Source organism: Gopherus evgoodei, chromosome 2, assembly GCF_007399415.2.
Source record: "Gopherus evgoodei ecotype Sinaloan lineage chromosome 2, rGopEvg1_v1.p, whole genome shotgun sequence".
NCBI classification, from domain to species: domain Eukaryota; kingdom Metazoa; phylum Chordata; order Testudines; family Testudinidae; genus Gopherus; species Gopherus evgoodei.
In genome coordinates, this window is record NC_044323.1 from 192,696,801 (window position 1) to 192,985,158 (window position 288,358).

Consider the following 288,358-nt stretch of genomic DNA (forward strand, 5'->3'; position numbering starts at 1 on the left):
CAGGTCTGACTACCAAAAGGAGGCCGCCAGACAACTCTCCAATACCAAATTCTACAGGCCACTTCCCTCAGATCCCACTGAGGAATACACTAAGAAACTACAGCATCTACTCAGGACACTCCCCACACTAACACCAGAAGAAATCAACATACCCCTAAAGCCCCGACCAGGGTTATTCTATCTACTACCTAAGATCCACAAACCCGGAAATCCTGGATGCCCCATCATCTCGGACATTGGCACTCTCACTGAAGGACTGTCTGGATATATGGACTCTCTACTCAGACCCTATGCCACCAGCACTCCCAGCTATCTCCGTGACACCACTGATTTCCTGAGGAAACTACAATGCATTGGTCACTTCCCAGAAAACACCATCCTAGCCACCATGGATGTAGAGGCTCTCTACACAAACATTCCACACACAGATGGAATACAAGCTGTCAGGAACACTATCCCTGATGATGCCACAGCACAACTGGCTGCTGAGCTCTGTGCCTTTATACTCACACACAACTATTTCAAATTTGATGACAATATATATCTCCAGATCAGTGGCACTGCTATGGGCACCCGCATGGCCCCACAATATGCCAATATCTTTATGGTCGACCTGGAACAACGCTTCCTCAGCTCTTGTCCACTCACGCCCCTTCTCTATCTACGCTACATTGATGACATCTTCATCATCTGGACCCATGGGAAGGAGACTCTGGAAAAATTCCACCACGATTTCAACAGCTTCCACCCCAACATCAACCTCAGCCTGGACCAATCTACACAGGAGATCCACTTTCTTGACACCACGGTGCAAATAAGTGATGGTCACATTAACACCACCCTATATCGAAAACCTACCGACCGCTATGCCTACCTTCATGCCTCCAGCTTCCATCCCGGACACATCACACGATCCATTGTCTACAGCCAAGCACTGAGATACAACCGCATCTGCTCTAACCCCTCAGACAGAGACCAACACCTACAAAATCTCCACCAAGCATTCTCAAAACTACAATACCCGCATGAGGAAATAAGGAAACAGATCAACAGAGCCAGACATGTACCCAGAAGCCTCCTACTGCAAGACAAACCCAAGAAAGAAACCAACAGGACTCCACTGGCCATCACATACAGCCCCCAGCTAAAACCCCTCCAACGCATCATCAAGGATCTACAACCCATCCTGGACAATGATCCCACACTTTCACAGGCGTTGGGTGGCAGGCCAGTCCTCGCCCACAGACAACCTGCCAGCCTGAAACATATTCTCACCAGTAACTGCACACCACACCATAATAACTCTAGCTCAGGAACCAATCCATGCAACAAACCTCGATGCCAACTCTGCCCACATATCTACACCAGCGACACCATCACAGGACCTAACCAGATCAGCCACACCATCACTGGTTCATTCACCTGCACATCCACCAATGTAATATACACCATCATATGCCAGCAATGCCCCTCTGTTATGTACATCGGCCAAACTGGACAGTCTCTACGGAAAAGGATAAATGGACACAAATCAGACATTAGGAATGGCAATATACAAAAACCTGTAGGAGAGCACTTCAACCTCCCTGGCCACACTATAGCAGACCTTAAGGTGGCCATCCTGCCACAAAAAACCTTCAGGACCAGACTTCAAAGAGAAACTGCTGAGCTTCAGTTCATCTGCAAATTTGACCCCATCAGCTCAGGATTGAACAAAGACTGTGAATGGCTTGCCAACTACAGAACCAGTTTCTCCTCTCTTGGTTTTCACACCTCAACTGCTAGAACAGGGCCTCATCCTCCCTGATTGAACTGACCTCGTTATCTCTAGCTTGCTTGCTAGCATATCTATACCTGCCCCTGGATATTTCCACTACATGCATCTGAGGAAGTGGGTATTCACCCACGAAAGCTCATGCTCCAAAACATCTGTTAGTCTATAAGGTGTCACAGGATTCTTTGCTGCTTTTACAGATCCAGACTAACACGGCTACCCCTCTGATACTTGACACCTTCCTTCTGTTCCCTTGGAGCTGGCAGCAGCCAATGGGAATGATTTGGATACACTCTTAGTGCAGTCAGTGTGTTATTACACTAAATGGTGGAGGCAGTAGTTTGGCCTGCTTGGTAAAGATGTTTCTGAGATTTGAGGACATGTGCGGATTACTTTGTGTTGTGTGACAGCTGTGACGATGGCTTGAGATCTATGTTTAGCACCCTCTGATGAGTGTGAGCAAAAGGCAGTGCTGTATATGTACCTTCAGGATCCAGAATGCATCATTTCAAAGTAGTATTGTGTATGTCAGATAATTAACAGGCACAGGCATTTTATTACAATGGATATTGTCAGTAACAAGCTGCGATATGAGAGTAGTCTAGGTATTTATTATCTGCATGCACATCAGGTAAAGTGAGCATGGTCAGTGTCAGGTGTAGCTGCACTAAATGACGGAGGTAGTAGTTAGCTTTGTTGGGTAGAGGTGTGTTGGTGAGATCTGTGGATTACTCTGAGGTGTGTAACAGCTGTGGTTGTGATATGAAGCAATCTTTGTTTTGCACACTATGAGGATAAGCAAATGGAAGAAGTGCATATTTACTTTCAAGATGCAGCTGCATCATTCCTATGCGGCGTTATGTAGGTTACACCATAAAGCTTCTATTACAAAGGATGTTGTCAGCTGAGGTGGAGTAGGAGAGGACTCTAATGCTTTAATGATGGTTAAGTGAAAGTGTAGGCTGAGATGTCACCCTGTGGGCAAGTGTAAGAGAGCTATAAAAGGCTGTGTTGTAGATCTTAAATTGTACATGTGCGGTATTCATTCTGGAGAGCTGGCTAAATGTGAGTGTATGCCAGGATCTGGAACCTCCTGAATCTTATAGTGCCAAAGGCCAGTGGGAGTCTGTGCTATATGCCTAATGAGGCATTGCTCAAAAGAGGGTAGAGGGAAGGTGGCATGAGCAAACTGTTTTTTCCCTTTATTTCCTTTAATAATATTAGATGGAATCCTGTGGGTGAGAGTGAATGGGCTGTAAAAAGAGCTGAAGAGCTTATACATTTCAGCAGCTGTAGAGTTAGCAGAGTATGTGTGTTAGCAGGGTGTACTGGAGCATTGCGGAAAGATGATTTTCAGTTTTGGTTTGAGCGTTGCTCAACTCAGTGTTCTGCCAGGGAACGACATCTCACAAAGCAACCTTATCTCTGCATTATCATCGTTTTTTGGTCCTTGAATTTCTTAGTTTTCTGAACAGGAAAAGATATGTTGTTGGTAGGTGTGAGAAATCATTGAGGTCGTTGTGCATATCATGTCCCACACTTTTCATACTAAGCCAGCCATCCCCCTCACACCCCGACACACACACACCAGCTGACCCCCCCACCCCCAGTGCCTGCTTTGGAACACCTCCCTAGCCGTGCCCTGACCCATTCACTGCATTCCTCCTCCACTCCGGGCATAGTTTTGGAGAGATAGGGGAGCGTTGCCCCCCTCCAAAACTGCAACCCTCAAGCAGGAGTAGAATTTGCCCCCCATAGCCCCAATGGTCTGACTGGAGCTGCCTCCACCCCCAAATATAGAAGTCAAACTACGCCTATGCCCCTACCCCATTACCCCCCTCACGTGCCCCTCCCCCCCCAAATGGGAAGCAAGGAATTTATCTCCCTGAGGTGTTCACTCCCTGGTATACATACCCTTCTATTGTTGTTACTTTCCCCTTCCCCCATATCTTGACTCATATGTAGTGTCCGGAGCAAAGCACAACCAGGTTACAGTGAAATGATGTTCCAGGTCATTTTTCAGAATGGTTGGAGGGTGATATTTGTGGCAGGGCCAGTGAGAGAAACAACAGAAAGTGTTTCTGTTCCAAAATACTGGATGTTTTACGTTTGAGAGAAAGATCCATTAACCCCTGCCTAAAAGCTGTACCCCATGTCTGAGAAACAGTCAGGTGTCAGAGCTTGTAATGTTTCTATGCCATACATTACACATTCTCTAGTCAGCCATGAGCCTGCCAATTTCCCGATTCATTTTCTTCTAATACTTACTAAGAGTTTTCATTCTGTTGCTGTAGCAATCTTTCAGATGCTCAGTCCAATCAGAGTCCAACCTCTCAAGTCACCAGTTAGATGCTGCAGAGTAGGCACACACAATGCCTACAGAGGCCACCTTTCTCCACCCAAATCAGCCTGTAGTCTGCAATCTCCATGTCATGATGTACTCCTTGCTGTCCTGCAAACTTCTACACCTTGTGATCCAGGAATCACCCAGAATCCACACATTGGAAACTGGTAGAGCGCATATTTCTTTCCCTTAGAGGTCAAGGTACCTGAGCTGTCAGTTCTAAACCTCTATGCTATAGATCTTTGAAACATCTAATTAATCTGCCCTGAAATCAGGAAGCAGGCACTTTCCCTCCCTGCGCCTATGTAGGGGCTAATGAAATACAGATTCAATTAAACAACCAATCCAAGGCTTGCCTATCACCCGTTCTCATGTCCAACCCTTCTGCAGCTGCAACCCTTCTTTCTGGCCCCATTCCCAGGCAAAGTCCTCTGAATCTGGCTCCTCCCCACCTGATAACAAAAATTGTGGTTGGACTGGCTGATGACTGTTCTCCTGTGTTCACAGTAAGCATCCCCATAAATTAAAGAGACATAATCTGATAACAGACACAACTTGTATGAAGCAACCTGAGTTATTAAATCTTTATTCCACAGGTATACAAAGGTTAGGACTAAAAACATCATTGCTGGGGTGTTCAGTGGGGCAATGGTATTGGCACGCTCCCTAGAACTACCCAGACAAGCACAAAGTTGCAACCCCTAGCTCAAATGACTCCAGGTATGGGTCACTAACCCTGCCTTGCACCCTCTAAGGTGCACGGCCATGCAGATGCCTATTAAGCCCTGCACAGGGGCTCAGGGCTGTGACAAGGAGAGATACCTCCTCCTGCTGACCCCAGCACAGACCTGCCCTGGACTTGTCGTGGCTGGGGGAGAAGAACCGCTCCCTCAGCTCAGCCCGGCCCAGGCCTGCCAAAGCTGTCGTGGCTGGGGAGAGGCCGCCTCTCTCCCGTCCTGGAGCTGCTGCAGTGAGAGAGGGCTTGGAGGGAGTCCTCTCTCCCCACCACAGTCCTGAGGCAGCCTGCACCCCAAACCCCTCATCCTTGGCTCCACTCCACAGCCCACCCTAACCCTTTGCCCCAGCTGATCCCCCTCCTGTACCCCAAACCCTTCATCCCCAGTCCTACCCCAGAGCCCTCATTCCCCCACATCCTAACCCTCTGCCTCAGCCCTGAGCCCCCTCCACACTCCAAACCCCTTGTCCCCATGCCTACCACATGAGTTTCACCTCCATATTGGTGCACATAACAAAATTAATTGCATACATGGACGTAAAAAATTAGAGGGAACACCAGATGCAACCCTAGGAGTGCTGCTGCACCATTATGATTTCTTTTTAACAGCTGTGCTTTCCTTATTTGACCTCATCACATTTTCCCTATTTCAACCTTAAGACACTTTCACTTAGCCAGCACTCAGGATCCTAGAGAAGAAAAATGCAGTCATTACTATTGTTATTTCATTATTATGAATCATGTTTATTTCAGTAGTGCCCAGCGACCAACAAAGAATGGGGTCCCATTGTGCTAGGCACTGTAGAATACATAGTCATAGAGAGTTTAAGGCCAGAAGGACCCACTAGATCATCTAGTCTGGTCATCTGTATATCACAGGCCACCAACACCACCCAGCACCTGTCCACTAAATCCAACAATCAAAATTAGACCAAAATATTACAGCCCACTGGAGACTAAACTATTACGTGCCACAGGCAGAGAACAGGAGGGACCAAGGGGCACCATTCCCCCAAATGGCAGGAAAGTGATTAAGTCATGTATACCCAGCTAATCCCAGTAAGTGATCTGTGCTCCATGATGCAAAGAAAGGTGACCCCCACCCTCCCAATTCAACGTGAACCTGACCTGGGGGAAAATTCCTTTCCAACTCCACATACGGTGATCAGTTAGCCCCTGAGCATGTGAACAAGAACCAGCTAGCTAATCAGTCCCTGCTCTGAAGAGCTTACAATCTAAATAGACAAGATAGAAAAAAGAGAGGGGAAAGGGAAATCAAATGAGTTATAAAGAAGCATGAGAGGAACCGCTTGAGTAATTCTGTTAAAGTAATATTAGACCCCGGATTTGCTGAGATATTGGTTTTTACTTTAGCATTTTTAGATTGTTCCAGGCTAACAATTTTTGAAAGTTCTTGAAACAGTTTCCTAACATTTTAAATAACTTTACTATAGGATAGCAGCAAATGTTTTATGATCCCAGACTGGAAATCTGACCCAGTGTGGTGCTGAGGATCTGTAATCCCATTGACTTCAAAGGACATTAGGAGTGCCGAGTAATTTGTAGAACTGAGTTCTTAAATGCCTGAGAAGTAAACTGTAATTGTTACCCTGTCCAAACCAATCAAGCTGATTTTTCCCTTCTCAGGTTGTTCATTCCTTTTACATGATAGGTCATAAAGCACAAAAAGAGAAGAAAGTTAGCACTTTTTGGGGGTCTCCCTAAATAAATCCATGTACTAACATTACAGCTGGTTGGAAAACAGGCCACATTTTTTTTCAAAATTCATACTCATTTTTATTTCAGTTTTTTCAGGCTTTTCAAATGGTTGGTTGAAATTTTGAAACTTTTTGAAATTTCAACATTTTTCAAAAATTGAAAATTTTCTTCCAGCTTTTTAGCTGGTCAAAACCAACCAACCAAAAAAATCACTGAAAATGTTTTGGGCTTTTTGTTTTTGTTTTCTTTTGGGGGAATTTCTTTTCAAATGCAAATGTTCAACAAAAAATGTAAAAAAAATCAAAATTAAAAAAATATTGATCAGCTCTATCTGTTGCTCAGCATTATTTTTCCACCCAATTATCTCTTTTTCTCTCTACATAAAAACATGTTTTTTTATAAATCCAGGAAGTAATCAAACAGCAGCCATTTAGATAGAATATCATACCAGTTAGTAAATAAGAGACCAGTCTTGCTCCCATTCAGATCAATAGGAGTTTGATGGATTATTTCAATGGGAACAGAGTAGGCTCAAAGTTACTAACTGCATACAGTAAATGAAGAGAGGCAAATTCAGTTATGCAAGCAGACACCAGTTTTAAATTCCCAAGGACAGGGCATTAGTAAAATGAATGCATTAAAAATATTTTTAAAAGTTTTCAAACCATGGACCTAATACATGACATTCTCTTATTTTGCATTTTAAGGCCTGGTCTATACTGGGGGGGGGTGGGGGATCGATCTGCGATATGCAACTTCAGCTATGAGAATAGCGTAGCTGAAGTCGACGTATCTTAGATCGACTTAGATTGACTTACTTCACATTCTTGCAGCGCAGGATCGATGGCCACTGCTCCCCCATCGACTCTGCTTCCACCTCTCGCACTAGTGGAGTTCCGGAGTAGAAGGGGAGCACATTCAGGGATCGATGTATCTTGTCTAGATGACACACGATACATCAATCCCTGATAGATTGATCACTACCCGCCAATCCGGGGGGTAGTGTAGACATACTCTAAGTGTCTATAGGGTTAATTCTTATGAGAGATGAAATTTCCAGAAAATATAAGGGAAGACTCATTTTAGTTTTGCAGAAACGTGAATAATATAATATTGATTATTATGGCAGTAAAAACTTGCACTCATACATACATTACTGTACTGTTCATGCAGTACCTGCATACATTCAGATGTGTGTACTTGATATGCAGAGTTTTGCTAAATCACTACACAGGAGATGGCATATCCTCATTAAAACCTGCAGGGCTTTTTCATAGGGAATAATGAACTTTTTATAGCCTTTTAAAACTAGCAATATTATTTAATGGAGAATTATATCTCTGCTATAGAATTATATAGATTCATTTTAAAATGTTATAGAAAGGCTATAATTCTTCATTACATTCTATAGCTTTTTATAATAAATTCTACAGAAGGGTATTGATTTTACCCCCTTACATTCTATAGGTGTTTTCTATAAGTGAATAGAGTATTGTAGTGTTTTCAAAGAGCTGGGTTTTTGAGAGTCCTTTTTCTCTGAGCCTAACGGCTGTTTTAGCATCAATGTTAATTAAAAACAAAACTAAGATAAAAATAGTTGTTTAGTTTCTACTGTTCATTACTTGAGACGTCATTGACTGTTAGTCAGTTGATACTAGTGCACTCTGAAACCTTCATGCTGATACATAGAGTGTTCCCAGCCTAGCTGATAATGTAGAATTAAGGAGGCAGCATGATAGAGTATAAGGCAAGGAACAGAGAGTTAGGAATGGATCTGTGTCTGCCATTTCTCTTTGTAGGGACTGAGCAAACAATTTCTTTTGCCTTTCACTTTTAGAGTGTATGTTTGGGGATTGTTTCAGGCCTTACATTTTTATAAACAAAATTCAAATTGCAAACTGAAATGCAATAAAAACTTCTAAAACTCACCTATGATGTTAAAATCAGATTAAATCCCAAATTGTATATGATATCAGTGTGAAAACTATGCATTGACTCAGATTCACATGAAAGTTTGGTGAATTTTTCATTGAATCTGATCTGAATTTCAAGTTTATAATTAAACCTAAATCAGGAGAGTTTTATAACATTTTGATATCTCTATTCAGGGAATCCATCTTTCCCATTGTCTCATGACCAAAGGCAAATGACTAAATCATTCTGTGCCTGTATTTCTCAAATGAATACTGCCCTACCTTACAGAGCCATTGTGAGGCTTAAAACTTACTTTTAAAGCACCCAGGGTTCTTTAGATGAACGATACTGTAGATATGAGATAGTGTGGGTCAATGAATTGGCAGTGGGGAACAGGATACGTGGGCTTTATTCCCTGCTCTGCTACTGAGTCACTTTATGACCGAAAGCAAGTTATTTTGCATCTCTGAATCAGTCTGCCTATATATAAAATGGGTATAATGATACTTATGCACTTTTTGAAACACACTGAGTGCAGGGATGAAAAGCATCATGTAAGGACTAAGTTTTATTGGAAGTACAATATTTTATATACCACCTATCAAACAATAGAGAGAACCTTGAACACACAAGAAAAGTATGAAAAATATCCAACAATTGTCACTCTATTAGAGCCAAACCCAGGTTTTGAATACACATGTTAAATCCAGGGCTAGGAGTGCACTCCAACTCAGCTCCCTAAAACTAGTAGAGTTAATTTTCTGTAGACTACAGAGTGGCATTGCAGGTGGGGCTTACAGGGTAGGTGCATGCATTATGGCACATAAATGCCCTGAAATTCTCACGACCCCCACATGCTATAATTGATCAGATTACTTGTGCAGGGTAATATGAGTAATATGTGCAGACAGTTGTGCAAGAATTGTGTGAGCATTCCCAAACTGGCTAGAATATGATGCCAAAGTATATATCATTTGCATCATTAATTTGCACCTATTTTAGGTTCAACTTGAAGATACTCCATGTTCTGAGCTTTGCAGGTTTATTTAAATGTATATTTAGGTCAATACTAATAATTCTAGAAGGATTTCCAATTAAGAAGCATTGTGAGTTCTAAAGTATCCAATGAGCACTCAGGTGAATTAGGGCTAGCTCTACCACATAAGCATAGCAAGCAGGGCCAGCTCCAGAGTTTTTGCTGCCCCAAGCAATTTGGTGTCTTCTCCACCGGGCCACTTTCTTCTTCAGCAGCAATTCGGTAACAGGTCCTTCCCTCCAAGAGAGAACGAGGGACCCACCGCCGAACTGCTGCTGAAGATGTGCTGCCCCTTCCCCTTGGCTATCCCAAGCACCTGCTTGCTCAGCTGGTGCTTGGAGCCGGCCCTGAGAGCAAGAGAGGAGGGCAGCCCATTGTGAACAGAAAATAGAGTTAAAATCATAGAAATGTAGGACTGGTAGGGAACTCAAGAGCCCCCTGCCCTGAGGCAGGACCAAGTATACCAAGACCATGCCTGACAGGTGTCTGTCTAACCTGAAACACCGTGTCCCAGTCTGAGGGGGCGCTTTGGCAGTGGGTCCTACCTATTACACTGAGTGACACAATGAAAGGTACCTGTTTCTTTCCGCTGCATGATCTTAATAACAGAGTGATGCAGAACAAGATAGCTTAGTGTAGGAAGGCACTTTTAGGATCCATGGTAATTTCTCCCATTCCTGCATCTGGTACATATTAAAAAGTACCAGATGCAGGAATGACTCCTGTGGAATCCGACTAGGTACATCCTCCCAATTTGACAGCAAATGATAACTAGTCTTTTGAGTACAGTCTTTCAACCAATTATGCACCCACCTTATAGTAATTTATCTAGACCACATTTCCCCAGTTTGCTTATGAGAATGTCATGTGGGACTGTATCAAATGTCTCACTAAAATCAAGATATATTATGTCAACAGCTTCCCCTCATTCACCAAGCCAGTAACCTGTCCACGAAGAAAATTAGGTTGGTGTGGTGTGATTTGTTCTTGACAAATTCACATTGGTTATTACTTACAGGGCGGCTCTAGGTATTTTGCCGCCCCAAGCATGGCAGGCAGGCTGCCTTTGGCAGCTTGCCTGCGGGAGGTCCCCAGTCCCATGGATTCAGTGGCACGCCTGCGAAAGGTCCGCCAAAGCTGTGGGACCAGCAGACCCTCCGCAGGCATGCCGCCGAAGGCAACCTTCCTGCCACCCTCACGGCGACCGGTAGAGCGCCCCCAGTGGCTTGCCGCCCCAGGCATGCGCTTGGCATGCTGGTGCCTGGAGCCGCCCGATTACTTAGTGACCTATTTGCCAGAAGCTGGGAATGGGCAACAGGGGATGGATCACTTGATGTTTACCCATTCTGTTCATTCCCTCTGGGGCACCTGGCATTGGCCACTGTCGGAAGACAGGGTACTGGGCTAGATGACCTTTGGTCTGACCCAGTATGGCTGTTCTTATGTACTTATATTAACCTCTAGGTGCTTATAAATTGATATAATAATTTGTTCCAGTATCTTTCCAGATATTGAAGTTAGGCTGACTGGTCTATAATTCCCTGCATCCTCTATGTTCCCCATCCTCCACAAGTTCTTGAAGATAATTGCTAACAGTTCCAAGATTGCTTCAGCTAGTTTCTTCAGTACCCTAAGATGAATTTCATCAGGACCTGCTGACTTGAATACACCTAGCTCATCTAAATATTCTTTAACCTATTCTTTCCCTATTCTGGTTTGCATTCCTTCTCCTGGCTAATATTAACTGTATAAAATATCTTGTCACCTATGTTTCCTTTAAGTTGTGTGTCTGTGCAGGAGGCCACCAAGGGCTGGGCAAGCGTGCACACTGCACTCAGGGGCATGGAGTGACGAGGGGGGTTGTGATGGGGGAGCTTGGGTTGTGCCTGGCTGCGGCGACTCCCCCAGCCCTGAGGCTGTGGCAGGGTCAGATGCCTCCCTCCTCCGCTGCTCCGGAGCTGCAGCGGGGCAAGACGCCTCTCCCACCTAGCCCTAGGGCTGCGGCAGGACGAGACATCTCTCCTCCCTAAAGCCTCAGGGCTATGGCAGAGAGAGAGGACTTCCCCAGCCCCAGAACTGCTGTGACTGGGGAGAGGTGCCTCTCCCACAGCCCAGGTGCTGCTGGGGGGAGAGAGGGCTGGGGGGAGTCCTCTCTCCCTGCTGCAGTCCCGGGCAGTCTACACCCCAAACTGGAGCCCTCACCTTTCTGCATCCAAGCCTCTGCCCCAGACTGAGCCCCCTCTCACACCCTGAACCCCTCATTACCGGCCCCACCCCAGAGCCCACACCCCCAGTCAGAGCCCTCAAACCCCACATCCCAACCCTCTGCCCCAGCCCTGAGCCCCCTCCTACACTCCAAACCCCTCAGTCCCACCCCCGCCACACATCACCTCCATATTGCTACACATAACAAAATTCATTCCAAACTTGGGTGGGAAAAATTAGAGGGAACATTGCTTGTCACAATCTTTTTAGTGAAGACTGAAGCAAAACAGGCATAAACACCTTAATCTTCTTGAGGTCATCTGTTCTTAACTGACTTTTCCTGCCGAATAATGGACCTTCACCTTTCTCCAGAGCTGTAACAAAGAATTTTTGTGCCCGAGGCAAGGGCCAGCTCCAGGCTCTTTGGCAATTCGGTGGCCGGTCCCTGAGTCCCTGTCAGAGGGAAGGACCTGCCACCGAATTGCCACCGAAGAATGAATGAAGCAGCGGCAGCAATCTGGCGACAGATCTTTCCCTCCGATAGGAACTCAGGGACCCGCCACCGAAGAAGCGGCGACGGTGGTGCTGCCGCTGAAGTGCCGCAGATTGCAGTACAGCTGTGCCCCTCTGCTTTGCGTGCCTGAGGCAAGTGCCTCACTCGCCTCACCCTTGTTACGGCACTGCCTTTCTCTTGCTCCTAATGATTTATAGACTTCTTCTTCTTGCCTTTTATGTCCCTTGCTAAGTCTAACTCATTTTGTTTCTTATCTATTCTGATTTTGTCCCTATGTGCTTGTGCTATTCTTATGTAATAATCTATTTGTCCATGTTTCCACATTCTGTAGGATTCCTTTTTGATTTTCAGGTCATTTAACTGCTCCTGAGGGAGCCATATTGAGCTCTTATTATTCTTCCTATCTTTCCTTCACATCAGGATAGTTTGCTGCTGTGGCTTTAATATTGTGTCCTTGAGAACCTGCCAGCCCTCCTGAATTCCTTTTTCCCTTAGATTTTCTTCCCATGGGATCTGCCAGTTCTCTGAATTTGTTAAAGTCTGTTTTTTTGAAATCCGTTGTCTTTATTCTGCTGCTCTCACTCCTTCCTTTCCTTAGAATTATGGACTCTATCATTTCAGGATCACTCTCACGCAAATTGCTTCCACTTTCATATTTGTAATCAATTCCTCCCTGTGAGTCACAATCAAGGCTTAAAAGATTGTTCCCCTTGTTATTTTCTTCACCTTCTGAAGGAAGAAGTTGCCCCAATACATTCCAAGAACTTACTGGAGATTTTGTGTTTGGCCTTATTATTTTTCCAACAGAAGTCAGGGTAGTTAAAGTGTCCCATTACTACCAGGTCTTATATTTTGAATATTTCTGTTATTTGTTGTAGAAATGCCTCATTTACCTCCTCCTCTTGATTTGATGGTCTATACTATAGTTGACTCCTACCATGACATTGCCACTGTTTTTTCCCCCTTTTATATTCACCCAGGGGCTTTCTGTACTCAAAACAAGTATGTATATTCTTGATGCATAATGCAACACCTTCTTCCTTTTTTCCCTGCCTGTCCTTCCTGAACAAGCAATACCATTATACCAATATTGAAGTAATGGAAGAAAAAAATCCTAGAAAGAAACAGATCCTGAGAAGAAAAGAGAAGCAGGGAAGAGGAGAAGAGAATAAAGAAGGAAGGGTGAAAAAAGATAGGAGGGACTCGATAGTTCAGGGAATGGAAAGAGACGAATAGAAACTCTCATTTCTAGCTTGCAAGGTCAAATCTTGCTCAGGTTACTGTAACCAAAATTTGTCACCATACTTTGGCTGTTGCTGCTACTGTTCTTAATCTTAGTTGATGAGCATCCATATTACAGGAACCACCACCACCTCAACAGGTTGTTGATGCTTCATTGGTAGTCTCAGCAGGGAGGTGAGAGGCTGAATTAACTGGGAAGTGATCCATGATCCCTCCTAATCAGGGTTGGGCAGCACGGGGAGGCTCACAGTACCACAGCCCAAGGTGTAGTAACTCGGTGGATGAATAGAGAACTTGAGTTGTCACTTGCTTAAAAAGGAGGAAGAAAGGACATAAAAATCTTACATTGCATCTTGTAATACTTCTACATCACAGCTGGAAGGGGACCGGATTTTCAATTTCACAGGAAATTCCTTGCTTTTTTATTTTTTTTTTCATTCCAAAAATGGAACAAAGCCATTTTTAAAAAAAATTATTCAACAAAATTAAATTCAGAAAAAAGTTTCAGATTGAGTGAAACTAACATTTTGTTTAAAATTTGATCTCGTTTAATGTTAAAGAAAAATTATATATAAGTGAATTTTGTTTTGAATATTTGTTCCTAAACAAAAAACCAAAACCTTTTGTTCCCAAAATGCCAAAGCAGGAGGTTTTGACATTATCGAAACACTTCACTTTGTGTTTTTTTTAAACAAAATTGTTAAAATTGACTTTTTAAAAATGTTTTGATTAGGGCTGTCGATTAATTGCAGTTAACTCACATGATTAACATGTGATTAAAAAAATTAATTGTGATTAATCTCACTGTTAAACAATAGAATACCAATTGAAATTTATTAAATATTTTTGAATGTTTTTCTACATTTTCAAATATATTGATTTATATTACAACACAGAATACAAAGTCACTTTAAATTAGTTTTTATTACAAATATTTTCACTGTAAAAATGATAAACAAAAGAAATAGTATTTTTCAATTCATCTCATACAAGTACTGTAGTGCAATCTCTTTATCGTGAAAGTGTATCTTACAAATGTAGATTTTTTTTGTTACATAACTTCACTCAAAAACAAAACCATGTAAAACTTTAGAGATTACAAGTCCACTCAGTCCTACTTCTTGTTCAGCCAATTGCTAAAACAAACAAGTTTGTTTACATTTATGGGAGAAACTGCTGCCTGCTTCTTATTTACAATGTCACCTGAAAATGAGAACAGGCATTTGCATGGCACTTTTGTAGCTGGCATTGCAAGGTATTTACATGCCAGATATGCTAAACATTCGTATACGCCTTCATGCGTCAGCCACCATTCAGGAAGACATGCTTTCATGCTGATAATGCTCATTAAAAAAACAGTGTGTTAATTAAATTGGTGACTGAACTTCTTGGGGGAGAATTGTATGTCTCCTGTTCTGTTTTACCCACATTCTGCCATATATTTTGTGTTACAGCACTCTCAGATGATGACCCAGCACATGTTGTTTGATTTACGAACACTGTCACTGCAGATTTGACAAAATGCAAAGAAGGTACCAACGTGAGATTTCAAAAAATAGCTACAGAACTCAGCCTAAAAAAAAACAAAAAAACCCCCATGTCATAACATTTCTTCCCAGATCTGGACCTTAGCGTCCAAAATATGGGTGTTAGCATGAAAACCTCCAAGCTTAGTTACCAGCTTGGACCTGGTATCGCTGCCACCAGTTAAGAATTATACAGTGCCTAGCTCACTGTGGTCTCCCCAAAACCTTCCCTGTGGGACCCCCAGACTCAGATGCCTTGAGTCTTACAACAAAGGGAAATAACCCCCTCCCCTTGTTTCCTTGGTACTTCCTCCCAGGCTCCCCTCCCTGGACGACCCTAGGAGATTCCCTGCTTCCAGTCCTGGAAACACAAGTACCGAGAGAGCTAATCTCTCCCCCTCACCCAGAGGGTATGCAAAGTCAGGCTTATTAAATCTAACACAAAGAGATTTTCCCCCTAACTTCTTCCTCCCACCAATTCCCTGGTGAGCTGCAGACTCAATTCCCTGGAGTCCCCACTAAAGAAAAACTCCAATAGGTCTTAAAAAGAAAGCTTTATATAAAAAGAGTGAAAAAGGACATAATAATTAGTCTCTGTATCAAGGTGACAATGTACAGGGTCAATTGCTTAAAGGAAAAAAATGAGTAAACAGCCTTATTCAAAAAGAATACAATTCAAAACATTCCAGCAACTACACACATGTAAATACAAAAGAAAACAATATAAACCTATTGTCTTACTATCCTTGTACTTACAACTTGGAAACAGAAGATTAGAAAGCCAGGAGATAGAAAAATCACTCTCAGAGCCGAGAGGGTCAGACCCAAGACAAAGAACAAAGAACTCACAACCAAAACTTCCCTCCACCTAGATTTGAAAAAGTCTTGTTTCCTGATTGGTCCTCTGGTCAGGTGTTTCAGGTTACTGGTGTTAACCCTTTTATAGGTGAAAGAGACATTAATCCTTAGCTATATGTTTATGACAAAAGTGCCTTCCAAAATCTGAGAGGGACGAGGTGTGGTGCATGCTTTCAGAAGTCTTAAGAGAGCAACATTTCTGTGTGGAAACTACAGAACCCAAACCACCAAAAAAGAAAATCAACTTTCTGCTGGTGGCATCTGACTCAGAAGATTAAAATAAACATGCATCGGTCCACTCTGCTTTGGATCATTATCGAGCAGAACCCATCATCAGCATGGATGCATGTCCTCTGGAAGGTGGTTGAAGATGAAGGGACATATGAATTTTTAGCACATCTGGCACGTAAATATCTTGCAATGCTGGTTACAATAGTGCTGTGTGAATGCCTGTTCTCATTTTCAGATGACGTTGTAAACAAAAAACGGGCACTATTATCTTCTGCAAATGTAACCGAACTTGTTTGTCTGAGCAATTGGCTGAAGTAGGACTGAGTGGACTTGTAATCTCTGAAGTTTTACATTGTTTTATTTAAGAATGCAGGGTTTTTTGTACATAATTCTACATTTGTAAGTTCAACCTTCATGATAAAAAGATTGCACTACAGTACTTGTAGTAGGTGAATTGAAAAGTACTATTTATTTTGGTTTTTACAGTGCAAATATTTGTAATAAAATAAATATAAAGTGAGCACTGTACACTTTGTATTCTGTGTTGTAACTGAAATCAATATATTTGAAAATGTAGAAAACATCCAAAAATATTTAAATAAATGATGTTCTATTATTGTTTAGCAGTGCGATTAGTCACGATTAATTTTTAAATTCCTTGACAGCCAGTTTTGATGAAAAAATTCTGTCCAGCTCTATGCTTGCCAACTGGTCCATGACACTGATAAAATGTGGGCCAAATCTTTTCCTTTAGTGGAGCTACTCATATGAATAAGGCAATCAAAGTTTGACTCTGCTTTTACAGCTCTGCTTGTACAGAGGTTTCTCATAGTAACTGAGTCTCATAATATTTTCCAGAGCTAAGTGATACAGTATAAAATAGATGATTGTTTCCTAATACACTGAATTATAATTTTCATAAAGCTATCATTGGCATGGAAATAAACTGGTACCAACTGGCAGTCAGGAATAGCACAAACATATTTTGTCTTCTAAATAAGCAGTTGTTTTCTAAGTATGTGGTAATCAGTATCAGGCAAAAACGAGATGTCTTTGACAAGGTATTAAAAGCATCTGGCAAAGGATTGAGTTTTTTTTAATTTTTAATTTTAAGTCTAACTATCATTTGCACTAAAAGTGGACTGCAGAGGCTTTAAATATCTTGAAAAAATCAAGTGATCATCAACATTCCAGATGGGTTTATTTTTTGACAGTGAAAGCTCTTCCAGCTTGCATTGTTCTATTGCAGCTTTTTTCAGTAAGTGCTCTGTGCATAAAAAAATGTGTGGTTTACGTGTTAAAAGCATAAAATATGTGTGCTTGGGAACAGGAAGAGATGTTCCCTGTTCTTCATCAAACTGACTTTGTCCTGTGCAGAAAGGCTATGCTCCTGCACAGGGGCATGCAACTCACGCGAATCAACATAAAATTTGGGATTAATTTCTTAGGAACAAGGATGGCTAGTTTGTCCCCCACTCTATCCCCTTGCACTAAGGGCACAGTCCTGCCACTTTTACTCAGGTTAAGGAATATCTTACTCCATGAGCAAGCCTGCTGAGTTCAATGAGACTACCTGAAGAGTAAGGTACTATTCAATGGGCCAGAACATCAGCCAGGGTAAAATGTCATAGCTTCATTGGCTTCAGTGGAACTACCAAGATTTGCACAAGCAGAGGACCTGGTTCAGCGTGAATAAGAATAGCAGAATCAGGCCCTTTGCATTTCCTTTCTTTTGTTCTCCCTCTTTTTTTTACCCTAGTCTTTTCTTTTCACCTCTTCTGTTTGCACCCAGGAGGAAAAACTTGTATAATTATTAATGGTTAGGATTGGGAAACAAACATTTTTATCTTGTTATCTATGCTGTCTCTGTTTGATTTTATTGTTGCCAGAGAGAGGTTTAGACTCAGTGCTTCTCTTGATATTCCTTTTATTTAAAATTTGTTAGAATAATATATGTTCCTGTAAAAGCACAAGATATAACCCAAACCTATTGGTAAATAAAATAATATATTTCTGAAATATGTCACACTTTTTAAAGAGGTGTTTCAGACCACAGCCAGAATTTTCAAACCTAAGGTCAGGTTCCTAAATATATATTTAGGCATCTAAATAAAATTGTCCTCATTTTCAAAGGTGCAGAGTTCATGCATCTCCCATTGACTTCACTGGCATTTGTGGGTGCTCAGCATACTGATAATCAGGCCAGTTCTATTTAGAAGCCTGACTTTTGGCACCCTCGGTATGAACATTTGGGCCCAGATGCACTAGCAACACTACCACATGTGAGAGCCAGTTCAAGAAATGTCATGACTCCTGCTTCAGGTGGACAGGAACGGATACAAGCATCATGATTTGATTCTCTCTGTCTTTGGATTGGGGGTGGGTGCAGTCTGTTTCACTCTACAACCCTCATCCATGATGACTAATTGTAAGAGCTGCTGTGTTGTTCCCTTTTTGTCTGTAAGATGAATACAGCATGCACAGTGTGGATGCAGTGTTGCAGGGTAAAAAATGATGAATCGAGCAGTCTGACTTTGCATCATTGAGAGCACAGCTGCATGGTCGCCTCCTGCTTCTGCTCAGCAGCAAGAGAATGGTCTGAAGGCTTGAGCCAAAGCTCTCAGAGTAAATGGGAATCTTTCCACTCAGTCAAAGGTCTTTGTATCAGACTCAGAGGAATGAATAATCTTTTTAGCTTGCTATCACCCTTAAACCCATGACCACTCATATATACTTGTTCTCTGCCTACAACCCACCTCTTACTTACCCTGCATAGTTGTGAGTAAGGGAGCACATGCACACTGAACATAGGTTTCAATGTTAAGGATCGTGTCTGGTGCTTAACCTTTCATATGTCCTATGCATGGCCTCCACACACTAGCATCAAAGTACAACAATCTTGCCTTCCTGGCTGCATGCTGTGCAAAATTTGAGAAGGTCAAAGAGGAAGATTTTCAAAGGTTTCCAACTCCTATTGACCTTCACTGAATGAAACTCATGGAATTTTACTGAGAGTCAATGAGAGTTAGACACTTAGCTGCCATGTGAACTTTTGAAAGTATCCCCTGGATAATTAGTACTCCTGATTGTTGGGTGAAGGTAGAGGAATGGGAGTTGGATAGACGAAAAGATTTCAAGGGGTTTCGGGAAACTTATTTCCTTACGGTCCCTTGAAAATCCCAGCCCAAGAAAGTGGCAGAGAATGAAGAGGTGGTTGGAAAATTTGGTAGAGAAATTGAAAATAAACAAAAAATGTAAAAAAGTTTTCCATTTTCCAGGCACTTCTACTTGTAGACCTTTACTAAGACCAGCTTGCTGTCCTCAAATCACTGTCCTTGGAGGAGGGAGACAGACTTTCAAGGTGTACGTTATGATTGTCATCAAGTGGGGAGAGAAGGAAGCCTACATTCAACTGTCTGATGCCCCTCTTTCTTGTGGGGGGGGGGAGGAAATTCCATATAAATTATAACCCTATCTGTGGGAAAACTCTTGCTATTGTTATCCCCAGGGGTTAGATGTTCTCTTATACAAATAGGAATTAAGTATACACACATTTTTTAATACCTGAGAATTCAGTTTGTACTCTGAAATGACATAAAAGTGGACAACTAATAATTTCTCTATATGCCAGAATTCCACCTGTAGGCAGAACAATATGCAGTCCGGATCCTCTAACATCTGGTCCAGAACAGGGTGGTGACGTTATGAATCAAGATGAGTACAATATTCCTGTGCCTTTAAGATCAGACTCGATGATCTTGATGATCCCCTTGTGACCTTAGAGTCTATGAGTTTGCTAAACCCACACTAAAAATGATTGCATCCACAGGACAAAAGGATGTCTACATATTTGACTATAGTTTTCATCTATATTTCTTGCTTCAGACTGGACTAGCATACCCATGGAAATTACCTTTGTTATAATTTATACCAGTGGTCAGCAACCTCTGGCACGCGGCTCGCCAGGGTAAGCACCTTGGCAGGCCAGGCCAGTTTGTTTACCTGCCATGTCTGCAGGTTCAGCAGATTGCAGCTTCCACTGACCGTGGTTCACCGTCCCAGGCCAATGAGGGCTGCAGGAAGCCGCAGCCAGCACATCCTTCGGCCCGTGTCGCTTCCCGCCACCCCCATTGGCCTGGAGTGGCGAACTGTGGCCAGTGGGAACCATGATCGGCCGAACCTGCAGACGGGGAAAAAAAACAAACTCACCGCTCACCCTGGTGAGCTGCATGCCAGAGGTTGCCGATCCCTGATTTATACCAATCATAACGTTGTCATGATGACTGTTCTCAGCATCTTTGAAATTTAAGGCTATAGGCCCAAATCTCAGAATTCTTACTCAGCAGTTACTCAGTCCATACTCAAGCAAAGCTCCTAGGGGCAGGGACTGTATCTATATTTTTGAGAAGTTCCTATAATAATGGGGCCCTGATCTTCACTGGCGCTTTTGGGCACTGCAACAGAAATAACTGTTAATTACTATTAATGGGAATTTTACCCACACAAGGACTGAATAAATGCTAAGTGTTTCACAATCTGTACAAAACAACTGTTGCTTTTAAAATAAATATAAATATTTGAATAAGTATTATTTCTGGTACTAAAGGAATATAACTTTTGGTACATGTTGCCCTCTTTAAAAACAACTTTTTGGTAAATATTTGTACTTGTGGAAAGTACCAGCCTGGCAGAAAGTATGCAGTGTTATTGGTAGCCAGGTCAGTCCCAGGATACTACAGAGAAAAGATGGGTGAGGTAGTATCTTTTATTGGACCAACTTCTGTTGGTGAAGGAGACAAGCTTCTGAGCTTACAGAGCTCTTCTTCAGGTCTGGTGAACTAAGTTTGAAATAAGGTCCCTCACTGACAGAAGTTGGTCTAATAAAAGATATTACTTCACCAACCTGTCTCTCTAAAGACTTGTTCTATATTTATCATTAAACAGCTACAACCTGGGAGTCAGTGCCAGTCTGTTCCTATAGCCCACCTACTTCCTTCAGACATGGTAGTATAGCTAAGTGGGTAAATAGTAATTTATTTAACCAATTTCACCTCATTTTCAATTTTGAAAATGTCTGTGGGTAGAACTGGATGAAAAATAGGAAAATTTTCATTAAAAAGGTCCCTTTTTAGTCAAAATTTTGGAATTTGGAAAATTTTAACCTGCTCTAGTCATGATCAGATTATTTTTCTTTCATGTATTAGTTATTGAAAATATTTGATTAACTGTTTAAATGTTGTTTACAGCATGCTATTAAATGCTCATATCAAAGCTCCATTAATTAGCTGTGATTGGTCATAGAAGTCACATGGTATTGCTTCTGTTCCCTAAATGGATGAGTGCAATCACAGTATGCAAATTTAATATTCAAAAACTCAGTTAAGTGCAACTCAATTGTCTGAATGTTTATGACAAGTGAACATAAAAAACATGGCTGAAGAGAATTCATATTTAAATTTGAGCAAATAGTCACAGAAAAGCTTTGTATTATTCACCCAGCTACATGCTGTTATAACTATGTACTTATCCAGGAAGACCTGCTTCTGGGTCTTATCCAAAGCACACTGGCATCAATGGGAGTCTTTCTATTAACTTCAATGGCCTTTGGGTCAAGCCATCCAGGAAGGAGAAGTTAGAGATACTGAGAATAGGTGGGATTTAAAGATGGGAAAGTTGAGGCACACAGAGTTTAAAAGATTGGTACATGATCACACTGTGGCAGACCAAAAAAAAGAGCCAAGAATTCCTAACTCCTGTCTCATGTCTTTAGTCACTCGATAAATGCTCTTTCCAAAGTACAACATCAACAAGATCTGAACTTGCTTCCAAATCTATATGTCCTTGTTCATTATGGGTGAAATTCATTCTGTGCAGGGCCCTCTGCCTCATTTAAAACCTGAAAATACTCTTCCAGAAGAGAGAGGCAAGGGCAAAGTGGCTGCTGCACCACCGAGGGGTGCTCCATCATGCCCCCAAATGCTCTGGTCATGGAAATGCCATTCAGGGGAGGACTAGGAGATCAACAGTTATGTGGATCCAATAGCCCAGTCCCCCTACATTGGGTGTAAAGATGCTGAGGCTGCTATTCCAGCCTTAGTCCCAGATTTGAGCTACAGCAGGTCTGATCTAGGCTTGGGTATTAGATTCCATCCCTTCCCCTGCTGAGTTCTTCACACAAAGACAGCTTACTCAAGCTTTGTCTTGGCTATGTGTGAATTTAATGCTAAATCAATACTATAACAAAACAAGACCCCACTGTGGGTGGAGCAAACCCTTCTGTGCAGAATGGAACTCAGGGGGAAGAAAACTCCACAGGTTTTCCTCCGTGCTCAGGTAATTGGCTATAGGCCTGATCCCCAAGACCTCACAGTAGGGTGACCAGATGTCCCAATTTTATAGAGACAGTACCGATTTTTGGGTATTTTTCTTATTTAGGCTCCTATTACCCCCCCACCCCATCCCGATTTTTCACATTTGCTATCTGGTCACCCTCCCACACAGAGGATTTGTGCTCTTGGCACCCCATCCACTTCCTGGCAGTACAACTCCAGCAGGCTCCCTCTGGCAATGATTGTTTCTGGGACTCCCCTCTAAAAGGATGTCTGCTGTGGAGAGGACTCCATGGAACAGGGAACTCAGCCCCGGGGGATGCATCCACCAACCCTGCCCTCACCTAGTGCAGAGCTGCTCACCACTCATCTGCAGATCACCCAGCCACCTCCTCCTCACCTCATGTGGATCTAGATCCTGCAGAGGGTCTCCATATAGCTCTGAGAAGGGAAGGCTGCTGCTGCCCCAGTGATCACTAACTGTCCCCTCCCACACAGAGGGTCCCTCTCTGTGCGGATTTGGGGATACATCTGGACTGTTCTCATCAATATGTTTAACCCCTTAATCCCTACTAGTCACATAATCCCTACTCCACATGGACTCCTCCTGAGTGTCGAAATGATAATCTGGACCTATACATTGAATGCTTCCGCCGGTGTGCACAGGCAGAAATCGTGGAACAACAACATCGCTTGCCTCACAACCTAAGTCGAGCAGAACGCAATGCCATCCACAGCCTCAGAAACCACCCTGACATTATCATCAAAGAGGCTGATAAAGGAGGTGCCGTTGTCATCATAAACAGGTCTGACTACCAAAAGGAGGCCGCCAGACAACTCTCCAATACCAAATTCTACAGGCCACTTCCCTCAGATCCCACTGAGAAATACACTAAGAAACTACAGCATCTACTCAGGACACTCCCCACACTAACACCAGAAGAAATCAACATACCCCTAGAGCCCCGACCAGGGTTATTCTATCTACTACCCAAGATCCACAAACCCGGAAATCCTGGACACCCCATCATCTCGGGCATTGGCACTCTCACTGAAGGACTGTCTGGATATATGGACTCTCTACTCAGACCCTATGCCACCAGCACTCCCAGCTATCTCCGTGACACCACTGATTTCCTGAGGAAACTACAATGCATTGGTCACCTCCCAGAAAACACCATCCTAGCCACCATGGATGTAGAGGCTCTCTACACAAACATCCCACACGCAGATGGAATACAAGCTGTCAGAAACACTATCCCTGATGATGCCACAGCACAACTGGCTGCTGAGCTCTGTGCCTTTATACTTACACACAACTATTTCAAATTTGATGACAATATATATCTCCAGATCAGTGGCACTGCTATGGGCACCCGCATGGCCCCACAATATGCCAATATCTTTATGGCCGACCTGGAACAACGCTTCCTCAGCTCTCGTCCACTCACGCCCCTTCTCTACCTACGCTACATTGATGACATCTTCATCATCTGGACCCATGGGAAGGAGACTCTGGAAAAATTCCACCACGATTTCAACAGCTTCCACCCCACCATCAACCTCAGCCTGGACCAATCTACACGGGAGGTCCACTTTCTTGACACCACAGTGCAAATAAGTGATGGTCACATTAACACCACCCTATATCGAAAACCTACCGACCGCTATGCCTACCTTCATGCCTCCAGCTTTCATCCCGGACACATCACACGATCCATTGTCTACAGCCAAGCACTGAGGTACAACCGCATCTGCTCTAACCCCTCAGACAGAGACCAACACCTACAAAATCTCCACCAAGCATTCTCAAAACTACAATACCCGCACGAGGAAATAAGGAAACAGATCAACAGAGCCAGACATGTACCCAGAAGCCTCCTACTGCAAGACAAACCCAAGAAAGAAACCAACAGGACTCCACTGGCCATCACAAACAGCCCCCAGCTAAAACCCCTCCAACGCATCATCAAGGATATACAACCCATCCTGGACAATGACCCCACACTTTCACAGGCCTTGAGTGGCAGGCCAGTCCTTGCCCACAGACAACCTGCCAACCTGAAACATATTCTCACCAGTAACTGCACACCGCACCATAATAACTCTAGTTCAGGAACCAATCCATGCAACAAACCTCGATGCCAGCTCTGCCCACATATCTACACCAGCGACACCATCACAGGACCTAATCAGATCAGCCACACCATCACTGGTTCATTCACCTGCACATCCACCAATGTAATATACGCCATCATATGCCAGCAATGCCCCTCTGCTATGTACATCGGCCAAACTGGACAGTCCCTACGGAAAAGGATAAATGGACACAAATCAGACATTAGGAATGGCAATATACAAAAACCTGTAGGAGAGCACTTCAACCTCCCTGGCCACACTATAGCAGACATTAAGGTGGCCATCCTGCAGCAAAAAACCTTCAGGACCAGACTTCAAAGAGAAACTGCTGAGCTTCAGTTCATCTGCAAATTTGACACCATCAGCTCAGGATTGAACAAAGACTGTGAATGGCTTGCCAATTACAGAACCAGTTTCTCCTCTCTTGGTTTTCACACTTCAACTGCTGGAACAGGGCCTCATCCTCGCTGATTGAACTGACCTCGTTATCTCTAGCTTGCTTGCTAGCATACATATACCTGCCCCTGGAAATTTCCACTACATGCATCTGAGGAAGTGGGTATTCACCCACGAAAGCTCATGCTCCAAAACGTCTGTTAGTCTATAAGGTGCCACAGGATTCTTTGCTGCTAGTCACATATGTTCAGCAGTAAAGGAGATTTGAGTAAGTGCTAGATACCAGGATAATGGTTTTCTCCAGTGGTGCTCAGAAGGACATACATATAGTTCTCAAGGCAGATTTTTAACCCTAATGAATATGTATGATCCACAGTTCTCATTAAGATTCTTTTCTCACTGTCCTTTCTTTCACTATAGTTGTATTGTGAACTTTACTTTCATCCTGCATATATTCAGAGGGAGGAACAGACAGGTAAGTGCACTTTTCACATTGTCAGAGCAAGTGGTATCAGTTTCGGTTGTGTCTGACGGTCCTTGGCTCCTCACCGCTAAAGAGAAAATATTAAGATTAATATTCTTCACATGTTTTATTTATATTTACTGATCTTGCCTCAGTGAGTTTTTAAAGAGACACTTTCATGTTAAAATTCCTTATTTGTTTTACTAATAATTTAGATTATTAAAAATGAAAGACCTTTTAAAATCTAGATTTACTTTTCACCATAGTGTTTGTTTACTTTCTGCACATCATTAATGGCCTGAACATGCAATCTTCCTTGTGTGAAAAATCTTTATTCACAAAAGGGTGAATAAGGGTTACTCAGACAACTAAGGGATCCAGGATTAGATCCTAGGACTCCAGACTTGCAGGTATTTCTGCAAGACTTACAAATGTGAGTAGTCTGAGTTAAACTGCTCATGCACATAAAAGTACTCATGTGTATGAGTTTGCATCATTGTTGGGTTCTGATACTGCAAACACTTAAAAATAATTTTACTCACCTGAGTAATCCCACTGAGATTAAAGCTCCTCCCTGGAATGAATGATTGCAGGATTGGGCCTTTGAAGTCCATGGCAAAATGCTTGTTCACTTTAATGGGTATGGGATGGGTGCCTTTCACTGTGACTGCTTGTCATGCTCTACACAACACTGGGAAGTTAGGGCTGTAAATGCTTCAGGGGAATATTTAAATCCAAACCAAAAATGTTAAAAAAGCAAAATTATGAAATATCTGGTAACTAGGAATAAATCTAATTTCATGAAATCCTATGTATAAATTTTACCATGGTATTATTATTAGGCTTTGTGAAGAATTATATATTACACAGACACTACGTTTTGGGCTTAAAGTATCTGCCATGCTCCTTTAAGAAACATGGGCCAAATCTCATAGTCCTTACTCAAGAATTTTTAATGGGAGACTGATGTTTTTGGCCCAAATTAGGGAAATCTAAATCGTCTCTTCGGACATCTTTGTATATTTATGATATGGAGATTTTCCACTCTAAGACTTCTTTTAACCCCTTTGATCTCTCAAACTGAATACCTCTTAACTTCACATATAAATTAGCCAGTCCCAACCTCATCTAGCCTTGAGACGACAGTGGCTTTTTATCTTTTTTTCCTTTTCTTTCTAAATCTGCATCATCATGTTTTTCCATTGCCATGGCAATGCAGCTAAGTACACAGAGAAGTGCAACAAACCAACTGGATGTTAAAAGTTTGTGGAAAGATAGAATTACTAACTAAACAAATACTATTGGCAATATGGTTCTAGCAGGGATACTGAGGGTTCTCTCTCTTTATCTTTGTCTTCTTGCAATCTGATGACAGATAAAAGTGCAAACAATTAAATGAAAGCTTACACATCAGGGTTTGTAAAACAGGCATAAGAGAGGAAATCTGCATAAATTTGATATTACGAGTACATGAAAAAAAGTGGTGTTTGGTTTGAATTTTAAGCAGTTCTGGCAGCTTTTAATGAAAATATGGATGATTTAGCACTTCTTCAGTGAAAATAACCCTGCCCTGAACTTCAGATAGCTGTCTTATTGTTAATGAAGAAACGGTGGAACAAACAATCAAGGGCATAGTACAAGCAATGAATCAGGGAAGAGTTCTTTTCATTTAGCCTGATAACACTCTCCATATTGTTATGTGTGAAATGAATAATAATTGGCCCTTCAGTAGAGACAGCTACCTGCAGGAGAAAATTCTTTCAAATAATAATAATAATAATAAAAAAAAGTAAATAAACACAGTTCCCTTTTATGGTTTATAAAATAAAGTATTATTTTTAGTGAAAAGCATTCTGATTATTCTTCTAGGAATCTTACAACAATGCCAGAGAAAGCCATAAATATTTTATAAAGAATGATAATAGAGTTTTCTGTGCTAAGGAAAAGTCAATGATTTTTAAAAAAGGGACATATGTGATTATTTTCCGACTAACTGCAACAATGATGTGACATTAATTTTAATATTAGTTAATAAATATTGACATTAGTATTTAAATAAGTGTAATCAGGCTTTGGTTGGATATTGGAAATGTCATGATTTTGTTCAGCAATTTCATTATAAAAGCTTGACTATTTCCACTGATGCAATTATACAGTCTTTATGACAAATCTCAGTCACTTTTCAATATAATCCAATTGTACTTTATAAGAATTGTCACTTATCTCTCTGTGTTATACCATGATCTCATCAACTTTACAATCTGACTTGGAAAATGAGTTGAAAATGCCAACCAGCCGTATATGGCATCCTCACACAAATTCAACTTTGATGCAAGATTTTTAGAACTATTGTATCAGGCATAGCAGTAATTTGATCTCTTAAGCCTACTTTTGCCTTTTAGAGCTCACAATTACTCAGAATGTTATTGGTATCTGTTTTGCAGACACTTAGAAAATAAAGGTAGAAAGTATCTACTGAGTCATGTAGGTCATCTGAACCTGCAGCCATGACTCAAGCCTGTAGTCTTTATTCACATGAGTAGTACCACTATAAGCAATGAGACTTCTCATACGAATAAGAGCTGGTTTTGTGAGCAATAATTGTATATTCTCCAGTGCTTTGTCTTGGTAGTTTTAAAGGTGACTTGAAAATGATTTTTTAAAATTTTGTCTTTTTAAAACTTTTTTTTATGATGTATAAGGAAAGCCTGAGAGATTTTATTTTAAAAAGAAAGAAAATGTTTTTTTCTGCTTCTTTCTTTGCTTTAATAATATCAAGAACGTTAAGTCCGCTTTTTCCTTGTTTGGATGGAGGACTTCTTCTGGATGTCAGAGATGGGTGCTGTCTGTGCTCTCACCCCTTAACTAAAATGTCAGGGCTCTTCTAGCTTTAACAAAGACATATTTTCTCCAACATTTCTGAATTTAGATAGCCATTGCGAACAAAAAAACAGAATTTTTTGCCTATTATCTCCTGCATCCTCCTTGTCTGCCACTTCTGAGATTCCATCAGACAATGCTATTAATTTTGTCCTACATGATTTGTTCTTTATAAACCAATGAGGCTAAATTCATCCCTTGTGTAACCCCGCTGATTTGAATAGTGTTAGAACAGAGATAAATTTGGCCCAAACTGTTAATTGCTCATGACTCCATTATCCTCTGATCCCTGTCCCTCCTCCGTTTAATATCTGTTTCATTATTGTACTAGGGATATAAGTTAGATTTGTGGTCTGACAATTGCTAGAACTGCTTTTTTGTCCCCTCACCTGTTTTGAAGATAGGTATTCCATTGGGAGTGAGGTAGGTGTTTGCTTTTTCCCAGTCTTCTGGAGGTGACCTAGGTAGTAATGTGGCTTTTCAATAATAATGGGAGTTGAAGCATGTTAGTTAGTTTCTGCACAGTTGGGGCTTTGTCCTTGCACTCCTGGACCAGCCAAAACACTGCTTACATCAGTAATCTACAAAAAGAGCTTTACTTCTGAAAACCCCTTACCCCAAAATACCACTGTGGAAGGCCATACAGTAACAAAATGGCAAAAAATGCAGAGGATCCTGGAGAACCTGGCTCCTTCAGAACAACTCCCCCCAAGCACTGAGATCAAACAGAAATACTGGTGTACTTTAAACTGCATGAGAACTGGGGGCAAAGAATGGTGACAATATGACCAAAGGAAAGCTGAAGAATGCCCCGAAATGTGAATGTGGTGCTCCTAAACTAACACTTGAACACAACCTGATGCCATGCCGCCCAAGGAACTTTTTGCGATACGTGACAACACTAGGTCTTGGCAGCAGTTTTGGAGTGACAAGTTCTGCTGATGATCAGTCAGCTGCCCTATCTCATTTTATGTGATCCTGGAGAGTCTTTCCAGGTGTGTTTCGTTTTCTGGTTATACAAACTTGTCTTCATGTTTCAAATTTACCTGGAGGGTTGAACAACAAATACCTGTAATAATCACTGGGCCAAGATAAATTTAGCAAAATACTCCTCCCTGTACTAAAAAGACCCTTTTACCACAAGTGGGATTCATCCTGAGGGAAAAAATAATATTCCCACTGGGTCCTTCTCCTTTCTATTAGGAGTTTCTACTGGGATGGGAACAGTGAGCTTCTTTATTTTGACTGTGGCTCCCTTGGAGCTCTGTTGGCAGATACTGGGTCACACATCCCACAACAGCTCTGGCCAGCATAACCAACTTTTGGAGCTGCTCTGGAGTTCAGCACAAGAGAGATTATGGTTGCTGTCTGGTGTGGCAACCTTGCAGATTTTCCACCTCAGACATCCACTTTCAGTGTTTACGTCAGCATAAGAATTTAATCCTATATTTATAGCCAAACAGCACCTAAAACCGTCATAAAATTGTAGACAAAGATAATACACATGCTTACACATACTCCATTACAAGTACAGGTAATCCTCTTGGTAGCAGTGAAACTAAAGTCTAAGTACTACCATTATAAAGCCCAGTTTTACAGAATTTAAAACTAATCTATTAAATTTTACTCTTTGCTGAAACCTGCCAAGAAAGGTTTTGGTTTCAAGTGGAAACTGTCCAAAAAATACATGTGGCCATTTTAAAGTTAGGCAAGGACAGAAAAAAAGTAAACTGGGATACTGAATGGCTCTGGGGCTATGTAATAGGCTATGAGGCCTTTTACCTCAGGGTTACCACTTCAAAATCTAACCCAGGTTAATAGTGAAAGTTATTAACATATGATGGCGGTACAATGATCTCTATGTGAAATGTGTTTGGTGGTCTCAGTCCAGCTCCTAGTGGAGAGCGGTCCTTATATCAAAGACCAACTCCCAGGTTGCACCAATTTCTGCAATTGATGACAGTCTCAAAAGTGAATCAGAGGACTAAGTGAAGTGTGAAGTAATGCTCTCTCCCCTACAAGCATTCCTTGCAGACCAATGTTGAGGCTCGGTGGTAAGGCACTGTCAGTGGTAAGGCACAAGTTTTTGTGACTACTATCTTTGCAGTACCTGTTGGTTAAGCAGAAGATGTCAGCCTCCAGATCTATCAGTACTGTCACGGGGCAAGGCCAGATAGCTACAATAAAGTATTGAGGAACAGGTATGTTAGCCCCAGGCTAAACAAATCCCTAGTACCGTGGTAACCAAATGGCAGTTGCTCCAGGTTAATCAAGGCACCTGGGACCAATTAAGATCTTTCTAGAAAGCAGTGGAGAGAGCTACATTGATTAGAACACCTGCAGCCAATCAAGGCAGGCTAATCAGGACACCTGGATTTAAAAAGGCGCTCACTCCAGTCAGATGGGGAGGAGCCCGAGGAGAGGAAGTGTGTGTGAGGAGCTGGGAGCAAGAGGCGCAAGGAGCCGAGACTGAGAGGGTGTGCTACTGGAAGATTGAGGAATTATCTGATAATCAAGCATTATCAGACACTAGGAAGAAGGTCCTGTGGTGAGGATAAAGAAGGTGTTTTCAGGAGGCCATGGGGGAGTAGCCCAGGGAGTTGTAGCTGTCATGCAACTGTTACAGGAGGCACTACAGAAAGCTGCAATCCACAGTAGAGGGCGGGCCCGGGTTCCCCCCAAACCTCCCAACTTCTGATCAGACACAGGAGGAGTTGACCCAGCCTGTGGGTTCCACCAGAGGGGAAGATCACTGAGATAAGCAAATCCGCCAATAAGTGCAGGACCCACCAAGGTAGAGGAGGAACTCTGCCACAACTGGTGTGAGAGGTGGGATTTTTGGTGAGCACAGTGCGGCAGAAGAAGGAGGGTGATTTAAAAAAAAAGAGAGAGAAGGTTAATTTTTTTTGTCACCACAATGGATGACGTAGTGTGGGCACTGATACAAGCCACAGCAGCCCAGCAGGAGGCTACTGGGTCCAGGCAGCCGCCCAACAGGAGGCAGTGCGGCTGCAGCAAGAGACTAATTGCCTGCTGATGGACCAAGCTGCTCAAGACTGAGCTATGTTGCAGGAACTGGTAAACCAGGTAAAGACCCTTACAGAGCTGAACCGTGGCCATGATGGGACGCGGCTCATATGGACTAGCCACTGGCTGCAGAAAATGACGTGGGAGGATAATGTAGAGGCATACCTTCTGGCCTTTGAGAGGACAGCCCTACGGGAGTCCTGGCCTCGATATTAGTGGTCTGGCATCCTTGCCCCATTCCTGTGTGGGGAGGCCCAGAAGGCCTACCATGATCTGCCTGAAGAGGCTGCAGCAGACTACTCCCAGCTGAAGACAGAGATCCTAGCCAGATCTGGGGTAACGACCGCAGTGCAGGCCCAGCGATATCATGAGTAGAGGTACCAGAAAGATAAAACCCCGCGATCCCAATTGTATGACCTCATCCATCTTGCACGAAAGTGGTTGCAAACAGAGACCCGGAGTCTGGAAGAGATACTAGAGGTTCTGGTCATCGACCGGTACATGAGGGCACTGCCACCAGATCTCCGCAAATGGGTAGGCCAGAACGATCCGTCCACCTATGACGAGATGATCACACTGGTAGAAAGATGCATGTCAATCAGGGAATTGACCCAACTACCCAAGGAAAGCCCTTTTCGTAGCAAACACCCAACCCCAACCCTGGAAGGTGGGACAGCCAAACCCCTGGGGAATCCTAGGTGGAGGAAGAGGGGGGCTGAAAACCAGCAGAGACTCCAGAAGGAAGGGATTGGCCTGAGTGGGGGGAACCCTGGGACTAAACCCCCTAGCCCACATGATAGGAGAATGATTAGAAACAATTATAGATGTTATGCATGTGGGGAGTGGGGACACATAGCAGCACAGTGTCCCAGCACCGAGGAGCCTATGCAATGCAACTTGGGGGATTGGGAGGTCTCATGCTCCCTTATCCACCTTGCAGGCGTCGCGTTAGCCCTGCATAACTACACCAGGCCGGTGAAGATAAATGGAGCAGAGACTACAGCACTTGTGGACTCGGGGAGTGCTATCACCCTTATATCGGGTAAGCTGGTAAAAAGTAGCCAGCTGCTGCAAGCCAAACACGTAGCAGTGACATGTGTGCATAGGGCTGTGAGCCATTACCCCACCATCCCAGTGGAGATAGAGGTTCAGGGAAACCCCATTAAGGTGACAGTGAGCATAGTTCCTAAACTCCCATATCCTGTAGTTATTGGGAGGGACTATCCAGGGTTTGAGAATTTACTCCCTCCCGGAGAGGCTGGAGGGAGATGGAGACCCTGTTGGCAGTGACTCATCATTGGGGGAATGGGAACCCCAAATGTTTTCTGAGTTTTCTCACGATCTATTCTCAGCCCCCCAAAAGGCCCAGAAGACAAAAAAAGAAAGGAAGGCCGCGAAGGCTTTGGGAGCCCGGATCCTGACCCAGGGCCAGAAGACCGTGCTAGTAAGCAGATGGACACGAGCAGCCATCAGAGAAACTACCAACATGGAAGGTGAGCCGGAGGCTGGCCTCAGCTGTGATGGTGATGAGCCATTGGAAAAAGCAGAAGTCGGCCCCTAGGAGCTCAGGCAGGTTAGTCTTGGGAGAGAGACTTTCGGATGGGACCAGGCAAAGGACCCTAGATATGATAACGTCAGGAAAGAGGTGGCTGAGATAGATGAGATACCAGTGAAGGGGAAGGTCCAGGGTCCAGGACCCTACTTTATAGTGAAGAAAAATCTCCTGTACCGTGTGGTGCGAATGCAGGAGCAGGAGATACATCAACTTCTGGTGCCACAAAAACATCAAAAAGCCATATTGAGCCTCGCCCACAGTCACCTGTTTGGAGGACACTTAGGGGTAGAGAAAACCCAGGCCAGGATCCTGCGGAGATTCTTCTGGCCAGGAGTACATGAAGATGTCAGGCAATACTGCACCTCTTGTCCAGAGTGTCAGCTACATAGCCCTCGCCCACACTTATGGGCCCCTTGATACCTCTTCCAATAATAGAGGTACCATTTGAATGCATAGCCATGGATCTGATTGGGCCCCTAGAGAAGACAGCTCGGGGCCATTAACATGTGCTGGTTGTAATAGACTATGCAACCCGATACCCGGAAGCCATCCCCCTATGCAACACAGCTTCCAAGATAATAGCTAAGGAGCTAGTACAGATCTTTCCCCAAGTTGGGCTACCCAAGGAGATACTGACTGATCAAGGGACACCTTTCATGTCCAAGTTGATGAAAAATCTCAGTTCATTGCTCCATGTACAACCCTATGGACCTCTGCATATTACCCACAAACAGACAGTCTTGTGGAAAGGTTTAATAGGACCCTCAAGGCCATGATCAGGAAAGTGGTGAGCTGGAATGGGAAAGACTGGGATACCTTATTGCCTTACCTCATGTTCGCCATCCGAGAAGTTCCACAGGCCTCCACAGGTTTCTCTCCGTTTGAATTACTATATGGGCGCCAGCCCCGAGACTTATTGGATATAACCAGAGAAGCCTGGGAAGAGGAGCCAAATCCTGGAAGGAACGTAGTCGAGCATGTACTACAGATGAGGGATCGGATAGCCTGAGTTACACCCGTTGTACAGGAACACTTGCAGAAAGCACAGGAGACCCAACAGACCCATTATAACCACCAAGCAAAGCTTCAACAGTTCCAACCAGGGGATCGAGTAATGGTCCTGGTGCCCACAGCAGAAAGCAAGCTGTTGTCCCATTGGCAGGGATCCTATGAAGTGATTTGAAGCCGTGGGAGAGGTAAATTATAAGGTGCGGCAGCCAGGACGCAGGAAACCAGAGCAAATTTACCACATCAATCTTCTAAAACCTTGGCATGATCGAGAGGCATGCTTAGTCACCCAGGAGACCCTTCCCCAGGAGGATAACTTACATGAGCAAGTGAAGATATCACCCGACTTGACGCCAATCCAAAAGATCGAGGCAGCCGACATGATTAATCGCAACCAAGATGTGTTCTCTACAAAACCGGGGCGGACGACTGAGACCTATCACCATATCCGCACGATCTCCGGAGCCAAGGTAACACTGAGACCCTACCAAATCCCAGCAGCCAAAAGAGAAGAAATCAAGGCCAAAGTAAAGAAAATGTTAGAATTAGGCATTATTGAAGAATCCTACAGTCAGTGGTGGAGTCCAGTCGTTCTGGTGCCCAAACCTGATGGTACCACGAGATTCTGTAATGACTTTTGCCGACTGAATGAAGTATCCCAATTTGATGCATACCCCATACCACGCATCAACGAACTGGTTGACCGACTGGATAGTGCCCGATTCTTGACTACACTGGATCTGACAAAAGGGTATTGGCAGATTTCCCTGACCAAAGAAGCTAAAGAAAAGACAGCGTTCTCCACCCCAGACGGGCTATTCCAGTACACTGTCCTCCCTTTTGGGTTACATGGGGCCCCAGCCACATTCCAGCACCTCATGGATAAGCTGCTGCGCCCCCATACTAGTTATGCAGTTGTTATGTCATCATCCATACGCCAGACTGGGGAACCCACTTAGAGAAAGTTGAGGCAGTACTGTGCATCTTAAGGCGGGCTGACCTCACCGCTAATCCTGCTAAATGTGCCATAGGACTAGCAGAGGCTAGGTACCTGGGATATATTGTAGGAAGGGGTATAGTGAAGCCCCAAACTAATAAGCTAGAAGCGATTCAAAACTGGCCCTGGCCAACCCGAAAGAAGCAGGTCCGTGCGTTCCTAGGCGTGGTAGGCTACTACCGACGTTTTATTCCCTACTTCGCCAGTAGGGCAAGTCCTCTAATGGACCTGGTGAAGGCCCGAGGTCCAAACATGGTGAAGTGGACTGACGCAGCAGAGGGGGCATTTTTAGACCTTCGGACAGCTCTCTGTAATGACCCCATACTCATAGTCCCAGACTTTACCAAGGAATTTATTTTACAGACAGATGCTTCTGAGGTGGGGTTGGGGGCGGGTCTGTCACAAATGATTGGAGAAGAAGAACACTCGATCCTCTACCTAAGCAGAAAGCTGCTCCCAAGAGAACAGAAATATGCAGTAGTCGAGAGAGAATGCCTTGCTGTCAAATGGGCCATGGAGACACTGCGTTATTACCTTTTAGACCAGCGATTTACTCTTGTGACAAACCATGCACCCCTCCAGTGGATGCAGAGAAATAAGGAAAAAAATGCAAGGGTCACCAGGTGGTTCCTATCCCTCCAACCATTCCAGTTCCGTATACGGCACAGGGCTGGATGCCACCACGGCAACGCTGATGGTCTTTCACGAGCACACTGCCTGGCATCCCAAGTTGCCCAACCCTATGGTGTTGAGCGGGGGGCAGGGGATATGTGATGGGGCAAGGTCAGATGGCTACAGCAAAGTACTGAGGAACAGGTATGTTAGCCCCAGGCTAAACAAATCCCTAGTACCATGGTAACCACATGGCAGTTGCTCCAGGTTAATCAAGGCACCTGGGGCCAATTAAGATCTTTCTAGAAGGCAGTGGAGATAGCTGCATTGATTAGAACACCTGCAGCCAATCAAGGCAGGCTAATCAGGGCACCTGGGTTTAAAAAGCTCACTCCAGTCAGGTGGGGAGGAGCCAGAGGAGAGGAAACGTGTGTGAGGAGCTGGGAGCAAGAGGCGCAAGGAGCTGAGACTGAGAGGGTGTGCTACTGGAGGATTGAAGAATTATCAGACAATCAGGCATTATCAGACAGCAGGAGGAAGGTCCTGTGGTGAGGATAAAGAAGGTGTTTGGAGGAGGCCATGGGGAAGTAGCCCAGGGAGTTGCAGCTGTCATGCAGCTGTTACAGGAGGCACTATAGACAGCTGCAATCCACAGGGCCCTGGGCTGGAACCCAGAGTAGAGGGCAGGCCCGGGTTCCCCCCAAACCTCCCAACTCCTGATCAGACACAGGAGGAGTTGACCCAGCCTGTGGGTTCCACCAGAGGGGAAGATCACTGAGGTGAGCAAATCCGCCAATAAGTGCAGGACCCACTAAGGTGGAGGAGGAACTTTGTCACAGTATACATTGCCCGGGATTCTCTGCTTGGTGTCTCCATCTAGATACTTTGTTTTGACCCTGTGACCTACATTGCAGTCCCTGTTTTACTACGTCAGGGGAGGGCAAACTACAGCCTATAGGCCGGATCTGGCCCACTAGCCATTTTAATCTGGCCCTCGAGCTCCCGCTGGGGAGCAGGGTCCAGGACTTGCCCTGCTCCAGCGCTCCAGGTGGGGAGCAGGGTCGGGGGCCGCTCCATGCAGCTCCCTGAAGCAGCAGCATGGCCCCAGCTCCAGCTCCAACACGTGGCGGCAGACAGGGGGCTCCTCTCTGCATGCTGCCCCCGCCCCAAGCTCTGCTCTCGCAGCTCCCATTGGCCGGGAGCCGCAGCCAATGGGAGCTGCAGGGGCAGTGCCTGCGGACAGTGCAGCATGCAGAGCCAGAGAAGGAACATGCTGCTGCTTCCAGGAGCCGCTTGAGTTAAGCGCTGCCTGGAGCCTGCACCCCTGAATCTCTTCCTAGCCCCACCCTCCTGCCCCATCCTTCTGCCCCAAAACCTCTCATCCCCAGCCTGACCCCAGGGCCCACACCCCCAGCTGGAGCCCCTTCCTGCACCCTGAACTCCTCATTTCTGGCCCAACCCTGGAATATGCACCCCCAACCAGAGCCCTCACTCCCTGCCCCAGCATCCCAACCCCAATTTTGTAAGCAGTCATGGCAAGCCATACAATTTCTATTCCCAGATGTGGCTCTCAGGCCAAAAAGTTTGCCCCCCACTGTTCTAGGTTCTGTTATAGTTCACCTCATCTGAAGGGACAAAGTTTTTTTTGTTCTTTCAGTGAGTTCCACCCTCGTCTCCCAGATTTTAAAAGGGTCACTCCTTTTGCAAGCATCATACTCACAAATTAGAAAGAAAACTAGAAGTTTACCAGATATGATTTTGTAGTGACAAGTAGTTTCAGTTTCATCTAGGGTGACCAGATGTCCCGATTTTATAGAGACAGTCCTGATTTTGGGGTCTTTTTCTTATATAGGCTCCTATTTCTCCCCGTCCAGATTTTTCATACTTGCTATCTGGTCACCCTAGTTTCATCAGTGAAATTTGGTGATCACTTGGTCTAAGCAATCCTTTCAGGATAATTTTTAAGCGCTTCACAGAGAGGCTTGTTGTTTTCTTCATTATCAAAAATGAGATCTAAAAAGAAAATGCACAAAAAAAACAAAATTGAAATCAAAACATTTAGGGGTGCACATACAATTTCCATCAAAATCAACAGCAATTTTGCAAGCTTAAGGCGTTTTGAAGCCAGTGTAAGCCAAAAGCCAGGACGTTGGAGGTTAAAGCTCAAACAGTTTTTAAACTGCCTCATTGTGCCTTTGTATTGCAGCATGAACAACTTAGTATGTTGTGAAGACAACTCTCAAATCTTATTCAGAGAAGCCTGCCATATAGATACAACAGGGCATGTTAAGGGTGGACTTTCAGCCTTAACTATATAATTACCTAGCCATTGCTGGTTAAAGCCAGACACCTAATGTTCTTTAGAATGTAGCGTTTTCTTTGTGGATGTATAGATCTGGGTTTTTTGTGCTTAGTAAATTTAATGTTTCTATAAATATGTTTCAGTAGAAATCCAATCCATTTCTGCAAAGTAGCTGTAAAGTGCTACCATTCTTTCTTGGTAGCATTTTATATCCGTGGTGTACTTCCTTTGCACAGTTGTTAATGATTGTGTAAGGTGCAAGGTAATAGAGAATCAGGCCCAGAATATGTAAATGTGTTATAAACAGTATCTATGAGGTTAATTTATATTTGGCTCATGTTTCTCAAGGGCTATTAACAATATATTGCTTTGTATTCTTAGAAATCAGTGGTACCCATGTCATTGTTATTGAAATAACAAAAGAAATCCCCTGGAGGCCATTTAAAAGTAGTTTGTTGTAGCCAAGGCTCCCAACTAGTTTAATTGTACTCTTCCTGTTAGTTTGTTAAATAAAACATGTATGCAAAGATATAAGGAATGATTGGGTAAAGCATTCAGTTTATAAATATGTGATTCATGAGTTATATGTGCCTGTTATTCTTGTTTCTCAGCTGCTGCTATTCAATGTATTTACATGTGCCTACAGCATTGATGCCACCACTGTCAAACAAATAATAAAAAATTACAGACTTTAAGACAGCATGAGCCTTCATTCTTTGGTTTATTGGCAGCTTGTGGTACATAAGGAGTGCGGGATTGGGCCTTATATTCTGAAGGACAAAGTTTGTTTCGTACTGTTAGAAAAACTAGTGATGATTAAGAATGAATAAACAGGTGTGTGATCTATTACAAATGAAGTATTTTTTAGAGAAACAGAGTGTTTATTTTATTTTTCTATGTTATGAATTTCATGTTTTTGATCATTCACATAGCCTTTCTTCCAGATACATTGGGATAGATGTCAGCCACTTTAAATGTCATTATAAGCCAAATCCCACCACAGAAATATAAATGTTGCTATCATGGCAAAATGCAATGTACAAATACTTCTTATTTACATTGTAGTTTAAAATGTATTTTCCAGCTACAAGAGTATATAACATTTTCTAAACAAATAGTCTAATTTTGTATACATAGGCAGCTTTTCTAATAGGATGCCACAACTGAAAATTACCATATAATTCTTAAGGTCCACTGACACAAGCACATTATTAATCTCTTAATGAAAACATGAGGATTGAGCTGTGTTTTGCACCTTTTTTTACTTTTTAGTAAGAGCAGGCAGCAGATTGTTTTGATCAATGGGAAACAATTAAAACAAAGTCTGTGGGGCTTTTTACAGCTGCATTTAATAGTGAAGACCAGACTCTTTACCTCTGATTAAACTGGTTGCTGTAATGCCCAACTATTTTTTGGTTTGTCTAAAAGTGGCGAATTGAAACTTTAAAACTTAATCATGAACTTGACTGAAAAATATTCAGCTGTATGTCCGCGTAACTATAAGTATTCGCTATGTTTACTGTGTGGCATGCATATACATTTCTCTTTTGATTCTGAAAACTACTCTGATGCATTAAACTATGTTTGGCTGGAGAATCAACCAGCACTACCTATTTCAGCAGTGAATTTGAGTTAAATAAGATGGTTAAGAGGAAAGCTGAATACCCTATTTGCACATTAAAAGCTGATCATTAATCCTATATTTTAACTCTACAACTGTCAGGAGCTATTATTTCCCAAAGAGTCTGACAGTTCAAGGGATAAACTGGAGTGGGTCCCATTATAAAGGTCTATGAAAGACGTCAGAATAGTTTGTGCATTAAACCCCAATGGCTATTAAATGTGATACTTTAAGAATCAATTTGTAGCTAAATTAAGGCTGAGGGATGTGAATTCTGGGACAGATTCTAACAAAACAGGACATATAACTTATAGTGTAGCTTTTTAAATACAATTAAGCAGATGTAAAGATGTAAAGAAATGGTTTTTAAACCTTCAAACATCCATTGATATTCTTCCCCCTATACTTGGAAAACTGCTTCAGAAAAGGGATCAAACTAGGTGATGTGCTGAAATATTGCCTTCAAAATTACGTTTTCAATTGACTTTAGTGCAGATCAGTAAGAGAGCTGATAGTTTAAAGTATTTGAGAATATACAATAAATAAAACCAAATAAAACTGAAGAGTTCTCTTTGTAGAAAATTGTAGTTTCTAACAGGACATCCTGCTGAGTTTTATCTGTGTTCATTAGGCTTTAAAGCTGGGATCAGCTAATTCCACATGAAAAGATCTGGGTACTTGCAAAACCAAATAAGGGGTGATGCTATACTTAAGCTTACTAAGTAGTTTTAGGTTAACACTAAAACCTATTTAAAATGGTTTGTTCATAAACAGTGGCTCTTTTCACAATACTGTACCATCAGTCTGATTCCTAACAGGAACAAACCAAGCTACCAAGAAATCAGGTAAAACTCATGCAATAGCAGCTAAGTTTTTAAAGTCCATGGACTTTGCTTCCACACCCTCTGCAATTAAAATCTTAAACATAAAAGGTTCCATTCACCACTGTGTTTCCCCAGTTTTATGCCATGGTAGCTCCACTGAAATCAGGGGATCGGGCCTTGTGTACAAAAATATAAGAAAGGGGAGGACTGGAAAAAGATTGACAATCACACTTTACCAACAGAAATTTTGTAGCTATCATTGAGGTTTCTTTCTGTAACATCTTTCTGTTTAACAGTTTGCATGTCAAAGTACTGGAGACATTAGGGACCTTTATAAAAGTGTGATAATTTGTTTAAGATATAACAGCCTCTGTACTCAGAAAGTTAATCATTATTTATTATTCAAAGTAGGTTGTAAATATAAAATATTAGGCATAATGAGGCCACAGATCATTTTAATAGCTGAAAATGGAACCCAACTTTTTATTTAGGCTATGGAAGAACAGAAAAGAGTTTATTACAGTAAATACTCATTCTTTATTCTGTTTGGAGCAAGCTGAAAAATGAATGGAAATTCCATAAAAGCCCCAATTCATACTTCACTGCTTATTACAGATTTTAATATTTCATTTGAGACAGCTAAAAGACCTGTACTATTCTGAACTATAATATCTAGTGAATCATTTTCTGTTTTTGATAACTTTGTATTAAGTATTTCTGCCTTTTTTCATACTGTGAAACACAATTAACTATTAATCACTGTACAACCAGTCTCCTTGCTCAGCCAGTTCTAGTCTTCTTCTCCAGGATCACTGTCTGAATCCCATTTTTCTCCCTAGGCCTAGTCACTTTGCTCAACCAGTTCCACCCTCATTTTGCCCCAACGCCTTGTCTTCTGTCCTCTTGGCCAAGCAGTCTCAGTTGCCCCCCTCCTGGATCCTCATGCTAGTCTCCCTCCCTTATCCAATCTAACTCCCTCCCAACTCCTTGTTGCAGTTCTTTTGCACAGCCAGTCCCAGTTTCTCTCCCCGCCCTCCAGTCCCAGTCTTGCTAGATCTCTTGTTCAAATCTACTCTCTTTCCCCCTCACTGGTTCAGCTTTTGGACTCCCTGCATTTGAATCAGACAACTCCCTTCTCCTCCACGCTGCATGGGTGCCACTTAAAGCACAGGAGAGAGCGGCTCCCTGCTCTCAGTTCCAGTGCCTGGTCCCACCCAGGATCATATCAGCCATTACAGAGAAAGTTTGGCTTCATTCCTGTAGCCTGGGGCTGGAGCATGCTCAATTCCTCTGCAGGTTGATGCGTGTGCAGTCTGGTTAGCAGCAGGAGATGCAAGAGACTTAAGGATGCTCATGAGCAGAGGTGATGTGTGAGGGAGGGAATGTGGGGATATATGCCTCTTCAGGATTGCTGCTTGGCTTGTACTGAGCATGCTCACATGGACTGAGCATGCTCAGTAACACACGCTGAAACTGCTTCCCTCACTCTGCCCCCCCCATCTGCAAGTAAAGGTCATCTCTGCTTATGATGATAGAATCTTAGACGATTTTAGCTAAAATCAAATAAGTCTCTACTGAGCATGTGAAAACTGTGATTTTTTTTTCCAAAGGTTTATACCTTGGCCAGATTAGGGCAGATTTTCATGGAGAGGACAAAAGGCACATCCCTGCCACAAAGTCCACCCTCTCCCACATTCCAAAGCATGAGAGAGCTAGAGCTGTTCAAAGAACAGGTTATTACCATGTTTTAATATGGGCCAAACTATGTATTTTTCTCCAGACTCCTTCTCTGAAAGGACTGAACAATTTTGTCTGCAATTTTACAAAACAATTCAGCCTGAGGCAGACACCTCAGAATGTAAATTTCAGTGCTGAATGGTTAAAGTTTGGCAAAGTTATAAGCAGGATTTTAAAATGCAAAGTGGGAACCTTAATAATAGGGCACACTACCAGCCCCTCCTATAATATATTTATTTATACGCACACAGGGGCTAAACGACTATATTGGTAGGTGTGAGTGTATATAAATACACATACATAAACATGCCTGTGTACTGAAAATTTGTCTAGTGTTCAAAATAATTTGTTTACATGTGATCTCTCTCTCTCTCTTTTTATATATATATATATATATCCCACTGACTTCATTGGGAGCAGAATGATCAGTACTGTAATCTTATTAGAGGAAAATCGGTTCAGAAACCATGTCCTACTTTTGTTAAATGCAATAATGGAGGGTAGTTTACACAATTGACTGTTTATATTTTGACATGTTAATTACTCATCTAGCTTGTGAAAATAGGTTGATTCATTAAAGAAAATCTAAATGTCACCATTAAGAAAACATTTCTTTAGAGGGCAATAAATCCAGGTATATAAAAATAGGCTTCTGTTTGTAACCTTTAAAAGAAGAAGTAACTGTTCTTACTGTCTTTCTTGTAGAGAGCCAAGTGCAATCACCACTAGAGGAAATGATTCAGTTCAGCTCAGTTTCAGCAGGAAAGCTAATTGTAATGTGTATAAAATGTAAGAATATCTGTGCCTGCTATGCACACACAAAGGTTTTGATTTGCATAAAAACAGTGCTGAACTGGAGTGGAAACAATGAAAGAGTGTATAGGTAATCACCTGCCCCACCATCCTGTCTCTGTCTACCGAAAGGGAGTTTTTGGTTTCATGGCAGAAACAAAAATAAAGCATGAAGCTAAATAATTAAAGCCTGGCGTTATGGGCCAAAGTAGTTTTTTGTTACCTGGAGAGTATTTGTGCATTACCGACAGAGCTTATTTTGAAAGATTTTAACTGTTTTCCTAAGAGAAAATGTAATCCTGTCTAGCATTTGCAAAACTGATATTACACCAGGAAAAAAATACCCAGCAACACAGCACATCTGCTTATCTGAAACCTAATATTGTTATTGTAAGATTTTGTAAAACTCACTTCCTGTCTTTCTACTTACACAACAGGATATTTAAATTACAAAGACAATGAAGAAGCTAGGCAAAATGTTCAAGTATTACTCTTAACATCAAATATATTGTGGTTAATTTGATACTATGATTCCTGGTGAAGTAACTTGCAGAAATAATTAGTAAACACAAGGTCACTTCTAGAGTAGTGTTAATTAAATAAGCTATAATTATTAAAATCAACGAGCACACAGTTTAACCATTTTATCAGCTGTTCCACTATTCTGTGAAAAACAAATAACTTCCTATTATAATGCCAGCCATTAGCCCCAATACACTTAAGGGTCTATCACTGGTTCCCTTGTTAACTTGATCTTCAAGGTTTAATATCACAGCTGTATCAAATAGCACTGGGTTGACATTTAGCACACGGGTGTGTTTGGATGTTACTTTTTCTAATATATCAAAATTAAACCACATCAGCCAGATCAGATATAGAAATAAAATTCTCATTTTCAGACACTATTTATTTGCTTCCTAAATCTGAACATTAATGAAGTTTAAGTCCATAACAAAAAGCCTCTAAGTTAAAAAACAAACAAACTCTCCATCAATATCAGTCTATATTGATGAAGCTATTTTTAGCCCAAGTGTCCTTATTTGTGGGCACTTCTGATTTATATGTTTGCCATCTTGGAACGCTAATGGGAACCAAGCTTGCACCTGTTTAACTGCCATTGACAACTGCCCAGTCTCAGTGGCTCTGTCTACACTAGATTGTCTTTGAGAAATCGCTTCCATTGTACTATTTCCCCTGAAACTCCTCTGGCAGCAGCAATGGTGAGGGAGTTAGGGTAGAACAAGACACAGGCATTTTTAACCATCATGTCATACAAGCCTGCTCAAAGCAGTCTTGTCTATGCTAGACTTCTTTGGGGAATCTTCCACCACCGATTTAATGCCAGTGCAGCTCCACTAATGATATTCTGTGGTATTCATTCAATGGTGGAAGATTCCCCAAAAAAGTCTAGCATAGACAAGGTGCATGTAGCTACTACAGTTTTCGCCACTGTGTTGTCTAGATCTGCTCTCAGCAAGGTTAACCCTATTTAATTTTGAAGAATGAAACTGGAGGCTTTTTCATGATTTATTTAATAATAAACTGTCATACTAGTAATCTGTAGCTCTCAAAGAACTTTACAAAGTTTAAGTATCACAAAGCCCATTTCACAGCTAGGGAAACTGAGGCACAGATAAAGTAACTTGCTTAAGATCACCTAGTGCCAGCTCTGTGAACAGAACCCAGGTTGCCTGACTCCCTGTTTTCCCAGACACAACAGACTATTATCAAGCTAAATTTGGCTTAGTTTGGTGTCCTAATGGGCATAGCTACACCATCTCAAGAGAAGCCTCACAGAGGATCCTCTCTGAATCACAATTTTTCCTCTTGCTCCTGGCAGAATAATTTGTTAGAGCCCTTCACTGGATGTAGTAGCACACTCCCCTAAGCCCCACATTGTTCAGCAATACTGGATGACATATTGGAAGGGGCAGGCAGAGCCAAGGCTCCAACTACTCTTATCCGCTTCTTTCCCTCCCTGATCAGTGAGGGGAGGGATTTACTGGGCATACAATCCATTCTCTTTCCCCTGTGCCTGGACCCAAGGTCTGGGGAGCCACAAAATGGGCTGCTGAGAAAAGTCTCACTCCTCCTTTTCCACTTGAGTTAGTGCCAGGCAAAATCTGTCCTTACAGTAACAATGATGAGCACTAAGGTAGGAATAAATCTTTTGGCTAAGATAAAGTGTATATATAGCTTCTGTTAGTATATATTTAGTATGACATTATACTTAGTTTAGTAAATGGATGCTATCTATACCTTATCTATCATAGATGAAAAATATAAATCAATATAATTCATTCATAGGTTTATGGACCCAAAGTTCTCCAGGGAGCGCTCAAATCCACATAAAGGTTTTGAGGGCTACATTTTGCATCCATATCTATGATTTAGCTTAAGTAAGTGTAAAAATCATGTTGTTCTTATGGGGCAGGGATAGCTCAGTGGTTTGAGCATTGGCCTGCTAAATCCAGGGTTGTGAGCAGGGACGGCGCTTCCATTTAGGTGGCCTAGGCAATCACCTAGGGCGCCAGGATTATTTGTGGGCGGCATTTTGCCGGAGGGGGCGGCAGGCGGCTCTGGTGGAGCTGCCGCAGTGGTGCCTGCGGAGGGTCCGCTGGTCCGCAGCTCCGGTGGAGCTGCCATAGTCATGCCTGTGGACGGTCGACTGCTCCTGCGGCTCCGGTGGACCTCCCGCAGGCACCACTGCGGCAGCTCCACCGGAGCCGCGGGACCAGGGTGCGGGGCGGCAAAATTGCCGTGTGCCTAGGGCGCTAAAACCCCTAGAGCCGGTCCTGGTTGTGACCTCAATCCTTGAGGGGACCACTTAGGGATCTGGGGCAAAATCAGTACTTGGTCCTGCTAGTGAAGGCAGGGGGCTGGACTTGATGACCTTTCAGGGTCCTTTCCAGTTCCATGAGATAGGTATATCTCCATCTATTTTGGCAGGGGGGAGACAGCTCAGTGGTTTGAGCACTGGCCTGCTTAAACCCAGCATTGAGAGTTCAATCCTTGAGGGGGCCATTTGGGGGAACTAGAGTAAAAATCTGGGGATTGGCCCTGTTTTGAGCAGGGGGTTGGACTAGATGACTTTCTGAGGTCCCTTCCAACCCTAATGTTCTATGATTCTATGACTACATATCTGAGGAAGCTGAGATGCATAAATATGATAGTTAAGATACGACACAACTTTAAGTTACATAAACTGGCCACACATCCACTTGTTTTAGACAAAGTGTAGGAAGAACTGTATGTGTGCTGAATCCAGTGACTTTTGATCAGATAATACCCTTTTTTGGAGATTTTCCACATCACATTTGGAAGTCATGTGGAGCTGGAAAACCACATTTCTTTGTAATATGGTGGGAAATGATTAAATAAGAATGTTAGTCAGTCTCTTAAATGCATAATCCTACAAGGTCTGGAAATGTACCAGTGAACTGCTGAGGGAAATTTTTTACTCTTAATATGGACTAAACATATCTGGTAGTCAAGGAAAAAACACTTGGCTAAAGACCAAACAGATATTTCCTTTTCTAAATGTCCTTGTGAGCAAGTGCAAAAGTGAATGGGATGTTTGCATGAATGACTTCACTAAGACTTTGTAGAGCAATACTATTGCACAGTATTATAGCAGAAGAGTCTGCAAAGTAAAACTAATACAGCTATCCGACGAAGTGGGTATTCACCCACAAAAGCTCATGCTCCAAAACGTCTGTTAGTCTATAAGGTGCCACAGGATTCTTTGCTGCTAATACAGCTGTATGATTCTTTGTAACCACTAAGGGTCTGGGGTGGAAGGGACGCACAGATCGCAAAGTGTGCTGGTCCACTGTTAATATTCTGTTGCATTGTCCTCACTGAGTGATGCCTACACTGCAGTTGGATGTGTGATTGCAGCATGTGTAATCTAGCTTGCTCAGGCACCAACAGCTGTGAAGCCACAGCAGCACTGACTTCAATACAGGCTAGTCATTGAGTATGTATTCAAGGTACTAGGTGGACTTGTAGTACCCAATTTGCTGCGGCTTCACTGCTATGGGTACCTAAGCTGTAGAGTGACCAGATAGCAAATGTGAAAAATCGGGACGGGGGTGGGCGGTAATAGGAGCCTATGTAAGAAAAAGCCCCAAATATCAGCATTGTCCCTACAAAATCGGGACATCTGGTCACTCTACCAAGCTGCCTAGATTAAATCTATTTTGGGTATCCCCAATGTGGCAATTGCAGTGTAGAAATAGCCTGAGAGGCAGCACTATTAACAGAACAGCACTGAGGAGTGGCTGTTAAGACTAACGGCAGGCAGAGATCATTGAGAAGAAGCTGGCCCACCACAGCATCAGAAACACAACTTTTGACCTTGCCAAGCTGTCACTGGCTGGGCCACCACTAACCAACTACCCCTTGTCCTCCACAGTGTGTAAAAGCTGCTGAGGGCAGCAGTAGTTTACAATACATTTGCACCAGAACTTATGCTTCCCTCAGAGCGGAGTATATAAGATGCTATATTTCCTATGCTTTTCCCCTCTCCACCTGGCCATGCACAGCTGTTACTAATAGCTGACCTCTCATACAATGGGCACTGAGACAATAAAAGGGGCAGTGGCTGCATCATGAGAAAATGCCACCACAGAGCCTCCTTTCCCCTCCATGAAATCCCTTGATTCACAATCTCGCTCCTCCTCACTAAACAATAAAAGAAAATCTATGCCCCTAAATTAGATACTGTTATTTTACACTGGGCTGGCCTTTAAGGGAGCTAGGCATCCAAATCACATTAAACTGGACACCTAACTCCTTTAAGTTCTTTGAAAAACCCAGCCTAAGTGTCTATGTAGGCAAACCAATTGGAGTTGCCAATATGCACTCACACATATCTTTGGACATTAGTACCTGTTTTATTGAGAGATGGAATGTTGGCAAGGCAGCTTTAGCAGCAACACTCTGTTAGCAGTTTGTTTCCTTTTTTTGGCAGCATTGTCACTACACATTATTTTGCCATATATTATGTTTATTACACTTTGCCTCATTGAAATTAATAGGATGCTTGCCCCCTTTGATATCAATGGGATTTGGCATGACATTTTCATCTAGGAGGAATAATATTTCGCATAGTGTGTAATATTACATGGAAACATATTGCACAGTAATAACAGTGTGATTAGTGATGCATCTTATGTTATGAGAACATTGTTGTACCAGTGATGTGGACAGCAGCTCTACTGCATATGATTTTATTATGCATAACTCTTTTACTGTGCAAAGCCTCATTGAAATGAATAGGACACTTGCACCACTGATTTTAATGGAATTTTTTGCAATAAAAATCATATGCAGGAACATTGTACACAGAAGGAATATGAGGGCTGCTGGTGTATATGAGAACTGTTATATATATATATATATATATATATATATAAACTTGTATATTAATCTTAGAGGAAAAAAGCATGATGCAAATACAAATAAAATAGATGAGACATCAACCCACAATACCAACATTCAAAATCAAGGATTCCCCTCTGTCTTTAAATTACCCTATTGTGTCTCTGCTCTCAAAAGCAGAATAAATTATTCTGGAATAAAGTGATTTTTGTTCCAGAGGAGAGTGTCCACACAAGGAGCTATTCCAGGATAGAGTCATTCATTCATAGATTCCAAGGCCCGAAGGGATCATTGTGATCATCTAGTCTGACCTCCTGTTTAACACAGACCATAGAACTTCTCCAAAATGATTCTTAGAGCATAGCATTTAGAAAATCATCTGCTCTTGATTTTAAAATTGTCTGAGATGGAGAATCTACCAGCTATTGCTCAGTAAGCTAGGCCACTCCATTTCCTTGTGTAAATTGAGATCTCATACAAGTTCAGATGCACTTAACATTACCCAACCTTTTGTTGCCTCTGATTCAGCCATATTAGCTGCCATACAAGACCTAGGTGCAACGAGATGACAATGATTAAATAGCAGCCCAAATGTGGAATTCTTTTACATTTCCAAGTTCATCAGGACATCCTGAAAACTTACTTGAACAAAGTTTTTGTACTTAATAGGCAATTGTACTGTAGAGTGACTCTCAGCATAATACACCTTTTCTGTACTCATTTTAATAACACACTGAAAAGAAGTAAAGGGGATTAATCTGTAGAAAATAAAGAGGGAGAAGTGCATGCTCAGATCCTGAGCACATTGCATATTACTAAAATATCTTTAAGTCCTCACCACAGAGGTTTCTGAAAACCTAGCAGGCTCTAAGTAAGGCCTTTGTTGACATGAGTACCTCACTTGTTACAGAATGCTCTGGGTTTATTAGCTTTGGAGTTTAACGGGGAAAAAAAGCAAACAACTCTCAAATTCTGTAGCTAACTGACTTTAATAGCTCACTTCTGCCTTTCAAACCAAATGAAAATGATTACCTAAAAAATCTTCTGAAATTTCTGTTCAATATTAGGGTATTTTTAATACTAGTAATTATGGGTATTTGTTTCAACTTCTTTCTCATAGTAGCAAGGGATAACTTAACTGGTTCACAGTTCTGAATGATGTAAAAAAAGATTTATGATTTTTGTATGATTTATGTATAAATTAGGAGATTAGCCCATTTGGCACAAACATTCATAAAGAAAAAAAACAGTCTATCAGCAATTAAGAAAAAATCAGTGGCAAGTTTTTGGAAGAATTCCCATTCTCAGAACAGTTTTAACTAAAACTGTGCATATTTTTCATGACTTAGGTGTATTATTATTATTGTTATTGTTATTAGAGTACCATAGGTATTCATTGTGCTTTTACTGTTTTAAGTATGTAATATTATTTCAGAAACACAAACTACACTGTATAGGTTTAAAAGTAATAGATCTAAAATAACATCATACCTACCTACAGTACTTCAAGATTCCATGATTTGACTGTAATCTGCAGGCAATGCTATATTAATAAATGGGTTACAGCCACAAACATCTGATTTGAATACAGATCTGGTATTTGAGCAAAAGTTCAGAGGCCTTCAGATTCAGGGTTTTGGTTTGCCTCATTGTAAAGTTGGAAGCCATTTACAAAATTTGGCTCTGGCCTGAAATGAGATCTGCATGAATGGACATCTGTGCTGTTGTGGAGCCCATATGGATCTGATTGCATAGCAGAGTCCTGGATTTCAAACACGGCTGAAGTTTGAAGGTGTTCAGATCTAGGATTTTGATTTGGGCATATCTCTAATTACTATCTGCAAATTTTCAAATTTACACTTAGATCACACAATTTTGGCAAATTCAATATGTTATGCTAGCTTTTTTTCTCCTTCTCCTGCATGTCATTACAGACCTTCATCTCAGTGCTTATGGCATATTATGTTACGATGCTAAAACTCCAACAAACTTCCTCTTAAACATGTTATTTCTACTCTGTTGCTCTTGATATTGATGGCTATTTTGACCTTTGCAGTTCTCTAATTACTGAAGCTTTAAAATAGTACAGATCAGGTAAAATGTTCTCTTTTTGAAGTTCCTTTTTCCTTGCATGCCTGAACTGAAAAACCATATGAGCCAAGATTATTAGAACACACAGACTATTGCATAAAAGTTGAGGGAAAATTTGACCAATATTAGCAAAAATAATTAGCTGGTTTGTTCCACTTTTACTTCTGGGTGTATTTTTCCCCCATGTGATATTTAACTCAGTAGAGGATGGTACATACATGAGTTTCCCATGCTGTTATATAAATTATTCAAAGCAGCCTGCTTATTAAAATCTACAAATGAGCATTTGTGCAATCTCTTTTCTGCTTTCCTTTAAGTGTATGAAAGATCACCAAATAATACACCATTTTAATGGTAGCAATCAATCTATTTGGTTTTATGATGAGAGTTATATTTGACATGTTATAGGTCATTTTAGTTGTTGTACTTTCTTTGTTCAGTCCAGTTAGAAAAGAGTACAAACACTCCGGTGCAATCAGTTATGCATGGGGGAACATAATAAGATTTTTGGGGGCTGAGAAATAGCCAATTGTTTTGCCTTTACAAGAGTGCAGCACAGTAATGGCTCGGGTTCAGTGTGCTGAGCAATTAGCATATTGTAGTTCCATAATCAGTAGTCAGCGTGGAAAGAAAAAAGACCACTGGAATATGACCTACCAAAGACAGGAACTCTTTAAAAACAGGCATCTTTACTGAAATTGTCTTTCTTAAAATTAATTCTACTTTGTGGCCTAGTTCCTTTTATTTCTAAAACTATTATGGGTCACATCTGTGGAATCCCGTATCTGCTATTTTGAAATCAGCTGCTGTTGAGATTCTTTCAGTTAAATTGAAATTAAGAACAGGTTTGTGGGTTCCCTACCTGCTGTGAAGGTTTATAAAATTGCATATGGGTGAGAAAATGTGACTGCCTGGGTTGGAAAAGTTGGTATTTTTATAAAGTACTTAGTATGGAGTTAAAACAACAATGTGAACTGAGGCTGTACTTACTTTGCAACATCAACTTTTTCAGCTTTCTTCCTCAGTGCCATTGTAAAGGTGCAACTGAATAAGTGGATTTAAAACAGAATGTGAAATCTGGATTCAATTGAACCAAAGTGTAGAAATCAGAATCCTTATATAGCTTAGCAACTGTGTTTATGTTAGAGGGGAAAATGACTGACATGACAGTTAAAATGCTGATTCTGTGAGAGAGTCCACAAGATTAGTTCTGTCATAAAGAAAAATTAGGTTGATTATAATATGGGTCACACGGGGGCTATAGAGTCAACTCCTGCTCACTTTTCTCATGTGAGTGGTTCCATTAAAGGCAATGGGATAACTCGCATGAGCAACGCAAGCAAGATTTGACCCACATCCTTACACACCCATGAAATAATAACTTGTCATTAGACTTGCCAAAAACTCTGGTGTGGTTACATGTTGAAGGAATCTTCAGATGTAGAAAGGTTGTGTACACACTTTAAGTTCACCTAATGGAAAGTATTATTTCAAACTATTTGCTGGATTTATGCTTGACTAAACTAACAGGGCAGGAGAGCTTGACATCCAGTTTATGCAGATTCACAGAACATCAGTATGTAAACCTATGCTGGATAGTGGATAATGAATTGGCATAGTACAAACTTCATAAAGGATCTGGCACTGTATGGCTACTAAAGAATATCCAGATTTTTGTGGCACAGATCACAAGTCAATGTATTTTACCAGAAAAAAATGTATTTGTTACTGACTGAAACCCATTTTGTTTCACAGTGGAATTCAAGCCACAGATAGAAATTAACCATGGTAGAAAACCAGCTGGTTAGAATGGCATTTAAGGAGTTGTAATTGCAAATTGTCAGAAATATTGGTAAAATGTTATTTTAAAACATAATCACTGATCATTGTTGTGCGCAATAATCTTTGTGGTTTCTCAGATATATGTGATGGTGGTATAGATACTCCTATTTGCAAAATTCTGCCTATACTATCTGTATTTCTAAATTCAGTAGAAAGAATCCATTTTAGAAAGGTAAATAATAGATAGTAGAAGTTCATTTGTTTTCACTGTTGTTGTGCCTTGTTTTACCCATGGTGTACTTTGTATGCAAAAAGCCTGGGTTAGATAAAAACAGGAGATGAAGGCAGAGTTACAGACTGTAAAGCTGAGGGGTTTGTTTGGTAAAGAATGTTTTCAACAAACTTGATGAGAGACACCAAGAAAACTGCCAGTTTGAATGAGTCCTGCAATGTGGAGGTAGAATCTTCCAGAGACTAGGGGCCTCAGGTCATCCCGATAAGCATTATTTAGATGTACTTTATAAATTTCAGAGGTATTTGTACCAAAAAATCATACTCGACAGTACTAGAATTAAATACCTCTGAATTAGCATACAGTGGAAACTAAAACAACTGAATCCTCTAGTTACAGTTCATTGAAAGTATCTGTATATATGATACAAATATGCAATATTTAATCAAAATTTGGTTTCTTTGCCTGCCTTGAAGTTTTTATATATGTTTTCACCTCCCGTTTTTACAGCGACATGGCCTTTTATTCCTTGATAGTCTATTATAGTGCTTCTCAGGAACCTTTCTTATCTAAACTTCCACCAATCATTCCTAAGGCTAAGTTATGCAGACAAGTCATTGCACAGATTTTCATCAAAATGCCATTTTCCTTAGCTTGAGAAAGCCTAATCCCAAATGCTGAACAAATAATTTATTAGACTGTAGCAAAAGTAAATAAATGTTTTCCTGCTCCATGTATTTCATTAGCCAGACTTATTATACATACAAGCCTATAAATAGCAAAACATGTATTGAGCCATTAATATCACTGACAATCTCATACAAAATACTGTAATATAACTAAAGAATTTGAAATGGGAGTACTTCTCTGGGAAGATTTCATAAAAAAATAAAATTGGTAAACAGTGTTGATAAGCAGATTAATCAACTAGGACAGTGATATGTTAATAACCTATTTTAAAATTAACAAACATCTTCTCTACCTGAAACTTTTAGCAGTACCAGTGTGGTTATACTAATTCAATTTGCATATCCTTTAAGTATTTGAATTTGTATATTGTTCTTCTCATTTTGCTTTCTGACACCAGAAATGCTGGAAACAACAAGGGAAACATGACAAAATCCATTATTTAAAGTTACATGGACAGATGAACTCTGATAATGACTTTCTGCACGATTAATATACACGATTAATATTGTCATTAGTGTCTGTACCTCTTCTGAATTGGGGATTCCATTAATGTTGAGTTCTTCTCATCTACTAAACTTAAGGCCCAATTCTTCAGTCCTCCTTCAGAGACCCATTCCCTACTCTTTATTGGAGTAACCAGTGCAGGACTGAGTCCTATGGAAAGGAAATGTGGAAAATATTAAGGGCACTGTATAGAGACGCAGTACGCACAGCCCTGAGTGAGCTCACATTTTACTGTCTAAAGGAAAGAATCTATACAGACTAGGGAGAAAAATAGGCAGGTCATGAAAATCACATTTTTATGTGGAGGAGCTTGGAAATCTCATGCACCTTTCATTGCTCTAAACTGTCAATTTTCACCATATGGAAATTATTAGCCTAATACTGTAGTTTTAAATACTGCCCAGGAATGCTGATTTATAATGGATATTTTATTCTTTGAGTAAAGAAATGCTAAACTGCTATATAAATTATAATGATTAGGAAAATCTGCACACTGCATTGCGTGTGCCATTGGTTTTAAAGGGATGAATTCTGCTCTGATCTATGCTTATGTAAATCTAGAATAACCGAAGTCAGTGTCCTTATGGCAACTGGAGTAACTGAGAACAGAATTTGGCCTTGAGTTTTAAAAAAAAAAAAATCTGTAGGAAAGGTTAGGAAGCATAAGGAACAAAACACAGACTTTGGAATACAGATTATCTACCATGATGAAAGCATTTGAAAACACTACATTAAGGTGAAAAAACTGCTTCTGAAGTATAGACTAAGTGCATTTAAAAAGTGTCCTTTCTGTGTATTTAGACAAGCTATGCATATGCCTAATATTTTTCTGTGAATTAGAATGAAATTTGATTGTTCCAACAAAATACATCCCACTCAGGCATTCATGCTGAAACCAGCAACAATTGTCAATGACCTTTAACATGCCTGCTATTCAAATTAGTGCAGATCATTAATCACACATAGCTTACATTTTATGATTCGTGTATCCTTCATTACAAACTTTCTCTCTTGCTTGCTGTCCCCTCTCTCCCTTTTTTCTTTATTCCAAGTCCTCTGGTAATAACCATTGACTATTGTAAGGGTTCAGAACAGATCCGTACATTTTGGAAGCTGTCGGTAGTAGTTTCTGTCGCAAGTGCAAGAAGTTGGAGGGGTGTCACAGCAAAGTCAAACGTTGCGCGCACAAATACCACAGCACTAGGTAACCGTTTTCAAGCGCAGACCTTGACTGTCTGGCAAGAACCACGTTCGGGGTGGTTTGGACAGTGTGTTCCTCTTAACTGCTAGTTATTCCTAGGTGAAACATGGCAGAAAAGGAAAGCTCTGGGGTGTAAAGATAATACTAACCCGCCTCAGAAGTCCAGCATGGCAATTCTATATCATCATGATTATTACAACAAACAAACAAAAAGCAAGCACTAACAATCCCCAACACACTCTAGAAGTCTAGCATCAAGCTTCAGAAGATTAATTTAGCGTTTCCAGCCATAGACTAAACATATTCCAATCGCCTATGGCACACATACTTTGGGTGATTAAACTGAGCTTTGCAAACATACAGGAAACTAAGGTTTGAACTTTCCAAACATATGAGTGGATTATTTTTTTAAAAAGCCATATGGCAGATTGATTTGCTCAGAGCTCTTTCAACTCTTCCAGCGTAACTGTTGAACACCATTACCCTTTGATCTTGATTGAGGACTTTAATGTTTTTGTTACCGTGCATTTGAATAAATCTATAAATATTTTACCAGTAGAGTTAAAAAAGGATGTTTCTAATATAAATGCATCTGGAGCAACTCCAAGCCCTTACATTTCAGAGCTTATATATGTGGGGAGTGTATAATAGTTTGCAGAAACATAACTTTTCACACAAAACAATACACACACTTACATATCCACTTCTATGATAGCTTCCAGTAATTCAGCTCCTGAATGTTTTAGTCATTTGAAAGAAGGTGAGATACATAACAAATCTGATAATGATTCAGTCCTATTAGTGGAATAATTATTTGTATATGACTCATTTCGAGCATCTAGACTTTCCCCGCATTGTACCAGAACTTTGCTGATGAGACAATAGTAGATAGTGTGTGCATTTAATATAGGACAGACCATTCTCCCATCTGGGGGAAGACATCAACCTATACATTGGAGGAAGCCAACGAAAAACAACCGGGATTCGCCAAAGCCACGCTCGATCTTTGGTCTGGTAGTCAAAGCAGCCCCGGCTGGCCAAAGGGCAAGGGAAAGTTTGGCGCTGAAGGGGCCCCTGGGCTGGGGCTTGGCATAGAGGGTTTGCAAGTCGCCCCCCCGTCCGCAGGAGTGGAGCTGGCGCAGTGAATCATGTGCAGTTCTTTCCTTATTGCATTCAGCGCATGGTTTCACCTTCAGATTCTTGTTTGTCTCTGTGTCCTTTCCCAAATAATATTACCTTACGGGAACGAGGTAAGGCACAGGGTAGAGTGGAGTGGGGCAAAATCTCCGTAGGATCCTTTTCTTTTTTCGAGGGGGGATGTGGATCCTCTTAATTCGCCCGTGGGAAAAACTTCGCTTTTCCAATTAATGGTTAGTCTTACTCTGTAATGTAAGGGATTTAAAAATGGTAACTTTGTACTGTTTGCCGAGAAAGAGATCATTGTTACTGCAGTGGTGGTGCTATTGGGCGAATTTATGGGCTGTATGAGCCTTTTGGCTTTGTACACTTCGTCAAAGGCGGGTGGGGGGAGTGTGAGAGAGAGAGCTTGAATGCTATATTCATCCTTGAAGAAACAAAGAACAAATTGCCTTACTTTAAAGTAAAATGCTTTGGCTAATGAAGGTGGGTGATGGGACTTCAAGCTTTCGAGTCTCGAGTCGCTACTTAAATTATTAAGGGTTTTTGCTGGGTTAGCATTGATTCAGTATATACATGAAATGCTTGATGCCTGGGGTGTGTGTATGTTTTCCCTTCATTTTTTAGTTGCTCTCCCTTCAGCTGCGCGTATATAACTGAATGATAAACATTAAAAGAAGTACACAGCTCATCAAAGGAAGTTGGGGCTGGTGGGGGTGGAAAACAAGTATTCACGAATAGACACTGGAACGCTGAGAAGGGCTTGAAGGACAATGTGTAGCAATTACTTCCAGAAGATGAAAATAGCCCATGGGGTGCGGGTGGGGTGGGGGAGGGATTTTAATGTTTATATGTTTAAAAAGGACACAGAGAGAAGGAAGAGCAGAAATAATGCAATTCCAGACATTTTGTGCGATAAAAGCTTTCCTCCTTCCCCCTCCTCCTCCCACTATCTCCAGTGAAAATTAGCATACCAAATAGTTGCGATCCTAATTTGAATTAAGATGCTTCGACCAGTTTAAGAAACTTTGTCTGGCTAAACTTTGTGGTAAGAGAACAAGTTGGGATATTAACATAGGCTGAATGTTTATGGAAGCTTGTGTAGAATGACAGTCACCCGGTTGTTTTTGCTCTAAGACCAGCTAACCTCTGCAATTAACTACTCCCGAGAAACCTTGGCTTTTAAACTGAAAAGTGCTGGTTAGGAGTCAGCACAATTTGTTATAAACGTTAATAAGCTCCCGGCAGTAGACAAGTATCTTCTGGGGAATGTGCATTGTGTGTCTATGTCCATTAGCTATGTAGCTAAAGAGGCACTTGGACACTAAATGTTCAAAAATAAATTTGTTCAGACTTCTTCCTAAACATGAACCCTGGTCTTTATTTAATCCAGATGCAGGATTCCACCCACAACCCCATATTTGCTGCCTTATTGTTGGTTTACATTTTCTGAAAAGGCGACTGGTGTAACCTGTGGAATTTGAAATGCAAATAAAAGCCTGTGGGAGTTGAAGCAGAACAAATCAGCATTTATAAAGTGAAAAAGATTTAATGTCTTTGAAACCATTGCAAGATATTTTATAAGAACTGAATCGTGACGTCAAGTCGTTTGAGAAAGATTTTTTTTTGTAATGTCTGAAATGCGGGTATGTGAAGTACTTACAGGAAAAACAGATTACAAGATTAACATCTGTTAACATGATCGTTTATCTGCAGCCAAAAATAGGTCAGTCCTTTCTTAAGGAAATACGACTGCTGGGCGCATGATTAAATAATGAATTTAGACTAATTAGTTAAATACAGTCCGTGTGTGTTATAGTCTGACCTGTGTCAAAAATATTTAATTCAGAGTCCTTTGGAGATCATTGTAAGGTCAAAGTCCCTTTTTAGGGAGAGGCACAACTCGCCCTCCTCTTCCTCCCACCCCGTTTCTTCTTCTTTCCGTTCCTTATTGCTAAATGTTCTCCCTCTCCTTCTCCCCCACTGAAGCAGTAATGAATGTTTTCCGTCTCCAGTATTGTTAAAGGACACCAACTCTTTCCGTGCAAATGGCTAAGTTTCCTAAGCTCTGGGGTTGTTTTGTCATTAACTGAGACAGTGGCAAAGAAGAATAGGAAACGCCGATGCAAAGTAGCTCTCTGCTTTGCATCTGCCTACCCCCAACTGTGATTGACAGTCCAAGCCTCCAATCGCCACTTCTTCCTCTCCCTAGTGCTGAGTGCGTTTGTGTTACTACTCAGACCTAGAACCAGGCTGCTTTATTTATTTACATATACCTTGGGGTGTGTGTGTGTGTATAGATAGAAATCTGCATAAGTACCTCAAATCTCATACAAGACAACCATATACCTCTGTTAGGTCCATAATAATGAATATGTAAAGAGTCAGCATATGAGAAGATTTTAAGTAACAAGTTGAGACCTGCTGGAGGAGAAGAAATATAAAATGATCTCTGGCTATATTTTTACAACACCCATTCTCAGGTCATCGTTGTTTTAGCAATCTTCACTTTTTTTTAAAGTGACTGCAGAGTGCTATTATGAAAATCACTTTGGGCCTTACAGAGCAATCGATTTTTAGACAGAATTCCTCACTGATTTCAGAGAAGATTGCTGCTGAAAAAGTAGAATGGTCTTTCATACCGGGAAGTAAAAATGATCATGTCTCAAACTTTTTGAAGTTTTTGTAATTTTTTTTTGAGGGGGACACAGTAAATATTTAGTTCAATGCGAATCCTTGAATTTTAAAGCTCATTGCTCTAATAGAATAAAAATGCAGCTGACCAACAGTCTCTATGAATAATGGTCATTTCTAGACTACACAATAGGCACATTCAGTAAAGGAATGCCTGTCATGAACCATACCAGGTTTTGTGTTTAGTTAATCCTCTACCCCAACTTCACTCCAGATATTGATGTTATAATTTTATTGTTTGGTGTATCAAGAATGTGCTACTTGTGATCCAGATCTTCAGTTAGAGTTTAGCATTTTCTGTGCTTAAGGGTGGATTGTCATTTATCTGTTGAGCTCTTATGTTGTGTAACTGCGGTAAAAGGATGGGTGGGTTAGAGGTAGGACAGTTGAAGGACTAAATGCAACCTTTTGTATAAAACAACTGCCCAGTTCACTCCGGAGATGGCCAGAATCACTCCTTGTAGACAGAGCCCAGAGGATGTCCAAAGAGGAGCCTTTATTCTTTGGCCTTGTGCCACATACTTTATTTCATGCCTGCTACACTAAATGAGGCCATGTCTACATCTAAAATTTTGCAGCGCTGGTTGTTACAGCTGTATTAGTACAGCTGTATAGGGCCAGCGCTGCAGAGTGGCCACACTTACAGCAACCAGCGCTGCAAGTGGTGTTAGATGTGGCCACACTGCAGCGCTGTTGGGCGGCTTCAAGGGGGGTTCCGGGACGAGAGAGCAAACCGGGAAAGGAAACCAGCTTCCCCGCGGTTTGCTCTCTCGGTCCCGGAGCCAGCCAGCAAACCGCAGGGAAGGAGACCTGCTTGCTCGGGGTTCCGGGACCGAGAGAGCAAACCGGGAACGCCGCGGTTTGCTCTCTCGGTCCCGGAGCCACCCAGCAAACCGCAGGGAAGGAGACCTGCTTGCTCGGGGTTCCGGGACCGAGAGAGCAAACCGCGGCGAAGCTGGTTTCCTTTCCCGGTTTGCTCTCTCGGTCCCGGAACCCCGAGCAAGCAGGTCTCCTTCCCTGCGGTTTGCTGGGTGGCTCCGGGACCGAGAGAGCAAACCGCGGCGTTCCCGGTTTGCTCTCTCGGTCCCGGAACCCCGAGCAAGCAGGTCTCCTTCCCTGCGGTTTGCTGGGTGGCTCCGGGAACGCGAGAGCAAACCGCGGCGAAGCTGGTCTCCTTTCCCGGTTTGCTCTCTCGGTCCCGGAACCCCGAGCAAGCAGGTCTCCTTCCCTGCGGTTTGCTGGGTGGCTCCGGGACCGAGAGAGCAAACCGGGAAAGGAAACCAGCTTGATTACCAGAGGCTTCCTCCTTCCACGGAGGTCAAGAAAAGCGCTGGTAACTGTCTACATTGGATTACCAGCGCTGGATCACCAGCGCTGGATCCTCTACACCCGAGACAAAACGGGAGTACGGCCAGCGCTGCAAACAGGGAGTTGCAGCGCTGGTGGTGCCCTGCAGATGTGTACACCTTCAAAGTTGCAGCGCTGTAACTCCCTCACCAGCGCTGCAACTTTCTGATGTAGACAAGCCCTGAGTTAACTACCAAAGGGTTTTTCATTAACTCGACTTTGCAGTCACACATTTAACTTAAAAAAAAAAGTAAAGAGAGCATAACTTAATTTAAAAACGGATCTGAACAACACAGCGTGGAAGACTTTTTAACTCCTTTTCAGCCTATTTTAATACCAGATTACCTTTGTGCCACTCCTCTTCTCCACAGCCCCGTGGGTCTGGTGCTTTCAGAGAGGCTTGTTGGGATGGGAAAGGGAATTGCTCGACTTTGTCTTGACCGTTGCATTCCTCTGTTGCATTAATATCCTGCATCGCCTGGAGGAGGCAGAACACGAATGCAACGAAGAATGCAGCGGCTTTAAGACTGGTTGCTGTGATAGATGGTTTTGCAGGGCTGATGTGGCTGGAAGGTGTGTGTGAGAGAGAAGGGGAGGGTTTGTACCTGAGCTGGCCGCGCGAGGGGAGCGGGCCAACCCCAGCAGCAGCTTGTTGCTGTGTGTTGGGTGCCGAGGGAGGGAAGCAGGGAGGAGTTTGGCTCAGGCAGCTTTTGCATTCAGTTGTCCGCCTTTATAATGTAGCCAGGACGTCACAGCCATGTACTGTAACACAAGAAGTTAAAGAGGCAGAGGGGAAACAGCTATCCCTCAACTTCTAGTCCTTAACAAAGGCAGAGGCAGGCAGGGATCTGTCAAGAGAACCCGGCGCCAAGAGGGGGAGGAAAACACAACGGGGGGGCTCGGAGAGATCCAGGGAGGCGCAATTAATGGAGGAAGAACGTTTTGAGGAGGCGAGGGAGGGGGCAATTGAGCTCAGGCGGCCCCAGCGATGTCCTATTGGATTACGTGGGGATCTTGTTGCTGGTGAAGCATAGTGGCGTGCAAGGTAATTTACTTTCTATTTTAAACTCCAGTTTGTTATTGTTGAAGGGAAAGCTGGGGGGGGGGACTTGTTGCAAGGCGTGGCGTGCCCAGAAATAATTACGTAAGTATTCAAACCGGCTTGGTGTTGCTGTCAAGAGGGGCAGTTTGTTCTAATGGCAAGGAGGGAGTTTGTTCCTGACAATGTATCGATTTGGAAAGCTTGAGGGAGGGGGTGAGACAGAGAGAAACATCGCTCTCTGTCTGTGGACAGATGAAACTTGCTTGCAAGGAACCCAGATGTATTTCTGGGCGTGGGATAAGGCACTAATACAGAGTAGTTCTGCAAAACAAAGGGGAAGGATGGTAGCTGAATTGCAGTTTCCCTGCGTTCACATTACACTGTTGAGCTTTTTTTTTTTTTTTTTAAATCTCTGATAACACAGATGAACTGACCCAAGTTCTGATTACTTTTACTGTATGAGTGCGTCACAGAAAATCTTTATCTTTCAATATTATGGTGCCACTTTCTCATTAGTGAAGGGAGGACTTTTATAGTTTGTTTTCAAGTGTTCTGTAGCTGGAATGCCCAGGAGACAATTAATAGTGGGATCCATTTTTTTAAATGCTGTTAACTCCAAAATGTTACACTAAAACAAAGGTACTTCATTTGATGTAGCGATGTCCATTAATCACATAGATGTGAAGTAAATACTATTTAAAATTGTCCTCTCAAGCTGAAGGCAATAATTACGTTCCTTTCCCCAGTAAAATCTTGTCTGTACAGTAATCAAAATGAAACTGTTTTCCATGTAGCAGATAAATACATGTATATGCTATTTAAATATTTTTGATGCTAAGGTAACATAGGCATCATACATATGCTTTGGTTGCTGTGGAAGAAAAACAATCCTCATTTATGTAGTGTTGCCTGGTTTTCTGTCAACATGTCCTTTAGTTGTGTCAAAACAAAATCTGAAATAAGCTGTCCTGTTTATGCTTGTGTCTGTATGTGTGTGTGTGTGTATATATATGTGTGTGTATATATATATATGAATGTACTCTGTCAGGTGGTGAGAGAGAGAAAGAATGGAATTTATCTGAGGTTTTTCTAGTAAAACTGGAAGCTGAAGTTGTATAGGAACACCTGTGGTGTAATTAGTATCACAGTTCAGTTATTCAAGGAGACATCTTTAGTTTCACAAGAATAACTGCCATAGCCATCTTGAATAAGCTCTGTGTAATAAAGTGATCTGCATGTATATTTGTTTTACTTTGAAATAGTGATATTATGTATACCTTCACTAGTTCTCAGACATTAGAAAAGACTCTTTTCAGTTATATCTAATAATCTTCTGAATTCATTTGCGGGGCTTTGATCCTTTAAAGTCTGATGATGTGATATCCTGGTTAGCAAGTATTATTACATATTCTGCATTACTAATGGAAAAAAATAAACCCCAAAACTATGATTGGATTGCATTAATTTGAAGTAGTTGAACAGTCCTGATAGAAAAAAAATCTGAGAGAGAACATTTAAAGATATTTGAGAATAACATGGTCTTAAAACACTGACTAATATAACAGATGGGTGTCCAACACTTGTTGTATCAACAAAGAAGTGGTGCTCATAAATTAGTGTAGGTTCTTTCTAAGAGGTTTTATAGCTCATCATGACCTTTTAAATTGCTAAACATTACTAAAACAATATGCATCAAGAGCTGCAGTCTCTCGCTAAATATAACTGATTATTACTCAGTACTCTGGGGAAATGAAAATAGTTTACATCACTAGTATTAATGCTATCTATTGTTATGACCTCAGTAACCGACTTGCTGCCTGGAATGGAGTTACAACAGTGACATTTAACTTATATAAATTAAAGTTTCCCGACACTGAATATCACTTTTTTAAAAAAAATTAGGTACATCTTATTTTTCTGTAAGTTGTCATAGCACAGTGCCATCACCAAGACCTAACAAGACCAGTTATCATCACAGGAATAGTCAGTGAACAGATAAAAATGATTATGTCATCATTCCAAATGTTCTTTGCTTGTCAAACTTCCCTTAGCTGCAACTTTTCTCCATTCAGGTCTACCCCAGCAAAAATAGACACTTTTTTGTTTTTTGCAAATATTTTAGAATTATTTGAGAAGGAGGAAGGGGAACCGATCGATATGCTTCGCTTGAGTGAAAAATGAGAACCCTTTAAAATTATACTTTCTTGGTGATGTTTGTGTAGCATACATCAGATGGCACAATGTGTGACAGACTGGAGGAGTATAATCAGATGAATGATGTCGATGCTAACTTTTGTAAACTTTGGGCGGTCTGTTTATTTAGTTTTGTTAAGGTCATTAAGTGCAGTGGGCCAAATCCTCAGCTGGTGTATATTCATGTAGCTCCATTGGCTTTAATGAAGTTACACCAGTTTATACCAGCTGAGGATCCAACCTGATTACTTTTACACTGTGAGTTTTTTTTCCTGCCCCTGTGGAAGAAAATATAATTACCATACTCACTAAGTCAGTAATAGCTTTGGAGGACTGCAATACAGCAAAGATTTACTTATACCCTTAACTTTACACAGCATTTACTTAATTGGGATGATTCATAATGTGTTTGGAAAAAAAAAGTAAAGCAAGTATGTAAGTCTTTAAAGGAGCTTGGCTCAAGTTTTGAGATCCCATATTCAGATTGGAAAATTGTGTTTCGGGTGTCCAACTGCATTATTTCTTAACACCATAACAGTAGGAAGCTGAAATACAAACTGATTACATTCAGCAGGAGGAAACTTGCCTGAGCCTGTGCATTTAACTTGTAAAATGTGCTTGTTTACATTTTTAAGACACAAGTGTGAATGTGTAGATGTATGCATTTTAAGGATGAATATGTATTAGATTTCTACCAGAAATGGCATTAAAAAACCTCCACTGTTGCTCTTTTCATAACTGTGTATTGTTTGTCAGTTTGACAAGAATATTTGAGCCTTTTTATACTGTACTTGCTTTTGCCTATGAGCTCAGTGCTGTCCTCTGATATACATGTCATCCGCTCCTATTGACTTCAGTGGGAGTTGCATGAGTGTATCTCAGGGTAAAATTGTGCTCTGTATATTTCAATAGTGGAGATTCCAACTGTTTGGAACCATGGTAGCTTGGAAACTATAAGCTATCTTAACTTACTTTTTCTGTAGCCATAAACTGCATGCAGATAATTAATGACTGGATGGCAAAAAACAGCACAGAGTCAAATTTATTTGATTAGGCATCTGCAATATAAATATTTGAATCTTGCAGCAACATTCCTTTTTCAAAGCAGACATCTTACATGATGTAAATGTTTATACATTTCTGTGCTAGGATAAAGCTGTTATGATTCAGTCACTTAGGGCAAAATTCTGTTTTTGGTTACACCACTGTAATTGCACAGTAACTCCACTGTAATCAATACAGGTTACTCTGGAGTTACATGGGCATAACTGAGAGCAGAATTTAGCCCTTAATTTCTTAAAAGAAAAAAATGGAACCCCTCCCTTTCCCAAGATTTGTACTAAAAACACTCTCAGCAGAAATGATTTTAATAACCTTGGTATTACTGAGCCTGCTCTGAAATATTCTAGCGGATCACAGTTCAGGAAGTAACATTGCTATAGCTTTCATTAGTATTGTAGTACTTGAGTGCATGTGTTTACTTTCATTACCTGACTGTAATCCTGCAAATGTCCTGTCTCTTGGCTTGCTAAACCTGCTTTCCTGTCTGAAGCTACTGATGATGATTACCTAACATCGATGATTAATTTTGCTGTTGCTGTTTACACCTTAACTCAGGTATCAGTAGAGCTACATCAAAATTGGTACACATTTCCTATAAACAATTTCTCCCTATGTTCCAGGAGCTGGTTTACAACGACAGTTCTTATGCAAACAGTCTCAGGATATTATGCATGTGTTACTATGTTTTGAGGGGATATTGGCAAACTCTGTCTATTTACATGATGATAAAGTTACATATTTAGGTTTAGTAATGAATTCAGTGGTCTAAATTGTTTAAAACCTTATGGGAAGAATTAACGGAGGCTTTTTAATGTGGATTCAGAATTACTTACATTGAGCTGAGTATTTCAAAAGTATTTTGATTTTTGCTACCCTTTCAGTAAAATGATGACTTATTGGAAATAATTGAATTAGTATCATCAGTAGAATATTATATTTAACACTTGCTTAACGAAGTCCACATTTTACTATAGATGACTATGGAAGCCATAGCCCAAATTTTGCTGTCATGTATACTAGTGTAAATCCAGTGTTACTCTGAATTTACACTGATGTATGTGGGAACACAATTTGGCACATAGTGCTTAGCTTCTCATTAAAGTTGATACAGTTACTAAATACATTTCAAATCTCTAAGAAATGTGTATTGTCTATCTCTTATCTGTCCATTTTCTTTACATCTTGCTGTCTGGCGTTTGAGCTTTCCTTTCTATGTGGTGGCTTTCTAGAAGGAAATGTTTTCCACCATCATATTTCCAAATTGCAAAGTACTGTAGTACAATTTTGTGGCTCCCCAAAATTTTAAGGGCAGTTTCTGAAGTGATCTAGCTTTTAATCTTTTTTTTTTCCTTCTTCAAAATGAAATGGAAACTACAAAGCATGTACAATTACAAGCTGCAACTATTCTTAGAATTCAGACATGTTTAGTATATATTACAGTGATGAAAACAGATACTTAACACACAGGGTAATGGCTGGATACAGGTAATTTGGAAAAACCAGTAGCATTTACTCCAGCTACACTACATCTATTTCATATATATTCACTCTGATAGATTGCTTCAGTCTTTTTTTTTTGTCTATAGCTAACAATATATTTCATGAAATTACTGAAAAGAATGTAAAGAAGATATGAAAGATCTATGCATGAGGCAGTTCTGGATCTGAATGTTTGCTGAAAATAAGACCTACTAATGTGTATTAGTGTTTTCAAGGCACAAGTACATATTTTTCTTTTCCAACAGGTAAAGTAAAAGGAACACTATTGAATTGGCACGTCATTTTTGCTCATGTCAGATCAGGCTCCTTGATATGGCTGTACTATTTATTAATTTTTTCCCCTCGGTTCATTTAAAAGGATAGTGAGCAGGGAAATGGTGTTAGCTTTCAGGACATACTGTGACAGACTGATGGAAATTGAGGTGCTCTTTTTATTTTTAATTTATTTATCAGCCCTGATTTAAAACAGTCCTCACATTTCAGAGTTTTTTCCAGTAGTATGACATTTTCCAAAATGTGTCTTGATCACAGTTATAGTTAAATTTAAAAACATTTTCCGTACTCGTCATGTTAAAAATACATTTTTAAAGGGAATTATTCATGTTCTTTGTTTTAAAAGGGCAACGTGTGTTTCTTCACCATATGGTAGCATTTAACCCATATTGTATGAACTGACTAGGAGTTGCATTTAAGTGTTGATTTATTTCAGTACTTCAAAATGTTCTTTGTCTGAAATCTAGTACAGTAAATGATGCTTTTAAGGTTGTGCAATGGAACGCTGTGTTTAGCAGTTGTGCTTTGCTGTTACAATGATACTAGGTTAATGAGTAAGCGTTTTTTGTTTTTTTTATTCTCAATTAATTTCCTTAACAAATAATCCAGCTCTGAATGTTGAAATAATTTGTGGGAAGACTTATTCACAATAGTCAATGACACAACATGGTGTCAAGAGTTGCAGGATGAGATGTTGCAGTCTCTGCTGGCTGAAACTAGAGCTGCTCCTTTGATGGTTGAGGATATGCTAAGCAAGACTTAGTTTTAGTGCCCCAATAGTCTGCCCACATTAAAAGGTGCATTCTTGTTCACTTTGGTCTAGACTGTGAAGTATGTATGTTGGTGAGCAGACCAGTATTACTAACCCCCAAGTATTTTAAACCATCAGTCAGCCCCTCAAAAATCATGGGATTAGTTTAAAAATCTTGTTGTTGTTGTTGTTGTTATTATTATTTTTATTATTTATTATTTTTTTGAAAGAAAATGCATTTTGAGTTTTTGTTTACTTTCTGGTTTTTGAACCTTTAGGGCTCACATTTTCAGTCTTTGCTGCAGCCATGAGGGCTAGATACTTTTACAAAAAAAGCTGAAATTCTCCAGTAGTTATTTGACTCCAAGAATTAGGACTTTAATGGAACACCAAATATTATTAGACTTGCGATAGAATTGGCAGAGTTGGCAACATTTAGTTACTTATGTAAGTAGTCCCATTGACCTCAGTGGAACTACTTGTATAAGTAAGCAATTGCTCTCCAGTATGTGTAAGGGGCTTATAGTCTGTCCCTTAGTGAGGTCTTTTATGGCCTTAAAGTATACCTTTGAGTAGAAAAATATTCCATCATATCTATAATGGTGCACTGTATAAAAGATATGTTGACTTCTTGTAGTTGCAGATTGTACTCTTAATAAATTAATTTGTACTATAGTGATTGTAAGTACATGGTACACTTCTTAGATCATGTCATTGGAAGAGCTGTGTATAATACTTCTATTAACCTCAGTAAAATAAAACATGAAATAAGATTTCCAACCTCCCTCTAGTGTTTTGAAACCATTGAGGTGTGTACTGGAGCAGGGCCGGCTCTAGCAATTTCGCTGCCCCAAGCACGGCGGCACGCCGCGGGGGGCGCTCTGCTGCTCGCCGGTCCCGTGGCTCCGGTGGACCTCCCGCAGGCGTGCCTGTGGATGCTCTACCGGAGCCGCGGGACCACCAGACCCTCCGCAGGCATGCCTGCGGGAGGTCCACCGGAGCCGCCTGCCACCCTCCCAGCAACCAGCAGAGAGCCCCCCGCGGCGTGCCGCCCCAAGCACGCGCTTGGTGCGCTGTGGCCTGGAGCCGGCCCTGCACTGGAGAGAATCTGCTCCTCTAGATGTCTCCTTGAATGCCACTACAGGTTTCATATATTTTTATACCTGGTCCCTTGCAGTGTTTCGTATTTGGTCCTCCCTATAGTTGTTTAACAGCAATACCTTGTTGACACCATATTTAATGGCAATACTAATGTTGATTTCAGGGACAACGTATTTCAAGGGAAAAAAGAGATAAATGCACGTTCATTGATTTTCAGGAAAACCTGTAGGAACAGAATAAATACATGCTGCATGTAGATAAGCCCTGGTTCATTTTCTTATTTTCTAGATGAGTTTTACCTCTGTAAGTGAATGTTATGAACCGTGATGCATAATTTATATTGACATTAACAGTGATACTAGAGGAATATTTTAATGCCAGTTTGAGAAAATATCACAATTAATGTTGATAACCCTGGTCCCATTAAATTGAAATTGATTTTAGTAGAAACATCCATGCCTATGGCATGACCATAAGTGGTATGATGAAATAATTCACTCCTTTTCATAATGCCAAGCATATTGGAGAGTTCATGTTATCATGAACAGTGCACACCAGCTGTCAAATTACTTGCAAGATATACAGCTTCTCTTCTGAATGGTTTCTTCCAATTAGAAAGTAACAGTTTTTAAAAGGATCAACAGAGGGCAGAGGAGTGGGGGCCTCTGAATTCTGTAATGTCAACAGGTGTGTTTTTGCTACTGTTATTTATTCAGCTAGTTTTTAATGCGCCACAAACTATTTGGTAAATCTTGGGTAAAGTTAGAAAGCAATACTACATGGAAGTCGTAGGATTAATGGTTTAGTGGTAGAGATTAAAAGTGGTCTCAGCAAATTACCCTGTTGATAGAGAAGCCAGAATCTGTTAATGGTATTACAAACAGATTGGTTTATCAGTCGGTTATTTTCTAGGTTGATTAGGGATTATAAATTGCTCTGTATTTGTACTACAAAAGTTAATTGTGTTGGGACTGCTAATATTCCACATAGTTATTTTAAATATTAAGAGCAATGTCAGATAACTTTTAAATACTTATTTAGAATGTCATCAGCTGTTGCCAGAATTTTCCAAAGCAGATGCTTACAGTATTTGGGTACCAAATAGGTGACCTGACTTTCTTGTGTGCTGAGGAGTGGAAGCTGTAGGTGCTTGGCATCTCTGAAAATCAGGCCATCTATTTAAATGCTTAATTTTAGTGCTGAAATTTTTGGCCTATGTCTTTATTTGTTTCTTTGCAGACCCTTAGCATGTGTTGGGTACTTCTGATAATCAAAATGATGTGCACATTCTTTTAAACCAGTGGTTCTCAACTTGAGGGTCACAACCCTGGAGGAGGACGGGAGTTATGAACAGATGTCAAGGAGTGGTGATCACTCTGCCCTTCCCATTTAGCTGATTGGAAATGAGGGGAATCCTGAGAGGGGAGGGGCACGGGTGAAAGTAATATTAAACTCTTACTGGCACGGGGGCTGGTTCCGAGCCCGCGGAAGGGGTGGAGCTGGGGAGTCAGCCTCATTCAGGCAGTCCATCCACAGTGCTTGGCCTGCACCACCAGGGGCTCCGGTGGCGATTTACAAGGGCCCAGTGCTCTGGCAACTACCATCGCAGCAGCGATCACAAGCCCCAAGCCCTTTTAAATTGCTGGCCCTGGGGCAGCTGCCCATTTTGCCCCACCCTGTCGGCGGCTCGGGGGGCACAAAAGGGACAGTGACATTAAAGGGGTGCATACTGGCCAGTACCAGCTTTTTACCAGTACACTATACCAGCCTACTTTCACACCTGGGAAGGGGGTCTTGGTATGAACTTGGACAAGGGGGTTGAGGTATGAAAGAGGTTGGTTGTTTTAAATAGTGACTCTTGTGTGCTACATTCTGATTTTTGGACATAAAATTCTCTTCCCATGAACTGCTGGTACATGTTTTTACCATTCATATTTACCTCATAGATCACTTGCTCCTCTATGCCTATGCATACACCACTTGGCGTAACAGTTTCCCTGACAGAGAGGAGTCACAATGGAGTCCTTCAGATATTTGCTACATCTTTCTATGCATGTCTTGGGAGATACCATTGCTTTCACTTTGCTGCCTTGTGCTGATCTGCAGTCTATAGGCTTTTCATTACTATCCACATTAGGGAAATGCTGTTGTTTGCCTCTGGAAGTGAAATGGTAGATAAAGAAAATTGCCAAGTATGATAACTTCTTAGATGCATCTGGAGCACTGCAAGGAAGATTCACACACTAGACAAAATTGTAATTGTTCTCTAATACTTTGGCTCTTACAAGAGAAGAAGGGGAGGATTCTAGTGCAAGCAGAGAAATCTCAAAGTGGTTTAGATGGGAAGCGGAAGATCAAGGTCACTGCATAGAAAGCTGGAGGTTGGGCTGCCAAATTTACTTGTTCTCGTGTTAGATGAATGAATAGCTGCAAGGACAATGGTGAGTTGAGTAGTTTGAGGGGAGGAGAAAGGAGTGGAGTCCTTGAGAAGTGTCAGAAAAGTTAATTCCTTGCTTTTTTAATACCAGTCTCCTTTTTTCTTATTAAAAATCTAATACTCCTGAAAACATTCAACGTTCTTAGTTATTTTGAAGGAACAGCCCTCTTAGAATGATGAGAAGGATCAAGGCTTGTATCCTCAAAGAGGGTAGGAGGAGATAGATGATTAACGTTGCTCTTTTGGGTATAGTGTGTGAATTTTGCAACTCTGGAGGAGATCAGACACAGAGAGAGCAAAATGAACACAGTGAGAGATTAGTTTTTCTTTGACAGGGTTCAGGGTAATGGCAGGAACAACAAGTCTGCCTGAATTTTGGCTTGGGTCCTATCTCTTCCGTAACCTAATTATGTAGACTGGGACAGGTTATTAAGCAGCATATGGGGACCCTTTATTTTCTGAGCCAATTCTAAGAAGGGAACAGTGCCATTTGGGTCACATAAGTTGAGAGAGAGAGAGAGAAAACAGTCAGGGAGCCTTTGTCTTCTCTTTCCCCATTTCAAGAAGATGCGTGCTCTTCTCAGATCTCTAAATAAAGGGAAGAGACAAGGAGAGATCTGAAAGCTAAGAGGATATCAGACATCAAGCAAATTTTTGTTGTTGTCCTTAAGTTTCTGTTTTCACTTTGGTTTGCTGAATGTATTTTATGGAAGCATGTAGCACTTAAAAGGCTGAAATCCCTCTGCTTCACACTCTGATTGAATTTAGTCTACACTTCTGGCACAATAATTCTTCATAGGACAATTGAATTTTCCTCAGTAACTTTTGAAAAAGAAAATATTTACTACCTTTTGCAGAAGAAACACAAATATATTTTTTCAACCACCCTCCCCTACCAAAACAAACCAACTTTACCCCGATTTTCTCATATTCCTTTGGGGTTTGTGCGGACAGTGGTTGTTTAGCTGGAGGAACCCAAACTTCTCTCATGGTAGGACATACACGTTCTAATAACATCTTGGAGCTAGGCCACTTTTGAAATTCTGAAGTTGAATGCACACAGTCACTCCTGTCATTCAGGATAAACTAACAGAAGTCTGCCAGGATTAGCTGATGAAACTGTCAAGTTCTGTCAGCTGCCTCCGTTTTGCAGTGCAGAAAGCCTGCTTTGCTCTCTCACCAGCTCTGCTCCTCACTCAGACAATAGGGAGCTGGGCTTGGGCAGCAGCAGGCAAAGGAAGACAGGGAGGAGGCAAAGTGAGTGGGGTTTGAGCAGGGCTTTGGGGTGAATGGAAGATTTAATAGGAGATGCTTGTGGGTGGGATCCATTTCTATGTGGAGATGCTGGGGTGCTTCCGGGAAACCAGAGGCTCTTTATTTAGGCACCAGTGTAGAGACACTTGACCTGAGCTCTGGCACACCATGCAGCAGGATTGTGGAGAGCCAGGGAGTATTATGCAGATGTGTAGAGGGTGTTGTTGGATTGTCTTGTGTTTTGTATGCTGCCTAGCATGGTGAGAATGTGGTCCGTGACTAGGGCTCCTAGGTGTTATGGTAATACAACTGATACATAATAATAATGGGCAAAGTGGGGAGGGTGAGGAGTGGAGATCTTTGGGTGGGGGGGAGTGACGCATAGAGAAGAAGGGGCCAGAGCAGTGTGTGTGTGTGAGTGTGTGTAGTGGGGAGAATGGAGAGGAGTTCCACTTCGATTAACCACTGGTGGTTCATCAGAATTTAGATAATCTGTGACTCACTTATGGTTTGTTAGAGTGCACATAGATCTTCTCACCACTGCTCCTTGCTCCTCACATACTACTTTCACATAGCCCTGCTCCGTCATATGCACCCCTGGTCCGCACCATGATTTCTACTCTCTGGCCATATTCAGCTTTTAAACACTGACATAAAAATACTGAGTAGTCGGGGTGGGGTTGTGGGTTGAGGAAGCATATCGAGGCATGGGGCTGGAGAGAGACATGAAGTGGCATAATGGGGGCAATCTGGGTCATGCACTGGAGGCTATGGGAGGAATTGGGCTGTGCCACGGAACAAGGGGAAGGAGTACAGTTGAGATTGGGGGGCAGGTTATATGCTTATCTTGTATCCATCTGAATAACGTTTAGCATTTGCAGAGATTTCTTAAATAAGTTCCATCAAACAACAAACATTTTTATTTTGTTAACACCGGTTACAGTTGCTCAAGTGTTCATACTACCAACTCATTTGTAAGAAAAATCAGGAGTCGAGTCACTTGTTAAGTACACACACAATCTTTGAAATCTACAGTTGTGATTACCTCTTGCCCACATCTGCCGCTTCCCTTCACAACTCTAACTCTGACCAGAAACACTGATGGTTGAAAGAAAGAAACATTGGTCTTCCTCATAACATCATCTTAATAACATTGCTATAAACATAAACTATAACACTGAAAAACAATAAATACGATACAACCTTTTCCACTGAAAAACAATTCCCTTGTTTATCAATCATCCAACAGAACCCACTTGAACACAACCATCCCCATACACACTAAACACCTACACTTCTGTGTGTCACAAGTTCAGCATTTTAGATGATTAGAAAAGCTCCATTTCTTAACCACTATGCTTGGTTGGAGTTAAATTATGATTATTTCTTATTTGTATTATAGTAGTTCCGAGTGGCCATGACTGAAAACAGAGATCCATTGTGCTAGGTGATATACATACACAAAGTCAGTCAGTCCCTGCCTTGAAGATTTGGTGTATCTTTTGTGTGCATATGGTTATATGGCTTTGTTAATTTAAATGTGTCATTGACATTCTTTAAGGCATATCTGCTATCAAGTTAAATGTTAAGAAGTAACTGGTAATTATCAAAGCCCTCTTTAAATTAGTATTAAACTATCACAAATTAAATAAAATCTGCGTAATCTCAAAATTACTGTACATTTACCAAGCAGTTAGTCAGAGAATGGTGAAGTATCTGGCTCCATGCTGACATTTAAAAGATATGCTGTGTGTGGAACCTGAACATTTGGCAATAATCTTCCTGGCATCAAACACTATCTGGATGGTCATGCTGTGTAAATGCTTTCTGTTTTTCGCAAAAATCAGCTGGTGCCACACAGGGAATGTGAGTGTCATCACATCATTCCTAGGACTTCTAGGAAAGCGGTAATGATAGAGAAACCTTAACTGATTATTCTGTTGCTGTTGGGGAGTGCTTAGAAACTTGATAGATGCCTGAATATCCTGGCTGTCAAGGAAATGAGTTTACCAGATACCAGGAGGCTGATTCCATGCTTCATAGTGAAAGGGCAGAGAGTACTTTTTGAAGAGCAGGAAGGGGGAAACATTTGGCTTGACTTGTTGAGTACAATGCATTCATGTAGGCTCAAAGTGTTTGCATGCTCAGACGGGGCAGCACTGTGTACACTAACCTCCTACCTTTGTTTAAACTTTAATGGAAATTTTTAAACAATTGAAACTTTTTTTTTAAATAATAATGGGGTATTAGTGGATTATGCAGCATACTTAGTCCTCACATAGAAGTGAACCAAGGGTCATTTCTATACACTCTGTGAACCAAATGCAGATGGGAATAAACCAGTGCAACTCTCTGGACAGACTTTGGTTCAAATTCGGTGATGATGTAAATAGTGGTGTCAATTACAAATTGGGCAGAAATTTGTGTATATTGCAAAATACTGGAATTTGTATCAATTTGGCATTGATTAGGAGCCAAATTTTCTGTTCAGGTACCCTAAATTTATATTGATATAACTCCATTGACTTCAGTAGAGTAATTGAAATTTACATCTGGATAAGTGAAATCAGCATTTAGTTCGAGTTCTGCAAAATGAGCATAATCTATATGCCAGGGTATAGAAGATGCGCTGGGGGCAGGTAGCCACTTGTAGCAGGAAAACTAATTAACAGGACGAGATAAGATAATGGAGGACTCCATGTTTCAATGTAACTTGCATCATCCTCAGCACTCCCAGATGTAGTCCTGGTGTAATCAAGGGCAAAATTTACTTACTCTCTTTTTCAAAGGTGCTGAATTTGGTTCCCATAGAATACAAAATCAGTGTAATTTAAACTCGCTTTCTGATTGTAACTCTGATCTCATTTATTCCAGATCTGTAATTTACACTACCACACAGATCACTGCTGAACTTGGCCTGTTTGTGTGAGCACATGCTCTTCTGTGTGCATACAAAAATATAGGATTCAAAGGCTTGATTGTGTAGCCCCTACTGACATTAGTGAGTACTTACTACTCATATGAGTAGTCCCATTGAATTCAATCATCAGTAACGATTGAAAGGCCTGTCCTAAGTGGGGGTAAAATTGCTCAGTAGTCCTTGGATTGGTATTTCCTGCAAAATGAGCTTCACTGGCTATACTCTTGCAAGTGTGAAATTTGCATGTTGTTTTTACTTCTACCACCAGCATCAGCAACCATTTAAAAATGGAACTGAGAAATGTGTATATAAAAAATTCATACCTAGTACATGAAAAATATGATCTGTTGTTACACAGTTATCTGAAACTGAGTAAAAGATAAAATAAATATTCCTTTTCTTCCCTTTTCCCCTCTCCCCAGGCCCTTCCCTCTGTCTGGCCAAATTTCTGTCCTTGGTTACATGCCGACAACCTCATTGACATTGAAATTGCAGGGGTGTAACTAAGGGTAAGTTTTGTTCCTCTGTGTATGGGAGGTACATATGTGTGCTATGTTAATCAGGTGTAGGAGCTGGTTAGTTATGAAACAAAAAATGGCGCATGAATTAAATGGGAATGAGAAGAGCCATGGTAACATTGTTTGCCTGAAGATGTCATCATGACACAGACATGCTGAATATTTTCTTTAGTTGCTAGAATATGACAAAAGAATAACTTAAGTAACATCGGAGAAATGTACTTGCTCAGTAGACTAGCAGCAAATGTACAATACAGTAAATGCCAAAGGCATTGAATAGATTCAATTTAATAGTGATTTAAGAACCCTGCAGTAGGTAAGAATTTTGCTTTCCACATCTCATGCCTTGATAAAAGAACAGAAGATTTGACTTTTTTTTTTTTACCTCTCTAAGAAACAGTTCCACTTTACAGAAGATGTGCATTGGTTTTGCCAGTCTCTTTTTTTTAAAGACTATACCTGGACAAACTTCCTAACATTGAAACTTTATAACTTTGTGGTTTTTTTTTTTTTTGCAACATTGCAATTGTTACAGTTTATGGACACACACACACACACACACACACACACACACACACACACACACACACACACACACACACACACACACACACACAGTCAGAGATTTCTTGTCAAAATATAAAGGTGTGTGAGATCAATAGGTGCTCTGAGATCTTTACATTTCCAGTTAGGTTTTGAACTTTTGGACTACTAAATTTTATTGTCCTTGTTCAGAGTCACAGTCAGTGGAGTCAATGGAGTTAGACCAGGGATCAATTTAATTATTTTTTGTGAAATATTCAAGGGTTTTCTAGTTTGATTTTTAGATTAGTTTAAAACAGGTTAGAAATTAAATTGGTTTAAAATCTTTGGCTCGGGGCATCCATACTGCTACCGTTTTCAATCAAAATAATTGCCACCAGTATGAGACTTGGAAATGCTTTCCATGCTTTAATGGTTTTGCCCTGAAATTCCACCTTAATCCATGTAGGCAGACACTAGTGGCCACTGGGTGGCCCCACAGAAGTCAGTGCAAAGGTTTGCTCACACGGGTCATCTTGCACAGTCGGAGGCTTAATTTCAAATGCAGCCTGAGCATCATAATTGGCCAGTTTTTGAACTCAAACTCATCACACTGGTTTTCCTGATCTTTTTAACTTCCAGAGTATTTGAATGTGAAAAATGGGTTATTTACTTTAAATAGCAAGACAAACATAGAAGGAAAACTATCTGCTATCCAAAAAGACTATATTTTATGCATGAGTGTAATCTATCCATTAGTTTATGGCTCCAGAGTCTTCCTGGAAGTGTCACAAATCCACATATCCCTGAGTGCTAGATTTAGTATTTGAAGCTCAAATTTAGTTTTAAAATCTATAAAACGTCTGTACTCATGCAGCTCCCAACCAGTTGTGCTTTCAAAGAAGCTCAGGAGCCCAGATTATTATTTCCAGAGTCAACTTTAATTTATGTTTAGTCAAATGGCTCACTATCCATCTTCAAGGGTTACTGTCAACTTGAAAAATCACATTTGCCTGAACATTTTGTACCTAATGTAGTTAAAAGCATAGTTACTCCTTACAACCAAGACAGAGCTTAACAGGGGTTAGAACTGTGGCCTTAGTGCAAATGATCCTTGGGTCCAGTTCTTCCACCTGGAAATCTGAAGGAAACTAAATCATATCTATGACAAGGGCCAAGCCAGTAACTCCATATGGAGAGTGTTTCTCAAAGGAGGTTGTGTATTTATTAGGAAAAAGTGGAGAAAAAGAATTTGGATCGGTGTGTGTGTGTGGTGGGGCGTTAAGTAACAAACATAGCAAAATGAAATAAAAATCTAGTATATTAAATAATCAGACAAACTGTATCAGTGGCCCAATTCTGATTTCTTTGCCCAGCTATCCTAAATGCTGCAGCATGATGGCATCAATGATCAGGCAGAAGTGAGTGTGGCTCAGTTGTGCTGGTGTGACTCCCCTACCTGAGTTCACTTGCAGCAGCAGCCTCTCTGTGTCCTAAGGAGATGCCAGGATGTCCTCATCCACATCCTTGATGCTGCCTTCCCATGCACTCTTAAGGGGCACATCACTCCTGAGAGCCTCCACTCCCTGATGCACTCAGGAGCCATCTAGATGCTATGAGGAGCAATGAGATGATAGCCAGGAGATCTGGTCACACATACGATATCTGGGATTACTACAGCTGAAAGGAGTTAGTAAGAAAGTTATTTTTCTCAGGTTATTTTGTTCATTCATACATGGTCACTTTCAGTTTCTTCTGTAAGGTAAATTTCTTCATTGCTGAAAAAATCCTTATAAACATTGATAAGGAAGCAGAAAAATCATTTTCATTTCATGTTTTTAAAGAGGTAACCCCTGTCCTCTCAAATTGTAAGGTACTTTATCAGAATCAGGATTTCTTTTTTTTTTTAATTAGACACACACTCAAAAAGTTTCAGGTGACGGAATCCCTTCAAACTTTTTTGCTGACAAGACTTCGTTGAGTAAAGTTGAATTGCTTTTATAGATGCCATCCAAAATGGCTGCTTGAATCTATGGGAATTTTGCATTAGTCAAACACACTCATTTTTATGAAAACTACACTCTTGTTGAGATTAGCCTCTGTAAATACCAAAGACATGAGCAAATGGAGATTCAGGCTTTGTGGGATGATGAAATATATGCAAATTTTAAGCACATAAGCAAGATTGATGCATTTGTTTAATCACATTTAGAGATCCAGGGGCAGATCAGAGCATGGAATTTGCCCCTCAGTTTGAATGGAGGAAACTGTTCATGCTGCAAACAAAACCAAAATTCAAATCTTGCAAAGATTTACACACCTTCTTACCATTTCAAATTTGTTAGTAGCCCCATTGACACTTCAGTGGGACTATTCACAGTACACAAAGTTAAGCAGTGTAAGTCTTTGCAGTGAGTGGGTCCAATTTCTTTTTAACCCCTTGACATTGGGAGTCAGGTTTGTTATTAAGTATGATTCTTATTGCTAACAATGTGCTATGCAGACACCACCATTTCATCAAATTAACATTGATTTCTATTATGGGGCAAAAGACATTCTGTCCACTTAAGCAACAAGGAGTCTGGTGGCACCTTAAAAACTAACAGATTTATTTGGGCCTAAGCTTCTTCAGATGCATGCAACTGTCCATTTAAGACCCAATGCATTTGATGTGTTTTTCTAAAGGGAAGAAGTAAATATCAGTGCTATTTAAGTATGGCATTTTCCATATCTACAATATTTAGATTGATAATGTTGCAGAAATACTCAATGGGCTGACACAGTCCTTATTTTATTCACCATTGGTTTATTTCCCAATTTGTTTCTATCAGTGCATGAGTAAAATTTTCAAAACCACTTAAGAAAGCTGAATCCCACTGATTTTCGATGGCTCTGTGTACGTTATGAGTAAGGTATGTTTCCTCTGCTCACTTATACTTGCTCACGTTAGTTCTCATTAAGCTATCATAAGTATAAGTAGCATGAGCAGCAGCAGTGGAGGCATGGTTTAGCTGTGCCAAGTACATACCCACCTGTTTCAGGTGGGTTTGTACTTTGGATGGCCAAGACTCTGCTGCAATTGCCTGTGCTACTGGGGCTATGCTTCTATTTATACATGCAGTAGCTTGATGAGAGTTAGCATGAGTAGGGGTGTGCTCACGTGTACCTATCTTATAGTGTAGATGTAGCAAGTGAGACTTAGGCTCCTAAACCATGCAGGTGCTTTTGAAAACTTTACGTCCATACACTCGAGTGATTCAGTGTTAGCTCAACTAAAGTAAACTTGTTTGTGGTGGGTATGGCCATTTTGTAGAGAAGTCAGCCATCTGAAAGCTTCATGAGAATCCATCAAAGCATTTCTTACTGGGCTAATCATTGTGGTATCTAGGCTGCAAAAACTAAATTAAGAATCACATTGGGCCAGATTGTGCAAATTATACACAGCCCTGACTAAGAGGTGGTGTGGAGCTGCACTTCTCAGAGGGAACTCCAGGCAGGATTAAGGCCTCAGGAGACAGTCCTTCACCTTGCACAACCCTGCCACACAGAGGTAGTGTGGTGCAGCTTGCTCCCACTCCCCAGCTAGCTCTGCAGGTCAGGTAAGGACAGCATGATCTCACCTCCTCCCTTTCCTGTCCCTATTGGGTTGGGTTGGCTTTTGCCTTTAATTACAGACACATAGGGGAAGGGACTTCAATTGTAACCTGTCACTGTGAAAGTGATTCAAAACAGGTAGGAAGGTGCTTTGGAGCCCCTTGTCTTCCCACATCTACATAGGGACAGGAGACAATTTAGCCTATTCCTTTTGTCTGCAAAGGATCCATCATCTCTTGATATAACTTCTGTTACTTAATGAGAGATTTTTTTTAAACATGCACAATCCATTCTTCAGCTGTTGTAACTGAGGGAAGGCCTTCTCAAAAGAGGGGTTCTGGCCTATAAATGGTCAGGCTCTGGCTTTACTTGATATCTGTTGTCAGAGTTCTACAGCTCATGGAGTTTCACAGCAAAGCAAGAACACCCTGTCCTCAGCTCTGTAACATGCAGTCTTGGGCATCATCACATGTATCATTCCTAGCAGAGCACTGTTGTCTCACTGGATCCTGGATGGAGAAGCAGTTTCAAAGATAGCGAGGCCCTAACCCAATAAGGGATTTGGGGATTCAGACCAGGAGGTTGAAATGAATGGGGAGCCAGCTGAGTAGAGGAACGCTAGTGTGATGTGCTCCTGTCAGCCTTGTGAAAGATGCTGTGTCTGCTGGAGTTGTGATGTAGGCCTTCACCATCAGCCCAAAGTAGAGTGCACTGCAACAGTCACATCTGGAAAAAGTGATGAAAAAAGTATTGATATCAGGCTAGATCCTTGTCCAAGAGAATTGAGCATATTATCTTGGCTAGTCAAAGATGGAAGAAAGCGGTTCTCCTTGCTGTAAGTAATCTCTGTTTAGAACAGTCCAACGGGACACAGAGATTGCGTGTTACCTTGACAATTAGTGGACACATACTTTTAATAAAGGTCAACCAACATTCCGATTATTTTCTTAAAATGTCATTCTCTTCCTCTCAGCAATACTGCTTTGTTATAGGGTTGATATTAAGCCAATTTCTCGTTAATCCAGGTGCCTTATTTTTCTCATGTACTGTGACATCTAGGTGTCTCTGAAGTTTGTGTCCGGTAAGAGAGATGTATGCGTAGGTGGGTTTCATTAGCACATTAGTGGCATTGGAGCTGATGATGTCTTATGAAATGAGCTAGATCCTACATAGATGTTTGCAAAGGAGAGGAGATAGGATTGAACTGTGGGGTGGCCAACATGCCCATAAACATGGTAAGGCCAACTTTATGAAATTAACAATGGATAGTGAGATTTAGCCAGTATCTCCTTGGTTATTTGAAAAGATGACCTCCGTGCCACTGGCAGGTTAGACGTCTTGCGGTTATTAGTGCATCAGGAAATCCTGACTTCCCTAAGGGCCTTCGAGTATTTAAGAGGCAACCTATTGTATATTATACATGTACTATTGATTTAATAATCTGCAGGGGTTTTTAAAGCCAAATTAAAAAATGGAGCTTGTAGGCTGATTCAGATAAACTAGGTCTCTATTAATGCAAAGGGATTAAAATATAACTGTTCTGTATTTACATAAACATCCATTATATTAATGTACAATAGACAATTTATGCAAGCTGTCCTTGAGGGCTTTCCTTTTCTTTTTTAAATTTTAAGAAGAATTATTGACGTCTCTGGACAAATTGATTTTATGTAAAATGTCATTGTTTTAGTGCATCAGGTGACTTCTAGTAAGTAATCAAATTACTTTTCCGTACATATAAGGTCTCATGATTGTAATGGCACAAAATCAGAATGAAATGTTTTATTTCAGATTGGGTTTATCTGAATTGAGGTACTTCGGTTTGTCATACCAAATCAAAATGTTGCATTTTGACTCAGTTCGACATTAAACTGTTTTCCCTGACATGAAGCCTGATGAGAACTGCAGTTCAGGCTCCTCATGCCCCTCTCCATCCTATAGGTCAGGCTCCCATGCCGACTAAATCTCTCATGATGCACTATGGGTGGGACCAGGAGGCACCTGACCTATAGCTTTCATATGAGGCATTGCACTGATTCAACAAAACATAGTTTCATGTTGAACTGAATCAAAACTAAACATTTCCATTTGGCTATGTTGAAATGTTTAATTTTGATTTGGGAATGTTTTGATACTTCCCAATGGAAAGTTTTGGTTTTCTATAACAAATAAACATTTGCCACAGAGAGACATTTTTCACCAAAAATTTTATTTAGTTGAAATCCCAGTTCTCCATCGAAAAACAGGTTTGATGGAATATTTTTGAGTTGCCCTAGTATACTTTTTTATTTAAGAAAAGATATCTGAGAAATCTTACTCTGCATGAACAAAAACTCATAAAATACAGTTGATTAACTTAAAGTAGCAAGAAAATATGAGGGAGTTGGGGGCTGGGGAGGGAGGGAAAAACAACCTGCATTAGTGTAATTGTTATTAAAATTAATGAAATAAAGATTTCATAATATTGAGTTTATAGCATGCTATGGCTACTTTAGTAGGGCTTGTTCTTTCACCATTTAAAGTCACAATTGTAATTTCAGTTGCAATAACTCAGTAAGGTTGAGAGAAGGTATACTTAATACCTCTGTTCATCAGACTCCATCTTGTTGATCTCTAGTGCACATATACCTAATTTCTCCAAACTTGTCCTATATCAGTGCATACAAGTGGCTTTACTTTTTACCTTTGTCCCTTTCAGCTAATGTAGATAAGGGAAAATCAGGTTTTCTTCTTCTGCCCTTTAGACCAAGGGCATGCTGCCTTGATTAACACAGTAGTTTCCTGACTTCAGCAGGTAGAAGTAAGCCTCTTAGGCCTGGTCCACACTACAGTGTTAAATCGATTTAACGCTGTACCCATCCACACTACAAGGCACTTAAAATCGATTTTAAGGAGTCTTAAAATCGATTTCTGTACTCCTGCTCAACGAGAGGAGTAACCCTAAAATCGATATTAATATATAGATTTAGGGTTAGTGTGGACGGAAATCGAAGTTATTGGTCCCATTCTTTTACTGAGCTACCCAGAGTGCACCGCTCCGGAAATCGATGGTAGCCTGGGACCATGGATGCACACCACCGAAGTAATGTGCCCTAGTGTGGACGCGTAAAATCGATTTTATAAAACCTGTTTTATAAAATTGATTTTATTAATTTTGATTTTACTCTGTAGTGTGGACGTGGGCTTAGTGGTTATGCAGAAGAATTGTAATTTGCAGTTAGACTTTTAGGCAATTATGCCTGTCTGCCTTAGGTTTATAAAAATCACTAGCTCAGTGGGTTATATCCAATTTTTATCAAGTTCTTTTTTTCCCCATGTGGTTCTGAAGAACAAAACATGTATTTGAGAATATGCTGATGCTAGAAACATAAAGCTATAATTTCAGTTGATAAAAGAAAACTTCAGTTATTCTTAAAAGTTAAAAGGGAAGTGATGAAACTCTAAGATTCGTGGTGTGCTGATAAAGAAATTGCAACAAAGTTAGAAGCCTAGAGAAGAAGGAGGGAAAACGGAAGTCATTGGTGATTGGAGATAGGGGCATTGTGGGAGCATGAAATCAACTGTTTGGATGTTGGAGAGGGGAATCATTAGAATGGTCATCTGTTATGGAGGGCATCTGTTATGTTTGTTTGCTAGAATGTAGACATTTCTGATGGACAGGTAACATGTTTTTAAATAAAGATGGCTAGCTCCTCTTTGAGTCTACACAGTATTGAAGTCACTGAATGATTGATTGTTTCTTATTCTGATGGTTACAAATGTAGGAGCTGCTGATTAATATGTCAAACAGGTGATTTATATTGTGTGATTGCCAAACATCACTGAATGAATTTATCTGACTCAACATGCCTGTAGTTGAAAGAAGTGCTAGGAAATACGTGTTGAATGAAGTAAAAAAAAAAAATTTTTTTTTCAAGTAAAGTATTAAGATGTAAATAGCTTTTGAGCAGTTCTTTGACACCAGTTTCAGTTAGGATCAGTGTCTCTGTTCATTTTCAACACCCCAAAATGGAAAATACCTGTTAGTGATTATACAATAAAAGTTGCAGCCTTCTTTTATGCTAATAGCATTACCTACAACATGGCAAAAATGGGCAGTTAAAAGAAATGATTGAAGCACGTCACCCTGGATAAACTCCTCACATACCTACTACTACATTCTGCCAATGAAAAATCAGAGGAAAAATTTAAAGGAAGGACTGTAGAAATAAATACTGACTTTATGCAAGAGAATACGAGAAATGATTCAGTAATAGCTACAAGTATTCATACAAGGGGGGGGGGGGAAACAAGCACTCCCACGTAATAGTATCGATTCTACATCTCAAAAGAGAACTGCCAAATCCTGTGTCCAATTTGTTGAAGATGTCATCTAAAAATACAGGGAAACTATGATGGGGTGGTTTTGGCATTTGCTTAAATGACTGCACCTGACAAGTTCTTTAATTTTATTATCTTTGTCATGTTAACTTCTGATATACAGGTGTCAGTACCCTATTTAAAGCTCAGGGAGAAGATTTACAGGTTTTTCCACCATCAGCCTCCTGGTCGGTTGACTGAAAAAAGGAAAATTGATGCCCTAGTCCTCCATTGACACATTTTCACTTTATTTTTGGAAAGCAGCATGCATTTTGTAGGTTTTTGTGATACAGCTCTACCCTCTATAATGAGACCCGATATAACACGGGTTCGCATATAGCAGTGGGGCTCGGGCAGCACTTTAAAGGGTCTAGGGCTCCAGCTGCTGCGGGGAGCCCCAGGCCCTTTAAATCACCACCGGAGCCCTGTCGTCGCTACCCTGGGTTTGTGGCAGCGGCGCTCGGCAGGCTATTTAAAGAGCCTGGGCTCCCCGCAGTGGCTGGAGCCCCGGGTAAATCACCACTGCAGCCCTGCCACTGCTACCCCAATATAATGGTGTTTCACCTACAATGCGGTAGGGATTTCTGGCTCCCCATGACCACATTATATTGGGGTAGAGATGTACTTTATTACAGCTAGGAAGGCTACACATATTACTGATTTAGGCAAAAACTTTCGGGCCTGGGTGCCTAACGTTAGACTCCTAACTCCACCATTGTGCACTGAAGTGTAAGTAGCCTGATCCTCAGAAGTGCTGAGTGACTACAAATCCCATCTAAGTCCATAGGAGCTGCAGGTGCTCAGCACCTCTGAAAATTGGACACTTTTATTTAGGTGGATTTAGGAGCCTAAATTTGAACACCTGGACTTGGAAAATGTTTACGTACTGGTAACCTGTGTTGTGTTTCTTGATGCAATAAGCTATCATAAAAATGTTAGCACCTTGATTTCAAAATTTCAGCCTTAGTTTCAAAGAGCTTTAAACAGTGCTGTTCTTGTTTACAGAAAATTAGTAACCTTTGATTACTCCCAGTATTTTAAAGCACTGTCTTTTGGGAAAATTGTGCAGTTACATATGGAAGTTATTGATTTCAACTTCAGTTAAACAAAATGTAGGACACAATCCTGTCAACACTTAATACATGTGAATAATTTTAAACACATGAGTAGTCTTATTGGATTTAATGAGATTATTCATGTGGGTGAAGATACTCAAATGCATACATGCTAGCGGGATTGGGTCTTGGTAAAGTGTCAGTTAATGACTGATAGACAGCTGTACAGCTTCATTTTTCTTTGATTAAGTTGAACAAAAAGAAACAAACTTCTTTTTCAAATATATGGAAAGCATATCAGTGCAGCCTGGCACCAATCTAAATATTCAGTTTTAAAATGAAAATCATGTTAGCTCTTTCATTGTTTCAGAAGGAGGAAAAAAATCTGGAAATAGGATGGGGTTTGGATTTTTACGTATTTCACCACTTAGTACAATAAATACATTCATAGACCTTTACTAAAATGTACCTTCATGGTATTCTCTAAATATTGAAAATGTAATGGGTGTAGTTTTTTCAGTAGTAGTGTGAAAAATAGAAAGAACATAGAATCCTTAATAATAATAATTTTAAGTTATAGTTCTGAAGTGCTGACTTCACCATACTGAGCTATTTAATGGTTTTACATAGAGCCATGAGACGGATCAAGCTTTTTTCTAATGCAGGGCACTTTAATACACTATAATTTGAGTGCATTGTTATTTATATGTAGGCAACGTACAGCAAAACATGTGGAAATGTTATGACTTCATCTTTAAAAAAAAAAACCTGTTAATAAAATAGCAGTTTTAAATACATCCTGAAATACCACGATACAATGTACGCAAAATATGAGCTGCAGAACACACAAATTTCCCTGTTGTTGTTAACTTTTAACAGGATTCACTCATGTAATTTTAAAATGACTTCCAGGTATTAACCGGAATGGTTTAATAGCTTTAGATACTTCTTGGCTTGTTCTGCAGAAGAGAGAGAGCAAAACGGGTTTGCTTTAAAAACTTGGTCAATAATTCAACTATAGCAGGTCAGAGCCTTTTTTCTAAATCATATTTATTTGTATTTTCGTATATGCATTGCAGTGGTGTTTATCACCATGGAATCTGATTACACTTTATACAAACAAGTAAATGAGAGAGTATTATAAATCACAGCTGCGATTTCCTAGAGGAGCCCTACAGAGCTGGGCACCTAACTCCCTTAGCCTATGTTGACAATCCCAGCCTACATCTGTGTTTGTGTGTGTACACACACATATTATAGCATATGACTATCTGATTAAGCTTTGCCATATTAATTATAGCAGTTGAGGAAGCAGCTGCTACTATAGTTAAGGTTCAGTTCCATCTCTTATTCTAATCTCTTTGGTTCAATTGGTACTAATTTTTACAAGCAGCTCCTTGGGACTGCAATTTTACATGCTTTTGCCTTAGCTCACAGACGAGGTTTTTGATTTTGAAATTTGACTGAAATTTGAAAGGAGTTCTTTTAGGGGAGTATTCAGCATGAAAAAAATATACTTTTACCATTTTTAAAAATCGGAAGACTCCCATTGGCTTCAGCAGGCTTTGGACCAGACTGTAATTCCACTCAGATATTTGTCTTTGTGGTGACTAAGAAGGGTTGACAGTAAAATTTGTCAGCCACACCTGACATTTCTAGAGGAGACAAATCTGCAGTGTCTTCACATAGGTATATGCAAGAATGACTGGCCTAGAGAAAGTCAACAGGGTTTGCCTGTTTTCCTTTTCTCATAATACAAGAAATAAGAATACAAATAAAAGAAAAGTTTTAATCTGTGGAACTCATTACCATAATATATGGTTGAGACAAACAACTGCAGTTACACTGTCTAGGATAGAAATTAGGATCACAACCACTAACTTCCTGGAGTTAGGAAGATATTTCCTCATAAGCATGTTATTGTACAGTTTTTTTTTTATTGCTTTATGCCTTCCTCTGAATTTAGGTATTAGCCACTGTAAGTTGAAAGGATTCATAATTAGAGAGTCCAGAGGTCTCATCTTAGGAACATAAGTACAGTGACATAAGTAATATTCTCTTTTTAGGAAAAGTGTAGACTTTTTCTATGTATTACTGTTTGTGTTACTCAAAAATCTTTTAAAAAAGAGGTCATCGCATGCATTTGTAAACTTTATCTCAGTACCAATTGTGAGATGAGGACAGCACTTGATAACTTCCATTGTTTTTGGTTTTACTTTTACATATTAGTGCTGCCAATAAAGGTCCAAGGATTCTCAGCTGGTGAAAATCAGGGTAGCTCTGCTGATGTCAGTAGAACTACAAAGATCAGCGCCAGCTGAGGCGCCAGCCCCTCATGTCGTAGATTAATTTCTAATTTGATAGTGTTTCGTGTCTGTATTTGAGACTTTTATAGTGTACTAGAAACATGCACTTTTGTGTACTTGGGAAGTAATAACATCTTGCACTGAAATATATGCCTCCTACGTTTTATTGAGGAATAGCAGCACTAGACCTCAAAGTGTTACACAGTCTTTTCCAGAGAGGCCAGAACTAAATTATTTTCAATCATCAAGGTGCAACAAAGGGGGCAGATTTGATGTAGCTTGCTTCTACATTCACAGGAAAGTTAAATTCTGTACTATCAGAATAGTTTCCTGTTTAAATTGTTGGGTTTTTGTTGCCCACAACTGGAATTCAGATAAAGCAAAATCCAGCTATTTCTCTCTGACCTTGACATGTGTTTGTTTTTCTTGGCACAGCTGAAAAAAATGTTAGAACAAACTTCATGTTAAGACACAAACAGAATAATTAAAAACTTTTTTACATGGATGTGTAGCTTACCAGTTGCTGTTTACCTTTCATTAGATCAATGCCTCTATAAAAAGAATTATAACACTCCCAGGAATTCTTTCTGGAGATGCTGGAATAAATGTGTAAGGGTCTGTTATTTTTTGCTTGTTTTTGTTTGATCATCATGGAGAATCTCCCTGGAAAGCTTTCATAGTGCTGAGTCAATAAGAACAACTTTTGGCTTTAGCCTTTGTTCTCTGTTGTTCTATATGTTACTTTGATTGAGGAGTACCACCAGTGCATGACAGCTGCATGTTTTCCTTTAGCGTTTTCACCAGTAGAGAACAATAATAATATGGAGATAACTTAGTTATAAAATGCATGGATATTATTTCACTTATTTGAACCATAGATTGGAGAATTGGAAATATGAATCTGTAAAACAATGCATCCGACGAAGTGGGCATTCACCCACGAAAGCTCATGCTCCAATATGTCTGTTAGTGTATAAGGTGCCACAGAACTCTTTGCCGCTTTTACAGATCCAGACTAACACGGCTGCCCCTCTGATACTGTAAAACAAGCATTTTAAATGAAATGAACTTTCAATTTAAGTATTTCTGCACTGTGCTAAAGATCTATGTTGTGGTTTTATGCCTTCAAGTTTAGTCTGTTCATATCACACAAGGATATCTTAGTGGCTTATATTTTTGGTTTGCACATACCTTATAAGGAAGTGTAAGGTGATACAAACTGTTCTTTCCGTTGCTCCCTGGAATAAGTGAATGTGTACAGAGCACAGCACAGTTTCAGTTTCTGAAAAAGTATGAATCAGAAAATGAATTAAAAATTTGAATCTGCATGCAGCAGTCACGTACAGTGCAGTTGAAACTAAGATTGAATATGAATATATGTTCTTGCAGTGTAAGTAACTTTAGTGTAATATCACGCAGCCTAGCAACAGTTCGACATCAAGATGGCTCATTGCCTTAATTAGCTTCTAACTCTATAGGTGAGGCAGTAAAGTGTTCTGTAGTATACAGTATCACAAATGGATCTTATACTCATATGTTGGTCACTTTTACAGTGTTAGTATGGATGGCAAACATGATTTCTTATGGGAAATTAAAAATTCATAAGTATAAATCTATAAGCATATGAAATTATCTGTGCAATTTGTTTACTTTAAGTTCTAAGAAGCATTATTGTGCAAAAGTGGAAAGAGCAGTAAAGACAGGTTAATTGTATATAGTGAAAATAATTTGAGCTTTTAATCAAAAGCACATCTACTATAACTATTAGTTTGTATTGCTCATAAATGTACACATGTATTTTACCATGTGTAAACTACAGTATTTGGAAGTTCTTGTATAGATGTTCTGTTAGGAGAATTATAAACAAATAAATAGACTGATTACAAAAGGGAAATTAATAGGAAAAGATCAAATAATTAACTTATTGCAATGAATAAGATTTTTTCACACTGTTGCACAGTTGGTCACTGCCTTACTTAACAGGATTGGTCTAATAGTTATAACTAAAATATCTCTTACTTGATGGTATTTGTAAAATAATGTGTGTGCCTTTAAGGGAAAGTGAAATCAAATGATAGTGTTAAACTCCAAATATTCAGACCTATATATGAGTCACAGTGTTTCAAATAGATAAACTATTGGTCAGTTACATTAAAAACCCAGAAGAGAAAAACATTAAATATGAATGCTATTTACCCCCTCTTTTTAAAAGTAGTGTACGCTACACTAACATACCATTCATATCAACAATATGTGCTCAGGTGTAAAAATACATTGCAACTACAGTGCATTTGATTGAAACACAACTGCTGTGATTTCAAGGCTTTCTTATGTGGCTGTAATCTTATCTGGCTTTTCAATAGGGACAATCACAATAATGAAACAATGATGCCTTTTCAAAGTCTTTGTGAAACACAATTAAAATAGGTTTCAGAGTAGCAGCCATGCTAGTCTGTATCCGCAAAAAGAACAGGAATACTTGTGGCACCGTAGAGTCTAACAAATGTATTTGAGTGTAAGCTTTCGTGGGCTACAGCTCACTTCTTCTCTAAAGTGCCACAAGTATTCCAGTTCTTTTTACAATTAAAATACAGAAACAAAACAGGTGACAGTTGCGGTGGAAGACATGTACATATTCTTCAATCTGTTCTGGGTATACCAAGGGTGTTCAAAATGTGTCCAACTGAAGGGTTTGTGTTGGCAGTTTGCTTGGAGATTGAGGGCTCCCACAGATTTGCTTAAAAGGAGCAAATTCCATCTACCCTGGCCTTAAATAGGGGTACTCCCAGTGCATTGGATAAAGATGGACTATTGCACGCTGGATGCGGTAATGTTTTTTATCTTGCAGCTCCCTGTTAAACATAAGAGAGCCTTGAGTCACATTGTATTACTCTGTGGGCCACCCATGAACAATACCAACAGCTAGAGCTACGGTGCTGAAAGAATTAGAATATACAAAGGCCTGGACCAAAACCAGATCTGCATGCAATCTTGTTCTTGTAGGAAGAGGGTGCTTTAAGGTTTGGAGTTAAGGCACCCTGTTTAGATAAACAAAATAGTGTTAAAGGTCAGAGAAGAGAAAATTCTTCTTACTATTTTGGGGCCTGATTCTCTTGCTGCTGTGCATATGGAACTGTCATAGAAGTTAGTCTAAACTTAGAAAAGGACCTTTATAGTTCTAGAGTATAAAAGAGAATACAGTTTTTTTAAATTTAAAATATTCTTAATATAAAGGAAGATAAAAATGGCTAGAAAAATGACTCATTAGAGAGGAAAGGCTGAAGTGTTTTTTCTAATGCTGGTGTAGTGACTTCACGGAAGTCAATGTAGTTACTCTGGATTTATACCCATGTGACTGAGATTATAAAAACTAACACTGTGTGAGTGGGTGGTGGGAGGGTAGGAGCTCCTGTGAGCAAAGGACTTTGCCACTGGCTCTAAGACTAAATGGGTGCCCCATGATTCGGATGGCATAAGGGAGCTAGGAGGCTGTCATAAGTTCCCCTTGAGGAATACTGCCATCGTAGGGGAGTCTCTACCTGGGCCCAGTGATACCACCTGGAGAAGTCCTAGGTGAAAGGGATTTTCCAGGGCATTTCTAGGAGAAGAAGGTTGTGGCCAGGGGATGGCCATTCTTTGGCTATTCCTGGCAGACAGACATAAGTTAGAGCAGCCTGTGATCTGACCTAACCTCTTTCATGGCAATCCTGTCACAGGGAAGGTGCAAAGGTGACATAAAATCACCTTCCCATCTCTCTCCATTCCCCTTTTGGCCCATATTCCAGGTGGCCAGTGTATGGTCATTCCCTTCCTAGAATTGAAGTTAGTTACAAACTAGAGGACAAGATGAAGTCCAATCCAAGCCTTTTCTCCAGGTTTGGCTACTCCTTGGGTTCACATTGCATTGTCTGTGCCTGATTACCAAGTTACTTGTATCAGGGTAACAAGTCTGAAGCCTGCTTCTTCCCTTCTTGTGCCCTCCATGCTCAATATTGTTGCAGGTATTGGCTTCAGCTCCTGTATCCAGGGCAGGTTTTAATGTCTTCTTGCCCTGGACCATGATGGGGTGGGTCCATCCCAGCTCAGCTTCACAGCTATGTAGCTTATGAGAGTGGAAGAAGTGACTTTTTCATTATTTTCCTTTGTATGGCAATACAGAATTAATGATAATATCCTATTCAATCCTACTTATGATAGTGAGATTATAGTTTTCAAGGAAAATTGTGGTAAAGCAGAATGATCAAGGCACCTTTACTGTAATTCAAGTAGTCAGCATTACATAAGCTTGTCCAGGTGAAGAAGTTTTTAAATTTCATCTGTTTTACTATCTAGTTTTACCTGCTGGTAAACTTCACACTTGGATGGCTAATTTTAGACACCTGATCTACATCCGTATTTGGAAAACTAAAGTAGTTTGATTTTCAGAGATTCTGAGCATTCAGAGCTCCTATGAAGTCAGTGGGAGCTGCAGGTGCTCAGCAATTCTGAAATTCAGGTCACGTTTATGTACATGCCAAAATATAGATTTAGGTGATTAACGGCAGGCCACCTACATTTGAAAATTTTGGACAATGTGCCGTAACCTTCTGAGAAAACTGTTATACAGATGATATAGAAGAGGGGGTGGAGGAGTACATTTTAACAGTGTTGCCAACTCTCTATGATTTCGGAATAGATGGTGATTTTCTGAAAGCCTCAGCTTCTGGAATCAAATGATTACAAGAGAATTTCAATTTTAATTTGAAACAGAAAGTGAGTCCTAGACCTCATGGTTGTGAAGAAAAGCTTGAAAACATGCACTGAGTGTACCTTCAAAGCTCAAAAGCCAGCTAGCAAATAAAAAGAATAATACAAGAAAATGTATTTTTTTTTAAACATCTCATGAGTTTTAAGCCAGTCATAATTTTGGGAAGCCTGACTCCTGATTTTTTGAATGCTCAGAGTTGATAACACTGTATTTATTATTTGTAATGTGCATGAGATGCTGATTTTAAAACACATCTGAAGGTAGGTGCTGTTTATCAAATAAATTCTCCATCTCGTTAATAAATAACATTAAAAACTCAGAGTTCTGGAAGGACAGTGTAAGGCTTATCAGTAGTGAAGTAAAATGATATTTTTAATTTCCTAGTAAAGCTATATTTTAAGAGTGTGACACTGAAAGGAATCCTACTAGATTACAAGCCTGGAACAACATGTTTTTATGAAAAGAGCCTCCTTATATTTAAAAAATAAATGGTAAAGAACTCTCACTTGGAGACCCTGCACACAATAGTGGTAATGTCTCTTATATATTTTTTGTAAATAATGCTTTCACCCCCTTTTTTTCTGATTTTGGAAGATTGTGTAATTTTTACATAATATCTTTACATTATCATCACAACTAAAGTAGATTTTAAGCAGTGACTTTGACAAAACTACCATTACCTAAGAAAGTAAATATAGGTGTGCTTATCTAAGCATGGAGGTGGTTTTAGTCTAAGAAGGTGAAAACCTTTTTAAGTATTAGCAAATACTATGGCTGCCTGTTGAAAACTTGCTAAGATACATTTGGAAGTGTCTTTTTATGCAAATATTTTCCCCTTGTTTTATGTTTGTTATTATAATAATAAACTTTTTAAAAAAAGTGTACTGAATAAACTTGGGAGTATTTTGATCCTTTTTATACACACAGTTAGTACTGAAAGTAAAGTAGATATGGGATGTTAAAGGTATTATATAAAAATATATGGTGTATTTTGATAGTTTGAAGTACTATGTAATGATAGTACAGCTAGTCATTTATACAGAGATCAAGAATTATACAGTGCAAGTAACAATTATTTACTATTCTCTCAGATATACAAGTTTATTAAAAGTAATGGGCAGGCCATAAACAGGAGGCACAGAAAAGTGAAAGCTAATAAGTCATGTAACATAAATAAATATTATGATGGCGTTTAAATATGTAGCAAAGACAAACTGCATTTGTGTGGTAGGAATAGAATCACAAAACATCCCATAATGAATCAGTCATGCAGTAATCCATGCTTATTTGTTGTGTAACAGGTTTAAAGGTTTAGTAGTATGGTTCAAATTGTACTCTTGGAGTTAGAGTCACTGTTAGATTGTGCCTCCCTGGTGGCAAATCTACCGGTTTAAACATCAGCTTAAAGAGCACTGGAGCATTTGTATTTATAGAAAAAGTAATGTGTGTGATATATATGCACATGGCTTTATTTGTGCAAAGTTTTTAATAGGCTTTTAAATCAAAGCTGTAGTTGTAGAGCTAGGACTAGGTAGACTAGATGGTGGCTAATCCCTTTAAAAAGAACACATCAACTCTGAGATTTGCCACTAGAAATCCTATACTGTAATTTGATGCTCTGCATGGCCAGCTCTTTCTCAGTTCTTTATGTATTAAAAAGATGTAGAGAAATTTTTTGCTAGCATCTTCTTGTGCCTGACTTCAGATGTGCTGTTATTCTTCTTGCTTAACACTCTTAACCAGTACCCCGGATTCTGCTATACAACAATGTAACTAAACAGGTAAGACTGTCTGTAACCCCAGGGTTCAGAAAAGCAGTGGAAGGTTCTGCTTGAGCTGCTTAAGCTTCCCAAGAAATCTGGTTTGTAGTGTGGTTTAAAGTAAGCATCAATTGTTTCACTTTAGCTAAGGTTTCTCAAAGGAGCCAGAGAGTAGCAAAGCTGTCTTTATCTGAAGTGACAAAGCTTTATTTTTCAAGGAAACTGAGTTTAATGGCACTTGATTATTGCTTCTTTCATGCCATGGCTACCTGTCTGTTTGTTTATTTTATTGGTTCAGTAAGAGATGAGTTCTGGCTAGGCAGTGGAGGAGTTTAGTTTTACTCTGAGGGCTGAATGAGATGAATGGATGTTTTCCATTCATTAGCAGTGCCCACTGATGAATGGAGAAACTTTGATTGAAAAAATGAAGCTTGAGTCCATAATTATAATTTGCACTTAAATATTATTGGAAGTCAGATAGTACATTTGGCACTGTATAAAACAATTCAGAGTCCCTGCTCTGAGGAATTTACATCCTACCCAGACTTTGGCAATACAGACTACCCACATATTACATGCTGGAAGAAGCATCAAAACTGATGTGATGGATCTTGTTTTGGAGGAAGACTTCATGGAAGAAATGTGTTTTAAGGAAGTAGTAGAATGATGGAAAAGAGGTTATTTGGTGCCACAGGGGAAAGATCAATGTAAATGCAGTGTAAAAATATGTGAGGATATGAATGGGAGAACAGTACAAAAGATGCATTAGGGAAGAAACTGGAGTGGACCTCAAGCAGCACAAAAGGGAATAAGACAAAATGAGTGCTTGCACTTTTTACTCATTAATGTTTAGTGTGTCATCATGTATGTGATACCTATTTATCGCCAAGGAAAACAATCAGATATATCCAAGAAGGTGTGGTTTTACTTTATGCAAGAACTTGCACAGTGGACTTTTTTTGTGGCTTATTTGCTTTCCTTTGTGAGTGGCAATATCAGAATGTTTTGTGTCAGATGTTGAGAATCAGATAGCTGGTAGAGTCAAAATGAACAAAGCACTGGTCAGGGGGTAATAGGGGCTTAAATCTCTCCTTTACCTACCCCTGATCCTGGTGCTGTTCAATGTGCAGCTCTTCCTACTGCTCCAACTTATTGCGGCCATTAGCAGTCACAGGAGGCCAAAAATGCAGCCCAAGATTGGCCTGGTGTATGGCTGTCCTAACTATGTCCCCTTTCCTTCTGCTGAGAGCAGAGAGGGTGCATGGTTTAAGAGCCCTTGACTATTTCAGGATCATTCCTGCACTTGGGTAATCTTCCTTGGTCAAGTTCTGGCAGTGCAACGCAAAGCCACCTCATTGCACATGAAGACCTGGTCCATAGATTTAGTGGTCTTTGAATAAACAATCTTCTGCTGCACCACCTGTGTTGTGTACAGTCTTTCAGAATCTTCATCTGTTTCCTAGCAATATATTGCACTTCTCTTCACATTCATGATATTTGGACTGGGCAAATGAGAAAGAGAGAGAGAGAGAGGCTGTGTGTGTGTTGGAGGTCGAGTACAGTGTGTGTGTGTGTGTGTGTGTGTGTGTGTGTGTGTGTGTGTGTGTGTGTGTGTGTGTGTGTGTGTGTGTGTGTGTGTGTTGGAGGTGGAGTGCAAAGGAGGTTCAGGAAAGAACAATTTGGATAAAATGTTCCTTAAGAACATATTTATAAGCAACTGATAGGATTCCTGTTTATCTCATTCCTTGATCCTTTTCAGTGATGTTCTGCATAAATAGTTTAGCACTTTATACCAAAATAAAACAGAGTAGACTGATAGCTGAAAAGTTTGATTTCAGGTTCAGTTTCTCCTCTCCAGGGTTTATTGTCACCAGGAGCTTTGCAATTAAAAAATTGTCAACTTATGTTTCAAATGTATTTGGTATACAGGACTCTCACTTTACACATTTTCCCCCTTTATGATAATAAATAAATAATGCCCCTGTTGTATAAGCAATTCATACAATGCAGTAACTTTGTTTTGGTTACACAAGCTAGAGATGAAATGTTTACTTTTCTAGACTAACGATGATAGAACAGTGCAAGGTTCAGTATATTTCATAATTCGATTTTAAACATGTATTATGTTGAAAGTGCTCATATGCTCTGATGATGGGAGCTATAGATAACCCTAAAATAGATTGATTAGATAACAAAAAAACAATAGGTGATTCTTGGGTTTTGAAAACTACCGTTGAACCCAGGAACTCGCAATGACTCAATAAATCACTAGTAATCACAGATATCTTACCAACTAATGCTCATAAAATAATTATATTGTACTTGTCAGTAATTGCTCTTTGTAAATATACACTGATATATCATTCATTTTAGCTGCAGATGCAAGTAATCGTCAGAGGTACTATATACATTAGCGATAACTAGGTCAAGATACATTCTTTTGAAAGTGCTGGACATCTCCAAATTCACGTGCTCAGGGCTTGATTTATCACTATTACTCCAGGTAATTCAGAAACCAAAATTAGTATAAAATAGAAATAATACAGTGGAGCATCCTGTACATATAGGGCCAGATTCCCTGCTTGTGTAAATTTGTGGAACTTGGTTGTCTTCAATGGAGCAACAATGATTTACAGTAACTGGGGGTCTTGATCCATAGAGCATATAAGAAATGTTTGTGTTTGGAAGGGGGGCATACAATAAACATTTGGCATTCATAAGATGTCGATTGATGTAGTACAAATGATAATCAAAAATATTAACTACAAGATCAGGTTAAAAAATCTCAGAAAAATAGACCAATTTTGTACTTTTGAAAAGCTTATTGTAAAAAAAAACTTTGAAGAAAACTGATAATGTGTTTTTGGTGCTGTGTATTCTGAGATTAGATTTTTATATTGGCTTTCTGTGCTAAATAGTGCTACCTCAGAAGGTAATGTTTAACAGAATGTTTTTATGGTTTACTGCACATAATTATCTCTCTTTATATTCTAGGCCACAGTTCGTTCTTTTTGATGATGGGATTTTTTTTTAAAGCTCTTTCAGAAAATGGAACTTTGAAAAGAGATAATAATGGCAGTCAAGGAATTTGTTTGTCTTTTGCAGTTTCTGGTCTAATAATAGGTGGAAAAAGTAAACTAACAGCTTGCCACTGCTGCTTTGTGACTTTAAAAATCTTTTTTTTATTACACCCAAGATTTAATAGCTAATCAAACAACAACATTGTAATCTTAAATCTGTTAACAAGTTACTGGCTGGCAATAACTCGATATGGTAGAATCATTATTTTGTGTTTATTTGAGCAATTGGACATATTAAGTGTGAGGGTTACTGATTACTTACCTTGAATTTCTTAATTCTCTCTGCATAGCTTATCTCATGGTAACTTATCTTAGAAATAGCCCTATAATTTCTGGTAACCTACTGTAAACATAATTGCAGGTATTATTATTATTATTATTAAATTTTCACTTTGTTGTAATATATGGTTCTTTGCATTCAGGGATGCAGTATGCTTTTATTGGGTAAGTCATTATGGTTATGTACGTATATAGTACATCTGACCTTGCTGTAGCAAGGTCATCAACATATATTATAAATAGTGTGACCAGATAGCAAATGTGAAAAATTGGGGATGGGGGTGGGGGGTAAGAGGTGCCTATATAAGAAAAAGCCCTCAAAATCAGGACATCTGGTCACTCTAATTATAAATCATTAGATCCAGTTCCCTATTGGTGTAACTGCTAGTGGCATTAGGGAGAGATCTGGCCCATTGTGACATGCTGTTGTTTCATTTTAGTTTGTAACTGGTATGCACGTTTCTATGCCACTAAAATCTTGACTCTTGATGGTACAATGGTTTTTGATTTTCAGTCATAGGTCCAGATTCTCAGTTGATGCAAATCACTGTAGCTTCACTGATGCCAGTAGAGCTATTCTGACTTCCACCAGCTGAGGATCTGGCCCTTAATGTGTATATGTGTTCACAACATTTTATATTGGGCAAATCTGAGAGGAAATAGTAAGAAAGTGTGTGTGTGTGTGTGTGTGTGTGTGTGTGTGTGTGTGTGTGTGTGTGTGTGTGTGTGTGTGTGTGTGTATATATATAAAATATGGCATATCAATGGAACTACAACAATTACACAAACTAAGGATCTGGCCCCTATTTTTCTTCAGTAAGTGCAAAAATAATTTTATTTTCAACCATGGTGCTGCAAATATCAGCCTATCGATAGTATTTTTGTGCATTTAAAAAAACATCCAAAGTAGAACATAAAAATACTCCTCCTGAGCAACTTTGTGTCAGCATTCAGGTTGACAAATTTTGTACCTATGCAATTTGAAATGGCCAAGTTCTAAACCCTTGTAAATTGGACTTATAATGGAAGTCCTGATGAGATAACATTAACTACAAAGCAGTATTGGGTGCGGTAAAAATTCTGTGCATGTTTTATTCACACATATGCATGAATAGACAACATCAATGCCATTGATTAGAATAAGAAAATACTGTACAGTATTTAGGTGGATTTGCTCCTATTTGGGAATGAATTGTTTTATTTTTGCTTTGATATCAGATTTGGGCAGCTTTTTCCATTTTTTAGTTTCAGTACAGAACATAATAAAGTGGCTTCCTTTGGTGGGGTTTAGCAAAATAGGAAACGGGTACATTAATGTCCAAAAGTGAAGTAAAGTGGACTCTTTTCCAAGGCATTTATTAAAATTTAAAATGTTTATATTCAAAATTAGAAATAATTTCTATAACACACCAGAATATCTGCTTTTGACTTCCTAATATAGATCATTAATGACCCTACGAAAAAACCCACATCTGCACTAGTTCAGTTCTTGGTCTTTCTAGATCTAATCAATAATCATATTGTGTATTCAGCTGTCTATTTTTTTTTCTCCTGTGAGGTCAAATTTAACTATTAGTCTTTATATTTCAGAAGAAGGACATAGACTGCCTTATGCATAATAATATTGGTTTCAGTGTTTCCTTCTGGGTCTAAATTGTTATACCTTCACCAAATGAATAACTATTAACCGGTGTATTTCTATTTAGATATTTTATCTGAAATGTAAGATGCTCTTTTCCACTCCTCTGCTGTGTACGGAATCTTTGGAAAACTCTAGGAAAGTATCTTGATCATGAATGCAGAAAAGTTTGCTCTAGTTTTAATGTACACAAGGAGATTTAAACTGATCATCGCTCTTGTGTACTGCAGGATGCGAAAGTGGCAACAAGAGGTAAATAGGTGCAGTGGTTCTTGCTGGATGATAACGCAGCTGCTGCAGTAAAGCCATGTTATGGTCTACTAGTCGCATTTGAGCAGTCACCTCTAATTCAAATTTCTTATTTAGTTTGGATTAGAAAATAAATTAAAGGAAGCCATTAGATTTATATATTAAGTTTATTTTCTTCTCCTGGAAGATTTATGCCTTTTCTATTTTGTCCTGTAGCCAGAAAAAAGTACTCTTGAAAGTGGCTTGCCTTTAAAATAAACTTTTTTTTAAATTTTAGACTGTAATGTAGTGGTCTTTAGTAACTGTCTTAAAATAAGGAGGTTATTGTAGTCAATTAAGTCTTGTGATGGTGGCATTTTGTGATTTTTGTGTGCGTATATATGTATGTATGTTGTTTTGTCCATGGAATTATTACTGATACTAGTTCCCTTTTATTCGTTTCTTCATATTAGAGTGGAAATGTAGTTTGTTCATAATGGATTATTGATTGGTCTGAGAACAGCAGAAGCCCCAAGGCCTTGTCATCAATGGTACTTACTCTCCCAGTAGTGAATGCATCACTTCATGCAGCTATTTGGGACCCGTGTCTGTGGAATATAAGCCTGTAATTGTTAATCTTGTTCAGAACAGTTTTTAGGGAGAGGAACTCTTTATTGTTGTTGTGGTCTCCCCTCCCCCATTTGTTCAAAGAATAGTCCCTTTGTTTTGGTGGTAAAATAAGCTTGTGCAGGATGTTAATGATGTATTTTAATTCATTGCTTATAATACTACAGTGTAACTAATAAAGAACATTTCTTTGTCTCCAAGAGGACAAACATGCACAGTACACTGAAACACAAAATATGTACTGAGTGGGTGACAGCCTTGTGTTTTTCAACATACCCTGTAGCAGTGCACAAGAATAACCTTTTCATAGAACTGCTTCTTTAGAAAGCACTAAAAACTGGGTTATGGACTTTTTATTGTTCTTCTGGCTTTTGGTTTGAGACACATCACCTCTTTGCAGATAGCTAAGCCTTTTCAGCATTAGGTGTCTTTATTATCTTTTTATATATATACACTGCACTCCATTTATAAGAATCACTGATATGAGAATCAACTGCATATAGTGATCAAACCTACTGGGACAAAATCATTCCTATACTATACTCGGTTTATAAGAATCAAATAATCCAGGACGGAAGTGATTCTTATAAAGGAGTGCAGTGTGTGTGTGTGTATATATGTATGTATATGTATATATATAACTGTGTATATATATGTGTGTGTATATGTGTGTGTATATATATATCACACTTTCATCTGCTAAGGGTGTGGTGCTGATTCAGAATGGCCTGACTCTTCTTTCAGAGGCCTGGCTGTCCATTTGAGGCCTGCTGTGGAATGTCATTAGATCAGAGCAAGAGAGAGACGTGGAAACTTATGACATAGTCAAAGAAGCTCAAAATAATGTGTCAGTGTTAGAACTGCAAACTTTTCAACACAAAAGGAATAGACTCTTCAGCTTCAGGGGGAAAAAAAGAACAGAGCTATTAACAAATACAGTAAAATGCTACTCTAGGATTTAAACACAAAGATATAAGTGAGTTGAAGTAAACTCAAGTAATAGAAATGCCTGGTTTATTTTTCTAGCAGCCTTTTTAACTCTCTCATTTCCAGTCCTCTGTGGCAATTTTTAAAACCAACCTCAAGAGATTTCTGCTTTAAATAATTAAATACTTTTAAAAATTAGAAAGCCTCCTTTATAACTGGTTCAATTTTTTGGATAGCTTTTTGGCAGAATTAACTTAGATGGCTCTCAGAAAATCAATGCAAAGTCATGCTGCCTTTATCTAGTGCTGGTTTACTTTGTAAGCCACAGAATGCCAGGATTTCCTGTGAATTCAAGGGTAGGTTTACTGTTTAAAGTAAAAGGGATATAGACAAATGAAGCTGTCCATAAAAGGACTAAAGAAGGCATTTTCAGTAGGACTTTTGCCCAAGTAAGAGCAGCAGGATCATGATATTGATCAAAACAATATAAAACTAACAATTGTAATGTTCTTGCAGAAGACTCTAAATCAGGAGTCGGCAACCTTTGGCACGTGGCTCACCAGGGTAATCATCATGGTGGGCTGGGCTGGTTTGTTTACCTGCCGCGTCCGCAGGTTTGGCCGATTGTGGCTCCCACTGGCCGCAGTTTGCCGTCCCAGGCCAGTGGGGGCAGCGAGAAGCGGCGTGGGCCAAGGGATGTGTTGGCTTCCTGCCGCCCCCATTGGCCCGGGACGGCAAACTGCAGCCAGTGGGAGCCGCGATCGGCTGAACCTGCGAACGTGGCAGATAAACAAACTGGCCCGGCCCACCAGGATGCTTACCCTGCTGAGCCACATGCCAAAGGTTGCCAACCCCTGCTCTAAATTCTGCTGTGAAATCAATGGGGATGCATAGGTGTGAGGCCTATAATGTGGGAGTATTTCAGTAATCTAGTATTATTGAGGCTGCAATGCTGCAAAATGGTGGAAATTTCTATCTCTATCTCTTATCTCCTGTTTTTAGATACTTTAGTTGTCTTTTTCTCTTACAGTGAATGCCCTTGAATATAAAAGTCTTTCAGCTGTCTGATTAGAGCTTCCTGAAAACTGGAAGGCTTGGTTGCTGAGTTATCACTCTTTTGATACATTCTGCTTCTTCACCTGAACATATTTATATTTGCTGTGTACTATTGCTCTGTCACCAGGAGGATCCCTTCTTCACACAGTTATGTGCTAGCATTTTTTGTTGTTGAAGTGTACTGGAGTGATGATCTGCATTATATCCAGGATCCTCTAGGACAGTGGGTCTCAAACTTTTTTACCTGAGACCCCTTTTACACAGCAAGCCTCTGAGTGTGACTCCCTTTATAAATTAAACATACTTTTTAATATGTTTAACACCATTATAAATGCTAGAGGCAAGCGGGGTTTGGGGTGGAGCTTGACAGCTTGCGACCCCCCCATGTAATAACCTCATGGTCCCCTTAGGGGTCCCAACCCCCAGTTTGAGAACCCCTGCTCTAGGAGACATGATGAGCAACATTTCCACAATAGGTTCTGTGCTCCTTTCGTCCAGGGCTTTCTGAATTGAAAATATCATCTTGCTTGAAAAAATTTACTGTAACTTCCCATATCTGATTCTTTTCTGCAGTTTTTCTTGCCAATGGAGACCTGTCTCTTCATGTAATGTGTGGTCGCTGCAGTCCACATAATACAGTTTTTAATAGACTTGTTCATAGTTTCAGGATGTTATAAAATAAGTAAATAACCTATCTATCTAAGCTTTGTGAAGCATTTGTCTGTATGTAAGTATTTTACAGCCCTCAGCCATGAATTTGGGGTTAGATTTCATATATATATTGTATCTACTCCATTGTTTTACTTTTTTCCCACCTCTCATCAGTTTCTAAACTTATTTTTCAGAAATATTTTATTTTTCATTAATTCTTTCCTGGTTGGCCCAAAAGGGCTGTAATGGTCGTCTAATTGGCCAGCTGAGAAATCTCCACCATGTAGCCAAATACCTTCATCCTCTGCTCCCAGCATGTATAGGTAGCATGGTGAGCAGAAGTGTGCGTGTGTCTGGAGAGTTGCTGCTGACATCACAGAGGCCCTGTGTGATGGAGCAGGGAGTGGGGTGGATTGACCTGAGGATGTCGCAGGGGAGTTTTACTGGGACTGTCTGCATTGGGGATGGGATAGCAGAGGGTGACTTCACTTGAGCCTGTAAACCTGAGCCAGGAGGGGGGTTGGGGCCAGGTGACACCTTTGCCTGGGAAACTGGACAAAGGCTGAAGGAGGAGCTGGGGGACGGCTGGGTGAGACTGCTGGAGGGGGTTTCAGTTTGGAGTGATCTGGGGAAACCGAGGGAACCCCAAGGCTGTGGTCTAAGATCCTTCCTCCCCCTCCCGAGGGATCTGACTGAGGGGTCCTGGTTGTACCTACAAGCTCTGTTTGGGACTGTGTTCCAGTTGTCTAATAAACCTTCAATTTTGCTGGCTGAAAGTCACGGTGAATCGTAGGAAATGAGGGTGCAGGGCCCTGACTCCACCACACTCTGTGACACCCTGATCCTGCAAATATTTACCCAAATGCTTAACTTTAAACACATGACTTATGGCAATGGCACAACTCAGCTGCTTAGTTAAGCACATGCATATATGTTGGTAGGGAAGGGGGTCTAGAGCAACTTTGGAGCAAGCTGTAAGTAGCATTGGGGACAGTAGGGGAGCTCAGTGGTGGTGTAATGTCAGCCTTACCCTAGATTCCATACCAAACACAGCTCAGCTGGACCCAAGGATCAGGGCCTTTAATTCTCTCTTAAAACAGTAATCAACTGTAGTGAGTTAAAAGCTGGTGGCTTCCACCTATTGCACCAGGCTAAGTGTTGAGCGAAACAGTTAGTCACTAATAATCGGAATGTTAACTGAAGCATCTAAGTGTGTTTTTTCTTTTTCTTTTTTGATTCAGTCTTGAGGCACTGAAGCATTCTTGTCAAAGTTGATATTTTCATTTTGAACTCACCATTTCCTTCCTTGTAGGTGGAGAACAGCATTGTTGTTCTGCAAAGAGTCCTTCTAGCAATGTGACAATCAGCATAGCACTCAAACAGTTAGATGAGAGATTCTGAGATTGTTCATCTACAATATGTGTATGTACTGGGCATTCAGCCTTCCAAAGCCTCCATGTGACACAATGAGCCAGCCTCTGTACAATAAAGGAAGAAGACTGAAATTAGAACTGGTTGAAAAACAATTTCCATCCTGCAGGAGATACTGAGATTTTGTCTCATTTCAAATTGGGACAGAGTGAAAATCTCAAATTTTTCACACAATAATTTGAAACATTTCTGGTAAAGCTGAAATATTTTGTTTCAACGTATGTGGTATTACAAATTATAGCATGAGTTGAAACGATAAGGTTGAAATTGATCATTTCTAGGGTTGTCAAGCAATTACAACACAGAATACAAAGTGTACAGTGCTCACTTTATGTTTATTTTTTATTACAAATATTTGCACTGTAAAAAGGAAAAGAAATGGTAGTTTTCAATTCACCTCATACAAGTACTGTAGGGCAATCTCTATCATGAAAGTGTAACTTACAAATGTAGAATTTTTTTGTTCCATAACGTCACTCAAAAACAAAACAATGTAAAACTTTAGAGCCTACAAATCCACTCAGTCCTACTTCTTGTTCAACCAATGGCTAAGGCAAACAAGTTTGTTTACATGTATGGGAAATAATGCCTGCTTCTTATTTACAATATCAGCTGAAAGCGATAACAGGCATTCGCATGGCACTTTTGTACCCAGTGTTGCAAGATATTTATGTGCCAGATATGCTAAACATTTGTATGACCCTTCATGCTTCAGCCACCATTACAGAAGACATACTGCCATGTTGATGATGCTTGTTAAAAAAATGTGTTAATTCAATTTGTGACTGAACAACTTGGGGGAGAACTGTATGTCTCCTGTTCTGTTTTACCTGCATTCTGCCATATGTTTCATGTTATAACAGTCTCAGATGATGACCCAGCACATATTCATGTTATGAACACTTTCATGGCAGATTTGACAAAATGCAAAAAAGGTACCAATGTGAGAGTTCTAAAGATAATTACAACACTGGACCCAAGGTTTAAGAATCTGAAGTGCCATCCAGAATCTGAGAGGGACGAGGTGTGGATCATGCTTTCAGAAGTCTTAAAAGAGCAACATTCAGATGTGGAAATTACAGAACCCAAACCACCAAAAAAGAAAATCAACTTTCTGCTAGTGGCATCTGACTCAGATGATGAAAGTTAACATGCATCGGTTTGCACTGCTTTGGGTTGTGGTTGACACATGAAGGGACAAATGAATCTTTAGGGCATTTGGCATGTAAATATCTTGTGATGCAGGCTATTTAATAAATATTTAATAAATGTTAATGGGTATTCTATTGTTTAATCAATTAATTTTTTTAGTTAATTGCATGAGTTAACTGCGATTAATCTACAGCCCTAATAATTTCCCATCAGACTGATGAAATTGATATAGTCCAATGAAACATTTTGATTCTGTTGAATCAGCATTTTCAGTTGGAAAAATTTTGACCAGCTGTAACTGAAAGGATGGGTGATTGATTTTACATAAGTAACTTTTTTTCTTCACTAATGAAAATGCTATAAAAATTAAATGTGGAATATGCCACAGCTGTGTGTGGGGGCAGAGGGAAATCATGAGCATATAAAAAAGAGGGACTCCTTCTCTCTCTGCAATAGCAATTGTGTGAGTGCCCGAGGCCCTACATGCAGAGAGAGGAGCAAGGGTTCCTTTCTTCTTTTGCAGCTGCAACATTTTTCTTTTGGGCCTTTTCCTTGGACTTTTCTCACATGACTAAGGCTATGTCTATACACCATAGCACAGACTACAGGGATGTGACTTTCAGAGTGCACCAAAGAGATGCACTCTAACTGCTGGGTCTGGAAGCTGCTAGTGTGAAGGAGAAGGTCCCTAGTTCATGTTATTGTAGTCCTGTTTGAAAAAGGAGTATGTTAACATGAACTAGGTACCTTTTAGATTGTGCCAGCAGCATCTGTATGGGGGGCTAGAGCACAGCTCTTTGGTGCACTCTGAAATTCACACCCCTGTAGTCCATGCTACAGTGCAGTGCAGACAAGCCCTAAGTTTGGCTCTTAAGCATGTGTCTTTGGACTTTCAGATGGGCAGCAGAAGCACTAGAAAAGCTTGCATTACTTTCCTCTGAGGGGGTTCATCTCAAAAGGTTGATAGTTTTGGGAGTCAAATATGTAACTGTGACCCTTTGGTGCCAACTGGCAGAGGGAACAGGGAATGATAGCATTGTACAGGAATCTCCTGAGGCATATGTATGCTGAAGGGTGGCCTGTGAGATTTCTATTGAGAACCAGAAGCCCACTGAGCATCATAATCATTGTGAATATTTAAGGATTATATATCTATACAGAAAATTACATTATTAATGTCTTGGAGTTAAGGTGGGTCCAGGAGGTGAGGTGACATACCTCAGAAAGTTTCTTTCAGACAGCAGATTACAGACATATCTCCCTGTCCGACCACTGGAATATTCAATGCCTCACATGTATGCCTATTGACATACTAAGCCAGGGGCTAAATAAGAGATTGAAAAACCTACAAGAGAAGAAGTGTACAGGGGAGTGGCCTGCTTATTAATAAAGACAAGGAATTGTTCTGGTTTATCTAGGACTGAAAAGGAACACATGAGGTCTTTCACATAGGAGGCAAACGAACCACGTGCTTGTCTCATAAATGGAGGGTCAATGCCAAGCCTTGCAGTAAAGCGTGGCAAGGATTTTGGGTGAGAATTACGTTACAAGACATGAGAGTATCTTGGTAATTCTAGGCTCTAGAGTGCATGTTGTTGTTTTATTTTATAAGTAACCGTTTTGTTTCCAATACTTTTACTTGCTACTTTTTGAATCGCTATGCTGTGTTTAATACACTTACACTTGTTTTCAGTATAAACATTGTGACGGGTTGGATCACAGAAACCCCCTTGGGACTGATGTGCTGAAACTACTTCTAACTCATTTTCCCTGCCAACTTGGGACTCCAGAACCCTGCCTGTTTGAGCCAGACATGCTAGCCTGCTACAAACCCAGACCCAGGTCTGAACAACGTCCCCCAAAAGCTGCAGGTTTAACTGAAAACAGCTTAAGAAGTGTCCCTGCCTCCAGCACTCAGATGCCCAGCTCCCAATGGGATCCAACCCCCAAATAAATCCATTTACCTTGTATAAAGCTTATACAGGATACACTCATAAATTGTTTGCGCTCTATAACACTGATAGAGATAGATGCACAGCTGCTTGTGCTCTCCAGGTATTAATACATACTCTGGGTTAAGTAAAAGGTGATTTTATTAAATACAAAAATTAGAATTTAAGTGGTTCCAAGTAATAACAGAAAGAACAAAGTGAATTACCAAGCAAAATAAAATAAAACACACAAGTCTAAACCCAGTACAGTAAGAAGGCTGAATATAGATAAAATTTCACCCTCAGAGATGTTTCAATAAGCTTCTTTCACAGACTGGACGCCTTCCTAGTCTGGGCACAATCCTTTCCCCTGGTACAGCCCTGTTCCAGCTCAGGTGGTAGCTAGGGGATTTCTCATGATTGCAGCCCCCTTTGTTCTGTTCTACCCTCTTTTGCACAAGGCGAGAATCCTTTGTCTTTCTTTGGGTTCCCACCCCTCCTAAATGGAAAAGCACCAGGTTAAAGATGGATTCCAGTTTAGGTGACATGATCACATGTCACTGTAAGGGTATGGCTACACTTGAAATTTCAAAGCGCTGCCACAGCAGCGCTTTGAAGTGTGAGTGTGGTCAGAGCGCCAGCGCTAGGAGAGAGGTCTCCCAGCGCTGCACATAAATTACATCCCTTACGAGAGTAGCTTGCAGTGCTGGGAGCCGCGCTCCCAGCGCTGCGGCACTGATTACACTGAGGCTTTACAGCGCTGTATCTTGCAGCGCTCGGGGGTGTTTTTTCACACCCCTGAGCGTGAAAGTTGCAGCGCTGTAAATGCCAGTGTAGCCAAGCCCTAAGACTTCATTGCCCACTTGTCAGCACACAGGCATACAGGAAGACTTACAAGTAAACATAGCCATCATTAGTCAATTGTCCTGGTTAACGGGAGCCATCAAGATTCCAAACCACCATTAATTGCCCACACTTTGCATAACTATGATAGGACCTCAGAGTTGTATCTGAAACTAGAAATATGAAATATAAGAGTGATATATTTGTACAAATAGGATGACCACACTCAGTAGATTATAAGCTTTGTAATGATACCTTACAAGAGGCCTTTTGCATGAAGCATATTCCAGTTACATTATATTCACACTCATTAGCATATTTTAATAAAATCATACAGAGTGCAACGTTACAAACATATTTGAGTGCTCTGAGTTAAGTGGAGCAATGAGCTGAGGTGGAATTGATAAGCTAAGATGTGTTGTTTCTTTGGAAGCAGTGAATCTGTGAATACTGGGGGTCTCCTGTGGATCAGGGGCTGGACATTCCAGGGAGGTGATCAAAGGGCTCAAGGGCTGGGGTGTCCCAATCACTAACCTGTAGAGTGACTGCAGGGCTTGTAAGGCCTGAAGGGAAATGCTTGTGGCAGGTGTAGTCAGGGAGCTGACCCATGATAGGACAAACATGGCTTCCTCACACTAAGGGCAGGTAGTAGCGAGGTTCCTCACAGCCCTACGTATCCCAGAGAAGCATCCCAGTAACCAAGGGCCAGATTTTCAAAGGTGTGTAGGTACCTAAAGATGCAGGTAGGGGCCTACTGAGATTTTTCAAAAGTGCCTAAGCAGGTTAGGCACCTAACTCCCATCGAAATCAATAAGAGTTAGTCACATAGCCTGCATAGATGCTTATCTGAAACTCTTGATTCAACAAACTGGTCTGGAAATTTCCTGAGAACAGGTTTTCCCTTTACTTGGTCCCTGTCCAACATACCATTTTGACATTGCTTCCAGGCTTGGAAAAAATAAAAATGATAGGGCAATGAGTTTGAAGCTCAGGTTTGGTTATGGTTATGGTAAGTTTGTTTATGGTTCAAGTTGGGTTGTTAATTTATCTGAACTGCTTCAGTCATTACAACCCTGTGTGAGGTTTTTCTGGCTTGTTTGTACTTTTGGTACATCTTTCTGGTTGCCTGAATGACTGCCATTATTTATTTAGCCAAGCATGTGTCTTGCGGGGCTCAACTCAGTCCTAAACTGCTAATTTCAGGGATCAGCAGTTCAGGTGCTCTCTTTGCAAACTTATTGCTCAGCTAGACATTTGAGCTCTTGATCGGATGTGATTTTCCCCTGATAAAGTAGTACATCAGTTCTGGACATAGTCATAATATAAAAATGTGTTTTATTTGAAAGAAATGGAATTGAATTTCAGACATGTTTCTTGCAGATATTTGTAGTTGTATTGGTCCTCAAGGAAAAGGTAGATAATGTGATGCTTATCTCTTAAAACTATAAACAGTTAGTAACCAAAATTAATTACCCTGAAGATCTAAACTGAATTGTTTTTTTCAGAAAATGAAAAGTTAAATTAGCTTAAAAATAATTAGTGTTATTACCAGGGAATGTAACTGAGTGCCTGAGATGAATAATGTAATTATTTTAGATTGTGTTAGATTTATATTTTTCATGATCAGGCTACATTTTTTTCACTTTCCAGTTCAGAATAATCTGAGGTGAACAAAGTGACAAGGCCTTAGACTTTGCAACTGTAAATCTGTTTCTTCGATTTTTGCATCAGAAGTCTCCAGTGAAAAGTGTGCATGTGTGGTTGTAGTGGTGGTGGTTAGATCAGGCCACATCTTAAGAAACTGCTTTCTTTTCTTACTACCGAAGAAATGGATTGACTCCATCCATTAGTGCATACAGTGTTCTTTCTTTCAGATAGAACTTGCTGTTCAAACTGATTAAGGGGGCTAGAAATAACTGAGGCCTTGGCTACACTCACACTTTACAGCGCTGCAACTGGGGTGTGAAAAAACACCCCCCTGAGCGCTGCAAGATACAGCGCTGTAAAGCGTCAGTGTAATCAGGGCAGCAGCGCTGGGAGCGCGGCTCCCAGCGCTGCACGCTACACCCGTAAAGGATGTGGTTTACATGCAGCGCTGGGAGAGCTCTCTCCCAGCGCTGCCGCTCTGACTACACTCACACTTCAAAGCGCTGCCGGGGCAGCGCTTTGAAATTCCAAATGTAGCCATACCCTAAGAAACTTTTGATTTGTATTTATAAGGGGACTGAAAAAGCTTATTTTATAATGTTAATAATGTTGTTTCTCTTTTTTTGTGTGCTCAGGATGGCGAATTGATGGGGAAATACATCTTGTGTAGCTGAGATAAAAAAGGGACCCAGTTTTAAAGACAGTTATTCCTGTACATACTGTCATGCAACAGTTTTTAAAATTCCATTTGTTCATCACTGACCAATGTGATTTTAATAACTAAGGCCCTGCTTCAGCAAAGAATGTAAGCACATGCTTACATTTAAGTTCCATTGACATAACTTTAACAACCATTAACGTCAGTCAGCATTTAAGCACATGATTATTTACTTTGTTGAATTGGGGCCTAAGTCTTGGATCAGCTTTTTTTTCATACTGGATGGCCAGCAGGAAATCATCATCTTTAAATACACAGAATACTTTGTCAATCTCTGTATTCTGGTTTCCCTTTTAATTAAAATGCGAAGTGCACTGCAGTCTGCTTTCCTGTTACATGAAGTACACCCCACATCAAGCACAGCGGAACTGCCTGCAATACAATTTAATGTAATTTTCAACAGGGGTACAATATTCTATAAAGAAAGTCTTCAGAAAAATCTTTTATCTCTGGGCAAGCAAATATTTTTAAATGAAATTATACATAGCTCTAAAGCCACAGATTTAAAGTGTAACAACCACTTCAAGAAATGGTTTCCTAATGTAAAATATATATATACACAGACACACATAGATTTTCTCTCTCTCAGTTTTGAAATAAGAAATATAGGAATGTTTAAAAATGGATTTTCCTGTTGTTGAGACTTTATTCATACTTTTTTTTTTAGGGAGGGAACCCCTTGGCGCACACGCCTCTTTTAAACCATGATGTTCTTTGTGCCTGTGTATATGTCATTCTTTTTACCCCAAACAATATTTTAATTAATGTTGCTTTGAATGCTAACCATTTAAACTAAAGTTGTGCATGTTATAGAATATGAATATAAGCTAATGCTTATTATTAAAATAAATAAAAGTATAATGTGTTTTTGAAATTGTGTCTGGTGACAAACATTGCCCAAGGAAAAGTATAAATAGTTTTAAACATATTGAAGAATCTACTTACACAGCTTCTGTATTTTTGTTTTTGTTTGTTTAAGGTGCTCATTGCCATCCGCTTACAGAACATACATGAATAAAGTGACACCTCAGACTCCTTTGAGCAATTGATAGGGGAAACTTTAACCTGAGAATGAAGAGATAAACACTCAGCAGAACCGTATGATTGAAACCATAGCCCAGGCCTCCGCTGTTGGACAAGGCTTTGTCCTTTTGCCCTGTACAACCGATGTTGCAGTAGTTCAGATGGATTGCAGCAAGGAGGCAGAGATGGAATTACGAAGATCCTCTAGTCCTAGCAAGGTAAACAAGAGCGACATTGATGGAGACAAGTCCATGTGCCACAGCTGCTGCATCTGTGGCAAGAGTTTTCCTTTTCAGAGCTCCCTGTCTCAGCACATGAGGAAGCACACAGGAGAGAAGCCCTATAAATGTCCTTACTGCGATCATAGAGCTTCCCAAAAGGGCAATCTGAAGATACACATTCGGAGTCACAGAACAGGCACTTTAAGTCAGGGGCATGAGGTGGAGATGGGAGAAGCACAGCTTGGAGAGATGGGAGTCTCAGAAGGCCTTGACGGATGCACCAGCCCCACCAAAAGTACATCTGCCTGCAACAAGATTCTGAACGGGGCAACTCAGGCAGACAACAGCAAGATTTTGTTGAGAAGCAGCAAGAAGGAGGTTGTCACAGAGGCACCACCTGCAGAAGATGGCAAGCTACCCACTTATCAGTGCACCTTCTGCAAAAACAAGTTTGAGAGAAAGAAAGACCTGGAACAGCACCTACATCAAGTCCATAAGCCGTACAAATGCAGGCTTTGTAGCTACATGACATTAAGAGAAGAGACACTGTTAAACCATATAGAGAAAGACCATATTACAGCTCAAATTCCAAATGGGGAAGCTTACACTGAGAATTGCAAGAGTGAGCTGAATGCAGGGGAATTTCCTTGTGAAGTCTGTGGTCAGGCCTTCAGTCAAACTTGGTTTCTCAAAGCTCACATGAAAAAGCATAGAGGATCATTTGATCATGGATGCCACATTTGTGGCAGAAGATTTAAAGAACCCTGGTTTCTCAAAAACCACATGAAATCACACGGTCCAAAGACGGGGAGCAAAAACAAACCAAAAAATGATTTAGAGCCCATAGCCACTATTAATAATGTGATACAGGAGGAAACAATTGTGACTGGCTTATCTCTGTATGAAGTTTGCACCAAGTGTGGGAATCTGTTTACAAATATGGAAAGCCTAAAAGCACACAATGCTGTACACTTGAGAGCTCAAAGAAGCAGTACTGAGAACAAGACTGAGGGGTTAATTGATGGAAGCCTAGATCCATCTGTAAATAAGCAATTTTTCTTACAGTGCCTGAATCTGAGCCCAGCTGTAGGGATAGATAGAGTTACAAGTGGACAGCCTGGAAAAAGGGTAGCTGAGCTGGATCCAGTGAGTAGCTACCAGGCCTGGCAGCTGGCCACCAAAGGAAAAGTAGCGGAGCCTTCTGAGTATGTAAAATATGTGGGATGGGATGAAGTCCTTGCTGATGCAGATGTGACTTATGACAAGGATAAAAGAGAATATATTCTTGTCAGCCAGGAGAAGCGCAAGCGAGATCAGGATTCACCCAGCTCCTCCAGCAACCCCAAGAAGAAAAGCTGTGTCAGTGGGCGCTTGGAAAAGAACAGCAATGTGCAACAAGGAGAAAACTGTATCCTTGCCCAGAGTGACCTGGACTACAGACCCTCCTCAAGGCAGAGCAGAAGGGCATCCCAAAACAAGTCTACCGAGTGCTTTGAATGTGGAAAGATTTTCCGCACCTACCACCAAATGGTGCTCCATTCGCGGGTGCACAGGAAAGAACGCAGGAGCTGCAGTGAGAGTGGGACCATTGCTCAGCCAGACCGGTATGGATTCAGCAGTGAAGAAGGGGATTCTGGTTCTGTTAGTGGGCCAAGCACTCCAGGCTCAGCATCTGCCCCAGAAGATTCTGTGACCTCTGGAATGGGTGAAGAGGGTGCTGAGGACAGCTCTGAGGAAGGAGTATCTGAACCATCACTAGGTAAGCTCATACACAACATTTCTCCCCCCCCCCCTTTTTCCTATGTTACCTTTTCTTTGTCTCTAGCTCTTTTAGATCCCATGCCTCTTAGCCTCCTGGGGCCTGAATGTGGGACACAGCAAGGAGCAAAGGATCAAAATGGTAGATGAGTAAAATACCATAAGAAGCTTAAAATTAATGTGGATCAATTCTGTAGCCTAATTAACATTGTTTATAGTCTCAGCTTGATGATTCAGCATTTCTGATGTAAATAATAAAAGTGGGCTCATTGGAGGTCTTTGCAAGATACAGGTAAATTTGGATTTCAAATGAAGGACAACTGAGAGGTAGCTTAGTTACCCCTAGCAACGTAGTTACCTCTGCTGTTTGCTTCAGTATCTCTGCTGTTAGCTTCGGTATAGCAGTATCTTTCCTGGTCATCTCTGGGCCCAGTTTTGCTCTGATTTACACTCTTTCTGCTATCAGCATATAGAGGTTGTTAGAGCACAGTTTGCCTGCTGTAACCTTGAAGCACATAAACTTGTTAATTGCTAACGAGAAAGGCATTCCTTCCTCTTTTCTTTTTCTGTGCTCTGCTTTCCCAAATTTGTGTTATAACTCTAAGACTATAATTAATCTCGCTGGATTAAAGCAGTCCTCTGAGTCCAACTCTAGCTAAACGGAACAAATTATTCCCCAAATAGCAGCAAAGTAAATATTTAAAGAAACACTAAGCACTTTCGTTTCATTTTAAATTTTTGTTGTTTACTCTCCTTTGTTTATAATACCCTGTTAGAAATGAGAGATAAACATTTCTATCCTTACTAGCCCTCTGCTTTTTCCATTTGGCAAACAATGACATTTCCCCCCATTTTCTTTTTCTTTCATGAAGAACTAACTAATCCCAGTTATGTAATGTTTAACTTGTTTTCAGGAGCATCAGTGAGGAAGTCACCAGCACAGTTCTAGGAATTTTTTTTAAAGATATTAGTTAACGTATACTTCCTCAGCCGGCTAATGAATGTCATAGAAGAGCAACAGGTTCCAGGATCCTGTATTAAGTTATATATTTGATCCTTATTGACAGCAGTGATGATGTGGTGTTGGATATATTTTTCCACTGGACATTTCCCATTAGATTATGATCATTTTAAGAGAGGTCAAAGTTTGAGCTGAAACTACAAGGCATATCCCTTTCTAAATGTAATGCTTAGATCCTCCTTCCCTCTCCCTCTCCCCCAGGTTGAAATCATTATAAAAATCAAACCTTTTTTTTGGACCTAAAATGCCCTTTTTGGGAACAAAACTTGTCTTGGGTTGATTTCACTGTAAGTTGTCAACTTTATTAGCTTCACTGAGACTAAAGTCCCAGATGGGCAAATCAGGGGCACAATTAGATTAGAAGGTTAAATTAATGAAATACCGAAGCCAAATTCTTATGTGCTTCCCTACCCATTTTAAAAACCACAACTCTGATAAGTATTAGTGACAGATCAATCTAAGTATTTATGTCATGCTCAATAGTAGGCCCAAAATTTGGTCTGTCCATTTAATGTTGTATTTATGCAATTTAAAAAAAGTTTATGAAAGTATACTCATTGCATTCATGTTAAAGTTCATTGGGCACTATCTGAAATGCTCCTGTATAATTGATTCAATATGTAATTACTGAAATGCAGCTTCATTCAGGGTGAAATGAGGCTGTGAAATTCTACCAGTGCAATGCACAATACCTTTGTGGAAACAGTTGTGATAGAAAATCATCTCCCCAGAGACAGGCTCAAATCAGCAAAATTACTTTCATATAATACTCAGAGTAGATTCTTCTTCTGTACTGTTCTTCTTAATCATTTGATTTTAACCATATTTCTTTCCTATCTCAGTTCAACTTCTGAATGCTGATCTCAGAAGTGACAGCATTTTAAAGTTATGCAGCAATTTCTCCCCTAATAACGCAGTGCCAATAGGAAACTCATTTTCTTTAGTTGGCAAATTGGTTCTCACCTTGCCTATTGAACAGTGAGAAAGTAGCAAACTGATCAAGCTAAATAAAGATGAATCTCAGTAAACAGATGCATTTGCACTGTTTGTGTGCTTCATTTTATATTCCAACACATCACATTTGACAAGCTAGTTAATCAAAGAGACTACTGTGTAGTTAAGGAAGTTTCTTGTTGCTACTTCATTGTTAATGCAGTTTATTTAATATTTACTAGTGATATCAATGAAGTAAACATTTTTCACAGCTAATAAAGATTTCCAGTTGAAAATAAAATAAGTAGAACACAATCATTTTTAGGCCAAGATCAGTATCTTAATTTCCCTCTATTTATACCTCTTTGGTAAGGCAGTTTAATGGATATGCCATTCAACTGTTTTATACTGTCACTAGTTTGGAGATAGAGGATTGGGTCATTCTGTCCATCAGGCAGTTTGAATACTTTGTTCAGATAAAGGAATTTTAGCCCTCTTGAGGTTGCTTATTCAATTCATGAGGCTTTCCCGCATCCTTTATGAACTAAACTTGAAGTCTATAGAGTATAGGCCAAATTCTGCCTTCATTTACAACCGGACAGCCCCATTAAAATCAAATGCTTTGTTATGCTCTTTAAATTATCTTTTGTCCTAGAAGTGTTATGGTTTGCTACCCTCTGTTGAGGCTCTTCTAGTTAATCTCACAAGGTCAGGTGGCCTTTTTAGTCAGTAGCAAAGCTCTAGCAACCATCTTCAATAGCTGTAAGTGAACGATGTTCTCAATTTTTACAGTTACTTTTCCCCACGTTCACTTTACAGTGTTATTTTTACTCAGACTGTGGCTGGGCAAACCTCGTGGTGCTCATGAGATTATTTAAAATTACATTATTTACTTTTATTTTCACATCTTAACTTCCTTTTCCCATAACTTGTATATGTTACTGTGGGATTGCAAGCCTGAAAGGCAACAGGGCCTTGATTCTGCAAGAGGGCTGAACATTCTGTCCCTGGTCCAACATAGCATTTAAGCACATAATTAACTTTAAACATGTGAACAGTACAATGTAACTGAGCATGTGCTTTCTGGATTGGGGCCAGAATGCATGACCCTTCACAGAATTGAGTCATATTAGAGGAGCAAAAAACATGCACCAAATGCAGAGTAGCTCTGAGTCTCTCAAATACAGAGTGTTCCTACCTTTCACTTATCCTCTGCTAAATCACTAGAGTCGCATCATTCTTTCTCAGCCATGTGCATTGTGTTTGCAAACCCAGATTATCATCCATCAGAGGCTCCCAAACTGGCATATGGAGTATTTATAGCTGCATAGACTTGAAGGCCTGAAGGGACCATCATGTAGACTGACCTATTGCATCATTGCAGGCCACAGAACTCCTTCAATAGGCCCTTACCTCTGTCTGAGTTACTCAGATCCTCAAATCTTGGTTTAAATTTTTCAAGTTACAGAGAATCCAATATTTACTCTAGTTCAAACCAGCAAACTGCTGATGGTCTGTGAAAAACTGGCAGGTCACATGGTGTTGGCTCTCCTCCTTTTATTCAGCTGTTAATCATTTTAAAAGATGACCAGAAATTGCATTCCTAATATCATTTTTCCATGTAAATGGTCACTGCAGTTGCCATAGGAATGTTATGCAAATGAGAGGGGAGTGATCAGTGTGATGGTTAAAGGGAGAAGAGGTGGCCCATTAGCTATACTGTCTGTTAAGAAGAAACTGCACTATGAAAAAATACAATCTCTGTGCACCGTTTGTCAGTGGCATGAATGGCACCAACAAATAAGGTTATCTCAGCATTTCCATTATGGTGCATTTGAAGCTGCCTGAGCCAGGTGCAAGCAGCTGTTGCTCAGCACTTGCATTGACTTCAGCTTTTTTTTTTTTTTATTATTATTATTATTATTATTATTAGTTTCGGATCTTAACTAAAAGTGGTAGGTTAGGGGTCATGCATCATTTCCATAAAAGTACAAGGAGAAACAATCTCTATTTTTAGCCCATCTGCTTCTCCCCCAAAGTATATAATGTGGTAAGCCAAAAGGGAAGGAAAAAAAAAAGTCAGGACATGCAAGATAGTGTCTTTATTTTTAGGCAGAAAATGATCACCCTAATTTGATCCCCCCCGGGCAGCCCTAAAGCACAAAACAGGCAGAATTATTGCTCTCCATATCAAAGTGATAAACAAAACCAGTATGGGAAGACACCTGCCACACCATTCCTTCCCCATTAACTTGTTGTGATCCAGCTAGATGTCTGTCTGCAGGTAACTGGGTAGTGGTGGTTTGGGGTTTTATTTGCTTTTTTGTGTGTCCTTTTGAGCTTGATGTCTGCAAAGACCTTGCTATGTCCCTGCCCTCCACCCCCCCAAAAACAACAACAAACAAATAAAAAAACCCAAAAACTAGTGTCATGGTGTGTTTAAAGCTTAGAAAGTGCTACGACATCAGTTTGTTTATTAAGGCATTGTGGGCTATTTCAGTTTTGAAATCTAGAAAGAAGCCTCGACTGTGACGACATGACTGCCACTTGGTTGCAGGTGGGAAAATGGGGAAGCAAGTTCTAGTGGTTTTAATTTAACATTTTACAGAGCAACAAGCAAGCAGCCGAAGAACAATATTTTGTATCCTCCACTGTAGTGCTCAAGGGATTTAGCGAAGGAAATAAATTACTTCACCCATGTACACATTCTCTCTGATGAAAAAAGTTATAAAATAACTGTAGAAAACCAGGATTTTTAACTATTAGAGGTGGAGTAGAGGAGGGGGAAGCTTTATTATTCTAATTCATCTTTTCCCAAGAAAGGGAGGAAGAGGAGAAAGATCATAGTGTATGAGTGGGAACCCTGATTCAAGTGGGAGAGTTTCTCCTACATTTAATGTTTTTCCCCATTTCTCTGCCTCTGCCTTTTATGTATCTTGTCTTTTTCTCCCAGCTTCGTCCAGCTTCTTCCTACATTTTAAAAAGTAACTCCTTTTTACTGATGCTTCTCATTGTAGCTGATGCATCCTGTTGTTTGTTATTATTTATTATATTTGTTAGAGTAGTGGCTGGAGGCTCACTGAGAATGGAGCCTCAGTGTGCTAGGCACTGTATAAAAAGAGTAGTAGGCAGCAGTTCCTGCCTCAGAGAACTTACCATCTAAATAGGTAAGACAGACAAAGGATGGGGGAAGGTTGGAGCAAACAGCCAGGCTGTACAGGGGACAGAATGTTTAGTTAAAACTGTAGAAAATACTCTGATAACATCATTTGAATTGGGAGGTCCCTGCTTAGACTACTTCAGCAGCTTCTTTGTTGGCTTCAGTCTCTGACTCCCCCATACAGGTTCTTTCCCCAAGGGCACACAAGTCCTTGTGCTCTCGTAGGGGTCTCCACGGTAAAGTTCTGGGGCCAGGTGCGGCACTGAGCAGCACAGTGGAGGCTGTGAGGGAAAGAGAATGCTGAAGAGGATCAGTGAGGGGCGGGCCCTTCAGACCTACTCCCAGAGTAGCAGGGTGTTTTGCTACTGCAGTTAAGAAAAAATATATATAAGGGTAGGAGATCACATCACTACTGTTTCATGTTCAATAGAGATGAGAGAGTTCAAAAAGGGTTTATAAAAACAGAAACTTTAGGATGGCAATGGAAGCATGTCTGGCAGCAGAAGCACATCCTCTCCTGGTCATATAGTTATACACCTCTACCCCGATATAACACAACTCGATATAACGCAGGTTCGCATACGAGGTGGTAAAGCTCTGACACTCTGCTCTAAGCAGCGTGTTAAGGATGCTGGGCCAGGCCGGGGCCGAGGGGTTCGATAAGGGGCAGAGGGTCTCGGAGGCGGTCAGGGGCTCCCCCCCCTCAGGGCCTGGGGGGCAGGATCTGTGGGAGGGCACTTTTGGGGGGCCCGCAGTCCCAGAGTGGCCCAGAGAATTAGCGGGGGGCCGGGAGCAGCCCGCTCCGCTTCCCTCGCCCCGGCCCCAGCCGTGTCGCTCAGGGGAGAGGACTTGGAGGAAGGGATCCCCCTGCACTCACCAGCAGCGGCGGAAGTGGAGTGGCCTGGCCCCAGCCTGCTCCACTCTCCCAGCTCCCAACCACGGTGCTCTGCTTTCCGCTGCAGGTGAGTACGGGGGGTGGGGGAGACATCCGTTCCCCAACGTTCCCGCACTCCCTGGCAGCGGGAAGTGGAGCACTGCAGCTGGGAGGTGGCAGAATGGAGCGGGCTGGGGCCGCGTCACTCCGCTTCCTGCCGCAGGTGAGTACAGGGGGTGGTGGTGGATAGGGGTCGGAGCAGTCAGGGGACGGGGGGTTGGGTAGGGGGTGGGGCCCTGGAGGTGATTAGGGATGGGGGTCTCTGGAGGGGTTGGTCAAAGAACAAGGAACGGGGTGGGGGGAGCAAAGCAAGTTTGATATAACGTGTTCTCACCTATAACGTGGTGAGATTTTTTTGTCTCTCGAGGACCGCGTTATATTAGGGTAGAGGTGTAGTTGATAGTTATAGACTAACCTGAACATATTTGATATCAAGAAGAGGAAGTTGGAGCTCTTAACCTCTTCTTGGTTATGGTTGAAGTTCTAGGCACTGGAGAAGTGCCTGTTTGTTTTAGTTTTTAACTTTTCCGGTGGGATTTCTTGGGGAATCAATTGTTAGACACTGTTTTATGTAATGTCTTGGTTAATGAACTGAAACGGGAAAAACAACATATTATTACATGTACATTAGAAGGTGTGGCAAACAACACTGAGCACATAGCCGTAATAAAAAGAGACACATAACTGGTAGCATATGATATCTATAAATTGGGGTACTTGGGAAGAACTATAGGGAAATCTCTGAAGTCTGTTGAAATTCTTTAGAGTAGGAGAGACTTTTGCAGGATCCGAATGGGAAAATGCTAATTAAAATTTGCAAAAAAAAAAAAAAAAAGAGACTAATGACCAATAGTCTTTTGGGAGGTTAGAAACATGAGCCTGAAATAAAATGAGATTCATCTGTGAAAATTGTAAATTAATACATCTGGGGACAAGTGGTGACTTCTTGGCCCCATTGAAGACACTGTGAATTTCTCAGGATTTCACCCTAGTAATCTAACAACAATATACGCAGTGGGAGAGAAATATTTGGAAAGCAGTTATCCTCAAAGAGGCATAGGGTAATAATGGATAATAGAGCTGGCTAATGATTGTTTAGGATGGTCCAAGGAAGTGTAACTAAAGATAATGGGTTGATACTGAGCAAAGGAAAATGTAGATAATATCAGAAAAAATGTGCTCATCTTTAAATATGAGAATTCCCCCTCCCAAGTGATAAAAGCCTTATTTTTTGAGTTATTTAAAACAGTTTAATCAATTTGTATGATTGATTAAAGTTAGGGAAGAAGAAATGAGTTATTGGTGAGGCCATATGGGGAGATAATCTACAACATATCTGCACATACAAGTGCTCTTTCTGTCTTGCTGCGGCTGAGGTGTAAGCAGATGCACATGTGGCTCTATATACCCCTAATTCTGGCTCAGGGCTTCCTACCTCCCTGTAGGGAACAGGGTATTTCAGTGTGGGATACTTTTGTGTCAGGGTTTTTAAAGTTCTGTAGAATGCATTGATGGGATCTGGCAAAGCCCAAAAGGTGTGTTTAGTTTGCACTAGAGGGGTGTAAATTCTCGAGTACGCTATCTTATTATGCACTAATTGGCCTGCATGGATCCTGCTGGCGTGCACTATAAGCTCACTAGTGTACGTTAATGTAGTAGTCTTCGAAATGGGGACTTTTAGTGCGCACCATACAGGATCCACATGGGCCAGTTAGTGCTCAACATGCCAGTGCACACTAAAATTTACACCACTGTAATGTGGATGAACGCACTGAATAGAAAAGGCCTGTGATATTAAAATTAGCATAACAGTACTTTAGCTGTATTGCTAACCCCAAGCATATAAAAGTCATTCCCTAAATGTCATGATACTGGATTAAAAATCATGAAATTTTAAGCAAAAATAAATTTGGGTCTTTTGCTTTCTTGGGTCACATTTTCAGCTCTTCCCCCTCAAGCATGACGATTTGAAACTTTTTCCTTTTTCCAGTGAAAGTTGAGATTCTTATATAATCAGTTGACTGGACCTGTGATAAAAATCACAAGAGTTAGCAATACTGCTTTCTGTTTTCTAAGAGATTCCTAATAAATGGCAAGACTAGAACTGATGAAGCTTAAGGATTTGCCATGGAAAGGCAAACCCTTAAGAGAACCTGAAAAGGAAAAGATAGGGGAATGATTGGACACTAAACCATTTGCGCACGAAAACATCTTAGAGTCCACAAACTGCAGCAATTACAAATAAGGACAATTCCAGTAATTTAGATTAGTTGTATACAAATGAAGAAGAAAAAGAAAGCATAATGCTACAATTGCACAATACATCAGCAAAATCTGACAATGTCTGAGTTGACTGTCAGTATAGAACACTTCCCCCCATGCACACTTTATTAGCAAAACTGATTCAGAACCACACACAAAAGAGTGATTAATGCCACTGCTTTAAAATATCACTGCAGGTTGATGACACACATGTAGAGTAGAGGGGTTAAACAGAGGCCAGGGCCCAAGTTCTTTGCAGTCACTCTTGGCAAACTAATGAAACCAAGATTAGATCGGTGTATAGCTTGAAACATGGTTGATTCTAAACATTTCAAGAACTACTGGTGCCACCAGTTTCTCTTTGGCACAATTCTTGTTAACACTCTGAGAGCACTATTCTAACACACTCAGGAAGACAGTGTTATTACTGCATGGCCTGGAATGTGTTTGCAAATCATAGATGGCAAAGTGCTATTTGTGAGCAGCATTGGGCCAGGGTACTCCTTCATAGCAGAATCTTATAGCACCCCCTTTAGGAGTGTGGTATGTTGCTCCAGACCACAGTGGAAATGGTCATAAATGAGTATCTTTCTAGTGTTACGGCCAGTGGTCACAATTTGCTTCTATTTATCCTTCGATTACCAGTGGTTAATATGAATAGAGAGAGGAGCTGAGAGGACCGAACAAAACAGAATTGAGTGTTTTGCACCAAAAGGGAGTAGATGACAAGGAAAAGTTTGGTAGATAGAAGCACTGAAGGGTGTTGGTGAGAGAGAAGAGGAGCCAGGGGAAGTATATAGGAATGGCTAATCCTCCAATTATACTGGCTTTAAGGTCTACATGCCAAATTGCCTTCCCTTATTTTAAGATGAAGGTAGGAGCTTGTAGCAGATAATGGAAGAAGTGATTGATTAGAGCTGAACAAATACACGTTGAGTATTGGCCTGCTAGCTGTGCTCTGTGTAATTTTATGTATTATACTGACATCATACAAACTAACCTTTACCCTGTAGGCATTTTGGGTTATTTCCACTGTGTTTCTGATTGGCCAAGTTCCTTTTTTCTAGATTCCGTTTTACAGAATCTGAGGCACTGTGAGTAGATGAGCTCAAAGTATTTGCATACAATACAAGTAGCTTAAATTCCTCTCACAGTTGAGCAGATAATGTGGTACAGATAATATCTGGTCCAGTCAAGTTGGTGCTTTAGGCATGCTGGGCTAGCTGTGGACACCTCAGTAGTTAAATGACTTTCTTTCCCAGAAATTAAATCTTTCTTGCTACTCCTAGAAAACTTCATTAGCAGCATTTGGAGGTTATAGATACATTAATAATAGGTTTGCTGCTGTGACTGTTCTCCCATGTCTTGCACTTTACCAAACTGCAGTAGATGATTTCACTTGAAGCATTTAGTCATAATTGGTAAGTTGTGAAAGAGCAGCCAACTCCCAAGCACACCCTCGTAGCTAAGAGTGGGACTCTGCTTCAGTTTCCCTTCCATAGGTTCCCAGTTATCCACAGAAACTTTATGTCCAGCAACAAACTCCCTTCTTGGGGCCTGGTTTATTAACATAAAATGAACCCAGAGTAAAGTCAAACCCACAGTAAAGTTTCTCTTCCATTCAAGGTTGCTCTGGCTCCATCTCTCCACTAGGCACAGTTATCAGCTCATCCCAGGCTCTGATGATCCAGGCTCTTCCTATGAGATTGGGGGTTGCATAGACCCCCCCTTCTTGGGGCAGTGTTTGCTGAATGCTCAGACTGCTTGCCAACACAGCAGCTCTCCTCTCTCCAGCTTCCTTTTCCTGTTTCCCTCTTGATAAGGCCCAGGTGCCTTCCCTTAATCCCAGTTGGGCAACAGGTAGTCAGTCACAGGTGCACTGCTTTCTCTTACAGGGGCCAGACAGAAGGTTTCTTTTTATGCATTTCTTTTTGCACACAGGACCACAGTTAGGCTAGATAATTTCTGTAGACCTGTGCTATACTGCAAATGAAGTGCTGTGATGGAGCAGCATGTTTAGCTGGAGCACATGGGAGCATATATCAAATGAGACTGTAGATATTAGCAGTTCCATCCTTGAGAAAAAAGTTGTACCAACAGATTAAGGGATTTCCTAATCCTTGCAGTCATATGTGTTTGAAAAGAAAACTAGGAAAGTGAGGATATTGTGAAAAGATTTGGAAGACAGTAAGAAAATTTTACTGCCTAGACATGTAAGATCATACCAACTCTGCTGAAGATGTGCTAAGCACCACTAGATCTGAATATAACTCCAGTAGCTTCTGGATGTAACTTCTGGAAAACATAGAGACAAGGTCTCTTATTGGACCAACATCTGTTGGTGAAAGAGACAAGCTTTCGAGCTACACACAGCTCTTCTTCAGGTCTGGGAAAGGTACATAGACTGGAGTTACCTGCATTTAAAGATTAGTCATGTCTACATTATTTTATATGGCCAGCATCCATTCTTTGTTTACTGAATACTCTAACATTTAAAAAACAAACAAACATTGTAGGGTGAGATTCAGAAAAGCACAGATGGCAGTTAGCCACCTAACTCATTTGTTCTTTAAAAAAATCTCCCCCTTTAGGTTAAATCTATTGTGTGTATTTTGATCGCTGGTGTATGTGACTTTTTGCTCTTCTTCAGCAAATGTTAATGATATCTGCATACATGCACCTTCAATTTCTGTTTCCAGTTGGAGAATAACTTACTTGACTTCCTCAAGAACTTCGCCTCTTGATCCTTAATCCAGTTTGATTGTGAAAGTCTGTGTAGCAACTCTGGATTTGCTTGTTACTGGGCTTTTGGATGTTTCTATTACAGCATGCTATGTCACTCAATGTGACATTTATACTTATTAAATCATGTTCTGAAACGTGGAGGTAGATCTGATGAAGAGGTTCCCCTGTCTTGCAGTGTTTTTTGAGAGACAGAAAACCTCCCAGGTGGTGAAACCTGTTTCAGATAATGGAATTGATAACAGTAATGTTTTGAATCTGATTTCCAAATATTTCTGTAGCACTGCAGCTTCTTTTAAAGGGTTTCTAGTGATCTGTAAATAATTGCTGACAAAGGATTTGCACAGATGCATTTGATGTTAGATGTTTTGCTGTTCTTAATATCCTGGTTCACAGTTTGCTCCTCATCCACCTTAAATCCAGACTCAGGTCTTCTTTGTTAGTGCTTTAGATTCAAGAGTGGGTGCAGTGTGCCTCTCAGTGGATGCAATGGGCTAAATTCTGATGGTTGCAAATGATGTAAAGTTAGTGCAGAATTCGGCCCAGTGTCACCCAATGGTCAACTTTTAATCAAAAGTTACCTTTTACAATTATGGTATTCACTGGGCACTCATTCTTGCCTTTATTTCTCTCTCTCTGCACCTTTTTCATAGCACCAGTCACCTACCCAGACAGAAGATTATTTTAGCATAGATGGATGTCCACTTACTCTGCTTAGACAACATATTGTCCTCTCTGAGTTATACCAATATAAGTCAAGAGTACTTCCACTGCAGTGAATGGAATAAACTGGAGTGAGAGCAGTGTGAAGCCCGTTGTTTTCAGTTGCTCTTAATTGCCTACAATGCAGGACCTGCATTGGGGACCCTTGGAAGATGCAAAGTTGAGAACTAATCTATGTTTGAATGTAGTGGTTTTGGAGGTGACACCTCTAATTTTACATCTTTTGATGTTTGGGTTGTATGAGTATTATGCTGCAGGGAGGTGAAGACTGACCGGTGCAGCGCCTCCTGCTGGTCATCTCGGGAATTAGCTCTCTAGCATATGGAGCGCCTCCTCCTGGCCAGTGTCTCACCTGCCACTGACCCCCTGTGTCCCTCCCACATCCTTTACCTTGGGGTACTACCCCCTGGCAGTACCCCCACACTCTGGGTCTCCCCTCCCAGGGGAACCCCTAACCCTCTATCCCCACCTTGCCTCAGTGGCTACTGCCAGTCAGTCATCATCTAGCCCCCGCTCACTGGGGCAGACTGCAGTCTGTAAACCACTCATCACTGGCAAGGAGGGTTTTGGACCTAAAGCCTTTCCCTGCAGCCAGGTACCTCTCTTTAGGCCTTGTTCAAGGCCTACAGCCTGGGGAGTTGCCATGCTAGAGCTCCCCAGCCCCTCTTGCCTTTCCCCAGCACTTCTCTACCTCTGGTACCTTGCTCCCAGGCAGCTAGAGAGAGACTGACTTAGTGCCTGCCTCACAGCCCTTTTATAGAGCCAGCTGTGGCCTGATTGGGGGGTGGCCCCAGCTGTGGCTGTTTCCCCAATCAGCCTAGTCTTTTCTCTCAGGAGTGGGATAACTGCCCCGCTACATATGCCTTGGAGCTGCTTTACTCTTTGGATCAGATTTACAGGATAGAATCTCCCATGTCTTAAACACTGACATGAAGGCTCACTATTTTTGCTCATAAAATTTCAGGTTTGGTTTTTTTATACTACGATAATACTTCATACACACTCTTCATAATGCAGCCTTGAGTCCAGATTCATTATTATGCACCAAGATGGCTTGTTAAAGCCTGCTTAGGACTCTGGCTTAGATTTCTTACTGTACCAAGTTTGTGACTATTGCTGTTGTGCCATTTCTTTTTGATACATATCTATGAATTACTCTAAATGACAGTGATGGACTGGTAGAAATGTAGACAATTGTTTTGATGGTGGCTTTGTTTTTCATGTCTGTATAAAGAGTGGGCTTGATGCTACTACTTGCTGAACACTCTGGCCCCAATCCAGCAAAACATTTAAGTACTTCCTTAATGTTAAGCATATGAATAGTCCCATTTACGTCAGTGTTAAGTGCTTTCCTGGAGTGCTCAGCACCTTAGGACTTTGAGTTTGTAGTCCCTTAGGGTCAAATCAGTCTTTGATTGCATGTATGTATTCTGTGGCCTAATTTGACCATAATTTTTAACATGGTGGTGGTCAACTTTCTTTTTCATTTTGGGGAAATGGAGTTCAAGGAACCAAAGCATGCCTCAATATTTGCACCTCTATTTTTTAGTTATAGCTGTTGGAAGTTATTTCAAAGGTAAGACAATAAGCTACTTTGACTAGTTTAAAATTGTAGTAGTTGCATCCAAACATCAATATAAGTTACACAGTGCCACTTACAGTTCCTGAAATCTATTTAGTGCAAGTTTTCTGTAAAGAACATTCCAGACTGGAGGAATAAGTTCCCTGGAGAATTGTCATATTAACACTTGCTAAGACAACAAATACAACTACAACATATTGCTGTTAACAACAAGGAAAAGGAGCATTTTACATATATATTTACAATGCAGAACTTCCAATTTCTAATGGGTAAGTATCCATATAGCAAAAAAATAAATAAATAAAAATAAAAAATTGCCATCACAATTTGATGCATATTGGAAACGCCACAGGACACAAGTTCAGTTAGACATGGAGAGTTAACCATTTTTTTCCCTTTAGAGGTGATCTGTCCAGATCATGGCTGAAACATGTAAATAGTTCGTTTTGGGGAAGCTTACACTAGTTTATAGATTAAGGGTATGTCTACACTACGGGATTATTCTGATTTTACATAAACCGGTTTTGTAAAACAGGTTGTATAAAATTGAGTGCACGCGACCACACTAAGCACATTAATTCGGTGGTGTGTGTCCATGTACCGAGGCTAGCGTCGATTTCTGGAGCGTTGCAGTGTGGGTAGCTATCCCATAGTTCTGGCAGTCTCCCCCGACCATTGGAATTCTGGGTTGAGATCCCAATGCATGATGGTGCAAAAACAGTGTCGCAGGTGATTCTGGGTAAATGTCATCACTCATTCCTTCCTCCGTGAAAGCAACGGCAGACAATCATTTCGTGCTCTTTTTCCCTGGATTGCCCTGGCAGACGCCATAGCGTGGCAGCCATGGAGCCCGTTTTGCCTTTTGTCACTGTCACCATATGTGTACTGGATGCTGCTGACAGAGGCAGTACTGCAGCGCTACACAGCAGCATTCATTTGCCTTTGCAAGATAGCAGAGATAGTTATCAATTGTTCTGTACCGTCTGTCATGCCATTGTAAATTGGCGATGAGATGACGGTTATCAGTCATTCTGTACCGTCTGCTGCTGTCATGGGTGCTCCTGGCTGACCTTCGCTGAGGTCGGCCGGGGGTGCAAAGACAAAAATGGGAATGACTCCCCGGGTCATTCTCTCCTTTATGTTATATCTAAAAATAGAGTCAGTCCTGCCTAGAATGTGGGGCAAGTATACTAGAGAACCAGAGAGCACAGCCGATCCATGTCAGATCCCGCAGAAATGATGAGCTGCATACCATTCTAGGGGATGCCCCTGCAACAACCTCACCTGTTGCTTCCCTCCTCCCCCAACCCTCCTGGGCTGCCGTTGCAGTGTCCCCCCCATTTGTGTGATGAAGTAATAAAGAATGCAGGAATAAGAAACACTGAATTTTTAGTGAAATAAAATGAGGGGGAGGCAGCCTCCAGCTGCTATGATAGCCCAGGCAGGACATTAAACGATGGAGGGGAGAGGAGCCCAGCATCCCGCTGCTATGATAGTCCAGGCAGTACAGAATCTTTTCTTTAGACATGAAAGGGGGCGGGCTGATGGAGCTCAGCCCCAGTTGCTATGATAAAGGCGGTTACCAGCCGTTCTGTACCATCTGCTGGGAATGACCGGGAGTCATTCCTATTTTTACCCAGGCACCCCCGGCTGAGCTCACCTGAGGCCAGCCAGGAGCACTCATGGGATGATGACGAGGATGGCTACCAGTCCTTCTGCACTGTACCGTCTGCCACTGGGGAAGGGAGGGGAGAGGATGTTGTTGTTCAGTGCTGCAGCACCACGTTGACCAGCAGCATGAAGTAGACATACGGTGACATTGAAAAAAGTCAAGAAACGATTTTTTTCCCTTTTCTTTCACGGGGGGGGAGGGGGTAAATTGACGAGCTATACCCTGAACCACCCCGGACAATGTGTTTGACCCTACAGGCATTGGGAGCTCATCCAAGAATGCAAATGCTTTTCGGAGACTGTGGGGACTGTGGGATAGCTGGAGTCCTCGGTACCCCCTCCCTCCCTCCATGAGCGTCCATTTGATTCTTTGGCTTTCTGTTATGCTTGTCACACAGCACTGTATCATAACCTGGACTCTGTATCATAACCTGGAGATTTTTTTCAAATGCTTTGGCATTTCGTCTTCTGTAACGGAGCTCTGATAGAACAGATTTGTCTCTCCATACAGCGATCAGATCCAGTATCTCCCGTATGGTCCATGCTGGAGCTCTTTTTGGATTTGGGACTGCATCGCCACCCGTGCTGATCAGAGCTCCATGCTGGTCAAACAGGAAATGAAATTCAAAAGTTCGCGGGGCTTTTCTGTCTACCTGGCCAGTGCATCCGAGTTCAGATTGCTTTCCAGAGTGGTCACAGTGGTGCACTGTGGGATACCGCCCGGAGTCCAATACCGTCGATTTGAGGCCACACTAACTCTAATCCGACATGGCAATACCGATTTCAGTGCTACTCCTCTCATCGGGAAGGAGTACAGAAACCGGTTTAAAGAGCCCTTATATCGATATAAAGGGCTTCATTGTGTGGACGAGTGCACAGTTAAATTGGTTTAACGCTGCTAAAATTGGTATAAACGCGTAGTGTAGACCAGGCCAAACAGAAGACTTTGATTTCAAGCCACCAGTTCAATCTGTTGGCTTTCACAACCCCCAAATTATTATGTTTTAATTTTAACATTTCTTGTTATTTTAAATAACAAGAAAAAAAGACAAAGTAGTAGTAAGCCCCAGGTTTGAGAACAGATATCAGCTGAACTGAGTTTGATGTCAGTTCATGATGGTATTATTAAACGATTGTGTAACCACTAATATATAAAGTTATAGTAGTTCTAGAAGTATAGTGAAATTCCAAACAAGACAATTTTTCCTCCTCTGCAGGGATACAGAAACATTGATTTAAAACTGAATTTAGAGTTAGTTTATAATTGTAATAGAAGATGCTCCTAAACCTTGTGTTACTTTGAGATAACAGATTTGTCAGACTGTTCAAGGCACTAGCTCTACCTGACAGTACTTCAGAGGTGTGTGTTATCTCAAAATAGCATATGTCTTGTCATGTCTTATTGCTTAAATAGCATTTGAGTCAAGTTGCTGTGAGCAAAAATTAAATAAATAATAATAGGAAAAAAACCTGAAGAAAGTCTGGATTATTATTTGCCCTACATTGTGGAAATTTGAGGGTTTTTTTTTCCAGAAATGTAAAGTTTAAACAACAGTGCTTTTTCCCCTTCTGTGTGAAACAGTTTGCATGTATTTTAACAATAAGGGCCAAGCGCAAATGCCATCAGGCTGAAAGGCTGAGTATAGAGTGTACTATGGGAGTTCCAGGCTAGTACTGGGTATTCCAGGCTAGCCATTTCAAAACTTTGATAAAACGTGAGTTCACATAGAGACAGCCAAAAATGTTAATCCTTCAGAAGCTTTAAATTCTTTTTTGTGTGTTTCAGACCTTTGTAATTCTTTGTGCAGTTAAAGTATTTTATGTATATGTGCATACATGATACCATCATACTAAAATTGATCAGTTCTGTTTTTCAGCTACTGGATACTTTTTAAAATCTAAGGGGGTGTGCAAACCAGCATTAATTCATCTATGAATAATGTCACTTTTCTTCTCCAAAAATGTTTATGTTCAGAGAACAGAAATGAAAACGGTCTACCTGGTTGGATAGTGTTAGTAGCAAGGAAGTTTATTTAGCAGATTCAGTATTGCCAACCCCAAGTATTTAAAAATCATGAATCAAGGTCCCTCCGCCCCCAAAGCATGTGACTGAATTAAATCACAAGATTTAAAAGAATAGATTTGACGTTTTTCATTTGACTTGTGCATTTTGAGCCAGTAGTCTGTACTTGGGCTATGCTTCCAAACTGTTCTCTAAATTAATGAGGACCAGAAACTTTTTTTTAAAATGAAATCTGAGATTCTCATGAAATCTCTTGACTCTAGGAGGCGGGGCTTGAAGTAAAACACAAAATATTGTGAGAGTTGAAACACAGTATAAACTAAAAATAACTTCTGAATGGATTAAGGGCAGGGCACTCAAAAGCACTCACCGTTACCCTAACACTGCTCTCACTGAAGTCAATGGGAGTTTTAGAAGTGTCAGAGGGAACAGAGATAGGCCAATAGTGAGTGCTTTCAAGAATCCAGACCTAAGGGGGCTGGATCAAGTGTTCAATAGACTGCTTAATGTTAGGAATAAAAGTACACTGCTGAATCAGGGTAATAATAGTACAAATATACAAGGCTCCATCTGTCTCCCAGCCTACCCCAAGGTAGGACAGCAGGCCCTGCATTTGGGGGTCGACTATATTTCCTTCATTCCCTTACCTTTTTCACACACTGCCTTGAGCACACAGCCTGAATAAGTCAGTTGCGTACTGGTTTCTGTGATTCAGCCTTTATTCAGTAGGTGGTAAAGCCTTTTTAAGCTGTTGATTAAACAAATGGATCCTTCTCTTCTGTAATAGAGAATTCAGGAAGTACAGCTTACACAGCACAATGCATGTGGAACACATTAATTCTGAAAACTTTCAGTCATAATACTTTGCAGCAGTCTCTTTTTCTGAGTTTATTCCACACCTACATTGAGAAGCCTTGAAAAACTGGTCAGACAGCTGAAAACCAATTGAAACTTTAATAGGAAAGATTTAAATTTTACCTGCCAGAAAACAGTTATCTGGGATATTTTGAGTTGGGGGGAAAAAAGGGATTTAGACCTGCCGGTAAACTGGGAGGATTGAGATATATGTATCTGAGGCGCATTTGCCTTTCCTCAGATGACAAGCATGTTTGGAAGGGATACCCCAAATCTCACTAGTTGTATAGGAAACATAGGTCTAGGCAGAGGTTCCCATTTTTGCTACTTTATATATAAAAATGTTGGTAGCAATTCCGCCCTACAATTTTATTTTACAAATGAGTTACTAGTTTTCATCTCCTGCATTATCAGGGCACAAGAGCCTAATAAAATGTTTAAATTGTTTATATACTAGCCAAAAAATATACTATCTGACCTTTTCTTTGTGAGCTTTGTCACAGTGTGTACCTTATTTAAAAAAAATCTCCTTTAAGATAGTGGGGGGAGGGATAGCTCAATGGTTTGAGCATTGGCCTGTTAAATCCAGGGTTGTGAGTTCAATTTTTGAGGGGGCCACCTAGGAATCTGGAGCACAAATCAGTACTTGGTCCTGATAGTGAAGGCAGGGGGCTGGACTCAATGACCTTTCAAGATCATTTCCAGTTCTAGGAGATAGATATATCTCCAATTATTATTAAGATGTGTTGAGTAAATTGGAATATTTAATTTATTAGATTCACTCTCAAGTGTTTACTCTGTGAGACTGATGCAGTGCACAAAATATTATGCATTATAAAGTGTGTATTTGGTCAGTGTCTAGTTTCACACATTACTTTTGAGAGTTTCCAGAGAGGGAAGAAATAGGGTACTAATATGGATATGCAACACTGCAGGTAAGAATAGGCCAAAAATAATCTGCACATTAAAAATGCACGAGACTCACCAAACTTTAAGAAAGCTGAGAAGAATATTGTGTGCATTTAGAAAAAAACAGTGTGTATATAGAGAGAAAGAGCTGATGTTTTAATGTTTAGGGCTTCATCCAAATGTTACGCACTGAAGAATAAACAAACTGTGTAAATCTTTCAAGCTCATTAATACTTCCAGATAGACCTCGCATGTGGACATACCTCCAAGGGTTCATATTGGGTAACAGAAAATATTCAGAAGTACAAACTGAAAAATTCCTTCATTACAGTAACAATAATTATCCTAACTAGGAATTGGTTTCCTAAACATGATACAAGTACATTCTGATTTATGTATTAAAACTGGCATTCAACGTATACGTCAGGAAATTAAAACTTCCTATATCTAAGATTTATTTTAACTCATGAACAATGGAAAAATAAATGTAATTTCAGACCTGATTCTCTCACTTTTACATGCAGACATGGGTTTCCCATTGAAATTATTGGGAGTTAAGTATGTGGAAGGATTGCAAGATTGGGGTCTTTTTGAGGCAAAATGTGGTCTGCATTTATATGAGATGGGTCAAATTCTGGGTCTGTTGAAGTCAGTTAGACGTGGAGAGTTAACCAGTGACTCTACTAAGTATGTTTTGATGCTCACATACGAAAAGAAGCGCCAGTGCACTTCTTTGTACAGAGGTACAGTCCACAAGTGAAATTCTAACCTAAGGTCTTTAAAACTTTGATAGTCTTTGGTAGGCAGGGCAGGCTCCAGGGGTTATGCTGCCCCAAGCAGCCAAAAATGAATAAATGAATAAAAAAGCCGTGATTGCAATCTGCAGCAATTCAGCGGGAGGTCCTTTGCTAGGAGCGGGAGTGGGGGACCCTCCGCCGAATTGCCGCCGAATACCTGAAAGTGCCGGCCTGCTCTGGAGTTGCTGCCCCAAGCACCTGCTTGATAAGCTGATGCCTGGAGCTGGCCCTGTTGGTAGGCTATGAAGAAGAGGGTCCTAAAATATTTTTTTAATTACTGTAAATATTACTTTTTATTTTATTGATATTACAGTAAGGTCTTGTCACCTTTGTCATCGACATGCCCTTCATTTGTTTGTTACACCCAGTTGTATCAGGTCTTAATTTAGATAGGAAGAATATCCCTGCACTGGGGAGCTTACCATCTCTTTGTAGAACAGATAACATAATGGGACCTAGTCTCACTGGGGTAACAGTGATAGGAACATGCTGTGGCTAAGTAGAATATCTTGGAGCACAACTTTGCAGGTGATGAGTATTTATATCCTAAACCCCACTCTCCAGGAGATACAATGATATCAGTAATTCCTGCAGGCTACTAACGGTCAGCAAATTGCTGATGGCATCACAGCAAAACCCGATCTGAAGGAGGACAGAATAGTGGCTTTATGAGGTAGTGTAAGAAAGGTGTTCAGCACATAAGGGGCATCATGGAAAACATGAAGGTGCTTGTTGCAGAAATAGCAAAAGCACACTGTTGAGGCAGACAGGGCATGTCAGAGAGCTAGGCAATAGGGGAGAAGTTAGGGGTCTGTAGGTGACAGCCACCATGTGGGAGAGGGGAGAGAAGAGTCTGATTGTGTTCAGATAAAGAACATGAAGGAGAAGGAGGGGGTGGAAATATTAGGAACAAAACAGGAATCCAAAAGCACTCCCACCATGTTTCTCAAAGGTCTCAGGCAAAGTTTGTGGGAGGAGAACCCACAAGTGCAACTGCCAAGGATGTGTACAAGAGGAAGAGCCAGGACTCAGTGAATTCTAGGTGGCAGAGGAAGTGAGAAATGAAAAGGTCATATGTTTCTTACAGATGTAGTGAGGTAGGTAAAATGAAAGGGGACAAGGGAGGGAAGTTAAGAGGTGATAACAGCAAATTAATGTATGTAAATCTTTATAAAATCACCATGTTAGCTTTCTTCCTCTGTTTGACCGTATAGTGCTTTTTCTACTAAAGGTAAAATATTACTTTATTTTATTCATCATTGAATAACATCCATTGCAAGCGTCTTGAGGTATTTGATTTAAGTTTGAAAATTAATTTCTAAAAAGACATTTGTAATTTTAGCAGTGTGTTTCATTTTTCTTGGTGTGTTGGACTGTTTATTTTCCACCAAAAATGTTATGGAATAAAAAGACAGAAAATGATGCAGGTTCAACCTCTCTAGTCCGGCAACATCCGTGGTCCGGCATGATTTTAGTTAGCCAGATGTCTGCTTATCGTGGATGGGGCCAAGTTTCCCGTGATCCAGCAAAGTCCTGCCAGTCCTGGTTCTGTGCTGTTATTTAGCTCTAATTTACCCCCTAAATGTCTTCTAAGAGACCAGCAAGTAGTGGTAATGTTGCTAAGCATAAGCATGTGTCAATATCCAGCAAAAGGTGGAATCACTTCAGAAATTGGAAAATTTGGTACGTGACTTGTGTGAGTTTTACAGTGTAGGGTCATTTACGGTGTATGATTTGAAGAAGCAAAAGAATCAAATCATTTTTTTTTGCTGAAAGTGACAGTAAAAAGAGTATGTGTTCATGGGACATTGAAGGAGGGAGAAAGCAGCAATTTCAGGCAAGATGATGGCACAAGCAAAAATATTCCACAAAGAACTTAACCTGCAGCATGTGTGAGACTATTTGCAAAGATGGCATCAGAAGTTTAAAACCAGGCATGACATTAGTCTACATAATGTGTGTGGTGAAAAAAGAAGTGCAGATACAGAAGCTGCCTCTACCTGCATTTACAAATTTGCGCAGTTAGTTGCAAATGAGAAGTTATCCCCAGAGCAAGTACACAATGCCGATGAAACTGCTCTCTGTTGGCATTGTATACCTAAGAAAAGTTGTCTACTGATGCAGAGGGGCCACCATCTGATACAAGGAGTCAAAGGAAAGGGTAACTGTCCTTGGTTGTAGCAATGTAGCAGGCATGCACAAATACAAGCTCATGGTTATTGGGAAAAGTGTGAACCCAAGAGCATTCAAAGGGGTGAAAATGTTCCCAGTGATATATCGTGGCAACAAAAAAGGATGGATAACAACTAGTCTGTGTCTCGAGTGGTTTGAGAAATATTTTGTACCAGAGGCAAGAGCCCATTGCACCTCAGTCTGGATCCGAAGTGCTAAATTGTGCTGATTCCCAACAATTGCTCTGCCCATCCTAAAGCAGATCTGCTTCTCAGAGATAATGTGGTGAGACTGTATTTACCCCCAAACTGTACCTCACTGATTCAGCCTTGTGATCAGGGTATCTTACAATCCCAGAAGTGTATGTACAGGTCTGAGTTTATGCACCAGTTGCTAGTATCGCTTAATGATAGGAAGAGTTTGACAACATCTAGGAAAGAATTAACCTCAAGGATATGATTTGGACACTAGCTAGAGTCTGATACAGAGTAACTCCATCTACTCTGAAGAATGGATGGCACAAATTGTGGCGAGCCCTAATGTTTCAGGACAGTCTTGATGTCAATGACAAGTCCGAGTTCAGTGGATTTCAAGTGTCTGAAAACCAAAAAATTGTTAGTGAGTTAATGAGTATGCCAGAGGTATGTCCTACCCTGTAGTGCTTGAGCTGGCCAAGGATTTGGGAGAGGAAAGTTTACTAGACTGAATGGAAGTTGACAAAGATATGCCAATTGCTAGTGACTAATGAAGAAATTGTGTAAATGGTACAGCAAGGGAAAACCAAAGATAACAAAGAAGCCAGTGATGGTGATGAAGATGAAGATGAGGATGCAGCAGAAAAAAATTCTATAGATAAATGCATTCAGTTGACAACAAATGTAACAGAAGGACTGGAGCAAAGACATTTCAATTCTGAACAAGAGATCATGTCTCTCTACATGATACAAGAAAAACTCATTAAAGAAAAACCAAAATACATGAGACAAGCCTAGCTGGAAGATTGGTTAAAGGTAGCAAAGAGGAGCAGTGAGTAGTACTTTACAGTAAAAAATCCTGTTGCCTCCATTTCATCTACCCCGGATATACCTACAGCAGAGACCCCAGATATAACTTGCATATAATATGAGTTAGCAGTTCTTGTCACATCACTTTGGAAGCAGAATTCAGGCACCATCTTAGGTAAGTAAATTATAGATTTACCTTTATTATTACCTATTTCTTTTTCTTATTATTTTATGTTTTGCTACTTATTTCCTTGTGCCAATACGGTAAAATTGTGTAACAGGACTAAACTTTGTCATGAAGAGAGCTGGTAAGCCTTGCCTAGGCGGCACTGCAAGTATCGTTCCATTTATTTGCCTTGGTGAGATAAAAATAAAGAGAACCACTTGGTACTTTATTGACCTCCTGTGGTTCAGCAAATTCTCTGGTTCAACGCTGGCCAGGTCCCAAGGGTGCTGGACTAGAGAGGTTCAACCTACATTTTTTCCAAGATGCAACACAAATAGATCAAACATGTTCAATTGGTCATGCATATCCCTTACTGGATACAATACACAAATGTACAAAAGTTAAAATGTGTGGAATTATAAACTAATCACACCCTGTCTATTTGTCACTTAAGATGGACTTTTAAAACATGACAATTTAATAATTGGTTTGGCTGGACCTGTGTATTCTTTGCACATCATTTTAAATGCATCACTAAAGCCAGACGTGCAACTTGCTGGCAAATAGATTTAATGGAGCATTTATGTATGTTGTATTGAATGAACTTACAAATTATTCTTGCAATGGGTAATTCAGAAGTTAATACATTGATTCTTGACACTTTTTCCCTTTGCATGTATTTAAAAATGAGGAAAATACAATAGTAGTTATTCTCACCATCACTAATGAAACCAACTCTTCTAATTCATGCCCACTGGCAGTAATATTTTCTTGTTATGTATATTTTAAATTGTTGTTCTTCACATTTTCTGTTCTTTGTTTTGGTTTAACTAGCTTAACAACATAGTGAGAGGTGGTTCTACTCACATAGAGAGATACATTTTCTATATTTCTCTTCTTACCCAATTACATTTTATTTTTAGGGGCACTTATGTGAAAGCAGAACCTTCATCTATTCCTGCAGAAAGCTTGCATACATATGACAATGTGGTTTATTTGTTTAAGAAACTTCTAATGATACCTAGAGAGAGAGAGAGAGAGACAGACACCCAACCACACACACCCCACCACGCACAAAAGGGGGCAGCAGCAACAGACTAGGAGATTTCTTTCCTTCTCCTTGTCTTATATAAGGAGTCCTTGGAGCTGAGCTAGGAAGGATGAAGAATTCCTCTTCTTTTGAAAACAGTGGGGTATTCCCCATTAGTTTTGAAGTCTCTGTGTTCACTGTCAGACAGATGTTGTATGAAAGCTCTTAATTCTCCTCTACTCTGCATTGTGGTTCTCATCTCTTTTTCTAGTTACTCCATAGGATAGCTGAAGGGAAACTCTTTCCCTAGTATTTCCCTGTTTGAGGGGTTAATTGAGTACTACAATGTAACTGTAACTCAGCAAAAGTTGAATGGAAAAATGGGAATTTCACAATAAAAGGAAGAAACTTTAGTGTTATTTAAACTTTCTTCCCTTTTAAGTTAGATGTTCTTACCTGACAGGGGAAAAGTAGCAGTTATTGCATCTATACAGCTTAATTCAGAAAGAGAGACCAAATCTATCTACTGTTTCCTGACAACTGGTTGCCATTAGACCTCTGCCACTTGACCTGTGGCTAATTAAATTTGTCACAGGTGCAATAATAATCAGTTGGTAGGAACTGAGAAAGTATGGGCAAATCCCGTGTAGGAAATCCCTACAGCAGAAGTCAGGGGGTTCAATTCAAGTAGGAGGTCAAGAAAGCATGATGGAGATAATGCTGTTCTAAAAGTCCCTGACCTGAAGTCACAGGGTTAGTTTCTGATCTCATTTATACTTTAACTTATGTCAGTTATTGAGCATATCCAGACTCAAGGGACTAGAGTCAGTGAATTTATTTGGATATACAATGGTATAACGGATCTCGGAGTCTGGCCCCTTGACTTTGGATGGCTCTTAAAAGTTGAGAAGCTGTACTTTATTTTTCTTATTTCTATCTTTAACTCTGTTGGTGACTTTTATCTTCTCTGAAAATTCACTTGGCAAGTTTTTTGTAGCCACTCGCCGGTGATTTTATAAAAGAAACACATACCCAAACCATTCATGTGGTTCTTTAGAAGTGAAGTAACTTATGAATAGTTTCACATTTTTTACAAACAAAATGATATTGAATTTACGTAGTCATTTAGTTTGAAATAGCTTGAGGTTTAATGGCAAAAATCATCTGTCACACTAAACTGAGAGCCATAGTCCCATTAACTTTTACTAGTTCTGAAGACTTTGGCTATTTGATTGCACTATGAGAATTTATGAACTGCTGGCAGTTTCAGGTTCGACGAAGGATTCTGTTCCTTCAGCCCTGATGTAAGTCCTCTTAGGTGAGATCCGCTTGACTTGTGTTTTCTTTGGGAGACAAGAATAGGGCCCTTGATGTTTTGTTTTGTTTTTTTTTAAAAGGCAAACTATTAGAAATATTTTTTATTTTTATTGTTCATGGGAAATTTTGTGATGAATATAAACAGTGCTGGAAATATTCATTCCACTCTAATGAGATTTCTCTGAGTGAGTGCCATCAGTTTCTGCAGAACTTAAGCTTTTTTTAAAAAATGGTCTCTAACCCTTATGGCTGTGATGCATGTAAACCATGTGGATCTGAGGAACTGCTATGTTCATAAACCTGCAGAAAAACATTTCTTGGTTCCTCCTTGGAGAAATTGTCAGCTTCACATAAAATCTGGAAAGCAAAACAAAACAACAAACCCCTTCCCCCTGCCCCAAGATTTTCAGTCTGAAAAAACATCAAATTCCTATTGCATTAATTCACACAGTTGTTAAAACCAAAAATAACTACAAAATAAACTCCCTCTCCAATCAGCGGAGCTAATTACATGCTGTTTTTCACAGGCCTCCTTTAAGAAACAGTTTGCATTTTTCACAAAAATATCAAATCTTTTTTTTTTTTTTTTTTTTTAAAAAGAGGAAAGAAAAAGCCAAGTGACATTCACAGAATTATTTCTAAATGGAATGTTTGTCAAAGTTTCCCATGAAATGTCAGCTGCTCTTTAAACATTGCATGGAACAATGGAACTACGGCGTAAAGAATAGAAAACGTTATGGAGTAGAACTATCAGTAATGCTTATGAATAAAAAACAGTGGGCATGATTTTCAAACATGTGCCTGCCTATTTGTGGACATATAGTTCTGTGTATTTATACAAAGCTGATCTGGATGAGCACAGTGGTTGTTTTGTGCATATGCAGAGTCAGTTTGCCAGGCAGCTGGCAAGCACATGTATAAATAACCAGATATGTGTGCATAGAATATTTGTACATTCAAATGCATTAAAACTGTGTGTGTGCAAGTGCACAAAAATCTTTGAACATTGAACCAAATATAACCAGTACTGTGTTACTGTTCGCAGCATGCACCAGATACCATGAATTACTGCTGAGAAAAAGGGATTGGATGAACCATTCAGTTGTGAGCCCACATTTAAAGTTCAGTAGTATCTTAATGAAACCGTTTGCCAAGCTCCATTTCAAACCATAAATAAAACAAGTCAGCAAATTGTTACTGCAAACTGAGAAGCATTGTGAAAATCTGTATATTTCCAAATGTTCTGAATTATGACCTTGTATTCTTTGTTATTTATGGAAATATGTTACTTATGCTTGCCAGATTATGAGAGTGGCTGCCTATTTGTATATACATTATTTTGGGGTTTGCTTATTTGTTAGCAGATGTATTTTCAGCTTAAAGCCGAGTAAAAATAGGAAAGATGGAAAAGACAACATCCTTACATTAATGACTAGATGTGAGATTCTTAAAATGTTTTAAACATTCGAAACAAGTGAGAGAAATAATAAATGGCTGGGAAAGCTTTCACAAATAAATGACTGTCTTCAAAGCTTCTTTCCATATAAGGCTCAGATTTAAGATATAAGCATAGCTGAAAGGAGCTGAAATATGTGATCATTATATACTAATAAATAGCTGCCTTCTTACTGTGCAGTAACTTTACATCCAAGTGTAAGCTTCCTTTTAAGTGCAGTTAGCATTTGTTTCTTCTGTTTTATGGCAAGCAGATTACTTTTACATCTGGCATCTTGCTCAAACATAAGGCAACACTAATTTGTATAATTAATATACCAATGTGTTGCCATATTTCTTTGCTGACCCACACTAAATACTCTGTTGATCTCACTGTAACTAGCAGTGGAATTGTGGAGACACTGTAGTCTCTCCACGGTGAGGTTTGTGAGGCTTCTTGTCGTAAAACGGAGTCCATCTCTCTCTCTCTGCGTTTTCTACCTATCCCAACTTTGCCAATTCACCTGTAGTTTCTCATGTAACAGTTTTCCAATCTTTCTTCAACTATCCTGTCCCCAAAATGGTTGAAATCTCAAACTTGTTCTCTTCAGTTTGTCTTGATGCCTCTGGCCATGTCACAGGCTCAGGAATAGGATATGTGAGTATTGGGCCCACAAAGTGTAGCTACAGGCCATGTGAAGCTTAACATGTTTATAACTACTGAAAGGGAGCCTGACCACTATGTACAGATGGTTGCAAAATATCTAATACTTACTGTGAGGAATGTATTTTGGGAAGTAGAGATGGGGTATGAGCTTTTGTATAAGTGGTGAGGTGCTGATGTTTTGTCACAGGAGAATGTCAATTAGTTTCTGGTAAAGTAAGTGGTACTACCTAGGTAGTGGGTTGGTGAGTGAGTGCTTGTGAAAAGGATAGGGCTTTTAGTCTTGAATGGTCTTGAAATCCAAATGACTGGTATAAGCAGGCTTCAGAGTCAAAACAAAGGTAAACTTCCAAGTGGGGTGGGGTGGGAGGGAGAGAGGTTTAAACTAATAGTTCAAAAGCTTGCTTCAGTCTGGTTTCTTCATTAATGTAATCAGGGAGCACCCCTCCCCCACTGCTTCTCTCAAGCAGATGCTTCAGAACAGCACATCCTACAGAAAGAGTCACCTAAGTGCTACAGTTGAGTCCAATCAGACTTCCCTCACAAGCCTTACACTTCCAGTATTTCTTGTACTTAGGGAAACAGCCTTAAAGCCAGCCCCTGGACAGAGTTTCTATAACATTGCATTCCAATGAAGGAAGTTAATATAAGGCTCTGACCCATGTCAAGGAGGGATTTGCAAAGACTCATGCTTTCTACTGCCTGCCCCCCCATGTTGCACAACAGAAATGCTGTATTTCTGCAGTGTTTGGGCCTTATGTGGCCACAGCAGGCTTCTCACGATTTGGCCTTCTGAGAGTATAAATACGGAATGGCTTACCTAAACACCACAGGTGAAGATTAGTTGTTGTTAGAAGAAATAAGCAATAGATTTTCTGTTTTCAGACATCCCATTTTACTGAGTACACTCTTCAGACTGTTGTTTCACCAAGGGATTATTCTGACATCATAAACCACACAAGGAAAGCTCAGGGGGAGGGGGGCTTTGGCCTTAGTAAATCCAAGATGAAATTACACCCCTTTGTAATACCTCTGCAGTATGTGCTTTTACTTAGAGTTCAAGATGCTGTCTCCTTCAGTTCAGTGACTGTGAACTGTAAATATATTGCCCTATATTATAAGGCAATAGTTTGGAGGATTGTTAGTGGTTAGAAAATTGCTGTTTGGTGTATTACCCTTGATGCCAGTTTCAAAGCTGTGCTGCCAGTTGCTATCATTGGAATTAAAAGACCATCAGTCAAGTAAGATAGCCAGGTAGTTGTTGCATAAAGAATGAATGTAATGTAGGTCATTTTGCAAATTTCAATTCCTCAGGAGTCCCATATAGTTTATAAATATGGCTCGGCATTTATTACCTCTTTTAAAAAAATGATTCTTAAGTAAAGTGTAATATTCTAACCTTGGACTATTTTTAGCAAGGCTCTTCATTTCTCACTTGCAGGCTAAAGACATTTTATCAAAGAAGTGACATGCTAGATGCTGAATGCAAAATATGTAGCGGGAACAAAAGAGACAAATGCACTTTTCAGCCCTGCAACTTGTGAACAACCACGCTTTTAAGAGACTTAAGAATGAAACATCAGGTTTAGATTTAGCTGGTGTATTTTATTCTTGCAGGTAAATTGTGCAAAATAAGCAGAGTTGGTGAGATGAGATGCCCTTTAGACAGTTTTGCTGCTTCACTGGGGTGGTCCTTGGGGTTTTCAGTAAAAGTTCAGCTTTTATTTCAAGATAATGCTCATCCCCATCTACCTCCTACAACACTGAAGGCGTCCTAGAGGGAAATATTTCCCTCCTTCATCTAGGAGTGCTCTTCACGGTTACTACTTCATTGTTGACTAAAAGCAGGCTGAAAGATTTGAATAATAGGCTGTAACTCAAATGGATAACCTCTATCATTTATTCATGATGGATCTCAGAGTAGCCAATATCTATCAAAAGTAATGTTTGTATCCTTCTACCATAGTATGACACATAAGAGGTACAGTGATTGAGAGGCTATAGATGACCTTATGGTCATTTTATTAAGTCCTCTATCTGAGTTTTGAAGCTGTTCATTCTTTATGCCATGGAACCACAGGGTCTTCAGGAACCTCTGCTTTCCATAGCTGGTAGAATGCCTTGAGTTTTTTTCATATGATCTGTTCATACTCTTTGGGTCAATTCTCTTTTCCTTGAAGTCAATAGGAGTTTTGCCAGTGACTTAAATAGGAACACAAACCATGCATACTGTATAATGCTCAGTAGCTAATGTAGATTGTGACAGGAGAGAGGGTGTGTTGTCATCTGACCAGACAAGGAGAAGGGGGGTGCTCTGAGGCAGCATGCATCATTTAAGCCAAGGAAAGAAAGAGAAGCTCTCTTGTTCCTCCCCCTTGCATTAAGCCTTGTTCATATTTGCATAGTCTATACATGCAGATACTAGGCTAATACAATGTTAAAGTTGAGCTATTAATCACAAAATCATAACTAACACATCACATAGACTCAGCTGTGAAATGCTTCAGATGTGCATCTAAGGTAATACAAAAGGTTAAAAATTCAAACATACGAGCCAGTTGTACAGAATTTAACCAGTTCACACACAGTCTTACTAGAGTAGCATTACTAAAATTAAAGAAAGCTTTTAATAACAAAAATTACTTTGCACTCATGTTGCTTATTAATCATACTGTTTTTTGTTAATGTTTTTGTAAGTGCAGTGAATGCAGATCTACGGAGACCGAGATCAGAATGTACAGATAGATTCACATGTGGTGCATGTTCATAAACTACAATCAAACTAGAGAACAAAATTCAGTCAGATTTAGAAAATAAAGAACGTGCTGGACCCCTTCTTTTTCCGGTAGGATTCAGAAATGAGAAATCATTCCCTATCCACTTCTGTAACCGAAAGAGAATTGATTCCTGTAAAAGTAACCCAGATGTTAATGTGATATCAGCAAAACATGTGAGCAAGCAAAATATGTTCTCAAATAAGACCTAGGAATCTTAGCTTGTAGTTCCCAGTGTGGAGACTTGTTTACACCAAGTCTTTATCCATCCCATTGTATGCCAGTGTTTCTCCATGTATATTATTCATTTATTTATAAGTTTCCAAGGCACCTAGAATCCCTGTAATGGACCAAGACTCTGGTGCTAGGCACTGTACAAAGAATAAGAATATGGACCCTGCCCCAGATATATTCAAGGTCATTTCAGCCACACACTAATCAGGAAATATGCTTACTCAGTTTCTGTCTCAATCCAGGGGAAAAGATAGGGGAAATCTCGGAAGTACATAGAGCATAGATCATTCCTAATATTGATAGAACATCAGGATAACTACAACAAGACATCTACCCTCCCAACAAGACACCTTAATGATAGTTTGAGGCCCTAGAGAAAACAACTATGGCTCCAGTTGACAATATGGTCCTGCATGTTCTATATCGTCCTGCATTTCTAAGACGTGCCAGACATCTTGCCAGCATGCCCACAAAAGATCAAGGCTCAGTTTACTAGAAATGTGGCGGTCTCTTGGACCAGTAATAGAAGACAACTGCTTGGAGTTCCCTCCGTATGTGAATTAAGCACTATAACAATAGCCTCCATACTCCTGCTTCTATTGCCATGCTTTTTGATAAAACTATCATCAAAGCAGTGGTCTTTTTTTTTCCCATACCTTTATCTCCCAACACATACCTCCAAAATTCTTGTTGCTTTTTATTTTTATCCAGTTCTGGTGAGGGCCTTCCCAGTTTCTTTGGGATGTGGCAGAGATGCAGGAACAATTTGTATGTGGGGGTGTGCTGAGAGCCATTGAATCAAACTGTAAAACCTGTATATAATGGAAACCACTTCAAGGCAGGGGTGCAGCAGCACCCCCCGCACTGGTAGTTCCAGCATCTATAGGACGTAGCATGGGATAATGGTTCACTTTGGTTACAGCTATTTGCTGTCTTCAGCTTTCTTGTCGTTGCCAGTTGCTACCCAGATCCGATCGTCCTACAGTTGTGACGAGCAAGATCAAAACATTCTATTTTGGAAAATCTTTCCTGTGGCCTGGCTGTATCAGTGCAGACCCTTACCCTTCAACTGTTTTCCACAAAGAAGTGGTGCATCAGTATTTTAAAATTAATGTTTACTCTGAGTTAAATTGCAGCTCTGGAAACTTTCATCTGCCTCTGAAGAGAAGAGTGAGGATGTATATTGGCTAGAAGGAAGAAAAATCTTTGGTTTCTGTTTGTTCCTTCCTGACATGAATGGGACACGCTATCCATCTCCTACCCACTGTAACTGTAGGTAAAAGATCCCAGCTCTATAAAGAATATGTATGAACCAACTGGAGACTTGCACTTCTCCTGATTATAAAGAGGAGTAGAATCATTGATAGCTATGAGAATGATGTCAGTGATCCATGGGTAGTCAAAACATTGTGCTTTGATGCATGCTTAAATCAGTAAGAAAGGCAGTTCATGTTTGTGCATGCTCAGAACACAATTTAAAACTATGGCAAAATAGATATTTCTCATGTTAGAATATGTACTTAGTTAAAGACTTAAAAACCAAGTTGCTGTTGAGTTATCTGAGAAAATAAAGGGCCAGATCTTGCTACAGTTGAAGTCCAAGGCAAAACTTCTAGTCACAAAACTGGCCTAGAGCACCTGAAAATATTCCCTGTTTCTCCGAAAAAAATATTTTGTTTTTGTGCTTAAATAACCCCTAAATGGATTTTCTCACTTTCCAAAGTGTCTTCCTCAGTGTTGAAATCAAGTATAAGAAGTTGGTAAGAATCTTATAAGAACCAACAGAAATAGGGATTTAGAATCCAATCTGTCTTGTCTCTGATATATAGCAGAACCCTGCTCATTTACATAAATGACTAAAAGACCTACTGCAAAGCATTGTACTTTATGAGTTAATGAATAAGCACAATGACGAAGATGTTGCATCATAAAAAGTTCTTTATTCATTGATTTTTGAGTATTGCAGTTTTTTTCTGTTATTTCATAGTATATTAGTAACTGGTGTTTAGTGTACTTTATAATGGAGTCTTGGGCCTGGTCTACACTACAGGGTTAGGTCGAATGTAGCTGGGTTAGGTTGATTTAAAAATGAATGCGTCCACACAACCAACCCCTTCCATTGACCTAAAGGGCTCTTAAAATCGACTTCTGTACTCCTCCCTGGTGACGGGAGTAGTGCTAAAATCGACTTTGCTGGGTCGAATTTGGGGTAGTGCAGATGCAAATCGATGGTATTGGCCTCCAGCAGCTATCCCAGAGTACTCCATTGTGACCGCTCTGGACAGCACTTTGAACACCAATGCACTAGCAAGGTACACAGGAAAAGCCCCAGGAACTTTTGAATTTCATTTCCTGTTTGGTCAGCGTGGCGAACTTAGCAGCACAAGTGACCATGCAGTCCCCCCCAAGAATCGTAGAGCATAGAATGTTTCTACACTCCCCCTATCATCTCCATCCCTGAGGTTATCGCAGATTAGAAGGTGAAAAAAATGCACTTGCGATGACAGGATTCCCGAGCTCATGCAGTCCTCCTGCATAGATAGGGCACAGCTTAATTCATGGAGGCATTCAGTGGCAGAGGCCAGGAAAGAATAAAGTGAGCGCAAAGAGCAGAGGCAGGACGCGATACTGAGGCTAATGGGGGAGCAAACAGACACGATCAAGCATCTGTTGGAGCTGCAGGAAAGCCAACAAGAACACAGACTCTTGCTGCATCCACTGTGTAACTGCTTACCCTCCTCCCCATGTTCCATAGCTTCCTTACCCAGATGCCCAAGAACGGGGGGTGAGGCTCCGGGCACCTAGCCACTCCACTGCAGAGGATGGCCCAAGCAACAGAAGGCTGTCATTCAAACAGTTTAATTTTTATTGTGGCTACAATAAGCAATGTGGCCTTGTCCTTCCCTCCTTCCCCATCCCACTCGGGCTACCTTGTCCGTTACATCATTTTTTAGAATGAATAAAGAAAGAATGTGTGGTTTCAAAACAATAGTTACTTTATTTCGAAGGGGGGAGAGTGATTGGCTTACAGAGAATGAAAATCAACAAAGGGGGCGGGTTTGCATCAAGGAGAAACACACACAACCGTCACACTGAAGCCTGGATAGTCATGAAACTGGTTTTCAAAGCCTCTCTGATGCGCAGTGCACCTTGCTGTGCTCTTCTAATCGCCCTGGTGTCTGGCGCAAAATGATTGTCTGCCGTTGCTTTCACAGAGGGAGGAGCGAATGACGACATGCACCCAAAACCACCGGCAACGATGTTTTTGCCCCATCAGGCATTGGGGGCTTAACCCAGAATTCCAATAGGTGGCGGAGACTACAGGAACTGTGGGATAGCTACCCACAGTGCACCGCTCTGTAAGTCAATGCTAGCCACAGTAGTGAGGACACACTCCGCCGACTTAATGTGCTTAGTGTGGACATACTGTATAAAATTGATTTCTAAAAATCGACTTCTAAAAATTGACCTAATTTCATAGTGTAGACATACCCTTAGTAACATGAAACCTCACTACAGTCTCCTACTCTTAGATGTTTGTTGACAAGTGCATTTCAATCAGCAGTTTTGCACACCTGTGTGTGTGTGTGTGTGTGTGTGAGAGAGAGAGAGAGAGAGAGAGAGGGAGGGAGGGAGACTTATCAGGTGTCTGAATCAGCAAATTGTGGATTAGCAAAGTTGTAGTGTAATAGCAGTATGGCAAACACTTAAGCCTTTAGGTAGGTCATTACAGTCTTCCTGCGTGTGGGTTTATCATAATAGTGCTTCTATAATTAAGCATCTGTTAACATTTTCATTATATAAGCCCCTATTTTATATATAAAAGCAAAATGTATTTTAACCAATTTTATAGGAGGCAAACATGAAATTACAGGCCTGTTTCTCCTTTCACACTGATATAGATCGGGAGTAAACTGGAGTGAAGTCTTTGTTGTCAGAGTGGTGTAAAACTGGTGGGAGAGCAGAGTCAGGTTCCAAATTTGCCGTATGAGTGGACTGGTGCGTCTTGGTGTTTCTTAAAATTTGAAGTCACAGACATTGAGATTTAAGAATTGCACCTTCTGCTGTGGGCATTATCTAAAGGTTTTTGGTGCTTTAATTCTGTTTACTGTTCTAATATTTGTACAGTTTGCTGTTTGTTTTTTTAATATTTAGAAATTATTCCAAAGCCTTTGACTGGAGCCACTGTTATTTGTGTGGTTAAATTCCGTCTGATTAAAGCTCCCTGAATAGTCATTAACATCATATACCAAGAGCAGGTCTGTTTTCTCCATGCTAGGGTGATAGTGGGGTCGCTGGGAGATTTCTATACTATAACTTTTAATCCAAGTTACAGTGCTACAGCAATGTTTCACTGTTTAGCACAGTTTGATGCACCTCAAAGTATCTTCGGAGCACTTGGGGCAATGTCTCATACATTTCCATTCCTGACTAGTTACGCTCAGGGGGGAAGCATTATAACATTTTCAGTTATTTCATATCCGGTCCAAAATATCAGCTATTTTAAGATGGAAACAGGCCAAGAAACCATCAAGATCCAGCTCCTATGAGTTAGCAGTACCAACATTTTTTCTTTAAAATATTTGTCTAACTCATTTGTACATCCATTTATATTACCTGGTCCTTTATAATTCATGTGTCTTCCTGCAAGAATAAATGCTTGATGCCGGAAATTTCACACCTAAAAATGGGAATGTGTGAAAATGAGTGTGAAGTTGTGCAGATGTATGATTTGAAGACGCAAAAGAATCAAATCCTTAATTTTTTTGCTGAAAGTGACACTACCCCGAGCACTGCTTTACTGCATTATATCCAAATTCATGTTATATCGAGTTGTGTTATATCAGGGTAGAGGTGTACCTTAATGTACTCCCTTAATGTACTGTGAACTCAGTCGAAGAGGAAGTTCAATCCTTTTTGTTTGTTTCAAACCCTGGTTCATAAAAGCATTCATTTTGTGCTAAGGATTGAACAAGACCTTGTAGATTCCTTTGCCAGTACGGTGTCACTGCATTGACCGACTGTTAGGAATCACTTTTCAGAAATTTGGCCCCCAGATGTCAGTATCATTAAGGTTTTATTAAAACTGGTGGATCTTGGAAATACTGTAGACTTTTGGTGCCTTTTTTGCCTATGCCAACAAAAAATTAATATCCTGCAGATGTGTGGAATTTCCGCATAATAATTTCACTTGAAGAAAGACCTCATGAAGTATGTAGCACTCCATGCATTCTGTCAGAGGATTTCGAATGTGCCCCGTGTGCCCTGATACAGGGGCAGAGCTCTTCATTGGCAGACACTTGGTAGAAACATCTGTTAAGAATTTTAAATGGCTGAAAGCCTGAAGAAGGCTCTTCCTCGATGACAATTCCATTTTGGAACTGTCATGGGAACTGAAAAGAGCTAAGTAGGCCAAAGTTTACTCCTGCTGCCCCTGAAAAATGAAGATCAGGAGATTTACAGGGAGAAGGAGCTTGCTTCTAACAGACCAATGGTTTTAAGAATGTCCTCCTTCTGTTAGCTCTGTGATTAAGGGGCCAGAAGGTGCTTCCTCCTCTTCCATCTCCAACCCACAGTCCACTGGTAAATTATAACATTAGTTGTTGACCATATAGAGGCCATAAACTGTGTGGTGAGATTAATCCAGTACTAAGGCTGTAAATAACTCCTGTGGGTTCTGAGGCCCACAATGAAAGGTCTGGACCAAGGATAGGGAATATTAGAGTACAGGACAGCAGTTTATTTGTTCTTCCCCTCAGCCAGCTCCACAACTCTCTGAAACACAGCCGCTTCTTTATTTTAGCCTGTCTTGGCCTATCTTTAGAATAAGGTATCTCACTACATAGTCTGCCTCATCCATGGCTTTCCACTGAGTTCATGTCTTGAAAGTTTGTAGATGGACCATACTGAATATGGGGATTTCTTTTGAGGGGTAGAGATTGCCACTTAAACCCAGGTGGGAGCTAGGGTCCTGGGCTTTGGGGGACGGAAGACAGCTAGAGAGGCCACTCCAAGGGGAGGTGAAGGATTTTATGGGTGTTTTTGATTTTGAGGGCAATTCCAGCTCCTCCAAACAGACTTTACACGTTCTAGTTCATTTGGCGCGCCCACACATCTTGCAGGGTTCACCCAGTCCTATGGGAGTCCCATCTTTTTAATAGCTCCAAATTAAAGGTGTCCAATCATAAATTACTGGGAAATCCTAGTTAAGAGGGATAGGAGAGACAGAGAAGCACCCTTGTGTATGTCTTCACAGCCCATGTCAGTTCCTTTTAATTTGAATTCTAAAACCTGTCAGACTAGCATTTGGAAACAGCGAAGATTCCATTTTTGTGCTTTCAGTAATATTTGAAATTTCTCTTTCTAAATTTAAAAGAAGTTCAGAGTTATTCTGAAAATTATTAAGAATGATTCCAAGAGATAAATATATTTTAAAAAAAATCTTTTCAGGCAGAGCGTGTTTTCTTTTGTATATCACCATTCTTTCACTGAAAATCATTCAAATTTGTTGTGATTCAGTAATGGTGTAAACAAAGTATTGCTTTGTATCTGGTGTTTTTTCAGCCTAGTAACAAGGTGAGTCAGATAATAACCTAGATAATTAGGTTATATAAAAACAATCTGTCTTTTAAAAATGCAGTTTATGACTCTTAACATTATAGCTAGAAGTTTGCCACCATTAACAATGGATCAGTTTCAGACTTGTACTGCATATAAAAGAAATCTGACAACATTTTAAGGAAGCTGGAGACTGTAAATATAGAACAGTATCCCAGTAACCTAATAAAGGTATTTTTGGATAGAGAGAAAGTAGTGTGTTTTGTAGAAGAGCCAAAGCAATACTTGTGCTGTAGACTTTATAACATGTTTGAAAACATAAGTGATTTGTATTTTACTGCAATGTTAAAAGTACACCACAGTCCTTAAATATTTAGCTATTGTCTAATGCAAAGTTATTCAGTGTAAAATTTTATTTCATACTCAGGTCTAATACTGAGTGGCTTGTTAGATTTTTAGCACAAGTGACAATAAAATTTTGACCTATGAATTACTGATGGAGTTTAACTGAAATCTGAACTTCTTTATACTTTAGTAGAGAGGAGTAAATGAAGATTTGTTGCCTCAAGCAAGTTCTCCCACTTTTCATGAACGCACACACATAACAAAACATGGAAAACATCACAGAATTTCAAGGCATGTTTTAAAAGAATATTATGAGCAACTGAAAAGGGAGAATGTAAATTGTTATTTATGTCGCAGTGCTACAGATTTGAAAACCAATTTGAGGCTCAGTTGTACTAACTGCTAAATAAAAATATACTGAAAGAGAGTGCCTGAGAACATACAATCTAAACAGACAAGACGGGCAAGGAATGGGAAAGAGTATTATCCCCATTTTACAGATGGGAAACTGACCTACAGCAAGATTAAGTGACTTAATCAAGATCAGACTGAAGTTTGGAGGAGAACCACGAATTGAACTCAGATTTCCTTAACTATAAAACCATCCTTCCTTTTATAGTTTTACTTGATACATGGAGGATATAGCCAGGAAAGATTATTGATGAGGAGAAGAAGGAAGAGAAAGTATATTTGGAAGAAGTGGATCTGGATATAATTGAAGGAAAAGTGGGAAGTAGTTAGATAGAAACTGGGAACAAGTAACTTAGGTGGCCTTTACAGCTGAAAGATGGCATTGTGACTAAAGCACAGGACTGGGAGTTGGGTCACCTGTAGTCGGCTACTAGCTCTGTAGTAGACGTTGCCTATAAATTTGAGCAATGCAGCAGGTACCTCAGGAAGGAACACAGGGTATGTCTACACTACGGGATTATTCCGATTTTACATAAACCGGTTTTGTAAAACAGATTGTATAAAGTCGAGTGCACGCGGCCACACGGAGCACATTAATTCGGCGGTGTGCGTCCATGTACCGAGGCTAGTGTCAATTTCCAGAGGGTCGCACTGTCGGTAGCTATCTCGTAGCTATCCCATAGTTCCCGCAGTCTCCCCCACCCCTTGGAATTCTGGGTTGAGATCCCAGTGCCTGATGGGGCAAAAAACATTGTCGCAGGTGGTTCTGGGTACAGCCTCACCCCTCCCTCCATGAAAGCAGCAGACAACCGTTTCGCGCCTTTTTTTTTGGGTGAACTGTGCAAATGCCATAGCACAGCAAGCATGGACCCTGCTCAGATCAAAACCGCAATCGTGGACATTGTAAACACCTCACACATTCTCGTGCAGTCTGGGCTGAACCAGGACCTGCAAAGCCAGGCGAGGAGGAGGCGGCTACGGCAGATCGGCGGCAAGAATGATGAGGACCTGGACACAGAATTCTCTCAAACCGTGGGCCCCTGCGCTTTGGAGATCCTGATGGTAAAGGGGCAGATTCTAGCCATTGAACACCGATTTTGGGCCCGGGAAACAAGCACAGACTGGTGGGACCACATAGTTTTGCAGGTTTGGGACGATTCGCAGTGGCTGTGAAACTTTTGCATGCGTGAGGGCACTTTCATGGAACTTTGTGACTTGCTTTCCCCTGCCCTGAAACGCCAGAATACCAAGATGAAAGCAGCCCTCACAGTTGAGAAGCGAGTGGCAATAGCCCTCTGGAAGCTTGCAATGCCAGACAGCTACCGGTCAGTCGGGAATCAATTTGGAGTGGGAAAATCTACTGTGGGGGCTGCTGTGATGCAAGTAGCCAAAGCAATCATTAAGCTGCTGCTATGAAAGGTTGTGACTCTGGGAAACATGCAGGTCATAGTGGATGGCTTTGCTGCAATGGGATTCCTTAATTGTGGAGGGGCGATAGATGGAACCTATATCCCTATCTTGGCACCGGAGCACCAGGACCCCCAGTACGTAAACCGCAAGGGGTACTTTTCAGTGGTGCTGCAAGCACTGGTGGATCACAAGGGACGTTTCACCAACATCCACATGGGATGGCCAGGAAGGGTTCATGATGCTCGCGTCTTCAGGAACACTACTCTGTGTAAATGGTTGCAGCAAGGGAATTACTTCCCAGACCAGAAAATAACAGTTGGGGATGTTGAAATGCCTGTAGTTATCCTGGGGGACCCAGCCTACCCCTTGATGCCATAGCTCATGAAGCCATACACAGGCAGCCTGGACAGTAGTCAGGAGCTGTTCAACTACAAGCTGAGCAAGTGCAGAATGGTGGTAGAATGTGCATTTGGCTGTTTAAAGGCGCGCTGGCGCACATTACTGACTTGCTCAGACCTCAGCCAAACCAATGTCCCCATTGTTATTGCTGCTTGCTGTGTGCTCCACAATCTCTGTGAGAGTAAGGGGGAGACCTTTTTGGCGGGGTGGGAGGCTGAGGCAAATCACCTGGCCGCTGATTACACGCAGCTAGACACCAGGACAATTAGAAGAGCACACCACGAAACGGTGCACATCAGAGAAGCTTTATAAACGAGTTTCATCACAGGCCAGGGTACGGTGTGACTGTTGTGTTTGTTTCCCCTTGATGATCCCCCCCTTGATTGACTCATTCCCTGTAAGCAACCCACCCTCAATTACAGCTTGCTTAAGGAAATAAAGTCACTAACGTTTAAAAATCATGTATTCTTTATTAAAAAGTCATTATAAAAAGAGAGAAGGAACTGACAAGGTATCCCAGGTGTGGTTGGGGAGGAGGATAGGAGGGAAGGAAAAGGCCACTAAAAATATTTCAAAGTAATGACAGCCTTTTGGTTGGGCTGTCCACGGAGGTGGAGTGGGCGGGTGCACGAAGCCTTCCCCCACGTGTTCTTACACGTCTGGGTGAGGAAGATATGGAACATGGTGAGTGGTGAGGGTGGTTACACAGGGGCTGCAGTGGCACTCTGTGACCCTGCTGTTGTTCCTGAAGCTCCACCAGACGTCGGAGGATGTCAGTTTGATCACGCAGCAGCCCCAGCGTTGCATCCCGCCACCGCTGATCTTCCTGCCTACACCTCTGATCTTCCTGGCACCACCTCTCATCTCAAGCGTCCCTCCTCTCCTCACATTCGTCCCTCCTATCCTCACGTTGGTCCCTCCTGTCCTCACGTTCACTGGCATTTTTCCTGTAACTTGATACCACGTCCTTCCGTTCATTCAGATGAGCTCTTTCATTGCGGGTTACTTCCATGATTTCCGAGAACATTTCGTCTTGTGTCTTTTTTTTCCTCCGCCTTATCTGAGATAGCCTTCAGGATGGAGTAGGGAGGCTTGAAAAATTTGCAGCTGCATGTGGGAGGTAAAAAAGGGAGAGAAGTATTTAAAAAGTTGCATTTTACAGAACAATGATTATACTCTTTCACAGTGAACACCACTATTCACCTTACATAGCACATGTGATTTCACTACAAGGTCGCATTTTGCATCTTAATATTGAATGCCTGCGGCTCTGGTGTTAGAGATCTCACAGACGCAGGTCCAGGCAGCAGAATTCAGCTTGCATGTGGCCATGGTAAGCCATTTTCTTTTGGCTTCTGCAGCCTTCATATACACAGTGCCCTCCTTTCTCAAATACCAAGCAAAGCCCGTTCAGTGCTGCTTCTTTCCTGTTAACATGCAGCAGCAGAAACCACCACCCCCGCAGCCAATTCTCTGGGATGATTGCTTTACCCCTCCCCCCACTGCGTGGCTGGTATCATGGAAGGTCACTGCTAATCACCCCCCTTCCTCCCCACCGCGTGGCTGGTAGCAGGGAAGATTCCTGCTAGCAAAACGCAAAAAAGCTCAGCACCATTACTCCCCCTCCCCTGCCCCCGCTTGGCTACCTGCAAGGAAGGATTCCTTTTAAGCAACAGGCAAACAGGCCAGTAGGAATGGCCATCTCTGTCCCCTTAATTAAATTCCTGAATTTCAACCAGGTTACTATGAACGATATCACTCTCCTGAAGATAACACAGCGAGATAAAGAACGGATGTTGTTTGAATGCCAGCAATCACCGGGACCATATGCAGCTAGGCTTTGTCATGCAATGATACCAGATTACTTGCTACATGCATGGCGTGGTCAAGTGTCCTACCATGGTGGACGGAATAAGGCTGCCTTGCCCAGAAACCTTCTGCAAAGGCTTTTGGAGTACCTCCAGGAGAGCTTCATGGAGATGTCCCTGGAGGATTTCTGCTCCATCCCCAGACATGTTAACAAACTTTTCCAATAACTGTACTGGCCACGAATGCATCCCAAGTCCTCAGGGCAAATCAATCATTAAAAAACGCTTGCTTTTAAGCCATGTTTTATATTTACCAAGGTACACTCACCAGAGGTCGCTTCCATGGCTTCATTGTCTGGGCTACTGGCTTGGGAGGGCTGGGAGAGTAATTCCGTCTGGGTGAGAAAAAGCTCCTGGCTTTTGGGTAGCAAGCTCGTCTTCCTCTTTCTCCTCCTCCTCCTCCTCCTCCTCATCTTCCCCGTCTGCAGAATCCTCAGCCATGGCTGAGATTACCACCTCCACCTTGGAATCCACGGACAGGGATGGGGTAGTGGTGGCAGACCCCCTAGAATTGCATGCAGCTCAGCGTAGAAGTGGCATGTTTTCAACCCTGCCGCGGACCTTCTGTTTGCTTCTTTGGTTTTCTGGTAGGCTTGTCTGAGCGCCTTAACTTTCACTCTGCACTGCACTGAGTCCCTGGTGTGGCCTTTCTCCATCACAGCTTTGGAAATTTTTTCAAATGTTTTTTCATTTCGTCTTTTGGAACAGAGTTCTGTTAGCACAGAATCCTCTCCCCATATAGTGATCAGATCCAGTACCTCCTGTGCGGTCCATGCTGGAGCTCTTTTTCGATTCTCAGGAGACTGCATTGTTACCTGTGCTGATGAGCTCTGCGTGGTCACCTGTGCTGGTGAGCTCTCCACGCTGGCCAAACAGGAAATGAAATTCAGAAGTTCGCAGGGCTTTTCCTGTCTACCTGGCCAGTGCATCCGAGTTCAGATTGCTGTCCAGAGCGGTCACAATGGTGCACTATGGGATACCGCCTGGAGGCCAATACCGTTGATTTTCGGCCACACTAACCCTAATCCGATATGGTAATACTGATTTCAGCACTACTCCTCTCTTCGGGGAGGAGTACAGAAACCGGTTTAAAGAGCCCTTTATATCGATATAACGGGCCTCGTGTGGACGGGTGCAGGGTTAAATCAGTTTAACGCTGCTAAAATCGGTATAAACACGTAGTGTAGACCAGGCCACAGAAAACAAAGATTCAAGCAGAAGAGGTGGAGGAGGAAAGCATCAATGCAAGACCCTTAGGAAATCAGAAAAGGCATCAAAGACTGATTCAACAAATCATGCTCTGCTAACATCACTTGCTGAAGCTGGACAAAACTTTTTTACAGAAACTCTTTTCAGCAAAAAAATGCAGATTTGGTCAACCGAAACTTTTTTAAAAAATTGTGTCAATTTTGCCAAGTAACTTTGGTTGAAAAAACTTCCAGAAAAACCCAAAAGGTTTTGTTTTGACATTTTCGGACTGAAACATTTTGGCTTTTTAATTTGAAATGACTTTTTGGTTAGAAATTTCCTTCAAGCTTATTTTAAAAATTAAATGTTAAAAAAGCTAGAAAGCTAAACAAAATATTTCACTTGACCTCCCCAAATAATTTTTTTTTGGGTATGCCCAAAATTTTGAAAAATGTTTATTTTGAGTTGACCCAAAACTGTTTTTTTCCAGAACTGCCAGCAAACCAAAATATCAGTTATTCACACAGCTGTACCTTTTAGTAACCTAATATACCACAAGAACTTCAGCTGCTGAATTCTGAACTGATTCTTTGGAGGGTGTGGTTAGTAGCTGCATTTGAAAATGAATCTCAAAAGACAATAGAATATCCACTGGCAAAAGCATGTTGTTCCTTAGATATTAGAACTTTCTCCTGGGATTGAATGTGTGTTTATACGGCTTCACTGGCAAACAAAGGCAAGATGAAAACTCTTGCTCTTATTCTTGTGAAAGTCCTTAATTTTAGGAAGAAAAAAAAAAGGAGAGAGAGAGAGATTCCTAAAGGCTACTTGGAGATGAAAACGAAATTATAGATGATTATAAATAAGACATTGCTGTAGGAGGTCCCTGGAAAGCTTTGTCTCCACTATGCTGTAATTTTCCCTGGCAAATTGCATATGTTTTGGAATAATAAAGCTGCTGACTTTATTAAATCTCAAGACCTATCGCCTATGCTAAGTCTCCAGGAAACTTTAGAGAACACTGTCCAACAAAGTGAGGTATCCTCTCATTTACCATAATTCCAACACATTCTTCTGCTGTCAGGGATGATAAAACATCCTTAAATGGTGTATTCAGTGTTTGCTATTTTTGTTTGTTTACAATTCATTAGGCATCTGTTGACAGCAATGTTATGAATTTCTTACTTGATTATGTTTACATTTGTGACCCTTTGTGAACTGAGGTGGATGGATCAAAATAGGAACCACATCCAGATGAATGTGCCAAGGGATTTTGGGTGTCCAGCTGGAAGCATCTTTAAGGATATCTGTTTTTTTCAGAAAGTGCTGTTTGCCTGCCTTCTGAAAATCAGGATTTTTTTAATACGTCTCAGGTTGGGCACCTAAAAATGGAGGCACAACAAATCACTAGTAACTTCTGAAAATGTAGGCTGTGCGGGCCACATGTGGCCTGTCAGGGTAATCTGCTGGTGGGCTGCGAGACAGTGTTTACGTTGACCATCCACAGACACAGCTGCCCACAGCTCACAGTGGCTGTGGTTTGCTGTTCCTGGTCCATGGGTGCTGTGGGAAGCGGTGGCCAGCCCGCGCCACTTCCTGCAGCTCCCATTGGCCGGGAACGGCGAACTGTGGCCACTGGGAACTGTGGGCAGCTGTGCCTGTGGATGATCAATGTAAATACTGTCTCATGGCCCGCCAGCGGATTACCCTGATGGGCCACTTCCAGGCCCACGTGCCACAGGTTGCCCACCACTGATGTAGGCTCTCGAATACAAAACTCCTCTCAGTACCACTTTGAATTTTTGCTGCAGAATAAGGAGTGATGCTAGGTTGAAATCCAAAGGTCTACAAGTTTGGTTTCAGATTTAATCAAAAACACAAAATCACTTTTTTTTTTCCTGATTCCAATTTGGATGTAGCCAGAATCTTGTGAGATCAGTGGATTTTGCAAGACTTCTGCCATATGAGACCAACATCTCCTTTCACAATAATCTGGTGCCTTGGAACACTTGCTCTGATTTGGCATCCCCAGTCTCAGCCTAAACATGATCTGGATGCAAAAATCAGGTAATTTCTGCTCATAGTTCTCTGTTCCCTTATTACATCTGCTATCTTCTATTAATTTGTTTGCCTTTCTATTTTAGTTACATATAACTAAAGGTTTGTCCTCTAAAATGTATTTACCCAATTACTCCTTAATAATTTGCTCTGTTTGAGCTGTGAAGGCATTACTAATTTTTTAATTTGTGAGCACCCTATATTTCCTCCCTCCGCGCTCATCTCCTTTTTCCTTTATTGTATTTTTCTGGTATTTAGCTCTAGTATCTAAACTACTAGAGTTTAAGTTGTATTTTCCTGCACTTAAGTGTGTGAGAGTTGATTACCTTACATCAGCAAGGAATGGCTCTTTTAGAGGAAAGATAGAGATTGGCATTACCTCATTCTCCTACTAGCTGCATGAATTAAATCCCCATTTTATTTATATTGTTCTTAACCAGTGCAGCCATGAGCTGAAATTGAAATCTCCTTAGCATGTCAATTTTCCTTAAAATTAGACACCTTTCATTCCCGGGAAAGATGCTCCTTCCTATAAAGGCAGCAAAGAATCCTGTGGCACCTTATAGACTAACAGACGTTTTGGAGCATGAGCTTTCGTGGGTGAATACCCACTTCGTCAGATGCGTGTAGTGGAAATTTCCAGGGACAGGTATATATATGCAAGCAAGCTAGAGATAATGAGGTAGCTTGCTCAAATACAGCCTCAATTATAAGTAGGGCTTGATTTTCCCTTAACTTCAAGAGTTATGTTTGCACCTGGGGTGAATTTGGTCCTTTTTGTTAAATACGACATATTAAAGTAGTCTGAGCTGTAACACAGAGAGAGACTATTTTGTCATATTTACAAGAATGAAGTGCTCCCCCTCTGATCAGAATACCCAATATAATATTGAGAAATGACTTCCGTCCCAATAATTCAGGATTACGCATTTAATTATTCAGAGCATAGAGAATTTTCTCAGCCCCTTGTCTGAGTTCAAGAATTATTTAGCAAAATCTACAATATTTAAAGGTATAACATGAAGTACTGTGAGATACTTTTGTTCCCTTTCTCTGTCCTGCTGGTAATTCACACATTTCATCATGGCGAAAGTACTTTAATCTATCTAATGGTAAAGTATAATGGAATAATATTCACAAATGTCACAATATTGCTATCATTGATTTCAAATTCTAGCCAAGAACTCATTGTACTCCAAAAAGGCTATGAAACATGGACAACTCCCTTATGAATCTATCCTGGAGAGGATGCAAAGTTGTTAGAAACTTTAATCATATTTGGTGATGTTACACTGCCATTGAACTCCTCTAAAACAAGTTTTCTTATATTGTGTTAATATATTCAATAAGGACGAAACCCTCCCCAGTGCAGAGGGCTTATCCAAGGTCACTTGCACCAGTAATTCCACTTGCAGCTTAGGTGGTGCATAAGGCCTTGGGGGAGCTCTCTGCATGGGGAAGAATTTCACCCCAAAAGGATACAGCTACCTCTTGGGTTTGCTGTACTTGGAATTGACAATCACCTGAGTTGGAGCCACATCAAGATCGTTAGTGCTTCGTCTTGCTTCCTATATTATTAGCAGAGTAGAGCAGAGGGTCTGAAATTCCCTAACTTTAGATGAGAGGCATGCAAAAACATGAAAAATTCTTTGTTCTAGAAAAAATCACTTAGGGCCTATCCCTCAGGTATAGCTAGATGATTACCCTTTATAAATTATGCAAAATAACATAATCAACATGGACCATAACTCTCTGCAACGTTCCTCCCTTACTGCGACAGTTAATTAGATTTGCATCACCTGTACATTAGTGATTACACTATATATACATTTCTGAGCCTGAGACATCTTTACCTTTGTAACTTCTCATGATGCTTTCCATCCATGTAATCTGAAACAATCAAAAAAAAGATTAATAAAGAAAGGAAAAAAGTAGTAAAAGTTAAGTAGCCTGTTGATCTGCTAAAAATAACTTATAACATCCTTCTTTGTAGACACTTATTTCCTTCGCACATGTAACAAAAGTACCTAGGGCCAGATGTTCAAAGCTGCGTAGGTGCCTAAAGATTCAGATAGGTGCCTAATGGAATTTTCAAAAGCACCTAGGAATACCTTTCAAAAGTGCCACCCATCAGTAGCATGGGGGGCAGAGGGGGAGGGAACTTGATGGGGCCAGTGGTGAAGGGGGGTAACCTTAGCATGACACTTGCTAAGGAACACCAGATAGCTCCTCCACCCCTCCGCCTTGAATAGTCTGGAACCCACTGGCCAATTGGGGCAAGGGATGCTGATTGTCCTGCCTCTTCCAGCTCCAGGATGTAGGCCACGTGGTTCTCAATGAGGTTTATTCATACACATTATCTACCCACAGCACCCAGATAGGGTGTAGACTGGAGTTTTAGCAACACATAAATAGACAGATGTGTCAAGCTTTAAAATTCAGTTATTACATGTCTTGTGCAAAAAACTTTTGGTTCCATTGGTTCCCCCTAGCTAAGAAACCAGAATGGAGAGTAAAAGTCCATGAATGCTGCTGCTTTTCAGTAGATCTGAAATCCATGTGGATCTCAGGCTGTTCGTGGGAGCTGAACATCCCTGCTTGTGCCTTGGTCATCTGGTTGAAAAATGCAGAAAAAACATTATTTAAAAAATGTGCACAGCATTTTTTGTCCCATTTTCAAAAATATTCTACGATATGGTTAAAAAGGAGCAACTGATTTTTGCAAAATAAATAAATAAACAAACATTAAAAAAAATTGATGAAAATGTAAATGAAAACGTATCAAAAACTAGAATTTTCTCTACCAGCTTTACACCCAGGAGACAAAATTGCCACTTCTCATTCAGTGCCCTCATTGGGAGAATCAGGGAAAATCAGAGAAGTTTCCTTTATGAGCCGCCTTCTTCTTCTGACCCTCACTGTGTGCTTTCCCTAGGAGAGGGGAAGGTTGGCCCTATCTTCTTATCTAACTATGAAAGTAAGTTTGCCCAACTGTTTGTTTACATATCTGAAGTAAATTATTAATTCCTACCAACCTCCTCTCCCCTCATTCAGTGGTGTTTTGGAATTTAATTAGAATGCTAATAAGAATGCAATTCAGAATACCAATGCAGAAAATACATTTCTACTGTGTTTCTGTAAGGAAGAATATGGCCCTTGATTGCTCAGAGGGTTTTTAAAAAAAACCAAAGGGTTAAATAAGAGAGGGAGGAAAAAGATTAATTGAAAATCCCTTTCCTGCCTACTTTTTAAGGGCTTAAATTGTGAGAAGGTATCGGCTAACTGTTCTGAAATTGAGATAAAGTGAAAATAAAACATTGGATCTGAAGAAATATTACATGAAAAAATCAGGTTTTAAAAAATGTAGATACATCTTGGGTTGAATTCTACCCTTGGAGATGTGTGTGCAACTTCCATTGACTTGTATTCGTGTATTTTACTGTGGAATATGTTAAGATGAATCTGGAAGATATTGTACATTCCTTCTAATTTCTACTTGTGGGCCAAAGCTTGATTTCTGTCAGTTACAGTTTCCAAAGAAACTGGGACCACACACAATGCAAATTGAAAGACTGTGGTTTGGTTTATAAATTGTGAACAGGTGCCATCTAGTGATATTTTGAGTAAATGCAATGTATAGTGGGCATGCTGAGGACAGCTGTTCTCCAAATGAATGCCAGCATCTTATTGTATTACATTCTAAACAAAGACCATTTATATTATCAAGTGTTCCTTGTCCGGAACATTATAAACATTTAGCAGTTCTAAAAAGTTTCAAAACAGTTGAAGAAATGCTTTGCCTTTAAAAACTGGGGCTAGTTGTTAACATTGTATGTGGAAGTTTTTAAACAAAATCATACTGTTTCAATACAGACTTATAATTTATTAGGTTGGAAAAAAGCTCTTAAAAGGTCACTTATTACTGCTCTCTTTGAAAGATTTCATTGTTCCCCACAGCTGTATGTAGAACTGTCAAACCTATCCTTATATCACAAGCACCCAGTTTAAAGGATGACACATGGTATTGTAATGGAGTTTGTACATTGTTAACCTAATGCATTGACCCTGTGTTGATTAACTACAGCCAGTGCAACGTTTGGAAACAACAGAGATTCTATATTCATATTGAGAGGCACCCATAGTAGTGGAAACTCAAATGGGAAAAATACTGGCATATGATACCCAATCCTTCACTTCTTACTTGAAAAAGACTCTCACTGACTTTCAGGAAGTGATGTCAGTGGTTGTTTTGCCTGAGTAAGGATAACAGGAGCTGGCCCATGGGCTAAAGTTCCCAACTTGCTCTAACTCTTTTTTTGATTTATTTTAAAAAAAGTTTAAAGGGCTAGGATCAGCACCAGAAGCCAATAAAAACCCATGTGCAAGGCCTCCAAGGAGGAAAGCCTGAAAGGTGGACGGTTCTCACAAGAGTATAGGAGTTAGCTTTGTTCAAAAACTCTGTAGTTCTGGATGGGGAAGGGACATGGTCAAGGCAGCTGGTTGGTTGATTCATTGCACTCCCCAGATGATTGAACACACATCCCACAGTGGCCTCTAGCTACAGAGCTTCTGTGGAACCTAAAGCTATTTCTCTCTACCACCACGAATGGAAACCACCACCTGTCTGTCCTCCTTCAGAATGAACCCTTCCTGGGATCAGGTGACTCGGTGATGTGTAATTAAAATGTTGGCAAATCAGATCCACAAGTTTCCTTTACAGTGTTGTTAATCATGTCTTTTGTTTTTTATGCTTCGTTTTGTTTTTACATAACAGAAGCTACTTTAATGCTTCTTCAGTGCTGGGCCATTGCCTGTGGGAGGAAAATCCATGTATTTCTTATGAGCATGTCTGCAGAAGTTGTAGGAAGGATGGATTTACAAAACTCAGGTGATCTAGTTGAGGAATCTAGTACTAAATCATCATGGCTGTCAACTTCGGTATCTTAAGCCTCTATTTCTCTCCCATCAAAGAGCACACACTAACACATTCCTGGTTGCTTTTATGATTTAAAAAAACTATACAAACATGTATAATGGCCATGGAAATAAGAGATTTTATTTGTATGTACTGCAGTGTCATGATATATATACTTGACAAATTATATTATAACTGTGCTATTTGGAAACTCTGTGGTTTTTAGAATGTGTTTGTGACAGGATAGAGTCCACTTGTGTTGCAGATGGACTGAGAGATTTGGACTGTAAAACTTGAAATCATTTAATTACATGTTAGACCCTGACTTCATGTGGAAGAAGTACACTAGATTTGATTACAATGCTGTGACATACATAACTTAATTTGTGAAGATATGTAACCTCATTAACCTACAGATAGTCAGGCCTGCTTACTCTGAGTCACTTTAGAAGCCACATTTTTATGTTGATTAAAGAAAAAAATCCGATTACCAAGTCAGTTTGTTTACAGTTCATGTTATAAAGATTACTTACCACCTAAACCTTACATAGCCAGACAAGCAGATAAACAAAACACAGATTAAACAGGTCTGAAGGAATATACTTAATGTGAATCTGTGTGCACCTATGTATGAAAAGATTTAAAAAAATTTTATTGATACTGACATTGCCTCATGTCCATCACTACAAAAGAACCTTTTCCTACTCTTCTTCCTTCTATCATACCCTGATTGATGGGAGAAAAGCGGTGTAACTACTTACCTTTTCAGTTTTGGAAGATCTATTCCATGTATAGCAACTGTGTTTTCCTCACTGATGACATTTGAAAATCTGAATTATATGGGCCTATTTCTTAGGCTTGCTCTTTTTTAGGCCTTTCCCTGGTTGTGTTGACATCAGTGGGGTTTTGCCAGTGGGAGCAGTCTGATGCCTCAAATGTGATTTTTTTTTTTTTTTGGTACGTTATGTGTTGAAGTACACCTACCTCGATATAACGCTGTCCTCAGGAGCCAAAAAATCTTACTGCGTTATATGGAACTTGCTTTGATCCACCGGAGTGCGCAGACCAGGCCCCACCCCCCTGAGCACTGCTTTACCGCGTTATATCCGAATTCGTGTTATATTGGGTCACGTTATATTGGGGTGGAGGTGTATGTTGACAACTAGAGTCTATGCCTTAAGACTGATGCAAGCAACCAAAAGGGGTCTGCTTTCTGTAGTACATCATTTTCTTTTTTGGTAGCATTAATTGTGGTCACTCTCCATTTTTCCTTAGAGTTTTGCACGTTTAAAACAACTCAAAGCAGCATCCGCAAGTATTACAGCTCTTGAGGTGAGAGGTCAAAACATAGATAATGTTTGCTACAATCCTCCTCCTCCTGTGCCCCTTCTCAAAAACAAAAAAGGTGAGGAGAAAGGAGAAATCCAAGCCACTTTCCAGCTCCTCTGGATATGTTTTTGTCTATTTTTTTAAAAAGGAGAACTGCCAAACTAAACCAGCCTGTGGCAGTGTTTTTCAGCATTTCCTTTGCTTCTCCCGCACTTAAAGCTTAAGCCTTGTTACTAATTGGAATACTTGGGAAAATTCCTGAATTCGCTGTGCAGTAGTTCAAATACTGAAAGTTTTACAGTATTAACAACAATCCTTTATCTCTTCCTACAGTGGTGAGTCGTAGAACTAATTATGACTCACTGCTGAGCTGTAGAATTAATATTTCATTGTATATAAAACTTATTTTAAACATGATATATTGCTACCAACCTTTCCAAATTGCTAAGAACTTGGGAGCTTTCAGTAAGTCAATAAATTCAGTTTCTCACAAGCATTAAAATTCACCCTTCAATTTGAAAGAAAAATTACCTCAAAATAAAACTTTAAAAGTGCAGTTCACCCCAAAATAATCCCCTCCTCTTGCTTTCTTGTTCATGGAGGATTCTTGTAGATTCTAGGATTCTTTGTTCATTAGCTCTTAAAGGGGATTACTGAAGTTGCCAGTAAATGGCTAATGTCTTTGGTGATCTCAGTCAGGCTGTCACAGAGTTGTTTCATGCTTGGGCTGAAAGGCCCATTGACTTTTTTAGAAACGCCACACATAGTTATTGTTGTTGTTTCCTCTGTTCTTATACAAAGGAGCAAGGGAGGACGCAGGAAAGAAAGGAAAGGAAATGCAGTTTTACCTAGTATTTAATCAGCCAATGGAATTTACTGGCATACAAGCTCATCAGGATGAATACTGTGGCTGGAGACAGAGCCTTTTACCTCTAGGCAACTGGTTCAAAGGCCTAAGTCAATGGTGGCTTAAAGTTACCCAGTGAAGGTTTTCTGTGGCCTATGTGCAATTAGTTTGGTTCGAATTCAGTTCCTAGTGGATGGCTGTTGCCATTACCACAATGGATACTTAAAGGCACCCTATTTGGCAGCCTTAGCAGAGAGGCCAAAGTCTTGTGTTTGTAGCCACTTCCTCTCAGATCTCCCCATTTTCCACATTGTTCCCCTTCAGTCCATCCAAAAGACAGCTGCTAAAATAAATTTTTCATCCATCCACCACCTCATCTGTCAGACTGCCTGTGAATCCTTCCTCTGGCTCCCTGTTACCTGCTGTATCTGGTTTAAACTTCACAGCCTCACCTTCAGAGTTCAGCTCAGCTCTGCCCAGGCTGCACCTTGGATCTTGTTTCTTACCTTGTCCCGCTGATCCCTTTGTTTCTCCAGTGATGACATCCTAACCATCCCATTGTTTCTTCTGATGTGTCTTTGCTCATTCATTCTGTGCTCCGTGGAATCCCAATGTGCTTGTCACTGCCTGCCTTCTCATTCAAATTCTTCTAAAGACTAGCTTCTTCTGTGAGGCCTGCAAACATTGAGCCGCATCAAGCAACTGCCTTCTCTATCTCAGCGTTACAAAACTGGGGAACAGCTGTCAGCAATAAGACTTTTAGAAAACGTAACATTCCATGTTAACACTTTGCTCTGGTGTTACTATGCCTTCCTTAGACTATAGGGCAGGGGTTCTCAAACTGGGGGTCAGGATTCCTCGGAGTCATGAGGTTACTACAGGGGGGATCATGAGCTGTCAGCCCTCACCCCAGACTCCACTTTGCATCCAGCATTTATAATGGTGTTAAATATACTAAAATGTGTTTTTAATTTATAAGGGGGGGTCAGACTCAGAGGCTTGCTAAGTGAAAGGGGTTACCGGTACAAAAGTTTGAGCATCACTGCCATAGGGTATGTCCACACTGCAGTCAGAGGCGAGATTGCAGCATGTGTAGACATACCTGAGCTGTCTTTGATTAGCTAGCTCTTAGCGTGGCAGCATGGGTTAGGTACTCAAGTACATACCCAGGGTCCTAGGCCTGTGCTGCCGCAGCTTCACTGCTATTGTTATTCAGCTAGCTAGATCTAGCTATGATTGCCCTATAGGCATACCCAGTGAGTGCCTCAGGGGCAGGATCTGTATTAGTTTGCTTAATGCTGTACAAGACACAAGACACAAACAATTCTTAACAAATAGTAACACAAATTTAGTCAGCATGCAGCCTGAAATACAGCTTTGACACCTATTGGTTCTTCTTGCTCAAAGTTGAGATACATTTGGTGAGGCTGTGTGGAATGTCTGTGTTGTCTCATGGATAAAGGACTTGTTTTTCCAGGTTTCTTAACCCGGCATCTTTCACCAACACCAAGCTCACTTACATCCTATTTTGTATAAGTTTGGGCTGTATTATGCTCTATGCAGGAAAAATGTGTGCATGACCATGACCCAGGAAGCTTGACACTGTCTTCAGTAGGGATAGCTCAGCCCATAGGGTCCTAAAAGCAAAAATGTAGAAAATTGTAGTTTGAATTCTCCCCTACTTCTTGCCTCATCTTCTGTTTCTGGGCTTCAAGGTTTTCTTTTTTCTCCTCTTTGGCCAGGGATTTGGCTCCTTTTTAGTGTGGTTACTGACCTCCCCATTCCCATTCTTTAGTATTTCTTGACTCATTCTTCCAATTGCTGCCATGCTTTTGCTCTTTGGAGACTCACTTAGAGCTACCTGAAGGACTTAAATTTTTAGAGATGCTTTTTAACATGAATTGTCATTTCATCTTATTGCTTTGATCCTCTTCAGTCATTACACTCCATCATGGTGCTGCATTGACTGTGGATATGATCCTCTGTCCTAAAATGGCTATTATGTCTTGTACCCCTTGGAGCCTACAACCAGTATTGCTCTTGCTTGTTATATTTGTCTCCAAAAGTCTGCCATCCTTGCTATCCACCAGCTGCCCTGTCATGGTTCTGGCTGCCTTGGTTCCTTTCCTGTCAAAGCCCCTTATTTCCAGCCAGAAAAGAAGCAGAAATAATGGTCTTGAGACCCTTTGGCAGCATGCCTTCTCCTTCCCTCTAAAGTGGTTTAGTTTGGTCAGTTCTATAATGCCCTTGGCTTCTGGTAGCAAGAATTAAGCATTTTATCAGTCTTTCCACACTTCTGGCTTGGAAAGCCTCATTAATTTAATAATACACCTCTACCCTGATATAACGCTGTCCTCAGGAGCCATAAAATCTTACTGTGTTATAGGTGAAACCGCATTATATCGAACTTGCTTTGGTCCAGTGGAGTGCGCATCTCCCCTCCCCCCGGAGCACTGCTTTACCACGTTATGTCCGAAATTCATGTTATATCGGGTAGAGGTGTACATTGTAAGAAAGGAGAACAGGTGGTGGTGAAGTAGCCAAGATTTTGGCATGTCTGAGTGTTGGCACCAAGAAGATTTACCAGTGTTTGGTTCTCTATTTGGAGTGCGTACACAGGCAGGCTGCACTTGTTAAAACAAAAATTGAGTCATCATTTTCCATCTCCACTGTAAACATTTTTTATGCATCTACACAAACTGGATTTTTCTTTCCATGCCTGAATTATAAAACCAAACCAAATCCCGCCGCTAATTTAGTTGTGCATCCTGCTGTGTTATTGATCCTATGCCCTTTCATTCTCCTCCTTATTTGCACCAAAGCAAATGAGCAGGGCCAAACACAAAGGCATACCTAGCTGCTGCACAATGGAGAAGTATTGTGCTTAGGTTTGGGACCAGCTTCATGATTTTATATGGTATTTCTGGTAGCTGTGGAATTGCCTCTAAACTGTATTAGGATCAGATTGCTGTGGTCTTGCCTAATCACTTTTATTTTTAAAGGGCATTAACTTATTTGCCTGACCATGTGGTATATTGATACCCTGCACATGTTCTTACAGTGTCTGTGATCAATGTCAGGCAATGTCAGGTCATACAATTTTCATTTGTCTAGCAAAATATCTAAAAGTATATTTGTATTTGTGATGTATATATGTAGTCCTACTGTATCTCTGTTTTGCCCACGGTTGTTATATTTATTGTTTACTTGTTAAGCACCTTCACTGGGCTCAGCACTGTGCAAGAGATAGGAGAAATGGTTCATGCCATGGGGAGCTTACAGTTTATATTGACAATGTGCCTCAGCTCTGACCTGGAGGGACACATCTAAGGGTGAGATGTAGTTAAGATTCCATACTCATTGAGTCCTTGAGCTCTTTCCTGAGATGTCAACAAAGATGTCAGTTAGTATCAGCTGTAGTGGTGGTTTCTGCCCTGAGTTTACTCTAGGGATCAAGGAAGGCTGGTCTGAAGTTAAGGCCCAGGACTAAAAGTCAGGAATCTTGGTGGACAAGTCACTTAATCTCTCTGTGCCTCACTTTTCACCATGTGTCACCTAGTGCAACTGAGAGGGCACTGTTGGTGAGGTGCTCCCATACTATAATAGTAAGTCATAGATATTTCTATCAATAAATACACAGATCACTCAGCTGCTGCCACATGACCCTAGACTAGTGGCAGAGTTGAAAGGGCTGGTATCTCATTGCCAGTTCTCTGAGACATCCATTTCCCCAACTACATGGATTTTCTAAGCATCATGGTTTAAAAACATAAGTGAAGGAATGGACATAGCTGCTCCATAAAAATAAACACATAGAGATCCCTGCACTCTATGGGGGCAGTGTAGCCAGCTGTGGCCACCTCACCATTCAACCAGAGTAACACACTCAGCTATAACTAATTAACATAAAACTCTACCCAGCCTCTCTGCTGGGCACAGTGCCAGCAATTTCTAGGACACAGAACCCCAGAACACACTACTTTGAAAATGGGAGGCTCTGGGACATTGGTTCTCAACCTATTTACCATTTTGGGCCCCATCCAATACTACCTTTATGGCCCTGAGAGTGTTACATGGGTCACAGCTTAGTACTGATTAGGTTGAGAACCACTGCTCTGGGGCCTCAGCACAAAGATTGCCAGACTGGAGGAGGCCCTTTGGATGGGTCTTTGAAGGTGACGGTAATAGGGAAGCTATTATGTAGGGGGAGAGTAGAGCTTACTGTATGTAGGGTTTCTCCTGAAAGCCTCTGGAATTTTGTCTTTGGAAGTCTGAAAGGTCAGTCCCCTAGATAGCTTAGTAAAATATTGCATAAGGAAATGTATATACAAATATCCATCAACACACACAGTCAACACCATATCCATTTCTTTACTCCTCCTGGTACCTTGGCATCATCCTCTCTCTTCAGCTTGCTGAATTTTACACCCATGTTTAATTGCAAAGTGGGTGTAAAATTCTTTACAAACAATCTTATTATGCCTGAAAAGCAGATCAGCCTGGTACCATTTATGTCAACAGTTAATTGTGCCACAACATTGGATGCCAGTTTCAGGATCCTTTTACAAAGGTGACCTGTTAAGTGTGACATAACTAAAGTGTTATGTCTATGCAGAGTAATCTGTAGTCTTACTGAGCTAGGGAATACCTTGTGGAAGGGGTTCTTTTGTATGGTGTAATATAACTGATCTCATTTTACCTTAGAATGGCAAGTTTGAATTAAATATTTGTTATCAATGTTTTCCAATCAGTTCTGAGGCCTTTGAGATTTTTCCAAGATGCAAGCCTCATACAGCTAGTATCTCTGAAAAAAAAATCTCCATGTGCAGTCTAGAATTGAACAAACTTTATTGAATTAGTCTGCTGGTTGCCTGTTCATGTTTTCTGCTGCCCAGATTGTAAGAGCTCAGTAGGTTTTGTTTTCACAAGCAGCAGGTGTCCTCCCAGACAATGCTGGAGTGATTAGTCAGATTCAGAATCAAAAACGTTATGAGTTGTGAATTCCGTTGGCATTTTCTCATTCATCTTGTGGAATGTTTCACAGTTCTGTTGAGAAAGTGAAGTGAACAATATAATGGGTCGTTTAGCCATTCATGTACTGGGGCTATGGTTACCACAGAACCTGGGTAATGCAATATTTAGTGTTTGATAGCAAGAATAAAAAGTGCAGTTTGTGGGTGAAGCTTGAAGTTGCAGAGTATAAAATAATAAAATAAAACAAATGGCCCTTTAGAATAAATTTTGTGTTATCCTTCAGAGAGTGGGGGGAAATTATGAAAAAAAAAGTTCAAGAAACACAATTTGAAATAATGTGGTCCTAATAAATGTGGAATTCAGAGCTCCAAGCATCATTCATTTAATCCTCATGGCAAGTGTGATAGTACAACCTATTTTGAGATGGGAAGAGTAGAAATAAGTGTCATAAATTGTGTCATAGAAAGATTCCAAAAAGACTTCAGACTGTATTGTGCAGATAACTATTCTCTCTCCCTCCGCCCCGCCCAAGAAATGTCGATGCAAAACATGTATTTCTTTTTTCTCTATACCTGTAGAAGCATTGGTTTTCTTTGTCCAGGCCCTTTACAAGAAGTATTCAGGTTAAAGTGGCCAGTAATTTTCATGTCTTCTTGAACTGATGTTTTCAATCATGAGATTAAAAAGTAAATAAGAAGTCAGTTCAGGAAATCTAATGAGTAAACAGTCCAAGGTAGCACTGGAGACCATAAACAATCAGTAAAACAAGAATTAAAAGGCAGCAAGTTTGCAGGAATATGCTCAAGAATAATATTATCCTAATGTGTTTATTCTGAGAAATATAAAAGAAATGTACCCATTACCCATGTCTCCACATTTGCTACAAATAAAAACACTTGTATTTTAACTAATCTTTGGCTGTAACAAAAACTAAAAAACATTCTTCAAATTCTCAACTACTGTAGTAAAACACAGAGGCAACATCCCCAACCGGTAGCCCCAGCTAGAGATAAATCAATGAAATATAATAAGGAAAAGCCAGTATGATGTAAAATAGATAGTCCTTCTTCACAACTAGATAATCAGGGAATATGTAGCTGAGTAGAGAACAGTTGGAACTTGTTCTTAGGTTCCTGAGCTCTGAATCCTCAGAGTGTTATTTCAGTTTACATTGCCGTCACTCCGTGAAAAGGAATGCATTAGTGAGTCAAGTGTGCTGAAGCAGACTGACCAAACTGTGTATCAGTAAAGGCCTGAATCTCAAGAACTATGGTCAATATATGCAGTATAAAGACTTAACCGCCAAAAAAGTTAGCCATTAAGTGTCACTTCCAAAATTAGTGTCACTTCCAGAAGGAAGTGAGGGTAGGTGAGGAGTTGGTTAACCCCGTCTCTTGTACAGCTCAATACTACCCTATTAATTGCTAGTACAGTCATTCCAGCAGTGCGTGAGGACTCCGGTTTAGTCCTTGTAAGTCTGTGTCCCTATATAAGGATAAGTCCAAACTTTGCCCCCGTAAAGGGTCAGTTGCCTCTTACGTGGCTAGGAATGGCACTGTGGTGCCCTACCTCAGTTTCCCCTCTTTGGGGCTCTATAAATAAACTCCACCAGTCCAGAGTCCTTAAAACATTTCCCTTATGGTCTAATTTATTTATGTAATCATTTATATGTTATTCATAACAACGTTTAGTCATGGGGCTTCTCCCCTTCACCTAGAAAAGAGTCCTTTTCTCTCCTAGGCCCCTCCCCAGGCTTCCCACCTGGAGTCTTTTCTCCCCTGGCAGCTCAGTCAATCCTGGGGATTCTCCCCTTTTCTCAGGAGAAAGATCCAAGCCTTCTAGCTTCACTCTGGTTCTACCCTGCTTTTGACAGGATGCTCCTGGCCTTACCTGGCTGGAGTCTTTTAGTCCCAGAATTCTCAGAGTCTCCTGCAGGCTTCTGTTTTCCGCAGCCTAAGTCCTGCCCACTGGGATTGGCACCAGGCTCAACAGCAGCTGTCCCTCATTGCAGTAGTCCGGGAGCATGCAAAACACTAGGGCTGGTGCTTGCCCCAGTGGGCGGGGCTGGGGGCGGTATAGCTATGCTGAAGAAGCTGCCCACATGGGATGCTGGCTCTTGCAAGTGGTGGCCAGATGTGTGGCTGCTTTTACTGCTGCCATTCCCGGTAGAGCCCTGCAGCTCCTTGGATGTCCACTTTATATCCATGGATATAAATTTGGTATCTGCACAGGGCTCTACTGGTAATAGATGTCTGTCTGACTACACTTTGGCCACAACTGGATAAGATATTTGGGTCCAAAAAACTTACTTTGAAATCGCACAACTTCAGCAACCTACACCTTTTACTGTTGGAAGCAATCGAGTAGTCCAAGTTCAAAAGTTGGCCTAGCAGTTGATTATTAAAGAGAATCCGAAAAAGTGAAGAGCAGTTCTGGAAGCACGTCTAAAAGAGTTTATAAGTATTTTTGAAGTTTTAGCAGCATCTCAACAACAAGGAATAGGGGTTATATTTATGCAAATTAAACACACATGCGCACATATGGTGTTTTTGAAATACATTACCTCTTAGAGTTTTAAAAAAAAATGTAATAATTCTGAGGAGAAAACTTATGTCACTGTTTGAAGTTACAATTTTCCCTTGCAAACTGTCCTATATTTTGTTTTGGAAATGAGAGGCCATTGTATTTAAGCTCAAGTAGATATTGAGTAGGCCTTTTTTTTTTTTTTACATCACTATAGCTTTTTTCCTCTCAGTACCATGATGTCTCGTTCTCTTTTTCCTGTGCCTTCCCTGGCCCTAGAGAAAGAAGATACGAAAGAAAAGCCACATTTTGCATTCTACCTAGTGCAATACTGTCTCCCACCCCCCTACCAGTATGCTAGAGAGGGCTGTGGTCTGATATCATTGCTAGAAAGACAAGTGAGGTACTGAGGAGCTGACTCTTCTGCTTCTGCCCACTCACTAATAATGGTTGCATTTAAGCTCTGAAAGAGAGGATAGCAAAGGAGAGGTTAGAGATGGTACCAACAGGAAGAGAAGGCAGATACTCTGCAGGTGGAACAGCACCCTCTGCAACAGGGAACAAATTTACGTAAGAAAACACATCCCTGATGACAACCTAGTCAAACCTGCGGGACAAACCTACTGCTAAGCAGGATCATGGGACCCAAATGGCAGATTGTCTTATGCTCTATAAAAAAGCAAGTCTGACGATGTATTGGGCAAATATGCATGAAAAGATCAGAATTAGTCTATACCTGTTTTAGCATCTGTCTCCAATGCAGTTCTGGTCCGTGGATATTAGCCTTTTAAGATTTTTGACTTGTTTTGCAGAGAGTTGGGAAAGGCCTAGCAGGCCATCCAGTCTATCTGCCTGCCTAATCTGTTAGTATATCCCCTTTTAACCATCAGTTAGCCAAGCTATATGTACTTAACTCTTTTAATCTTTCTTCTTAAGTCCTTTCCCCCAGCCCTCTAATTATTTTGTTGTGGTTCTCTGAACTCCCTCCAGATTGTCAGTATTTTCCTAGTAGACTGCTGTCCAGTACTGTGTACAATATTCCATGTACAGTAACCAGAGTGATGTAAAAAAGGATAATTGTGCCATCCTGTCCCAAGATGTGATGCATCTGTGTTTGCAGCCCAAAATTGTCTTCACTTTTTTGCTGCCATATCCCATTCTATTATATTATACTTAGGGGAATACAATGAGCCCATCACCATGATATCTAAATGTTGGGGTAATGCGTTAAGCAACATTACTAAATTGTCGCATGCAGCACCTTCTGCCTAGGGGGAAAATATTTTTTGTGCTTGTATCAGATGCTGTTATTTGCGAAGGCTAGGCTGAAGAAATGTGTATTACAAACTCATGTCTAAGTTGGGGTCCACTATTACATCTACCTTTTTCAGCATCAGTGCTTTCCAGATTTGTCCCTTCCACTGGCCATCTGGTTTTTGAGGAATTTTCCCTCACATGTCTTAGCTTGCATTTTTTTTCTGAGATGAATCTCATTTTATTAATTTCAGCCAATGTTTTAATTCTCTCTCAGTCCATTGCTTTATTTCCCTGTTTGCATTGGTTTTTACAACCGATTTTTAAAACAATTTACTGAGGGTTGTGGTGGATTCTCCATCACTGCCAGTTTTTAAAGCCAATATTGGATGTTTTCCTAAAAGATCTACTCTTGGAATTAATATGGTGAAGTTCTATGGCCTGTGTTATACAACTGGTCAGACTAGATGATCGCAGTGGTCCCTTCTGGCTTTGGAAACTAAGAATCGATTAAAAAAATGGATGTAACCTGAAAATTTAATTTAACATATTGTTTAGTTCCACTTCTGGATACCTGGCCTTTTATCATTATCATTTGTCTTCAGCCAAATTTCAAAGTATGTGATAGTGTTCATATCCAAGTGAGACTCTGTATCAGATGCTTTACTAAAATCTAAATACATTACATATACCTCTTTTCCTTCATCTCCAAATTTTGAAATGCTATCCAAAAAAGCAGTCAAATTTATCTAACTAGTTCAGTTCTTTAGAAACACGTGCTTCATAGTGATCGTGGTTTCATTATCTTCAGATTTTTAGCCTGGTTTTGGAGGCATTTTACAAGAAACCCTATGAGTTAAAACAGATGTACAACTCATTCTGAATTTTGGTTTGGTGGGGGGCAGAGTTAGGGAGGGAATAAGGTGTCTGTGTGTCTGATTTCCATCTACTTGTGTAGGATGCATAATGGAGCACAGGCAATGGCAATTATAAATGATATATTCCTGGAGAACTATTCTAATCCCAGAGTGTTCTTATATTGCTAGACCTTGAATTCCCATAAAGATAAGTGTTTCATGCATTCCTGCTTTACTCTCCAGTGGTCTGTGATGTCATCAATATTTAAAATTGTGCCTAAGCTGAGGGCATGAGATAATATCTGCAGCCACCTACCAGCTGCTCCATACAGAATTCTTCCTCTCTGGTTGCTGGCCAGCTAACAATGACAGACAAAACTGTATCACTGGTGTGATGCTTTGTAGTGCAAAAAGTCCTTTTAGGTACAGCAGATGAGATAGTTCAAGTTTAACTAAGAAAGAATGACTTAAGATAAAAATGAGAGAGAGTTTGGTGGAGGGAAAAAAGAAAAAGAAGAACTGCTATGCCAAGAAATGTTTCTATGGCAAATGTGAAATATAGTCCCTCAGGATCATCCCAAAGGCATCCCATTCATGGCTCTTTGCTTCAACCAGGCCATAATAAAATCTCAAACATTTCTTGTGACAGTTACGCCTGTGTTGCACTGACTAAAGTAGTATTTTATACCAGTGATTTAAGGAGATAGTTAGTATCCTGTTTCAGTTGAGGCGGAGGACTGGGGAGCAGGCAAAAATATTGAATTTTTGTTTTACAGCTGTTACTAGATCAAATACTGTCTTCTATATACCTATGTACAGAGGAAGAATAGGCCATGACTCACTTCTGATTGGTTACATGTGTTTGCAGGGTTGCAGTTTAATCTGAATATTAGTAGCTGAAGAGCCGGTGAGAAGTAGTCTGGGGATTAGAACAATGGCACAGCTGTGTTTTGCTTCACACCGACCTGAAGTATCATTTGGACCTACATGTGAATAGTGGCAAAACATTGTCTATATATATTGTATCCAAAAAGAAGCTACGAGGACCAGTTGAATGCAATGCTTTGTACTCATCTTGAAAAAGATCATACATCATAAAGCAGTGTGGGCTGGCATGCCTTGTTTTACCTCTGCATAATAAACCCCTGGAGCTCATTGGCACAACATATTATTGAGGCCAAGAGCTTAGCAGCATTTAAAAAAAATGTAGACAGTTATATGAATAACAATATTCACAGTTTTATTAGGGTTAAAATGGATGAGTGATATGAATCCTCCTGCTTCCAGGCACAGACCATCCTCTAGCTGTCTGGGATCAGGAAGAAATTTTACCAATAGGTAGAGTATTCTGTAATTGTCCACTATGGGTTTTTTTTTTGCATCTTCTTCTTAAGCTGCTTTTACCAGTCAATGCCAGAGAAAGGATTCTGGATCAGACAAGCCATGACTATGATGTGATATGCCAGTTACAAGGGTCCTAAAAATAAGCTTTGTCCTGGATTTTTCATAGTTATACTTGATTTTCAGGCTTAAAAAATAATCAGACTCCTCCTTTCTGGTTCTCTCTCTTATAAACACACACCTTTTCTTTTTCTGTATCTCCTTTTGTGGTTTTTTTGCTCCTTGCCTGTGCACTTTCCTGATCATCTCTCCCATGACAATGCCAAATAAGCAGGCCTTCTCTGATTGTCAGTGATTGATGGCAAGAGTGGCTTCCTGGAGTACTGAAATTTTCATGTCAAGCAAAGTGTCGTCTTCTGAATGGGATGTATTCAAAGGCTGGTGAACACTGAACTGTGGGTTCAGGTGAGCTGACCTAGTTTGCAGGATTATAGAGACATCTTGTGAGTTAGTGGGATTCTTTTAGCGAAAACATGAATAATTGGAATGTTTAGGAGAAGCTCTTCAGTGGTGTTGTGGAGCTATGACCTTTTACAGCAGCTGAGGATCTACCCCTCAGAGTCTTCTCTTTACCTCCTGGTGTACCATACTGTATGCCAAAGAATACTTCCCACCTGAGGTGCTGACCTAACAACTGTGCATTAGTTAGTGTGTAAATGATTTAATGTATATCTTCATTCTGTGCTGCAGTTCTCACCCAGGCAATCCTCTTTCCCTGGTAGCTAAGCTGCACTAGTATGGATAGAAAGATCAACAGCCTACTCCAGAGCTCTGTCATAAACAGATAGTAGGAGTTAATAGAACAGAAATACTTTATATCTCTTTTGCCTATAAAGGGTTAACAAAATCAGTGAGCTTGGCTGTCACCTGACCAGAGGACCAATCAGGGGACAGAATACTTTCAAATCTTGAGGGAGGGAAGTTTTGTGTGTGCTGTTAGTTTTTGGTGGTTGTTCACTCTGGGGGCTCAGAGGGACCAGATGTGCAACCAGGTTTCTCTCCAATCTCCCTGATACAGGTTCTTATAGATTCAAAATAGTGAGTACTAGGTAGATAAAGCGAGTTAGGTTTATGTTTGTTTTCTTTATTTGCAAATGTGTATTTGGCTAGAAGCAGTTCAAATTGGTATTTTGCTGAAAGGATTTTAATTTGTACTTGTATACTTAGGCTGGGAGGGTATTCCCAGTGTCTATAGCTGAAAGACCCTGTATCTATTCCATTTTAAATTTACAAAGGTAATTTTTACTGTCTTTCTCTCTTCAATTAAAAGTTTCTTGTTTAAGAACCTGATTGTTTTTTTATTCTGGTGTGAGACCCCAGGGGACGGGGTCTGGATTCACCAGGGAATTGGTGGGGAGAAAGGAGGGAAGGCGGAGAGAGAGGCTAATTTCTCTCTGTGTTAGGATTACTTTCTCTCTCAGGGAAAGTCTGGGAAGAGGAGAGAGAAGGAGGGGGGAAGGTGCATTTTCCTCTCTGTTTAAGATTCAAGGAGTTTGAATCACAGTGATCTTCCAGGGTAACCCAGGGAGGGGAAACCTGAGAGAGGCAATGGTGGGGGAAAGGGTTTACTTTCCTTATGGTAAGATCCAGAGGGTCTGGGTCTTGGGGTTTCCCGGACAAGGTCTTGGGGGGACCAGAGTGTACCAGGCACTGGAATTCCTGGTTGGTGGCAGCGCTACAGGTTCTAAGCTAGTAATTGAGCTTAGAGGAATTCATGCTGGTACCCCATCTTTTGGACGCTAAGGTTCAGGAGGGGGAATTATACCATGACAGCTCCCATCCCTGTATCTGTACCATTTGTTGTTAGGTGGTTTGGAAGAGCTACCTTTTCCTTTTGTTCCCAGGCTCCTTATGGTTTCCCAAGTCCAGTCCTGCATTGAGTATATCACTACTCCAAAGATAGTTCAACTCCATAACCTTTGCTGGCATAACCAGGTGTACAAGTTGTGCCAAAGTGAGATCAAATCCAAGAAATATCAGACAAGCACAGAGCTTTGCAGGAGCAATGGGCTTCTATTTCATGTATCCATTTAGCATCCTAATCTATTTCAGATTAAGTGGCAGCCAGTGTTTCCCAACTCCACAGTCCCATCGAGCAACAGTTCCACAGTTTGTCTTGAACCCCTTACTTACTGTATGTTGCTCTCAACTTGTCCATTAGGCTGGTGCAGTCTCTATTGATTATCACTACAATTGAATGTTTTATTATTTACTTTAATTTATTATTTAGCATGTTGGTCAAAGGACCTCACTATTTGGAAGCCTAAGATCTAGTTCACAAATACTGGACAGATGTGTGAAAATAACACAGATGTTCAGTGTCAAATTACATTCCTGCAGCAGTGTCTTTGTTTCAAATTATACATTTAGCTGGTTGTGTTCATGTTTTTCCTGTTTTACAGGGAGGAAGGTCTTCTGAAAGCACAAGTTTTTTTCTAGACTTCATTCCTTTGAGAATTTGAAAGAAAAATGATCTTAACAGAATGAGCATTCAACCTGTATAAGATTGCAAATTTATGGGTTATTTTTAATCTAATTACACTGAATTAACAAAAGCTTAAGACTCTTTGCCTGAATTAAAGCTGGGGCTAAATAGACTTTATTTGCAGTGAAACTTCAGCCTAAAACATACTTTTTACATTGTGCAAGTTTAGAATAATGCCTATGGCGCCAATGTTATATTAAACAACAGTGCTTGATTTTCTAAAACATTGGCTTTTATGAGTTGATGTCAGAGGATATGCAACTGTAGAACAGCTCAGTCATTCCCCATCTTCACTACTCCCCCAGTTATGGTGATCACTTTGGATTGTTGACATTTTAGATGGAACATGGTCCCCTCACACTTGCCTAACAGTGGCTCATTAACTCCATGTTAATTGAAACTGAAAGTTTGTCAGATGACTCAATTCTGTTACATGTTAAATGGATTCAGTGAAGTAAGCATTACTGCTGTGATGAAAACCTCTGTGGAATTGGTTGTGAACTGATCTGAAGGGATTCAAAGACTTTATCAGTAGCTCTTAAAGATAAGCATTTTGAGAACTATTGGAGTTTAGGAACATTGTAAGTAATCTAAATCGTACTGTTTTTCCCCTGAACTTCTATAAAATCTACCAACTATGTTCCATTTCTGAACTATATCTTAGATAAAATATTACTTTCATTGCATGTCTGAGGATGGGAGGAAGGGTGGACAAAAGGAAAGAGAAAACAGAAAACTGGAAATCCTGTTTTAGTCAGATTTTTTAGGCATCCATACCAATCAGCAAATTCAGCAATCACAAGCATTCCTAAAATTCAACACAAACATAAAACTATGTTAAAATAAAGTTGCATTTGCTTTTAAACTAACAAAAGCCAGGAAATTCAGAATTTAGGCTGTGTTTACCTCATCCTATTATACCTGGGTATTGCAAAGGTCTCTGTTAAGGGAAGGATTTATGGTATATGCTATATGTGCCGCAGTACTTATATAAGACCTTTATATGCTAGGTTTTTGTGTAGAGACGTTTTTTATGGCTGAGTTATAAACCCTTTGAAAATAGAGGCTTGTAATGAAAACAGTGACAGACCTTTAACTAGTTCAGTCTTATCTGGCTCCATTATCTTTATTTTTGTTAAAGCTTTAAATGGCTGCATATTTGTTTATCTTTCTCTCACTCTCTGAATTTTAACAAGTTTGGATTATCAAATTGTTCTTCCTTTTAAAATGTCATGAACATGCATCATTAGATAGTTTATCCAAACTTCAGAGTGATGCTTTCAAAGTAAATTGAGCTATTGTGTCTTAGTACAATGATTTTCTTGGTTTTATAATACATTTAGTTTATAGGACACTAATAACAGAATAACTTCCTAATGTTTGCACTCCCCGCCCCCACCTCTCTCTGTCTCTCTGTATCTTATTTTAATCTTGAATTTGATTTCTTGATTTTGATATAAGTTGGTAATTTTGTTTTTTGATTGTCCTGTTCAGGTAAAAAGCCATATCACTGCAGTTTTTCTGAAGAGGGGGCACCAATGGTAACATCTCAGGTAGAAGAGCTTCCTAAATTTGGAAGTGACAATGCTAGAGAAAAAGATGCCAATGAATCTAAACCAGAGCTATCAACTTTGGTATTTACCCTGGAAAACAATATCAAACGTCCCTTTCCAAAGTATGAAGTTCAGAGAAATTCTTCAAACTTAAAGATGCCAGCATTTCAACCTAGACAAGAGCTTCCTTGCTCCAGTAGTACTGCTGACTTTGCTTCAGGAGTGGGCCAGACATCTTTAGATGCGGTAGTAGACTTGAAAACCTCATTGGAAAAGCAGGCTAGTCACCCTAAAGAAAATTTCTCAGACTTGTGCAGGGAGCACCCTGTTCTTGAAAAAGGGAGAGAGGCACAAGATATGGTTCCACTAGATTTAAGTGAAAAATCAACGAGGGCAGATTCATGCAATAAGGGTTTTACCTCATCTTTGCAGGCTGATTTGATTGTCCACCTGTGTCCTTACTGCAATCATAAGACCTATTACCCTGAAGTCCTGTGGATGCACAAAAAAATTTGGCACAAAGTCAGCTGTAACTCGATGGCTCCACCATGGATTCAACAAAATGGATTCAAGAGTATAAAAAACAACTTGGTTTTTCTGGCAAGAAGTGGACGCACTGGTCCTCCTCCATCCCTTGGTGGTAAAGAATGCCCACCTTTGCCTGTTGCCAGGTTTACACGCACTCAAATACCAAGTGCGTTGCCAGGATCCAAAAGCAATTCTTCCCCTGTTGGGATGACTACAAAGCCTGGTAGTATGCATCAGTCTAAGGACAGCCATTCGTTTGGCCACGGTGGTCCACGTTCATCAGGTCTTGATGGGTACAGGCAGCCCAAATCAAACCATACCCAGGAGCAGCACAGCATAGCAGCACAACAGTCTCAACTTAAAGCTAAATATGAAGTAAACTCCAAACTGATGCAAGCGGCAAGCTTTAGCAGAAGCCTAACACCCACCCAGACAGTCGTCTCAAGGCCCACCTCACAGCCTGCCAACAGTAAACAGGTAGAGAAGTACATGATTCCCCAAGGAAGTGCTGTTTTTCACTCTTCAAGTAAGCATTGTGCATCTGACCCCATAAAAGCCAAATTCAACCCACTGCCTCAGTATCACCCTCTGTGTAAAACTGAGCAGTACAGTAAACATGAAGATCCGTCAGTGCCTCAACGGGAATCTCACACCAAGGCTGGGAATGAGATGAGGACATTGGCAAACTGCACAACAGGAGCAAGAGCGAGTCCACTAATGCAGCCTCAGCCTAGCACAGCAGGAGCTTCTCCAGCTTTACACTCCATCAAACAAGAACCAGCATCAGAGGGGCACGAGAAACGTTTGGACATTTTTTTTAAGACCTACATTCCAAAGGACCTTGCTTCGTTGTACCAAACCTGGGGTGCCAATAGCCCTGTGCTGGATCATGCAGGTAAGGCTTCTACATGCTTTTTGTTTCAGTTAATAATATTGTTTTCCCATTTTGTCCTTCTACTTGTCCTTCAGGCTACATCTACGCTATGAGCTTAGGATTGTGATGTTAGCTCTCATCTGAGCAAGCATGCTATAAATAGTAGTGTAGCTGCTGTAGAAGAGGCAGTGGCAATGGCGGCACATGCTAGCGGGCCTGATTACGTGCCCCGGTGGTTCAAGCAGGTTTGTACTGGAGTAGCTAGCATGGTGCTGCCACTGCACTGCAGCTGCACTACTGTTTATAGTTGTGCTAGCTCAGTGAGAGCTATCACGAGAATGTGTACACAAGTTGGGAATCACACCTCTCGCTCGTAGTGTACATGTAGACATAATTGATAACTCTCTTACTCAGAATATTAGCAACATTGAGTGGGTTTGAGTAGATTTCCTCATGTACAGTAGGATGGTAGATTCCCCTCCCACACACTGTGTGACATTTCTATCACAGGTCAAATGTATTTGTTTCCTCATAGAGTGTTACCAGTCCTTTGTCCCGCTGCTTCAAGTAGGCTAGAATTACATAGATATTCTGTCACACTAAGATCCTAGTGATCCGCTGGTCCTGGCACAGATCATAACTTTTCACTTTGGGCAAAATAAACATCCTCTAGGGCTTAATTCCTGATGCTGTTTTGGTTATCTTGTTCAGTTTCCTTTCCACACAGTTTTTCCAGGAACAGATAGACATACTTACACATCTTCTAAACAAAGAATCCTAAGATCTTCATTGTCCATATCTTTCAAAAGAAGACAGTCACTTGGAAAATATTACTATCTTGGGCTGTTTGTATGTGTCTAATTTTACAAAAATGTATCTGTCAATTTACTCTGACAGGAAGAGCATATGTATAAATAGCCAATTTAAAGTTCAGAGGCTAATTTGTTTTAATGTACTTTTACAAGCAGCATTAAAAAAAAGTACCGTGAATTTCCTTCCATCTGCTTCTACCCTTCCCCACCCCTCCAAAAAAACCACTTATTTTGTTTTGAAACTAATCACCAACGTCTCTCTCTGACTTCCTGCCAGATTTTGCTTGTGTCTGTGGAAACTGAAGATTTACTTTTAGGGAGGAAAAAACCCTGGAAGCAAACTTTTTTTTATAAATTTTAAGATTTTTTTTTCACTTTTCTTTCAGTAGGATCTGTGCAACATGAATCTTTCTAAAATGAATTTAACTGAAACAGAACCCCTTTGTCAGATCTTTACTATAGGAGATCAAGATTTTCACTCACGGAGCTGAAAGGAGCTGGACACATCATCTGTTAGGGGAGGAAGTAGCGTAATGCTTTCTGTTTTGTCAAGTTACAGTTGCTAGATTTTAGAAATGTAAAACCAGGACAGTTGTAGCTGGGGAAGAGGACCGTATAGAGACAGTTCTGGTGGAATGCCTGGAAGGTGTGTACATGATGATTTTAGCCGTCATGGTGTGGCTAGGGAAAGAAGACCCATACTGCTGGGTTACAGGCTTGCTGGGAGGTCTTTTGGGAGGCAGGATGGCAACATGAGTCTGCTCAAGACATGGTCCTAGACATGCACATCTTGACCAACCTGTTGTCTGTTCTGCTTAATCAATTGGTAATTAATAGTACTATCTCTCTTCGTAAAACGCTTTGAGATCTATGTATGAAAAGTGCTAGATAAGAGCTGGGTGGTGGTGGTGATGTTCTTCTTGACTGGTTGATGTTTCCTTCAGTTGGCCCCAGAGTGTAAAAAGGTTTACAAAAGCTGGCACTAAGCACCTGCTCCAGTAAAGCAGGAGGGGAACAGGGACATTCCCCGTTTCTAGGAACACATTGTCACAGTAGCTTGTTTGTGTGTCATCTATGCTCAATTTGTTGGTTAACTACAGGCTATTTTTCATTTGGCCCTCTCAGCTCATAGGGACATTTTCTAAAAAATTTCCGCTGCTACTAATGCCAATTCAGCTCTGTCAATGTTAGCAACTTTGGGTACCTTACCTCCTGGTGACTTTATTTAACATCAAGTCATGTAAGACTGCCAGGAATAGATCTGGTTGACACAATAAGCTCCTTCCCAACTATGCTAGCCAAGATGGAGAGGAACATGAGGAGCACCATGAACATGACATTAATGACTGCAGAAACCAGATGAGGCACAAAAAATATTGGGGCAGAGCCAGGCAGAGGAGGAGTTCTATAGGAAGGATTTACTTGCCGATCTACTTTTTTTTGAAGTAGGATTTTACTGTGTAAATACTGCTTTAGGGGGAGATTTTCAAAGGCACATATGGAAGTTAGGTGTACTTTGTCTTTCAATGAGAGTTGGTTGCCTAGTTCCCATTTGTGCCTTTGAAATCTCTTCCTTAACCTAGAAATGTTTGTTATGGCCAAGGTTTAGAATTTTGTGGCCTGGTTTTCTTGTATGTGGCCTTTGAACAGCTTTCTTAAGCTCATTTCATATAGAATTTGCAGGTCACTGAAGGAAGGAAGGAAGGAATTGTCTTGGCACTGTATATTTTTCAGAGGACTAAAGGTAAAACTGCTGCACATGAAAACTGCTGTTAGAATAACGTAGCAAAGCTCAGCTCAACTCTTCCCTCAATTACATGCAGTCAGTCCCAATCGAGGACAGAATTATCCCAGTGAGTCTTTATTATGCATTACACAAACAAGGCTTCAATTTTGCCAAGAGAGATTGTGTTACCGTTATGAAGAATTTAGGGTTGTTCTGCCAATTACATAGGTTGTCCCTAAGCCTCTTAATTCTGGATATTTAGTACAGTGCCTCATGCAATAGATCAGCCTTGATCATAATAGAATATTCCGTTTCAGGCATTTTGGTGTGTGTTGGAGCATGTTTGTAGCTGCATCATATTTGTAGCCTTTGCTTTTATATTTTAAATTGTCTGTATCTGCTTACATGAGACTGATGCTCAGTTCTGTTTTCTGCTAGTAGTCTGGTGTTTCTTTGATTCTTTGGAGATAAGAGTTGAAAGTACTCCTGTGGTACTAGTATTAGACATTAGGGCTTTTGCATCAAGGCCCAGATAGTTTGATTACTACTTAAGGAGAAAAGGGGTTGTTGTTTTTATTTAAGTTTGGTAAAGGTGATTTTTCTTTTTTATTCACAGGGTTATTTACAACTATCATTGTACTAGGGAGGACGTATTACAGCAGCAGGTGCACCCTTTCCCCTGGGATTCCCCTGAGACCAGCTCTGAGTGCTGGTTTCACAGGAGCTCCCATGAAAATAGCCACTTTCATTTGCATCACTTAATTTCCAGACACCTGTGGTCATCTGCCCCCCTCTTATTCAAGTATAGTTTGTCCTGAGAGATGATCTCACAGAGGCAATGTGTTGTGACAATGGTGTCCATCAAGACAAGGTGTTAAAATACCAAAAGTTTATGATCTCTCTCTGAAAGAAATCAAACAACGACAAAAATATGTGGAAGTAGTCTGGTTCTTCCATCTTTTTTTCAATAATAGCCAGAAAGCAAACCGGAAGGGGTAGAGGGAGATGCTAAATGAATTTTTAGGCTACGTATTCATGTGCAGTAGGCTAGCTGGCAGAGTTCACGCTGTGTAAGAAAAAAAATACTGCAATGGACCCTCTCTTCTAGAAGTGTCATGTTCAATAGGCAAATCACTATTTGTGCTTAAAGCAGTTTAAGCTCTAGAATCTTAGCACACAGCAGTTAGCCATCATTTAAAATGTTTTCACATATGATCTTCATTATGAGGTGAACTGATATGTTTTCTCCCCTTACTAAAATGTAAACATATCTGAGCTGGTTTCCACAGCTGGTTAGCTAAATATTATTTGTATGCAGCTAGACGTTCAAAAAACAAAACAAAAGAACCCTAGCTGTTCTGGTGCTGAGGTTGGCTAAAGCTTTAAGGCAGAGGGATGGAGCAAAGATGTAGCTAGAAATATTGAACCCAAAATAAATGTTGTCACTAGCTATGTGAGTGCACAATGTAGAAGATCTGACCCTGAAGTCCTTACTCCGGCAAAATTCCTGATTTCCTCAATAGATTGATTGAAACAGGACTTTTTACTCAATCATGACTCCTAAGATTGGGCCCAGAATGGTTAGCCAAAAGAACTTCAAGTCCTGCATTAAAACCCATTGACATCAGTGCGAGTCTTTCCATTGTTTTTCAGAAGGCTTTGGATCAGGCCTTAGTTTCTGAAGTGGCCAGGATAATAGACTGTAATTCTGGACAGGACCATTAGGATCATCTGTATCATATCCTAATGAGTGACTCCCATTGACTTTAACATGAGTGGCATGTGTGGATTGATGAGAAAATAAACCTAAATTGTTCTTTCTTGCTGTGACTGTAGTTATTGTTGGTTATTCTACAATAACACTTAGAGAGACCCCAACCAAGATCGGGGCCTATTGTCCTAGGCATCAGAAGAGCCCATTCCTGTCCCAGAGAGCTTACAGTCTGACCAGAGGAAACACGCAAAGGCTGGGAGAAAAGATATATAGTTATCTCCTTTTTACTAGTGGAGGATTGGGACACTGAAAAATTGAACATCTCCCTCAAAGCCACATAAGAAATCAGTGGCCAAACTGGGAATTGAACCAAGTCTTCTGAGTCCCAGTCCAGTGCCTTAACCATGAGATTGTCCTTCCTCTATATAAGATGTATTTTGACTTAGGGCTTGTCTACATCAGAAAGTTGCAGCGCTGGTGAGGGAGTTACAGCGCTGCAACTTTGAAGGTGTACACATCTGCAGGGCATCACCAGCGCTGCAACTCCCTGTTTGCAGCGCTGGCCGTACTCCCGTTTTGTCTCGGGTGTAGAGGATCCAGCGCTGGTGATCCAGCGCTGGTAATCCAATGTAGACACTTACCAGCGCTTTTCTTGACCTCTGTGGAAGGAGGAAGCCTCTGGTAATCAAGCTGGTCTCCTTCCCCGGCTTGCTCTCGCGTTCCCGGAACCCCGAGCAAGCAGGTCTCCTTCCCTGCGGTTTGCAGGGTGGTTCGGGGAACGCGAGAGCAAACCGCGGCGAAGCTGGTCTCCTTTCCCGGTTTGCTCTCTCGTTCCCGGAACCCCGAGCAAGCAGGTCTCCTTCCCTGCGGTTTGCAGGGTGGTTCGGGGAACGAGAGCAAACCGCGGCGAAGCTGGTCTCCTTTCCCGGTTTGCTCTCTCGTTCCCGGAACCCCGAGCAAGCAGGTCTCCTTCCCTGCGGTTTGCAGGGTGGTTCGGGGAACGCGAGAGCAAACCGCGGCGAAGCTGGTCTCCTTTCCCGGTTTGTTCTCTCGTTCCCGGAACCCCGAGCAAGCAGGTCTCCTTCCCTGCGGTTTGCAGGGTGGTTCGGGGAACGCGAGAGCAAACCGCGGCGAAGCTGGTCTCCTTTCCCGGTTTGCTCTCGCGTTCCCGGAACCCCCCTTGAAGCCGCCCAACAGCGCTGCAGTGTGGCCACATCTAACACCAGTTGCAGCGCTGGTTGCTGTAAGTGTGGCCACTCTGCAGCGCTGGCCCTATACAGCTGTACTAATACAGCTGTAACAACCAGCGCTGCAAAATTTTAGATGTAGACATGGCCTTAGTCCCAAAATGAATGGTTTAGAGAAAACAGCACTGATTTCATGGGAAACCATATCAGGGTCCCTTAAAGCACTGCTTTTAGCTTTGGTCTCCGGATTGCAGCCATAGTTACTTCTGTATTATTGGGGACAGATGCTAATAGGGTTTTTATAGTCTGTTAGCTAGAAACTAGAAAATCTGCTAGACCGCTGCTAGAAAATCTGCTTTAATCTTTCATAGATCATGGGGAAAGTCCTGTTCACTTTACTGAAATGAAACTCCCAAGGAATCAGTGGGAGTTTTGCCTAAACTTAATGCTGCTCATCTTTACTACACAGAACTTCCGCTACTGATTCTCTGGGAGTTTCATGTGAGTAATGGTGAGCAGGATTAGGCTTTGCTAAACCAGTGTGGTTCTGTATTCTCTCCCTAGAAGTGATGTGTTGGAAAGGAACATATTAGGGGGTGCTGTAATGAAGAGAGAGGAAATACTGGTACAGCAGGTCATTTGAACTAATTTTATAATGAGCCAATTATTATTAATCATCATTTACATGGTAAAACTTGAGGCCTCAACCAGGCTATACAAAGAGTGAAAGACAGCCTGGTCCCTAATCTTCTTTGCCCTTTTTTTTGTGGGCATTACACCAACTGTACACATTTTGGACATATCACCGTTTCTTGCTGTAATTGATTTAAAAGTGTAATTGTGCTTTTTTAACAATTGTCACTTTTTTGTTAGAATTTTTTTTTTCTGTGCTTTGGCCAATTAAAAAAAAAAAAAAGAGCTGAACCTTCACTGACAAACCCTTGAGAATTTGCTTTAAAAGCCCAGGCATTCCAATGGTAAATTAAACATCAATTCTTCCCTTTTGAGGAGGGCTTCTTACCAAAATAGAAAAGATGTTCAAACATTTTAAAGAAATGCCCAATAAAAGTCAAATGTGTCTTTTTTGATCAGCAGCAAAAAGACAAAGACCAGCCCTTTAAGTCAGATACTGTAAACTGACCTTTGGAAAAAAAGGAGAGGTTTGAGTAGTTTTCCACAAATGCTAATGGCCTAGAAAACATGTTTACCAAGGGCTGGTAGAAGGCTGCTGTGTTGCTACTAGCTCATAATGTCCGGAATGACACTTTCATTCACTGATGTCTTTCGTCTGTGCCTCAGAGGTCTGAGGTCAAAGTAGCACCGGCAGGCAGGTAAGCAGGGGCTAAAGGTTTGATCAGTCTGTGATGGCTCCACTCACTCTGTATTTGTCTCCAAGGTATTGCAGCCCGGGGGGGACATTCGGGCTCTGGTTCTGCTCACTTCCTATTATCCATGTGACTTGTCTCCGCCACGCTGGAGTCACTTTGATTTGCCTGATGTACTGCTTGACAAAGCTGGGTGATGGCTGAAAAGTGGATCCAGCTGCTCTGAAAAGCGCACACCTGACATGCCAGTCCTGGTGCGGGCACATCATGGGGAGCATTTTTTAATTCAATGTAATTTATGCATTCTTGCAGTCCTGTGTGTGCCTGGCCTGTCAGCCAGTGCCTAGATGAAGGCTGACAGTTGTCATCCAGGGCCTGAAGGTAGCCTCACATAATGACACATTAGACATACTAATGATGTTTTCTTCTGGCATAATGTTTTCTTCTCAACTTTCTGCTCCCCCCTCCTTTTTTCTCCCTCCTATCTACCACAGGGATGCTTAGGACACAAACACGCCAAGGAGACTATGTCTGCATAGAATGTGGAAAATGCTTTAACCAGCACAGTCACTTCCGGACTCACATGAGGTCCCACACAGGTATCTTTTCTCACCAGTTGTTTTGTTTTTTAACCCACTAACAGAATGTTGAATTTAGTTTTACCTCCCATACTAACCTAAATAATTTAAATATTTTCCAATATGCAATACCCTAGGTTTTGATTTTGATTGGTATTGCTCCTGTTCTCTACATGTTCCATACCTGACATTCCTCCCCCCGCCCCCGACTCCATAAAATTGAAATAAGCCTGTTTGCAAATGCTTTGTTTTAATTAGAGAGTAGGATACTCAGAAATGAATATGCTAATGAATTCTGTTGCCACCAGCACAAATTGAAATCAGAGTAGCCCCTTTCAGTAGAACATAAGGCTTTTTTTTTCATCATTGCTATTGACTGGAACAGTTTTGTATGAAAACAGATCCTCCTCAGACTGGTCAGTTATAAACTCTAAAATCCCTGTCAGCCATTTTTACCCTAGAATGATCTACTGTTGAGAACGTAGCCCGCTAAAGCTACCAGTGTCAAGATACCTCATAAGCATTACATGAGACAGTGAGACTAGTGGGTTCTCTTTGAGAAGTGTGAATGATGCATACATAAGCCAGTCTGATGCAAAATGACGGAGGCCAAATGGTAAGTAATGCAAGAAGAGGGTCCCTCTACACATACACTGATAATTAATGTTGTCAGTGATTGCTTTCTTCAGCACCGAAGTCTGAATTAAAAAGGGCAGTGCCCCTAGGCTGCCATTAGCACATTCTCTTACAGTAAGTGTTACGGTAAATTGGTATTTTCCGGCCACAGGCTAGTAGCTGGTGTCTTTTTTTTGAATGTGGTTAATCTGTAATGGTCTCAAATAATGTACACACACTAACGAAGCTTGAATGTTCATCTGTTAACAAGCCCCCTTATTCCCACAGTGGTATTTGAGTCTAATGGACTCCGAGGTACTGAAGTTCACACCACCTCTGCAGATGCCCCAAAACAAGTATGTTTTACAATTAATTGGGTGTTTGGGTTTTAATGTGGTAGCTGGGAAAAAGTTGCACAGTGATACTCATCAGTAAAGCACTGACTGTTTTATAACAAATATGTAAATAATAACAGCGTTGCTTTGATTTTTAGATCCTAAGCTTTTTTAGCATTTTACCAAAGACTGTTACATATAGAAGACAGTTAATTGTGGGTCAGATAGTTAATGCATAGGTAAAGATGTTAACAGTGTATTGGGGGTGGGTGGGAAGGGTAATTGTATAATGCACAAAATGGTATATAAGTGTAAGATCATATTTTAAGAATCTCTAGAGACAGATTTGCTTTTACACCTAAAAAGTTACCTTCTGCGAGAACACAAATAACATTTGGTCTGTGTTTTTCTGAAGAGTATTCCTATCGTGATATCCTATAGCTGATACCTTTGAAAGGCTCTTACCTTTCAGTTTCTGTGGACTCTGTGTGGTGGTGTGCTTTCCTGTTTCTAATATACAATGTTTCCTGTCTTGACAGACACTTTTCAGTTCTCTGAATTGGGCTTTTTATGTATTAAAATAAAACAAACCACTTTATCTACCCACACCCTTCTTCAGCCTTGGCAAGTGGGCTCTGGGCTTCATCTTCTTAAAAGCAGTTCTCATTCAAATTTCTATCTTGAATGATGGCTTTTTACCTTTTTTTCTCCCTATTTTCAGTTTTTTTTTTATTGCCACAATATTCTAGTCCTTCCCTTCCCACCAAGCCCCTGAAAACAGTGTGGGCCAAATTTAGCTTTGGGGAAAATGAGTTCAATTCCATACCAGCTCTGAATGTAGACCTTTATTAAATTTAAGGACCTAATCCAAAGTGTCATTAGAGTCAATGATCCAAAACCATCCCCACAAGAAGTCATTTTGGAAACCACAGCTTCATGCAGTTCATATGGACTTCATGAGGACTCTTAATAGTCTCCTCCATTGTGTTGGCCTATGAGGTAAAAAGGCTGGAGATTAATCTGGAAGCCCACTCACCGTCACAGCAGGGTGTTGTGCCACCATAAGTCCACTGGCATAGCCAAGGCCATCTCTATAAAAAAAAACTTTCTTTTAGTGCTAAACCAACCCCAGGTCAGTAGCAACTCAAAGCTGCTATTATCTGATGACCACTCATTGCCCTGTGTGAAATGGGTTTGGTGCTCTCAGCCCATTTTTCAGTTTTCATATCACTTCAACAATCACCATAGTTGATCCTAATTGGTATCTTTGTTGGTAATCTGAGCAGAGGCACCAGGGATCGAATGGGTCATGGAGACTGAGCCTTGTCCCCTTTAGAAGAGGTCTCTCCAGGTTATTGTGAGGTGGGCTGAATTGCTGCTGCTCTTGCTGGTCCTGTTCTGTGGATAAACTCAGGACTTCCCTCTCCAGGGCTGTCAACATGCCACCTTTTATCAAAAATAAATTCATATGAGAAATTTCAGAAAAATAAGAAGCAACTTTGTTTAAAGTCTCTATGAAAGGGTTTTGTCAACTATAACAAGACCCATCACTAGAAACACAAACACGAATCCATGTATGCCCTTGAACTTATTTTTATTCTCATGACTGTAAAGTATCTTCCCCTCACAAATCCTATTTTAATAATTTAATGAATGTATGCCTTAGTGATTAAAAAAAATCTCAGTGATTATAATAAGATTCATACATTGTAGGGCTTTGAATTGAATCAGGAATCACTGACCTTTTAAAACTGAAATGCAACTCCTGTTCCACAATGAAGATGCTTATTTTTCGAGAGAGGGGTAGGGGAAAGGGAACATAGTAACTGCAAGGGTATGCCATAATTAGAGAATTGCATATTGAGATTGCAGATGAATTCAGTCCAGAAGTGTTCTGCTTACATCGATGATCCATTAAATTGGTAGAAAGGCATGACTCCTTGATAAAAGTATTTGACAGACGGTGAAACACTGTGTGGCTCAATGGGGGTCTTTGGTGAGCTCTCATAAATTTATTAACATAAATTTAGCAAACCTAAGCATCTTTAAAATGTGTGTGCAGTTGGATCTCTTTCGTCTCTTTACTTTTCTGACTTGTCCCAGGCATAGATCAAAGGTTTTGAAGGCAATGCTTTTTGAAAGAAAAAGTAAGATTGCAATTGGAAGTCTGTTTTAAAACACAGACAAATTGTAAAAAGGTCATTTCTAGGAGTAACAGCTTACTTGTCTTTGCAAACTCATGCTGTGCTGCAATTTATTGATTAATTTCTTCCATGGCAAACTTAGTTTGCTATTGTAGTCTTAGTCAGTGTTGGTCTGACTTGGTTCTAGCAGACTGAGCTACAACATTTCTCTATGCAACAACTTCCACAGGATTGGCAGAGGTGAGCTTCACCAATTTCTCAGTCTATTGCCATTCAGTCTCTCTTCCACAGAGGTTCCAGTATGATCACCGTCAGCCACAGATAGTTCTCTTCCTCTTCTTTGTCACAATTGTTCTCTAATTTCAGCCTTTGTTTCAGTTTGTCAGTCTTCATCAATTAAAATGAAAGTGTTCTGTCGTCTATTGTCCATGTCCTCAGAATAAACAATGACTTTATACCCTCCCCCTCCAAATTTCACCTGTAAATCCCTGAGGTTTTAGAGTATAATTTAATTTCAACCTGTAACTCTGGGAGCTTTTAGAAGCATAGACTGTATTGAGAACAATGCCTCCAGCACTCAGACAACACAATTATTTCCCAATTAAAATATTGTCACTCCACTGTTTTTTTTAATTGGAGATGGAGCTATTCTTAGAGAGTTGACAGTGTAGAGTCAATTCAACTTTCAGCGGTGCCATACACTTGCTCCCAGCAAAAAGTAGTAGCCGTCACTTGCAATAGCTTGAGAATAAAGGTTTTTCACATTAAGAGAATTCATTTAATATAATGTTGCCTTCTTACAGGTAAGAAATCTTCCCTTGAGCCTTATTTAAAGTGGAAAAAATTAATTTTAATGTAAGACTGTATACCACAGTTCCCCTGACCCTTCTCTATTCAAACAATGAAACTTTTGAATAACTTCCCCTTATAAGAGAGAGCGAGAGCAGGTTCTGCCATCCCAGATGTAGCAGTTTACAATAGTGTTACTATTATTTGGGGACTTTCTTGTAGAATAATTTAAAGCCAGCACTATCACGAGTCTAAAAAATTGGTTGTCTAAAATTAGGCACCTGAATACATATTTGGGCACCTAATTTAAGGTGGTGAGCAACCAGTTTATTGGGAGCTGCAGCTGGTGACCACCTCCTGAAAAGTAGGCTGCTTACTTAGGATCCTTTATAAAGACTATAGGCACCCAAGTTTGACAATTTTGGCCCTAGCCTATAACTTTATAAGGGTTTCTTGTGTCACCATCAATGAAGAAATATAACCAAATGAAATATAGGAAATAATTAGGTGGGTGCCTGAGTCATAATATTCTTTCTTGCTTCTATCTGCTTTTGCATGACCATCATCTAAAAACAAATTGACATTATCACCAAATACATTTCCTAAGTACCCTAGTATAGTTCCTAATCTTTTACGAAGGACAATAAATACACACTGCGTAACCTGTGTTAATGCAGGCGGTGCAAACTCATGCAGATTTGCTTGAAATGCTGCCATATTAAACGCTGAATATTCTTATAGATGCTAAATATCTGAATATATCCATAATTAAGATTGCATATTCCACAATGAATATGTATCACATTTGGAATACTCTAAATAGCATTCCAAAGACATGATTCAATAAGCGTGAACACTCCAATCACATGATGGGTGCAAAATGAAGCCAGTTTCCTTTTGCAACAATCACTGTGACTGAATAGACAGATTTGTGTACCACCATGACTTTAAAGGCAATGTGTTTCATAAAGTGTCGAGCGATGGATTTCACAGGTAAAACTGGATCCTGTGGCATTATACTAAAAGGCCAAAGTTTCAATGAATTCTATGGCACAGGAACATCCATAGTTTGCCTTAAAAATGGCATCAGTATTGATAGCAATTTCTGGCACAGATACTGTTCATTTAACCCTTCCTGTTTCATTTTTAAAAACAACACATGATTATCTAACCTATATCACAGCCCATCCTTAGTTCTATGCTCAAATATTTTGTTTAAACAAAATACTCTAGAAAATTGTAAAGGACGAGTAGTTGCTCTAAGGAGGTGTGATTTGCAAGCTGGATGACAAGATCATGACTCCTCATCTAATTGGGATGATACGTGTAATTTAAAGCATCTTTACAGTACTTCAAGCATAGGCATTAAGTCCTCTGCTCAAGTATGCTGATTTGTACAACTGAAACAAACAAGTAATAAACTGTTTTTAAAAGCTGCTGATCAGAAAAATATTTGTCATTGGAAATCTCTCTGTCAATCTACTCCTATGGTGCTAGAACCCAGTGGCTATCATCCTTTTGCAAATGACAGCAGTGTATGCATATAGCTAGCACAGCTCTTGAAATCCTTTCAGTTTAAAATACGTTACTAAAATTGGTTTTACAATGGAAGGCCATGTAACCTCAGTAAGAAGATGTAGCCATGGACCTTCATTATCTTCAGCATAGCTGTATAACATGTTTTCTGTAATGTTCGGTATCTATCCTCCATAAATGCAAATAATCAAACTTTTGAGGGATGACTGGATTGTTAGGACCAAGGGGGAAATGCAGCATTATGTTGTTAAGAGTCTGGGGAGGGGCAGAGGGTTGGGGGGGGGAAGTGCTGCTTTCTTTAGTGTGTTTTTGTCTTTTTTGCTATACTACCTTGCCTATCCTAGAGCACTCAGGAAAAAAAAATTATTAATATTTTTGACTTCTTTATTTTATACATTTCAGATTTTAATGGCAACTAAAAGTCCTATTTATAACATTTTGCTCACACATGAAATGTCATGTCGCAGTTCCTTACTGGGTTTTTTTTTTTAAGATCATGATTAATAGTTCATTTCACATTATTGCAAATGTTATTTTTTAAATAGTTATATTGGGAACAAGAATTCCATTAATCAAAATAATAGATAATGAACAAATAAATGGCAACCTAATTTGTCTCATTCATGGATGTGGATTATAATGCAAATAATCCAGGAATCATGTAGGTTGTTGCTCTTGAATATAAGTATTATGCATATACTGTATGTCTTTTAGTTCACAAACATCACAGATGACTTCTGTGAATGCAGCTCTTGTCCCAACATTTTCCCACTTATCTTCAAACTGAAGGAGGCAATCTTTCCAAACAGAAAGTTGTCACTGTGTTGCAATATTTTTCAGTAATTTAACACTGATTTATCCAAATATAGGTTCAGAAACCTGCAAGGTGCCATCATCTTGTAGCAGAACATGTGAAAGTCCTCACAAGGGAGATTTGGTGTGCAAACCAGTTTTGATTTGATAGCTTTATGTTTTGTCTATCTAAGACATCCTTCTCCTTTTCTTAAAAGGAGTTATTTTTTTCCACTAGTGAGAGACGAACCCACCATTTTAAATGGCAGAGTTCCTCCTTTGGAAGAAATAGTTCCATCTCCATATGTTAAAAAATGCCAAATGTGCCACACAACAGCTAAGGCAGTGCTCACTTTAAGGGCCACATTTTTAGCAGCAGCTTTTAATATTCTGCTTGCAAAAACATATTTGCATAATTGTTCAGTTCTCAATTTTTAGCAGATGAATCCATTAGTGGACCACCATCTACTGTATTTGCATGTTCAAATGCAAGTGAGCAGGCATTTGTGTTTGAATATTTTTGCGGGCATAACATCAGATGAAGCTGACTGAAAAGCACCGAGGTGCCCTAAACACTGTAGTGCTTACAGGGTGTGACAGTGCCTCCCTCTCCCCAATCTGGGGTGACTGCATTTGCCTACAAGAGTTTGAAGTCTCCTTCCCCACCATGAGGAAATAACATTTTGTGTGATCTCTGCTCATGTACTTTTTTGCTATTTCACTTAAGATGGAAATTGTACGCTCCCGTTTTATATTCACATTTGCTGAAGGCTGAAATTTCCTCTCAGTGTAGGAAAATTTGGCCGTTAGGAGTGATTGTCTTCTTTGAACCTGTAATTAGGAGAATTCTGCTAACTTGGTCTGTTTGGAAGGGAATTGTCAGCCTCTCCCACCCACCACCACAGCTCTTGGTCCCCTCTGTACTTTTGTATCTTGTGGGAAGATGATAACCCCTTTCATGTTACTGTGCTACTGGTGGCACTCTATCTGTGGGTGGATTGCAGCTGGAACTTTAGGGCAAATCTTCCTCCCCAAGTACTGATTGGTTTAGCTGTGCTACAGAATTACCCCTAATTGCATCCTCAGGCCAGGGTCCTTTTTACAATTTTTACCCAGAGAAACTGGGGCAAGATGTGTCCCTCCCTCCCAGCACAAAGAATCCTCTCCCATTTTCCCCAGTGTATCTCTGGCTGGTTCAGTGCGAGATGTTTTAATGATAGTGCTTTCTCTTGGAATTGTGGCTCTGTCTCTCAGGCATGATGTAGCCGTGCAAAAATGTAAAACATCTTTCTTAGTTTACTGCAGGAAATTCAGCATCCAACTAAGGAAGTTTTATCACATCTCTCGTTCAGTTACTATTTCCTACATTTCAAATATACTGCAGTCTGTACAGCAGCTTTTTTTTTCTTTAATTTTGTTGCAAATCTTTCTGACTTACCCCAGACTTTGACTGGTAAATGTCATGAATCTTGGGCCAGCTTTAATTAGGAATTTTCTAAATCTATTAACAAAAGAGTTACACTTAATACATTATGTCAACCAGAGCTGGGCTTTCTTTAGCTATTTCCAAGGCTGCCATAGGCACAGCTTGAAACTTGCTGGGATTTTCCATGGGTGTCGTATTTTATGTCGTGCTAATATAAAATGGTCTGTTTCACTTCATCAGAACTTTAGCTTAAGGTTAATGTATTTATGTAAGATTAATCTTGCCATGTTGTTTTAGTCATCAGGATTGTAAACTGCATTGTTCATACAGTGGTTTCTGAATGCCATTTTAAAGCTTACCCTGGGAGCTACAGGCTCCCATTTATTCCCAATTTTATCTTGCAGGTCACTTGATTTTTTAGAATATCCCTTTCTGCTTTTCCAACGTGGTAATTATTTATGAAAATTGGTAAAAATCCCTCACAAGTTTGGACAGAGCTATGTTAAAGTTTTGCCTGTCTTTTCTCTCTCCTTCCGTGGCCCTCAAATTCCCCTTTAAAAAAAAAACCAACTGTTCAGTTATAAATCCCTTTTTGTTACTGAAGAATTCTGCTTTTTGGAGTCCTTCCTCTCCCAGCCATTCTTAACCTTTTCTTAAATGCTCCTTCAGTCACTATTATTTGCTATTCTAGTATGTCAAACAGTTTATAGGAGCCTGACATGCTTTGCTCTCACTGGAGATTATTAAAAAATAACTCTTTGTGATGTATTAGGTCAAAATTAATGTGCATAATGCTAAAAAATGTAGCTCAGATATGCATGATGGTTCTGAATAGGAGCAGAGATGTAGTGTTAATAGGAAGATTATACTTAGAAAACAAGGGGAAGGAATAAGCTTTTCTCTGTCTTTTTTCTTTTAGGGGAGAGACCATTCCAATGCAGATATTGTCCATACAGTGCCTCTCAGAAAGGGAACCTAAAAACACATTACAGTGTGTGCACTGGGTACCCTTTGACAACAGCCAGTACCCTGATCGACGAGTCCAACAACTACAAAGTGATGATCCCAACAACCCTATAGAAGAACAGCTGGAAAACTTCCCTACAAGCCATGAAATCTCTGGAGTCACTGTACTAGAGTGAAAACAGTGCTCTGCTAGAATGGAGATGCCTCTGCACTGTTAATCATTTTAAAATAAATGAAGATGCTACACAAGATATATATAAATTGACGTACTAATCAGTCCCATGGTTCCTTATTTCCTTTATAATAAACAGTGGAGTTGGCAAGCACTGTGGCAGTGCAAGGCATCTATATTAATCAAGATAAGTTTGAGACACTGGAATAATTAAACTATATGTGATTTGGACAGCGTGAAGAATTTAAGTACTGTAACAAAAACCTCCCTGATGCTCAGAATGACTATTTGATACATTTGAAAAACAGCAGTGGATTTGGGGGCCGAACAAGTATTAATTAATGAAACTGCCACTGCTTGTCATGAGGAAAAATAAACTTTTAAAAAGAAGGATGGGGAGGGGGAAAGAGGTGGCATTTGGTGCTTTGGAGAGCAGTGCTTCATGAAGGACTAAAGAGGAGACCATCATTCTACAATGGTTTGTTTCATTACAGTTTGGGGACCACTTGGATTTCTAAATCTCTTGTTCTTGACTGCGCACCATTAATAGTATGTGAATATGGAAACTGAAACACTTCCACAGAAATGCTTATATTCTGCGTTGGAAAAGAAAAAGCTGGCTGAACACTAAGAAAAATAGGCTTTGGTGTTTTACTCTCAGGACCTTTTTTGTAACAGGGCTACTTTCTTTGACCTGAGCACAAAGGAAGTCTGCACGTTTTAAAAAATTATTCAGCTGTTTAAAGCCGCTGATCTGTACTTTTTTAATAGAAAAGGAGTCGCTGAACAAGTTCAGGCTGACCTAGGCCCTTAGGGTACTGGACGCTCCTGTATTTTTGTTCAGCAAGCCAGTTACCCTTCCTTTCTGGGCTTGGTGACATTTTGAAAAGATGAGTAACTTCTTTTGTGGTGGCAGGTTAATGTTCATATAATGTGTCATGTCTTGTACTTGGTTATCACTGGTGGTGTTAGGAGGGAAAAAAGAGCTTTATATACCTCTTCTACAGTAACTCTTTTAAATGCAAGTTTTCAAGGTGGAGGTTGTGGCACATAGGTTGGTAAACCATGCAGTGTAAGCAATTAAAAAAATGTATTCCACAGATATAAATATTTTCTTTTCTCATTGCTGTGACACTGTATGTGATGGTAATATTTCTGAGAGTTTCAGATTTTGCACATATAATTTTATGCATTATCAAAAGTTACTGCTGCCTTGAAAGAAAATGTTCTGTGAAATTTTTTGCAAAAGCTTTACTAGGTGTTTTTTTTTTAATTGTAACATTTTGTAAAGGCAGGAAATGGATTAAAAAAAACTAGCATGCTAATTATATTTTTCAAAAAAAAGCAATAATTTTACATGTACAGAAATGATGCTAACCTTTAATACCGGCAAGAGCAACAGTTTACTTAATACAATAATGGAATAGTGCTGTTTTTGTAGTAAATGGGCTTCTGACACAGAGATTTGTTTAAAAAAAAAACAAAACAAAAAACAAAGCGTGATTTTTCTGTTCTAACCATTTTTTTTTGTTTGCTTGGATTTTTTTAGGGTTTTTGTTTGTTTGTTTATTTTGCTTTGTTTGTTTTTAAACCTAGTCAATAATTGGTTCTGGCTACTACTTGTTACTTGTTGTGAATTACTTGACAGTTCTTGTTACTTTGCAACACTTGCAAAAATGCAAATATAACTTTCATATGTAATTTTTTTTTTACTAATTTTTTCTCATACTTTTACACCAGATGTATACCAGAATTCTCTGTAGTCCTGGTGTAGTTAGGAATGTCTGTGCAAATAGTTATAAGTGACTGTCATTGACTGTTTTGTAAAGTTATTTTGAGGGAAGTCGCCAGACACATTCCACTGTGTACACGCACACAGACACATACACACAAAATTGCTGTGTGGATTAATGATCATCGTTTTGGGGTTTGCACTAGCTTTTTTGGTTGCTTTCTGAGTCATATTTTTCTTTGATGAAAGTAATGATGACAGTTCAGGAATGCACGAAAGCTAGTTGCTTATCTTATTTGTTTGTGTTTTAGTTATTAAAATCTCTTCTGTACCCAAAATGGCATAAAAGTGTAGTGTACATTTGTAGTTTTTTTTATTTTTTCCTGATTTGCAAGCTGATGCGGAAAATCATAATTAATATTTAGAGCAGATGTTGCTTTCTGGAACTTTTTTCCAGAATACCTGACAGAGGCGAGGATAGTGCTGTCACTGCCATTACCGGGGTACTAATCAGCAAAGTTACAATCATAATTTAGCTACATGAAGAACAACAGTAAGGGAAATCAGTTTAAATAATTATATGCTGTGTATAGCACAGAAATGAGATTTTCACATAATTAAACAGGAAATGGGAGGAGTTGGTGAGAGAGAGCCAACCTCAAAGACTAGCCACTTTCAGATGTGAATCCCAGACTTTCTTGTTCCTTCTTTATCATTATATTGTATTGATTTTTTAATTCAGTTAGACCATAGTATTTAAAATGATTTGTGTTCTTTATTTATTTAGTTAATTGGTTTTGATCAGCTTTTTTAAACAGCATGATGATTTTTTAGCATGACACACTCCTGTAAGCCATCTTCTGACTGTTACAGACTTTCTACTACCTCTACCAATCTACTGTTTCCTCTCCTTAACAGGTTTTTACAGTGTTGCAGTCTAATGTAACTTAGCCAATAAAGGGTATGATTATCTATACTGCAGATTCTCAGTGTATCTGCCATCCCTCTTTTTTTCTCTCTCTCTCTTTTTGCCTTTATTTTTCGTCATACTTAAAAAAGCAGGTGACAAAAAGATTCTCTGCCACAATATTTTTTCTATAGTGAATGTTTTAGATTGACCAAAATTTTGTCAGACTCAAAGTCACCTCTTCTTGAAGATAATCAAGTAGTGTATTGTTGTGTTTCTGTTTGCATCCTGGTATTCTTACTGTCAAAAATGTATGAATAAATTCTTGCATGGTTTAAAAAAAAAAGGGGGTGGGGGGGAGCAAATCATAAAGCCAAAACAGGTTTTAGCTTTGTGTTTCAAAACCACTTAGTGGAAAAGCTCAGCACAAATTGCCATCCCCACCCCAAGAAAGAGACTGCTTACATGAAAACAGCTAATTAAAGGAAATTACCCTTTGGAAAGTATCAGCTTGTATTTGTCAGTCAGGTAAAATCTGTCTGTTGAGTGATCTCCAGGCTTTGACAGTGTGTACATTTCATGGTAATCTGTGTAAGCGTGATCCCTTCTAACAGTGCCTCATGCTGCATACAACACTTTGATATTTTGGAATGCACATATACATTTGCCTCAATCAATATTTCACAGTATATTATACATTTTGGACTTGTTTGTGAACCTTTTACTTACATTCGTATGCATGTGCTCTCAAATGCTCACTTTTGGGCATTCACAATCTGGCCTGTACATTTTTCTCCATACTCATGTATTTAACTATAGAAATATTTGTGCAGCCCTCTGAAATGATGAGAATGCATTGACACATTAGGAATTTCTCTTTTGCAATTCCCAAAATGTATGATTTAACTAGCCTGTGGGGAGAGAAGGACTGGAGTGAAGAGTCTGAAGCAGGATACCCTTTCACAGTTGATTCTCTTCGTGACTTGCAATCCAACAAATTTAAAAACAGCAGATTGTTCTTCATGTAAAAAAACATCAGTCCAGTTTTTGTAATTCATCGGTTTCATACAAAGCAATCCATTGTCCTCCAAGTCACTTATTGTGTTTTTTGCTTTCATCGTTCAGTTCCATACTGGTCAAATTTTGTCCTCTTAGGTAAAATTCCTATTGATTTCAATGGGGGCTTTGACTAACGTGTGCTTGTTAGGACCCAGTGTGTTTCAGAAAAAGTTAGAGGGACACTGGGATAAAACAGAAATATTTATAATGCACGCTTACCTCTTTTATTAAGAACATCATATATTGGAAGACACTGTGCATTGGGACAGCACAGGTGCAGAGGAAAGCGGGATGACTCGAGATACCTCCCTCTGTTCATGGACCAAACATTTTCTGAGTGCCCGCACTCTGCTGAGAGCAAGACTGGAACTACAACCCTATATCATCTCCACACCAGAGAGCAGAGCTGGCTTACCACATAAGGGTGTATATGTTGGCATTCCCTGAAGACAATTAGCAGGCTGCATGCTGGGATCTCAGCTCTATTACAGTAATTACTATATTGCAGTTGGATTGATCTGGGGAGATTTTCTATCATCTGTCACTGCAGGAATCGCAAACTAATGAAATTGACCTCTTTAACCTTCTCAAGGTAAAATGTAATCTTGATTTATTTCCAATAGCACCTGTCATGTGATAGGCATTTTCCAAACAAAGAAAAAGGTACAATCCCTTGCCCTAATGATCTCACAACCTAAAGACAGACAAAAAGATGTGGGGTAGGGAGTAGAGGCAGCAAAACATATATGCAGTTATGTTAATAGAAATACATAGGTATTAAATAGCATAAGTATTTCCAAATTGCTTCTTATAGGCTTGTTGTCAGTGTGAATGAGAGGTTTTGTTGTGGGGATAGATAGAATAGCTCAGTTCTTCAAGGTGTTGAGTAAGAAGCAGCAGCAGGACTTAGCAACAACTTGGATATTTGAGGCAAGGAGAAGGATGAGTCAAAGATGACCCCCAGACTGTGGGGTTGAGTAAGATGGAGAATGTTGACCTTATCAGAGGAAGGGGTTAGTGGAGAGGGTTTAGAAGAGATAAGGAGTTTAGTTTTGCCCACATTAAGTTGAAATTGATGGTGAGATATGCAGGAAGAGTTAGCCAAGATACAGGACTGTATGGGGACAAGATAAAAATGGTGGAAAGACAGAGTTGAAACTGAATCAATAGAGATTAATATGGGAACTCAGAGTGGTGAAGGTGTTATGAAAAGTGTAGTCAACTGTGAAAAAGCAGCAGTTATGTCTAAAAGGATGGGGATGAAGTAGAGATCATGAAACTTAGTTAGGAGAAGGTCTGTTTGCCCCAACCTACTTTATTAGGGCCCCCATCTAATTATGAAATAAAATAGACAAAACTGGAAGCAACAGGAGTCTTCCAACAGTTTAAAGCTGATGTGTCATCTTATCCTGCAAGACAGGTGCTCATTGCCTGAACCTGAATTATTTTGTGACAAAAAATGAGAAAAACCTTTGGGACCCTCATTTCCTTGATTGGCAGACCATCAAAAGGTATGACTATGTGTGGCCAGGGAAAAGCTGATGTTGTTATAGTAGCTAAGGCTGGACTGAAAGACTTCTCCAGTCCCCAGAGAGTTCCAAAAAAATGCATCTTTTACAGTAATAAGCAGACTCTGACTAGCCCAAAGCAGAGAACATGATGGATCATCACTTTAGAGGACATATTTTTTAAGCAGATGTTGTATTGCAACAAACCTTTGAGGCTGCTGGACGATATATGTAGATAGCACTCTCCAGGATACTGTATTTGTAGGTCACATCATAGAGTATTGCTTGAAAGAGCTGGGGATGCTTCACGCCTTTAAGAAAATAATTGTACTATTAAAATGGCTTCCCACCTTTGTGATTATACCTTTTTAAATTCTTACAACCACAGACTAACATTATGGTGAGCAGCAGAGTGGCATGGATGGCTTTATGTTTGTGCTCCTGGAGAGAGGCTCTATTACCTGTGTCATCAGTATTTCCTTCAAAGTTGAGTTACTCTTGAAGAGGTCAGAAAATGATACCCATCTTCCTTGCTGTGAAATGAGATTAGTGCATATAGCTCATCATCTGCCCAAGCACTGTGCTATAGAAGATCCTCAAGGGAAGGAAGATTATCTAGGCAGAGGAAAAGGCTTTATTAGTCTTGTAAGTGGCCCATTTTCAGTTAGGACACAAGAGGCAAAAGAATGTGTGCCAGCTCTTTCTAAATCCACAGTTCAGCAGCAACTCTAGGAAGCAGATTCCTCTAGTTTATGTAAGTGGCTCTGAATAACAAGTAGATAGCTTGGTTCCTGCCACTAAGGTATTCCATAGAATTCCACTGTGGTGTTCTGAAAAACGATGTGTAAAGTGAGAATGTCAGAGAACCTATGAAAACAACATGGGACAGATATGCAGGAGAAGTAAACCCATGTTTACAGAATGGGAAAAGACCCTTAATTCTTACCACTGTGGGGTTAGTTTTTATGATTTGTAAGGATCATTAAAGGAAGTATTGTTTGATCCTTCCTGTTATCCAGGGCCTATCTGCACTGTGCTTCAGAAGAGAGGGTTGGCCTCCAGAATTGGGACTGAAGCAGTGAAGAACCCTCCCTATTCTATTCCCCACTATTCCCATGGACTTGGGTGTCTGGTAGGCAAAAAGCAAAAGGGGACGATAGTGAGCAGCCTAAAGTACCTTACCATATAAAGTGTCAGAGATACCCCCTCCCCCACCAGTTCTAAATAAGGCCTTCTGTGAGGGAAGAGCTGAATTCTTCTTGTATTTGATTTGGTATCTTCTTGTTTCATGAGCTCTTTGTCCTTTCAGCAAGGCCCAACTGATGGGCAACAAAGGGAAATCCTCCAGGTACTATGGTGTCTGAGCGATTTTTAGACAGATACTTTGGAACGTTTCCCCAGGCTTACTCAACTTCAGCCAAGCCTTTTGCCTGCTATCATCAAACGGGCAATATGTGTAATAATACCAGGCTCAGCTTCTGCAGTTTAGCAGGGTAGTACAGCTGTAGTGGTTAAATACGTATTGATACCTTCGTGAATTCTGCTGAGCAGGAGACTAACCTTTTCTACATTTTTTTTTTAATATGGGGGAGGATTCTACGTATTTGGTAGAATCTTGTCAGCATTGTTCCCTCCTGATACCACAAACCTTTGTGAAAGCAGTGCTACAGCTGCTTGCACAGTAGTCTGCCCCTCTATATGTGAGTCACTGATGGGGTGTCAGCTTAACAGCTAACAGCGTAGTACTTAAGATTCCATTGGTATGTTGAGGTCAGAGCTGAAGTTTTGAGGAGGGAGACCTTAAGAATGCCTGGCAAGACTGCAGCATGGGACAAGCTTTATGAACCTGGGAATCGCTGTGCTCCTGGCTGGTTCTGGCATCTCCCTGGGTTGGAGTCCCTGGATGCTCCTTGAGATAGTTTGCCCCTGATTGCTCCTTGTCCTGAAGTGGGTGGAGGGATGTGGTTGAGTTGCTGCCCCTGGTACTGGCTGCAGCTTACCCTGAGATGGGGATCTCTCTGACTCCAGCTATCAGCTGTGGATGTTCTGTCTGGACTTGCTGTCTCCTGTCTGGTTGCTGAGCTCTTCCTGCCCCTTGCTCACTAGGCCTCCAGCCCTGGTTCTGCCGGCCCCCTGGCTCATTCCCTTGTGGTCAGGGAGAGGTGGCTAGAACTCTGCCCCAATGAGCATCACTCTAGCCTTAGCTCAAACTCAGTGGCCATGGAATGGGGTTTGCAGGATTGTGTTCTTTATGGTTATTGTCATCCCAACCAGGTCTCTCTACAGTTAGACTGAGGACTCCCAAGGAAAGACTTCCTAGAGCAGCCTTAACTATAGAGAATGTCTCATCTGCTCTTCACATCAGCAGATTTCAGCCATTAGCCTGGAGTGGTGCAGAATCTGACTGAAGCCAGGAACATCCCAGCCAACTGGGAAGACTTACCAGGCTTGTCTTGTGCATGCTTCCCCTTGCAGGACCACACTAAGTTACATGAACTCAGGCCAGTGATCTTGGGATGGCTTGTCTGAGTAAGTGCCAGCCACTGTGCAAGTACAGACTACAGCAGAATTTAGCCCAAGTGTAGGCAAAGGCAGCAGTATGATTCAAGAAGCCTGCTTTTACCCTTCTTTTTTTTTTTTCTTTTTTTCTGGAGGCATGTTGATCTGAGCACTAGGAATAAATCCAAACAGATCCAAGGGAAATTCAGATGAATTCTCCATTTGTTGCTGCTAAAGATAATTTGATGGATGATTTTATAGATCCGTCCTTTTGCTCAGTGTTGTAGGTGATGTTGGACAAAGCAATTTACCAGTTCAGGGCAGCAGGAAGGACAGGCAGTGAGCAAGAGTCAAAAAATGACATAGGCTTTTCACTCGCTGCCAGTAAGGCTGATGATTTACTTCATAGTGCACTGTTTTTGGGCTACTCCATTTTTTACACTGTCTCCAAAAGTTTTAGTGCCTTCACCAGTATTCCCTGTATAAGGTACTCAGATGGCTTTTGTATGCCCCAACAATGCAAAATGATGTGAGGAATTAGATGTGGAGGAAGCATAAAGGAAGCAGTTTGAGAAACAGCAATAAGGTCACTGCTAGTGCTAACTTTCCTAAGCATGAAATGAAATTCTTTGTCAAGTGAATTTATTCTCTGCAGGGATAAAATTAGCTACCATTGTTAAATCAACAGCAACTTTAAAAGAAACACAAAGGTAGCTGTAGTTATCACTAAGCCACGTGAATGTAGTTCTTGGAGTTGTACTCTGTGAGTATTTTGAAGAAAAATAGTCTTTTGCATAACTGTTACTAGATTTTTTGAAAAATAAAAGTAAACTCAAATGACTAGAAAAACATTCCTTGAATGTTGTAGCCAGGAATTTGTTGCATTGGCCAGAATGACTCCAGTAATTTGAACTTGTGAGAAATAGTTATATACAAAAAATGAATATACCCATCTCTTAGAACTGGAAGGGACCTTGAAAGGTCATTGAGTCCAGCCCCCTGCCTTCACTAGCAGGACCAAGTACTGATTTTGCCTCAGATCCTTAAGTGGTCCCCTCAAGGATTGAGCTCACAACCCTGGGTTTAGCAGGCCAATGCTCAAACCACTGAGCTATCCTTCCCCCGCTTGAACACTTCATTGACATCCTGGGAACAGGCATCATTATAATAGTAATCACTGGTAGGCTTTAAATTGACACAGCCAAGAATTGGACCCATATCACCTGAATGCCAGTCCAGTACCTTAACTACAAGATTATCCGATTCTCTGAGGTCTGATTCCAAAGTCCTTCCTGAGGTAAATCTGCTATTTATTTCCAATTAGTTAATTAATTCCAGGGTATTGAAATGCCCTTGCAATTTTAATCTAATCTCATGGGTGCCATCTCAATGCAAGTTATGCTCACCTAGAAAAAATAATAAACTAAATTCTAAAATCTACATTAATGTTAAGGACGAGAAACAAACACAGCCATGCTCCAGGCAATGTTTGGGCACAATGTCTGTGTTATTGATGATGTCTTTTATATTTAATTTTCTTCCTTTAGTGGATTTATTTCTCCACTTACCATTAATGTCATATTATAAAACAAAACCGGAATGTATATCTTGGTTCTTGTAGTACAATCTGCCCTACATAAGGGACAGTAAGTTGCTGCGCTGGTCAAGGAGCAGCCCAGGGATTTCTTCCCTTGTCCCACCTTATTTCAGGGGAATAGCAATCTATTATTGATCCCTACCAGTACCAGATTACTACCTCCCCCTCCAGCAGCTTGGCTATGTTGATTGATGGTTCGGGAAGGAACTTTTGGCTCCTTCTACTCTCCTCCCACTTGTTGGGGGAAGAGTAGTGAGCATGTAGTACTTACTTATCCCTAATACACTGGACTCTCAAGTCCTGGGAGGCCACAGAGGGGCTTGCTAGGAAGTCTTACTGTCCCTTATGTTCCTGTAAAGCTACATAGACTGAGCTACAATCTGACCCTTAGCCATAAAGTGCTAGGTATGAACATTTGCATTTGACCAGGGCTAGGAAGGGATGGTTACTTGCTGTCCTACAATATTTAATGCAGGAAGGTCTTACCCAGTCCAGGGATCCGTATGTTACATTCTTTCTACACTTCCAGAAGCTACTCTATATAAAGAGAAAATAAGAATGAGGGCCAGCAAGGTGGTGCTGCCACTGATTGCTCTAACTTATCTATGGGAAACTTTTTTTCCCTAGAATTCAATAGAAAAAGTTTAATGCTTAAATTTTTTTAAGTCCTTACTTTTTAATTACACAACATATCTGTGAACAAAGATATAACTTTTGTCCATTTTTGTCTGGAAGGGGGTAAGATTTTATTTAAGGACAGACATTAATGAACAAAAAAAATTAGGACTGTCAAGTGATTAAAAAAAAGAATCGTGATTAATCGCATTGTTAAACAATAATTGAATACCATTTGTTTAAATATTTTGGATGTTTTCTATTTTTTCAAATATTGATTTCAATTACAACACAGAATACAAAGTGTACGATGCTCACTTTATATTTATTTTTTATTACAAATATTTGCACTGTAAAAAAACAAAATAAATAGTATTTTTCAATTCACCTCATACAGGTACTATAGTGCAATCTCCTTATCATAAAAGTTGAACTTAGAAATGTAGAATTATGTACAAGAAAAACCTGCATTCAAAAATAAAACAATGTAAAATTTTAGACCCTGCAAGTCCATTCAGTCCTACTTCTTGTTTAGCCAATCGCTCAGACAAACAAATTTGTTTACATTTGCAGGAGATACTGCTGCCTGCTTTTTCTTTACAATGTCACCTGAAAGTGAGAACAGGCATTCTTATGGCACTGTTGTAGCTGGCGTCACAAGATATTTACATGCCAGATGTGCTAAAGATTCATATGTCTCTTCATGCTTCAACCACCATTCCAGGAGATATGCGTCCATGCTGGTGATGGGTTCTGCTTGATAACCATCCAAAGCAGTGCAGACTGACGCATGTTCATTTTCATTATCTGAGTCAGATGCCACCAGCAGAAGGTGGATATTCTTTTCTGGTGGTCCGGGTTCTGTAGTTTCCACATCAGAGTATGCTCTTTTAAGACTTTTGAAAGCATATTCCACGCCTTGTCCCTCTCAGAGTTTGGAAAGCACTTCAGATTCTTAAACCTTGGGTCGAGTGTTGTAATTATCTTTAGAAATCTCACATGGGTACCTTCTTTGCATTTTGTCAAATCTGCAGTGAAAGTGTTCTTAAACTGAGCAACATCCTAGGGAGAGGGATAGCTCAGTGGTTTGAGCATTGGCCTCATAACCCAGGGTTGAGAGTTCAATCCTTGAGGGGGCCATTTAGGGATCAGGGGGAGGAATAAAAAAAAGGTGGGCATTGGTCCTGCTTTGAGCAGGGGGTTGGACTGGATGCTCTCCTGAGGTCCCTTCCAACCCTGATATTCTGTGAACATATGCTGAGACTGCTATAACATGAAATATATGGCAAAATGTGGGTAGAACAGGAGACATACAATTCTCCCCCTTGGAGTTTAGTCACAAATTTAGTTAAGGCATTATTTTTTTAACAAGCGTCATAAGCATGGAAGCATGTCTTCCAGAATGGTGGCTGAAGCATGAAGGGGCATACAAATGTTCAGCATATCTGGCACGTAAATACCTTGCAATTCCGGCTACAAAAGTGCCATGCAAATGCCTGTTCTCACTTTCCAGTGACATTGTAAATAAGAAGAGGGCAGCATTATCTCCAGTAAATGTAAAAGCCTCAAAGAATCCTGTGGCATCTTATAGACTAACAGACGTTTTGGAGCATGAGCTTTCGTGGGTGAATACCCACTTCTTCAGATGCATGTGGTGGAAATTTCCAGGGGCAGGTATATATATGCTAGCAAGCAAGCTAGAGATAACGAGGTCAGTTCAATCAGGGAGGATGAGGCCCTGTTCTAGCAGTTGAGGTGTGAAAACCAAGAGAGGAGAAACTGGTTCTGTAGTTGGCAAGCCATTCACAGTCTTTGTTCAATCCTGAGCTGATGGGGTCAAATTTGCAGATGAACTGAAGCTCAGCAGTTTCTCTTTGAGGTCTGGTCCTGAAGTTTTTTTGCTGCAGGATGGCCACCTTAAGGTCTGCAATAGTGTGGCCAGGGAGGTTGAAGTGCTCTCCTACAGGTTTTTGTATATTGCCATTCCTAATGTCTGATTTGTGTCCATTTATCCTTTTCTGTAGAGACTGTCCAGTTTGGCCGATGTACATAGCAGAGGGGCATTGCTGGCATATGATGGCGTATATTACATTGGTGGATGTGCAGGTGAATGAACCAGTGATGGTGTGGCTGATCTGGTTAGGTCCTGTGATGGTGTCGCTGGTGTAGATATGTGGGCAGAGTTGGCATCGAGGTTTGTTGCATGGATTGGTTCCTGAGCTAGAGTTATTATGGTGTGGTGTGCAGTTACTGGTGAGAATATGTTTCAGGCTGGCAGGTTGTCTGTGGGCGAGGACTGGCCTGCCACCCAACGCCTGTGAAAGTGTGGGATCATTGTCCAGGATGGGTTGTAGATCCTTGATGATGCGTTGGAGGAGTTTTAGCTGGGGGGTGTATGTGATGGCCAGTGGAGTCCTGTTGGTTTCTTTCTTGGGTTTGTCTTGCAGTAGGAGGCTTCTGGGTACACGTCTGACTCTGTTGATCTGTTTCCTTATTTCCTCGTGCGGGTATTGTAGTTTTGAGAATGCTTGGTGGAGATTTTGTAGGTGTTGGTCTCTGTCTGAGGGGTTAGAGCAGATGCGGTTGTACCTCAGTGCTTGGCTGTAGACAATGGATCATGTGATGTGTCTGGGATGGAAGCTGGAGGCATGAAGGTAGGCATAGCGGTCGGTAGGTTTTCGATATAGGGTGGTGTTAATGTGACCATCACTTATTTGCACCGTGGTGTCAAGAAAGTGGACCTCCCGTGTAGATTGGTCCAGGCTGAGGTTGATGGTGGGGTGGAAGCTGTTGAAATCGTGGTGGAATTTTTCCAGAGTCTCCTTCCCATGGGTCCAGATGATGAAGATGTCATCAATGTAGCGTAGGTAGAGAAGGGGTGTGAGTGGATGAGAGCTGAAGAAGCGTTGTTCCAGGTCGGCCATAAAGATATTGGCATATTGTGGGGCCATGCGGGTGCCCATAGTGGTGCCACTGATCTGGAGATATATATTGTCATCAAATTTGAAATAGTTGTGTGTAAGTATAAAGGCACAGAGCTCAGCAGCCAGTTGTGCTGTGGCATCGTCAGGAATAATGTTCCTGACAGCTTGTATTCCATCTGTGTGTGGGATGTTTGTGTAGAGAGCCTCTACATCCATGGTGGCTAGGATGGTGTTTTCTGTAAATGTAAACAAACTTATTTGTCTTAGCGATTGGCTGAATAAGAAGTAGGGCTGAGTGGACTTGTAGACTCTGAAGTTTTACATTGTTTTGGCTTTGAGTGCACTTACGTAACAAAAAAAATCTACATTTCACAAAGAGATTGTACTACACAGTACTTCTGTGAGATGAATTGAAAAATACTATTTTGTTTAACATTTTTACACTGCAGATATTTGTAATAAAAATATACACTTTGATTTCAATTACAACACAGAATACAATATAATTGCAAATGTAGAAAAACATCCAAAATATTTATTAAATTTCAATTGGTATTCTATTGTTTAAGAGTGTGATTAAAACTGTGATTGTGATTCATTTTTTAATCACGCTTAATATTTTGAGTTAATCATGCAAGAGTTAACTGTGATTAATTTATAGCCCTAAAAAGAATATGAGATTTATCAAAACCCTATAAAATAATCCTTCTCAAACAAGAAAAAACAGTGTAGCCTGTACCATATTGGTTCTCATTGGCATCCATGTACATTTGGAGTAATGCCACTGGCATCAGTGAGTATCACTGAGTGCAGAATTTGACTTCCAGTCACTAATGCATTGGAACTTAACTGTGTAAACATACACATGTTATTTTATGAAAGACTGAGAATAGAATGGAAATAGCAAAATGATATTAGTCCCTACATACTTGTAACCAAATTGCACCACCACCAATTTTAAAGCTCTACTCCCCATTTAAATCAAGAAAACTGCTTTTAAACTGATGGCATATTTTGGCTCCTCGCATTTGAACTAAAAAATTTTCCTCTGGCAAAAGGGCCCATTTAAATGTTTCAATCTGAAATAAAACAGAGCCTAAAAAGGTGGTGGCAAACAGGTTCAGGCTTCCTAATGAATCACCTGAGTAGAAGCAATGAAAATGATACTTTAAAACTCTTAAAAAGACTTGGCTTTATCATGGAAATTATTTCAGTTCAAGTTAAAAAGCAATACTTATCATGAGGGGAAGTATCATTGAAATAGTCTTCCCCCCTCCCCTCCCCAGAAAAAGGTTTGAATTATGCAATTGGGAAGCTACATAGCTAGGGAAGATAATTCAGCAAGGGAATTTTAAGTGAATATTGGAGAATATTCACAGAAATTGAGTTTTGAACTCCTACATTAGAATATTCACACAAGAAGCCTGATTTCAAAGGTGACAGTCATGCAGTCAGGGAACAGAAATAAACCCTATGACCTATGTGTCTCATGAAAACAACTCTAATTTTGCATATCAATTCATAATAAACAGCTGAACACCTCAAATTATTCAGAGAAATTGTGTCAACTTCTTTTGAAAATGAATAACCTGAGAATATTGCCACCTGTTCACTGACTTCACAAACAAAAAATGAGACAAAAATAATCGAGTTGTTATGAATTATTTGCCCAGTTCTAGTATTTTAAAAGCTGTCATGCCTATTTTGAAAACATGTCATATGATCAAGCTTAGCCAATATCACCACCTGGGCCCGCTAGAGTTTCCTCAGGACCTGCTCCAACCCATCCTGTGGTCAGTGGAGGTCCTTACTGAGGAAACTACCTTTCTCTGGCTTTCCATGATGGCAATGTGCAGCTATGAGGATGGCACTCATACATTATCATCTGGCACAGAGAAAAATATCACTGAAGTCAAACTCAAGAATTACCTCAAAATTTCATATAAACCCAGGTTTATCCATTATATTGCTTAGAATACATATGAAGCGTATGGCCCCAAAGTTATCTTTCGTTAGTGCTAGAGCGAATAAAGAATCCCTACGTTCACTTTCCTTCCAACAACAGAAGACTCAGCTGAATGCAGCAATGTCTGCTGGGAGAAAGATCCTCTGCGAAGGATGGTTGTGAGGAGGCTGCTCCAGGTTGGAGTGGATTTTTTTCATGGTGGAGGAAGGTCCAGAGGATCCTAGGGCACTATTCTTTCTGAAGCCATCTCCCATCCTATTCCCAAGAACCAGTGTAGGCTGCTATGCAGGAAGCTCCTGTGGAGCGATGCAGAGCACAGTGTTGAGGTGTCTTCATTACACACACACACACACACACACACACACACACACACACACACACACACACACACACACACACACACACACACCAACCATGTTCTCCTGACCCTCCTCCCTTGGCTGGTGGAACTGTAGACGTTTTACTCCCAAAGGCCCTTCTGTATCTGTGGAGGTCTCTCTGCCTACATGTCTAAATACTAAAATGATGGCAGACTATATAAGTATCTGAGCATCTTGCAATCATTGATGGATTTTTCCTCATAGCACCCCTGTGAGGTAAGGAAGGTATTTAATAACTTCCATAGAGTTTGATTCTGTTTTAGTTTTAAAAACACTGTTCTTTAAAATTAATAATTGGGAGGTAAGTGAACCGTTTCTACTAGCAATCTATCCTATCTGCATTGCTCTATCTAGACTTTTATGCCAGGGTATCTGAGTGCCTTATGGTATCCTATAAATCCGAAAGAAAATTTAAATACACACTGGCCTTAGCACAGGTAGCATTATTGTTCTTTATAAGTATAGTTGTGATGGGGAAAATATGCTGAACAGATGAACAGCATTGTGTCCTGTGTGCAGTCAATATAATAGCTTACAGGTGAGGGTTCTGCAACCATGAAGCCATTACGTAACCTCTCTACTGCTACCTCAGTCACACTATTGTAAATAATTCCATTCTTCCTGAAGAGCACAATCAATGTGGCAAGTCTTGGTTGTGATATCCAATAATCCCCCCACCCCACCCCCATCAAAGACTTTGAAAACCCAGTCAGAACTTTAACTTTAATTCGGTATTCACTGGGGTCCAGGGCAATTAGTAAGTTAACTGCTGCATGTTGCACCAGTTGCACCTTTTTTGTCAATGGTTTCATTCTGAAGCACGTAGTGTACATTGATAACCAAGCCCAACAGTCATGAATGCATGGATCATTTTGAGCAAGGCATTTCTGTCAGGAAGAGACACATTCTCTGGTAGACAGAGGAAGATGGTTTTGCATCTGTTGCTATTAATATATCCAACACAAGGAAAGAGTTCAGAAGGACCCCATGGTTATATACCCCATGATTTCTTGATTGCTCCCTACTAAGTGTGATGGGGTGGTGCTGGCTAGTTTTGAATATTTTCATTTTCCAGACAACGTCCCCTGTGTCTTATCCAGATCTAGATTCAACCAGTTGCTTTTCAGCCAGTTGCTGATTTCATATAGGCTCTGGAATAGGTGGGAAAGGGCGGACTGTGATGTAGAGATGGGTGTCATTTGTGTATTGCTAGCATCGGAGTCTATGCTGTCTTAATAGTCCTCCCTCGGGGGAGTGCCAGTGATCATCTGTTCAATCCTAGTCATTTCAGCTGTACAGTAGAAGATCTAGCATAGATTCTGTCAGCATTTTAATGGAATGTCTTAATTATCACCATCTTTGGACAAACAAATAACAAAGTTAGAGGTAATGTTTGGTCCATAAGAACTTGAAAAAAATTAGAACAGTCTGAAGATAAAGGCATCTTATGGGTGGAAAATAGCCCTTTGCTATGGTAGCTTGAGGCCTGTTTCTGCTCCTACTGAAGTCAAAGAAAAAGCAGCCACAGACTTCAATAAAAGCATGAACATGCCCTTGTTCTGTATTTCCAGTGCTTATTGCCTTTACTACATTTGTATTCTTATATTTGGCTTTCAAAAGTCACAGGGCAGTATGAGTTCCCTTTCCCCAATATTACCGTAATTATCAGGCGTTAACCACCATTATAATCTTGTCATTGGGCAAATCAGTTACTTTGTGTGGTTCTTCTTGCCCCCTAATCAATTCATCTCCAGTTTAAAAAAAGAGCTATTTCATTATTTTGTACATTCCACTTGCTACGGAATGTCCAGCCTAGTTCAGCCTTCACTTATCCCCTATACTTCCCTTTTGGACAAGGCAGGCGCTCTCTCTGTCTTATAGTCTTTGCATTCCTTCCAAGTTGATGCACATAGTCATTTGTAATCAAGGCTGTAAATTGTATTTAAAGCTGTCCAGCACTACCCATGAGTAGCTGAATCATAAATGAGAGTATTGTCCCGCCTGTGCTCTTATTTACCCTTCCATCCGTAATAGATCCTTTCATTTGTGCTCAATTAGTGTTTCCACTCTTGCATTCAGTCCCTGAAAGTTTCCACTCTTTTCTTCAGCTCTTGAATGCTGATAGTGTGGTAGACAGTTGCCTCTAGCCCATAATTTGTTTAGCTCTTTTGTGCAATAAATTTCACTTGAAAAAAAAACGTTTATTTGTTTTGACAAGCCCAAACACGATGGCTGTATTGTGCCTCTAACATGTCATAATGTAAAATAGTCCCTGCAATTAGCTCTGTGGTATTACTGCTCTGGAATAGACTGCTTAATATTTTTTTGACAATTGGAAGCTCAAACCGTAATGCTCCTGTAATACAAACTCATATACGAAAGGGATGATCCGTTTGCTTTTGATTCAGAAGAGAGCCATGGTGCACCAATCATATGTCAGAAGCAGTCATTTTTAGAACAGAACCTCACAGTGTTTAAGTAAACAGAGTACTTTTCCTTTCACTTAAATGCTATTATTCTTAGTGGACAATGTGGATTTCAACAGTGAGCCATTTCCTATGGCTCCTGACTGTACTGTTGTCCTGTTTGACAGGTCAGTAAAATAACTCCACTAGGATTGTCTGACATCAGTGCAGTAAACCTTCACAGTGCTGCTAGCTGCTCCTTGTTCGGTATTATAACTCTGCTGGGACTTGAGTCTGATGCAAAATATGTGGCTCCTAATATTTGCAATCATTTGTTCCATTGCTACTGCATCTTTTTACATTTGCTGATCTCTTGGGGTGGGGGGGAGGTGCGGGGAGGGGAGGTTAAAAAGAAGCTTTCCCAGCTCAGATAAATGTTTCCTTTATTCTTCAGCTTCCTCCTTCCCAACCCCATTTCCTTTATTTTAGAAGAAGGAAAAAAGAAAATTTGTAAAGCAGATTACCCACTCCAACTTCCTTGCTTTGGATTCAAAACAGCAAATACGGTATATTTACACTCCTTTTTTATATGATCAGATACAATTTATTTCTCTCCTGCTGTAAAAGTTGCTGGTTCTTCAGAATCACTGTTCAGTTACATTATGAATATGTTCCTAAAAGAGGATTCTCTTTCACTGTAAACAAAACCGGCTTCTTTTTTATCCCATGAGTTCTTGTTCACCATTTCCATTGTAGGCAGAACAGAATCAGTCTACTTAGAGCAGCATCTCATTTTGGTGTCTCATGTAGGCAGAACATATTTTTGTGGGTGAAGCTTGGAAGATTCTTACTACCTTCCCCCACTACCCATTCAACCCCAGGATGGCAGATTATTTTTATTTCTCAGGGCCTTTCTGAATATCAGAGGTCCTTAATCTTTGCCATTGTTGATAACAGGTTTAAATCAAATACAGAAAATCAAATGCCAGATTAACCCTGGTTTAACTTGATTGTCATCAACAGATTTAAACCAGGGAAGAATTTAGCTTTGAGCTTCCATTATTGGGGCTCAGCATCTGACTCAGGCTTGTGCTATATGAGACTTCTCCAGGAGAACCTGAAGGTGCAGTAGAACTTGAAGATGAACGCAGGATCTCTAAGGCGTCTCAGGAATGCACTTTCCCAGTATTGTTGAAGTTCTGAATGCTTCCAAAATTTAGTATGAGGCTGGAAGGCTCACTAGAAGGATGTGTGATTGTTCTCACTCTGGTTGAGAGTTTGGTGCTGGATATTGCACCACAACTGTGTTTCCTCTGATTTGCTGAGGCAGTGGTAGAAGAAGAAAGGATAAATTGGAACATCCAGTATTAGAAATCTTAGCCAATGTTATGCTGTTTAAGGAAGAGTAATTAAGGGACTGATCTTGTAGACCCCGGCTTACAGAGAACCCACTGAAGTTCAGTGCACGGACGGCTTGAAAGATTGGACCTTAACTAGAGAGAGAATAAATCTAACATGGCCATCCTCTGACCTATTACTGTAACATCACAAAGGGATTGAACAGAAAACTAGAAGCTTTGAGGATCATTATGAACAAAACGGGCTATTTGTGGCTTCATAATTCATTTTAAACTTTTCCTTTTAAACTAATACCAGATTCTCTGATTACAACAGGCCCTGGGTTTTCAGGAAGTGGCTGGGAAAGGGATACGCTAAATTCTTTATAATTTTGTTTTTGTTTTGAGGAGGTACAGGATTGGTTAATCTGGGAGAGGAATACAGAGATGGTTATATTGGCTACATTATTACTTAATGTTGTATTTCTATTTGGGTCATGTTGCTGACCTATGTGATTTTGCATCTCTAAGAAGATGTTCACTTGCACATTGGTGACCTTTGCATTGTATTATGTTGGTGATCTTTTAATACGGCATCTCTTTTATAAAGCACAAATGGATTTCCAGTCAGTCTTGGAATTGGCACTCTCTAGTTCTTTGGTTTTGACTCCACTGGCTAAATTGAGAGGTGAGCATCCAGAATCTAAACTGGTGTAATTAAAACCTTCATCTGGGCCCTAAATTACTAATTACAGCAATTTACACCCCCTATCACTAGCACCCTTCAACTAACATGACACTTAAGCCCACCTCTGAATTTGGCCTTTTGTGTCAAAGTTGAAGGGAATTCTCAGTTGGTCTGACTTTTACAGTAATAATCCTGCCAACCTCAAGCACTCAAAAATCGGATTGGATCCCCAAAATAATGAAATTGTCTTAAAGTAATATTTTCAAAAATAATATATTTGGGGTGCTTTTTATTTGTCTCCTGATTTCCGAGCCTTTAAAGGTACAGTCCTTTCATGCTTTCAAGCTTTTCTGTGAAACCATGGAGGCTATAAACTTACTTTGTTTAAAAGAAAAAGAAAGCTGATTTTTTCATGCAATCTGTTGACTCCAGTGGTTGGGTCTTGAGGGAGAACACCAAATATTGTGAAACTCATAGTAAAATCGCAAGAGCGTGCAACAGCATACTGATGAAGCTGGAAGAAGGAGAAAAATACACCATCTGACTCTCCTTTAGACCTCTCTGAAAATGGGAACTGTTTTGCAACTGGATTGTGTATAAGATCAGCATGGCAACCAAGGCATTAAGGGTACATCTACACTGCAAAACAAACCCCATTGCAAAAGTCTCAGAGACCTGGTCTACACTACGTATTTAAACCGATTTTAGCAGCATTAAACCGATTTAATGCTGTACCCGTCCACACTACGAGGCCATTTATATCGATATAAAGGGCTCTTTAAATCGGTTTCTGTACTCCTCCCCGACGAGAGGAGTAGCGCTAAAATCGGTATTACCATATTGGATTAGGGTTAGTGTGGCCGCAAATCGACGGTTTTGGCCTCCAGGTGTTATCCCACAGTGCAGCACTGTGACCTCTCTGGACAACAATCTCAACTCGGACGCAGTGGCCAGGTAAACAGGAAAAGCCCTGCGAAATTTTGATTTTCATTTCCTGTTTGCCCAGCTTGGAGCTCTGATCAGCATGGGTGGCAATGCATTCCCAAATCCAAAAAGAGCTCCAGCATGGACCATACGGGAGATACTGGATCTGATTGCTGTATGGGGAAACAAATCTGTTCTATCAGAGCTCCGTTACAGAAGACGAAATGCCAAAGCGTTTGAAAAAAAAATCTATAGGCTACACAGTGCTGCGTGACAAGTGTAATGGGAAGCCAGAGACTCATATGGATGCTCATGGAGGGAGGGAGGGGGTACTGAGGACTCCAGCTATCCCACAGTCCCCAGCAGTCTCCGAAAAGTATTTGCATTCTTGGCTGAGCTCCCAATGCCTGTAGGTTCAAACACATTGTCCGGCGTGGTTCAGGGAATAGCTCGTCAATGTACCCCCTCCCCTCCACCATGTGAAAGACAAGGGAAAAAAATCGTTTCTTGACTTTTTTTAATGTCACCCTATGTCTACTGAATGCTGATGGTAGACGCGATGCCGCGGCAGTAAAGAGCAGTATCCGCTCCTTTTCCCTCCCTGGTGGCAGACGGTACATGCTTGATAACTGCTGAATACCCCTGGCTGGCCTTAGGGGTGCCTGGGTAAAAATAGGAATGATTCCTGGTCATTCCCCATAGATGGGACAGAACGGCTGGTAATCATCTTCATCATAGCCACTGGGGGCTGAGCTCCATCAGCCCCCTTCCTTTCCTGTGTAAAGAAAAGATTCTGTCCTGCCTGGACTATCATAGCAGTGGGATGCTGGGCTCCTTTCCCCCGCACTGCTTAATGTCCTGCCTGGACTGTCATATCACGGGGAGGCTGCCTCCCCCTCATTTTATCTCACTAACAAGTCACTGTTTCTTATTCCTGCATTCTTTATAACTTCATGACACAAATGGCAGGGACACTGCCACGGTAGCCCAGGAAGGTTGGGGGAGGAGGGAAGGAACGGGTGGGGTTGTTGCAGGGGCACCCCCCGTGAATGGCATGTAGCTCATCATTTCTGCGGGATTTGACACAAAGCAGCTGTGCTCTCTGATACACTGCTTCTCTAGTACACTTGCCCCAAACTCTAGGCAGGACTGACTCTATTTTTAGAAACCATAAAGGAGGGATTAACTCAGGGAGTCATTCCCAGTTTTGCTTTTGCGCCCCCGGCCAATCTCAGCCGGGGACACCCATGATAGCAGCAGACAGCACAGAAGGACAGATAACTGTCATCTCATTGCCAAATTACACTGGCAGCAGACGGTACAGAATGACTGGTAACCGTCTCTGCTATCATGCAAAAGCAAATGAATGCTGCTGTGTAGCGCTGGAGTATCGCCTCTGTCCGCGGCATCCAGTACACATATGGTGACTGTAAAAAAAAAAAAAAAAAAGCTGAATGGGCTCCATGGTTGCCATGCTATGGCGTCTGCCAGAGCAATCCAGGGAAAAACAGCGCAAAATGATTGTCTGCTGTTGCTTTCCCGGAGGAAGGAATGACTGACGACATTTACCCAGAACCACCTGCGATAATGATTTTTGCCCCATCAGCCACTGGACTCTCAACCCAGAATTCTAAGGGGTGGGGGAGACTGCGGGAACTATGGGATAGCTACAGAATAGCTACCCATAGTGCAATGCTCCGGAAATCGACGCTAGCCTTGGACCATGGATGCACACCGCCGAATTAATGTGCTTAGTGTGGCCGCGTGCACTCGACTTTATACAATCTGTTTTATAAAACCGGTTTATGTAAAATCGGAAGTATCCCGTAGTGTAGATGTACCCAGAGCCTGGGTCAACTGACTCAGCCTTGCATGCCTCATACTATGGAGTTAAAAATAGCAGTGTAGACATTCCTGCTCCAGCTGGACCCCAGCTCTGAGACCCCTGCTTCTTTGTTAGATTTCAGAACCTGGGCCCCACCCCAAGTGGGGAAATCTACATTGCTATTTTTAGCCCCATAGCAGGCCTCCACAAACCCAGTCAGCTGACCTGGGCTCTGAGACTTGCTGTTGCAGTTTTTGTTTTTGTTTTTGCAATGCAGACATACCCACAAAGACTGAGTCTGTCCCCTTCCCTTGCCTTCTGCCGCTACTCAGCTATCACACTCTCTGACCAGTTACTACTGGCCTTGTAAGTGGTTACTATCCACAGATCTTGAGTGCTTAGACGTTTAGTTAGTCATTTTCATTTACTGTATTTGGAAAAATCATAATGAAGAGTCAGCACTTAAAGAGGTGAGTTATGTAAATCCTAACTTTGCTTAGTAACAATTTAACCAAACTGCATTTTGGGGGAGAGAATCTTCATAGAACTCTACCCCTAAATCTCATCAGCAGGATATCAACTGACATCAGGGTTAACCAATAAAAGCTCCTGTTACAAGCATTACATAATCAGAACAACTGCTCATTGGCTGAGCATTCCTTGGAGCTATAACACTGTTTCTATCAGCTTCTTAAAACTGCCTATTTCAAAATTAACCGTTTCATGAATGCCAAATGCAGCCATGTTATCTTTTAAATATAGTAATTTACACCTAGGGAATTCCTAATCTTAACGCTTCCCTGCAATTAGTATACATTTGAAAAATGCTTCAGATTTCATGTTCTTGCTGATTCAGTGATCTGAAACTTTTAAATGTGGGGATCTTTACAATCCTGATAGTAAATTCCCCAAGGAGGCCTATGTAAATAACACATTTGTGGTGCTTCATTGAAAAGCATTTGCTGTGTGTATATTTTTTGTGGTGTTCTCTTTTACAAGCACCTTTCTTGTCATGGGGCTGGATTTGTCTAACTAGTAAATCATAGTCCAAATCTTAACATTTTGTCCTGAAAAGAGGGTCAACGTGTGCTGCTGATATGGATTTTTCCACATAAATTGACCTTGTGCAGCATTTCTACTTAGTGAATTATAATCAGTAGAGAGAGCCAGACATGTACAAATCTCAATGGCCTCATTTTATTACATGCACTTTAAGGACAGTCTGTTAAGGTGGAATTTTGCTTGGATAGTAGTTAACAAGGACACCAGCAGATGAAGTCCAATAGAACTGCACAGTTTGTACAAAAATTTGAAAAGTTCCATAGCTGCAACCAATTGTAAAACCAGTGTCACCCCCATGTGCCCCTTCTACATATGAGCACCTCACATATATAATTACATTTGTAATTATACTGTCACACACAGAACAGTTTGTGGCATGTCTATACAGTGTGCAGTAATCATAGCCTTTGGTGTTGCTGCACTGGAGTTTTTTCAGTGTTGGGCATTAGTCGGGAATCAGTAATTCTCTCATAAAAATTAATTCCAAGTAGAAAGTAAAATTCTCAGTCCAGAAGGGAAAAAATCCTTTACAAAATAAATACCTACCTGTTTTTATAAATATGTATGCCTGTATAGATATCAGCATGAGTATGGAATGCGTAGGTGGATTGGTTCAAATGTCCATTTCATTTTTATTTATGTATATAGTGCCCCAAGAAGCACATAGGCTAAGCCTGTATGGACAAAGAGTTTTAGACTGAGGTTAGGGAAAGGGAACAAGAAAAGGAAATATTTATACACATTAATGAAGCAGCATTTCAGAAGTGTGTTTTTAAGTGGGATTTAAAAGCGGAGAGGATATGAGCCTTGCTGATGACATCAGGGAGGTCAAACCATGTATGGAAAAAGGAAGAGAGAGTCTCCATTTAAAGAAGTTATCCACAACCAGAAGTGCATATGTTAAGTGAGGGATAGCTCAGTGGTTTGAGCACTGGCCTACTAAACTCAAGGTTGTGAGCCCAATTGTTGAGGGGGCCATTTAGGGATCTCGGGCAAAAATCTATTTGGGGATAGGTCCTGCTTTGAGCAGGGGGTTGGACTACATGACCTCCTGAGGTCCCTTCCAACTCTGATATTCTATTCTATGCTGCTTCCAAGCTATTTCAAGGCAGCCTGGCATTTATCCCACTTTGATATACATCCTTTGGGCATCTTATGGCATACATTGGACTGGAGTTGCCTGCAAGCAAAGCACAAGTTGCAGGGATATAAAAAAGCCTCTTATTTTGTCATCCTCAAAATAAAACTGCCACTATGTTGTAAATTCTCACTGTCCTGATCCCCAAATGTCTAGATAGTGCAGAAAATACTGTACATTACAACTCACACTAGCTGGACACCTCTGGAATATCTTAAGTCAAAGGCGAGATTTAAGGATGGATTATTATGATTTTCTCAGTAGAAATCAGATTATTATCATTATTAGATTGTGGATTTTTTGTATTGAATATACAAGCATTTGACTAAGCGCTACACTATAATAGTCTAATAATACACATTTTGAACCATAAAATTATATTGAGTCTTAAAAAGTTAAATATGTCACTATTAGGGTAGAGTAACATAAAATTCAGTTTATAATATTAAAATTCAAAAAATGACACAATGTTATCAATCATGTTCCCTAGTAATATTAAACTTACCTCATTTTTCTTTAATTTTTGCATTTTTAGTATAATAAATTGAGATTAAAGCAAAATCCGCATGTTCAAGGTCTCTTGGCGGTGAGTGGCAGTAAAGTTACACATAAAGTGATAAGAAAACAAATCATACAAAAATCTAATATTTAATAACATTTCAGACAGATTACAGAGATTTAAGACTCTGAACTGTAATCAGCATTGGAGCAGTGCAGACATTCTAGTAATTACAGAGGGAACACTTTTTAGTCTCTTTTGAAATAAATGCAGATCATCACCACAAGACTTGAAATAAATTGAATAGCTATTGAAAATTTGAGATTTTCTTTTCTGAAGGATTCTTATTTTGTTCCCAATGGCCTTTTGTGAACTCTCAAAATATTTTTCTTTTAGTTGAGAGGAGACTGACAACCTTAGGATTCTTAGTGTGTGTGTGCGCTAATATTATTATGCATTTAAATGTGAGCTTTGGCATTTCTTCAGTAAAAAAAAAAAAGTGAAACTTTCAAAAATATTTCCCTGTAAGGGCTTTAAAATGCCTGGATATGTGTTCAGCCATTTTTCTGTTGTTCTGTTTTGAAGTCCCCACACTATAAAAAGTTGCATTTTTATTAATCTAATAAATGGGGAAATTCTTTAAAAAGTTTGTTCAATTGACAATGAACTGATGGCCAAATTACACAATAATACAAAAAAAAATTGAGTTAACTGGTCTCTCTCTTTGCATATACCGTACATATCAATTACTTAGTGATGCATTATATAGAATAATCTTATTCAGCATGTCCAACTTTTCAACTCAATTTATAAATTCAGCTGCATCAGCCTCTGCATCATTTACAACAAGTAATTGTTAGCTTGTCTAGAAACCAGTGCCTCTGAAGAACAGGATAGACTTATTGTATGTGTTATACTCTGGGACCTACTTTACTCTGTGAACAAAATGAACGCAATGAGTTCCACACAATAGAACTAAATATTGCATATTGTATTTTGTAGGCTGAGCCTTTTCCTTTCTTTTTTTTTTAATATTGTTTTTATTTTGTGCCAGTAGAGCTCTCCGGTCTTGAATATGTCAATGTGCCTTGAATGTGCAGTCACATTCTGAGGTATGTCTTTGAACTCTTTAGTGGTGCTTTGCATTTCTTTGAGACCTTTTATGGGGAGGAGATAGAGAAATATGGACAAAAATGCTGTGAGGTTGTCTCATTATTCCTATTCCATTAAAAAAAAAAGTTCTTGTTAGACAGGAAGACCTCTGGTATATAGTATATTCAGCATCTCCTGATGGCTTCATACTGATATTTGCAGACAGCATGGGGTAAGGCTTAACAATTTAAAATGGCCAAGACAATAGTTCTGTATCTGTTCTGAACAAAAAAATTATCATCACCAGCTAACCATTACATTGACAAAAGAATAACTTGGTTTCTGATGTGTATTTCACCCTTGGCTTTTTATTGTTGAAACATAACACAGAGAAAGGGAGGATAATCATCTGTGATCAGCAAAATTAGAACCCTATCCTGAAGCCCTTATTAAACCAGTAGGAGTTTTGTCTGTGTAAAGACTGTAGGGGGGACTTCATGCATATGCCTTACTTATGGGAAGGGCCAGCTTCAGCTTTTTTGCTGCCCCAAACAGCAAAGAAAAAAATAAAATAAATAAAGCCGCCATTGGCTGCACGTCAGTGGCTGGTCCTTCCCTACGAGAGGGACCGAGGGACCTGCTGCTGAAATGCTGCTGAAGATCCGGATGTGCTGCCCCTTTCCATTGACCGCCCAAGCACTTGCTTCCTGTGCTTTTGCCTGGAACCGGCCCTGCTAATGGGGAGTAAAATTTTACTTCTAGAGTAGTCCCTCTGCCAAGTACTGTTCCATGTGAGGCACTACTAAGGGAATAAAGTACTACTCCATGTAAGGTGGCAGAATCTGGCCTGTAGTACATTCAATACAAGAAAAGCTTGTTCAGTACCGTCAGAGTAACAGCACTTACACCACACAGTCAGCCACTTCAGTAACATCAGGAAAGAATTCTAGGTGTGTGTACATCACAAGTCAACTGGACATAATTTAAAGATATTTACGGGGGGATTTTACAAAAGGCCATTTGGGTTACAAAAAATAAAAAAGCCGATAAAAGTTTGGAACAGAAGGGTATTCACAGAGATGTAATAGTATATTTTTATAATGGTTTCCTTTCATTGAACTTACAGTTTAGCAGTTTTCAATTCTGTATGGGTTGAAGAGAGTAGGGAGGAAGAGAAAGAAAAGGGGACACATTTTGATATAGTTTCTCTATAATACTTGTATAATTATTTGCCATAGTTGTGCTTACATCCCTTTGCTTAGCAACTGTCCGTGTTCATCTTTAAATGTGATGAGGGATCTGAGTTTACTACCCTGGTTCATTCCTTGTAATAACACACATAAAATGTAATGCATTAAACAAGTTTAATTTTTAAAATCTATCTTGCACATGTCCCTTTGAAAGGAATATTCCATGAGCAGATATCTTTTTGTGCTACTTGGGCCACAGTCTCTGACAGAGATTACTTTATAACCTGAAGTAAAAGTATCAGTATAAAATGTAAGATTGTATACATGGGATTTCATCCAGAGTGCTCAGCCAAAAGAAATATCGACCACTGCTAAAGCATCCTAATGAATTAAGTATTGTGTATGGTTTTGTTATTTTAAGCAAATGTATTCATATTTGCTTTTAAAACTATCAAGGATTGGTCTAAGAAATTTTTCAGTGAAAGGAGTGTGTATATATAGATATGTTTATAAAATTACATAGGCTTATTTTTCTCTGTGGCAAAAAGAGTTAAGCATAATTGTTCAATGAAAGAATCAAAATTTTCGTGAATAGAAAGTGTTTTTCAGCACTAGCCATATGGGTTTCCCATTTATTGTACAAAATAATAAACAAACTTCATTCCTTTTTTCTTTCTTTTTCACTTTAATGCCTTGTCACCTTTGTCAAATCCATACATTGCATAGAATCGGGCACTTTCATTTGAAAGCAGGGCTGTCAGGAATTATACATACAGGGTTAAGGAAAATATTTGAATGGGTTCCAGTTTAAATGGGGGTGGGGAAGGAAAAAGGGAAATGGTACACATCAACTTGGGCTGACGGCGTGGGTGTCAAAACAAGAGCTTTCTATAGGAACACCTAGATCTGCCTTAGTCTTTATATTCCACTTCTGATTTCTGTTGGTGTAGGGAATAAATAACTACTACAGTCCATCCATAAATGCGCTCCCTCCTATAGGTCAAACACAGGGCCGGCTCCAGGCACCAGCATTCCAACCTGGTGCTTGGGGCGGAATTCTGCAAGGGGCGGCAGTCCTCCTTGTTTTGCCCCCAAGCAGTGCGCCAAATTGCCTCTGCGGGCAGGGGGGGGAAGCAGTTAGTGTGCCCTTAGGGTGGCAGGCGCGTTTCTGTGGCGGCAGCAATTCGGAGGTAGCTTCTATGTTTAGCTGTCCGGGGCGGCTTCAGCTAAACATAGAAACTGCCGCCAAATTGCCACCGCTGCGGAAATGCGACTGCCGCCCTATGGGCACAGGGACTGCCTCCCCAGCCCGCAGCAGCAATTTGATGCGCTGCTTGGGGCTGCGAAAACTGTAGAGCCGGCCCTGGTCAAACACTTTCCAAACATCATGCTCAGACCATGCTTTCTTGTTTTTAGGAAATGCTTTCCACTGTCTCATATGCCACCTCTGTGCCAACCAAAGGTTCTCCTGCCCTGGGGGAATCCTCAGCTGAACTCTTGGAGCAGCATAAGGGATGCATTTTGAGGATTAGGACCTGGCCCTTACTTATGAACAAGCAAGCAAAGTTCCGCAGTGGTCCTAGTCATAGCCTGTTTGCCTATACAAATACTAATAGATTGTATTGACTGACTGGATTTGTTGTTTTTTGTGAAAGCTTCAGGAGACAGTCCATGAAACAGTGGCCACAGGTAATGGATCTAGCAGAATGAAGGAATTTTCACTGTATAGTGCAGAAAGTTTTTGCTTAAGTTAAAGATCAGTGTCATCGTAGAATGTATTTCTGTCAAATGTTCAGTTTTCCCTTCTCCATTAATGCAAACACTGCCTCAGTAATTAGAAATGAGTTCTGGGATTTAAATATATATTATTATATTATTCCTGCCTCTCCTCTTAGACGAAACTAAATGTCAGTTAAATTATTCCACCTCTATGCAAAAAAGGCCTGCTGTGGCATAGATTTTGTCTGAAAAGTAGAGATCTGTAAACTTCAAAATGGTGGTATTCTTTTTTTTGTTCTTATAGAAGGCACAATATGGCTGTTTACAGCAACTGGGAAATTAGACAACAACTAAGAATGTCACTGTGTTCTCTAATGTGATGCTTTACTGTGAAAGTTCAGGGAGAGACACTAGTGAGAGAAATAACCCAGCAGATATTTTCACTATTTTTGACACTTATAATAGCTTTTAAAATTATTATTAAGATATCTTAGAGGCGAACCACAAAGTTTGAGTAAAATGAAAAAAAGAGAGAGAGAGAACTTAGTTATGGACTGTATGCACATGCCTAGAAATTACAAATGCCGCTATGTGTTAAAAATAACATATTTGGCCATCACTTCCTGCTTCATTTCTCTTGTAGTCAATGGTGAAGTCAATGGGGATCTGCACAGCTGCCATCACCTGTGCAGAGCTCACTGCAGAACCTCTTCTTATCTATACCTATGTCATTTCAAATCTTATCTCACGTTGATTGTAAACTTCATGTGGCAGGGATCTGTTGTTCTATTTGTCTGTAAGGTGCCTCCATATCTGCACTATAGCATTGTGTACATAATATTTAAATTATATGTCTTACGATAGTGCCTGCAGGCCTCGAGAAAGATCAGGGCCTCCTTGCAGTAGGTCTTGTGTAAAAACATAGTAAGAGGCAGTTCCTATCTCGAAGAGCTGACAATCTAAATAAACAAGACAGACAAAGTGTGGCAGGTGAAGCACAGGCACAAAGAGGTGAAGTGATTTGCCCAAGGTCAAATAGCAGGTCAGTGACAGAGCCAGGAATAGAGCCCAGGTCCCCACTGGACCATATTGTCTCTAGTAAAATTGCTGTGTTCAGAATGCTGCTTCCAATACAATAATTGAGAATATCAATTCACAAACCCTTAAAATAGCATAGAGAGGAAAATTTAAAGTTCTATCCTGCAGAAAACATTCAAGATCTTCTACAGCCCAACAGAGCACGATAGGTCTCAAAGAGTGACTGTGCAACAAACTGATTAAATCAGGGACAGACTGGTCTGCTAAGTGGGGTTGCTAAATAAAAAAAACTCTTCATGTCTCACCAGGAATTGTGGCGCAACTCTAAGCAGAGGAGTACTCATACGAAGACACTCCCTGCTTCTTGCACTTGTCAGCTTTGAGTGTAAGGCCAGGGTCTTACAACCCTAAGTCTGGATGCATCCCAGACTGTAGCTACAAAAGGAGAAGATAGACTGGTCTTGGATAGTTATAGTTTTTTTGTTTTTTAAAATTACCTATTGTAAGGAGGTCCTTCGATCCCCCTATTGCTGCGTGAATCACCTCAGGAGGAAATCTGTAGCCCAACATACTCAGTATTGTCTCTCAGCATCTAGGTGGGATGACTGTACTCTGAGATAACAAGTATGACTATCTCAGTCCAAGCAGAAGCTTCTTGAAAACCAAAATCTCCCCCTACTGAGCTTTGGCATGAGGGAATAATTCAGAACTGTATCCAGGCCCAGACTGAATCTTAATGCCAGTCCTGCTTCAGAACCTCAGATCTTAAAAACTCAGAGATATTGGGAAGGGTTGAAAGACAGCAATGGATACTAATTTTATAGTGCAGTCCCCACTACTAAAGACAAGTATTTTTGGTTTGCAGTGGAAAGTTGGCCAAAATTGCATTTTATTTTATTTATTTGGTTGATCTTATTTGATTCACATTCTGATACTGATAGTAGCAATTAAATCAGACTGGAAATGCAGTAAAAACACCACAATGACTGTTCTGTGCATCCCAGATCTGACACACGAGGGATCCTACTTGCTGCTCTTTTCAGGTCTGACCTCACCATGGCTCATCACATTAACTAACAAAGACAGACACTCTTCTATATCACTTAGCATCTTAAATATATTAATGGTGACAAACTTTTTATTAAAAGTCCTTTTAAGCTTAATGGTGATGTAAACTAAGTAATGAGTAAAATGATCAAAGTGACTTCAATGGGACCTAAGCACCATACTTTAAAGTAAGCGTGTGCTTAAGTTCTTTGCTGAATAAGGACAAAATGTTGAATCAGAGCCTAAGTGAAGGAAATGCTCTTCCATTATAAATGTTTACAGCTAGTGTTTGGTGCCCCATGCAAAATGGGTTTGGTGATGTCAGTCCAATTCCTTTTGTGCTTATATCCCAAAAAACACGTTTACTGGCACTTATGGCTTTCTTGTTGGCAGTCTCAGCAGAGTAGTCAAGGGCTGAATAATCTTGGAGATGGGCAAAGGTTGAGAAACAATGGAGAAATGTGATTTGACACTGCATGTACTGTGACTAGTCTGTAGAAGAGTACAGAAGTCTAGCTCTTCCTTGAGTACTGCGATGGGTAGCTCAGTGGTTTGAGCACTGGCCTGCTAAACCCAGGCTTGTGAATTCAATCCTTGAGGGGGCCATTTGGGGATTGGTTCTGCTTTGAGCAGGGGTTGGACTAGATGATCTCCCGAGGTCCCTTCCAGCACTGATATTCTATGATTCTACTCGATCATATCATTTCCATTCTAGGTGTGTGCGTGCCCACATGCATGGTCATCAGAGATTTTTGCCTTAGCAGTATCCACAGGGCTGGCAGTGGCACTCCCTTGAGTGTCACACCCATGCATTGGTATATTAGGCACCATCGGCCCTATGCCCTCTCCGTTCCTTCTTACCACCTGTGGTGGTTAGTTGGAGTGCCTTTCCTTGCATTGCATGGGCTAACAGTTTCATCTTTTCTGACTTTGAGCCTTAGGGCCTTGTAAATAGTTTATAGTAGTTAGTGTTAAGTAGTTGTTAAGTGTAGTTAGTAGTTAGAAACTAGAGTCTCTGTGGGGACTTTGCCCCAGGCAAGGCATGCCCTGGTCTCCCAGATTTAAGCCCTGTGCAGCCTGTAACAGGCCTATGCCTGCAAGTGACTCAAACAGCAGCTGCCTCAAGAGCTTAGGGGGAATTATACATGAAGGACAAGTGCTGTATTTGTAAAAACTTTTGGCCCAGGACTCAGAGGGAGTGGGCTATTCATTTGCAGGCTTTCCTCATGCAGTGTGCTCTTTGTCTGGCTTCTGAGCCATCCTACTAAGATTCTCCAAGTACCTTAGACTCAGTGTGCCCCCAGCACCAGGCTCCACCCAGCAACGCTCCCCATTGCTGGTGTGCAAGAAGAAAGCAAAGAAGCATGGCTCCCCGGCACCAGGCAAGAAGGACTATAGGAAGGGACCCAGTTTGGGCTGCCCGGCCACTCCGGAGACACTCATCCATGTCTCCCTGGTCAGGCCCTTAACCCCTGATGGCACCAAAGCCTTCCCAAGCTCCCCTGGTGCCAAGAGAGCAGAAGCCTCTGCCTGTGATGCCAACACAGCATGTGCCTCAGGAAATGGTAAAGGCTCCCTACAAGGGCAAGCCAGCTGCTAAGACTCTCAGAGGGCAGTGGAGTGCCGCCGATTCCCTGAGACAAGACAATGCTCTCCACCTCCGCACTGCAGATGGCCAGAGGTGCAGCCCAGACTCTCTGGGGCTTGCCCACAGGCACCAGCATTGCGATCATGGTCCCTGCCATCTCAATGCAGATCACCTAGAGGGAGGAGCTGGTCTGCATACTACTGACACCATTTGCCCTCCTGTCTGTTGTCCTCTTGATGCAGATCTGAGTCACCTGCCCCGTAGGAGTGCTCCCCATCATGTCTCCGGCCCCCCAGCAACAACACCAGTCCCCTCTATACTGGTACCAATCCTCTCGCTCTGGGGACCGTGGTCTCTGAAAGGGGATTCCTCCAGCATGAGAGGGCAGTTCAGCCCCTCGCCTAGACTGCACCGGTGCGATTAGGCACCTGAGGCTGTGTTGACATTGACAGCGCTACCTTGGCAGCTTGGCCAGTGGCCAGTGCAGTGGCCTTATTGGAGCGCATGGAGTGTGCCGGTCATGGCAATGCCACTTCACACTGCTCATTTGCTGTCACCTCAGAGCAACAGCTGGCGGCACCAGGTTTGGTGCATGAAACCCACTTGGAAGCCCATCCCTGATGATGCCCCTGAGTCTTCCTCAGCAGTTCAGTCGTCATCCTCATCCTCAGACGAGGTGGTCATGGGACCCTTGCGGGCCAGCCTGCTGGACAATTTTAAGGAAAACCAGGTCCTGCTTTGATGGGTGGCTGAGAGCTTGGGCCTAGAGGTGAAGGAGATGACCGAGCAGGTGGACATCTTGTTCAATATCCTCTTAGCCTCTCTCCCAGCATGTATCACACTACGTGCATGACGGGGTCCTAAAAATTTGCAAGACCCTCTGGCAACCCCCCTTGTCCATCCCTCCCATTACCAAAAGGGCCAAAATGGAACACTTTGTCCCGGCCAAAGGGTTTGAGTATCTTTATACCCACCCACCTCTGGTCTCAAAAAGGACAAGCAGGGGCATGCTAGTTCAACTCCCAAAAATAAAGATGCCAAAAGACTGGACCTTTCTGGGAGAAAAATTTATTCAACAGCTAACCTGTAATTCTGGGTGGTGAACCATCAGGCCCTCTTGGGCAGTACAATTTTAACTCCCTCCATAAGTTCAAGGAGTCCCTTCCTCAGGGTCTGACCCACAGATTCGGCACCCTGGTGGAGGAGGGCACTTCAACGGCTAAGTGCTCCCTCCAGATGGCATGGGACGCAGCAGACTCGGTTACGTCGGCGGTGTTCACAAGGCACAGCTCCTGGCTTCAGACCGCCGGCCTGTCCCAAGAGATGGAGATCTCTATCCAGGACATCTCATTCGATGGGAACAGCTTATTTTTAGAGCAGACTGATGTGAGGCTGCATGGGTTAAAGGATGCTTGGGCCACCCTTCACTCTCTGGGCATGCATATGCTGCAGTCTGCTCAGAAGCAGTTCTGGCTGCCCCCGCTGCCAAGGCCTTGGCAGCCTCATCAAGGGCCTTCAAGGAGAAGGGATAGAGACACGAGCTTTAGTCATTGCAGCCCTTCCTCTTCCCGCTAACCTGCACAGTCTGGCCTGGCAAAGCATCCTGGGGACCAGAAGCACTCACTTTGAAGGTGTGCTCGAAAGCGATGCCACAGTCAATTCCGCAGATCCACCTTGTTCTTTCCTCAACCTTTTTTGTCCCTACTGTTCAGCCTGGTCATGGGTCACCTCAGATCGCTGGGTGCTGGACATAGCATCTCAGGGCTATACCCTGCAATTTTCGGCCAACTCTCTCTCCCACCCCTCTTCTTCCTGATCCCTCGTCAGGGTCCCTTCTCATGAGCAACTCCTCATCCAAGAGGTCAAAAACATCCTGCTCCACGAAGGGAAAAGGTTCTATTCTCACTACTGCCTAATCCTGAAAGCAAAAGGGGGCTTCAGACCCATTCTGGACCTGCATCGCCTCAACAAATCTCAGAAAGTTGAAGTTTTGCATGGTCTCCCTGGCCTTATCATCCCCTTCCTGGATTTGGGAGACTGATACGCCGCCCTCAACTTGAAGGACGCTTTATTTTCATATTTCTGTATTCCAAGGTCACAGACTTTTCCTCCATTTCATACTGTGTGGACCCCATTTTCAATTTATGGTGCTGCCCTTTGGCCTTTCATCAGCCCCAAGGGTGTTCACAAAATGTATGGCTCCAGTGGCTGCTTACCTGAGATGTCGAGGGGTCCAGGTCTTCCCGTATCTTGACGATTGGCTCATCAAGGGCAGTTCTCAGGAGCAAGTGCAAGCGAGCCTCAATCCGGTGCGTTCCACCTGCTGCAGCCTGGGCCTATTAGTAAACAAGAAAAAAATCCTCTTTAACGCTAGTCCAGTGAATAGAGTTCGTTGAGCCAGAGCCTTCCATCCTGATTAGCCAATTAGTCACATTAAAGGTCAATAATGCTGTTTCTGCCAGAGGAAAAATGTAATTTGGCTTAATTTCCAAATTCCCACAAAATATGTATTGATTCTGCAATGCAAATGAATTATATTTCTATTTTTATCTGAGACCTTCCTAGCATGTACTGATGCAATAATTCAATAATTTTCTTACAACTTCCAATAATTTTTCCCCATTTGGATTCCTGCTTAGCCCAATAAATCAAACCTAGTAGAGGCATGACAATAAAAGGGATACCGTGCTAAGGGTAGTTCATGTAATCTGTGCCTATTAATTGTATCAGAGAACACCTTTTGTTTGTGCTCCCATTATAAGCCCATTTTGAAAGGGCAGTTTGTCTTTAATGGGTTAACTGATGCCACATTAATAGAGAAGCTATAACATGACAAGCAAATATAGTTTAATGCATCCTACTTTGAATTCAGAGTTCATATGTATTCCAGACAAAAGGCCAAACAAATTTACAACACTTCATGCATTTCTATAGAGGAACATTTTTACTGAAGGATATGTAAATATTGCACTAATCAGAGGTTCTGGAATTCCAAATGCCACAAAAGGTTATGACCTGAAGCCCTGCTAATAGATGACTGAGGGCGTAGACTAAGTAGTTCTGAATGACAGCAACCACAGGGTGTTTTGCATGAAAAGTAACCTCTAATAAATGACCTCTGCTTTTTCTTTTCAAATCTATGACAGTAATGAATATGAAAGGGGGAGCGGTGTACACATCAAGTGTTACTTACACCTAAACAGAGCAAAAATGGAGTGTAGTGTACAGTATGTACTGGCTTCTATTCAAATATAAAACAGTGGGTTATTTTTAATATTTCAGCAAATACTTCTATTGACTTCACTATTCACTCATAGGAAAAAGCCAGGATGAAACAGCAAATACCCCCATATAAGGATAAAGCTATTAAAATCAACACTTGTTTTTCAGAACTTGTTGGGTTACAGGGTCTGGATGAAACCTCTTGGAATGCTGAACGAAGCTTTCATGTTAAGCTAACTTGTGATCTTTAACTAGGTAGACGGTTGTGTCTTCTGTGGGGGATGAGCAAAATGAGGATGTTCTTTGTAATGTGCTTTGAGATCGATTGATGAAAATAGTATATAAGAACTAGGTTTTATTATTATTATTTTATTTCAAAGCATAGATCCCTTGCTAGTAGATGATATTTCTACTTAGGCATTTGTAGAAAAGGATCCTGGACATTCTTCCAAAATCCAGCCAGAGACAGAGCTGGGCTCTTGAATGAATATTGCAATTTTAACAATTCTGTCCTAGCGAGCTGCAAATCTTTATTTCATACCTTGTCAGAGAGAAATTAGAGATGGAAAAGAGCAACTATCAGTGGTCATCTTGTCCTTCTTCCTGCTAGTGCAGCTGCAGTTATATTCCCCAGTGCTTTGTTTAGCCTAGTTTTACTTGAAACGATTTGCAGTATGTCTGCCACTACATCTATCTCCTTTCCTCCTACGCTTCCATCGCACCTAGGAAGGGCAGGACATTGAAAGGCCAAGCAGGGAGGTGCTATATGTCCTGTACAGTGCAGAACTCTGCCGTGCAGTGCATCTTGCTGTAGCTGCTGGAAGGTGGGGTGGAGTGGCCTAAGGACACTGGGGGAGATGGGATTTTACCACTTAAAAACTAGTTAGGATCCTACAGGTGCGGATAGGCACCTAATGGGATTTTCAAAAAGGCCTAGATGCCTGACTCCAATTGATTTAAAATCGGCTCCACCGGCCTAGACAAAGCCACCAATGTACACGGAATGCCCCAAGCTGCAGCTACAGCCCTTGGTCATTAATCATGGCAGCAGATTATTGGGCTACGCAGCTTGCCTCTAAAACCATCTCAAATCTCTTGTGTGAAGCTTGCTTGTTTGGATTTGGTCATGTAAGAGTATATGGATGCAGCATTTGGTCCACTGGGAGACCCTTCCACAGTCTAATAGACTTCACAGTTCAGGAATTTTTCCTGTTATTCAGCCTAATTCTTTCTTTGCTTAATTCCATCCCATTACTATTTAATTAGTTAATTTTATACAGCTGTTTTATTTGTAAAAGGCACTTATGTTTACTCAGGCATTACTACCATTGTCTTCCATGGCAATTTTACCTGAGAAAGGAATCCAAAATCAGGCCTTAAAATGCATTCCTCATAAAATGTATAGAACTATTCTGTATTTACATGTTTATATAATGCTCAATCCATCAGGTAAAACTTTTGTTGCCTTAAAACAACCTGCAAGGATGTGCTGTGTGCATGTGGGGACTAAATGGCCTGAAGAGATAGGCCGAGAGACATCTTTTTATCATATGTAACATTACCATGGCATCTGAGCTCCTATTACATATATGGAGCCTTTCATATTTAAGTATTGGTGCAAACCCAGACCAGATCAGTAGAGACTGGAAACCCCTCATTATTTTCTGAAGAGTTTGCATTAACAGACTGACTGGGTGATCTCATTGCAATTTTTAGTAAATACTCAGGTGTTAGGGAGGTTGGAGAGAAGGCAAAGTCCTTTTATTAACTGCTCAGGACATCTAGTTAGGTTTCCTGAAATATCTAGTTCAAATGTAGTATGCTCAGAGAGTAAACACAGGTATAATTATAGTCACTCTCATACTAACTTTGCATGATCTCATGAGGTGAGGTCACTCTCTTCTTAAAAGCAGCAAAGAGTTCTGTGGCACCCTGTAGACTAACAGACGTATTGGAGCATGAGCTTTCGCGGGTGAATACCCACTTCGTCAGATGCAACTGACGAAGTGGGTATTCACCCACGAAAGCTCATGCTCCAAAACGTCTGTTAGTCTATAGGGTGCCACAGGACTCTTTGCTGCTTTTACAGATCCAGACTAACACAGCTACCCCTCTGATACTTGACACTCTCTTCTTAGTAAGTGCATCCCAGTTTTTTAGCTCCTTCAGTAACTAATTCTTTGTCAGGTTGACATGTTAGCTTGGAAGTAAAATCAAAAGTATCAAAGTAATTGAAATAGTCACTTATTTCAGCCTCACTTATCTGACTGATTTTTTCAGGACTGGTGTCACAGTCTCACAGTTGTCTCACTGTTGCCTTGTGCTCCACCTGTCTCTTTGTTGTTTTCTTTTGGTGTCTTTGACTTATACTTAGATTGTAAGCTCTTCTAGGTGGAGGACTTTTTTTTTTGTTATATATATATGTACAAGGGGGTCCTGATCCCTGAGGGGGGCTTCTAAACACTACTGCTTTGAACCAAATTTTCTCAAATCCAACCATTTATTTTTGCTTTCCTTCTCTTTCTCTTCTCCTTGTGTGGTCATCGTATGGATGCAACTAAAATCAGCTTCCTAGTGATGTAGAATACAAATACTTGCACTTTTGAAAGAGTATAGGTCTTATTTTCTATCCCCTTCCACCAATGTGACTCCAATGACTTACTTTTGTTTTACACTAGTTTGATAGGAGAATCAGGTCATTTAATTTTTAACTTCTCCTTTCTGGAACATTCCTTCTATTGCCAGAAGTTGTGGGTGCAGAATAAAACTCTTAACAGTCAGCTCTGCCTGGCCCTGGCTTTACTGCAGGACCGTGAGGGAGAGCATCTTTTATGGTGTAGAAAAAGAAGCAATTAACAGTTTCACTATCCATTTCATCCTCTCAGTTTTTACAGTAAAGAGAGTTGTCATCATTTTAGGATTATTTTACTTGTATCCATTTTGTTCCACTATCTTTAAAAGCTCATTTCCCATGTAGTACTACTTGGGTTCTGCCCTTTTCAATCCCTCAAGTATCATGGAGAAAATGAATGCTGTGGCCAACAAAATGAGCAAAAAGCGAAAGAAAATGACGGACTCATCTTTACTAAAGCTCAACAACTGTGTCATAATGTCAGCCTCTTCTTGCACTTAGGGAAAGTGAAAACACCACAGCCAAGTCTGCGGTTTCCCATTTATAATCATGTCTTTACTTTCGGCAGACCCACTGGCCCAAAGTTTCCTCATGATTTCACTGGCTCATCTCCATTGACACCCATGGAGTTAAATCAGTGTAAGGATGTGATTCAAATCCCTTTGAAGTCAATGGAAGGCATCCCATTGACTTTAGAGGGCTTTCAGTGAAGGTAATTTGGCACATTATATTAGCACTTGGCTATTACAGAAGTGAATATTTTCAGTGATTCTTTACCATTGTCATAATATATTAACTCCTTAGTCCTTCAAAAACTTCTGTGAGGTAGGTAACTTAGTTGTTGTGCCTATGTTACAGGAGATTAAATGAAGTACAGAGGTTGTGACTTGTGCAAGGTTTTAGGGGGAGTTAATAACAGAGCCTGGATTAGGATGCAGAGACTTTTGGTTCCCAGTCTTGTGATCAGATCACTAAATGGCACCCCCTCTAATCATTTGTATATATTTAAATTTCCTTGGAAATCCAGTGTAGGAAATGGTCAGCAAGTGAAAGAGAAAGATCTGGGGGAGTTGGAGTGTTTGTGTGGAAGTTGGAGTGTGGGAAAGAATGAGAAGATGGAGGTTATGGGAAGAAACAAAGGAAAAAGGAAACAAGAGGTCAAAATTGAGGGGTATGGTAAATGTGTGACAGAAGAGAAATAGAGGGGAAGGAGAGACTGAAAGAATAGGGATAGAAGGGTCAAATGTAACACAGGACAAGAGAAGACTCTCAAGAACTGGCAGAGATGGAGAGACAGCCTGAACAAGTAATCTGCTAATGAAAACTTGAAAGGAGGGGGAAGGGCAGGGACAGAGTGAGGAACTGGAAATAAATATATGTAAATTAGTCTAGAATAGCAAAATACTGGTCTTTCCTGGGCATCCCACCTATGTTCTCTTATTTCAGTTTTCCTTCCTACATACACTAACATTGACTCCCTTGGCTCCTCAGCAACATTTGCATGTAGTTGCTCCTGTGAACATATCAGCTGTCGAAAGTTCATCAAGGGATGAGTTAATTACAGTTAGACAACTATAGCTATGGGAACAGCTAATCTGGAAGAATGAGTGTGGAGTCAGTAGTTTTTGAGTTCTGATCTCAGCTGTGGCTGTGACTCTCTGGATGGCTTTAGATAAATAATCTAGCGTGAGATTTTCAAAGGAATTTAAATGCCTAAAGATGCGGATGGGTGTCTAGTGGGATTTTTAAAAGCCCGTAGAAAGTCCCACTGGACATCTATAGTACTTGCATCTTTAGGCCCATACAGTCTTAACCTTTTTGTCTGAGTTGTCTCAAAATAGGGCCAATAATCCTTACCCTACCTACCTGACTGAGTAGTTGGGAGGATTAATTAATGTCTCTAGGGAATGTGTAAACCACTGTGCAACTTGTGATGATTGTTACTAACTTTCATGACAACCTTGCAAACTCATAGTTTCTTCTTTTCCCTAAAAAGGAGTAAGGAGTAAAATTCTTGGAATATGAGGTTTTGGTTTATGGTTTTTCAAACCTAGTGTAAATCCATAAGACTTTTCTTGCTTAAATAGGTTGGTACTGGGTAAATAATGCAAAATACATTTCGTGAATGTTCAGTCCAATTTTTAGTGGAATTGGCTTCAGCTGCATTAGTGCCACTTTGATGCTTGCTTTCTGTGAACATTTGTGTGATGGAATTTTTTCTATTGGCACAAGTGCTGTTGGAAAGCAGATTTGAAGCTTGCACAGGCTCATATTTCTGTAAAGCAAATCTTACATTTGTTCTAATGCAGTTTTTGGATAAGAAACATTATTATAAGAATCACACTTGTGAAATCATGGAACAAAAACAATACCATGTGGCTTATGTTATGACCAGTCACAACTAAGCAACAGATCTGGAATTTAAAATTTGCAACAGCAAAGCCATCCTGATCTTTTCATAGACATCCAACTGTCCAAAAATGGTTGAAATCACCTACAGCTACATTGTGGCCTCAGCCTAAAGTGGCTGTGCGTCCCTCTGCATGATCCCATATGACCTACTTGGAATTCAAATTCATAAGTAGGCACAACAATAGACAGATGTTTGCCCACCCAAACTTTTCTTTTCTAAGGGCCTGATCCAAAGTCTATTGAAATTTTCCATTACTTAGGTGAGCTTTGGGTCAGGGTTTCAATGAGTCCTAACCTGTCCCCACTGAAGTCAGTGGCAAAACTCTAACTGACTTCAACAGAAGTCCAGCAGACTCACTATTTTCAGGTACCCCTTTGTGACCAGAAGTGTTGCCACAGGGTCTTCCCTCTGCTCCTTCTCTTTGGGGACCCTTGAGAGGGCCATTTAGCCTCTCTAAGGGCAATCAGCAGCCCTCTCCTGAAACTGAGTCAGGAGCCCAACATCATTCAAAATAGTCCCCAGTTTCCCAAACACAAAGGTCCTCATAGTAATCTCAGGTTCATATCCATCTCCAATGCTCCTGTTGTCCACAGAGACTGTATTCTGCTCAACAGAAACCTAGCCTTCTGGCTCAGGCCTCCTTCTTCTGTTCACATGTGCCCTATTCTGAGAGGGAAGGTAGCATATGCACTATCCTTCTTCTGAAAGCTTCTCCTGATTGGCTGGGAGAGAGGGGAGCCCTGCACCATCCTATACTACATGGATCCTAATCCCAGGCCCTTAAAGTGACAGTGTCCTGGAATCTTCCCTTTGAACTTCTAACTCTGTGGCACCACCTCCTCTCTTCCAAACACACTTAGGAAAAGTAAGCTCTTCACCAAAGGCTCTAGCAAAGTAAGCAGTCATGGGATAAGAGGGAAGGTACTCTCATGGCAGGGCCAGCTCCAGGCACCAGCATTCCAAGCTGCAAGAGGTGGCAGTCCCTATTCTTTTGCCCCCAAGCAGCATGCGAATTGCCGTTGCAGAGGGTGGGAGCAGTCCGTGTGCCATTAGGGCGGCAGGTGCTTTTCGGCGGTAGCAGCAATTTGGCAGCAGCTTCTATGTTTAGCTGTCTGCAGTGGCTTCAGCTAAACATAGAAGCTGCCGCCGAATTGCTGAAGCCGCAGAAATGCACCTGCCGCCCTAAGGGCACATAAACTGCCCCCGCCCTCCACGGCGGCAATTCGGCATGCTGCTTGGGGCAGTGAAAACTATAGAGCCAGCCCTGTCTCATGGACCAGTAACTTGTTAATAGACTGGACATAAAGGATAAGAATAAATGAGCAATTTTCAGAGTGGAGAGAGGTAAATAGAAGTGTCCCCCAGGGATCTGCATTGGTAGATTCATAAAAGATCTGGAAAAAGATGTAAGCGGTGAGGTGGCAAAGGTTTCAGTGATACAAAATTACTCAAGATAGTTAAGTCCAAAGCAGACTGAGAAGAGTTACAAAGGAATCTCATAAAACTGGGTGAATGGACAACAAAATGGCAGATGAAATCAATGTATATAAATGCAAAGTAATGCACCTTGGAAAACATAATCCCCCCCCATAGATACAAAGCGATGGGGTCTAAATTAGCTGTTACCACTGAAGAAAGAGATCTTGAAGTCAATGTGGATAGTTCTCCGAAAACATCTGCTCAATGTGCAGCAGCAGTCAAAAAAGCGAACAGAATGTTAGGAACTATTAGGAAAAGGATAGGTAAGACAGAAAATATGATAATACCACTATATAGATCCATGGTACACTCACATCTGGAATACTGCATGCAGTTTTGGTCACCCCATCTCAAAAAAGGCATATTAGAAATGAAAAGTGTACAGAGAAGGGCAACAAAAGTGATTAAGGATATAGAACAGATTCCATATAAGGGGCAATTAAAAAGACTGGGACTTTTCATCTTAGAAAAGAGACGACTAAAAGAGGACATGATAGAGGTCTATAAAATCATGAATTATGTGGAGAAAGTGACTAGGGAAGTGTTATTTACCCTTTCTCGTAACACAAGAAGCAGGGCTCACCCAATGAAATTAATAGGCAGCAGGTTTAAAACAAACAAAACAAAGTACTTCTTCCTACAATGCACAGTTAACCTGTGGAACTTGTTACCAAGGGATGTTGTGAAGGCTATAACTGGATTTAAAAAAGAATTAGGTAAATTCATAGCAGTTAGGTCCATCAATGGCTATTGGCCAAGATGGGCAGAGATGCAACCCGATGCTCTAGCTGTCCGTAGGCCTCTTTCTGACAGATGCTGGGAATGGGCGACAGGGAATGGATCAATCAGTAAATTGTCTTGTTCTGTTCATTCCTTTTTGAAGCATCCGGCAGTGGCCACTGTTGGAAGACAGGATACTGGGATAGATGGATCACTGGTCTGACCTAGTATGGCCATTTTTATGATTTATGTTCCAGTTTCAGCTGGTTTCTGAACCTGTACTCACACCAGCACCCCTGGAATGCACTGTTCTTATCTCTCTCCCCCTTATGGTTAGTGGGCCAGTACACCTTGTTATAGGGAGCAAGATATTTGCTTGTAATGTGAAAACCTAGCAACACATTAAAAAAATAATCATCAAACAACTCTCTCCCTCCTTTAGTAAGAAAAAAATAATGCTATTCCACTAACTTTTTTAAATTCATATGTATTCACATAGTTGTTACCTAGTTGCCATTATTGTAGAGTGTCTGTTCTTGCATGTGGTACCCCCATGGTATATTGTCAGTGTTTCTGGTTGCAGCAGAGGGAAGACCCACAAGTTCACCTTTTTTTCAATCAAGTGAGGTGTCAGAATCCCTTTATATGGTTTTTTGTTTTTTAAAGTTCTATAGTCATACTTGGTGGTAAATTTCTTGGTAGCTGAGCTCTCTTGTGAGTGTTTTTACTCTGGTTTGCAACATAAAGACTATAAGAACATTAGCGGAATACATTTTGAAATAGTTTTTATTCCTTGAAGTGGTTAACATTCTCTATAGTACTGAGTATCAGAGGGGTAGCTGTGTTAGTCTGGATCTGTAAAAGCAGCAAAGAGTCCTGTGGCACCTTATAAACTAACAGACATATTGGAGCTTTTGTGGGTGAATACCCACTTTGTTGGACGCATGAAAGCTCATGCTCCAATACGTCTGTTAGTCTATAAGGTGCCACAGGATACTTTGCTGCTTTTACAGATCCAGACTAACACGGCTACCCCTAGATTTACTGATAAATCTCTTTTTGAAATGTGGCCTACAAAATAGGCCCATGGTCATTTCTTTGTTATTGTATGTTTCTTTGACTTTACACTTACAATGAGGGCATTTAAAACCGGAATCTTTTGGCCGGAAAGGTTATGGCATCATAAACAGGTATCCATGTGTCGTACCAAGTGGTATTTTTACACATATACTTGTTAAAATTAAAAGGCCTGGGGCCAACATTTTCAGCAGTGGCTAGTGATTCCGAGGGCTTGAATTTTTGGGTGTGCAACTTGAGATTCCTCAAAGGGGCCTGATTTTTAGAAAGTGCTGAGCACCTGCCCTCTGATAACTAATCCCCTTTAAGCTGTGATCAGCTGGACACCCCAAAACAGAGGCACCCACAATCAGTAGATTGCCTTTGAAAACTGGATATCCAGAGAGGGGCACTAATGGTGTGAAGTGCGTGGAAGGGGGAACAGCAATTCTGAACTCTACATGCTTACTCACCAAACCAACAGATTGCCAAAAAGTAATCTGCCAAGGTATTAACATTGCTCCAAGCAGCATCAATGCTTCTCCATGCTTCCTACTGTCTCCTCCTTGCGGGACATAAGGTACACTACAAGCAGGTGGGAGTAAACAAAATGGCAGCACAGCTCATGAGAGAAGGGGCAAGGGAAGAACAAGGAACTGTATGAAGTGATTGCCTGGGAATGACACCCCTATGGAAAAGTCCTAAAGAATTTTACAGACAATAACATTTTCTACATGTTTTGGAGCATGCTGTGGAATTGAAAAGTTGTATCCCTATGATAGAACTCCATAGGATGGTTAGAAAACAAAAGCTTTAGAAAGGATACTAATTGCTACTAAATGCTAAAGGTTTTTAGGGTCAGTTTCATTTTATATGATCTTGACATAAGGCAAGGTTCCAAGCTAATGTTGGGTGATTTCACCCCACTCTCAACAGGTCAGAAACTTTGACAGGAAAATGAGAAGAAATCTCAAGCTGGTGGTGGGTGGGTGGGGAAGGGGTTGGTGTAAAATGAACATTTGGGATCAAGGTGATACTGGGTAAATGGCTAACTGATAAATAATATGTTGACTGTATTGCTAACCTCAAGTAGGGAAAAATCATGATTCAGGTCCCCCTAAAAATCTTGAGATTGGCTTTAAAATCATGAGATTTTTTTTTAGACTAGCAAAATTTGGGTTCTCTTTATTTTTCTTTTCTTTTTGTTAACCTCCAGCATTCACATTTTCAAGCTGTATTCTGCAACTATGAAGGCTAGAAATGTACTTTTTTTTAAAAAAGAGCTGAGATTGTCATATAATAATACGACTAAAAGCTGGGATTTAAGACTCAGGATAAAATCATGAAAGTTAGCAACAGTGGATGGAAAATGATTAATTTAAGAGGAGTTAATAGAACACAGTCTTCTTTCCTTAGAAAATATCTTTGGAGAAAGTTTTCTGGTGATTATTTTACAAAAGGGTATTCACGTTCACAAAAGGTGTTCACATTGCAGATGCAAACTTCCTGCGGCTCTTCCGCAGTCACTGTATAAATTCAGTCTCCTTTCATACATAGCCTACATCACATGTCAGAACTGAGTTGCCTATTGTCAAGTCTTTCTGTAACATTCATCCCACGTAGCTATCATAGTATCACTTGCAAAATTGTCCCTAGTTCCTTCTGTCATTTACCCAGCTATGGCTAGTTGTTTTCATCATTAATCCTTGAGCTGGAACTCTGTGTGTGTAGGCTAGAATAGCAGAAACCACTTATTGTATTGAATTGTGTGGTGACTTTGTTATGCTGATAGAATTCCAGTACAGAGTAGGTGGAGTTCACCTACCCCAAAGGAAGGCCACCACCTAAGCTATGGCCTCGCCTATCCTAATATAATCATATTGGGGAAACTGTTCTTAGGGGGTGATGGCTTACCACAGAAGTCGTTTTCCAACATGAAGTAAATGAATAGATGAGAATAGTGGCTTCTCATATCTAAAGTTCAAAACAAAAAGGAAAAGTATTTTGTTATCTTTTCCCTGACTCCTATATAGTTCAAACATGCCTTTTGATTTATACAAACAAAAATTTGCATATTTATTAGTATGTAGTTAAGGCAACAGAGCTATTATGGTTTGAAAAGTGGCTAATGCTCAGTTAATTTTCAAATATGCGTATAGTTTCTCTGGCTCTGTAGAATAGATCAGTTTACACAAATATGAACAATTATGAGTTTATCTTTGTACATTGTGCGTTAGCCTGCCTCAAGTTAAAAATATTGAAAAGTTTTTAAAGTTCCTACATACATGCCTGCTAATTAGATCACAACACTTCTGAAAGGATCATAATATGCATATTAAAAAGTTCTTTAGTTTCAAGGGAGCTATTATAGTTTACTGGTAAATATGCACCAGTGCCTTGGGAAGAAATTAAACCATGAAAGTTAAGTAACCTTCAGGGACTAAGTAAATTCAAAATATCAAGACGGTAAGGGTGAAAATCTAGTCTGACACTTTGTTACCCCCACTCTCATCTGCCAAGGTTTCCAAAAGCATGTGTGATCTCACTTAATGCATTATATGTACTACTTGCAGTTCTGTGGTACCATGGCATGTGTTAAAGACCGTGTCAGTCAAATTGGATTTTCAGCTATGAATTCCTTGGAGTCTATGGATTTAAGTCAGAATTTAAATGTTACTTAAACAAGGGGATTTTTTTGTTTGGTGTGATTACTCACAAGATGCCAAAAATGCCAGTACCAAACTCAGAGAAAACTTCATTGAGGTCAATAGGCTGCATAAGAGCCGAGTAAGGAATTCAGGGTTTTGTTCACTATAATTAGAGATGGGCCTAAACCAGGATTTTGAATCTCAATCCCTTTAAATTTCAGGAATGTTCAGATTTTAATCCCTACACCTAAACTTGTTCCTCTAGTTTTGATTTGATCCAGAATCAGAATCCACTTATTTTCTGGTGCTGATTTGCCAAAATGCCACTAAAATCTCCCACAAGAGTTCAGTGACATAGATTCCAAGTCCAATGCCTAGTCTAGCTCTAATTTAGGTCAGGATGTTCTGAAGCATGTTTTCCTAGCTCTATGTCTCATCCAGCCAGAGCAGTAGAATGAATTACCCAGTGACTAGGTGAACTTGGGGCTCAGATGAGACTCAATCCAGACTGAGATAACGTTGGGGGAACAGCCAGAAGACTTGGTGGAACTAATCTTGGCAACCCTCATAGAGGAAATGTGAATTGTAAAAGGTGCATAATTTGGAACTGTTATTAGATTCTGGACTGTTCCTAGACATCCTTGTAGTAGCTGTGACTGATGGTACTTTTTTCTGTCTGTGCCCGACAAGACAAGTGCAACTTATTCTTTCCAATGTAGACCCTGGCACAATTATTCATGCCTTTGTCACCTTACAATTAGATTTCTGTAACACACTCTACAGGGGCCAATACCTTGGAACCATTAGGAAGCCTAAGCTAGTGCAGAATGCTCTTTGTTACTTATTAAGTGGAGTTGCGTGTTGACAGGTCTGTACTGATTTTCAGTAAGCTTCCAGGTGGAATTCAAGGTGTTGATTTTCACCTATACAGCCCTAAATGGCTTGGGGCCTGGTTATGTAGCCGATAGCCTCTGTTCCTGTGATATATTTCCACAGTTGAGATCAGCGAAGGTGCTCGAGCTGGCATGCCCTCAATATAAGTGAAAAGCAGTTGCTAGTGTCATAAACAGATAGCTAAGGGTTAATGTTCTTTTACCTGTAAAGGGGTAACACCAGTAACCTGAAACACCTGACCAGAGGACCAATCAGGAAACAAGACTTTTTCAAATCTGGGTGGAGGGAAGTTTTGGGTGTGAGTTTTTTTTTCTTTGTCTTGTGTCTGTACCCTCTCGGCTCTGAGAGTGATCTTTCTATCTCCTGGGTTTCTAATCTTCTGTTTCCAAGTTGTAAGTACAAGGATAGTAAGACAATAAGTTTATATTGTTTTTTTTTGTATTTACATGTGTGTAGTTGCTGGAATGTTTAAATTGTATTCTTTTTGGATAAGGCTGGTTATTCATTTTTTTCTTTTAAGCAAATGACCCTGTATTTGTCACCTTAATACAGAGAGACCATTTTTATGTCCTTTTCTTTCTTTTTATAAAGCTTTCTTTTTAAGACCTGTTGGAGTTTTTCTTTAGTGGAGACTCCAGGGAATTGAGTCTGCAGCTCACCAGGGAATTGGTGGGAGGAAGAAATCAGGGGGAAAATCTCTTTGTGTTAGATTTACTAAGCCTGACTTTGCATACCCTCTGGGTGAGGGGGGAAGAGAGATTAGCTCTCTCGGTACTTCTGTTTCCAGGACTGGAAACAGGGAGGGTGGAGTCCCTCTGTTTAGATTCACGGAGCTTGCTTCTGTATATCTCTCCAGGAATCCAGGGAGGGAACCCCTGGAGGGGAGGAGGGGGAAGGGAAATGGTTTATTCCCCTTTGTTGTGAGACTCAAGGAATCTGAGTCTTGGGGTCCCCCAGGGAAGGTTTTGGGGAGACCATAGTGAGCTAGGCACTGTATAAATCCCTGGCTGGTGGCAGCTTTACCAGGTCCAAGCTGGTAACTAAGCTTGGAGGTTTTCATGCTAATATCCATATTTTGGACGCTAAGGTCCAAATCTGGGAAAAAAATGTTATGACAGCTAGTATGTCATTCTTTGTGAGGGATCCCTAGTTTTGAAACTTACTCCTCACTTTGATCCACCACAGTCTGGATTTGTTAACTTTCAGAGAATACTGGCAGGCCTGTCTTTTTCCTTCTCTGTGTTAAGGCTGCTGAGGAAGGTATGGCTTGAGGGTGATATATTTATGGGTGTTCTTTGTCTCTGTTTATATTGCAATTTTTAATTTATGGTGTAGGCACTCAGAGCATTGGAGGGGCAGCTATAAATGTATTTTAAAATTTTTGAATGAAATAAATAAACATGTTAATGGGGTAGTAGCAGCAGTATAGTTAGCTGTTAGTTCAGTTCCTGCCTCTAGTAGCTTTCTGAAAATCTGTGTTATGTGCATGAGTTGTGTTCTGCAGCGGCTCCTTTTGGTAATTTAGCCCTGAGAGCTCACCTTCTGATTTTAGTGCTGATATACTAAAATGCTGTAAAATCCAGATGCACACTCAGATTTTATGTAAAAATAATGGTCAAGGAATGTACCATTAATTAAATGAAGGGAAGATGAAAGACTCTAGTAAGCATCAGCATTAAGGTAACATAACCATGCCTGATGCTCCTCACTTGTTTCCTGAACACTGAGACTGAGCAAGATCAAAGAAAAGCATGTAGCTGCAACTCTCATCAGTGACAGCATAATCAAACGGGTTGCTGAGCATCAGGAAATGGATCCATAACAGAGAGCACTCTTTTAAGAGCTAACGTAAGGTCAACATTCACTGATGTGGTGTCAGAGTAACTGCTGTGCATCAAAACCATAATTTATGTTTACCATGAAAAACAAACACAAAAACCAAATCTTAACTTTCTACAATAATTTGTCAAATCTCCACAATCCAAGGGTTCACACATGTCAGTTTTACCCCCAAAGTGCTATAGATCCTACTCTATAAAAGGGGGACAAAGGAAATGTCAAACACTAGAAACATTTTCGTCTCCTGACCCTTTTTAAAACAGTCATAGTTAATAATTCCCCGTTCCCCCAAACTGCTATAGACACACAGAGCCTGACACATTCTACAATGAATATTTTAAAGTGATATGCTAGCCCAAAAGACAAAATATTGAGGCCCTTTTAGAATGGATATCCTGATGCAGTCTGGGGCTCTACCCTCTCCTGCCTCATATTTCTGTGTCACATTAGGACACAGGTAGAGCACATTGGGGCTATTCGGTCAAGGGTTCCTCAGATACAGCCCCACCAATAAGGAGCTGATTTTAATATTTAAATTGCTCTAAAACCCATATACATAGTCAGATTTTCTTGAAAACTGATATTCCGCAATAAGGGCTGAGGTAATCATTGGGAGAATACTCCTTAAGGCCATTCACGTCTCTCTGGGCTATTGTGCCAGGCTGTACTCATCTGCATGAGTGTACTGATTCATCTGAGAACATCCCAATGAGATGAATAAGCCACCTTATACCTCTGCTATCCTCCCATAATGCAGAGGGTTGTGCAGAGCTCCTTTTACACTACCCCTGCAATGGAGTGTAGCCTGGGGCTCCCCTTCGCTCATCCTTGCTGCCTCTAGCTGCTAGATAGGCTCCTTATAGCCCCAAGGTTACTACCTTCCTTCCTTCCCAGGGCCCTCTAGTCCTGCTGGGACCATGTAGGGGCCAGAAGGAGGCCAGAGTTCATAGTCGAAGGGCACTGAGGTGTTCCCATGAAGCTTTCTTATGATCTCTTGTATGTGCCTCCCCCATCACTCCCTATCACCACTTCCTCAAAAAACAAGGAAAAATCGCTGCCCTGAAACTTTACACATTTACACAGAGTTAAGGTTGACTGTCAGTGCCTTATATCTTTCCAGAACACCAAATGTACCTATACCTAAACCTCTGAAAAACAGGAAATGCAGAGCTAATGTATGCACCAGCCCTGCCCTACAAACTTAACTCTGCCCTCTTTGAGCAGTGGTTTATCCCACCCATTGGCAGACAACCTAGTATTCTGTCCTTATAGATCAGGGGTTCCCAACCTGTGGTACATGTATCCCTGGGGGTATGCGAGACATCTTGGGGTGGGGCAGTATGCAGGAGAAATTGTATAATGGCAGATTTTATTTATTTTATTACATTTTTCATAAGAGGAATGTGGGGAGCAGCAGGGTAGGGAGGGGCCTCATGAGGGAGAGGGGTGGAGGAGAGGCAGGACCCTGGGAATGGTGGGTGGTGGGGGGCTTGCAGGGGAGGGAGGTAGAGGAGAGGAGGGATGTGGAAAGTGGTGGGGACGTCTGGGGGTGAGTGATGGAGGGGAGGAGAAGAAAGGCTCAGCCACTCAGCGGCGGGCAGAGGGGCCTCAGGGAAGGGTGGAACAGGGACAGGAAAAGGTGGTGCACAGGTGTCTGTTGGTGAGTTGGCGGCAGTTTTGTCAGGGGAGGCCTCCCCTGGCCTATTATACCTGCTGCCTCTGAGCACAGGTTCAGTTGCCCAGCAACTGTCCAATCTAACTGAGCTCAGAACTTAGTCAGGGTTTTGTTCTGGTTGTATACGTTGTACTGTAACTACACCTGTACGTAACAGTGAAATATGGACAGATGGCTAAAGACAGGTAGTGTTAAGAAGAACACACAAAGTATCAGTGATGCGAAGATTAGGGGTATGTAGGAAGCTGGTTGATCTGGACGGGAGTATGCGGGCAGAAAAGTTTGGAAACCTCTGTTCTAGATGATATGGAACATGGTCAGGGTGCAGCACATTGGCACAGTAGCAGAAATTGTCAGATCGTGTCCTCAGCAAGGAAAAAGTTGCAATTAGGGCAGGATTAATGAACACCAGCTGGCTACATCTGGCCTATGTTGAACCACTTCACCTAATTTGCACAAACCACCTCAGAGTTGCCAGATGTTAGCAATCTTTGACCCCTTTTGTAAGGATTCCCTCTGAAACATCGCCTGCATGCCCTTCTACCCTGAGGTGCACAGTCATGTGTGCTACCAGACTGCTACAAATCCCCTCTGCAAGAATAAGCTATTGTGCTCCTCTACTTGAATGTGCACATAACTCAGCACAGAAATCAGGGATCTATGAGCCCTTTAGGTAAAGCTACACCTCTACACCTACAATAAACAGCCACAAGGAATGACTAAGTAAATGTGCCATTTTATGTGGTGTGTTGGGTCGTACAGAATTGTATGCGCTCATTCATCTGCATGCACGCTAACTGCCTTTCACTGTGCTAGGAGAAGTGGTATTGACTAGTGCAGGGCTGAGGCAAGCTAATCCCTGCACTAGTCAATACCACTTCTCCTAGCACAGTGAAAGGCAGTTAGCGTGCATGCAGATGAATGAGCGCATACAATTCTGTGCGACCCAACACACCACATAAAATGGCACATTTACTTAGTCATTCCTTGTGGCTGTTTATTGTAGGGCAGCCTCGGCTGAAGTGTACATACTGTACATCAATAGTGGCCCTTGCCAACTCCAGAGGGCAGAGTTAAGATTGCAGGGTGGCGCTGGTAGATGCCTTAACTCTGCGTTTCCTGGTTTTCAGAGGTTTAAGTGTAGACACATTCAGTGTTCTAGAAGGGTATGTAGCACTGGTGGTGAAACTTAATTCTGTGTCGACAAAGCTTTTGGGCAGTGAATATTCCAATACATGTAGGTCACAATTCTCTATTGCATTATAGCTTGTCATTTTCACCTGTGCAAAGGAGGGGATTAAAATGCTACCATTGGTGTGAATGGAGAATTCTGATTTAACACCCACTTTGGGGTGTTGTTTAAAAGCTATCAAGCTGCAATACGATGGCTAATCAGTGGTTACTAAGGGCAAATACTGTGCTGAGACTGCTTTTAAAAGAAGCATCAGTGCATAAATGCATATATGTGTTTATAAACTTGTGCTTAACTCACCCTGGTGTGGGTGAAGAGGAGCTGATTAACCTCCCCATGCTGCGCTGGAGAGATTTTATCTCTGGAGATAGCAGGTGGCAGTATTGTAATGCCACCAAAAAATGGCAGTTAGAATTAATAGCTACGTCTCCATAGATGTCCCATTATATTAGGAGAGGCACTCACCCTGGCCAGCCCTTCCATTTCTGGGCTGTGTTTGTTGGCAGAGCAGAGATTGTGAGTTGGTCCCCAATAATTTGGGTACCAGGGGTCTAAAGCCTGAATCTGACAGAGGTTTCAGCACCTTCACCCATTCTGGCATACAGGCTTTCTGTCAGAGGAAGCGTGCATCCTGGGTTCCCCAGGCTATGAATCAAACACTATATTTGAAAAAATTGGGTTAGCATCAAAATAATTAAAAACCATGGAGGACAGACCCTGTGTAGGCCAAACCCACATGCACTGTAATTATTTCAGCTCAGTAAAAAATACCTCATCATTTTTGTCTAAATAAACCTACCTCCCCCTGAGCCTATGTGACCCAGAAATGACACAGGCACAGGACAGAGTGTATTATTCTCCTCCAGCTATTTTCACCAATTTTAATTGAAAGTAGGTTTCCATAAGAAATTAGGAGGAAAAGAGAAGAATGTCCTTCTTTCCTTCCCTCAATCCTCTAGCCCCACCGCCACTCTGATGGAGAGAAAGTGTGTGTTGCTGCAAATCCTTTTCTTCACTCTTCTCTTGCAGAGAAGTTCCTAAAATAGAAGATAACATCTTCCTCAGGTAAACTGAAATTTGTTTGAAAGAATAGTCTTTTTCCAACATTAACTTAACAGGTATCACTCTTGATTCAAAGAAAACAAGTGGTTTCCATTTCAAGGGCTTTTGGAGAGAGGGAGAAGCTGGCAATGCAGTGAATGATGCGTTACCGCCAAGAAGGGGGGGAGGGTGTTGGGTTGAGGTGGGGAGTTAGAGCCATTTGCATTAGTAGAATCTGGCAGCAGTTATCAAAATCCCAGATGTCTCTTTGCTGATGTATGAGTAATGACACAGCTTGATGTTTATGGACAGTTTGTGCTCTCACAGAGAAGGTGTAAAGCAGGGCTGTCACTCTCTTCTACCACAAGATGTCACTAGCACTGCTTGGGTGCTGAATGTGTATTGACAACATGTCGCTGTTCATATTATTAGCAGGGTGCCTTTAATTTTTTTTCCTTTTTGTAGATGGCTGTGCAGCTTCTTTATTGATAGTGATGATGCAAGAAAAAAAAGAGGATCTCTCCCTCTCTCCCTCTCTCTCTTTTTTTTTTGATCCAAGCACGTTTAAATCACTACTGGGGCTTTGAAAACTGGCTGTGTGACCTAATAAGGGTAGAAAAGGGGGAAAGATGGGGGGTAACAAACAGGCCTTGGTACGTGTGTATAGATGATCACAAGGATAACAGACCATACTCTCACAGTCTTGCATTGTGGTTAATAAACTTTATTCATGACCTTAATCCCAGTTTATTAACTTTACAAATAACGAGTTGTGCGGTAATTGCAGGTGTTAAGGGAGCAGTGGGGATTTCTTTTCCTAGAGGGTATCAAATTCTGTGTTGTTATTATATATGCACTAAATCTCCATTAAAGGGCTCTCTGTAAATGTTTCAAGGCTATGCCAGATAGAAGGGTACTTCATCTTGGTTCCTGAGCATGATATCATCTATTTTAAACACTGTGCAATAACACCTGCCTTATTTATCTCTCTCAAAAAATATGGTGGCTCAACAACAGCTTTTTTTTTTTTAAAGGAAAGCATAATTTTGCGGCAGAGCAAGTGTATCATTCATTAGTGGGTTTGAGTTAAAACAAATACTGTGTACATGGGATTAGGCACTGCCATTCAGAAGGTGGCAAAATAAGGAAGCCAGCTGCAGGTTAGAACCTCACTGAAGTAATCTGTTCTCCTTCTCATTATTTCCCTTTCTTTATTATAAATCACACTCATCTGAACCTGCAGGGTTTTCATTCACATTCACATTCACACTAAACTCATGTTTTCAAGTCCATCTTTAAATTGATTGCTCTGACAGAACAGACAACTTCTAAAAGATGGCTACATGCTTATCTGCATATTGTGTCTTTCTGTGAAAGTACTCAGGAGGATATATACATTTATACAACTGGTGTGAATGTTTTGAGAGATAAATGTGTCATAGTAGCCTCAGTCCATAGTGAAATAATGCACAAGAAATAAGTCAATAGTTGCTGAGGGTGTTCAACCCACTGAAGGAGATGCTCAGCCTATTGCTGAGTGCTGCTATTAGACTCTGATCCACGGACTGTTGAAGCCAATGGAAAGAATCCCATTGACTTCAATATGTTTTGGATTGGGCCTTTAGGGGCCAGATGTAAGAGGTCAAGATAGCAACAGGTGTAGCACAGGAAAACAGAATGGAGAGCTGTCAGACAGATATAAGCTAGGACCAGTGATGTGTGAACCTCCAAAGGCATTGTTGATGTTTGGGATGAAGATCTATAGTATTAATTTTCAATTTTATATTACCTGGTTAATAAATACTTTTTTCCAGGAAGGAGCAAACTGTTTTGGAGAGAATAAGGAAAAATTAGAACAACTGACCCAAATCTTTGTCCGTTAATTGGAATGGCAGTGAACCTCAACTCTTTAGGGGGGGTCTGGAAACTTAAAAAATATTACTTTGGTCAGGATTCTTCACTTCTTGTTTTTTTGCAAATTGCAAAATACCTAAAATGAGACTTTTCTCACAGTATTCCTGACCCACCTGAAAGCAGGAAATTCTTGCACTTGTGTGTGTATTTCAATCTAATTTTCAGACCGCAGAGGTTCAGAATCCTCTTCAGATGAGTATCCACATTTTCTCTTTTAATGTTTGGCTGCCATTAGATGCTTTAGAGTCTGATCCTGTGACCTTTACTGACACAAGTAGTCTTTACCCATGCATATAGCGCTGTTGAAACCAATGATATTACCCACCCAAGTATGAACTAGACACATGAATAAGTATAGCAGAATCTGGCCCAGGTTTTGTAATTGAAAAATATTAGATCCAATAGACAGGCCATGTGTCTGGTTTAGCTCTCAATTTTATTCCTATATCCATTACTTAAATGAGTGAAATAATAGACCTGCCTAGAGTAGCAACCTCCCCACTATCCCATTACATTAGACCTCAACAGCTTGTATCCTTGTACAGCAGCCTGCGGGATGTGGGATTAGCTTGCCAGTGGCACAGCCACAATTTATTTTTGAGGTGTAGGATTTTCTGTATGTGTCCACTAGATAGCACAATAAACTTTCTTCTTTTCTTGTCAAAAAACTTTTTTCTCCCACCCCAAAAGCCATTAGCCTTTCAGTCTCAGCGTAATGGGTCTTCAGGAAAAGATCAAAGTTTCTCAGATAAGTGTTCTTTTACACAATGTTACTGACACTCCACTTTGTAAACTCTTTTTTTTTTAAAGGACATATAAACATGCCAAGTGAGATGGATAGACTGTCACTTTTTTCCTCTTTGTGTGTGTGTGTGTGTGTGTGTGTGTGTGTGTGTGTGTGTGTGTGTGTGTTAACTGCTCAATGAGTATCATGGTTGGATTGCACTGATACAACTGCTTGGCCTGTCTTGTGTAAACAGAGGCGGGGGGGGGGGGAATGAGGCATGTAAGAAGTAATGTCAAGCACAAATTGTGTTACAGGAACAACTCTGTAAACTCTGATCTCACTTTCCCTTTGATGGGAAATTCCTGTCTTGTCCTTCTGAAATGAGATGGAGATTTTTGCACTGAAATCAATGTGAACTTGAGGTAAGGCTTGGATTCAAATATGTATCCCATTTTTTTACAGCTTAAAAGTTCCTAAGATTTTCTCCTGAACATGAAAATAAAGGGACCAGAAGATATTCTCATTGATAACAAGGAGTTCAATGCAGTTATTACTTTTTTTTAAATAAATGGAGGAAGAGGAATAAAAATATGCCAGAGAATTTTGATGCTATATGAGTTAGTTGTTCGCACTATGGCTAGGTCTACACTTGGAGCTAGGGGAGTGATTCCCAGTTCATATAGACATACATGTGCTAGCTCTCATCTGACCTAGCATTCTAAAAATAGTAGTGTAGCCATGGTAACATGGCCAGCGGCAGTATGGGCTAGCTGCCCCAATATGTACCCAGGGTTCAGGTAGGTTTGTGCTTGGGGTGGCTAGCCTGTACCACTGTTGTTGAGGCCCATGGTACTGTGGCTACACTAGTATTTTTATCATACTAGCTCAGGTGACAGCTAGCGTATGTCTATGAAAGCTAGGAGTCATACCCCTAGCTCATAGTGTAGCCGTAGCCTTAGGAAAACCATGATCTAATGCAGGGATTGGCAACCTTTGACAAGCAACCCGTCAGGGAAATCTGCTGGTGGGCTGGGATGGTGTGTTTACCTGCCACGTCCGCAGGTTCGGCTCATCGCAGCTCCCACTCGCTGTGGTTCACCGTTCCAGGCCAATGGGGGCTGCAGGAAGTGGCACAGGCTGAAGGATGTGCTGGCTGCCGCTTCTTGCAGCCCCCCTTTGTCTGGAACACTGAACTGTGGCCAGTGGTAGCTGCGATCGGCTGAACCTGCAGATGTGGCAGGTAAACACACCGTCCTGGCCCGCAAGCAGATTTCCCTTATGGACTGCGTGCCAGAGGCTGCTGATCCCTGATCTAATGCTTAAAGCAGATGATCGGGGTCGGGAGATGTAGGTTCTATTCCCAGAACTGCAACAGCCTTCCTGTAGCAGACTTCCAATAAACTCTCTGTGCCTCAGTTGCTATATCTATAAAATGGGTATTAAATTAGAATAATACTTACCATGTGAGACTTACTTAATTAATGTTTACAAAGTATTTTGAGATCTTTGGGTGGGAAGCACTATAGAAAGGCAACCTATTATTATTACTTTCCCCCAAGGGCTCCCTGCCTTTCCAGTTACCAAAGTGGTGATTATTATTAATTGATGCTTAAAATTGAGCTAGAGACTGAACCATCTAGTCCCTAAATTCTGCCATTAGTGTATAGGAAATATGAACTGTTGCACCACTGTCTAGAGATGAGCTTAGGGCCAAAACCTTGGACATGAACACAAACTAAAACTGTGTGGTTTTGGTCAGATTCAGACTCTAGATCCAGATCTGATTTTTCACAGCTAGTACTGTTTGTAATGGAGTGGACCAAACCCATATCCCAGATGCTAACACCTCTACACAGAGTGCTCACAGTACAGATCTGGATCTAAATTCTCCAGCTTGGGCCTAGCTATAGTGTCTCAATCAGGTCCTCTGCCTGCCTGTAGTCTAGCTCAAAGGTAACTATTAGAGAATCTGTCTTGGTAGCCTGGTTAGTCCTTTCAATCCTATTTTCTTTTGCAGTCTTCTCTCATTCTCCTTTCCATGCCTGTAGGGTTCCTTCCCTATCCCAGTGTGCCAGGCCCCCGTACTCTCACCTTCCAGATCTTTCCTCAAAACACACTTCTTCCATGAAACACACACAGATCAGTTCATATCAGTGAAGGATACTGTCACCCAACCATTAAAAAGACACTAAAAAAAGAGGATGTACTAAAATTAAACATTCCTTTGAGTTTTCCAGTGAGTTGCTGGTTGTCTTTCTCCTTGGCTGGAAATGTTTCAGGGCAAGGACCATGTTGTCTTCTGTATTTTATACAGTTAGTTCTGTAAAAGAAAATAAACAAATGATTTCCCCTCACAACTTTTAGAATAAAGGAAAACACATCTGTTCTCAGGCTGAAGACGTTTATCATGGGGTATATCCTACATTTAGCATGAATGTGCTACTCACAACTATACTACCTGGAGCCCTGAGTCCACTGAGTTTACTGAGGTGGCTATACAGGACCAGCTCTATTAAATGCAAATATTTTGAGAGTATGCACATTTTATGTCCTTTTTTCTGGAATTTTCCTACTAGAACAATGCATTTTCTTCGTTTACTTTTCTGAAGTTTACAAGGACAAGAATTGCACTGCACCTTTGAAATGGGGAGAAACAAAGGTGCATCTAGTCTGTATTAAAAACTTCCTACAGACTAACTTTGTTTTTTCTGTAGCCATAGGCAAGATTAGTGTGACATCAGATCTGATCTGTTAAGTGCTACATCTGAGCTGTTGAATAACTCATTGCTCAGCTTTTCATGAACGTTTTTTCAATTCTGAATTGCTGAGTGAGCAAAGCATGAACCGCCAGCTCACTGCTGGGACTTCCTCTAGAGACACTTGAGGTCCTAAGAAAAATGAGTTGGAAGGTCTCAGCTTGGTCCCTAATGAGCAACAGCAGTAGATCACTTCACAAAAAGGAGCCACGCGTAATTGGCATTGATGACAGAAGCCTCACCAGCAGAGACTCAAGGCTTTGCTGGACTGAGACAGTGTGCATTTAAAATCACCTCTTGACCCGAGCCCAGAAGATTCTTCCAGGTTGCAAGGATGGAAGCAGTTGTGGGCTAGAGGGAGCTGACTTGATAAAAGTGTGAGCCAGTGCAAGCCATCCTAATAATTGTGTAAACTGTGCCATTCTGTCTCAACCGTTAGGATATGTTCCTTGAGATTGTTAAGGGGACTCCAAGCTACTAATTTTGGGCATCCTCCCTCTTTCTGTTCTCAATGCAGCAAGCCCACCCTGGTGAACCAACAGCCCTGATCGAGTACAGAGGCAGGCTCCATGCATCTCCTCCTGATGGAGCTGGCAGAGAAAATCGGACACTGGGACAAACAACCATAAATCAGGACTGCCCTGATTAAATCAGCCATGGCTGGCAAGTAAGTTATTAGCCGCCTGTGAAACTAATTGTGATAGTGATACACTCAATTTTGCTGTGTCTTTCAAACACTAGTTGTGATGGGAAACAGCTGTTGGGGAGGGGAAGGGAGAAGAAGAAAGAAAGAAAAAAGAAAGAGCGAGCTTCAGATTCAGAATCATAAGGTTTGTCTTCTCTCTTTCCTTTCACAAAAGCTCTTAGATTCTCCTATTCTCCTCCGGACAATTACTCACAGCAGGCGGGGTCAGTCAGGATGAACTCACTGTTGCATTTAAAGTTCATCTGCTGAAGGGGGAAAAAAGAAGGTGGGGGGAGGAATCCTCCCTTATTAATGGGTAGAAAAAATGGCAGGTTTAAAATAGTAATTCAGGTTAAAGTAGTAAATAAATAAATAAATGGCACTAGACATTGGTAGGAGAAAAGATATTGTTCAGCCGTATTATTTGATGGTATGCTCCATTCATAATAACTCAGCTGAAGGGATAGAAAAGCTTGTGTTGGTTTGATGGCTGGTCCATGCAACTGTTATGGGCAGTTTATGTAGAAAAGGGGGGATGTTTTCTAATAAATACAAGGGACTAAGGGACCAGTCCTTCTCCCATAGGACACAGTGGCAAAATTTCCATTCAATGTATTGTTGGCAATTAGCCAATTCACCCCTTACTTATGTCCAGGCAGCTCCAGTGAGATCAGTGGAGTTATATGATGCACACTGATGAACATGAGAGCAAAATTTGGCCCAGTGGATCCTATCCCTGGTAGGAGGGTTGATTCATCAAATCAAGTCAATTCTGAGGCTTTGTCCATATGAACAGTTAGTGCATGGCAAGCTGAGATGTAAATCTTCAGCTCACTAGCCTACTATGCACTAACTGCCTGTATGGACCCTGCTGCCGTGCACTAAAAGTTCCCTAATGTGCTTTGATCTGCCCTGCTTTGAAAGGGGAGTAGATTGAAGTGCACTAGGAAACTTCTAGTGTACAGTAGCAGTCCATACGGACAGTTAGTGTCTGGTATGCTAGCACAAGAGATTTACACCCCACCTTCCCACACACTAACTGTTCATATAGACAAGCCCTAAGTAAAAATTTAAAAGGGATGTAGCCTATCATGGATCAGGGCATCAGACAACTGTTAGCTGCCTGCCCCTATGGGAAGTTTATTTCAAGGTGTTTTTATGCCTGGCACTGAAACATCTGTGATTTGTCACTTTTTGAGATAGGATTCTGTAACTTATTGACCTCTGGACTGATCCAGTATGGCAATTCCTGTGTTCCTAACTTCATTTCCATTTTTCCTTCTGGTCTTGTATTTCTCTGCCTCTCTTTCTGTTGGTGTTTTTTTTAACGTTGTAGTTATAAATGTGTAGAGAAAAGAAAATGCATTAGCTAATGGCAAGGCAATGTTAAACAGTTTAACTAGTTTGAAAGAGAATGAGAAGAAAACCAGATCTCTCAGGTTATAATATTTCTGGCTTCCTGTTTGTAAACCAGAAATGTTTATTTTCAATGTCTCACCTGACAATTTTTTTTCAACGTATAATGCTCATGTCACTACATAACGGATCATAAATGATGTTGATCAACACCAAAAAACAAAGTAATCGAACATTTTCTTGTTTTTAGTATTTTGTTTTGTGGAGTCAGGTGTAGCTAGGAGGTCAAATCATCAACCTTTCAGTAATCTTAGTTCCAGTTTGTAGATCCTGATGTTAAACTTTGTTCATGTTGATTTTTTTTAACAATGGCAAATGCTGCTGCTTAATTTAGCACACCAACCATTTATTACAAGAGATTCAGACATTGCTTTTTCTGAACAGAAAGGTGACAGTGCAATATAAAATATATGAACTTAGAACATTTGCATTTATTGTTTATCATCAATGGTCAAATCTAGCAATAGTCCATTTTGATTTTTTTTTGTTTTAAATTTCGCATTCCCGTGGAGTTAAACTTCCTCCAGGATAAGATGACCTGAAGCAGATGGGTATTAAACATTGTGAGTTTCAACTGTAACCCTGCTAAGCTGGCTGGGTCCAAGGTTAATACAGTGCTTCAGTTGGTTTTCTGATCTGAACTGCAGCAAGTGTGGGGGCGTACAAGTGTAGGAGTGCAATTTTCCACAGTTTTCAGATGCATGGTTGCCCATTCCAGCCGCCCCCCAGCTCCTGTAGCTAAAACTGAAACCAACCAAGTGTGAATAATGTGCACAGAAGGTGCAATGCTTATTCCTTGACCTGAAATAAGCTCTGACGAGCATAGAGAATGGGAAGGCTTTGAGCTTTGCTGTACTCCCCTGCCCTCTTCTATCAAGGAGCTCATTTGGTATCAGAATAAATTGCCCCCTGTTCTGAAAATAAGGGAGGAGATGGAAAACAGCTATTAAGCCAAAATATTGGGTGAAATTCTGCTCCTGCTCACACCAGTGTAAATCAGGAGTAACTCCACTGAAGTCGGTGGTGGAGCTGCTATTCTTGAAGCAGATCAAATCAATTTGCTAGCTCTAAAAATAGGAGAAGAGGTAAATCTACCATTTGTATAAAAACCGTATCACGTTTATCATGAAATCACTGTATACTGTATATAAAAGAACATCACGAATGTTAGGCTTTCCAACTTTGTTCTTAACTGATCATCTTCAGATAATAGGAATATTTTATATCATTTCATCTGGAGGGCACCTGCCTTACTCAGAATAATGAAAAATTAAATAAGTAAAAAATAAATGCCGCCCTATCCCAAATCTGTGCAGAGACCATTCAACTTCCTGATTAAGGCTCCATCTGGAGGCAGCTACTGCAGTGCCCCAGGCACATTCCAGTAGGGGACGCCAAAGCAGCAGCAGGACAGTGCATGGCATTTAGGGTGGGTAGCTGGTGTAATTCCACAGATGTCAGTAAAGTTGCATCCCTGATATATATGGCCCAGTGAGCACATGAGTATCTAAACAGGAGCTATAGGACCTCGTGTCAAATTTTAGTGCTGCCACAGATCATTTGCTATGATAAATTTGCGTTAACAGGCAGCAGGATGTCAAACAGCACCTGATATAATTTTCAGATAAACACAAGGCAATACTGTACCAGTAAAGCATCCTTTTAGTGAAAACTGCATACTCAAAAGCATTTACTTTCTTCTGTTAAGAAATATGCAGCCATCACAAATAATATTGCTGACCAAAGCTTTAGGTAGTATGCATGGTCAGATCCCCCATATCTTTCATACTGTAGGTGAATGATGAAAAGGTGCTGAGTTTTCAGGCCCTGAGTCAGCAACATACTTAAGCAGGAACCTAACTTCAATGGGACTGCTTCTCTGCTTAAAGCTAGCCATGTGCCTAAGTATGTTGCTGAATCAGGGACTAAGTTGTAAAGATTTCCTTGTATGATGCATGAAAGATTAATGCTCCTATTTGGCATGTAAGTTACAGGCATCTTTTAGATTCAAATCTTTGCAGATGGAAATCACAAGTAAGCTTAATTTGAATAAGAGGGTTGCTTTAGTGCAATAGTAGGAATATATAAAACTTTTTGTAGATGTATTGCTCCTGTAGTTACTATAGTTTTAAAAATTCTATTTATTGATTTTTTTTTATTTCCCATGATCTAAGGAAAAAATATATTGATAATTACACTGCATATTCTGCATGAGTTTTCATACTGTAGCACGGCTATAGAAGCCTTTAAAATTGTACATTAGATGAAACCACCACTACTTCTCTATAGTGCACCTGTAACTGTCAACTTTAACTGCCTGGGTTAGGAAGAAATCTAAGACTCAGTACTATAGTGAGCTACAGACACAGTTCTCATTGCTGGATCCAGGCTTATGCTTATAAAAAACTTATTGGTGGGTTAGCAAATCAATTTAATTGTGCGGTGACTAAATAAAACACATTCGAATTTAATGAAATAATATAAGTTGTTTTTTGCTCATCAGTATTTGGATATATATTTATGAATGTGTAAGTAAAGGAACCAGTGTCAATAATGAGAACAGACGTGATCTTCATTATACCAAGGATAGGTATAGAGCAGTCAGTCAAGATGCTGCAGGGTGAATTTACCCATGCTGGTCCTACAGTTGACTTTAGCCATATGTTGGAAAGACACTAATCTTTGGGCAGCACATATTGTTTGGTGTAGGACTCAGTTGGGCGTAGTTTGTGAATTGTATTATAATCAGCTGTACACAGTGTGTTTCTGACGGTAAACTAGATCTATCTCTACACATATGTGTATTCCTGGTATATATGCAAAATGAAAAACCAGGGCAGTAGGCATGATGAGGGTCGGGTATCAATATATGAGAGGGCTTTGGCAGTTGTGGGGAATATGCACGCCTGGCCCTCTACAGCTAAGCAATGTTCCTCTCAGTTCTTCATTACTACTACATACATTTGACTGCTTGTGTAGGGGAGTGCTGGCCCGAGGACCTGTGCCATTCACTGCAGAAAAGGATGCTTACACATATCAGACCCAGCAGTGGGGTGGACTTTGAAGCACTCTTGTGCTCAGTAAGCCAACAACTCCTTCAGGTGACCAGCTTGCATGGTTTTACAAAAAAATTGGACAAATCACTGGTTAAGTTCTGATGTATATAGTAGTGATGGGTCAGCCAGAAAAGTTGCAGACTTTTGGCTCACGTATTTAGCCTAAGCAGATCCAGGAATACCTTTTCAATCTGAAAACAGAGATGAAAACTTTGTATGGATAGGCTTGCTCCTGAGATTTACTATACTTTCTTGTTTCAAGAGGGACAAATACAGTATAAGAGCAGACTCCTTTATATTATGATTCTGCTTCTAGTTGAAATCAGGAAGCGCAGGAGTACATGTGCACACTGCAGCCTCAAACCAGCTTTGTGTGTTAGTCTACTCTTATTTCATCTGAACTAAAGCAGCCCATCACAGTCCTCATTTTGTTTCAAAAGGACAAATCCTACCTCGCTCTTTATGGCTGTGGATGCAGTGGAACTGATCTATTTGTTCTTTACTGGGAAGAGGGGATGAGTGGAACCCATGAGAAGGATTGTGATTGGTGTAGAAAACCTTCATTAGATGTGAAGAGGTCAGGGTTGCCAGGTGTCCAGTTTTCGACCAGAACACCTGGTCAAAAGGGGACTCTGGCGGCTCTGGTCAGTACCGCTGACTGGGCTGTTAAAAGTCTGGTTGGCAGCACAGCAGGGCTAAGGCAGGCTCCCTGCCTGCTGTGGCTCTGCGTGGCTCCCAAAAGCAGAGGCATGTCCCACCTCTGTCTCCTAGGCATAGGGACATCCAGGAGGCTCCGCATGCTGCCCCCCCACCCCAAACACTGCTCCGCAGCTCCCATTGGCCTGTGGATGGGGCAGCGCACAGAGCCGCCTGGCCGCACCTCCACGTAGGCTCCAGAGGGGGGACATACCACTGCTTCCGGGAGCTGCTTGAGATAAGCACCACTGGCAGCCTGCACCCCTGACCCCCTCCTGCACCCCAACCCCCTGCCCCAGCCCTGGTCCCACTCATACCCTCTGAATCTCCCGGTCCAAGCCCGAAGCACCCTCTTAAGCCTCAAAATCCTCATCTCCAGCCCCACCCCGGATTCCGCACCTCCAGCTGAAGCCCTCTCTGGAAAAGACTTAAGCCTGTAGTTGGGCTGAAGACCTGGCCAGAAGACTCTGGGTGGCTTAGACATACAGAGCTCAATTTATCCTAACTTGGGTGGGACCACATGTGACCCTTCTGGAGTGCTAAGTCAGAACAAGTAGATAGCTCAGTCCTGGAGTGACTCTCAGCAGGGACAGAGAAAAGAAAATACACTGCTATGCCACACCCAACCACAAGTAGGTGTGCCAGAAATAAGTCCACTTTGACAAGGATGTATGTTCCCTTCACTTGAAAGAGCTCAGTTTTACAGAAGCATTGTGCATGACAAGGAAAATTGGTGTGGGATAGGTTGGAGAGAATGAATGTCTGGGCAATGAATCCGTGTCTATAGGGTTATACTAGCCATTGCCCTCTGGCAGAGCATGGCTGTATGAGCTACTCTGGTTGTATGGCTGCAGCAAAACACTTTGAAGGAAATTCTACCTTCTCTGACCCCCCGAATGGTCATGAAATATTCCAGTGGCAGCCCATCAGCGTAGGCAGTGTCAAATGGAAAAAATGCCAGCCTCTTAGTGACTAACTGGAGTGCTATTTTGTACTCACATTTTCCAAATAATGGCTTTATCATTTAAAATGATAATACAGAATGTGAACCAGAACAATGGGTATTTTGAAACCAGAAACTAAATAAATGGCTCCCTACTATTGCTTAAAATGTGGTTTCTTAGGATGCGCACATCAATAGCATGACTGGAGTTTCGTAAGGATATTAGGCACACAGATGTAGTGCACATGCATGGTAGCTGAATTGACAAGACAGACCATGATGGCTCCAAAGGGTCAATAAAACATGCACCATGACGGATTTACACAATAGACAGTAATGACTTCTTTGGAGCTGTTACGGTCTATTGGGTCAATAATAATCCACTTTTTAAAGAGTGCCAAAATATGAATTTACACAACAGGCCATAATGGCTCCTGATCTATCAGATAAATGATATGAATTATCAACATTAGAGCCCATACTGCAATGCACATTTAACTATTATATTGTATAGGGTAAATAATGCATGCTTCAAACTATATATTCATTTTCAAAAAACTGATTTCTAACAAGATCTTAAGAGGCTGCAATTTTGTCTTTAACACAAGTTATTGTAGGTTTATTTTTCAATATTATTAGATAAGCAGTTATCAAGCTAAACTATTTATTTCTTAGCTTTTTGTTTGTTTATTTTACCAGCTTAGGTCTCAGGCCTGCGAACCTTTTCTCAAAGTAATACCCTTTGTCACCCAGTTATGCCTGTTGACTTCAATAGGATTACTCAGGACTACTCACATGAGTAGTGGTTTTCAGAATATGATATTTAACCAGTTTTGATGTGAAAATAAATATTCAAGACTAAAAATCTTTTAAAATAACATGTTATGTGTAGATCCAGCTATCAAACTGTCTACACAGAGAAAGAGAAAAAAAATACTTTCATGCACTATCTCATCTTTACAAATAAACTATAAACTCTGAAAATGCTTAATTTATACCAGCGGGTGGCGACATGCAGCAACAACCTGCAAATGGTAACAAAACTTTCCAGCGAACAATTAGAAAACACAAGGTGCATTAAAATGAAATAGGAATTAAAGAGGGAAGAGGGAAATAATGAAAAGTGTCCATCTACATTACATATGTTATGCTTTTGTCTAATCCCAAGGCAAAAAGAGTAAATGCAAACCATTAAAGATGAAAGTTTTCCTTGCTTCTCTGCTGAATTTATTTTAGTGAGGATAGAACATTTGGCTTAGTTGTAGAGTATACTTCTAAATTAAAAAAAGAAAATCATATTAAAAATAATATGAATGGAAAGCTGTGAGAAAACCCTCTGTACAGGAGCTGTAATAAACATAACAAAAAGGACAGGTGTGTACAAGCCTATGATGCTGTGGTGAAAAACCACATAAATTTACTTATCCAAGTCTTTTCAAATATAGGGATGAATACTTGTCATTTTGCAGCAATTTTTGACTTCCCTATTGTCTTTCGAAACAGTATACGCACTATCCGGTATACTCACCTGAAGGCCCCTTTCCTTAAAAAAGCATACTGTAGTTTGCACACTCAAGAGAAAGAGCCACTGCTCTTACATCTTAAAAGAACAAAACAAATTAGTATTCTATTAAGCTGATGGGCAAATAAGTCTTTATTTTTTTCCGGATTTTTTAAAAAAATATTATTTTAAAAGGGGAACTCTCCTTCCAGCATCCATCTTCTTCCATGTCTATTCTGATATAGTTAATAGATACTTTGTCTTACTCTGACTCTGTGTGTGTGTGTATTGTGTGTGTTTTGTGTATATAGAACTCCTTACTTTAGACTAAATGCCCTTTGGAAGAATTTGGGTGTTTGCAGCATCTGAAGTATGATAACTTAACATAGCAAAAAATAGGTCTCAGCTTGAAAAATAGGGAACAGAGAACAGAATGACAATATAGAAATACTGAAGATTTTTTTTTCCAGTTGCCGTGTCTGTTTTCTGCAACTATCTACAATCTACAGTATTGACTGGTTTATCAGACAGCAGGTATCTCTATCAGTCTATCTTGAATTGTCATCCAACAGAAGATTAAATGCTGCCTGCCTCCTTCTTGTGATTTTTCGGTCTTCACATCACAAAGTTTTCAATCAAATTTCAGCACTGTACATTTAGCTTAGAGAACTCAGAGTACTTATCTTCCTAAAGCAGGTGACTTAGACCATGTTTACCTTGTACAGTTCCAAGATATCTCTCAGCAAACCTGTCTGCATTTAGGCCTTGAAATGGTTCCCAAGTTCTTTTTTCCTTTCTCTGTTTCCCTCCCACTCTCTCTCCACAACCAGGCTACTGGCCAAACAACAACAAAGATTCTGAATTACAGACAAGTGCCAGTTTTCAGAAGAGTTATACCAGTGCAGCAACCTTGTGTTGTTACTTTTTAAAATGAAAGCAACATCACCATACACAGTATTGTTCTGTATAGCTTCCTCATTAATAATCTTTTGAATGCACTTATCACCACAGTGGTTTCAGCTCATGAATCAACTCAACCCTGAGAAGGATGTCAGCTGTGCTCATTTCTTGGTTTACATTGGATACCTGAGGAAGCTATAGTCCGTTAGGTATCTCAAAAAATAAACTACAGCTCCATTTGTAAGGAATTCAGCACAGGCAAGCTGACAATGAAAAAAAGACTTTTCCTGATAATTAGCATATTTTCTGAATGTTGTTCTTATAAACAGACTAACTAGATTTTGAATAAACATAAACTTGAGACTAGAGAATGCTGGAAAGACAGGTTAGAATTTTGTGGTGTATTCTCTGTTTAAATTAATTATAATATAACTAAAATGACTTTGCCAAGGTTTCACAATAAATGAGTGGCTGGAATTCCTGACTCTGCCAGAGTCCTAATTCCAAGTCTCTAACCACTAGATATTTTGGGCCAATTTATCTGAGCTGTAATCAATGGAGGACCAAAGATGAGATCTCTAGCCCCACTCTGTCCCCTTTATGACAAGTAAAAGGGATGAAGTGGTATAAAAAGGACTTAAAAGCCCTGGTTCTGGCCAGGGAAAAATTCCTCTGGTGAAAGAACTGTGAAAGATAGCTACAGGATGTCTTCTGAAGGCCCCCTGTAGTGAGGTAGAGTAAACCAGAGGGTGAGGGACCTCTCTCTGAGCCCAGATGAGTGGACCAGGCAGTGCCAGCCCCTCCCATGGGAAATCACGAGGAGGGACAGAAAGTATAAAGGGCAGGTCCTGGGATTCAGTTGGGCTGCAGCTACCAGAAGAGACAGGCACCTTCTGCCTGTTCCTAAGGTGAGAGACCATAGGGGAGCCCTGCCATGCTTAGAACTGGCCAGAGCTGCTGGAGCTGCCAGGTGATCTGAGGCATTGAGTCTCTGGGACTGCTTCTGGCCCCCTATCCTGAGGAGATGGAGGACCCCCACTGATCCTGGTACACCTTGAGGGGAGGGGAGGAAGTGGCCCAGGGTCAGTCAATCCCTATGTGGATGCATTGCTGCTAGAAACCTGGTCTGCGTGTTGTGGCTGGATTCCCTGCTGACCCAGTGGCGGACCACTCTGCCATTGTTAGGACCCTGGGCTGGGACTTGGTGGAGTTGGGTGGGCCCAGATCCCCCTGCCACTCCATCCCTGGGTTGGCAACCTCCCCACAATAAGCCTAAAGGCCTGTGTTTGTTTGTCAACTGCCTGAGCCAAGACATCAGGCAAACTGCTTACTGCTCTGCCCTGCCTCTGAAGTCAGAGAGATCCCCTCCTGAGCCCATAGACTGTTTGGTGCCTGCCTAGCCTGAGCCCTTGGGCCCTAGCTCACAGACTGCCTATTGCCCTGCTCCTGCCTGAGGGCCAAAGCCCACTGGCTGCTCATTGTCCTGCCCTGCTTGAGGACTGGAAGCTTTTAGACTGTTTGATGACTCTGCCCTGCCTAACACTTGAAGGGGTTGGGTATATATGTGATTACATATCCTACAAAGCTCTCCGTTCAGCCACGCCAGGCCTCCCTGCTTACAATGCTATTTTTAGCAGTGTAGTGTCCCTTTTCCTCCTTGTTTCTGATGTGGTCTCCCCTTCTCAGGAAATGACTCCCCCCTGTCTGGCAGGGAGGAGTCAGCAGGGAAAGGCTTGGGCACTGAAGACTTTTTATCTCCCATATGGAAAGATTCTGGCAAGGAGGAAAAGCTCCACCAGCTCCCCTTTGATTGAAGCTTTTCCCCGCTTACCAGAGCACTGATATGTAGTTATACACCACAGTGTGGATGCAGCAGGCTTTTCACTGCAGTGTGTAGCTATGCATACCCTACATGCCTCTGCCAGTGGTGTATAGTATAACCATAGCCTTAGCTGCCCAGCACATAATTTCTCCCCCAGAAGTGTGAGGGTAGGTGGAAGGTGACTCTTGTTGGGTTAATGTCCAGGGGGTGGTTGCTGTTGGTGGCCTGTGATATACAGGAGCTCAGACTAGATGATCTTGAGTCTGATTTTGTGCTCCCAGATTGGCTAGGAGGTAGGCCAGTCCCCAGTACCAGTTTATGCCTGGCTGTGCAAAGACCCAATCAGATGCTGCAGTAGCCTGAGGTCAGGTAGGTGCAGCATTGCCTTGACCACACTGCCTTTAATCCAGTCTGGATTACAACAGCCCTTTGACACTAAAGGACTCCTATCAAGAAGAGGGAAGCCTCAAGATGCAGAATCCACTGTATTTAGTCTGCTTTGTACTGCCAGTGCAACACTAAGGAGAGGTAAGCAACATGAGAACTGGCCTAGCTGTTTGTTCACGAATACCTGTGACTCTTATGTAATGTTAATGAAAATTATATGAACACATCAAAGGGGGAAAAACACTGAAAATGAAAAAAATAGTGACTGACTATTGTTAAACCTGTGAATTGACTCTGTAAATCTAATTTACTTCCTGTGCATGCAAACTGAAAAGTAGATAGAAGTGCTAGGTGTGAAACATAATCCACTTGATGTTGAACATGGAAAATAGTTATAACTTTGTGTCAGTTGCCTCTTTGTCTTTCAGTGGCAGATCCTTTCTTCCTCTTCCACAAGCACACAACTTAAAAAATAGCTGGAGCCCAACTATGGGGGCAGGGGCGGGGTACACACACCCTCTTTCACATCAACCTTACATAAACTCCCCCTTGGACATTCTGTGATGATAAAGATCCACAGGTGAGGAGGAGGAGAGCCGAATAACAGGCTGAAGGCGCAATCATTTTCCATGGCATCATTTCAGACATGAGTTAATGTGGATCCCAGCAGCATTAACTGTCACTGGTTCCCTCACCATACAGCAAACTAACTTCCTCCCATTAGGGTTTTGAAGGCAGCCATAGGAGCTAAGGAGACTCTGAAGCAGTTGAGACATTCCGAACTGTAACAAAGGTGTGCAACACATGGTTCCGATGATGACTCCAGTGTCTACTGCTGCACATGGCCTCTTCATAGATGTTGTTGGCCTCCATGACTCGCAAGAGATCTGTGAGTTTTGGGGGATTGAGCCCCTGCCCTGTTCCACTGGGGGGCAAATCCATGGCAGCAGTCCCTAGGGATATGATCAGGTAAATATCTGGCAAATCCATGCTCATAGTGTAGGGGACTTGAAACTGGAAATAACTCCTATATGGGGATGAGCTGGCCAGGCTTTCTCAAACTATGAGGTCTGGTCCTATTAGTGGAATCTGGACAATGCCTGCAAGGGGCCTGAAATGTTTCTCTCTTTTTTTTATTTACAAACTTGAAATTAAGAAAATGTGAATGGGTATCTGGGATTTTGTTTTGTTTTTATCCCCTCCATGCATTTTCTAGTGTGCAGGAGGGCTGCAGTGACTTCTTTTAGCTGTTAGGAGTCACTCTGGTGCCAACTTTGAAGACTGGGAGTCTGTCTCTCCCCATCTGCTCTCAGTGCTTGCTCTGCAGTGCAGGTGCCCAGTCAGCGGAGCCTTGCTGGTAGGGGAGGAGGAATCAGTGGCTGGCTGCTTCAGGGCCTTGCTGTCAAGGAGGTGGGAGAGGCAGAATTAGGTCTGGTGGGGGGACAGGCTAATGGATGGTGGTTCAAAAAGGAAAAGGCTGGGGGAAGAGAGAGAGAAACAGAAACAGGCTGGTGCACTTGAGTAAAGGGAAAAGGCTCCAAGGTGAACAGTCTGGGGAATGGGGCTATAATGAGGTGTGGGAGGGATGAGAAGCTGAGGGGACTGAATGATGTATTAGTCTGGGGGACTGTTGTGAAAGGTGAACAGGAAGAGGGATTGGAATCAAGAAGGAACAGACTGGGAAGATGGTGGCTCTCCTGCAGCCCTCGTTACCCTCTGAATCCCTGTATTTTCATTTTGTCCACCTTGAGATCCTGTTCCCTGTGGGACTTGTAGATCACTCTCCAATTTCAATTTAGGTCCATTTCCCTACCTCTGGATAAGTTATGCACACAGAAACATGCCCCTCCATCTCTTTAAAACATTTCATGGTAAATTTATTATACTGGCACCTTAAGTGGAACTGGCAACACCACCTACAGCTAATGTTACTTAACTCTTCCCATTATAAGACCTCGTTTTCAGTTGCTTATAACTTTACCAAACTTCAATAGGTAGTGGTGGTGGTGTGTGCGTGCGTGTGTGTGTGTATGAGAGAAATTTTCCATGCCTGGTGTCTGCTTCAGCCTTTTTTTTTAACATTGCGGCAAAAATAGTTCATCCAGGGGTTGCCTTTTGCCACCCTCTGTGAATATCTGCCCAAGTTTGCCTCCTCACTCTAGGGGGCCATTGTGGCACTAGTCACAGGAACTGAGAGCAGGGAGACTGTCTGTCCTGTGTTCAGTGCTTACTCTGTGGGTGCCCAGGAGAAGGAATCCTGGAGAGTGGAGAGGGGTTCAGAGATAAGCTTAAGATAAGCTGTGGGGGAACAGGTATAGAGGCTGCTAGGGGCACTTGGTTGGAAGAGTCAGAGATCAGGCAGGGCTTCTGTGGGGAAAAAAAATTATGTGATTATTATAAGTGTGTGAGAATCTTTGGTGAAAATGACCCCATTTATCAAAACCAAACTATCAATTTTGATAACTTACCCAACTCAAAAAACATTTTTGGAAAAAAAAAGTTTCAATATTGTTGAAATGTCACATTGCAACATTTTCAAAATGAAAAATTTTGTGTATTTTCCTTTGAAATGACTTTCTGTTTTAAAATTTAAGCTAATTCTAGTAACAAAGTTTTTTTTTAAATAGTCAAAATCTAAATGATGTTTCAAAATTACAGAAACAAAACATTTCAATTGACCCAAACTGAATTTTTGTGTGTGCATGTTTGTTTTGGATGTTTGGTTCATGAACATTTTTGAGAGTTTTATTTTTCATCCCAATTTGGGATAGGGGAACTTTTTCAAAATTTCTAAAATTTTCATGAGATGAGAAATCTGTTTTCCACTCAGCTCTAGGGATCGTGTAATTAAAGATTGTGCATAATGCATATGTTCCAGGTAACTTAATTCTGGCATTTCCTAACTTTTGAGTGATTGACCTTGCAACCTTAAAATTCTCTAAATATATTTTGTATATAGTTTCATATGCTTTAGTATTGCAATATTTATAAATAGTTGATATAAGAGAAAATATTCACAATCAAATTGAGGGATATGAGCTAATTATCTATAAATGGGATCTGAAAGCAAGAAGTCTGAGAACAAGTGGCTTGGACCATAGTGCTATTGTTTGTATTGTTATCAGTAAGATGGAGTTGGTGTTTCTGTAATAAAGTTGTTTGTAGTTTAATATTTTGCTCTCATGTTACCACCTTTCCTTTTTGATTATCAAACAAAACAAACAAACAAAAACCCAACTCCCACAACCCTGAAGCAAACTAAACAAAAAACCCAAACCAAACAAAAAACAACCAAAACCCAAAAACAGAGTACGATATTTTTCATCCTAGCTTCACAAATGGTATTTTTGTCCCAATATTCCTCTAAGTAAATGCATTGAACAGATGGGAAAAGTGAGGTACAGAAAGGAAAAAATGAATGGAGTGAATCTTGTCTTACAAATTATCAGTTCAGATGCATTTATCAATCAGGAACACTGAAAAATAATGTGGCATAACCCAGGAATACATACCAGTTTTTAGAAGCTTTCCTAAATCTTTAATGGAAGCAACTTACTTTAAAAGGTAAGTTTTGTGAGGTGATGATCCCCATATTCACTTCAGTACTTCAGAAAATGTGTTAGGACATGGCTGAGGTATTTCAATTTGATAAATAAACTAACCTGCGGTTACTTTTTGAGAATGTTTTGTGTCACGGTGCTAATTCCCTATTCATTTGATTGGGATGCAATGATTTCACGACAGTGTCAGTACAGGTCTGTGGAAAAAACATTATGGTGTCAAAATGAAATGAAACAATGTTAATATGTCTATGGAAACTGTGTTACACTGCCAAATTGAAACATAACCCTTAACTCAGCCACCTTGAGACTTGGCACAGGAGCCCTGTCAGAGGACCCCACAACACTGGGTGATTTTACAGCAGCACACTGGGAAACTACAAATCTGAGTTAAATATTACATGAGGTTAGGCTATTTCTTTTGTTCAACAGAATCACAACTGTATAGCCTTTCCTAGTATGCTGCAATGTGCTGCAATGCCTCAAACATGGGAAGAGGCTGAGAGTCTCGTAAAGAGCACTCTGGCAGCTTACCTCAGACTCCTTTTGGCTTTCATTGCTTTGCAGCCCCTCTCATTCTTAATGTTGTATAGCTGAATGCTTTTGGGTGTGAAACATTTATTAAGTTTTACAAGGTCCACAGCACCTAACCAACATCTGGGACATCTGAGCTCAAATTAAGCAATGTTCTCAATCTAATTTGGATTCTAATTCCATCAGAACAAAACATTTCTAGTAAAACTAGAATTTGAATATGAACCGCAGTCCAAGGAGCAAGGGAATACAATAGTAGAAAAGAATAAAGATAAACACTCTGATATCAAAACACCTATTCGGAGGGAAAGAATTATTATAATTATTCGCTTTACTGCCAGCATCTGTTGAGTTATAGAATTAACTTCTCAGCTGTAGTTTTCTCTTTTTATTTTGGTTTATGTTCCTGGACATTTTGATTTATGTTCCTGGACCACCTTTGAAAAATGGCAATCCTTGATCTCTTGCCCCAGGGCTAGGGTTAGCGGATGTCCTTTTGTTTCTTTTTTTCTCTGTCTTCCATCTTCAGTGTCCTTCATCTTCTAGCAGGAGTGTTCATACTGAATCTGTGACAGATATTTCTCCATTTGATCGTATAGTGATGGAAATGCTGAGACGTGAAACCATCAAAACAGGCCCCTGCAACCCATTTAGTAGATGTGGAAAAGGATGGCAACTGCATTACCTGTACTTCTGGGAATATTGGCAAATCACATGTGAATGTCACAAAGATGAAGAATGATCCAATAGTTAGAGCACTGACCTGGGACTCAGGAGAACTGTGTTTAATTCCCTGCTCTTCCACAGACATGCTGGGTGACTATGGTGGCTTAGTTTGTCTCTGCCTCACCTCAGCTCCCTATCCAGGATAACAGGACTTCCCTAATACTTCCCAGAGGTCTTGTGAGGATAAATACATTAAAGATTGTGAAGGACTCAGCCACAATGATAATGGAGGCCAGAGAAGTACCTAAGAAAGACTGATATTTTGGGAAGGTGGTAGGCAAATTTTATGCATACTGTGCCTTTAAAAAAATACTGTGCACTTTTCACAGTGGATGGCCCAGATGGCTGATCTGGCATTAACCTGACAATGCTTATAAATAAGAGTGATAATATCAGTCAAGTCCCACTATTGGCAGTGTAAATGGCTTGATCCAGAAGATCTCTATTTGCCTATTGTGGTGTTTGTCATTTTGTACCTGCAATGATGTTTTTTGTGGTATGCACTGTGACTTTTAAGTGTACAATGAGCCCCCAAGAGAACTCCCTGGGAGTTTAAGCTGGGTCCTGTTACATCCTGAAGGGTGTACACTGTGCTCTCTGAAAGACTTTATATTTGTTCTCAATTTGTTCTTTCCTTTAATCTCAAGGCTGAAAGTACATGTTTGAATGTTATGGATCCAAGTATGCTGAGAATTTCTTGAGAGGGGCTGAATGTCCCTTTTTCTATTGACTTCAATGAGAAGGGAGCTGTGAGCACTTAGCACCTCTCAAGAGGAGCTTATATATATGTGTGTGTGTATATATACCTCTACCTGATATAATGAGACCTGATATAACATGAATTTGTATATAATGCGGTAAAGCAGTGCTCGGGGGTGGGGGGCTGCACGCTCCAGCTGATCAAAGCAAATTCAATATAACGCGGTTTCACCTATAATGCAGTAAGATGTTTTTGGCTCCCAAGGACAGCGTTATATTGGGGTAGAGGTGTATATTGTGACAGAGTCAGGCCAGATAGCTACAGGAGAGTGATAGAAGGCAGATATATTAGCCTCAGATTAATCAGGTCCCTTTTCCCTGGGTAAGGTAATGGGTGGTTCCAGAACAATCAGAAACTTGCTGGAACCAATTAAGGCAGGCAGGCTAATTAGGACACCTGGAGCCAGTTAAGAAGCTGCTAGAATCCATTAAGACAGGCAGGCTAATCAGGGCACCTGGTTTAAATAGGACCTCATTGCAGTCACTGAGGGGCATGTGAAGAACTGGGAGCAAGAGGCGCGCAAGAAGCTGAGAGTGAGTAGGCATACTGCTGGAGGACTGAGAAGTACAAGTGTTAGCAGACATCAGGAGGAAGGTCCGGTGGTGAGGACAAAGAAGGTGTTGGAGTAGGCCATGGAGAAGTAGCCCAGGGAGTTGTAGCTGTCATGCAGATGTTACAGGAGACACTAAAGACAGCTGCAATCCACAGGGCCCTGGGCTGGAACCCGGAATAGAGGGTGGGCCTGGGTTCCCCCCATCCCCCAACTCCCTATTTTATATAAGAGGAGTTGATCTGGCCTGTGCGTCCCACCAGAGGGAAAGGTCTCTGGCTTGTCCCCTGACCCATTAGGTGGGCCAGCAAAGTCTGCGGGGGATTGTTCTTCTTTCCCCATGCTGGCCAGTGATGAGGTTAGCCGAATGAACGGCAGATTTGTGCCATTAACAAAAGGAGCCAAACTGAAGACTGCCAAAAACCTCTGAGGCGAGCAAATGTGCCAGAAAGTGCAGAACCCACCAAGGCAGAGGAGGAACTTTGTCTCTCTCTCTCTATATATATATTTGTTACAGAAACTCAATAAGTTTCTAACTTTCAGCATGTGTATATATATAAAGTTTCTGTAACAAATTCTTCTTCACTCACCCAACCAATCATGCCAATAATTTTCTTCTTCTAACACACTTATGCCCACCTCAACCAAACTCAACCCTTAAAAGTCTGGTAGAATAGACAAGCCAGGAGGTGTGCCCAGATAGTCAACAGACTCAGACAAAGAAAGCAGTGATTCCTTAAAGTGCGGTTCACTCATGGAAAATGCCCTGTTGCTAACCCCTTCTCACTTAAAATGGGAGTCTTCAGCTGCTGAAATATTATACGGCAATATGTTCTCTGTCATAGAAGTTGTGTATAGGGTGCCCAGGGCCCAAACTATTTAGGGCGTTATAATGTAGGTCAAACCCAGCATCTAGAACTGCTCATAGAAATGAAATGGAAGCCAGAGCAAATCTTAGAGACGAGGTGTAATTTGTTCCCCAAGAGGAAAAACCATTAAGCAAGGTGGCAGCTGTGTCCAGCTGAAGTTCCCTAGGAACCTTCAGATGTAGATCACATTGCAGTATTACATTTGAGATCTCCATTTGGTACAAAATGTGGCAAATTCTGTATTAAGGTCACCTAACACTTCATAATCTAACAAGATTTCCCATATGTTTTTTTTTGAGGAGCCCACAATTTGCAACGGGGACTTGAAATTTGACTGAGGGATACTTGTGAGGCATAGAAGTGCCTTTCGCTTGTCCTGTGAAAATCCATTCAGATTTAACCAAAGATATATATATCTATGATGTGTGTGTGTGTAAATTAATTGTGCAATACCTTTATACAAAGGGTTTCAAATGGTTATTCATAACAAATTATATAAATGAGGTTTGCAGTTTATTGCGGGCAATGTGTTGTGCAGGCAAATGGAATAGCTAAATTTAAGGACTGCTTAATGTGACACTTTAAGGTATCAACTGCTATGTTTTTAGAACATCCTTTTTAGGATATTCACTGAGCTAAAGAAATGAAAGAACAATGTGTCTATCCAAACTAAATATTTTCTGAACTTCTGTACGCCTCTACAGTGAAGTGCAAATGAAAACTTGGTCCCACTGAAGTCAATGGCCAAACTCCCATTGACTTCAATGTGATTTCAGCCAAAATCTCCACATCTAAGACTAGTCTAAATCTACCATGCATCTGATCTTTTATGAATAGAATTCTGTTCCCAGAAATTATCCATACTTTCCTATATACTGTTTTTGCATCTATAATGTTCTCATTGTGACTACATGTGATTTTATACAACACATTTTGCTTCCTTTTTTCAGTATTGCACATACTGCCTTCATGCCCCAGAAGTTCAAAGAGTCATGACATACAGTTAAAATACAGTAATACAAGAAATATAAAGATAACTTTTTATGAACTTTACGTTTATTGCTTAATAAAGAGGGTGAAATCCTGGCTGTGACTTTTAAGTGGCAAATCTGCCATTGACTTCAGGGGGGCCAAGATTTCACTCCACATCTTTAAAAAAAATATTTTGCATATAAACATTCTAACAAAATACATACATATGTCAAAGAAAGAACAGAAGACAGTGCAAAAAGTAGTTGCTTCAATTCTCCATAAAATTCTTTCAAATGTCTCTCAGTATTCTAAGTCATAATCCAAACTTCTGGCCACATAACAAATAACAGTCCTTGGAAATGAGCTGAAGAACTGTAAAGCCATTAAGAAAATGTTCCATTAAAGAAAGAATTGAAGAGTTTCCTGTGGGGGGGAAAAATCACAATATATGTACTTTCACATGCCCAGAGAAACGATAAAATGTTTATAGTGCTTGTAATTGGTCTCTTTCAATTTTAAAATGTTTTTTTTAATCTAGATATATTTTTCTGTCTTGCTTTGTGGTACCATTAATGAAGTCTGGTTTTTTTCAGTAGCAGAGGGTACAAAATGATGTGTTAAGAAAACATAGCATTGAAACATGATAGATTGATGGCAATCTAAACTCCAAAACTGGAGGATCCATCATATGGGACCCGGTCCTGTAGGGTACTGAACACCCTCAATTCTGGCCCATCATGCAGCAGTAAATAACTAACATAGTAGGTGAGATTATTCTTCCTGCCAAGTCATATCTCTCCATGTCGATATCCAAGCCATTACAAAGTGTTTGAGTGTTTTTGTTATATATTTCCACCTCTTTAGATCTCAGTTAATAGTTATGCATGGCTTAGGCCTGGTCTACACTACAAGTTTATCTCTAATTTAGCAGCATTAAACTGAATTAACCCTGCACCTCTCCATACAACGAAGCCCTTTATTTCGATATAAAGGGTTCTTAATATCGATATCTATACTACTCCTCGATGAGGGGAGTAGTGCCCAAATCGGTATTGCCATTTAGAATTAACGTTAGTATGGCTGTAATTTGACGGTATTGGCCTCCGGGAGCTATCCCACAGTGCACCATTGTGACCGCTCTGGACAGCAATCTGAACTCAGATGCACTGGCCAGGTAGACAGAAAAAGCCCCGCGAACTTTTGAATTTCATTTCCTATTTGCCCAGATGGAGAGCTGATCAGCACAGGTTACCATGCAGTCCCAGAATCAAAAAAGAGCTCCAGCATGGACCGTACGAGAGTTACTGAATCTGATTTTTGTATGGGGAGATGAATCTGTTCTATCAGAACTCCCTTCCAATAGATGAAATGCCAAAACATTTGAAAAAAATCTCCAAGGCCATGATGGACAGAGGCCACAACAGGGACTCAACACTGTGCTGCATGAAACTAAGGAGCTGAGACAAGGAGCTGAGACAAGCGTATCAGAAAGCCAAAGAATCAAATGGACACTCATGGAGGGAGGGGCAACTGATGACTATAGTTATCCCACAGTTCCCACACTCTCTGAAAACCATTTGAATTCTTGGCTGAGCTCCCAAAGCCTGAAGTGTCAAAAACATTGTTGCGGGTGGTTCAGGGTATATGTCATCAGCCCTCCCCCACACTCCCTTCCTCTGTGAAAGCAAAGGGAAAAAAATCATTTCTTGTCTTTTTTCAATGTCACTGTATGTCTATTGGATGCAGCTGGCAGATGCAGTGCTGCAGCGCTACACAGCAGCATCCCCTTCCCTTTCCTTGTGGATGGTACAGTATGAATGATATTCATCATCGTCGTCCTGTGTGTGCGCCTGGCTGGCCTCAGTGAGGTCAGCCGGGGGTGCCTGGCCAAAAATGGGAGTGACTCCCCAGGTCATTCTCTCCTTTAAGTTTTGTCTAATGGAGATTCACTCCTGCCTGGAATATCATGGCAGCTGGAGGTTGCCCTCCCCTCCACTCCCCACTTTGATCTCTGCTTGCAGAGGCAATAAAGTCAATGTTTCTTATTCATGCATTCTTTATTACTTCATCACACAAATGGAGGGATAACTGCCATGGTAGCCCAGGAGGGTTGGGGGAGGAGGGAAGCAACGGGTGGTGTGTTGCAGGGGCATCCCCTAGAATGGCATGCAGCTCATCATTTCTGTGGGATGTCTGGGGCTCTGACTCAGAGCGGCCGTTTGCCTCTCTGTTTCTTTAGTAGGCTTGCCTGATATTCTAGGCAGGACTGACTCTCCATTAGACAAAACTTAAAGAAGAGAATGGCCTGGGGAGTCATTCCCATTTTTGTCCATGCACCCCCGACCGACCTCACCGAGGCCGTCCAGGAGCGTCCATGACAGCAGTAGATGGTACAGTATAACTGGTAACTGTCATTGTCAACCTGTAAAGCAAGAGATGGTACAGTAGGGCTGGTAACTGTCTTTGCTAAGTTGCAAAAGCAAGGGGATACTGCTGTGTAGCGCTGCAGTACCGTCTCTGTTAGCAACTTCTGGTAGACATACGGTGACAGTGAAAAAAGGCTGAACGGGCTCCATGGTTGCTGTGCTATGGTGTCTCTCGGGCAATCCAGGGAAAAGGGCGCGAAACGATTGTCTGCCGTTGCTTTCATGGCGGGAGGATTCACTGATGACATTTACCCATAACCACCCGCAATAAATTTTTGGCCCCATTATGCATTGGGATCTCAATCCAGAATTCCAATGGGTGGGGGGAGACTGTGAGAACTATGGGATACCTATGGGATAGCTACCCACAGTGCAATGCTCCTGAAGTCGATGCTAGCCTCGGTACATGGATGCACACTGCCGAATTAATGTGCTTAGTGTGGCTGTGTGCACTCGACTTTATACAATCTATTTCCAAAAATCGGTTTCTGTAAAATCAGAATAATCCCATAGTGTAGACATACCCTTGCTTAGTGTAACTGCAAGAAAATCAAATTCTGTCACTGTATACCAAAGGGAGAGAATGGAATGAGGGACTCAATGGAAAACTCTCTTTCCAAAACTCTACTTGGCATTTCTAGGAGAGTTCATCCCCTGTCAAGTTGTGTGATGTAAACAAGCTATCTCCAATAACAAATACACTTGACCTGTTATCTTATTAGTGTGTTGCCAACAGACCAGTCTTAAAAACTAAAGTCTCTTTTGACATCTACAGATCATGACCTTTTGATTGGTGTATGGCACAATAGGTCAGTACCAAAAGTCCCACCAGAATCCCAGTCAAATAAGATTTTTCATATAAAATGTATGTATATGTATAGCTTTTTCTGTAGCAACCGTCAATCAGGTCACATGTTAAATTTTTTCTGTTCTATTATTATCTTTTCTACTGTTAAACTAAGATTAGGTTTTGTTCTAACTGTGAAAGCACATATCAAATGTTTCCTTATTTCTTTTCATAATACCATGGGAGAGGGTGTTTTACCTTTTCTTTGTAAGTTAACATAAGTAGAAATTGTCAATCTGAAATGACAGGTATTTGTTACAGTCAACAATGCATTGTTCACATTTTAGTTCATCCACCAACACAGGCATTGCCTGTCAGATGTCACAACAGTGTGGAAACTTATTAAACTATAAAGAGTAATACTATAATATAAAGAATTGTGGGTAAAAAAATCTAAAAGTGCGTCTGCTGGCTTGAACTAGCAAAGTCTGTCCTTAGCTAAGCTAATGTAGCACTTATCTGCATATTCCAGGAACCTCATGCTTCCACTGCCAGAGCTGCCCTTATGACTTATGGGGGCTCAGCTACCAAATAACAGTAAGATGGAGGTAGAGGTTTGGCAATGAGCTTCCTCCCCTTCAGTTTTATTGCTGGAGGGAGGGAGGAGGATCGAAGATCTAGTTGTAGCAGTGATTTTTCTACCCCACTGGAAGATAGGGAGATTGAGCCAGCCAGTGAGCTATACCGCAGCGCACCCACAATGTAATGACCCAAGCAATCACTTGTGGTTTTTTTCCCATTTAAATCTGTCCCTAGCCACCAATGAACTATGTCATTATCAAGCCTTCTGCAGCCTGTGTGCCGGGCTGAAGAGATGTGTGACAGCATCCACTGGAATGGTACATGGGAAAAACATGCATTGACCAAGCCTCCTCTGGTTGGTAGTGCCTAAATAAATGTGTTCTGGAGATGGGCCTGAGCCACAAAATAAAACCCATATTTTATATTCTTTCTCCCTCCCCCGCAAAAAAATGTGTCAGGGTTGTTTGGATTTGAGGCTCTATTTGAGGCTCAGCTCTAATACGCAGAAAAACAAATTTTGTATTTGTTTGGTTTCTCCATACAGGAAACAGATACTTTATATCAGAAGGAGTTTGGTGGTGATTTTTTTTTAAGATTAAGAGAACAAAACAAGGAAGAAAAAGGTAGTTTCTATGTAAAAACACATGTGTATCCCCTCTGATGGTCTTCACAGCTTTCTGAGAGCTGCACAGAAGGAACTGAGAGGGCCAGGACACCTTGGGTCCCTGGAACCTCTTTTTACAAAGGAAAGAGAAAGGTGATGATAATTCAACGGATTATAAGGCAAATGGTTTTTACAATCTGAGAATACTTAGTGAGGTCTGGTGTGTGCATTTGCATGCACATGCATGTGCAGGAATAGGAGCTCATTGAGATAATTTTCATCTTTTGTTTGTGGGAGTCCCTCCTTTGTACCTGTGCTTCCTGCCAGAGAAGGGAAAACAAACAGTTTCTATGGGAAGTTTTCCTTCTCCTTGAGGGCTGTTAGAAATCTTGATTTCCAGCTAGATCTCAGATATGCAATATGACAGTAACAATGTGTGAAGTGATGTGCAAAACATGCATGGTGAAATATTTACTGTTGTTCAATGAAAAAGACAATGGACAAAACCTGCTAAACGACATTAACTTTCTCCTGATCCAGGGGCCTTAGGGGCCAAAATGCCCTGTCACCTAAATTAGGTCAGCCCAAGAGTTGCTCTAGGTTACTCCAGCTGCAGCAGTCTCATAGGGATCACTGCACTGGCTGAGAATTGAATGTAATTGTCACATCCCAACCAAAGAGAGGTGGTGTCACCATCTGCCCTATAATCCTGGGTTCGTCACAATGCTTTGCTGTTGTAGCTCCCCACCTGGGTTACTCACAAACAGCAAGCAGGTCTGTGTGTAGCTGCAGCCCTGGTCCAGCAGCTCTAACCCAAGAAGCCTGACAGCGACACTCCAATCAGCCTGGTTTCCACCAGCCTTGGTTACTACTTTCAGGGTGACACCAACACACTCCCAGTCCAAAGTTTCCCAAAAAATATCTATCCAGCCCTCTTGTGAGCAGTTTAGATATTAAAGGTCTGTTGCCCCTGTTAAGGGTCAATATTCAACAGTTTGCTACTTTTACTGGAGTTACTAAATGGTTCAGTTTAAACACAGCATTAGATTGGTTTAGATTAAAAAAACAAGGTAGGATTTTAGATGAATTCAGGTATCAAGTGTTAAAGTCAGAACTGGCTACAAATGAAATAAAGATAAACGCTTTCTAGTGGCTAGAACTTAGGCTTTGTTCAAGGTAAAAGCTTTACCCCATGTTCCCAGCAACATGGCTGATCAAATTCTCAGGTTTGGATCTCCCCCCATGGTCAAAGCCCTGGTTCCTTTGTTGTCTTAGGTAAAAGAGACAGCAAGCTTGGGGTTTTCTGCTGCTTTCTTTTGTAGACCAGTTAACCTTTGAAGTGGATTCTTATAAGGGTTACCCCTCAAAGCAAAGCTCATTCAAACAGTAAAAAAGGAGACATGGAGTCAGGTGAAGGAGGCTCCATGTTTTTTCTTCTCACGTGTGTTTGCTAAAATGCAAATTTGCTTTCTTTCCTGCCATTTCCTCTCTCTAGTGTTTCAAGGACCCTTCTATGTAAATTGAGGTAACACACATTTCTTCACACAGAATATTTCTGTTTGGGTAGAGCTCTGGTTTTGAATGTATGCTAAAAACATCATACGGAGGGAGGAGAATGGGGGCAGGGTTCATAACTTTACATATAATGTTGCTACACACATTTCACCATGATATTATTGACCAGTGAGTTGTTAGTTTCAGATGATACTCCACAAGGCATATTTTGTAGAAAGACTATACAATAGAGTGTAGGGTGTGAATACAAAGGTGCTATTGGTCATGGTAATGTTATGCACTCTGTCCCTCTCCTCCTTACCCAGCCATGTCCCAGCCTACTCTTCTCACAGATAGCTTAGTGGTTTGAGCATTGGTCTGCTAAAGCCAGGGGTTGTGAGTTCAATCCTTGAAGGGCCATTTGGGAGTTGGGGGGGAACCTATCAGGGAGAGTGCTTGGTCTTGCTAGTAAAGGGCAGGGGACTAGACTTGAACTTTCAAGGTCCCTTCCAGTTCTATGAGATAGGTATATCTCCATACATTTTATTGTTTCTCACCCCTGACACTCCCCCTATATGAGCATGGAGAGCAACTGATGTGGACCCAGCTATGTATGCTTTAATCATGCAAACTGAGGATACTCCTATGTCAGGAGGAATCCTCATATGCCCTTTTAGGGCAGCTTTTGGGCCACTTTGCACTACTTGAGCAGTGCAAAGTGACCATAGTCTGAAGACTGAGGTCAATGTGTTGTTTCTTTCTTTGTAGTTTTTGTAAAACAGATGAGGGCAAGAGATAGTCCTGTCAAAACTATCTGTGCTGTAGGAAACAAGGTATACAAGTAAGAAGAAAAGCCAGAAGTTTGTCCATCTCCAGGCTGGAATACAGCTATTCCAAAAGAATATCTGGACACCTAAGATTCAGACTACACACACATAAATCTGTGTGAGGAGATATTACATACAATTTGAAAGGCCTCAGCTATCAAACAAAAAGAAGACTATCATTTATTGTAAATATCAAGACTTGAAATATCCAGTCAATGAACTGCATTGCATTTTTATTTGAATATGTTACCTTACTGTTGACTAGTTGTCTGAAAGGATACAGTTGGGTAGAACCAACCAAAGTGGTATCTGTTCCCAATACTTTGAGCTAACCACTCTAGGCAAGTTGTCAAGAAAGGAGTTTTTATTTCAAATGGAATTATTGTAAAATTTAAATACCTATGTTTTTAAATATACCAGCACTGAGAATTAAGGAAGGAAAAGAGGAAATTAAAACTGACAAAAGAGGGAGGTCTGGCAGGTTGGTTTCCCACCAAATGACCTTAGGTGGGAGCCAGGAATGCATGAAATTACCAAGGAATAAAGAGCTTTATAGTTCGTTGTTCAGTCTCTTAAGTGTCCCACACAATCAATAATGTGGGGGGTAATAGCATATGTGGGGCAGGGAGAGGAAGGGAAAATGGTGAGAATATGTGTCTAGAACCAAAAATATTCCAGTTCCTATAAAAAGCTATGGATAGAAAGGGCTAGTTACAGATTCAGAATATATTTATTTCATTTAACCTTAAAGCCCTTATTCAGAGGGATAGTGTCACAATGTCCTTTCTAACCAAGAAAAATCTAGCTTTCTTAGGACAAAATATTCATAGATAATAAATTGACCTCTCCTGGTAAATTGGGCATGTGAATGAAACATGAGGAACTCTTGATATAAGAGTGGAAAGTTGGGTTTCCACAGGCACTACACAAGCTTGCTTTTGTCAGATTATCTGTAACATCCCCGTTCAGTTATGCTATCTAAACATAAATGTTTGCTGTCGCAGAGTTCTCCCAATTTAAGCTACTGCATATTAAACTCCAAAGCTTTGAACAAATATCCACATTTTCACTTGATCCAAATAACCTAAACATCTGAATGTTTTTAGTTTTGCCCAGTGCTGTGTTACTCAGAAAAAAATGTATTAATGTGGTATATGATACGAAGTATGTGATATTTTACTTCAGAAAGTTTAGATCATACCGTACATGCTCTATTGTACAGGAAATATAACATTGACTCTTTCTGTAATTGTGTAGATGGAAAGAAAAAGAAATTAGCCAGGTAGTGAAGAAGAAGAAAACCATAGGTAACAACTTGATTTCCGTTATTAGAGTGGAAAAGGACATAGAACACAAACATCAAGATTATAGAACTCTTTATCTGATCTATTTACATTATCAGCTGGTTCCCAACAGGTACTCGTATACTTTCAGTTGGGCTAGAGCTTATTCCACCTCACTTTCTCTCTTGCTCTCTCTGGTTTTCCCTTGCAATGTAAATGAACTTTATTCATTGGAGTCTGTGGCCTGGTCTACACTCCAAAGGTAGGTTGACATAAGGCAGCTTACGTCAACCTAACTCTGTAAGCCTCTACACTAGTAGCTCCAACCAATGTAACTTGCCCACTACACCAACTTCATAACTCCACCTCCATGAGAGGCCTAGCACTTAAGTCAATGTAATTAGGTTGATGCAGTGTCAGTGTAGACACTGCTTTGCTTTCATTGACTTTTGCTGCCTTTCAGAAACTATCCCACAATGCCCCACACTGGGAGTTAAAGTGGTGCAAGCGCTCCTGGTAAGGATGCACACTGTCAATACAAGGATATAGTGTGGATGTGTAAAACCGAGTCAATTACTGTGGTGGCTGTACATCAGCCTAACTTGGGTTGACTTCATTTTGTAGTGTAGGGCTTGCCTTGTGCCACTTGCATCATTTGCATTCTGCAGCATTAGTAATACTTGCAGACGCAATTTACCTATACTGAAGAATGTGATGCTTCTTTTAACAATTTTAATAATTTTCTGTCTTACAAAAGGAAAGCCGTATGTTGACTAAGGGCTCGCCAATGGACTGGATATTATTAACCCCTTAAGAGCACATTATTGAACATGGAATTTCTGTTGGGAATTTGCACTGTGCTCTTTGATGGGTGGAAGAACCTCAGAATTTCAAAGAAAATTTCCAAGAGCTAACAGGAAGACCATATTAGGAAGAGAGCGGCTCAGGCAACAATTTATGTTTAAAATATATTTTTAATTTTTCATTGATTTTTTTCATATATAGCATAGGGGACTACATTGAGATAATATAACTACATTGTATTAATTATGTTATTATGTTACAATAAGTGCATTTATTTATTTATTTATTATTTGTTAAGCTCTGATTGTTTGGGTGACTGTCTATACCTTGGGGGCGGTGTACTGTAACCCCCATATTCCTCATTTCATATAATTGTGATCTTACCTTACAATGCAGGTATGTGTATCATTAATGCATCTGAAGTTATGATAATTTGATAACTGGTTGTTACTAAAACATGCTGTAAGTTGGGGAATCCGCCAGATATTAGCTCCCAGAGACAACAGCAAGGAAAGTAACCAACACCTGGACGGGGTGTCAAACAACCCACAACAGCCATTGTCCAGCAAGGGAGCTACATTCATGGCTCACCTGCATGAGGCCACAGCAGGAGAATTGCTCACTTTGCCTGGAGACTCAGCAATGTCTGGGCTTGTGTTTTCCAAGCACATGGACTGAGGGTATAAACAGACAGAGTGGACTCATATGGGCCTTTTCTCCTGACCCCACCTATGCTGCAAGCAGCTACGACACTGAGAAGATGACAAGACTCCAACAAAGGAGATTGGCCCAAGTTTAAGGAACAAACCTGTTATTAAGGACTGCAATATCCAGTGGGGTGAGAAAAACTGCTTAATCTAGATGTAGCCCAGTCTAATAGGGTTGAGACTTTAGACTAAGTATTTTTTATTTTGGTAACTATCACTTAATATCACTTAAAATCTACCCTTTATAGTCAATAATTGTTTTACTGTTTCTTTCCCAGTGAGTTTATATGACATATATGACTAAGTCTGCTCAGGTTTGGCAATGGCTGGGCATCCACTTTCCATTGATGAAGTATATCCACTTTCCATTGATGAAGTGGTGAATCAATTAATAAATCTGCATTGCTTGTCTTGAGCAGTGCAAGACGGTATATTCCCGAGGTAAAGTGCTGGGAGCTGGGGGAATCTACCTGATGCCTTACTCTCTGTGATTCATGAGTGGCTCTGGGAGCATTCATACAATCTAGCTGGGTCCGGGGCTTGCTGCTGGTCACTAGCAAGGCATTGTGAGAGACAGCTCAGACTGGAGAGAGTTAAGGGGGCACCGTGGTCCCACAGTCCCCAGGCTGCACCCTGAGGGTATCCTGCCACAGTATGCTTGGGCTTGCAAAAGGCATAAATAATAGAGATAATCTTATCCCACAGACCAGTCTAGTCCATAACATCTGCGCCATATCCATTTACTTGTGCTAATATAGCAATACTATTCTCAACTTGGGTATGTCTGCACAGCACCTGAGAGATGTCTTTCCCAGCACAGATAGATGTACATGCCATAGCTCAGCTTGAACTAGTACCTAAATACAGACGTGTGGCTATGGTGGCACAGGTGCTGGGAGGACCTAGCCACCCAAATACAGCTCTGTTTAACTTCTTCAGTATGAACTCAGGTGACTAGCCCAAGATGCCATTTCATGCCCTGGAGGCTTCACTGCTGCTATTAGCGTAGTGGTCAAGCAAAGAGAGTGCATTCTCTTCTGCCTGTTCTGGGAATTACACCTTCCTCCTGCTGTGCAGACATAGGTTAATTCATTTCTTAACATTTGTCAGTCATTTACTGACATGTCAAAAGTGAATGTTAAGAAGTTCTAAGATTTGCCTTAGACCTACAATAGGATTTAAGGGGCAAATATTTCAATGTAGTTTCCATTTTTGACCTTTTGCACAGCTTCAACATGTATACTTTTTGAGGATTATCAACTCCACAAATGAGACACATTCAAACGCCACTTGCAGTCCCTACACACCTAACTTGTACAAATAGGGTTGCATATATAAATTCCAAGTTATTGTATTCAACAGTAGATTTGGAAGTACTTTATATAAAAAATGGAAATCTTGTTTTGAAAATTTGGCCTCATCACATCAATTATAGAAGGAACAAAAGGGTACCCATAAACAAGGACGTAGCTATCTACAACATGAGACCAAATTTTCAAAAGTGGTACTAATTGTGGTTTCTTAGTTTTTGGATGCACAACCTGTGGCACCTAGAACCTGATTTTAAAAAGTGCTGGTCACCCACAATTTCTACACCATTTCATTTGGGTGATCAACACCTTTGAAATCAAGCCCTGGCATCTCAAATTGGGTGCTTGGTTATAGAAGCACCCAATGCCTAGACACTTTGACAACGGTACTTGGGACACCAGATTAACCGATGAGTTAATCATCTTGGAGGTTTTTTGAAAAAGGCGGCCCAAAGAATTCTCGTTGAAACCACTGATTTCAAAGGAAACCGGGAAAGAGAAATGAAAAAGTGGTAGGCGATATAAGACCCTTCCCTGAGGGGAAAATACAACCTAAATCTTCCTGGTGAGTATAAAGCTAATCTAAAGCCACAATTAACTGATTCAGAGGCTGAAAGGAAAATTTGCTTCCACATTCTTAGTCGTATACAGTGCACACAGCTACTACATATTTATCTAGCTAGTAGGAGTCCATCAAATACAATGTAGCATACATGACAATCCTTCATTTCAACTCTAATACAGTGGGTTATCCCCATAACAAATAATTAGCCAGGCTCAGAATCAAGAAAGGATACGAAAAATAATAAGCAAAATCCAAGAGAAAAAAAATACTAGTGCAGATGATTTTGTGAGACACTACTTTATCTACCCTCTCCTTAAAACCCTCATATGCTAAAGCACAGTGGGGATAGCACAGCCCAGGAGCACTTAAAGGGAATACAAATATGGATAATTGCTACCTAAAACTACCTGTTAAAACACCAGTCACATACTATCCTGTCATGCAGGTTCAGTCCATTTGGCTCTTCCAACCCAAGAGCTATATCCCTTTCCTAAAGTCTTACAGTAACTGCCATTTTGATATGTAGAGCTCACTAGTGTATAATTTCCATTTCACTACCACTTTCAGGGTTTCTAACTTTGTTTTTGTTCTGCACTGGAACAAACCTTCTGAATGTTTTTGTGGAACAGAATTTGTGCTGGAATGTCCATTTTCTGCTCAGATAGGTCAGGTTTTCAATTATGCTTCTCTCTCTCTTGTCAGAAGTGGGAACAGAGACCTCAGAAACCCTTTGGATGAAAACGTCATGAAATGGATACAGCTTCACAAAAAGTTTTAGCTTCAGTGAAGCAACACATTCTAGTGAACCAACTCGTTTTATTGTATATTTTAAAATAGAAAAGACTTCAGAAAAGAATGTCACCAAAATAGGCATCTCAGAATGAGAGAGGCTACATTCTATTTGAATGCAGGTATGACCACATCCTTTTCATTTTATTACATATTTGTTCCAGTGCACACTAACCAGACATAGGTCAAAAGAAGTTTCCCACGCCTATGTGAAAACGGATTTGGTCAGTTGCACTTGCTTAGATGTTACAGCTACGTTATATTATCACTCAAAATATGTATGACATATCTAGAGACAGCTTGGCATATATATAATGCAATTTATATTTCATCTCCCACCACACTTTTTCCATGTGACAATGAACTATACAGCTTTCGTTTGTTGGCAAAAGGAGTGTGGAAGATGGCCATGTGTCTTTGCTCTCTCCTTTATCTATAATTTTTATTCCCAATCTTTATCTGACTGCTTAGTAGTCTTACCACTAGTATTTTCAAGCCTCCACCTCCTTCTGTTCAATAGGCTACATATAATTAGAGACAAAGGTGATATTACCCTCTGAGAACCCTTTGAAGTCTGCATACAAAGGCTGTCAGTCAAGTCAGGGAGTGCAAAATGAAGTAGTTTTTGCTGTAAATCAAGACAATGAGCTTCAATATTCACCTGCAATATTTTCTGTGATTTCAGGATATTCCAGACAAATCTAGTGATTTGGTGGCTCATATAATATATCATAAGTGCTTTACATCAGAGAATGAAATGGTCATGTGGTTGTCAGTGGACTAGAATTCAGGAATACCACATTCAGTTCTTGGCTTTGCCACAGGTTCCCTTGGTAACCTTATGAAAGCTATTCACAGGGAAGTTTTCAATGTCACAAATGGTAATTAAGCAACCTTGAACAAGGTAAGTGCCATGGAAAGATAGTCATCAAATGGCCACAGATAAATGGTGTTCATGTGAGTACAGCAGGTCTGTGTAGCATACAGAATTTCCATTGATATAAATAGGAATTTCACACAAGAATCATGTGTGGAATGCCCCTTAGTGTTTGCGTTAGTGAAAATACCCTTACTGTTTCTGTGCTTAAATTGTCAATTGGGATTTA

General features: G+C 40.8%; 1 protein-coding gene across 3 annotated transcripts; it reads left to right on the forward strand.

Moving 5' to 3' along the window:
* Positions 1–55,824: 55,824 nt before the first annotated feature.
* ZNF516 (zinc finger protein 516) lies at positions 55,825–196,706 on the forward strand. 3 transcript variants are annotated; one of them, XM_030552622.1, is made up of 7 exons: positions 60,486–60,889; positions 74,800–74,886; positions 110,427–112,450; positions 179,173–180,654; positions 187,892–187,996; positions 188,879–188,946; positions 196,532–196,706. In XM_030552622.1, the coding sequence occupies exons 3-7, from the start codon at positions 110,548–110,550 to the stop codon at positions 196,589–196,591; spliced, it is 3,618 nt and encodes a 1,205-aa protein (XP_030408482.1). In that variant the 5' UTR covers positions 60,486–60,889; positions 74,800–74,886; positions 110,427–110,547; the 3' UTR covers positions 196,592–196,706. The 3 variants fall into 3 exon arrangements, with proteins under 3 accessions (XP_030408483.1, XP_030408482.1, XP_030408481.1); XM_030552623.1 differs by lacking the exons at positions 60,486–60,889; positions 74,800–74,886 and adding an exon at positions 55,825–55,916; XM_030552621.1 differs by lacking the exon at positions 74,800–74,886.
* The last annotated feature ends 91,652 nt before the right edge of the window (positions 196,707–288,358 follow it).

Excerpts from the sequence above, each read along its gene's own strand:
- ZNF516 (XM_030552623.1), top strand. The coding sequence starts at position 110,548 with ATGATTGAAACCATAGCCCAGGCCTCCGCTGTTGGACAAGGCTTTGTC. Across the intron at positions 112,451-179,172 it reads AGTATCTGAACCATCACTAG|GTAAAAAGCCATATCACTGC; the intron begins GTAAGCTCATAC and ends TGTCCTGTTCAG. Across the intron at positions 180,655-187,891 it reads CCCTGTGCTGGATCATGCAG|GGATGCTTAGGACACAAACA; the intron begins GTAAGGCTTCTA and ends TATCTACCACAG.